The sequence below is a fragment of the Mchenga conophoros genome, linkage group LG3 (genome assembly GCF_057382185.1).
Source record: "Mchenga conophoros isolate Kocher_MC1m ecotype Shallow Benthic linkage group LG3, M_conophoros_male_GT1.1, whole genome shotgun sequence".
Taxonomy (NCBI): domain Eukaryota; kingdom Metazoa; phylum Chordata; class Actinopteri; order Cichliformes; family Cichlidae; genus Mchenga; species Mchenga conophoros.
Window position 1 is genome coordinate 24,093,031 of NC_140528.1, and position 288,358 is coordinate 24,381,388.

A 288,358-nucleotide genomic window follows, 5' to 3' on the forward strand; every position below is an offset into this window, starting at 1 on the left:
TCATCTCATATCAGAGACTTTAAAGCTTCACTGAAGCTGTACTGTGATGCTTCCATATCCCAGTGAGGCCTCCATAATGATTTCAGCTGTTCTGTACACACACTGTGTGCCCTGTATGGCTCAAAGTCTCTGCAGCCTGTTTTTATCTGCTATCATCAGATCTTCATCATCCTCATTCACATCCCTCACACACTCTACAGCCTCATCAGCACTGACTTCATCTTCACTGACTGATGGAGCACAACATGAACCTGTGGAGGCTGAAACACTGTCCTGTCAAACATCTCCCCGTCACCACTCCACTTCTGTCAGCCTTTAAATGAACCCTGCTCAAGTCTGTCACTTCTGTTTGGAGCCAAAAGGAAAAACTGTTGTTCAGTCGTTTGGAAAGACAACATTTCTGAAAGCACTCAAACTTCTTCACATTTGTCTTCAGACACATCCTGAACATTTAGGAACTAAAGAAAGTTTCAAACATCCATCAAAGACCTGAAATATAGAAAAACAACTACAGCCGCAGTCAGTGAACTCACCTCAGAGTCTCCAGTCGACAGTTTGGACTCTCCAGTCCAGCACACAGAAGCTTCACACCTGAATCCTGCAGCTTGAGGTTGTTACTCATGTCCAGCTCTGTCAGATGGGAGGGGTTGGACTTCAGAGCTGAGGCCACAACCTCACAGTGAGACTCTGAGAGTCCACAGTGAGTCAGTCTGTGATGATAGAAAATATAAAATGTGTTATTATAAAAGCAGAAAATCTGCATTATAAACACAGACTGAATGTATATGAAGACAAAACAGAGTGAGGTCATAATCTGATGAATCTGCTCTTCACATCTGTGCTTCAGCTCCTCTTACTGTGTTTGACATGACACAACGATTGAGTCTCTCTCAGACCTGCAGACTTTTAATGAGAATCTTTGTTTGGCTTTAATCTGCAGATGAAGGAGGAAGCTGGTGTCACATTTAGGCTTCCATAATGTCCACAGTCTGTCACTGAGATCTGATCCAGAGTCAGAGTGAAGACACACATTTGGACTGTTTCCTGTTTTGACTCCAGAACATTTTGAATGAGTTCAGCTCAGTGAAGAGTTCCAGCTGGAAAGATGATCTCTGTTTGCTACCTGCTGTCAGGTACGACTGTTCACGTCCACACGCAGGAAAAACCTGCTGACTGTTACCAAACGGAGCAGAAATCTCATCACTGGACAATAATGATGAATGAACTCAGAGCTGCTGATATCAGATCTGATTTCAGGGGAACTAAACACAGAAATGATTGGCTCATTTGAGCTTTCTGAGCCATTATCTGCTGGTGTGTCGCTAGTTGGCAGAAAATGATTTGTATTCCTGTTCAGGGCTTCAGTGTTTATGAGTCCAGATCCAGGTGACAGCAAGTCAAAATGATGTTACCTGTCTGTGTCCAGCAGCAGCCTGTATTCACTTTGAATATTGTTATAACCTGACATGGATCAGTTTGTCTTTGATTGGTTTGTAAATGTCACTGTTTCCATTGGACCTGAGTGACGTACAAAGACAGAGAGGGAGAGAAAGGAGAGAGAGGATGGAGACAGCAAAGAGAGAGCAAACACAAACAGGTGAGAGTGGACAGGTGACCAAGGTCAGCAACCAATCAGAGAGCTTCTGTTTGACCCACAGTCACTGATGATGACTGCACATAACCAAGCAGTGTGTTACTCTGATATCAAATATGGATCCTGCTCTTATAATAATGATCATCAGATGATATTATTGTGTTATTTTGTAGCTGAATACGATGTTTGTGTGATTATCAGTGAAAGAAGCAGTGAGGAGGATGGAGAGAGAGAGAGGACAGAGGGTGAAGTTAGAAACACTAAAAGGATTTTTCATGGATTTCATGGATGATTTGAGTGATTTCCAGCAGGACACTTAAACATGTCAGTGGACGTCCTAAAGAACATATTCACTGATATGAAACGTGTCATTGAACAGGATTAATATCAGTGGAAACATGGTGGAAACAGCTGTGACTGCATGGATGTGACACACTTCAAATCTGTTCTCCACTCTTGGATTTGGGATCCATGGAGCTGCTGCTGAGTCTGTACAATAAAGGAATGGTGTGGAAGGTTGCAGCGTACGGACACAAACACTTTGTGGTTGAGATTAGGAATCTGGAGAACTGGTGCCAGAGGAACAACCTCCTTCTAAATGTCAGTAAGACAAAGGAGCTGATAGTGGACTTCAGCACTAAGCAGGAGAGGAACTACCAGACCCCCGTCATCAACGAGTGCCCAGTGGAGAGAGTGGACAGCTTCAAATACCTCGGAGTTCACATCACGCTGGACCTGTCATGGTCCTGTCACATCAACTCCGTGGTGAAAAAGGCCCGACAGCGTCTCTACCACCTCAGATGCTTGAGAGACTTCCAACTGCCCTCCAAGGTGCTCAGGAACTTTTACTCCTGCACCATAGAGAGCATCCTGGCGGGAAACATCTTAACCTGGTTCGGGAACAGCACCATGTAGGACAGACGAGCTCTACAGAGGGTTGTGCGGTCAGCTGAGCGCACCATCCGCTCCGAGCTCCCTGACCTGCACTCAATCTACAGCAGGCGGTGCTGGACTTAAGCCAGGAAGATTGTGAAGGACCTCAGCCATCCCAACAACAGACTGTTCTCTCTGTTGAGGTCAGGAAAGCGATTCCGCTCCCTGAAGACCAACACAGAGAGACTGAGGAGGAGCTTCTTCCCGCAGGCGATACGGTCTCTCAATCACACCACCACACAGTACTGACCCACACATATGGTTCTTACACACACACTGGACTTTCTGGACTTTGTTTTCACTTCATCACTTAAATCACTTTTAGCATATTTGCACTGCACAAGACATAATGTGGATTGCACAACACTGGTCACTATATTCTTCATTTCCAGTTAATACTTGTACAGCTGCTGTTATTGTGTATATATTTATTTATATTTCTTCATACATTCTTATATAGTTCTATATTGTGTATTTTGTTGTACAGTTATTTTATTTTCAACTTTAATTTATATATTTTATCTTATTCTCCCAGTTAAATTCACCCTTCATTCTAATTTGTGTTGTACAGTTATTTCATTTTTAACCTTAATTTATATCTTATTCCCTCCTAGTTAAATTTACCCTTTTTAATTTTTCATATTTATTTCCTATCTCATTCATAGCCTTTTCCTTTTTTGTTTTCTTTAGGTCACAAGCAGTTGTCCAAGCATTTCACTGCATATCGTACTGTGTATGACTGTGTACGTGACAAATAAAATTTAAATTTGAATTTGATTTGGTTACAATCTGATTTTATTTTCAACATTAAACTACTAACCTACACTGATCAATGATGTTAATGATCACATCTGGACTCACCCAGCCTTTCTGCAGTTCCTCACAGCTGGAATCAGTCTCTGTCGTCCCCACACTGATGTTTTGTACTTCTGCAGGTCCAACTCATCCAGAACCTCCTCTGACATCTGCAGCATGAAGGCCAGAGCTGAGCACTGGATCTCAGAGAGTTCCTTCTCTGATCTGTTCTCTGACTTCAGGAACTCTTGGATCTCCTGATGTACTGAGAGGTCATTCATCTCCATCAGACAGTGGAAGATGTTGATGCTTCTGTCAGGAGAGATTCCATAACTGTTCATCTCCTTCAGGTTGTTGATGACTCTCTGGATGGTTCCTGGACTGATCTCTGTCTGACCCAGCAGACCTACTAAGAGTCTCTGGTTGGACTCCAGACAGAGGCCATGAAGGAAGCAAACAAACAGGTCCAGGTGGCCATTTTTACTCTGGAGGGATTTCTTCATGGCTCGTTTAAGGAAATCATCCAGAGAGGACTCGTTGTATTTTTGTCCCAAGACGTTCTTCAGCACCTTTGTCTTCCTGTTGGTGAAACAGTGGAACATGTAGACTGCAGCCAGAAACTCCTGAATGCTCAGATGAACAAAGCAGTAGACTGGTTTCTGGAAGATCACACACTCTCTTTTGAAGATCTCTGTACAAACTCCTGAGTACACCGAGGCCTCTGTCACATCCAGACCACACTGCTCCAGGTCTTCTTGGTAGAACATGATGTTTCCTTTCTCCAGATGTTCAAATGCCAGCCTCCCCAGCTTCAGAAGAACTTCCCTGTCAGCCTCCGTCAGCTCCTGTGGACTCGTCTCATGTCCCTCATGGTACTTGTTCTTCTTCCTCTTTGTCTGAACCAGCAGGAAGTGTGAGTACATGTCAGTCAGGGTCTTGGGCAGCTCTCCTCTCTGCTCTGTAGTCAACATGTGCTCCAGAACTGTAGCAGTGATCCAGCAGAAGACTGGGATACTACACATGATGTGGAGGCTCCTGGATGTCTTCATGTGGGAGATGATTCTGCTGGACAGCTCTTCATCACTGAATCTCCTCCTGAAGTACTCCTCCTTCTGGGCGTCAGTGAAGCCTCGTACTTCTGTTAGCCTGTCAACACATGTAGGAGGGATCTGATTGGCTGCTGCAGGTCGGGAAGTTATCCAGACGAGAGCCGAGGGAAGCAGATTCCCCTGGATGAGGTTTGTCAGCAGCTGGCTGACTGATGACTTCTGTGTGACATCAGACAGCAGCTTCCTGTTGGTGAAATCCAATGAAAGTCTGCTTTCATCCAGGCCGTCAAAGATGAACAAAAGCTGAGAGACAGCCAGCTTCTCTGCTGTGACCTTCTGTAATGTTGGATGGAAAACATGGAGCAGCTCCAGAAGACTGTACTGCTCATCTCTGATCAGGTTCAGCTCCCTGAATGAAAGCAGAACCACCACACTGACATGTTGGTTCTCCAAGCCCTCTGCCCAGTCCAGAGTGAACTTCTGCACTGAGAAGGTTTTTCCAACACCAGCCACGCCGTTGGTCAGAACCACTCTGATGGGTCTCTGTTGGTCAGGTAAGGCTTTAAAGATGTCCTGGCACCTGATTGGAGCGTCATGGAGGGCGTCCATCTTGGAAGCTGTCTCCAGCTGCCTCACCTCATGTTGGGTATGAACCTCTTCACTCTGTCCCTCTGTGATGTAGAGCTCAGTGTAGATGGTGTTGAGGAGGGTTCTACTTCCTGTTTCATCACTTCCTTCAGTCACACGTTCACATCTCCTCCTCAGACTGATCTTATGTTCATCTAAAACCTCCTGCAGACCAACATCTGCTGAAAGAAAGAAAAACAATGAGACTAAAGAGAAAGAAAACTCTTCAATGTCTGAACAACACAAGAAGTCCAGTTTTCAGAAATGAGTCCATCAGCAGACAGATGTTCAGTCTTACTTTGTACACAGCTGCTCTGACTGGCTGTCTGCAGTCCAGCTCTGCTTCTGGATCTTTCTCCACACTGTGCAGAAGCTCTGATGGTGACACAGAAAAGTCACAGTGGAGATACTTCTGTCCACCTTTGATTAGACTCATTATAAAAAGGAAAACAAAGTTTGAACACAGTCATGTTTCCAGTTCACTGACTTACATTTATTCCATGGACACTCACTCTAACCTGAAGCACAGCTACAACCCAACATTGTTGAGGCCTCATCTCCTCCTTTCCTGACTGTAGAGGTTAAATATGCAACAACCAACAAATAAAAGAATTTGGTTCATTTCAAAGAAATTCACACGGTGACCAAGTAAAGTAACCGTAGTAAAGGAGACAACATCCCGTTGATGGTGGGATTATTTGAAAGATTTGCTTTAGTCACGTCACCAAATGCAGTTGAACCACCCGTGGATCCATGTTTGACCATTCTACCACTCTGAGCTCTGCTTTTTAATCATTTTATTATTATCATCATTCATTTATTCATTCTTTGGAGGGGGGCTATTTCCTAATGCCGCCCTAATAAGCTGATGTTCAAGGGGAAATATAACAGAAACTCTTTCAGTGTTATTCATTAATAAATTAACAGATAAACTGTGAAGAAGAAAAAACTGAGATTTAAAGGAGAGAGTGAGAAACTTGATCATCCATCCTCATAATACATGTTTATCAGTATCTGCTGTGACCATACTGCAGTAATAACTACAAGTCTACATTTCTGTGACTGTTGATCAATCACAGCAGGAATCTGAGCTCATCTCTGCACACAGAGCAGCTTCAGCTCTGGGATAAACTGCTCGCTTCACGTCCTTCTCAGCTCACAGACACTCATCCTGATATTTTCCTTTAACATTTGATGGTATAATTCATCTGAGTTTACACTTTATCTGCATAAATACAGAAAAACAGACCCAAACACCATAAACCATCAGTTTCACCATGTAGAATATATTGTTGTTTCCTTGCTTTTAATTCAGAGAAAAACTCTGATCTTGATTTTCTCTGTTCTCTTTGCCACAGCCCATCCCAGCAGCAGCTGAAGCAGCTGACTGTCACAACACTGAATAACACTTTAGGAGGAATTTCAGAGGTCAGTAAAGCTTCAGTTTCAACATCAGTTAATTAATCATAGTTCATCATAAATGTTAACCTGGCTGGCACACATGTTAATGTTAGCCATTTAAATATTAGCAGTTAGCTGAGGCCACAAGAAGAAGAGGCCCTAGAAGAACAATGGATGATAAGATTAGATTTTCAAGACTAGGCAGAGACGTGTTTTCCTTTACTGTCTCTTACAGAGGAGGGAGCAGATACCAGACGAGGTCACGGAGGTACGGGGAGGATTCGCAGCAGACAGCAAGACTGCCACGTCCATGCGAGAGAGCGATGGCTACGATAATCTCTGTTTTTGTCTCCCTATATAATGTTGTACAGCCCATGTGAGGGTTAACACAAACATCAGTCCTTCTACTTAAGTATGTTTGACACTTTGTTTACGCCTAAATTAACTTTACTGTTAACGAGTTTTCATGTTTCTGTAATCCACCAGTGTGCTCATGCTTTTTTAAGTGAAAACATATTTTTAATGATCAAATATAATTATGTTTGTTATTTGTGGATTTTAAATGTCCTTGACAGAGACAGATGATGATCATTATCCTGCACTGTGCTCTCAGGTTTGGTCGAGCTAGCACAAAGAATGGCTATGTTGAACTTCCTCCTGGGATCTACACTAAGAAGTGAGTCCAACATTAGCAGGGTCTCTTTCCTTTATCTGGATTCACTTTAGCATTCACAGTCACGTGAAGCTTGTTATTAACTCGATAAGTCAACCCAGGGTTTCAGCTGAGCGCTCACATGAAACACATGGTGTTGGCAGCATCTGATCAATCATATTCATGGAGACGTGTATCAGCAACAGAGCAGCTGAGTTTGCAGAAGGAAGTCAAACTAAACCACAGGAACAATATGAGGAGATTACACACATAATAAAATACTAGCAGTAACACAGCTGCTGCAGACAAATCAGTCGTGTGATCGTGTGTGAGAGGAGAAGGACTGTAAAGGAGTTTGGTGTTAAAAGCTCTGTATGAATGTGGGAGACTTTGAAGGGCTTTAAAAAGGCCAATATAAAATAAAAGGCAGCAAAATTGCTGAGTGTGAAAGTCACCAGACTTATCAGACCTCTGTGATTAAGACCTGTAAGAACACCTGTTTGTACTTGTTGGCATTATATCAAACACACACGTATATTAAGCCTTGTGGACAGTCATAGCCTGCTGCTAGCATGAATGCTAAATGTACTGCTGTGGATGATCAGCTGAAAAACTTGTGGTCAGTTTGACTGTTTGCTGTATTTAAAGTGTTTTTCTCAGTTCGTCTGTATTCAAAGTGCATTCGGGGCTTTAGCTGACAGCTCTTTGTGCTAACAAACTAAACTCTCTTAGTTTAAGCCAACAGACTTTACCAAACACAAAGCCTGCTGCTGCCTCCATGGGTTAGCTTGTGTGACTGGTGCTTACACCAATGAAATCTAAATCACACTAATGTGTCCTCCGAGGTGTTTGGTGGGAGCACTGAGTGAAACATAAGAGCTCTGGTAAAATAACAAACAGGGCTGTGAGAGCAACTGAAGTGATAAAAATACTGTTTAAAGATAAAAAACACTTTGATGTTCTCTTGTCACCTCACAAAGTCCAAACCCTGTGAACTATTTGAGCTTTAATAATTGTGGATTCAGGTATCCTGAACCCATCTTTGGACATTTGTAATGAAATATTTTAAAACTCCATCAGAGACTCCTGATGTGGCTGTTTGGAGAAGGAAAAAAGGGACAAAGTGGAGCGTCGAGCTGAGGCTTCATTCACTGCAAACCTACAGTTATGTTTCCTTATTTCTGCTGTTTGCATGTTCACAGCTGAAATAAAGCTGCCTCTTTGACTTCATCCTGTTGTGTTTGGGGCCAATCCTGCCTGCCACACAGCGCTACAGGACAAAGTCTAATATTTTTATCTTTTTAATGAATCTTTGGTCATATTTATCCAGGAAAACACAAACATGTAAAGGAGTCATCACAGTTCTCTGACCTCGTTGGTCCAGGTTCAGCACTGAACTCTGGAGGGTGACCTTTGGACCAGTCACTCCTCACAGACGGACAGCTGGATCCTGCAGACTGTGACCTCTGACCTCTGCAGACACAAACATGTTTTATTCAATGATCAATTCTCTGATAAAGTGATTGAAGCAGCTGTGATCACACAGACTGCAGATAATGCAGCTGTTTCCTGTCAGTAACAGTCCTCTTAGATTAGAGTTCAGCTTTTTACAGGAAAACAAATGTCCCTGAATGCAACAGTGAGACACAGTCTGCCTGTGTGGCTGTGATAGCTGCCGTTAGGAGCGCTCATGTGTTTGCAGTTAGACGAGGAGATGTTACCATCATGGACACGTTAACAAATCCTGCAGCATCACGTGGCACAAACACTTTGTGTTCCTGTCATCTGCAAGCAACAGGAAGTTCATTAATAAAGGCGGGATGGAGACGCGACTGTGATGGTTCTCCTTCATCCAGCTGTTACACACATCTGGGCTCACACGACGAGCCTTTGTCTAATACAGCAGCTGCTCTCTGAACACTTTTCTGAAGAGGAGCTGCACAAACCTTTGTTTGCTTTCTAGAGCAGCGTATCAAAGTCAAACTACCCACTGCTAGCAGCTGTTTCTATCATAGTTTAGGATCCAGATGTGTGAGGTCTAGATTTACACCTCTGATTAAAATACATAGTTAAAAACAGCCAATTGTGTCCAAATGTGTCTTAAACCAGATAAACTGACAGTTACAGCTGAGCCTGTGTATCCTTGGAGACACTGCTCTGCTACAGAGATGCATTTTAGAAACCAGGAAACATCAAAATCATTTAATCAGTGAGTTCTTGTTACTAACAGCTCACCTCTCTGCAGCAGAGACTTTGAAATTAATGATGACATCTTTAGACCAGTCACTCTTACAGGACACAGAGCTGGGTGGAGGTCCAGGCGGGTTCCTGTGAATAATGATGGAGCAGTGATGTGAGTGCTGAGCTGTGACATGGAGAAGAGTCATGGACAGTTAGAGATGGTCATCTCACCTCTGAGCTTTGGTCTGGCTCTCATGTTCCCCACACAGAGTGCTTTTAGAGGGAGGGGCTCCCTCCTCTCTGTCCTCACACTGATCCATGCTGCTCAATTCACATCAGCTCACACACACTTTCTACCTTCACCTGCAGAGGAAACACAAATCATTCATGTGCACATCAACTGAGAGCTGCAGAGGTCGTGTCTGATGTGTTGGACTAACATCCATCTGAGACGCAGCTTTCATCAGTTCACTACAAAAAGTGTCACAGAGCCCAGTTCAGCCTCCAAATCCTCCATTACTGTAGTCCTACAAAGCAGCAGGTCAAACATGGCTGCAGAGAGCAGCTTTATGTCAGTAACCATGTCCAGGACCGAGCTGACTGCTTACAGAGTTCATACTCTAACTGCTAGCTGCTCTGCTAGCTAAGCTAACTCAGTAACAGTGACTCTGACAGCAGTTACTGTGGAACAGCGGCCGAGCTCAGGACACATTCAGTGTGTTTAGTCTGAGTCCTGGACTCTGATTCAATGGATTCAATCCAGCTCAGAGTTTCATGTGTTCATCAGAATAAAATACATGTACTAATATAACAGAAGTAATGCTCTGAATGCAGGACTGTAATGGAGGATAAACAAGGTTTTTACAGCCTGAAAGAAACATTCAGTTCATATATTTGTAGACAGTGAAGCAGTTTTTAATACTGCAGCTGTTTCCTTCACCTGTGTGTGTGTGAGCCACACCTTCATGTGCTGCTTTAGAAATATGTGGTCTGACTGCTCAGACTGAGTCTAGGAGGAAAGTTCACACGCTGGAGAAAGTTTTGTTCCTAACTTTGTCAGAGTTCGGCTCCAAAGACGAAGAAGACGGAGCTCACAGTCTGTAGATGGTCCTCAGTGTGTGTGTGAAGCACACAGGAGTGTGTTTATGTCAGCAAATCAGTGTGTGTGAAGAGTCTGAGGGAGTGTGTGAATGAGACTCAACACTGAAACCAACAGTCCAAGAAAAGCGTCTGGACTTCTTTAAGTTTAACTTAAAGAAGTCCAGACGCTTTTCTTTTTGTCTCCATAATGTCTCCATAATGCTGCAATGTTATCTGCCCCAGAAACACTGTGCAGAAGCTCTGATGGTGACACAGAAAAGTCACAGTGGAGATACTTCTGTCCACCTTTGATTAGACTCATTATAAAAAGGAAAACAAAGTTTGAACACAGTCATGTTTCCAGTTCACTGACTTACATTTATTCCATGGACACTCACTCTAACCTGAAGCACAGCTACAACCCAACATTGTTGAGGCCTCATCTCCTCCTTTCCTGACTGTAGAGGTTAAATATGCAACAACCAACAAATAAAAGAATTTGGTTCATTTCAAAGAAATTCACACGGTGACCAAGTAAAGTAACCGTAGTAAAGGAGACAACATCCCGTTGATGGTGGGATTATTTGAAAGATTTGCTTTAGTCACGTCACCAAATGCAGTTGAACCACCCGTGGATCCATGTTTGACCATTCTACCACTCTGAGCTCTGCTTTTTAATCATTTTATTATTATCATCATTCATTTATTCATTCTTTGGAGGGGGGCTATTTCCTAACCCCCTGGGTTTGATGGGTGAGGTTGACAGATAAAATAAATTTATGGTGAGACCTGAAGGAGTCAACTGTGCCAAAATGAATTAATTAAATACACCATTAAATAATTATTTAAATGTGGCAATAATTAATTAAAACGTGAAATAAATAAATAATTAATTAAATGTGTCAAAAATTATTTATTTAATTAATTATTTCAAATTAAAATTTATTATTGTCACATTTAATTTATTATTCAATGGTGCATTTAATTAATTCATTATGGCACTCCTGGTATTCCATACTGTGGTTGGGTCGACTTTACTCTATAGATGTTTCACATGTTTCCATCTCAGCAGCCCCGTTGACAGATCACAGTATTATTACTTTTAAACTTAACCCTGAAAATAAAACGCAGTTTAAAAAAGATTACTGGAAATTTAATGCAGATCTATTAATTGATGACGGGTATGTTAAGATAGTTAAAGAGCTCCTCCATAACATTTACAACAACGTAACAATTGGCAATTACATACATAGATGGGAATTTTTTCATTTAAAGTTAGAGAATTTTCAATTACGTTTAGTAAAATGAAAAGTAGACAACAGAAGGAATTTGAAAGTAAATTACTTTACGATATAAATAACTATTGTAATAGACATTTTATGTCAGAGGCTGATAAGAAATCCCTGTTGTCTTTACTCAATTAGATGATCTATACAAGAAAAAGGCTCATGGAGCTTACATTAGAGCTCGTGCAAAATGGATAGAAGAAGCTGAAAAAGTGCTTCATATTTCTACAATTTGGAGAAACGGAGGCAAGAAAAGAAATCTATTAATACATTAATCGTAAATGGGGAGGAATGCACAAATCATAAGACTATAGCGGAAGAAAAACATAAATTTTACTCAAATTTATTCTCCTCAAAATATTTAATTGCTGATTCATTAACTTTTTGTGATCAGATTGAACCTTATACTCCAAAAATCGATTCTGCATTCAGAGAAATTTGTGATTCTGATATATCACTGGATGACTGAGATCAAGCCTTAAACAAACTGAAAATGGACAAAGCTCCTGGTCAGGATGGCTTGACTGCAATCTTTTATAAATTCTTCTGGAAAGAAATAAAAGAATTTTTCTTCAAAACTATTACTGAAATCATTAGTAATGAAATGTTAGCAACGACAATGAAACAGGGTCTTATCTCCCTTATTCCCAAACCTGGTAAAGATAAAAGACTAATCGATAATCTACGACCAATAATATTAGATTGGTTGTAGATCTACTGGATTCTAATCACTTAATTGAAGATGATGGTGTGATTCTTTTTTTAGACTTTTATAAGGCATTTGATACGGTCGAACATCCTTTTATTTTAAAAGCTCTACCCTATTTTGGTTTTGGTAAACAAAACTTCATAGATTTAATTTCTTTATTATACTCTGACTCAATAGTTCTGTTTCTTTACCTTTTGGAACATCTAAACGCTTTAATGTTAGACGAGGAATCGTCAGTTTTTATAGAACATGAATGAAATTTCACTTTTCTCAAAGGCTTCTGGTTTGTACCTGAATATTAGAAAATGCAAATTATTAACTATTCGTGATTGTGACCTAGTAGCTCTCTTAACATAGCTGTTAAAACTGACATTAAATATTTGGGTATTAAAATGTCAAAGAACACAAATAATAGAGAAAATCTACATTTTGAGCAAATTACCCAGAAATCAAAAAGATTACAGGCTACAAAGACACCTCTCCATCTTTGGACGTGTCTTGCTTACTAAAACAGAAGGTATCTCTGGATTGATTTATCCATCACAATGTTTATATGTTTCCAATAGTCTAATCAATAATATAAATCAAATTAATTTCAATTACATTTGGAGAAACAAGCAACATTATGTTAGGAAGAATGATATAGTGAAGTCATTTGAAGAAGGAGGTTTGAATGCGATTGATTTTGAAGCAATGATGGTTCCATCAAACTCAAATGGTTGCAATCTTTCATAAATAATTCAAACAGTATTTGGTTTTATTTCCCCAAAGTAATTTTGGAGAAGCTGGGTGGCATTGAATTTCTTATAAAGTGCGACTTTGAAATTTCCAAATTAAATTATCCAATTTTCACAAACAGGTTCTCCAGTACTGGAAAATGATACACAAGCATATTTTTTCTCCACATACAAATTCGATTTGGAACAACAGATGTATACGATAAAAGAAAATCCATCTTTTATAAGGATTGGATGGATCATGGCATTTGGACGGTTTTACACCTTTTAGACAATGACGGAAATGTGTTAACATATAACAAACTCATAGATAATTATGGCATATCATGTACTCAGAGTAAATTCATTAAAGTTGTGAAAGCCATTCCCCCTGCAATGATTCAGATGTCTTCCCCCGACTGAACAACAACCCGTCAACAACATGCTGAGCTGTGACTCTTCTTCCCTCTAAAGTCCTGGTGTTAACACTCACCCTGCATCAGCTTCACCTTTTTTTAATTGTTTTTACTTTTCAAACCGACGGATCATTTGAAGCCAACCATCCAAAAACTGCTTCAGCTGTGTTTGATGTTTATGCTACAGCCTGTTTACCAATATAATCAATATCAGATATCAGAGCAACAGAAACCTCGGTGATCAGGACGCTGGGACTGAGAACAGGAAGTGGCTCAAACCTCACAGTTTCATAACGTCACCCTGAACTCCACTCACGGAGTTTCTGTCGCCATTGTAGTTTTTAAAGTCCCGTGATAAAGGCGGGTCTTTCTGTGAATCCGCACGCTCATTGGCTAATAGCTCGAGATTGACACATCGTTATCCAATGAGCGTGCGGGAACTTCCGACATAAAGTTGTTTCCTTTGAAAAACCAAAGTCTGATTATTTTTGCCTCCACTGACGGAGCCTGTTGTTCCCGCCACAGAGACACAGTAATGTCAGAGCGGTGTTAACACTCACCCTGCCTCAGCACAGCTCTCACTCTCCTCCTGCTCTCTCACACTAAACGGAGGCTCAGCTAAACTCACTTCCTCTCTACTTACAGGAAACCAGCGCTCAGAGGAGCCGACCGGCCTCACATTTCACCCACAGACACGAACAGCGTGGAATTATTTTATGTCATAAGAAGAAACACATTCATGTTAACACTCACCTGCCTCAGCTCCACCTTCCTCCTCCTGCTGCTCTGAATGGAGGCTCAATACTTTCACTTTCACTGCTGCTCCCTAAACACAGAGGATGCTGGGACTTGTAGTTGTTTCCTTCCGGTGCGGTCTTCCTCTTTGTTTGTTTGTGTTTGTTTTCAAGTTATTTCGATCATGTAAACATCAACAGAACACGTGAAGCCACACAGAGTTTGTATGTCGAGGTGGGTAGGAGGGTTTGAGGGTTTGGGGAGGGGTCAGAGGGAAGAGGTCTCTCAGTCTTGACAATCCACATTGATGGCATTGCATCTTTCAGCGTGTTTGTGGGTCGATTTGGATGCTCCAGGTGTGAGAGCAGCCACTCAGCCTCTACTGCAGATGTGTGTCACAAGTTCATCTAGTAGTAGGCTATGGCACTTGGCCACAGGTGGCAGCAGTGGACTGGCCTCCATGTGAGACTGCTCCAGCTGCTATGTGATACTCCAGCTGCAAACTGAAGATCATATGCAAGTTTTGGAAATTAAACTGTACAATATAAAGCGCCTTGAGGCGACTGTTGTTGTGATTTGGTGCTATGTAAATAAAATTGAATTGAAATTCAGAATATTCTTAACTTAGCTTTAAAACCAACCCAATCTCTCCTCCACACTCACAAACAAAGACAAACCAACTGACACATCTGAGTCCCTCACTTTCTTCAATCCACTCACTCTCACAAGCTCCACTTAGTCACACTGGCTCTGTTTATTACTAATTACTATTGTCTCCCCAGAAACACTTCAGTTTTCTTTTTTCCTATTTGTGTTTTCGTTTTTTGTATTTGTGTTTTCTTTTTTCCTATTTCAGTTGTGTTTTTTGTGCTTTTGCAGCGTTTTTTTTTTATTGCTGGTGTTTTCTTAAGTTGCAGTCCGTTTGGCCTCTCAGGGCCACCGTAGATAAGGGCCAAAAATAAATACATAACATCATTTCAAATCAGTTTAAAGGTTTATTTGCAAGACACAAAAACAGAAAAAATTAAAAGTTACAAATGTATTGTGCATGAAACAGGAATTCAAACGTGGCTCAGATGTGTGTCACAAGTTCATCTGGCTGTAGGCTATGGCACTTGACCACAGGTGGCGCTAATTGACTTGACTCCATTTGAGTGCACACAAAGTAAACTGCACACTTTAGTTGTGAAGCAAAAACACTGAAATCGCAGTAATAACACGCACGAGGGGAACGATAACGAAGACAAGATGCTCCTGATCATTGCTCTTGCTGTCCTGTGAACAGCATCGGCGTGGTGTTAATGGTTTGCTTTTGTTTTGGCGAGCGCCCCGTGAATGAGAATATGACCAGGTAAACCCGCGACATTTTTAAATAGTTTGTCGTTCAACAGCAACAAGACTGACGGAGTGTGTTTGAGGAAACCTCACAAATGTCACAGATGAAATATTTGGTGTTTATTTGCTGGTTTGTCGGTAGCAGCTCCTTCAAAGTAAGTCTACCACACATCTGTTTGACCAACACCAGTTGATTTGGATCACCGGTCCAAACAATTTGAACCATTGTTGTGTTTCCTTTTGTGTTGAGTTTGACTGATATTTGCTGGATAGCAAATGTTTTAAAGCTATGCAACCTTTATCTGCACATAGCAGTTAAACTGTTTAGATCAATCTTTATTGATAATATACATTATTTATTTATGAATTACTGTGTACACAAGAATAAGTTAATGTATTAAGTTAAACTGGCTGAAGTTTTTGTATTATTCTTGTGATTTTTGTTTTATTGGCCCTGTTTATTTACAGGCCAGGTGACCCTTTAGGGGTTTAAAATGCCGAGCCAATGAACGGCTGGGAGCAGGAATCTTTCTTCACTGAAGCTTCCACTTCCACGGGTCTGGTAGGAAGTTGTCCAAGCCAACAAAACAAACAGACAAAAAATCCACATATCAATCACCTGGATCACCTGTTGAGAAAGAAAAAAGAGAAAACAAGCAAACAAAAGAGAGCAATATAATAAACAACATCACCGCGATGATCTATGTGAATATAACTGTAAATATTGAATATTATTGTGCAGCACGTAAGATCGACAGCGCACAGTGTGCTTTGAGGTAGCAGCCAAAATGCAAGGCAAGTTTATTTATATCGCACAATTCAACAACAAGGTGATCCCAAGTTCTTTACAGAACATTAAAAAACAAAAACAGATAAAAAGCATGATTTAAACGTGACGTGCCCGTGAGCTCCGCCGGCAGCCAGCTGTGCCAGAGTGACCGAGCCCCAGGCTGAGAGGCCAAAGGCACCCCACCCTGAAGGAGCCCGAGCGAGCCCCAGGCTCCAGGCCCCGACAAGCAGTACCTGGACGCCCATCCCCAGACACAAAGAACCACCAATGCACCGATGTCTGAAGGCGTCTGCCACTGGCAGGGGGAGTGGTGGGGGGAGATAGGCCTCCATACCTTGGAGGGCCTGAGATGTCCCCAGAGAGGTGGCGTCTGATACCCGACCTGACATATGGACACAGACAAACAGGCACACACAGATACAAACATCCATTCCCACCCTCATGCTCTCATATGCAATTACTCAGCAGCAGGTAAGCACATAGCCCCTCCTGGTAGCCCTCAATGTATACGTGTATTTAAAATTGAGAGGTGGGCAACGGCGCCAGGGGTGAGGTTGTACACCCTGATGTGATTCTGATCTTGGAAACATTAAAGACATTCATAGCCAGACTGCTGACTTTGTGTTTTTATTCAGTCGCCTAACAGAAGTGCAGTGAGAAACGATTTACCCCATCCTGATTTCTTAGCTATTTGCATATTTGCCACACTTACGTGTTTCAGATCGTGAAGCAAATTTTTATGATAGATAAAGATGACCAGAGTCAGCATAAAATAAAGCTTTTACATGTATTGCTGGGAGGTCGGCAGCTCCCTCCACTGCTTGGCCCTCTGTGAAAAACAACTGGGATCCAGCTTCCCTGTGATGCTGAATTATATAAGTGGACAAAAATAAATAGATAGAAGGATGGATGATTGTATTTTGTGTACAATCGTTGAAGTGTAAAAAGGGTTGGCCCTCCGTGGTGCCCTAAGCAAAGTTTGATTTTTGGGGCCCTTTAATAGTGCCAATAATAGTGATTAATGATCACCTACTATAAATGTATTTCATTTTCTAATGTTGATGTTGTTGTAATCCACAGTGAAAAATGTCATAAAAACAGATAACAAATTTGCAACTTTCATGAAAAATATTTTCATTAATATTTAAAAAAAAAAAAAAAACACCTCCCCCTGCTGGCCACACAGAGAAACAATAGATAAAACCTGAGAGCTGCACAGTTGCAGCAGTGTGGTTTACGTCATTCTGTTGTCAGCCTGTTGTCAGCCTGTTTTACACATCGGTGGTTTCTTATTGACGTGTAAAAAGATCTGAAATCGTAGTAAATTCAGCTGCTATTGTGGGCTGTGGATGATTTACACTTAACATTTTAATAACTGGGTATTGAATGTCAGAGGCCCAATGTTCCCTCTAATTTTTCAGGTGTCTGAGCGAACACACAAACTCCCTGAGCGGTTCCTTGGACCACTGTGAGCGACAGCAGACGTGTGCACTGTGGTCACACCGGCATCGAATCCATCCAAGTTTCATGGTTTATTAAAATAATCAAATTACAGCGTTTACATTTATGTTAGACTACTTTTAATGAACTGCTTCAGCCCATTTACAATGAAAATGTAAAAGAAATCTTGTTCATGACCTGTGTAGTATGTTAACACTATTGGAAGTACAAATAACTTGAACTCCAATTTAGAAAACACAACTTTTTTTTTTTTATAAAGCTCTGACTTGTATTATGAGTCCGTGGTCTGGGAGAGAGTCTGTAACTCTCTGTCTCCAAAATACTGTATATAATGACCAAAGCTGGGAAATTAATCAATCAATCAATCTTTATTTATAAAGCACTTTTCATACAAAAAAAGTAGCACAAAGTGCTTTACATGGTTAAAAGCACCCCACCCCGCCCTCCAACTAACCCCCACACTCTCATTAACATAAACAATCATGAATGCACCCATATCCCCCCCCCCCCAGCCAGGCTGAGAGGACCCCCAGAGCCCCAGCAGCCACGGTCGATCACAGCCCCGGTGCAGAGAGCCCCCTCCGAGGAAACACTGGAGATATGTCACAATAGGATATATACAGGGTAAAAAGATAAAGTAAATAAGAACGGGATACAATAGAAATAGTAAGAAGATAAAAAATGAGTAAGAATAAAATCAATAAATATTAGGTAAAACCTAAATTAATAAATAGAATAACAGGATAGAATAAATAAGCATAAAATAAATAAACGTTAGGTGAAAGATAAATTAAAAAGGTGGTCTTGAGCCTGTTCTTAAAAACATGTACGTTCTCTGCGGCCCTGAGCTCCTCCGGCAGGCTGTTCCACAGACGAGGACCATACCACTGAAAAGCTGCCTCTCCGTGAGTATGTGTGCTGTCTTTGGGAACAGTCAAAAGGCCAGTACCAGAGGACCTCAAGGTCCGCGAGGGTTCATATGGTAAAAGCAGATCTGAGAGATAAGACGGCCCAAATCAAATTCAAATTCAAATTTTATTTTTCACGCACACAGTCATACACAGTACGATATGCAGTGAAATGCTTGGACAACTGCTCGTGACCTAAAGAAAAAAAAAAAAGGAAATAAATAGGAAATAAATAGGAAAAATTAAAAAGGGTAAATTTAACTAGGAGGGAATAAGATATAAATTAAGGTTAAAAATGAAATAACTGTACAACACAAATTAGAATGAAGGGTAAATTTAACTGGGAGAATAACATAAAATATATACATTAAAGTTGAAAATAAAATAACTGTACAACAAAATACACAATATAGAACTATATAAGAATGTATGAAGAAATATAAATAAATAAATATATACACAATAACAGCAGCTGTACAAGTATTAACTGGAAATGAAGAATATAGTGACCAGTGTTGTGCAATCCACATTATGTCTTGTGCAGTGCAAATATGCTTAAAGTGATTTAAGTGATGAAGTGAAAACAATGTCCAGAAAGTCCAGTGTGTGTGTAAGAACCATATGTGTGGGTCAGTACTGTGTGGTGGTGTGATTGAGAGACCGTATCGCCTGCGGGAAGAAGCTCCTCCTCAGTCTCTCTGTGTTGGTCTTCAGGGAGCGGAATCGCTTTCCTGACCTCAGCAGAGAGAACAGTCTGTTGTTGGGATGGCTGAGGTCCTTCACGATCTTCCTGGCCTTGGTCCAGCACCGCCTGCTGTAGATTGAGTGCAGGTCAGGGAGCTCGGAGCGGATGGTGCGCTCAGCTGACCGCACAACCCTCTGTAGAGCTCGTCTGTCCTGCATGGTGCTGTTCCCGAACCAGGTTAAGATGTTTCCCGTCAGGATGCTCTCTATGGTGCAGGAGTAAAAGTTCCTGAGCACCTTGGAGGGCAGTTGGAAGTCTCTCAAGCGTCTGAGGTGGTAGAGACGCTGTCGGGCCTTTTCACCACGGTGTTGATGTGACAGGACCATGACAGGTCCAGCGTGATGTGAACTCCGAGGTATTTGAAGCTGTCCACTCTCTCCACTGGGCACTCGTTGATGACAGGGGTCTGGTAGTTCCTCTCCTGCTTAGTGCTGAAGTCCACTATCAGCTCCTTTGTCTTACTGACGTTTAGAAGGAGGTTGTTCCTCTGGCACCAGTTCTCCAGATTCCTAATCTCCTTCAGGTAGGCCGTCTCGTTGTTATCAGAGATCAGGCCCACCACGACGGTGTCGTCAGCAAACTTGATGATGGTGGTGGAGCTGGTAGTGGCCACGCAGTCATATGTGTACAGAGAGTACAGCAGGGGGCTCAGAACACACCCCTGGGGGGCTCCAGTGCTGAGAGTGGTGGAGGCTGAGACATGTCCGCCCATCCTTACTGCCTGTGGTCTGCCAGTTAGGAAGTTGGAGATCCACTGACACATAGATGAGCTGAGTCCCAGATGCTCCAGCTTGGTGGTGAGTGTGGAGGGAATTATGGTATTAAATGCAGAGCTGTAGTCTATGAAGAGCATTTTAACATAATTCCCCCTTCTAGTGTCCAAGTGAGTGAGTGATGTGTGGAGGAGATGAGAGATGGCATCGTCTGTGGAACGATTTGGACGGTAAGCGAACTGTAGTGGGTCCAGTGTGTCTGGTAGTGAAGAAATGATGAAGTCTCTGACCAGGCGTTCAAAGCACTTCATCACTACTGAGGTGAGGGCTACAGGGCGATAGTCATTGAGAGAAGCAGACCATTAAGACATTTAAAAACCAATAAAAGAACTTTAAAATCGATCCTGAAATACACGGGGAGCCAATGCAGCGATTCTAAAACCGGTGTACTGTGGGCCCACCCTCTGGTCTTCGTCAGCACACGAGCTGCAGTTTTGTAAAAGTTGTAAGGGTGATATATTCTTTTTGGGGAGACCAGAGAGCAGGGCGTTACAGCAATCAATGCGACTGGTAATAAAAGCATGCATCAACATATATAGCTGAATTTTTTTAATATTTTGTACACAATAACAGAATAATTTCAGAAAAACACAAAATGACTGGTGTCAATATTATTTGCCCCACAAAAAAGGTCGAATATAAAACAATATTGCAAATATTGCACAGTTGAAAAAAAAAAAGCACTACAGCTCAGTTGTTCCCGCCATCCTTTGTCCTCCTGTTTCCCCTCCCTCTCCCCTCCAACGACGAGTTTGATGGTGTTACGGATTCAAATATTGGAGATGGATACAAGAGGAAAAACCACAATAACAACACTGGTCCGGCCGGGTTGAGTCAAACGATGATTTTAATGATCACACGCGTGGGAGATGGACACCGTACGCAGACAGCATCAGATCTCAAAATGGTGGAGCATTGATCAAACTCTTATAGCCTCTAGTGGCCCCCACCTTATCATAAAAGCCTAAACATTCACATGCTTTCTCTCACACGGTGCCTAAGCTACGACCTTGGCTCCCTGTTTATCTGCTCCTGCTGAGATGGGGCAGAAAACTCCAGCATGTTCTGTTCTCTTCTAATCAGACAAATAAGGCGATGACTTTCTGCGAACAGTATTTCTTATAACTCAGCAGTATAATGCATCATGAAACAATATCATTCATTCACAATAAATCAGCAGTCTAATGTAATGCAAATCAGTTTAACAAATGCAATAGTTATCACCTTCTTCTAATTCAGGAGAATAATGCAAACTAAAACTACATAATAATTCACAATCTTCAATTAGGGGTCTAACGTGGCATAAAATAATATTATAATACCACATTGGCAAACTTCTCCCAATGTTTCCACTGAAGGGGTTGAAAGTTAAAAAGCGCCGAAGGTTAAGTTAGGTTTGGAGTAAATCATGGATGTGCACACGTGTTTGTGTGCAGCTTGTAGTGCAAACGTGCGTGCAGAATTCATGCAGACATGTGTAACTGGTCGTTTTGAGGTAGAAAAGAGTGATGCGCGGTCAAGCTGGTAGTTGAAAGTGTCAGTCAGAGTAGAAGAGCATTGTGTAAAAATGCAAGTAATAACAAAAAAGTGCAAGTCATTAATCGCATCACCCTGAAAAACCTGAGTAAGGAGTGCAGCTCCTGATGAAAGGAGGAGCACTGAAAACCAGGAAATGATGTTTCTGGAACAGTCTGATGACTGAAGCTGGATGTTTGAAGTCTCAGTGAACTGCTTGTCTTTTCCCCACAGCTCCTCCCTCAGCGATGTATATGGCTATATGTTCTGAACAATGTGCTGATGTCCGTATCAGGTAACAAACAGCGTGACACAAACGGAGAACATTGTGTCCTCTCGATAATATGCTGCTCTAAAAAGGCTCCATCCTGCAGGGAAGTCGTCCCAGCTTTACTCGCACAGCCTGCCAGCTCTGTTTGAACAGAAGGGACATCTGCACAAGAAACACAGCAGCCTGTCGCTCAGCACCAACCGCCTCACTGAGCGGATCAGTCTCAGGTACGACACGCCATCACAGATGCAGGGAAACAGGAGCTGTAGGTGCAGCAGTGTTAATAATGTCATGTATGATGCTACCACTTGATTTTGAGGAAGGAGGATACTGTAAACCCAATTTTGTCTGCTTGTTCTGACCTGGATATTCTCTGTTGGCCACAGAAAGTTTACCATATCTGTAAAGATTCCTGACACTAAAGGTTGTAGGAGGTGCAGTGTAGGTAAGCAATGCCGAGTTACTCTGGTCAGTCTGTTTGTTCACGGAGAACAACTGCAGACACTTAGTCCTGCTCTCTCTGTTTCAGCAAGAAACCCATACACAGATAGTACATATCTGTGCGGGGCTGTCCCATCTGGCCTGGTTTTACTCTTGTGGTATGAGCCTCTTCAAAAGTTCATGCATCTAAAGGTTTGTACAGATATGTCGAACTTGCCACCTGAATAAATGTCTTCCTTTCTAACTCTAACCCTATTTCCACAATGCAAACCAGCCATTAGACCTGGATTACATAAAAGTAGACAGACAGCATATCAAAATCTGAAGCTGAAGAATGTAATTGATTTTTTTTACAGTTTTTCTCAGTCGCTTTGGTGCATTTCTCACAACAGAATTAAACATTGCACAACAGTTAGTTCAACCACCACAACATGTAGTCGTTTTGGCACAACCCTGTGGCGGTTTCACGTTCACTGCGTCCAAAGGCAAATGCCTTTGGACATGAAGCAGTTGAGTGAGTACAAATATCTAAAGAATGGTCACGTTTGACTTCCTATTCATCACTATCTCCTTTCTTTCATCATGAATGTCACAATTATTCATACTTGTACCGGCTGAATAGTCATTGTCCTTACAACTAATAGTCTTCATTGCATTGCTTGTGTCAGTGCACTCAAAATTGCTGAACAGCTTGTCAAACGATTCATACACCCATTTTGAAAACCCTATTTTGGAGGAGTTCCCATGAAAATCTCCATAAACTACATGTCTCAGGTGAACCTTATCTCACACTAATGAAAATTGGTGTGTGTCACTCCTACTTGCAACCAATGAAAAGCCTCTCCTACCCAGTCACAGGTGAACCGCGGCACAGCATCCCCCACTCCACAAGTACATATATACTGCAATGTAAACCAACAGACAGGATTGGCATGAGGTGCATACTGAATCTACAAAACAGCAGAACATGGAACGTCAGCCTCGTGGAAGAGGAGTGAGGATCGGTGGAGGACGAGGACAAAACCGGGTGAGAAGAGGCCAACCACATAGACACGTTCCTGACGAAATCAGGGCAACACTTGTGGATCATGTGATAAACCATGGCCTCACAATGGCCGAGGCTGGTCGAAGGGTGCAGCCAAATGTTGGGAGAACTACTGTAAGTTCTATCATCCAGACATTTCGTCGGGAAAACAGGTGAGCACACCGTAATCTAGTTACAGTATGCAGCACAAACTAATTTGCTCTGCACTTTCATAGTCATACAGGAGACTTGCATTAGGACATGACCTTACAGATCCTTACACATAGACGTACTGTAACTGAAGCGCAGACTTGGCCCAGGTGTGGCATAGTGTGCTGTGGTACAATACAGTAATGCTGTAAAGAAAGGAGTTTTGAATGATAGTCCTGTGACAATCACTGTAAGCATGTTTGCGCTTACATGTGTGTGTTTTCCCATCTGCATCTCAAAAAGGACTGCCAGACAACCTAGAGGAGGTGGAAGAGGTCGACTTATGACTCCGCAGCAAGAGGAAAGAATTTGTGCAATGGTGGCTGCAAACAACGCTTTGAGACTGAGAGAAATACAAAGAACTGTCGTAAACGATGACACCATCTTCGGAAATATTCAGTCAATATCAATTTCCACCATAGACAGAGTCCTCAGACGGAATGAAATGTCCATGAAGCAATTGTACAGAGTGCCATTTGAACGGAACAGTGATCGAGTGAAGGAGCTCCGTCACCAGTATGTACAGGTAACACATGTTCGCATATGTACCTCTGTTCACTGTAACAGTTTAGGCCATGTACTCAACCTACATTTATGCATGTTACTGTAATCCTATGTACAATTCCAACTGTACAATCTGTTCTGCCAAATGCACCATTACAGACCTGTCTGATTCTCATCCTTTGTAAAGCATATCCTGGAGTTGGAGGCCAGGGAACCCCTGCACATGTTTGTATATCTTGACGAAGCGGGATTCAATCTCGCAAAAGGCAGACGGCGTGGACGGAATCACATTGGAGAAAGAGCCACCATTGATGTCCCAGGCCAACGAGGAGGGAATATTACAATGTGTGCCGCAATCTCAGAGAATGGTGTTCACACCCATATTCCTCGTATTGGTGCATACAATTCACAACACCTGTTGGCTTTTCTGGATGCTCTTCATAGGGACCTGATCCCACAAAATGGAAGGGATGATCCTGGTGACAATCGGACAATGTATGTAGTGGTTTGGGATAATGTAAGCTTCCATCACTCTGCTGTAGTCAGGCAGTGGTTTGCAGCACACGACAGGATGCTTATGGAGTTTCTTCCTCCTTACAGTCCATTCCTGAATCCAATTGAGGAGTTTTTCTCTTCCTGGAGGTGGAAGGTATATGACAGGCATCCACATACCCAAATGACCCTGCTAGCAGCTATGGATGCAGCTTGTGATGACATCACAGCAGAGTCCTGCAGAGGGTGGATTCGACACTCCAGAAGATACTTTCCCCGATGCATCGATAGAGCTGACATACGCTGTGATGTTGATGCAAATATGTGGGCAGACAGACGGGAGCGTCTAGATATCAATGATTGATATGCAGCAGTGTCTGTTTTTCAGTTTGTTTTTTTTGAGTCGTAACTACTGCAGTGAGGTTTACTGTCTAGGTGAGTTTGTTTGCTGTAAAATGTTTGATTTACTGTATTTCCCCAGTTTGCACAATGCTGTGAACAGTTTCAATTAAATATTATCAAGAGTGCATATGGAGTGTCTTGATTGTCCTTTACAATTTATGGTTTTCAACATGCCATGCATGCGGTCCGGACTTGACATGTCATTGGGAAGCACCTACAAAGACATCCGTCACAATGGGAACATGTTCAGACCATGTGATTTTGTGACCAAAGGTGCTGGTCTAATGACTTGTAATTGTGACAGCCCTGACACTTTGTTTGGTATCAGTACTTGCTTTTGATGAATGTATTGTCTGTTTTGCTCAAGGGATTTGTTGTTGATGCATTGACAACTTATTTTGGACACCTGACTTTTCTTTTTGATGGAGTGACTCACTTTTGCAAGTTATCCACCATGTTTTGCAGTTTGCACTAATTGTTTTGAGAAGTGCCTTAGTAGTGGTGGAGAGTTCAATTCTGTTGTGAGAAATGCACCAAAGCGACTGAGAAAAACTGTAATAACATATGCATACTTTTTATTCAAGCCCAACAAGATTTTAGAGACTAAATAAAAGAAACGTTGTATAAACGCCGTCCAAAAACACCAACAGCACCTTCTCTGGGTCCAAGCTCGTGTAACTGAATGGTTACCATGTGTTTTCTGTGCTACAGGAACAGTGTTATCAGCACACAGTTCAACGCCAGCATGCACCATTAGATCACATAGCACAGATAATTGACAGTTTTTTTGTGAATGTCTCGCACATTTCATAACGATAATGTATGTACTGTGAGAACAGAGCTCTGTGTTAAGCCTGTCTGCAGTCCTAACACAGTGCTGCTTGGAGAAACACGCCTGTGCCACAACATTATGGAAAAGTGGCATCAGTCCAAAGACGTGCAGTTAGGGGATGGATGGGTGGATGGATGGATGGATGGACGGGTGGATGGAAGGATGGACGGCTGGATGGATGGATGGATGGATGGATGGAGGGATGGGTGGGTGGATGGATGGATGGACGGATGGGTGGACGGGTGGATGGATGGATGGACGGGTGGATGGATGGATGGATGGATGGATGGATGTTTGGACGAACAGATGGACGGATGGATGGATGGATGGATGGATGGATGGACGGATGGACGGGTGGATGGATGGATGGATGGATGGATGGATGGATGGATGGATGGGTGGGTGGATGGATGGATGGATGGATGGATGGGTGGATGGCATCGGTTTATCTTTAATCTCAAGATTTAATAATCATACAAGAATTCTGTTGTGCTGTTTTTGACGGTTGTATGAACAGGTTCAGCTCAGGTTTAACAAGCATCACTTAACCATCCATGAGAATTTATTTAGTTTTTTTTGTTTTCCTTGGTGACTGTTTCACAGCAACTCGCCATCAGACTCCCAGATTCTCTTCTCAGCTGTGTGTTGGAGTGAGAGACTGTAGTAATGATAAACCACCAACCGGCCAACAGCTCAGGTTTGATATTATAGAGCTGAACGGCGCTCCTGTTCCAGTGCCAGGTAGGACCGTTTCTGCGTGTCTCTGCTGACTTCCTGAAGCTTCAAGCTTCAACTTGTTGCAACAAGCTTCCTTCTTTCCGTGCATCAGGAGATAGTGGAGCACTCAGAGTCGTGCAGGTAACCCAGCTGGACCGAGACACTGTTCTCATCACCTTGGAAAGTAAGTCCCCTCGCATATTGTGAATCCTTCAAATGTCTTTCATGCTCATTCTCAATCTGTGTACTGTTTGGACAGGAACTGTAAAGATCGTGAACCTGCAAGGACTTCCATCCAGACAGCTGGCTGCAGAAATAGTCTTTGACTTCCCCATTGAAACACTAGGTAGAAATAATGATGTGACAAACAAAGTGAATGAGAGCTGATGTGTGTCCTGAAAGCTGAGTGACACCTCCTGTTCTGTCAGTCTGCTTGCAGGATAGTGTGCTGGCGTTCTGGAAGCATGGCCTCAAAGGGAGGAGTTTCAGATGAGGTGATGAACTAGTAAATTCATCCAACGTTGGCTGAGCTCGTATCATGTGCTTATCATATTAGTTCTAAGTCATTACACATGTGAATTTTCACTTTATGTGCAGGTAACACAAGAAATTACAGATGAGAGTCGTGTGTTCAGAGTTCTGGGAACAAACAGGTATGTTAACTGTATGCTGACAAGAGCTATCAATCACTGTGAGAAACTAGTAATCCTAGTACATCAGAAGTAATCAGGATAGTATTTTTCTTGATACTATTGTTAATAGACCTGGAAGTGATTTTCAGAGTAGCATGTGGAAGTAGCATGAATACTGCTAGCATTAATGGTAGCATTAAAGCAGGAGTCACACTAGAGTGTTTGTTCTGTTGGTTACTCAGATCCAAGGATTTAGGAAATGCAGCCTATGTGTTTGCATGCAGCCCTCCAAAGAAAAACAGCCATTAAAGTTACCAACTACTGTCTACCTGACACTTTGTACAGAAAACTACTTTCCTTAGTGCTAATTTTCTTTATTCCAGTGCCAAATCACAACAATAGTCACTTCAAGACACTGTATATTTTAAGATAAAGGCCCTGCAATTATGGTGCACAAAGGTGAAAAACTCCCTTTTAGCAGGTGAAAACCTGAACCAGGCTGGGGGAGGGGCGGGCATCTGCTGCGATTGGTTGGGGGGGTGAGAGGAGGAAGACGGGACAAAGACAATCTGGGGAAGAGAGCCAGAGAATATTCTCAACTAATGATTGAATGCAGAGAGGTGTTTAAACAGATAGTGAGTGAAAAGGGCGACTGAAGAAGAAACACTTGGTGCATCACGGGAACCCGCCAGCAGCCTAGACTTAGGCTAACTAAGGGAGGATTCAGGGAAGAAAGGAAAGTTTGAAGCCTAATGTTAAAAGTAGAGAGGGTGTCTGTCTCCCAAACCCAAACTGGAAGCTGGTTCCACAGAAGTGGTGGCTGTAGTTCAGGTGGGGGAGCAGGTCACCTACTCCCCGTCTACATGCCAGATATCCTGCATGAAAGTTGCTCTTCGGTGCATCCGTCAGAGTATGAATGGGTGTGAACGGGTGAATGAGGCAAGCTTTGAGTGCTCAGAGTAGAAAACCACTATATAAGAACCGGTCCATTTACCATTTACCAAGAGGGGCCTGGAAACCGAAGGGTCTGGCTCCCATTTTACTTTTAAATACTTGGAACGAAGTGCTCTAATGGGGTGATATGGTACTATAAGGTCATTAAGATAAGACAGGGGCTGATTATTCAAAACCTTTTATGTGAGGATTTTGAATCTTTTATTCTGGATAAAACAGGGAGCCAATAAATGTTCTGTTTCTAGTCCCTGTCAGGACTCTCGCTGCAGCATGTTGCTCAGAGCAGTCTGGAATTGATTTTTGACTAAATAATTAAAACTAATAATAATATATTACTATATTATATTACTAACAAATCCAGGACACCCCTGTTGATCCAGCAGCTCTTAATGAAGTTTGTAATAAGAATCGTGGTGAGTTCATTAGAAACATTTCACTTTTCTTTTTTAAATCAGTCATTACTGGAATCATCTGAAGTGCAAAAACAGTGGGATTATATATGAGAAGGACGGACTCAAAGACTGTCGTGTATCACATATGTATTACATCGATGTCCAAAATCAATGCATCATTAATGAAACTGAAACAAAAGTACTGAATTTCATGTGGAAGACCAAACCTCAGCATTCAGGAAAGTCTTATACAGGAGCAAAGATAATGGACGTTACCCGGAGTTTTCCACTGTGAAACCAGGAATAAAAGCTTAAAAATGTTTCTGTGATCTAAATCATTGTCAGCCTGGCAGGCAAATAGCGTGGACACCAAAGTTTGTGAACGTGATAACCTGAGAACAAAGACATGTAGGATTTTAAATCGGTACCATAGGTGTGTCTACTGGGAGGCTGAGGCTTGGCGCTGGTGGCTGCCAGTACTAAGTATTATTATACAACCCTTATTTTAGTTGATCTTATCTTCTTTCCTTGTGTTTCAGTTAGTTTTTACTCAAACTGGGTGTAGAAGGAATCCCTGCAAAGGTTTCTTTTTCTTCTGTGTTATGTTTTATGTATTTCTCAGCTCTTTGCTTCCTTTTTTCTACTTTAAACTTGTTTGTATGCTGGTGTGTAAATGTTCACACTTATCATAAAGTTTAAAAAAGTAGTAGGCGTGGTGATGAGCAGGAACAGGAGTAAAACTCCAGTAAGTGTACCAGTACTGTACCAGTGTGTAGCATTAAAGTCAAACTACAGTGGTTGTAGTATCAGTAGAGTAGTGTTAGTACTAGAGGTGGGAGGAGTAGAAGCAGGTGGAGGCACTGGCTTTAGGTTAGTACTGCCTTTCTCTGGTTCTCCTTTACAACTCATCTCCTTCTCATTTGCTGACAATGTGCAGAGACATCATCCTTCAGAGCACACCGACTGATGACCCGTCAGCACTGAGCAGCCTGTACATCCTGACAGGACACGAAAGCAGCTACTGAGAGAGGACACGGGGCTCATTCGACGGTGTTACCAAAGAAAAGCACAGCCTGTCTGTAACTGTGGGGTGGAAACGATGCTCTGTTTCACTGAGGCTGTGCCAGGAAACGGTTCAATGCTGGGAATGACAAATGTTAGGAAGGTATCCTGCTGACTGTCCAGCCTTCACCTGTACACAAGACACCTGTCAAGGTCCTCGCTGGGGTTATAGTTGATAAAGCTTTCTAGCTTTTCTTGTCTATTCAGCTTACCTGCTTAAATCAGACCTTTCTGTTAAAGCTAATGCAGACTCCACTGATCCGCCCGCTCAGTGTGGACGGGAGAATAACCTGAACATGGCCTCTGGGACATCATCGTACTGATGTTATGAAGCGCTCAGTCAGGTTTTCTTCTTGATCAGACTGAGGGGCAGACTGAGTGTGTTTTGGTGCCTCAACATTCAGTCATATTCTGTAAAGCCATTTTCTGTCTGCATGCTGCACATAACCTCTTTGGACCAGAGTGCTGTGACACCTACACCTTACACCTGCAGGAGCTGCTCGGCCATAGAAAGCTGCTCTGTGAAGTGCACGGCTTTTTTGCCAGTGTTGATTTTATGGGTTTAATGTAATAACTAATTTTTCACATCATCGTCTGAGTCGTAATCCCAACGAGGAAACCTGGAATGTAAAACTTGATGGACGCTCCAGCTGAAGAGTGAAGTGTCAGACTTTTAATGGATCTTTCAAGCATTAGCGTACTTACAATGGCAGAAACAGTGCCACGTCTAAAGCATAGGAGCCATCTTCATCTCATTCTTCCCATTTCATGCAAGTTTCTTCTCATCCTCAGATGGACAGAATTTGGTTTGCTGACTTCATTCAGTCACACCATACTAGAGCATAAAAAGTGGAAATAAACTGGTCAGTAAGAAAGTGTGATGCTTGAAAGTATAGCGTAAGGACAGCAGCAGCACTGCATTTACAGCTGATATGATGACTTCAGCATCTTTAAAGAACTGTGAAGGAATTATCAGTGCTAACACAACCTTAAGCACGTGATGTGACCGTATACACTGCTTACACTTTCAGTATCCTTACTTAAAGAGAACATCTCAGAAAAAAGTACAGTTAGCAAGAAGCTTTGAGAACAAGGCAGTGTTATTGTATGCTAACCACCGTGGTGGTGTAGCTTGTCCTGATAAAAAGTGAATGTGGTCACATTATACTTGTTAACTAAAATGAAAAAATAAAATAATTCCACTACATGGGTAAAGATATTTATGATATTTATGGAAAGGGTACTATAAAAGTAACACTGGCCTTTCCATGAGAGAAACTTGAAGTACAGTATGCATGTTGAGATTAATGTTTGTTTAATATGTTTTTGCTACTATGTGAAGATGTGATGTTATTAACAACACAGAATAGACAGAAATAAAGATTTTCATATCTCTTGGAGTTTTATGAAGAGTTTGTTGGGTTGTTCTTCTTTGAATGTGTGGATCGATGCTTCTGCGATTTATATCTTAATCCTTCAATTTGTAAAAAACATTTTGAATTCCGTTTGAGAAGATAAATGAAGGTTCTTGCGTTCAAGTGGAGGCTCTAGCAGACTGAGAAAGTAACTGCATAACTGGTCAAAGGAGCTTGTAAAGAAAAGCGTCTGGACTTCTTTAAGTTACTTGAAGACGTTTCACCTCTCATCCGAGAAGCTTCTTCAGTTCTAAGGTCAAATGGTGGAGAGTCCCAGATAACTGCATAACTGTGTTATTCCTGCACCCATAGCAGCAAGTAAGTGAAGGCAGTGAGGAGCGCTGATGAGTTCTCAGATCACTCAGTCAGTCTCTGAGCGTCACCTTTATTGTGATCGCGCACTTTAAGCTTTCATGCCTGTATTTTTGCACAATTGTGATAATACTGTATTGAAAGAAATCTGTGCACAGACGAACATGGGGTGGCTTTGCTCAGGTAGTAGAGGAAGGTGCTTCAATCCCCGTCTGCATGCCAAATATCCCTGGGCAAGATACCAACCCAGAGTTGCTCTCCGAATGTGTGTGAACATTACACAGAAAGTGCTTACAGAGAAAAGTGCTTGCGTACACCTGAATGAGGCAAGTTCTTTAAAGTGCTTTGAGTACTATATAAGAACCAGTCCATTTACATCGCCAAAACACTCAATACTCTCTTTACGAAGTTCTCTGTAGTTTGTTTCTCCAGCACCATATTTGACCGTGGTCAAGTGAGCCCTCACTTACGACGACACAGTCAAGCCAGCCGCACCTAAAATGTTGTTGCACTATTCTTATGCATATTACGGTACGGGTGCCGACTGGCTTAGAAATGCAGTCTTTTGTGTCCTGACCAGAGATGGGCAGTAACGCGTTACTTGTAATCCGATTACTTTTTTCAAGTAACAAGTAAAGTAAGGGATTACTATTGCAAAAACGATAATTAGATTACCGTTACTTTCCCGTAGGAACGCTGCGTTACTAAAACAGTGATTTTTTTGCGAGAATGTCTCATGACAGTGACGTAAGCAAGTGCAACGTCCGTGACAACAGCTGTGTGCAGATCAACAATGGATAATATATCGAGTGCGGGAGAGAGTATGAGCGTGCAGCGTTTAAAGCGTGGAAGTACTGACCTTACTTTGAGTTTGATTCCATAAAAAGTGACAAAAACATTAGTGTCCGTTGTGCGTGGGAAGAAAACTTCTTTTTACGGCGAAAAAACCCCCTAAACTTCCAAGCAAGCACCGAGTGCGCTACGACATAATGGGAAAGTCACAGAGAAACTCGCGGATTCTTCAACTGACCGCGGCACACCTGCACCAGGGTAAACCTCCGCCTACCCTACTCCTGCTTTACAGGTGAAAATAGAGCCAAAGGACCGCTAGTCTTTGATTTTATTTATTTTCTGCTGTGTTTTACTTGCATCTATTTGAAAGAGTGAGTGTAAACACAAAAAATATTTTATTTTATGTGCTGGAATGGGCAGAAAATAAGTTTAAATATTAAACAAATTTCTTCCAGTCAGAGAATGTTACATATAATTCAATTTTTGCTTGATGCATAAAGTTAAAAGATTAAAACTAATTAAACAAGTTTTAAAAAGAGAGACTTTTCCATTTGATTACATTTTATATGATGAATTATGCAGAAAAAGTAGAATTGGGCTGAAAGATCTATCGCTTTATCACCTATTCAGGTTGTAAATCGTGTTTTTAAAAAGTAACTAAGTAATTAATTACTTTTGAAAATAAGTAATCAGTAAAGTAACAGGATTACTTTTTGGGGGAAGTAATCAGTAATTAGTTACTGATTACTTTTTTCAAGTAACTTGACCAACTCTGGTCCTGACACTATTGTACTTCACAATCCACTCCCAGTTTTGGTTCATCTCCACTTTTCCACTTTTTCCACTCCACCCTGTGATCCACAGCCCAAATTACTGTACGATTCAGAGAAAATTAACAGTAAAATTTACCCAATTTACTGTACTGTACTCTATATTTTCTCATATTTGAGCTCAGATTACAGGAAAACTGTAAGAGGTGACACTGATATCTCACTAGATTCTGACTCTGGGTGACCCCCACACACCCAAGATTACTGTACGGTTTCTGAGATTGCTTTGTTAACCCTCTCAAGGCAGGCGTTGCAGATATGCAACAGTTAAAAGCTAACAACCTGATCACCCCACATACATATTTCACGAGTTTTTTACTCAGAAGTACCACTGCAGGTATTCTTTTGTGCATTAGCAACAAAAACTTAATTTGAGCCTGAGAGGGTTAAGCATGAGTATGACAAAGGCTAAGAAAATATACTGCCTACAATAATATCAAATTTAAACAACAAATTACAAAATTGCCACACCTGCTGTTATTGCCAGGTGTTCGATAGAGCATTATTTAGTCATAAAAAATACATATCACTGAAATATCATCAGTAAAAGAAACACTCTGTCATGGTCCTGGGTCAGTGACCCAGTGCTTTTAGTTATCATTTTCTAGTTTATTATGATGATGATGATTATTATTATTGTTTGAGTTCTATGTGTGATATTCGGTCTGCCTTTGAGTCTGTGTCTCTGTCTGTCTATGGTGTCACCCCATCTGTTTGTGAAGCTGTCTGTTTAGATCTGTGTCTTGTTTGGTTCCCCGTGTCTGAGTTTCCTGTTTTATTGTGAAGGTCTCTGTCTGATGTGAGTATGTTCAGTTTACATTTCCCCTGTCCCATCAGCTCTGATTTCTCCCAGCTGTGTTGCCCTCCTGTCTCTCATCCCCTGATTACTGGTGTGTGTGTATTTAAGCCCTGTGTGTTCTCCTGCATGTTGCCGGTTCGTCTGTATTACTCAGTGTATCCACCGTGCCTTCTCCTTGCTTTTCATCGTCATTCTCCTCTGCTCGTTTTCAATCAGGATTGTGCTCTGTAGTTTAGTTGTTTCCCAGTTTAGTTTAGTTCGAGCCCCGTTTGCTGTTTGTCCACATTCTTTTTGTGTTCAATAAATCACCTTCACTTCTCCACGACTGCCTGTGATTGGATCCTCATTTATTCCGCACGGCTCGCCTCGGCAGCCGTGACACACTCACTATGTAAGACATGTTAGCAAATTCAGTTAATAAATAATGTATCAAATCTATACAGATGTTTGAAGGTATATTGCAAAGCATGTTTGTTTCTTATGGCTTACAAATGTGTTTGCCTTTAACATAATTTACATTTTATTTATACAGTTTCACAGACGAAACAAAATAGGTTTCCTGAACTGTTCTTCGTGGCCTAATTTTGAATCCTTCTGAGGGGGATGCATTATCCATGAAGGTGGGCAATTTGTTCGTCGATCTCTGACCCTCGCTGACTCTGACGCCTCCTAATTCTGCTTCCAGCCTCGCTGATTAATTTGTTGTCACTGATGCTGTCACCAGTTGTACACAACATCTCTGTTTGTCCACCAGTCTAATCTGTAATTCAGGTGAACCCAGAATTACCTGCATCTTTGTAATGTTTCAGAAAATATACCACGGAGTCAGAAGTACCTGACTCCGTGGTATAATTCTGAAACACGTACCCTAAAGCAGATGACTCGTAATCTGGAGAGGAAATGGCGTGTCACAAATCTAGAGGATCATCATTTAGCCTGGAGAAATAGTTTGCTGCTTTATAAGAAAGCCCTCCGCAAAGCCAGTACATCTTACTATTCATCACTGATTGAAGAAAATAAGAACAACCCTAGGTTTCTCTTCAGCACTGTAGCCAGGCTGACAAAAAGTCAGAGCTCTTTTGAGCCAACCATCCCTTTAACGTTAACTAGTAATGACTTCATGAACTTCTTCACAAATAAAATTTTTATCATTAGAGAAAAAATTACCAATAATCATCCCACAGATGTAATATTATCTACAGTTACTCTTAGTACCATTGATATTAAGTTAGACTCTTTTTCTCCAATTGATCTTTCTGAGTTAACTTCAATAATTACTTCCTCCAAACCATCAACGTGTCTTTTAGACCCCATTCCTACAAAACTGCTCAAAGAAGTCCTGCCATTAATTAATTCTTCGATCTTAAATATGATCAACCTATCTCTAATAATCGGCTATGTACCACAGGCCTTCAAGCTGGCTGTAGTTAAACCTTTACTCAAAAAGCCATCTCTAGACCCAGCAGTCTTAACTAATTATAGGCCAATCTCCAACCTTCCTTTCATATCAAAAATCCTTGAAAGAGTAGTTGTCAAACAGCTAACAGATCATCTGCAGAGGAATGGTTTATTTGAAGAGTTTCAGTCAGGTTTCAGAGCTCAGCACAGCACAGAAACAGCTTTAGTGAAGGTTACAAATGATCTTCTTATGGCCTCTGACAGTGGACTCATCTCTGTGCTTGTCCTGCTAGACCTCAGTGCAGCGTTCGATACTGTTGATCATAATATCCTATTAGAGCGATTAGAACATGCTGTAGGTATTACAAGTACTGCGCTGCAGTGGTTTGTATCATATCTATCTAATAGACTCCAATTCGTGCATGTAAATGGAGAGTCCTCTTCACACACTGAGGTTAATTATGGAGTTCCACAGGGTTCAGTGCTAGGACCAATTCTGTTTACATTATACATGCTTCCCTTAGGCAGTATCATTAGAAGACATAGCATACATTTTCACTGCTATGCAGATGACACCCAGCTCTATCTGTCCATGAAGCCAGATAACACACACCAATTAGTTAAACTGCAGGAATGTCTTAAAGACATAAAGACCTGGATGGCCGCTAACTTTCTGCTTCTTAATTCAGATAAAACTGAGGTTATTGTACTCGGCCCTGAAAATCTTAGAAATATGGTATCTAATCAGATTCTTACTCTGGATGGCATTACCTTGGCCTCCAGTAACGCGGTGAGGAACCTTGGAGTCATTTTTGACCAGGACATGTCCTTCAACGCACATATTAAACAAATATGTAAGACTGCTTTCTTCCATTTGCGCAACATCTCTAAAATTAGAAATATCCTGTCTCAGAGTGACGCTGAAAAGCTAGTTCATGCATTTATTACTACCAGGCTGGACGACTGTAATTCATTATTATCAGGATGTCCAAAAAACTCACTGAAAAGCCTTCAGCTAATCCAAAATGCTGCAGCAAGAGTGCTGACAGGGACTAGAAAGAGAGAGCAGATTTCTCCTGTTTTGGCTTCCCTTCATTGGCTTCCAGTTAAATCCAGAATTGAATTCAAAATCCTGCTCCTCACATACAAGGTCTTAAATAATCAGGCCCCATCTTATCTTAATGACCTTGTAGTACCATATCACCCTATTAGAGCGCTCCGCTCTCGCTCTGCAGGCCTACTTGTTGTTCCTAGAGTATTTAAAAGTAGAATGGGAGGGAGAGCCTTCAGTTTTCAGGCCCCTCTTCTGTGGAACCAGCTTCCAGTTTGGATTCGGGAGACAGACACTATCTCTACTTTTAAGATTAGGCTTAAAACTTTCCTTTTTTCTAAAGCATATAGTTAGGGCTGGACCAGGTGACCCTGAATCCTCCCTTAGTTATGCTGCAATAGACTTAGGCTGCCGGGGGATTCCCATGATGCATTGAGTTTTTCCTTTCCAGTCACCTTTCTCACTCACTATGTATTAATAGACCTCTCTGCATTGAATCATATCTGTTATTAACCTCTGTCTCTCTTCCACAGCATGTCTTTATCCTGTCTTCCTTCTCTCACCCCAACCGGTCGCAGCAGATGGCCCCGCCCCTCCCTGAGCCTGGTTCTGCCGGAGGTTTCTTCCTGTTAAAAGGGAGTTTTTCCTTCCCACTGTCGCCAAAGTGCTTGCTCATAGGGGGTCATATGATTGTTGGGTTTTTCTCTGTATCTATGAAGCGCCTTGAGGCGACTTTTGTTGTGATTTGGCGCTATATAAATAAAATTGAATTGAATTGAATTGAATTGAATATGTTGATGGGCTTTGTCCCACTTTTCTTTCCTTTATAAGTAAGAATCTCTGTGGTTTTAATGACAATTCATATACAGATTGTGGAGGACATTTTATTCAACACTCAAAAAAGTTCCTCACCAGCCGACTGTAGTACAATTTCAGCCCACAGTTAATAAACCCATCCAATGCAGCGTTATCAGAGAAATTATGCAAGTGTTATGTTTGTATGTACTGGTAATCTATTTATCATTTATCATGATTCCTGCTCTGATGATTACTTTCTTCTCCTTCTGTAATTTTAACAGATAAAGGATGTTGAACATTAAGCTCCAAACAGGATGAATGAGGAAGACCACAGAGGAGAATCGTGGATGTAGTGAAAGAATATATGCAGATGGTTTTTTTCATGGTGGAGGAGCAACTTCTGATACCATCTTAAAGAAAAAACACATAAAATTGAAGAGTAAAAATAATGACAACAATATGTCTAAATTTTTTATTAAGTTTTTAGAGCAAATGCAGTCTTGTCATGGTCAGAGTTGCCCACTCATATTTAACTAATTCAAATACAATTACTCCATTTAAATGCTTATGTTCTAATAAAAGGCATTGTTTAATACTTCTGCCATGACAACCCAAATAAATCAATGAGAGGGAAACGGGAAGATTAGTCATCAGGCAAGGTTTACTGTTCATTTACCATGCCTTGATAACAGTAAGCTTAACAAAAGAAAAATGTTGGCGACGAGAACTGGTGTTCTGTCAAAACATCCTACCGTAGCGTAAATTTATAGTCTTGTCTATCAATCCGTGCTAACTTATCAGAATATGCTACCTTACGTGGTTAATGGCTCCGTTGTATAGGTAGGGTGTTCAGATGACCCAATCACACTATTAAAACATGCTTTCTGCTTGGATTTATATAGGTAGCATGTTCAGATGACCCAATCACACTATTAAAACATGCTTCCTGCTGGGATTTATATAGGTAGCATGTTCAGATGACCCAATCACACTATTAAAACATGCTTCCTGCTGGGATTTATATAGGTAGCATGTTCAGATGACCCAATCACACTATTAAAACATGCTTCCTGCTGGGATTTATATAGGTAGCATGTTCAGATGGCCAAATCACACTATTAAAACATGCTTCCTGCTTGGATTTATATAGGTAGTGAAGGAAACGGTTTCCAGGGCCTAATCCGTGGATCGACTTCCTTCGAGGCGTGGACGTCTATCAGCAGAGAATGTACCTTCACCTATCAGCAGAGAATGTCCCTTAGTCTGTAACACAGTCAAATATATTCTCAAGCAATATTCAAGCATGCCATTCAGCGTGTTAGTACGAGCTCGGAAGCAGCTTGGGAGAACAAGAAAACAGAGACTGCTTCAGGTTGTCTTCCCAAATTGACTCAACTTTATTCACAAGTACAACAGTTTATATAGAGGGTAAAATTCATGAGACAGCAGATTATCAGTTTAAACCAGTACAGACCAAGATAAGGGAGCGTCTTCCTGCCCTTGGGTGAAGAAGCATCCTTTGTGTAGTTTATCAGTTCAGCTACAATTGTGATTATCTCAGCGACATATTTTCAAGGCACAAAATAAAGAGTTCTTTCATTAGTGAATTCTGAAACAAACCATCTGGCCTTCAACAGGCGTCTCCTAAGAGATTAAGAAACTAATGTAGCTGAGGGAGTGATCTCTGTGGTATTTCAACCTTGTACCAGCCTGTGATTCTCACACATCAATTCTTGGGTCAAAGAGAAAAACACTGAAACAAAGGGGCCTTATTGAATGACAGAGTTTTCCTGCATAATGTCACTATAAAACAATATCCAGTAAATGCTCCCATGGTACTAAAATACCTAACAGTTCCCCTCTTTTATTATTTTTAAAAATAATAACTCAATAGAAAGAAAAAATCACAAATGTAATAAGATAATATAAAAAGCAAATCATAAAATGTAACTGGTCTGTCGAGCAGGCTTAATATCAAATAAAAATCCTAAGGTTAATGCAGTAGATATGATTAATAACCTAAATATATAAAAAACACAGTTCTTCAGTCGTCTCCTGGCCTGGTCCCAGGTTCGAGAGACCCCGTATAAGCGTCGTATGATGACAATGGGCATTTCATTTTCTCCATTATCAGGATGAAACGAGTCTATCTTTATCAGGTTAGACATTGTGTGGTACTCTAGGCTTTCTGTTCCTGCTGGATGTTCGAGTACCTTGTTGTTGTTCAGGTGGGGGATCAAAGGGCTTTCTGAGTCTTGGCTCTTTCCGGCGTTGTGTGTTAATCAGTGATTGTGTGTGTGTAGGTGTATTGAATCCGGGCGCTGGCTCGCCTGAGTCGTCATCTGTAGGTGTATTGAATCCGGGCGCTGGCTCGCCGGAGACGTCATCTACTTGATCCGACGCCTTAGGTGGTTTGGTGGGGCTGGTCTTAACCCTGCTGGCATGAATCCACTGAGGTTGTCCGTCTGTTAGGATGCTGGTTCTCGTCACTGCAAGTACAGTCTGGGGGCTGGAACATGCACGGCCTCCCCGAATTTCCTTGGTTTTAGCGACTTCACCAACACCGCATCTCCTTGTCTCCACTGGTGGAACTGTGGAGGGGAAAGGCTGAGAGAGACAAACTTTCTGATAGTTATTATTCAGTGTTTCTACCAGGTTATGAACATAGTCAGACAATGCAGTGTCTATGTCCCCTTCCAATAGCGGTGCCCCTCTGGAGGCTGACCATGGTGTTGGAAACGGTCTTCCCATGATTATTTCAAATGGAGATAATTTGGTTGCTGCAGATGGAGTCATTCTAATCTCGCAGAGGATTTGAGGAAGTAATTTGACCCAGGTCGTTCCTGTTTCTATCATTGCTTTAGTCAGGCGGTTTTTTATGGTCCTATTCATTCTTTCTACAACTCCTGAACTCTGAGGATGGTATGGCACATGATATTTCCAGTCTATTGCTAGAGTTTTAGCACACTTTTGAATTACTTCTGATGTGAATGAAGGTCCTCTATCACTGTTAATTTGGTGAGGTATTCCAAATCTGGGTATTATTTCATTGCACAACTTTTGACAGACTACTTCTGCAGTTTCTTTTGATGTTGGATAAGCTTCTACCCATTTACTAAATTGGTCCACTATTACCAGTAAGTACTTGATGCTTCCTTGTGCTGGCATATGTGTAAAATCGATTTGTAATGTATGAAATGGGAAATCTGGTTGTGGTAAATGCTGATGTTTTGCTTTTGGTTTTCCTACATTAGTTCGTGCACATGTTAGACAGGTTGCTAATATGCGTTTTACTGCGTGTGATGTTTTCTCGATTACAAATCTTGATTTTATTGCTCCTATTACCCCTCTTTGTCCGACATGACTCACACCGTGAAAATGGCGGACAAGGATTGGCAGTAGTGAAGATGGGAGGGCAATCAAACCCTCAAGGTTTTTGTATAAGCCGTCTCTGTTATCTAAGGTACAATCATTACTCTCCCAGTAAGTGTAATCTAAGGCAGAGGCTTGCTCTTGTATGAATTTTAGGTCAACATTTGCTTCTAAATAGTCTGGGAGTGTGACAAGTGGCAGCTGTAAAGGCAAAGATAATACTTCCTTTCTGGGTGGTTGCTGTGAGGCAGCAGCTGCTTTCGCGGTTACGTCTGCAAGAGCATTTCCCACTGCTTCGTCTGTGTCAGCCGTGCTGTGCCCCTTCGTTTTAACAACTGCAATTGCCGATGGCAGCTGTATAGCCTGCAAAAGTCTTTGAACAAGGTCAGAATTAGCGATCGATTTTCCATCAGCAGATCTAAATCCTCTTTGTCTCCACAATGTGCCAAAGTCATGCACCACACCGAATGCATAACGGCTATCAGTGTAAATTGTTACTCGCTTATCCACATGTGGCTCACAGGCGCGTATTAAAGCCATGAGCTCTGCTTTTTGTGCTGAGTGAAATGGTAATGAGTGAGCCTCTAGTATGATGTCAGGCAATGTGACCACTGAATAGCCACAAAGAAATGAGTTGTCATTTGGTTTTGAACAGGACCCGTCCACATAAACAATGACTGAGTCTGGGATTGGTGTCTGCTCTAAGTCTGGGCGTGGTGCTGTGGATTCCTGTATACATGTCATACAATCATGATCGTCAGGGTCGTCTGAACCATCCTGTCGGTCAGAGGAACACAGCATACGAACGAGTAAGTGTGCTGGCGAATTGGGTGTGCTGCTTGCTTTTATAGTGAGATTAGCTGTTGAAGTCAGTGTAGCTCCATAACCTGAGCGACGTTGTGCGGTCATATGTTGTGTAGTTATGTTTGCTAGAATGGTCGTGACCTGGTGATTGGTGTGTAGAATAGTGTCATGTGAGAGTGTAAGCTTCTTGCAGTCCCTTATCATGATAGAGCAAGCTGCTACTGCTCTCAGGCAGGCCGGCATCCCCTGAACTACTGCTGGCAGCACCTTTGAGTAGAAAGCTACTGGACGGTAGCCACAGCCATGCTCTTGGGCCAATACACCTGCACAGGTTGTGCCGTTCTCTGTGACGTACAGGTGGAACGGTAAGTGGTAGTCAGGCAGACCCAAACAAGGGGCGGAGGTCAGCACTCCCTGTAATGCATTGAAAGAGGCAGTCATTTCTGTGGACCACAGTATTCGAGGAGGCTTGTCTTTTTTGCAGCATTCACGCAGAATGTGGTCATGAAAAGAACAGTCTGGTATCCACTGTCTGCAATAGTTCACCATGCCTAGGAAAGACAACATTTCCTTCTGTGTAGTGGGCCGAGGGACGGAGGTCACAGCTTTGACCCTGTCTGTAGTCATGGAACGTTGTCCGTGAGACAGTGTAAATCCCAAATATTGAACAGAAGTCTGACAGTACTGCATTTTCTTTGCTGATGCTTTGTGGCCAGTCTGTTGGAGGTGCTGGAGTAGCATGTGTGTAGCAGTTTGACATAGTTTTTCACTCGGAGCACAGAGGAGGAGGTCATCCACATACTGGATCAAGGTACAGCCCTGAGGAGGAGTGAAGCTGTCCAGGGTAGCACGGACCACCATTGAGAAAGCAGCAGGGCTGTCTATCATGCCCTGAGGCAAACGTGTCCAGGTGTACTGCTTATTTCTATGTGTGAATGCAAATATCGGCTGTGTGTCTTCATGCACAGGCACTGAGAAAAAGGCGGAGCACAAATCCACCACAGTAAAATGTGTAGATGTTGCTGGAATAGCTGTCAGTATGCTGGGAACGTCTGGGACGAGAGGTGGCAGAGGCATAATGACTGCATTAACTTGCCTTAAGTCTTGTGTGAAACGCCATACGCCAGGTTTGTTAGGCTTTGGCACAGGATTGACAGGAGTGTTATATGGAGATACTGTGGGCTTTATTACTCCAGCTGTCAATAAATCTCCTATGATGATGTCTAAGGCTGCGGCTTTTTCAGCGGAAATGGGATATTGCTTGACATATACCGGCTTGTTGTTTTTCAGCTGAGCATGATAAGGTGTACAGTCAATAAATCCTACATCATTCTCACCTCTTGACCATAATGTCATGTTCTGATATTCAGCTGGCAATGTGACAGCAGAGATAGTACAGTGTATGGGGTAGGTTAGATCTATGTGTCGACATGGTGCAGTAATGTCATAGCCTATGTCTGAGTTATGTGACAAAACCACTGTTTTATCTTCACTGGTGTGAGCAGTTATCATGTTGTTAAACAGTGTGAGAGAAACAAAAGTGTGGCTCCCAGATGTGGGATTACCTGGTAGTGGTATTTGTACACGTTTTTGGCACAGTGTGTGACGTGGAATACCGGACAAAAGGATGTTGAGTTCATTCTCTGCTGAGGCGTCCAGCTGACACAGAGGCTGTTCCTTCTCCATGGCATAGGGCAGAGAAAACATAGCTGTTATCAGTATCTGCAAACATTTCACCCTTTGTGTTAAATGAAATACACAAGTTCATTTTTGCCATTAAATCTCTGCCTAATAGATTCACAGGCGAGTTTGGAATAATTATGAATGGATGATATGTAATTTCATCTGGTTTTGGGCCCCAGCGTGTCTTTAGAGAATGAGTTTTGGGGCATTGCACTAGAGTTCCGTTTATTCCCATGGTGTTGATGCACACAGAGGAAACAGGCCCACTATAGAATTTTCCAGACAGTGAACTTTTAGTGGCTCCACTGTCAACTAAAAAAGAATAAATCTTTTCACCTATTTCTATATCTAACATGGGCAAGCTTTCTGTGTTACGGGACAATTGCAAATGCAGCATCGTGTGTAGTGCTTCACACTGTCCCTCATCCTCACCTGGGCCTCCCTATTGTCGGTCCAGCCTTTCGTTATCATATGGGTGGGGATTAAAATGTGGATTATAAGGTTGCTGCCGAAGTGCAAAGGGGCCATTATTTTGATGTGATTCCTGTCTGCGTTGCCAGTTAACTTGTCTGGAAGAGCTCTGCTGACGCCTAGTGGCAGGAGCTGGTCCTGTGTTTTGTGGTTGAGACCCACGTGCTGCTGATTTGCATTCCCTCCTCCAGTGCCCTATTTTTCCACAGTAAAAACATACGTCTCCACTCCTATCTCTCCTTCTGAGATCTCCCTGCTGCGCTTGTTGAGGGGGCGGGGCCCCTGCATACATCATTTTCTCACTTTCCTCTGAGCCTTCAACATCAAAATTTAACATCATTCTAACATTTTTAGCCTTCGTGCTGTTGGGGAAAAGATCTGCACCGGCTTTCGTTTTGACAAGTGTGATAAAGTTCTTTATCTTCATGTCATAGAGATTATCAGTGGCAGTCAGCTTCAATAGTTGTGAACATTCTGGATGAATATTGTTTAAGAATGTTGTTATGAAAATCTGATCATTTCCACCTTCAGGCATGCATGCCTCATTAGTCCAGCAGTGTGTGAAACGTTTCATAAACACTAGAATAAATTCATCTGGCTTTTGCTTGCACATGGTTACTGCATTTAAATCGATTTTATCTCTAGACATTGTGAGCAGAAATTTCTTTAGATTTTGAAAAAAGGCTGTGATTTTGTCATCATTTATCCACAAAAACGAGGTGGTGTTGGCTGCTTGGTCATTTTTAGGGTCTAGTTCCTCTACTTCTTCAATAAGCTGAGATTCAGTCACACCTGGGATTCGTTGACATAATATATATCTATAGTCAGGCCCACCCAAGTGGTGGTCCGCTATTTGTGATTTTATATTTTATTTTTTTTCGGTTTTACAGTTAATTTTGAGTTTTTATCGGACCCGTCTAAGGTCTTTGAATTATTCTGACCCATGGTCAGTGATTTCCAGAGGGGTTTAGACGCTTGAAGGATTTAAGTTAGTTTTATTTTGCTGTGGCACACCTGAGGTTACTTGATTTTTTGCTAGCAATTTTATCTTTTTAGTGAGCAACTTCTCACTTTTTAACGAGCAACTTCTCGTTTTATGACCACAGGCAACTTCCTGTGTCCTTTCTGCTGGTGAGCAACTTCTTAGTTTATGACAGCAGGCAACTTCCTGTGTCCTTTCTGCTTTAATTTACAAAACAACAGGCAACTTCCTGTGTTTCTATGTGGGCCACTAACGAAGGCTCCTCAGTGTATCCCACTTGTTACTATGTGGGCCACTGAAGAAGGCCTCGTCAGCGTATCCCGTTTCTATGTGGATCACTGAGAAAGGCATAACAGTCTTATAAAATAAAAGACACGTGCCTACCTTCGTCAGGATCCCACTTCTGACACCAAAATTGAAGGAAACGGTTTCCAGGGCCTAATCCGTGGATCGACTTCCTCCGAGGCGTGGACGTCTATCAGCAGAGAATGTACCTTCACCTATCAGCAGAGAATGTCCCTTAGTCTGTAACACAGTCAAATATATTCTCAAGCAACATTCAAGCATGCCATTCAGCGTGTTAGTACGAGCTCGGGAGCAGCTTGGGAGAACAAGAAAACAGAGACTGCTTCAGGTTGTCTTCCCAAATTGACTCAACTTTATTCACAAGTACAACAGTTTATATAGAGGGTAAAATTCATGAGACAGCAGATTATCAGTTTAAACCAGTACAGACCAAGATAAGGGAGCGTCTTCCTGCCCTTGGGTGAAGAAGCATCCTTTGTGTAGTTTATCAGTTCAGCTACAATTATGATTATCTCAGCGACATATTTTCAAGGCACAAAATAAAGAGTTCTTTCATTAGTGAATTCTGAAACAAACCATCTGGCCTTCAACAGGCGTCTCCTAAGAGATTAAGAAACTAATGTAGCTGAGGGAGTGATCTCTGTGGTATTTCAACCTTGTACCAGCCTGTGATTCTCACACATCAATTCTTGGGTCAAAGAGAAAAACACTGAAACAAAGGGGCCTTATTGAATGACAGAGTTTTCCTGCATAATGTCACTATAAAACAATATCCAGTAAATGCTCCCATGGTACTAAAATACCTAACATCTCTGTTATCTAAATGAAGACGTGCAGCACAGCAACCACAGCAGCGCTCAGATCACACGTGTCCTGTTATTATGTATAAAAGCATGAAACAGGTGAGACAGGTGGGATCAATATTAATGTTGTGGAAATATATGAAAAAGCAACAGAAGAGTGAAAACATTTCCTGTTTCTAGAAAGATCTTTCAGCTCACAGCTGCTCACAGACTGTATTTACAAGTGACAAACTGCAACTCTACAGTACATCTACAGTATATATCAAATATATTCTGTATTCAAATCTATTGAGTGATGTTTGAAAGTCTTTCCAGGTGAGTTTGATCCAGGAGGGTCTGAAGCCAGAGTCAGACAGAGACTGTGCAGAGACTGTAGAAGGACAGAGCAGCAGCAGAGCAGTCCAGATACACTGATGATCCTCTGTCAGATCCAGAGGGACACACAGGGATGATGCTGGACTCTACATTGTGTCTGACAGTGGAGCTGTTCTCAGAGCAGTTCACTCTGCAGCACTGACAGTCATCTGCACTTCTTCTCATTCCTCTGTCAGTCACTGCTGGATGAAGCTCTCCTCTCCACCTCCCAGTAACATGGCCCAGTCAGAGCGTCTCTACACACAAGCTGCTGCTGCTTCAACCTCTCTGGATCATCAGGACACAGCTCCTCCTCTCTCAGCACACACACCGTCCTGTTTACCATCATCACCTCCACCTGCAGAGAGAAGAAGGAAGAGCAGAGGAGATAAACGAGTGTTTCCAGAGACTCTTCATCAGCTGTCAGTCAGTGATGCAGCACATCCAGTATAAAGAGCAGCAGGGACTTCAGTGCTGGGACTGTACTAGGACTCATTGTTGCTTCACTTTTTCTAATCTTTGGATTTTTATTGAAGTTGATGAAAATGTTTTTCCCTCCTAGTTTGAGTTTGGACTTTCATTCATTAGAAGAACCTTGGTGTGTCCACTCTGAGCTCTGTAGGAACCCCAACAACAAGCCCAACAATCCAGATGGACGGTTCCAGCTGTTAACTGGAGGAATTCCATCCAAACATCTGCTCTCACTAAATTCTTCCTCACCTACAGACTGTGTTCTTCACTGCTTTAAACTTGGAAATGAATGCAGTCATTGGTCTGTGTGCTGCTTTGTTCAGAGAGCTGATTGGCTGTTGACAGTGTTTGATCAGAGCGTGTCAGCCGTTACCATGGTGACCATAAAGGTCAGAAACAGGAAGTGTTTGTGTCCAATCCTGAAGCCTGTCACCATTCTCCTCTCACAGCTTCACTGAGAAGCTGCAGCTTTACAGGAAACACTGGATCTTTGTTTCATACTGACTGTGTTTAGTACAATACTGCTGACAGCACCACCCACTCACTCCATCACTCTACTTACAGCAGAGTCTCCAGTCTGTAGTCTGGACTCTGCTGAAGATCAGACAGCTGCTTCACATCTGGATCCTTCAGGTTGTTTCCTCTCAGCTCCAGCTCTCTCAGATGGGAGGGGTTGGACTTCAGTGCTGCTGCCAGATAATCACAGCTGGTCTCTGACAAACCACAGCTCCTCAATCTGTATAAAGAATGAAAGATGTAAGTTTATTAGACAAAGTGTGAGCTTGAAATCATTCAGTGTTTCATCATCTGTTCAGAGCTGAAGAAGGTTCAGAATGTAGAAGTTTAGAAAATGGAAACTCCAAACAGCTGAAGCCAACAGGAAGCAGCTTCAAACAGGAAACTGTGCAGAGTTTCAGACTATATGTCCTGATGCAGCCAGTTGGATTTTGGAGATTTGAATCTCTGTTCTGTGACTAAGTCCTTGAATCATTTCTTCCAGTTGGTCCAACAAGACAGACTAAGTGTTGGACATGTGTTGTGGCTCCATTAGGGGAGCTTCTAAATGTGATGTGATGGCCCCTCTGGGTCTGTCAGGTCACAGCACTGAAGAGAGCTCAAACTGGGCACACAGTTGTTCCAGTCTGGACCAAAGACTCTATACTGGGACTGAGGGACTGCTTTGACTGCTCCCACTGGGACTTTTTAAAGGCTCATGTTCTCACTTAGATCATCGATTTCTACTTACATCTCTTTCTGGGAAAAATGGGGATTACTTTGGAAACAGGAAGTATTTTCCCCAATAAGCAGCCCTGGATTAGTAAATCACTCCAACATGTTCTCAAGCAGAAGAAGCTGTCTTGTTATGAGGGAGAGAAGAAAAAGATTGAGGCACAGAAACTTGTTGAAAGAGAGATAAAGCAGCTAAAATCAGGTGTAAAAGTAAAGCAGAGGATGAGCTGAATAAAGGACACTCAAGGCTGGCTTGGAAAGGAATGAAGTCCATGGTGGGGATGCAGAACAAGGAGCAAAGATGAATGTGATGCTGAATCAGCAGAAGACTTGGACTCATTGGATTCCAGCTTTGATATCATTGATTTCAATGAAGAGCTTTGTGATTGTAGCAAAGGGCTGGTAGCTCTGAGAGTCCCACTGATGAGGTGTTTGTGTGGAAATCTCTTAGTGGGACCAAAGAGAGAAAAAGCCCTGGTCCTGATGCTGTGGGAGGGAAATGATTGAAGTGTGCTGTGAGGAACTGACTGGGAGATTTTCACACATTTTCCAGTCCTCCTTGGAACAACAGGAAGTTCCCAGCATATGGAAACAAAGGTTAAGTGTCCTATGGCACTCAGTGATGATGGTGCTGTGGCCCCACCACCTCCACCTCTTTGTAAAGGAACTAACTGTCATCTGAAGCTTCAAATGGGACTAAGACTTCCTCCACTAGGTGGCAGTGTCTGATGAGAAAGTGTTAGTGGAGCTGGCCTGGAGTCAGAAACAGGAAGATGCAGGATTTGGGCTGAAATGGGGAAAAGTGGTTCGCACTAGTGCCTTAAAGCAAGAAGGTTGTAGGTTGAAGCTTGTTGGCCTTTCTGTGGAGGTTGGATGTTCTCCCACAGTCCAATGAAATGCTGCTTAGGTTCATTGGTGCTTCTAAATTGGCTGTAGGTGTGGATGTGAGAGAGTGCTTCTCTGTCTCTCTCTGTTGGCCCTGTGATGGACTGCTCACCTGTGCAGGTGGACCACGCCTCTTGCCCTATGACAGCTAGGGCACAGGCTGCAGCCCTGTGAGCCTAAGCTGAATAAACAGTTAGCAAAAATGATCCATAGATGGGGCCTGAAATCCCCCAGTTAGCAGTTTGGTAGATAGCTATGACATGCTAATCCCATCCAGCAGCTGTATTCTACCTGTAAGCTGATCCCTGCTGAGCCAAAGCACTTTTTCATATACAAATTACAACCTTTAATAGAAACCTATTGGTCAGCATCTTATTAGCCTGCTGTTAGCTTCATTCCACAGAAAACTGAGAGAAACTAACAGAGTTGATAAAGAATAAAGAGAAATGTGCTGATTTAAAGCCTTTGAAGTGCTTCAGATGATCTCTGTCCACTTCTGTCCACTCATTCATTCATGTAAGCTTTCAAATGCAGCTTTGATCTTCACAGTCTGCTTCATGAAACTCATTCTAACCCTGAATGTCAGAGTGTTCCTCCTTCTCTTTCCCATCATTCATGCTGGCAGTGGAGGAGATTTGGATGTTGGACTGTGTTTTGGATGATGTGTGTATGTTTGTGTTGGACTGCTGTCTGTAAAGCAAACGCACATTTTGCTTTGGATTTCAGTGTCAGACAGACTTTAAGGTGGAATGAAGAGTTGGAGAGTTTCACAGTGAATTATCCAGTGGAGGATTTTTCTTCTTCTTTGAAGGTTTGAAATGTGAACATTGTTCTGCTGCAGTCAATGGACTAAACCAGAGAAGAAGAAAACAGACTTTACCATGAAGATCCTCAGTGTGGATCAGTATAATATCAGCCTGATGTCTGCAGTTTAGTGTCAGCACAACTTTCACATCATATTCATCTCAGCACAACTAAAACATGCTGACTGACCTCAGAGTTTCAAGTCCACATCCTGGACTCTCCAGGAAACCACACAGATGCTTCACTCCTGAATCCTGCAGCTTGTTGTTCCAGCTCAGGTCCAGCTCTCTCAGATGGGAGGGGTTGGACTTCAGTGCTGCTGCCAGATAATCACAGCTGATCTCTGACAAACCACAGTTGATCAATCTGTATAAAGAATGAAAGATGTAAGTTTATTAGACAAAGTGTGAGCTTGAAATCATTCAGTGTTTCATCATCTGTTCAGAGCTGAAGAAGGTTCAGAATGTAGAAGTTTAGAAAATGGAAACTCCAAACAGCTGACAGAGTTCATACGCCTTTGTCAGGGTCAAATTCAAGCAAGACCATGTGAAAATTAAAACACATCATCCTAGGTGAACTTAAACACCTTTGTTCCCCTTTTGTTAAGACATAGAAAAGTACACCACACAAAAATACTGCAAAAGGAAACGGTCGCCTTATATACATAGTGTATAAACTCAAAATGCACATTTCACTTCAAATTAAGATTAAGGCTTTGAACAGATCACATAGTTCAGTTCAACATATAAGACTTTAAGAATGCACAAGCATCTACTTAAAATCTATTTAATTTATCATCCATGATATTATTTTGTACAATTCCAATGTATTTTGTTCATCTCCCTTAAATAAACAGGCAGTCTTAAAGTATGAAATATTCATATACAAACACATATAAATGTGTGTACTGTCTCAGTGGCTGATAGTACCCCACAGGCCTCAGTGTGAGCTTGAAGACATTTATAATGTTTAAGTAGTTTAATGTGCAGGTGCTGACGATAAACACATTTTGAATGAAAGCCGGGGAACTTTGGTAGCACAGAAACAAGTGGCTATTCTTTGTGACTATATGGATCACTCACAATACCATTATTTCACACAAAGGCACCAAATTAATACTCAAAAAAGCTGCAGCAATACACACAAATATAAACAGTACTTGGTGACAACTTTGCTTTTAGCCTTTAACCCTTCTTGACTATGTAACACTGGTGGTGCAATACTAGACCTGTTAGTGCTACTTCTTGCCTTCTTTGCATGTAGTGCGGGCAGTATGGTTACCTTTAACCACAGTACGCGGACAGAAGGGAAATATGGACCAGATCAGACAGGTTCTAGATTCGTAGGAGCCAAGGGTGTATGACAACAGAGGACTTGTACACAGTAGGTGTAGAAAACACAATTGCATTTATTAGCAATTATTAAAGTTGTGCACATTTAACAAAAGTAGAGCGCGCTTCTTGAAAACAAAATAAAATAAACCCCACAAATGGTCGACCTAAGGATATATTGTCTTTTGTGTCTTTTTTTTAAAAGTCAATTTCAGTCTTTCAATGTTCAGTAGTCACTCAGTGTGTTTGTAACCAGTCGGGTTACAATCTACCAGTTCATCCGGCTCTTTGGGCTGGGCTCGCCATCCAGTACTGGAAAAGGGATCCTCGATTCTTCTCAGGTCCTCAAAACCAATCCAATCCAAATAAGCAAAGGAAAAAACCTGACCATGCAAAGCAACAAATGCTACACGGGGCTTCACAGTGCTCACGTTGGCTCACGGCCTCTGGAATACAGTATCACTCTTATTATTCTCGCCGAAAAAAGGACTTTCACTATCCAGCTAGCTTCTTCGCCGCACGGGTAAACTGCTCTTTCACCGTCTGTGTCTCTGGCGTATCTTACTGGCACACGAAGGCACGCACAGGTGTCTCAGCAGCGCACAGACTGGGGGGAGGGTCAGACCGGCCAATGATTGGTCGCTCAGTGGATCTGACAAACACACTCTACAGGACTAAGTCCTGCCCCCACACCACTTATACATTAATTAATATGTACATATGTATATGTAAACTTCTGTTTACATGCTTTTTATCAGTATTTATTATAATTAACTTTGTTTTTATCAATATTTATTTATACTTTTAATCCCGTTTTTAACACTGGGTTACAACTACTTTTGATGTGGCCTCTATATTTTACCTTTAAAAACAGTTCATCTTGCCAATCTGTTATTTTCTCATTTTGACCAACTGTATCAGCACAATTTATCTAAATTCAGACAAAATTTAAAATACAAGTAGAAAGTGATATTTTGACTGTAAAAACCACACACATGTTTAACGAATCATCTTCATAACTTGAAATGCAAATAGAGATTGTACATTTTTAAAAATACGCACACGTTTTGCAAACAACAAAGTTATATGGTACTATTTACCAAAAAATGCAGCCAAGGCTCAGACGTTTTTCATATAATCATTTCAAAGTATTTACAGAACAATCAGGTGTCAAACAATAGTTTGTGTCACTCTAACACATATGAGAACAGCACAGGGATAAACCTGCAGGTCTGACAGCAGGTGTGTCACTCAGCGTTTACACTGCAATCTGCCTTTGTTGGCTTTAAGGCAGCAACTGTGACGATCACTAGTAGAACTGACACACAAAACAAAACAACAGCTACACACTAAATACACAAGACAACAAACTAACTTGAGACCAAACACGGTAAACGTCACAAATCTCTCACGTATCAAAACTCTCTCTCTCTTTCGCTCACTCGCTCTCTCTTGCCGGTCACTCCTAAAACTTCCCCCTTTTGCTAAACAACCAAATGTCATGTTTCCATATCATTTTTGATTGGTCGACATGGTACATTTTCCCACCTATAGGGCTTTGGAGCGTGATGTCACGGGAGATGGGCCATGCCCCCTTCCGCCATGACAGTAGGCCAGCCAAAGGATACCATTTCAGCTATGGATCGTACGTGTTGTGTTGTCGGTTGCAACGTTAGATCACACGATCGTGAAGGCAAGAAGCTGGATAACGGGCTCTCTTTTCATCGTTTTCCGTCCTGGAGGCAACGTGAGGGATCCCATGTATCCGATATTACTAAACAAAGACGTCAGGCTTGGATTGCAGCGGTGAGACGAGCGGATATCGAGTTCTCTGCAATCCCCAGCTTTTTGTTGGTTTGCTCACGGCATTTTCTTTCCGGTGAGTTCTAAATTAATTCATATCACTCTTGAAAGGCTTTTAGTGTTATTTTCAATGTGCTGAGGTCATAGATAATGAGATAAAACATGCTAATGTGTGATGCTGCAGAACCACATCATGTCGACTGAGTAGCTTATGATTTGGCATTATTGCAGGCAAACCAGCATATGAAATGGATGTAACAAATCCAGACTGGGCACCAACACTGCACATGGGGCATGACGACATACCTGTATCAGACTCGGACCGGCACTCAAGGCGTACGCAACGGAAGCGAAAAAGAGCACCCATCGGAGGTAAACAACCCCCCCCCCTCTAAAAACATACTAAATTGCTATCACTGTACACTAATCCGCACATAACTTCCAGATGAATCACACACCTGTCATTGGAATATTGGTGTACATTTACCTTATGTCTAATTTTATCTTACAGGCTTTCGTTATGCAGCTGCAGAGTCTGAAGGTGTGCCCCGTGCAGAAGTGATTGATGAAGATCTGACAGAAGACCAACAGCAAAATCACAATGTCATGGAGGCAGTGGACAGCAGTTGTGTTGGACAAGTGGAGGTTGAGGTACCAGCTGCAAATGTGGATATACTGAAGAAATGTAAACCTTTTAAAATGATGACAGATTACAAACTCTCAGCTGTGTCTGTAATCAAACCTCTGTAACTTTGCTTCACTTCAGCAGCATCAGCTCATGTTCACATGTTGATTCATGGTTTGCTTCAGTTTTTGATGGACTGCAGAATATTTTGAAGGTTATCTGCTATAAAAAGCCAGAACAGGAAAATCTGCTTCATGTGTTTCTGTTTGATCCTCAGTGACTTTGACACAAAGGCCTCTGCTGTGATGATCACACCTCTGATCAAGTCTCACAGTGTCAGCTTTGTTTTTATACATATGGATATGTGCTGATAAATGATCAGAGTTATAATATTTCCCACTGTCTGCTGTGTGCCGTGACCTTTGACCTGCTAAAGACAGTCAGCTGTGGATTATTCATTGTTGTGTCTGATACTTAGAACTGTGAGGAAGAACACTACACAGTTAATCAGGGTCCCCTCTCTCTGAATCAGGAAAGGTGGGCAGGCCGCGTGTGGGCCGCGGGCCATACGTTGAGTCTCACTGTTTGAAATGTGAACATTGTTCTGCTGCAGTCAATGGACTAAACCAGAGAAGAAGAAAACAGACTTTACCATGAAGATCCTCAGTGTGGATCAGTATAATATCAGCCTGATGTCTGCAGTTTAGTGTCAGCACAACTTTCACATCATATTCATCTCAGCACAACTAAAACATGCTGACTGACCTCAGAGTTTCAAGTCCACATCCTGGACTCTCCAGGAAACCACACAGATGCTTCACTCCTGAATCCTGCAGCTTGTTGTTCCTGGTCAGGTCCAGCTGTCTCAGATGGGAGGGGTTGGACTTCAGTGCTGCTGCCAGATAATCACAGCTGATCTCTGACAAACCACAGTCCATCAATCTGTATAAAGAATGAAAGATGTAAGTTTATTAGACAAAGTGTGAGCTTGAAATCATTCAGTGTTTCATCATCTGTTCAGAGCTGAAGAAGGTTCAGAATGTAGAAGTTTAGAAAATGGAAACTCCAAACAGCTGAAGCCAACAGGAAGCAGCTTCAAACAAACACAACAAGAGAAAAAACTCTGAATGTTTCACATTAAAGTCGTACATTTCTCATAAAAACAGGACAAAGACTTGAAAAAGTCGTGTTTTTCCTTCCAGGAACCACAAGGCTTCACTTTTAAAGGTGAAGTGTGAAAGAAATGGACATATTTGAAGTCCAACACCTTTTTCCAGTCACATTATTAAAGCAGACAAACTACAAGCTCATTTTCATTCCAACAAGTCATCTTCTGACCTGGACTAACAACACTGGTCTCTATGTGCAGCTGGCTGTGAGACCAGTGCTCAGGGAGCGTCTACAAAGTGCAACACTGAAAGAACATCACACACTAGCTGTGTCCCAAAACGTCGGCTGCATCCTTCGGAGGACCCGGTATTCGCGGTCTACGTGGGCCGGGTCCTTCAAAGACTGAAAAGGCTGGAAGTGCGAGGCTGTGAAATGGGACGGTCTAGCCTTCAGATTTGCGTCACCGCTGTGTTGGTGGAGTTTAATAAACTCGGCCGTCTGCTCCTTGCTATCTAAAATATAACAGGACACTGGCGTAAACTCTCGACCGTCTCACACTTCTGTTTAATCAGTTTCCTGTTTAACGTTTATTCAGCTGTGTGAAAATCCCGGAGGAACTTTGATCTCAGCCAAACCGATTTACTCCGGAACAAATAAAACACAGAAAAAAGGCAAACAATTACATTTTTAAGTTATCCGAGTGACTTATATATCGTGTTTAACCTGAGTAGTGAAAGAGCAGGGGTCTGAAAACGTTGAAGCCGGGCGTCCGCTGCTCTCGCCGGCTGGAGTGACCATTGAACCCCCCGGCTTGCTAGCGAGCGGGTGGGGAACAGACGTCTCCGAAAACGTCGGCACACTTTTGCAAATATGCGATGTCTTGATAAACCAAGCAGATATTTGAAGTTTACACAGCTACTTTCTCGCCTGAAAATATGTTAAAAGTTTATTTTGTGACCCAGAAAGATTAATAAGAGTAATTTGAAAACTTAGTAGCTGCCGCCATTGTTGGCAGCTGAAATTTGGCTGGGATATGAATTCTGGGATATGGTGGGCCACGAAGGACACACCCGACAAATCCTTCAAATTCGGGGAAATGAAGGACGCATTTGTCGGGCACATTTGAAGGAGTCGACAAATACGGACAGCCTTCATCGCCTGGCTGTGACGTAATCGGCCTTCAAATGCAGCCTCTGGAGGATGCAGCCGACGTTTTGGGACACAGCTACTAATTTGCTTCCATCATCCAACCTGAAGAGGAAACAGAGACGCCTCCCCTTCAAAGTAAAAGCTGCTCCTTTTGGACACAGTATCAAAGAAAGTCTACAGTATAACATAGAAAAGACAGAACAAAGTTTTGGTTGTTGTTAAATTGTGCAGAAATGAAACTACACTAAGCTCAATTATGTGACAGACATTTCATCCCATGTCAGTTTGGCCTCATCCTGGGCCGGATTATCCAGCACACACTCTGACCACAGGTCCATGTTGAGCAGGATGAGCTGCTGGCTAATCTGGAGGCTGTAGCAGCAGCTCACAGTCACAGTGGATTTCCACTCATGAAAAAGCTCTGGCTGCTTCATTTCTCATCTCATATCAGAGACTTTAAAGCTTCACTGAAGCTGTACTGTGATGCTTCCATATCCCAGTGAGGCCTCCATAATGATTTCAGCTGTTCTGTACACACACTGTGTGCCCTGTATGGCTCAAAGTCTCTGCAGCCTGTTTTTATCTGCTATCATCAGATCTTCATCATCCTCATTCACATCCCTCACACACTCTACAGCCTCATCAGCACTGACTTCATCTTCACTGACTGATGGAGCACAACATGAACCTGTGGAGGCTGAAACACTGTCCTGTCAAACATCTCCCCGTCACCACTCCACTTCTGTCAGCCTTTAAATGAACCCTGCTCAAGTCTGTCACTTCTGTTTGGAGCCAAACGAGGTTAAAGATTACGCCACTACATTCTTGTCTAGAAAATATTAAAGTGTATTTGGTGACACACAAAAAAGGGTAAAAGTATAGTTTGGGTCCACACATGTCCAAACCCTGGTGTGTAGGCCTACTTAGTATTGAGAAAAGCCCACTAAAAGAACGCCCACCAGACCAAAGCAATGGTTTTGACTTGATCAGCATTAACCCCGCCCCCTGACTTTGATGGGTGAAGCTGACAAATAAAATGTATTTATGAACAGCGATGCAGGGCCAGGAGTAGCAACGTGAATTAAATAAATACATCATTAAATAATTCATTAAATGTGTCAGTAAAATAATTAAAATAGAAAACAAACCAACAAAATATGTAATTAACTAATTTGAATTGTACATAAATACTTAATGAATTATTTTAAATGAAATTAACCGATAATTCATTGTGATTTTGTTTTGTGTTTTGATGAGCTAATAATCAGCTCTCTTTTTCTCATTGTTGTTCTAAGCCGCTTATCCAAAGGTAAGGCACTACCTGTTGAATTATTTCCAAAGTGTGCCAAATTGGACATTACAAATTAAAGTCTACTCACTGAAATTACTGGGGAATGTCTGCTTTGATTTTGATGAGAATCTCATGACAGTACTGAGGATTTAATGCAGTTGGACTGCTAAAAATGATTGAATGCGGTTGGACCGCTAAAGGATTTAATACGGTTGGACCGTGGAAAGCAGTTGGACTGCTGAGTGATTTTAGTATATTAGGGAATTTGGTTATTGTTTGGGGTGGAGCCCGTATTGGTTATAAGGTTGGACCTGCTTCAGTCTTACACTTTTTTGGCTGTTTTACTGTTGTTCCAAAGTATTATAAATTATTCAAGAACGTCAGTTGGACTGATAGGAAGCGCAGTGCTCAGAGGTAACGCTTGCCAATGCCAAGGACGCTTAGGCATTGTCCTCGAAGAGGGATAGTCAGTTGGTCACTGTGGAGCTTGGGGCACTCCAGAATAACTAGGAGTTAGAGTCTCCTTACCGTTTGGAACGGTAGTCTGCGCTTTTTTGGCCAGCAGAAGTTGGACTTCGGGCGTGTAACTTTAACTTAAAACTTCAGGGTAAGCCTTGGCTGTGAAATGCCAAAAATAGAGCTTCAGGCAAAGTTTGGGTTGGTTGACGCTTTTAAATTGAGTTAGGGATTTTAGAGATGAGGCCAGAAACTGTTGGACAGATACTGGTTAATTGATCACAAAAAGTTGGACTTTATCGGTTGGACCGTTAACTTAAATTTGTCGAAATTGTTTAGGCGCTAAAGCTGACAGATGTGACAGTGGTTGTAAATATAAGACGTCTTTGTAATATAAAATAAGAGATCTCTGTGTGAAAGGAGTCTGAGGCAGTGCTGGAGCTATTTTTAGACTGTGTGTGTGTGAGTGTGAAAATGCAAATTAGTCAGCAGTGAACTGTTTAAACCACAGTTGGTTTTACAAATACTGCTGCAAACATTGTTGAGTGTGTGTTTAAGACGCCATTTATGTTCATTAGAGGGCTATAAATAAAGTTTTGAGTTGCCGTAGTGGATGTATAGTAATTGACTGAGTTTTGATATATATATATATATATATATAAATATAGTGAGTGCACTGTATATATTTAAGACTAACATATTACTTTTAGGAGTAACCTCTCATCAGCAATAAATGCTGGTGTGTTTTATTTTTTCTATTCTATGTGTGTGCTGTGAGAATTAATAGAGGTTTCAATTGTTTTCTTTGACTTGCTCTTTCTGATTATGAAAGGCATGTCTGAAATACTCTTAGGAAAGCGTGTTGTGAGTATATTCCTCAACTCTTGTCACAGTTTAAGTGTGTGAATGCTGTGAGTAGCAGGCTTTGAGTGATTGGGTGTGATTTGTACAAAATAATAAATAATAATAACACTATGAAAGTTGATAGTAGAGTGAGTGCAGAAGTGGAAGTGTGAGAGAAAAGGCGGTGTGTGTGTGAGACGATCTGACAAACGCAAAGAATTTAGTATATTTAGAAGTGTGTGCGTGAAATAAGGGTGAATTGTTTTAGATCAAGACTTAGTAAAACAAGAGTTTTATTAGCCTGTAAAAAAAACAAAACAGGAGAGATAGAAACAGAAAATATGGTTCTGAGCAGCTGCAAGGTTGACAGGAAATGGTGTGTGTGACAGGAACTTTGCATGCCCATAAAAGGAACTGACTGTGACAAGTGAGCACACAGAGAGAGAAACATACGAGTTAAACTCCAGGCAGATGAAGCAAATGGAGGTTTTAAGAAAAGAAATGAAAAGGATATTAATTGTATGCTTTAGTGTGTCAATACAGGTGGACTTCTTTCAACCTAGAATCTTGAGTACAAAACCATTGATTAACAGAATTGGGAGGAAAACAGGCCAGATTTTGGCTTAAAATTTTACAGCTTGACCTCCCACTTGTCCCGATCCTGAGAAGAAGCTCATAGGACAGTTAATCTCCTGATGAAGACCGACAGAACATCATGGACTTCAAGAATTAACAGCAGGCAAAAGACAGTGCAACTGAAACTACACTGACGATACCAGCAGCAGCATGGAAGAAAAGCACGTGATGGAAAATGCACGGTGAACTGCAGGCTGGTAAGAACAGTGTGACATAACTGTTTAAAGACACTGAATGGGATATTTTGCCAGGCTGGGATTTAATCTAAAAGGAAAATACTGAAAAGAGCAACGGAGAAGAAACAGAGAAGAAACAGACTGTGTTTGCTGGGGATCACAAGACAACAAAGGACACTAAGAGAAGGGCACAGGGGCCAGTGGGAAGGTGAAGCCCAGACGAGTTCGACTGCGAGAATAGAGGGTACAATTGGGTTGAAATTGAAGCCGGAACTCAGGATGGTTTAGGGATGTCCACGTCACAAACAAAGAGGTAAACAAGAAGAAGGTAAAATAAAGAGAGAAAATAACTGACAATTACATTAATGAATAGAAGACACACATACAGATATTACATAGATTTATTTTTAGGATAAAGGGGAGAGCTTATACGTAGAAATGACTTTTTATACATATTGCATTTTGTGCCTTTAAGGGAGTTGTGGCTCAATTCGTCTCTTGAGGGTCACGAGCCTTTGGCTAGCGCTATGATTAGCCAATCTACTGTGAGGATGATATGAGTTATTGAAGGATTGCACACGCTTACAGACATATAGAGTCCATAAACACACATGACAGTATTGATTCCAGGCAAAAGGCCTCAAATTAATTTAGCGTTTAACTGAACTTGAGCTGGCCCTGTAACAAGTGACAGAAAAGAGGAACTGAATAGGAGTTTCTTGCTTTAGAGAAGGACCAAAGGAAGGAAAGCATATATTTTGGTTAAGTCTGATAAACTAGAATGAGAAGGTATTGTTACATCAAAGGAGCAAGATGAAATAAAAAGGCTGTACCAAAAACAGGTTATAACATAGGAAATGTGAGTTTTAAAATGAAGTTAGTGTTAACACACAGGAGTTGTTTCAAGGCAGCGTTTAGCTGTGATAAAATGTATGCAGGAGTAATTGCTTATATGTTTAAACTTAATTGATTAAAGTGGTTGTTTTTTTTTGGATCTTTTAGTAGAATAGGCGCTTATAATGATTTTCTTGTGAAAGGAGATTCTAGGTCAGAGTGGAGGCCTTGCAGCAGCGAGACTTCTGTGTACAGGATGTTGATGATTAGATAAGGCAAGCGACAGGAAACGCATGCAGGGACGTGAAAGCAGCGTTTTAAGAGTTTTAAAATGATGAGTAACGTTGAAGAATATATATAAATACAAGTCAATAAGTCAAGAAGATAATTAGGATCAGGCTTTTGATTAAAGAGTCCCAAAGATGATAAGTTAGGGAGGTGCAGGAAAAGGTGTTTGGTTTGCTTTACAGAAGATCTCGGCGACCACAGGGGGGTGAGGATCCTGGAGGCCCGAGGCATGATGGACCACAAGAGAGGGACGCAGAAAAAACCTAATCTTACGCATGGAGTGTTCTCGAGGGGGAGCTGGTGTTTATTACTGGACCACTTAGATGACATGAGGTTGTCTGATTTGCTGAGCCAGAGGACGGCTAGAGAGGGTCAGAGCGGGAGTGGTGACCCCGATGTCCATGATGCCATGGATGGACATGGAAGCAGCTGAGTGGGCCGAGGAGTGACCCAACACAATGTATTGTGACCTCTGGTGTTCCAGAGGTCGAGAGAGGGAGTATTGAGATTGGAGAGATATTTTGCTGCTATTGTTAATAATCATCATCATTACCATTGCATTAATAATATAATCTACAGAATTGATATTGCATTCAGATGTTTAAACAGTGTGTGTCTTTCAGAAAGACTAAGTTGCAGGCTGACAGGAAGTTGCAGGTTTGAAGAGTGTGCCTTTTGCAGAACTGAAACCGAAAGCAGAGTCTAAGTGCAGGTTATTTTGAGGAGCCTTTAAGGACGAGACACACACTTAGTTAAAGAGAATCATTTATAGGTGGAAGTTTAATCATGTTTTGCTCGGGGTTGCAAAAGAGCAGTTTGTCGCAGAACTGCTGCTGATGTGTCAAGATGATAAGCGAGCATCCGGCAGTGACAGGAAGTACCTGCCATGAAGATAGGAGATAATGTTCTTTTAAACTGTGTTAAAAGTCATTGTGGTTTTGATTTGACGTATGCATATATTCTGTTTGCGACGTATGAGAGGGCGTCATTAAATTCAAGCCCTGATGGTATAAAATATCTGTTTATGCTTTGATTAAGTCGGAGATCAGCCCGGTCTGCGAACGGAGCTGGTCTTCCCACGCGTGTATTTCATTAAAATCGTTTGACCAAGTTCTGGACCATGGTTGTTTGTACTCTCCTTCCCCAATATTTGAACCTTAACATTAGTTTACTCAAAATAAATTTAAGACATCAATATTAAAGGTTAAGTTATGATAATGAATACATGCAACTATAACTGATGACATAAGAATTTGGATTTTTTAAGCTAAAGCAAAGGTGCTGACTCACTTGGCATGTTACTCTCAAATCCTCCCTAATAACAAGAACATAATTACACTTTAGCCACAAGAGGGCAGCAGCATTAATACAAGTCACGTGTATATAAAAGTACAGTGATTATATTACAGTGATTTTGACAAAAACAAAACAGAAGTTGATGCAGTGTGTTTTTCATAACATACCAACCAAATTAAATAATAAAAACTTTATAACTTACAGAGCTTTTTTAGAGGCTTTGACCACTGGCAGCAGCCTCAGAAGAGCCTCCTCTGAAGCAAAGTATTTCTGCAGGTCAAACACATCCAGATCTTTTTCTGATGACAGTAAGATGAAGACCAGAGCTGACCACTGAGCAGGAGACAGTTTATCTGTGGAGAGACTTCCTGATCTCAGGGACTGTTGGATCTCCTCCAGTAGAGAACGATCATTCAGTTCATTCAGACAGTGAAACAGATTGATGCTTTTCTCTGCAGACAGATTCTCACTGAGCTTCTCCTTGATGTACTGAACTGCTTCTTGATTGGTCTTTGAGCTACTTCCTGTTTGTGTCATGAGGCCTTGCAAACGAGTTTGATTAGTCTTCAGACCCAAGAGAAAACGAAGGAACAAGTCCAGGTGTCCATTGGGGCTCTGTAAGGCCTTGTCCACAGCACACTGGTAGAAGTATTTCTCTGTCTGAGAGCTTGTTTGTTGTTTTTCCAGCAGATTGAGTCCAGAGTTGATGAAGGTCAGGTGGACATGAAGAGCAGCCAGAAACTCCTGAACACTGAGATGAACAAAGCAGAACACCTTGTTCTGGTACAGTTGTTTCTCCTCTTTAAAGATCTGTGTGAACACTCCTGAGTACACTGAGGCTGCTCTGATATCGATGCCACACTCTGTCAGGTCTGGTTCATAGAAGATCAGGTTTCCTTTCTGCAGCTGATCAAAAGCCAGTTTTCCCAGAGACTCAATCATCTTCCTGCTCTCTGGACTCCAGTGTGGATCTGTCTCAGCTCCTCCATCATATTTGATCCTCTTGACTTTGGCCTGAACCACCAGGAAGTGGATGTACATCTCAGTCAGGGTGTTGGGCAGCTCTGCTCCCTCTCTGGTTTCCAGCACATCCTCCAGAACTGTAGCAGTGATCCAGCAGAAGACTGGGATGTGACACATGATGTGGAGGCTTCGAGCTTTCTTGATGTGGGAGATGATCCTGCTGGCCTGCTCCTCATCTCTGAATCTCTTCCTGAAGTACTCCTCCTTCTGTGGGTCAGTGAACCCTCTGACCTCTGTCACCATGTCGACACACCAAGGAGGGATCTGATTGGCTGCTGCAGGTCTTGTTGTTATCCAAAGGCGAGCAGAAGGGAGCAGGTTCCCTCTGATGAGGTTTGTCAGCAGCTCATCCAATGAGGTGGACTTTCTTGTTTCTGTCAGGATTTTAGTTTTGTTGAAGTCCAAATTAAGTCGACACTCATCCAGACCATCAAGTATGAACACAACCTGGAAGTCTTCAAGCCTGCAGATTCCTGATTCGTTAGTTTGATTAAAGAAGTGATGAACAAGTTCCACCAAGCTGAACTTTTCCTCTTTCAGCACATTCAGCTCTCTGAAAGTGAATGGAAATATGAACTGGATGTCCTGGTTGGCTTTGTCTTCAGCCCAGTCCAGGCTGTATTTCTGTGTTAAGACTGTTTTCCCAATGCCAGCCACTCCCTTTGTCAGCACTGTTCTGATTGGTTCGTCTCTTCCAGGTGAGGCTTTAAAGATGTCTTCTTGTCTGATTGTTGTTTCTGGTCTGTCTGGTTTCCTGGATGCTGTTTCAATCTGTCTGACCTCATGTTCCTCATTGACCTCTGCAGTCCCTCCCTCTGTGATGTAGAGCTCTGTGTAGATCTGATTCAGGAGGGTTGGGCTTCCTGCTTTAGCGATGCCCTCAAACACACACTGGAACTTCTTCTTCAGTTGGGCTTTAAGTTCTCGTTTACAGAGTGGAGCAAATATTTCTGAAGGTAAGAAATTCAGAAACAAATATTATATAATAAATATCATAGCCTTTCAGTACCCTGAAAGGATGAATGTCTCTTGGTCCATTTCTTGAGCTATTAGGAAAGATCAATATTCAGTCTTTAGAGAAATTCTCTTACTGCTCTGCAGATGGTCAGCCATCTCATGCTGCTTAAGTCTCCTCAAGAAGTGGAGTGTGATCTTCAGAAATGCTTCTCTGCAGCTCTTTCTTTCATCTTCATCCTCACCTTCAAACATCTCCTCATCCTCCATCTGGCTCTTTAAAGTTTCTGGGTGATCTGGACTCAGAAGTTTCTGGATCTTCTTCAGCTCGTTCTTCACAAACATGGTGATGTTGTCCTCCAGCCGCTGGAAAAGAAGACTATATGAATTACCCAGTGGTAAATGGACTGGTTCTTATATAGCTCTCTTTGATACTCTGTGCACACAAAGCATTTATACAACATGCCTCATTCAACCAAGCACATTGTTCTATGCTTAAATACTTTCTTTCACACTCTGATGGATGTATCAGAGGGCAGCTTGGGTTTAGTACGTTACCCAGTACATTTGCCAGCCAGGGTTTGATTCACAAACCTAACTAGTAGCTGACCTGCTCCCCTCCTGAGCTACAGTCACCCCAATCTGACTGAAATCATGGAGCCCAAACTCTGACTTATGTTGGACACACTGACAATCCTCTGGTCCACAAAGTGCAGCATAGAGGTGACTGAAAAGAACAAATGTAAACGTAGTACTACAAACCATAACCACAGAGTCCAGGTGTGTTTGATGTTGCTGTGCAGACTGACCAGTGGAAACCTCTGCTCTCTGCTGGTCCACTCTGTGGAGGAGTAATGTATAATTAGCTCATGTTATGTCTGTCCACACACAGACACAAGCTAAAGGTCCATGAAGTGATGTTTAGATGGGTTCAGTCAATCAGATGACTGTCATGGTGGAGCTTTGCTAGTCCTGCTGATCCCACTGAGAATTAACAACTCAGTTTCCAGATGTCTGTAGTTTTCTGCTCAGTTTCTTTAGTCCCAACAGCTCTTACCATCTCCTGCATAAAGCTTTCCCTCCATGCTCAGATGCCCTGGAACAAGGTGCTCTCTTTATATCAGTGACTGGTTTAAAGGGACAACTTGCAGTGCTCGCCAAACTTTGTGTCAGCAAAAGTAGTTCTAATGTTTCTTACATTTTTACATTTTTACATTTTTACACACACAAATCAATGAACGCAAAAACATAAACTTTCCAGATATTTTGTTTTACAATGTTACAAATCTCAGTTCACAACTACACAGTCTGATTTACAAGTACAAAATATTTATGACCACAGTTTGAGCCGATGTATGTCCCGAGTCTGTGGACTCAGTGGTTTTGTTTTGATTGTTATTGTCTTTTGTTACAATTTCATTCTGATTAAGATTTTCTAGTTCTGAGGTTTTGGTTTCTGTGTTCCCTCTGTACTGTGTTAGTATTGTGTCTCTGTGTTCACTTCCTGTTTTATTTTGACAGTGCCATGTCCTACGTTAGTGTGTCTACTTTTGCTTCCCCTTGTCTGGTTATGTCCAATGAATCCTGCTGTGTCTCCCTTTTCTCATTCCCTGATGGCTCTTTTGTGTATATGAGCCCTTTGTTTTCTCCTGCTTGTTGCTGGTTCGTCTGTGTTGTCTCCCCTTGTCTCCGTTTAAGGTTTCAGGTTAGTTTTGTAGTTTTTTCAGTAGAGGTTATCTTAGCTTCTGCACAGGCCATCTCCACTGCACTTCACCGTTTCAATAAAGCTCACTCACTTCACAGCAGTGTCTGCATCTTGGGTCCTTTATTAAATTCAACATGGCTCGCCCCGCTAGCCGTGACATAAGATGTGAAAACAATATCCAAAAAACATGAGGGACAAACAGGGAATAGTTTTAAGGTGCAGGGCCAACAAACTGAGTCTAGCCATGAACTCAGAGTTGATTGAATTAGCATTTTGAATTGGCTGATCTGAGCAATCAAGTCTATGTTCACTTTGAGTTAAGATTATACGTGATTGATGGAAAAGAAAAAAGCCGTCATCAGCAACTGATTCTGATTTAGCAGGTTTTCAAATGTAAACGGTACCCATCCCTAGCTGGCTGTAGTTAAACCTTTACTTAAAAAGCATCCCCAGACCCAGCTGTCTTAGCTAATTATAGGCCAATCTCCAACCTGACAATCCTTGAAAGAGTAGTTGGGGGGCGACAATCAGAGGGGCAGTGTGATGATCTTAGGTTATGAACTACCGCAGTCAAGTCATTAAGGGAGACGGGATCAAACTGCTCTAAGACAGCTGAGCACACAGGAGAAAGACTCGGATCTGAGGCAGCAGTCGGCGAGACAAGAGCCCTAATAGACAGAAGCTTGTTGTTAAAAAATGCTAAAAAGAGTGACGCTGAAAAACTAGTTCATGCATTTATTACTTCCAGACTGGACGACTGTAATTCATTATTATCAGGATGTCCTAAAAACTCCCTGAAAAGCCTTCAGCTGATCCAAAATGCTGCAGCAAGAGTCCTGACAGGGACTAGAAAGAGAGCAGATTTCTCCTGTTTTGGCTTCCCTTCATTGGCTGCTCCTCACATACAAGGTCTTAAATAATCAGGCCCCATCTTATCTTAATGCTGCACCACAACACCTGATCTCTGGTTTCCTCACCTCTTCAATCCCACTTTAATACTTGACTAAACTCATTTTCCTGTTTAGGTGTTGAGGCAAAGCCGTCCATCTACAATGCAGGCAACAGCAAACGGAGCTATTTTTGATTCCCTTTGGGTTTTTTCTACTTTTGTGCTACAAAATGTTCAAGCTGATTAAATTCATTAGAATAAAAGTTCAGATAATTTTCTCATATTAATGTTGGAGGTAGAAATTCAGGGAACTTTGCACAAAAACTGGCAGAAATTTCCTTCAAAGATGCAGTTTTTACTTTAATACTGTGAGTACATTTCAGAGCCTGGACTCTTTTACCTTTACTTGAGTAAAGAAGTTGAATCATTATTTCAGCTTTAAGAGGGTATTTTAACACAAACATCAGTCCTTCTACTTAAGTATGTTTGACACTTTGTTTAATCATCATTTTTAATGATCAAATATAATTATGTTTGTTATTTGTGGATTTTAAATGTCCTTGACAGAGACAGATGATGATCATTATCCTGCACTGTGGTCTCAGGTTTGGTCGAGCTAGCACAAAGAATGGCTATGTTGAACTTCCTCCTGGGATCTACACTAAGAAGTGAGTCCAACATTAGCAGGGTCTCTTTCCTTTATCTGATTCACTTTAGCATTCACAGTCACGTGAAGCTTGTTATTAACTCGATAAGTCAACCCAGGGTTTCAGCTGAGCGCTCACATGAAACATGGCAGCATCTGATCAATCATATTCATGGAGCCGTGTATCAGCAACAGAGCAGCTGAGTTTGCAGAAGGAAGTCAAACTAAACCACAGGAACAATATGAGGAGATTACACACATAATAAAATACTAGCAGTAACACAGCTGCTGCAGACAAATCAGTCGTGTGATCGTGTGTGAGAGGAGAAGGACTGTAAAGGAGTTTGGTGTTAAAAGCTCTGTATGAATGTGGGAGACTTTGAAGGGCTTTAAAAAGGCCAATATAAAATAAAAGGCAGCAAAACTGCTGAGTGTGAAAGTCACCAGACTTATCAGACCTCTGTGATTAAGACCTGTAAGAACACCTGTTTGTACTTGTTGGCATTATATCAAACACACACGTATATTAAGCCTTTGTTTGAACTCTGGTTGAATTTGTTACTTTCAGACTGTGAAACATCACAGAGGCTGCAGCTGCAGATCTTTTATTCACCTGGAAATTTACTTTAAATGTTAGATGGAAAATGTGTTGCTCAGTTTAACCAAAGTAAGAACAAGAATCCATAAACCTTCATAAAGACAAACATCTCCCAGAACATTGAGCTGCTGAAGTGTCACTGAAGGGAAAAACTATTTGTCCTCCTCCATCCAGCAACACCTGAAACACCTGAGTGGAAGCTCCTCCCTACACTGTGTTTGAAGCAAAGCACAAAGGAGACACCTGCTGGAGCAGCTGGAGTCCTACAGACACTCAGCCTCTTCACTACACAAACACCTCCTACAACATCCACTCTTTCCACTCTGACTGCTGTGTTTGTGGAAACACTCCAACACACACCGCTTCACATACCAACATAGAAATGTGTGTGAAAAAGAGCTGAGCTGATATTAAACATGAGGATTTATTCAGAAATACAGAGTCAGGAACAACATCTAGACACACATTACCTCTCAGCAGCAGAAGAACAGCCTTTAAAGTCTATAAAAGCACCCTTCGACACGTTGCTCTTTAAGGAAACACAGCTGGGTTCAGGTCCAGGAGATTCTGGCCTCTTATTGATCCTAAAAGAAAAAGAATAAATGTCACAGCTTCATGAGACAGGAAGGAAAAACTGGAAATATTAAATTAAAGACATGATGCACAATCTCATAAAAATAATGTACTTACTCTTTGTCACATAACAGTCTTTTGTTAAAGTTTACAATAACACCCTTCGACATGTTGCTCTTTAAGGAAACACAGCTGGGTTCAGGTCCAGGCTCTAGATTAGTTTCAGGGTTATGTCCAGCTGAGCCTGGTACGCCCCACAGCTCTGGGCTTTAAAACAACACACACAGAGGTATGAGTGTGAATAATGATGGAGCAGTGATGTGAGTGCTGAGCTGTGACATGGAGAAGAGTCATGGACAGTTAGAGATGGTCATCTCACCTCTGAGCTTTGGTCTGGCTCTCATGTTCCCCACACAGAGTGCTTTTAGAGGGAGGGACTCCCTCCTCTCTGTCCTCACACTGATCCATGCTGCTCAGTTCACATCAGCTCACACACACTTTCTACCTTCACCTGCAGAGGAAACACAAATCATTCATGTGCACATCAACTGAGAGCTGCAGAGGTCGTGTCTGATGTGTTGGACTAACATCCATCTGAGACGCAGCTTTCATCAGTTCACTACAAAAAGTGTCACAGAGCCCAGTTCAGCCTCCAAATCCTCCATTACTGTAGTCCTACAGTAGCAGGTCAAACATGGCTGCAGAGAGCAGCTTTATGTCAGTAACCATGTCCAGGACCGAGCTGACTGCTTACAGAGTTCATACTCTAACTGCTAGCTGCTCTGCTAGCTAAGCTAACTCAGTAACAGTGACTCTGACAGCAGTTACTGTGGAACAGCGGCCGAGCTCAGGACACATTCAGTGTGTTTAGTCTGAGTCCTGGACTCTGATTCAATGGATTCAATCCAGCTCAGAGTTTCATGTGTTCATCAGAATAAAATACATGTACTAATATAACAGAAGTAATGCTCTGAATGCAGGACTGTAATGGAGGATAAATAAGGTTTTTACAGCCTGAAAGAAACATTCAGTTCATATATTTGTAGACAGTGAAGCAGTTTTTAATACTGCAGCTGTTTCCTTCACCTGTGTGTGTGTGAGCCACACTTTCATGTGCTGCTTTAGAAATATGTGGTCTGACTGCTCAGACTGAGTCTAGGAGGAAAGTTCACACGCTGGAGAAAGTTTTGTTCCTAACTTTGTCAGAGTTCGGCTCCAAAGACAAAGAAGACGGAGCTCACAGTCTGTAGATGGTCCTCAGTGTGTGGTGAAGCACACAGGAGTGTGTTTATGTCAGCAAATCAGTGTGTGAAGAGTCTGAGGGAGTGTGTGAATGAGACTAAACACTGAAACCAACAGTCCAAGAAAAGCGTCTGGACTTCTTTAAGTTTAACTTAAAGAAGTCCAGACGCTTTTCTTTTTGTCTCCATAATGTCTCCATAATGCTGCAATGTTATCTGCCCCAGAAACACTGTGCAGAAGCTCTGATGGTGACACAGAAAAGTCACAGTGGAGATACTTCTGTCCACCTTTGATTAGACTCATTATAAAAAGGAAAACAAAGTTTGAACACAGTCATGTTTCCAGTTCACTGACTTACATTTATTCCATGGACACTCACTCTAACCTGAAGCACAGCTACAACCCAACATTGTTGAGGCCTCATCTCCTCCTTTCCTGACTGTAGAGGTTAAATATGCAACAACCAACAAATAAAAGAATTTGGTTCATTTCAAAGAAATTCACACGGTGACCAAGTAAAGTAACCGTAGTAAAGGAGACAACATCCCGTTGATGGTGGGATTATTTGAAAGATTTGCTTTAGTCACGTCACCAAATGCAGTTGAACCACCCGTGGATCCATGTTTGACCATTCTACCACTCTGAGCTCTGCTTTTTAATAATTTCATTATTATCATCATTCATTTATTCATTCTTTGGAGGGGGGCTATTTCCTAATGCCGCCCTAATAAGCTGATGTTCAAGGGGAAATATAACAGAAACTCTTTCAGTGTTATTCATTAATAAATTAACAGATAAACTGTGAAGAAGAAAAAACTGAGATTTAAAGGAGAGAGTGAGAAACTTGATCATCCATCCTCATAATACATGTTTATCAGTATCTGCTGTGACCATACTGCAGTAATAACTACAAGTCTACATTTCTGTGACTGTTGATCAATCACAGCAGGAATCTGAGCTCATCTCTGCACACAGAGCAGCTTCAGCTCTGGGATAAACTGCTCGCTTCACGTCCTTCTCAGCTCACAGACACTCATCCTGATATTTTCCTTTAACATTTGATGGTATAATTCATCTGAGTTTACACTTTATCTGCATAAATACAGAAAAACAGACCCAAACACCAGAAACCATCAGTTTCACGATCAACGGGAAGTGGCTCAAACGTCACAGTTTCATAACGTCACCCTGAACTCCACTCACGGAGTTTCTGTCGCCATTGTAGTTTTTAAAGTCCCGTGATAAAGGCGGGTCTTTCTGTGAATCCGCACGCTCATTGGCTAATAGCTCGAGATTGACACATCGTTATCCAATGAGCGTGCGGGAACTTCCGACATAAAGTTGTTTCCTTTGAAAAACCAAAGTCTGATTATTTTTGCCTCCACTGACGGAGCCTGTTGTTCCCGCCACAGAGACACAGTAATGTCAGAGCGGTGTTAACACTCACCCTGCCTCAGCACAGCTCTCACTCTCCTCCTGCTCTCTCACACTAAACGGAGGCTCAGCTAAACTCACTTCCTCTCTACTTACAGGAAACCAGCGCTCAGAGGAGCCGACCGGCCTCACATTTCACCCACAGACACGAACAGCGTGGAATTATTTTATGTCATAAGAAGAAACATATTCATGTTAACACTCACCTGCCTCAGCTCCACCTTCCTCCTCCTGCTTTCACTTTCACTGCTGCTCCCTAAACACAGAGGATGCTGGGACTTGTAATTGTTTCCTTCCAGTGCGGTCTTCCTCTTTGTTTGTTTGTGTTTGTGTTCAAGTTATTTCGATCATGTAAACATCAACAGAACACGTGAAGCCACACAGAGTTTGTATGTCGAGGTGGGTAGGAGGGTTTGAGGGTTTGGGGAGGGGTCAGAGGGAAGAGGTCTCTCAGTCTTGACAATCCACATTGATGGCATTGCATCTTTCAACGTGTTTGTGGGTCGATTTGGATGCTCCAGGTGTGAGAGCAGCCACTCAGCCTCTGCTGCAGATGTGTGTCACAAGTTCATCTAGTAGTGAGACGGTGGCGCAAGATGGCGAGTTGAGCAGTCGCACGAATTAGGAGCTCGTTGAACTTGTCCCAGAATTTACTTTGTGTTCGTTATTGTTTCCACTCGAAAGTAGTAAAATGACTGCCCCAAGTATAGTTAAACCTGCTAAATTCAAACTCGACCTCAAAAAACAAGAAACAACATCGCCATGTGATGGAAAGGAAGACAGCAGAGAAGGAACGGATCATGACTACGTAGAAAAAACCTTGAAAAAAGAGTGGACGAGCAGCTAGCTGACCTGAGTGTGCAATGCAAGCAAGCTAGTACGATGCTAGCCAGCCTAGCCAAAGCGGTTCAGTTCAACTCGGAGGAGGTGAAAGAATGTAAACAAAAGGTTAAAGAGTTGGAGAGACGAAACGAGCAGTTGACCAAAGATAACTACGATCTCAAGGAGAGAGTGTGAGAGCAAGAAAGGTACAAAATGAGGTGGTGCCTCCGGATTAAAGGATTAGAAGAGAAAAGAGATGAAGGTGTCAGATCGCTGGTTATTGGAATTCTTGGCAAGATCGCACCTGATATGATATCAAAGCTTGAAGAATCTGTGGATGTGGTGCATAGAGTTGGGAAGAAGATTGAGAACAAGGTCCGACATATCATCATTCTGTTTGCTCTGAGACACGTGAAAGAGGAGATTTGGCGTCGCACCAAAGATTCGGCTGTCTGTAAGAACGGCGGTTTCCACTTCGCTGAGGTACTGCCGCGGGAGGACTGGGAAGAGAGGAGGCGGCTGTGGCCGCAAATTGAACAAGCCAGACGGGCTGGGAAACGGGCCTTTTTCCGGGGTCCTCATGGATACATCGAAGGACGGAGGATCATCGACGTTGAATGAAAGACTTGATGTAAGACTGTATACAGTGGAATATTATTAATGGGACAAAAGAGTTCTACTTAAAGTTAAAGGTTATTAGTCACTGAGTTGGTGACAAGTGTTACAATTTAAACTCATGTTTATATATTTTTCTTTTCTTTTTTTAAAAAAAAGTTATTTTCTTAGCATACTCTTATTATGGTTCACTCAAAAATTTCTTTTGGTTCATTAAACGTTCGGGGTTTGAAGGAAATTGTTAAGAGAAAGGAACTTTTTTTATTTTGCAAGGGGCAAAAATGTCACTGTCTGTTTTTACAAGAAACTCACTCTGTGGATGCCGATGTTACCTTTTGGGCTAATCAGTGGGGAGACAAGATTCTTTTCAGTCGTGGATCTAACAGATCTGGAGGTGTGGCGATTTGTTTTAATAAGTTCCCAGGGGAGATTATAACATATAAAGCTGATAGTGAGGGTCATTGGTCAACTGCAGCTTGAAGAGCGAAGGTATATTTCTAATTGTTACAAATCTTTATGGACATAATAACGAAGGTCAAAATAAACGTCTATTGGAAAATCTAACAAATGTTATTTCAGAGTTTAAAGTTATGTACCCCACAGATTACATCCTAATAGGAGGAGACTGGAACATGACCTCAGATGAATGGATGGACAGATGGCCTCCTCGCTTAGGAAGGAGGCAACAGAATAACATTATTGAGAACTTTTCTAGTGATAATAATTTTACAGACATTTGGAGAAGTTTGAATCCTGGAGTTAAGAATTATTCATGGTTTAAACCTAATGGAGAAAGCAGGTCAAGAATTGATTATTGGTTAGTGAGCGATGACATTTTGAGGTGTACTTCACCATCTAAAATCTCCAAATCACCCCTATCTGATCACTGTTTCATTGATCTTGTCTTAGAACCAACAAGGATGAAACGTAGTAGCAGGGGATATTGGAAATTTAATGCCAGCCTTTTAAATAAGGACAAGTATTGTGATAAAATTAGACATAAAATTACAGATATAAAAAATGATGACTCAGTAGTGGGTAATATACAGAAATGGGAACTTATTAAATTCAAAATCAGAGAATTCACTATAAAATTCTGCAAAGAACTGAACAGGGAAAAACGGGAATATGAAAGTAATTTACTTCGTGAAATAACTCAGTGCTGTAGTAAAGAAAAACTAAACGTGCAAGAAAAGAATAAATTGATGGAGTTACAAACTAAATTAGACGATCTTTACCTAGAGAAAGCCCAGGGTGCCTTTATAAGATCGAGAGCCAAGTGGATTGAGGCAGGTGAAAAGAACTCATCATATTTTAGTAAGCTGGAAAAGTGCAGACAGCAGAGAAATCTAATCTCAAGCTTGTTGATAAATGGGACTGAATGTAAAGATTTCAGAAAGATTGGAAAAGAAGTCTTCACTTTTTATTCCAAATTGTACTCCTCAGAATATTCAGCAGCTGATTCTGATAGTTTCTTTGATAAGATTCATAATCTCATCCCATGTATTGACAAGCCGTTCAAAGATCTGTGTGATTCAGAGCTTAAAATTGAGGAACTGGATTTGGTGGTCATGAAAATGGCATTAAACAAGTCCCCAGGGACAGATGGACTCACTACTAATTTTTATCAATTCTTCTGGAAGGACCTAAGAACTTTATTGTTTGATGCATTAAAGGAATCGATAGAGAAAAAAGAAGTGATGCCGAGCATGAAACAAGGGCTGATAACCCTGATCCCTAAATCGGGTAAGGATAAAAGAATTTTAGACAATTTAAGACCCATCACCTTACTAAACACTGACTATAAGATCCTGTCTGGAGCTGTAGCTGAGAGGCTAAAGAAAGGCATCTCAAACATTATCAGTGAAACACAATCAGGTTTTTTGAAAGGAAGACTAATTCATAACAATATTAGGCTGGTTTTGGATCTCCTTGAATACAGTGAATTAATCCAAGAGAGAGGGTACATCCTGTTCTTGGATTTTTACAAAGCATTTGACTCAGTTGAACATACGTTCATATTAAAAACTCTGCAGTCTTTTGGTTTTGGAGAGGAATTTATCAATGTTATAGAGATGCTATATAATGACATTAACAGCTCTGTTTTGCTAGAACATGGTACATGTTCAAGGTTTGAGGTTAATAGAGGGATAAGGCAGGGATGTAGCAGCTCACCACTTCTGTTCATCATGGTTGCTGAGCTGTTGTCTATTTTCATCATCATCATCATCAACTTTATTTATAAAGCACTTTAAAACAACCACAGCTGACACAAAGTGCTGTACATTGGAACTGTAAAATAAAATTACATGAGATATAAATAAAAAACAAATAAAAGAAGAGTGAAATCATTAATTAAATAACTACTGCATTAAAAAAGAAACTAAGTCTCACTGAGGTTAAAAGCCAAGGAATAAAAGTGGGTTTTAAGACGTGATTTAAAAGTGGACAGTGAAGGGGCCTCTCTAACATGCATGGGCAAATTATTCCATAATTTTGGAGCCACAATAGAGAAGGCCCTGTCCCCTCTGAGCTTCCTCCTGGATCTCGGTACCTCCAGGAGCAGCTGGTCAGCTGACCTGAGAGACCGACAGGGTATGTGGGGATGAAGAAGCTCAGGGAGGTAAGGCGGGGCAAGACTGTGTAGACATTTAAAAACAAACATAAGAATTTTAAAATTAACTTTAAAAGACACAGGCAGCCAGTGCAGAGAGGCCAGCACGGGGGTTATATGCTCTCTTTTTCGAGTTCCTGTTAGGAGTCGTGCAGCCGCATTTTGAATCAGCTGCAGACGTGAGAGCAATGACTGACTGACCCCCACATAAAGTGAGTTACAGTAGTCCAGGCGGGAAGAAATAAAAGCATGGATCACTGTTTCAAGGTGCTGCCTCGAAAGAAAAGATTTTAGTCTTGCCAGTCGCCTTAAATGATAAAAACTGGACTTCACCACTGCTCTGATTTGGTTGTCCAATTTAAAATCACTGTCCAACTTAAAACCAAGGTCAGTAACAACAGATTTAAAATAGACTTCCAGGGATCCTAAAACAACAGAGGAGGACTCACAGGGACCACTGGGTCCAAACACCAACACTTCTGTTTTCTTTTTATTAAAATTTAAAAAGTTTCGAGCCAACCAAGCTTTAATGTCATCTAGACATGTCAAGAGAGGTTTTATGGAGATGGCATCCTTGCGTTTTAGTGTCAAATAAATTTGGCAGTCATCGGCATAACAGTGAAATGAGATCCCATGCCTTCTAAGGATAGAACCCAGAGGCAGTAGATACAGAGAAAAGAGCAGTGGCCCTAAAATTGAGCCCTGTGGGACACCACATGACAGAGGAGCAGAAGACGATTCGTAACCGAGAAGGCTGACAGAGAAAGTTCTATCTGACAAATAAGACCTAAACCAATTGAGTGCAGTGCCACCAATACCCACTACATCATGTAATCGAGAAATTAAAATATTGTGGTCTACTGTGTCAAAGGCAGCAGTTAGGTCAAGCAAGACAAGAACAACATGGTTACCAGAATCACATGCCAGAAGGATGTCATTAAAAACCCTTAGTAATGCAGATTCTGTGCTGTGAAGGGTTTTAAAACCTGACTGAAAAACCTCAAAGATTCCAATTTAATCTAGAAAATCTTTCAGTTGACTAAAAACAATTTTCTCTAAAACCTGAGAGACTAAAGGCAGCTTGGAAATAGGCCTATAGTTCGCTAAAACTGTGTGATCAAGGCCAGGTTTCTTAAGCAGTGGCTGTACTACTGCATGTTTGAAATTTGCAGGAACCACACCAGAAGACAGACTGCTGTTAATAATGTCAAGGACATACTGTTGTATACTAGGAAAAATTTCTTTAAAGAATTGTGGAGGGACAGGATCCCGTGGGGAACCTGTGGGCTTAATATGGCGAACCACATCCTCTAAAGAGGAGAGCGTCACAAGCTCAAACTGAGTGAAAACAGCAGCGCAAGGGACAGAGACAGAGGGGTCAGAGTCAGGAGCTGTGATAAGAGCCCTGATGGTGACAACCTTTTCAATAAAAAAGTTCAGAAAATCATTGCAAATCTCAGGAGAAACTTCCAAACAGACATTCAAAGGAGTATTAAGAACAGTGTCAATGGTCCTAAATAACACACGTGGGTTATGACAGTTGGAAGAAATAATATTTGCAAAATATTCCCTTTTTGCCTCTTTAACAGTGTTCTGGTAGCGATGCCAGCAGTCTTTGAGAATTTGAAATGATACATGCAGTTTATCCTTTTTCCACCTCCGTTCTGCTCGACGACATTCCCTCTTAACAGCACGACTGCTCTCATTAAACCAAGGCTCAGGTTTAGCCTTAAGCTGCCTGGTTTTTAAAGGAGCCACAGAGTCCATGATTTTTTGACAGCAAGAATTAAACCAGGAATGTAGGTCTTCTGTGTCAGAGGAATTATTTTGATTAAAAACAGTCACATTAAGGGGTTAACTGTGATGGGTGAACAGATAATAATCAGTCAGCTGGCAGATGATACCACCCTGTTTCTAAAAAATGAGGACCAGATTCCTTTAGCCTTGCAGGCGATCAACCATTTCTCCAAAGCTTCTGGCCTACAGCTGAATATTAATAAATGCAAAATTCTAGCTCTGCATGAGTGTCCCCTGCAAGCAATAAATAATATGCAGATCAAAAAAGAGGTGAAGTATCTGGGCATTGTAATTTGCAAGGATAAGACATCAACAGAAAATAAGAATATCTGTACCAATATAGAAAAGTGTAAGTCAATTTTAAACATGTGGCTGCAAAGGGACATAACTCTGTTTGGGAGAATCTTGCTAACCAACATGGACAGTCTGTCCAGACTCATCTATCCAGCCTTTTCTCTGCCCATACCTCCAAAACTAATTAAATCTATAAATACTCTTAATTTTAGGTTCATATGGAGGAACAAATGTCATTATATAAAGAAAAATGATGTGATTAAGAATTATGAAGAGGGTGGGGCTAATGCCACTGACTTTGATGTTATGAATGATGTACTAAAATTGAAATGGTTAAGATCTTTCATTAGGAACAAAAATTCCTTTTGGAACATTATTCCCAATGTGATTTTTGGCAAAATGGGTGGAATAGACTTTTTGTTACGTTGTGACTTTGATTGCAGTTCGTTACCTGTTAAACTCTCAGCTTTCCATCAGCAGGTCCGTCTCTACTGGAAATTAATCTATAAACATAGCTTTACTCCTCACAACACCCCTATATGGAACAACAGGTATATCCGTTTGTGTAGGAAATCTGTGTACGTGGATGAATGGAGATCTAAAGGGATTTGGGCTGTAGCTCATTTTATGGATGATAATGGGGTCTTACTAAAACATGAGACGTTTTGTGAGAAATTTGATGTAAGATGTACTGCTAAGAGATATAAATCCCCAGTGAAAGCCATCCCAGTCCCTTTGAGATCAATGATAAAAGAAGATATTGTGCACTCTAAAATTTCTCCTGGACTGAGGCAGCTCTGCATAGCTGGAGTTGAATTTGGTGACAGCAGGTTTACAAACAAAGTGATCAGGAATATTTTGATAAATGAAATTTGCCCTAATCCGGTTAAAAGAAATTATATCCTTAAAGAATTTGAGACCATGGAGGTTAAGGCGATAAGACAAAAGTCTACAGGGAGAGCAGAATTATTAGGCAAATGAGTATTTTGTCCACATCATCCTCTTCATGCATGTTGTCTTACTCCAAGCTGTATAGGCTCGAAAGCCTACTACCAATTAAGCATATTAGGTGATGTGCATCTCTGTAATGAGAAGGGGTGTGGTCTAATGACATCAACACCCTATATCAGGTGTGCATAATTATTAGGCAACGTCCTTTCCTTTGGCAAAATGGGTCAAAAGAAGGACTTGACAGGCTCAGAAAAGTCAAAAATAGTGAGATATCTTGCAGAGGGATGCAGCAGTCTCAAAATTGCAAAGCTTCTGAAGCGTGATCATCGAACAATCAAGCGTTTCATTCAAAATAGTCAACAGGGTCGCAAGAAGCGTGTGGAAAAACCAAGGCGCAAAATAACTGCCCATGAACTGAGAAAAGTCAAGCGTGCAGCTGCCAGGATGCCAGCATAGGAAAATTGGGTTGAACAGTGAGACTGCATTTGTGGGGTTTAGAAACATCCAGAGCATCGCAACAGAAAGGTAAATAAAAAAAGTAAGAGAGAGAGATAAAGAAATAAATGAACTAATAATACATAAATGAATAGAAAAATAGAAAACACACATGTAGAAATTGTCACATGTGAAATTGTTTTTGGAGAGAATCAGAAGTGAGACAGTTTGAATCCACAGTTCAGCGCAAAGATGCAGGAATTAAATCTGATTATAAAAACACATCGAGGCAACGAAGACCAGCTTACACTCAATATTAATATGAACACACAACACACACGCAATGAAGACATGCTTACACTCATGAATGTGAATACATGACATAAATGCTGAATGGTGTAGATTTAACACACTTAAAGGCTGAAGCTGAGGAATAACTCAGGAAGTTGCAGGACAATAGAGCGACTTTTGTGACAAGGAAAAAGAGACTGGGAGGACCAACCAGTGATTAGAAGCTTAAAGCAGGTTTAAAATAGTGAATTAGAAGTGGTTTCCAGCTGATTGAGCAAAAGAAGTGACGACTGTAGAAATAAAAATAAAATAATAATAATTGAATTATGCAGCAATGTTTTGAATATGCATTTCTGTTGTCAGGGCAACTTCTCGAGATGTGACTCAATATGCAAATTAGTTGAATGAGTGGGGACAGAAAAAAAAGAAAAACTCAAGTTTCCTGTCTGAGACATGAGTGAAGTTTGCATTGAGAGAAATATATCTGTGACTGTGTGAGAAGAACTGTTTGGTAAAATATATGATAGCAGCCGCAGGACAATTAAATAAAGTCTGTGACTAAGTGCAGTCGTGCAGATCTGGAGAAGAAGTTTATAATTTAGTGATGACACATTGTTATAAAGTGTTTAGAAAGGGCTTAATGGGAATATTACTGTTGGGCAAACTGTGCGGCTTTAACAAGATTTTCTGTGTATTTAGCAGGTGAAACTCTGTCAGCTGACTTCAGACTGTCAGGAAGCTGAAGAACCTGAGGCCAACCACTGAAACATGATGTGGGCAAAATGAACAGAGGGAGGGATTTTAAAGGTGAACATTTAGGACTTACTGCAAATGTTACTATGTCAAAGTTACTGTGACTCAAACAGAGGAAATTTTGATTTTCTTATTTCCACACCCAGCATGTTTTGGGTGTTATATGCTATTAAATACTTTTAAATAAATTAAAAAGTATTTAATAGCATATAACACCCAAAATATGCTTCGGTTCACATTTAACTCCAGAAAATCATCAATCAAAACATGGATATTACCTGACCACAGATTCGTGGTGACGTCACTGCTCTTTTAACTGTTCGGTGTCTTTGTTTGTTTGCTGGTTGTAGAAATGGTTTATATGAGCTTTGAGCTGAGAGTCAGAGGTTTCTGTGGACACTGCTCATGTCGGCACTTATATTTCTGACCTTTTCTTATAACCGATTAAACATGATCTCCTCCCTTTTGCCCCCATTTTTGGTGGTGTAGGTACAAATGATCAGGCATGACATTCTCATAATAAATAAGATACTGCAAATAATTATTTCTGCATTTGTGCGATTGAAGTGAATTGAAAATGTGTATGAAATGACACTGTTTTAAAGATTTGGCCTAAATAATTTTGGAGTGAATGAGTCTAAACATGATGACCTAACTAGTGATACCCTGTCACACACACACACACACACACACACACACACACACACACACACACACACACACACACACACACACACACACACACACACAGCATGTTATGCCAGTTTCAGCTGAAACTATGTTTCAAACCATGTTCCGGGTTTTTAGTTCACCATTTATGAGGCTTCGAGAAGAAAATAAAAGACAGATCTGAATGTTTGAAAATGTTTTGGAAAGATTCTGTAAAGATGAGATGAAAAATACTCAAAGGATAAATTTAATTGGCTTATTATTTAGATAAGTTGAAAAAAGTTAAACAAGCAAGTAAATGAAGAAACAAGGCAGAGGAGAGAAAAGCCCAACAATCCCCTCTGAGCAAGCAGTTGGCGACAGTGGGGAGGAAAAACTGCCTTTAAACGGGCAGGAACCTCCGGCAGAACCAGGCTCAGGAGGGGACAGTCAACGGCCGGGACTGGTTGGGGGGGTTAACAGAGGTGGAGCAAGACGAGGCTACATCAGGTGAGGAAGCAGTAGCGTCTCTCCTCCGGAACAAGTGGAACCATTTTTTCTTTTTTTTCATGCACTTTTCCACGAGCGCTTTTTTCTCCAGGATGAGATTTCTCAGCTCATCGATGGTTTCTGCGTTTTGTTCTTCAAGTTTCTCACATCTTTGTTCCACCTCTTCCAATGTTGCTTGTTGTTCTTCAAGCTTGTCTTTGAGTTGTTTGGATGTTGCCTCCTGTATCAGCTTGTCCTTGTGCATGTCTGCATTTCTCTGTTGGACCTCTTTGTGCTTGTCTTCTAACTGCTCGTTTCTTTTCTGGATTTCTTGGAGCGTGAGCTGCAGGTCTTCATGTATTTTGTCTTCTTGTTGTTTTTGCGCCTGCATTTGAGTGTGTTCACTCTTCAAGTTATTGAATTCCACCAAAATCCCCTTAACGAGCTCGGAGTTGTTTCTCGCTATCTGATCGATCCTTCTCTGCATCTGTGAGCAGCGTTTCTCCAGTTTGTCCTTTTCTTCTTCCACTTTAGTTGCTTTGTCCTCCAGCTGATTACAAAACTCTTGCAGTTTTAGATTTTTAGACTCAAAGTCCTGGACGATACGTTTTCCTTCTTTCAGTCTTTCTTGCTGTTGCTCTTTCTGTTGAAGAAGGTCTTTATTTTGGCGCAGTGTTTCATCCAGGCTTTCTTTCAGCATGCGGTATTTTTCCTGCATGCTCTTCAGTTCGTGCTGCATGTCTCGTTGCTTTTTGTCCTGCTCTTCCTTCTGTTGGAGGAATTCTTTCTTTTCTTCCACAGCTTCATGGAGCTGTCTTTGGAGGAGCCGATTTTTTCGGTCCATGTATTGGAGATCCCGTTGTATCTTATCAGTCATCGTTTTCTTGTCTTGGAGCTGGTTGGTCATTTCTTTTAGTTCTGCACTCTTTTGCCTGTTTTCTTTAATGAGGTGCACAATCTGCTCTCGGGTCTGAGCAAACTTGATTCCCCAGCCCTCATTAATAATTTTTATGTCCGGCTGGCGCTGTTGTCTTTCTTCCAGCTCTTTATTTTGGGCTTCCATTCGTCTACATTTGTCCTCCAGTTGAAGTTTCTCTTCTTCAATTTGTTGCATTTTTTTCTGGAGAAGGTAGTTTTCCTTCCTACTCTCCTCTAACGCCCTTTGGAAGGATGAGGAGCCATTTGGGGAAATTGGCCGGCCACGCCAGGAAGGAGAGGCGGCGTAATCTTTTTGAATTGGTTGTTTTTTTCTTGGAAACATGTTGGAGTTTCTATACGATGACTTTGAAGAGCTTGTGGTGAACGTTTTGTAGGCTGCAAACACAGATGCTGCTGAAACGAACTAAAACTTGCTGTTTCTCACCCCTACTTAAGGAAAAACATCAAAGGACTTAAGATTCTTAAGATCTATGACATCATCACTCCCTAAGCCAATGAGATTGTCACAAGACATTTTGGAATGGGGTGTTTTTTTTTTAAACTGTTTTCAAACTTAACGTAAAATTTCAGTGTTTCCTGGTTGTGGACTATTGGTTAGTCCAGCCGATTAAGAAATTAATTGTCACAAACATCACTAATATTATATAACAGACGACAGAAAACACGAGTTTTTTTTCTACTCAATAGAGGTATAATAAAAGTTTTTTTAATTATCCTACTTTTTAGAAAAGAGAACATTTATTAAAGATTATGTATTTAATTAAAAAACTCTGTTCATCTAAAGCAGGGGTCAGCAACCTTTAAGACCCAAAGAGCCAAAGAGCCATAATTGGCCTATCTGGGGTTGAAAGGCTCGATAAATGCACGGCGTTTCGCCGGGTACACCGGCTTCCGCGAGTGTGACACTTATTTTGAGCGATGAAAAAATAAGAAAATATAATTTTATTTGTATATTGCAAAATCACAATAATCTTCCAATTTAGAACTACAAGTTAAAAAAAAGAACTAACATAAATAAAATACACTTCAGCTAATTTATTTCCCCAAACCACGCGGAGCCGCACTATAAGGACTAAAGAGCCGCAGGTTGCCGACCCCTGATCTAAAGGGTTTAACAAAAAGGGGGAGCTTCCTGCTGGAAATTGAAATGTCCCCATGTCCCCACTGGGCGATCATGGCTCAAGAGTTAGGAGTTCGCCTTGTAATCGAGCCCCGGCTTGGACAGTCTCGGTCGTTGTGTCCTTGGGCAAGACACTTCACCCGGCAAGACACTTCACCCGTTGCCTACTGGTGGTGGTCAGAGGGCCTGGTGGCGCCCCAGGGTGGCTGTAGCTACATCACCAGTGCGTGAATGGGTGGATGACTGAACGTGGGTGCTTAACTAGTTAAAAGAAACAAACAAACATCTGTCTCTTATTTTTTATGTCACACAGGAAAGAAGCTTCAATGTCTGATGAGAAGACATTAATTTGTTGGTGTTTGTGGTGTTTGGTGCAGTTTTCTTGTTTTCTGGCTTGTTGTTTATTTACAGTGGAGATGAAGATCTCTAACAAGTTGATTTGTTCACATTTGCACATTTTTAAGAGGAATGTGTTTTTTTGAGTTTGTACACTATATGCATGTAAGGCAACCGTTTCCTTTTTCTGTATTTTTGTGTGCTGCTCTTTTAACAAAAGGGGAACAAAAGACATTTAAATCGACCTCAGATGATTTGTTTAAATTTTTACAAGGTCTTACTGAGGTGATGCAAAGTGAAACATGCTTCTTTTTTGGTAATGTGCTGGAAAAGCTTGAAAATTGACCTTGAATGTGCTTAAAAAGTGCTTGAATTTGACCCTAAAAATGTGTATGAACCCTGCATATATTGCAGTATTTACAGTTTATAGTAGGAATTTCATGGCAACAGCTAATCTTTATTTTGTTTACTGGGAAATGAAATGCTGCCAATTCACAAAGCTGTGCTTCAGCTGCACTTCCTGTTGTAGACTTGTGATGCACACAGGCTCTGTTCCAGCACTCAGCATGTTCTTCCTTATTTGCTCCACCAGGGGGAGCTCCTAAACTATGACATCTTGATAGGAGTGAACCAGGGAGAGGGGCTGAAGTTTGTGGACGACAGTGAGGACAACGACGGCATCTCAGCTGCGGCGTTCGACTACACCATCTCCAACTTTGTTGACAACCTCTACGGCTACCCAGAGGGTGAGGACGCCACCTCTGTACACTGCCACTTTTTCAGTTATTCCATTTTACAGCCTCCTCTCACTTAACTGCATTTTGCAGCATCATCAGGTTTTGTCTCATTAGGAGCCGCGTTTGTTGATTTGTTCGTTTTTTTCTGTTTGCTGTATTCATTAAAATAAACGGATAATCGTCAAAATGACAAATGTGGACAATTATCAAAGCTTACATTACAATTCTGACAGCTTGAGTTCACATGAATTTTCAAAAGAATATCAAAACCTGTGAAAGTGCTTTAAGCGTTTAAAACATGCGAGTAAAGAATGGAATCAGTAACATGTGAGCCCAGTGAAGTGCATCAAACAAGACAAGCGTGCTAAAGAGAGCCACTCATCCACATCACGGCGTGTCTGCGCCTTAACCTTTGAGGCTCTGTGGGCAGTAATGCTATCATCCCCCAGGTAGTGGGCTCCCAATCTCAGTGTCGGTGTTTCTGACAGATCGGCCTGCGAACCCCTCACAGCCGGACCACAGTCACAGTACAGACATGTTTGGATAATGCAGTCATGCTTCCTCTCTGCTGCCTGTCACGCCTTCTGTTATCTGAAAGACTTTTTTTCCTCTCTAGATTTCTCACTCGCTTCCTGGCTCTTGGTTCATCTCACCAACATTTGCTTTGGTTTCATATCTGTTGATCAGACCGATCTCTTAAAAAATGTCTCGCACTGCTGTTACTTTACTCTTAGCAGTTTTCACTTTTATCTTTCTTCCCCCTCCTTTTGTCCCCTCCTGTGCTTCTTCACCAGGCAAAGACATCCTGAGGGAGACCATTAAGTTCATGTACACAGACTGGGCGGACAGGGACAACGGCGACATGCGGCGGAAGACTCTGTTGGCCCTGTTTACGGACCACCAGTGGGTGGCACCAGCTGTGGCCACTGCCAAACTCCATGCTGAGTTTCAGTCCCCAGTTTACTTTTACACGTTCTACCACCACTGCCAAACCGAGACGCGGCCCGAGTGGGCCGACGCCGCGCACGGAGACGAGATACCTTACGTGTTCGGCGTACCGATGATCGGTGCCACGGACCTGCTCCCGTGCAACTTCTCCAAGAACGATGTGATGCTGAGCGCTGTGGTCATGACTTACTGGACTAACTTCGCAAAGACTGGGTAGGCCTCATGTCACAGTAGTGTAAACTGTACACGTTACTGTATGTTCTCTGACAGCCTTCTAGTCATGTTGAATACTTGAATCTGGGTTGCTAGTTTAATTCCCGTGTGGCTTTGAAGAATTGAACATACTGGTTCACCAAAAGCATCCAGATCCCAGAGCAGCCGGTTGGTCTTAGATAGTTTAAAGGTTGCACAGAGAATGGGCCTCCTGTCTGTATTCAGTGTATTGATGCCACATGTTACTTATAATGGAGACTGAATATAACTTTGAACTGAAACGTTTAACCTTTATGCTCCACCAGGGACCCCAACCTGCCCGTCCCTCAGGACACCAAGTTCATTCATACCAAGCCCAACCGCTTCGAGGAGGTCATCTGGACCAAGTTCAACTGGAAGGACAAGCAGTACCTTCACATCGGTTTGAAACCTCGTGTCAGAGACAACTACAGAGCTAACAAAGTGGCCTTTTGGCTGGAATTAGTCCCTCATCTTCACAGCCTGCACGACGTGCTCTTTCCCACCACTACGCGCTCCCCCGCAGGCCGTGACCCCGGCACCATGAGGCCCAGAAACAACGTTCCTCGAACCACTCGTCATCGTTACCCTACCTTCCCATCAGATCCTGAGCCCGAGGGCTCAGAGCGCCCGCCCCAGGACCTCTTTCCTAGACACACCTGCGACTACTCCACCGAACTGAGCGTGACAGTTGCAGTTGGAGCGTCGCTCTTCTTCCTCAACATCCTGGCCTTCGCCGCCCTTTACTACAAGCGTGACAAGCAGCACGAGATGCGCCGGCACCGGCTGTCCCCTCAGCGGGGCGGCCCTGCCAACGACCTGGCTCACAGCCAGGAGGAGGAGATCATGTCCCTGCAGATGAAGGACTGGGAGCACGACGCTCACCACGACATGGAGCCCCTGCGACCCCACGACATCCTGCGGCCCGCCTGCCCTCCCGACTACACCCTGGCGCTGCGCCGTGCCCACGACAACGTGCCGCTGATGACGCCAAACACCATCACCGTGATCCCCAGCACCATCACCAGCATGCAGCCTCTTCACGCCTTCAACACATTCCCCTCCACCGGCCACAACAACACCCTGCCCCACCCCCACTCCACCACCAGGGTATAGTAGGGACAGGCCCGACACAGCGCCACCTAGGGACCAGCAACACTGGCTCTGCTACCGCTCTGGAAGGGAGGCCTCTAGACGTGGGCCTTCGTTCTGTCCTCTTATTCTCTTCTTTCTCCAAAAGCAACTACACCTGCTGCGTCATGTGCTGTGAAACTTGGCAGCTCCCTCCACTGGTGGCATGTGGAGGTGCAACTGAAGTGTCCAGCAGCAGATGAGCAGTTTGGGGTGGGTGACTCAGATCTTTCAAAGATACTGTTTTCAAAGACGGTCTGCTGTTTCCAGGCTCAAGACCTCCAACATTTGTCAAAGGGACGAATGCTCTCTCGCTCCTCGCTGTTTTCTCTTTTTTACGTTGGCGTCATCTCTTTTTCCATCTCCTGTGTGTTATGTGCACATTATGCTTCTCTTTTCTACATCCGTGTTTTATTACTGCTCTCTTCCTCTCATTTGACACGCCTCCCTCCTGCTCTTCTCTAAAAATTCCCGATCTGCTGAGCAGTTTGGAGGGGGGAGGCGTACACTAAACATATAACTATGAAAACACTGATATCTTTCATTCGACCAGCATTTTTAGGTGCCAAGTAAGTACTGCTGTGTTTCATTTCTCATCGAGGGAGAAGAAAAACCAAAGAAAAATAGAGTTTCGCTATTTACCGTCAACTAACAGAGTTCTGTCATGTTCTCATGACAAAGTGCCAAACTGGCCTCAGTCGTGATTTTCTTTCTTCCATCTTCTCTCTTTTTGTTGTTTTGTTTGAAGCATTTGTTTAATTGTTGTTTTTTATTGTGTGGAAAGAATTTTTCTGAAAATATAGATATAGAGAAATGATATTATATATAGTTCTATATAAAATGTGTACAAAGGAGAAAGTATATAAAAGGGTTTTCTCAGTGGGGGATCTATGCATGAATTATTTTTAAAGACGCGGGGAAAAGGACACTGTACCTGTCGATGCACGTTTCCCAAAATCTAAACGAGTCATATCGCTCCATGTTTGCTACTTTTGGTTTTTGGTTTTCTCCCGCAGAGTAAGAGCATCGCAGGAGCATCGCAGGAGCATCGCAGGAGCTCCTGAAGTCAAACGACATACATGTGAACAAAGAATACTGTGTGTGTGTGTATGTGTGAGGTCAAGATGTGACCCTGTGAAGACTCCCCAAAGACTCACCCAAAGCTGGTGCCAGGAGTCTAGGGCTCCATCTGAACAAAAGGCTCTTATACTTAAAGAAATATACGTGTGTTTGCTAAACCATATATCAGAAAGAGAAGATACGACCTATGTAAGTATTAGTTAAGCCAAGAGTCGGGCAAAAGCTTTATGACCCGGAAAGTTCTAATTCCCACAACATATTGTTGGATTAGTAAGCAAAACTTTTCTGTGATGAAGATTTTTGGGGTTGTTGTTTTAGTGATGGGTTCATTCTGTCAGTTAGCTTTGGCTTGTTTTCTTATTTCAATAGAGGGAGTTTTACTAAACATGGACATGTCGAGGAGCGGCTCATTATTTCTGTAACAGTGCACTTAGAGAAAACTGTCAGGTGTCGCCCCCTTTGGTGATGATGTTTTGTGCTCTGATGAGCTAATAATCAGCTCTCTTTTCCTCCTTCTTTGTTCTAAGCAGGCCTGCAAGATTGAATTAACAGCGCTGTAAAACATTGTTGTGAGAGCAAATATAAGGTGAGCTTTTCCAGATTACAATGGGCTGAGGAAAAGGTCACCTGTGGGAACCTGCGAGTTCCTGTCTAAAGGATTGCAGCGAGTCAATCCAGTCCAAGATCATAAAGAACTGTTTTTCTAAAAACAAAAGAAAGAACAAATAAATGAGCTCATATTGATGAGGGTGGAGACTCTGATGCTTTGCGCGTGAGGCTCCACTTGTCTGCTGTGCAGCCGTGACAAAGACTGGACCAGCGTTAGGATGAGTAGATGTTGACAAACAATTCACGACGCCGGTAAGAAAAGGGTGGATGCTTTGCTTTGCTTTTGGCAGGAGCACAAGAGAGAGAGAGGGAGACCGAAAGGTTCACATGAGAGTGGAGCTGCAGACTCCACCCTTGGGCGGCTAATTTTGGGTTGCTGATGTTTGCTTTAAGAAAATGTTGTTTTATTGACTGGGTTTAGATGATGGTATCACATTATATTGTTGGGAAAATGCCAAATGCTGAAGGGGAGAAAATGTTTGATATTACTGATGTTACCATTAACCAAAGCAGGCCACTGTAGAAGTCAATGACATTTTATAGAAGGAAAACAGAACCAAAGCCAAATGTAGGAGTTATATAGGGGATTGGTGGACTTGTCACATTCCAAATCCAGTTATGGAACAACAAACACTGGTCCAAGGGAAAGGGCAGGTGATACGAGGTGGTGCTGGAGGGAAACGAGCAAAGTAAAGACAGCAAACCTATTTTGGTTCGATTTGATAAAGTCAGATTAAAAGAAGTACCATGACACTCAGAGGATCAACGTGAAACTAAAACATACGCACATTTTGTATGAAGCACATGAGTGATAACTGTTGTGTTTTAAGTTTAGTTTCTTATAGCACAGAGTGGATCACAGTGAGGGAAGGACAGGGGGGGAACTGAGTTTAAATGTGAAGTTGATGCTAATATACAGGTTTTGTTTCTAGGTCGTTCTGGGGATGCAGGCTCTGGGTGGAGCCAGGAGCTGAAAAGATCGAACATGATAATTAAACTGATTTTATTATTTAAACACAGGTTTGCAGGCCCGGAGCAAATATACTCGAGAGGAGAATCGCTGAGGTTTCCTGAGAAATGATCTGATGAACCTTTTTCTTTTAATTTTCTAGTTGTGGTTTTGTTTGACACATGAAGATGTGTCAAAAGGGGGAGTTTTAGGTCTAATTTGAAACAATGGATTATATGATCGATGATGCAATTCTACACTGCAATCATCGAGTCCATCCTCACCTCCTCCATCACCGTGTGGTACGCTGGAGCCACTATCAGGGACAAACAGAGACTGCAGCATGTTGTGCGCTCTGCTGAGAAGGTGATTGGCTGCAGACTCCCATCTCTGCAGGACCTGTACACCTCCAGGACACTGGGGCGTGCAGCTCAGTCACAGCTGACCCTTCTCACCCTGGACACAGTCTGTTTGACCTGCTCCCCTCAGGCAGGAGGCTCCGGTCCATTCGCACCAGAACCTCTCGCCATAAGAACAGTTTCTTCCCCTCTGCTGTTGGACACATGAACAATAACCGTATGACTGTTCCCACCACTACCACGTGACCCTACGCTGTGTTCACTGCATCATTCCATGTTTGGCCCTGATCACCACCTGCACTCATGTATATATCTATCTACTTAGCACTTTTAATCCTTATTTTTATTTTTATTTAAGTGTTATATGACAGTATGTTTGCACTGAAGCACCGCAGCAATTTCCTAATGTTGTAAACCTGCTCAACATTTGGCAATAAAACCGTTTTTGATTCTGATTACTGTCAGCATTTTAATCGCTAGTTTAAAGGCTGCAGCTGTTGCTCTAACATAAATGTAACAGGCCTCAGTGCTGGTTCTAATAGTCTGAGCTGCTTCCAGCTTTATTTGTGAAGAGCACAGCAGCTTACAAAACACGTAGCTAGCTCGTACAGCTGCGACGTTAAACTTTCATGAGCTAAGATGACCTTAAAATAACGGGGCTACGTGTGGTGATGCTAGCGTTAGCCACGTTAGCGCGTTAACTTCACAGGTGGTCAGACTGAGTAAACAGGCACTAAGTCAGAGGTTGGGCTCTCCGTTTCGCTGCAGGATCCCTTCATTCATGCAATTTATGCAGTTTATTAAAGTGCAATTGGAAAAAGGATTTTGAAATGCAGTTTTTAAAAGCATTTCAAAAATCAGTTTATTAAATGGGAATTCAAAAATGAATTTACAAATGCAGAATTTATTCTATAATTCATTACTTAAGCACAGAATTCTTTATTTCGATGCGCGTGGCTCTTGTGGTCCTCCATACAGGAGTGAGAACGTGTTGGCATTTGGGTCCTCCTTCCCCTCATCATAGTCTGCCACGCAGGCCGTGACAGAGAAGCCCACTAAAAGAACGCCCACAAGAGCAAAGCAATGGTTTTGACTTGATCAGCATTAACCCCGCCCCCTGACTTTGATGGGTGAAGCTGACAAATAAAATGTATTTATGAACAGCGATGCAGGGCCAGGAGTAGCAACGTGAATTAAATAAATACATCATTAAATAATTCATTAAATGTGTCAGTAAAATAATCAAAATAGAAAACAAACCAATAATTGATTAAATATGTAATTAACTAATTTGAATTGTATATAAACAAATATTGAAAAATTTTAAATGAAATTAATGGATAATTCATTATTAATATATATCTTTAATTGATTATGTAGATTTTTTAAATTAATTACTGAAATAGTTCATTCATTAGTGATGCATTTATTTAATGCAACCATAAAATTATTGCTAGTTTAAGTAAAATCAATTTAAGACATCAATATTAAAGGTTAACTTATGATAATGAATACATGCAACTATAACTGATGACATAAAAATGAGGATTTCTTAAGCTGAAGCCAAAGTGCTGACTCATTTGTCATGTTACTCTCAAATGTTTTCCCTAATAACAAGAACATAATTACACTTTAGCCACAAGAGGGCAGCAGCATTAATATAAGTCACATGTATATAAAGGTACAGTGATTATATTACAGTGATTTTGACAAAAACAAAACAGTTGATGGCAGTGTGTTTTTCCATGACAGAATAATTACGCACACCCCACTTTGCAGTTATTTATTTGTAAAAAATGTTTGGAATCATGTATGATTTCCGTTCCACTTTGTGTTGGTCTTTCACGTGGAATTCCAATAAAACTGATTCATGTTTGTGCTGTAATGTGACAAAATGTGGGAAAGTTCAAGGGGGCCAACACTCGGACCGGCAGCCGCCTCGGGTCTCTGCTCCTCCCGCCTCCCCTTTCCCTCATCCACCTGCTGCCTCTGTGGAAGCTCCGCCATAGCCACCACCAAACAACTGAGTTATTTCTACACATCGACCAGCATCCGGCCAATCCACCACCTTCCATCGTTTATACCGTTACAAAAAAAAAAAAATCATAAAAAAACATCATTGGCCCAGAAAAACGAAAAATCATCATCGGTATGCCCGATGGCCAGTCCAGCTATGGTCGTGCCATCAGTTAACCCTTCGCTTGCCAGCTGTGACACGCGTGCCCAGGGTTGCCGACCCCTGCTCTAAAGCATCTGATTTGGATTCCTGAGATCAAATATATTTTCCTTTGGCTTTGTTTTCTTCACATTTGTGGCTTTAATGTAGTGTTACATCCTGTTTGTTTGCTTCCATCTGTATACATGTCCAGATTCACTGTTATGTTTCTATTCTTACATTGCTGTGTGATCACTGTTCCCTCTGCTGACTGATGTGACCTTTTGTATCTCACACTGATACTTGTCATATTTGTATCTGCGCCTAAAAGATAAAAAGTTTTCCATGCTAAAACACAGCTCCACCTCCTGCAGTTCTCCCTCTGAACCACTAGATGTCTCTGTTATCTAAATGAAGACGTGCAGCACAGCAACCACAGCAGCGCTCAGATCACACGTGTCCTGTTATTATGTATAAAAGCATGAAACAGGTGAGACAGGTGGGATCAATATTAATGTTGTGGAAATGTATGAAAAAGCAACAGAAGAGTGAAAACATTTCGTGTTTCTAGAAAGATCTTTCAGCTCACAGCTGCTCACAGACTGTATTTACAAGTGACAAACTGCAACTCTACAGTACATCTACAGTATATATCAAATATATTCTGTATTCAAATCTATTGAGTGATGTTTGAAAGTCTTTCCAGGTGAGTTTGATCCAGGAGGGTCTGAAGCCAGAGTCAGACAGAGACTGTGCAGAGACTGTAGAAGGACAGAGCAGCAGCAGAGCAGTCCAGATACACTGATGATCCTCTGTCAGATCCAGAGGGACACACAGGGATGATGCTGGACTCTACATTGTGTCTGACAGTGGAGCTGTTCTCAGAGCAGTTCACTCTGCAGCACTGACAGTCATCTGCACTTCTTCTCATTCCTCTGTCAGTCACTGCTGGATGAAGCTCTCCTCTCCACCTCCCAGTAACATGGCCCAGTCAGAGCGTCTCTACACACAAGCTGCTGCTGCTTCAACCTCTCTGGATCATCAGGACACAGCTCCTCCTCTCTCAGCACACACACCGTCCTGTTTACCATCACCACCTCCACCTGCAGAGAGAAGAAGGAAGAGCAGAGGAGATAAACGAGTGTTTCCAGAGACTCTTCATCAGCTGTCAGTCAGTGATGCAGCACATCCAGTATAAAGAGCAGCAGGGACTTCAGTGCTGGGACTGTACTAGGACTCATTGTTGCTTCACTTTTTCTAATCTTTGGATTTTTATTGAAGTTGATGAAAATGTTTTTCCCTCCTAGTTTGAGTTTGGACTTTCATTCATTAGAAGAACCTTGGTGTGTCCACTCTGAGCTCTGTAGGAACCCCAACAACAAGCCCAACAATCCAGATGGACGGTTCCAGCTGTTAACTGGAGGAATTCCATCCAAACATCTGCTCTCACTAAATTCTTCCTCACCTACAGACTGTGTTCTTCACTGCTTTAAACTTGGAAATGAATGCAGTCATTGGTCTGCGTGCTGCTTTGTTCAGAGAGCTGATTGGCTGTTGAAAGCGTTTGATCAGAGCGTGTCAGCCGTTACCATGGTGACCATAAAGGTCAGAAACAGGAAGTGTTTGTGTCCAATCCTGAAGCCTGTCACATTCTCCTCTCACAGCTTCACTGAGAAGCTGCAGCTTTACAGGAAACACTGGATCTTTGCTTCATACTGACTGTGTTTAGTACAATACTGCTGACAGCACCACCCACTCACTCCATCACTCTACTGACCTCAGAGTCTCCAGTCTGTAGTCTGGACTCTGCTGAAGATCAGACAGCTGCTTCACATCTGGATCCTTCAGGTTGTTCCAGCTCAGGTCCAGCTCTCTCAGATGGGAGGGGTTGGACTTCAGTGCTGCTGCCAGATAATCACAGCTGATCTTTGACAAACCACAGCTCCTCAATCTGTATAAAGAATGAAAGATGTACGTTTATTAGACAAAGTGTGAGCTTGAAATCATTCAGTGTTTCATCATCTGTTCAGAGCTGAAGAAGGTTCAGAATGTAGAAGTTTAGAAAATGGAAACTCCAAACAGCTGAAGCCAACAGGAAGCAGCTTCAAACAGGAAACTGTGCAGAGTTTCAGACTATATGTCCTGATGCAGCCAGTTGGATTTTGGAGATTTGAATCTTTGTTCTGTGACTAAGTCCTTGAATCATTTCTTCCAGTTGGTCCAACAAGACAGACTAAGTGTTGGACATGTGTTGTGGCTCCATTAGGGGAGCTTCTAAATGTGATGTGATGGCCCCTCTGGGTCTGTCAGGTCACAGCACTGAAGAGAGCTCAAACTGGGCACACAGTTGTTCCAGTCTGGACCAAAGACTCTATACTGGGACTGAGGGACTGCTTTGACTGCACCCACTGGGACTTTTTAAAGGCTCATGTTCTCACTTAGATCATCGATTTCTACTTACATTTCTTTCTGGGAAAAATGGGGATTACTTTGGAAACAGGAAGTATTTTCCCCAATAAGCAGCCCTGGATTAGTAAATCACTCCAACATGTTCTCAGGCAGAAGAAGCTGTCTTGTTATGAGGGAGAGAAGAAAAAGATTGAGGCACAGAAACTTGTTGAAAGAGAGATAAAGCAGCTAAAATCAGGTGTAAAAGTAAAGCAGAGGATGAGCTGAATAAAGGACACTCAAGGCTGGCTTGGAAAGGAATGAAGTCCATGGTGGGGATGCAGAACAAGGAGCAAAGATGAATGTGATGCTGAATCAGCAGAAGACTTGGACTCATTGGATTCCAGCTTTGATATCATTGATTTCAATGAAGAGCTTTGTGATTGTAGCAAAGGGCTGGTAGCTCTGAGAGTCCCACTGATGAGGTGTTTGTGTGGAAATCTCTTAGTGGGACCAAAGAGAGAAAAAGCCCTGGTCCTGATGCTGTGGGAGGGAAATGATTGAAGTGTGCTGTGAGGAACTGACTGGGAGATTTTCACACATTTTCCAGTCCTCCTTGGAACAACAGGAAGTTCCCAGCATATGGAAACAAAGGTTAAGTGTCCTATGGCACTCAGTGATGATGGTGCTGTGGCCCCACCACCTCCACCTCTTTGTAAAGGAACTAACTGTAATCTGAAGCTTCAAATGGAACTAAGACTTCCTCCACTAGGTGGCAGTGTCTGATGAGAAAGTGTTAGTGGAGCTGGCCTGGAGTCAGAAACAGGAAGATGCAGGATTTGGGCTGAAATGGGGAAAAGTGGTTCGCACTAGTGCCTTAAAGCAAGAAGGTTGTAGGTTGAAGCTTGTTGGCCTTTCTGTGGAGGTTGGATGTTCTCCCACAGTCCAATGAAATGCTGCTTAGGTTCATTGGTGCTTCTAAATTGGCTGTAGGTGTGGATGTGAGAGAGTGCTTCTCTGTCTCTCTCTGTTGGCCCTGTGATGGACTGCTCACCTGTGCAGGTGGACCACGCCTCTTGCCCTATGACAGCTAGGGCACAGGCTGCAGCCCTGTGAGCCTAAGCTGAATAAACAGTTAGCAAAAATGATCCATAGATGGCCTGAAATCCCCCAGTTAGCAGTTTGGTAGATAGCTATGACATGCTAATCCCATCCAGCAGCTGTATTCTACCTGTAAGCTGATCCCTGCTGAGCCAAAGCACTTTTTCATATACAAATTACAACCTTTAATAGAAACCTATTGGTCAGCATCTTGTTAGCCTGCTGTTAGCTTGATTCCACAGAAAACTGAGAGAAACTAACAGAGTTGATAAAGAATAAAGAGAAATGTGCTGATTTAAAGCCTTTGAAGTGCTTCAGATGATCTCTGTCCACTTCTGTCCACTCATTCATTCATGTAAGCTTTCTAATGCAGCTTTGATCTTCACAGTCTGCTTCATGAAACTCATTCTAACCCTGAATGTCAGAGTGTTCCTCCTTCTCTTTCCCATCATTCATGCTGGCAGTGGAGGAGATTTGGATGTTGGACTGTGTTTTGGATGATGTGTGTATGTTTGTGTTGGACTGCTGTCTGTAAAGCAAACGCACATTTTGCTTTGGATTTCAGTGTCAGACAGACTTTAAGGTGGAATGAAGAGTTGGAGAGTTTCACAGTGAATTATCCAGTGGAGGATTTTTCTTCTTCTTTGAAGGTTTGAAATGTGAACATTGTTCTGCTGCAGTCAATGGACTAAACCAGAGAAGAAGAAAACAGACTTTACCATGAAGATCCTCAGTGTGGATCAGTATAATATCAGCCTGATGTCTGCAGTTTAGTGTCAGCACAACTTTCACATCATATTCATCTCAGCACAACTAAAACATGCTGACTGACCTCAGAGTTTCAAGTCCACATCCTGGACTCTCCAGGAAACCACACAGATGCTTCACTCCTGAATCCTGCAGCTCGTTCCAGCTCAGGTCCAGCTCTCTCAGATGGGAGGGGTTGGACTTCAGTGCTGCTGCCAGATAATCACAGCTGATCTCTGACAAACCACAGCCCCTCAATCTGTATAAAGAATGAAAGATGTAAGTTTATTAGACAAAGTGTGAGCTTGAAATCATTCAGTGTTTCATCATCTGTTCAGAGCTGAAGAAGGTTCAGAATGTAGAAGTTTAGAAAATGGAAACTCCAAACAGCTGACAGAGTTCATACGCCTTTGTCAGGGTCAAATTCAAGCAAGACCATGTGAAAATTAAAACACATCATCCTAGGTGAACTTAAACACCTTTGTTCCCCTTTTGTTAAGACATAGAAAAGTACACCACACAAAAATACTGCAAAAGGAAACGGTCGCCTTATATACATAGTGTATAAACTCAAAATGCACATTTCACTTCAAATTAAGATTAAGGCTTTGAACAGATCACATAGTTCAGTTCAACATATAAGACTTTAAGAATGCACAAGCATCTACTTAAAATCTATTTAATTTATCATCCATGATATTATTTTGTACAATTCCAATGTATTTTGTTCATCTCCCTTAAATAAACAGGCAGTCTTAAAGTATGAAATATTCATATACAAACACATATAAATGTGTGTACTGTCTCAGTGGCTGATAGTACCCCACAGGCCTCAGTGTGAGCTTGAAGACATTTATAATGTTTAAGTAGTTTAATGTGCAGGTGCTGACGATAAACACATTTTGAATGAAAGCCGGGGAACTTTGGTAGCACAGAAACAAGTGGCTATTCTTTGTGACTATATGGATCACTCACAATACCATTATTTCACACAAAGGCACCAAATTAATACTCAAAAAAGCTGCAGCAATACACACAAATATAAACAGTACTTGGTGACAACTTTGCTTTTAGCCTTTAACCCTTCTTGACTACTTTTGATGTGGCCTCTATATTTTACCTTTAAAAACAGTTTATCTTGCCAATCTGTTATTTTCTCATTTTGACCAACTGTATCAGCACAATTTATCTAAATTCAGACAAAATTTAAAATACAAGTAGAAAGTGATATTTTGACTGTAAAAACCACACACATGTTTAACGAATCATCTTCATAACTTGAAATGCAAATAGAGATTGTACATTTTTAAAAATACGCACACGTTTTGCAAACAACAAAGTTATATGGTACTATTTACCAAAAAATGCAGCCAAGGCTCAGACGTTTTTCATATAATCATTTCAAAGTATTTACAGAACAATCAGGTGTCAAACAATAGTTTGTGTCACTCTAACACATATGAGAACAGCACAGGGATAAACCTGCAGGTCTGACAGCAGGTGTGTCACTCAGCGTTTACACTGCAATCTGCCTTTGTTGGCTTTAAGGCAGCAACTGTGACGATCACTAGTAGAACTGACACACAAAACAAAACAACAGCTACACACTAAATACACAAGACAACAAACTAACTTGAGACCAAACACGGTAAACGTCACAAATCTCTCACGTATCAAAACTCTCTCTCTCTTTCGCTCACTTGCTCTCTCTTGCCGGTCACTCCTAAAACTTCCCCCTTTTGCTAAACAACCAAATGTCATGTTTCCATATCATTTTTGATTGGTCGACATGGTACATTTTCCCACCTATAGGGCTTTGGAGCGTGATGTCACGGGAGATGGGCCATGCCCCCTTCCGCCATGACAGTAGGCCAGCCAAAGGATACCATTTCAGCTATGGATCGTACGTGTTGTGTTGTCGGTTGCAACGTTAAATCACACGATCGTGAAGGCAAGAAGCTGGATAATGGGCTCTCTTTTCATCGTTTTCCGTCCTGGAGGCAACGTGAGGGATCCCATGTATCCGATATTACTAAACAAAGACGTCAGGCTTGGATTGCAGCGGTGAGACGAGCGGATATCGAGTTCTCTGCAATCCCCAGCTTTTTGTTGGTTTGCTCACGGCATTTTCTTTCCGGTGAGTTCTAAATTAATTCATATCACTCTTGAAAGGCTTTTAGTGTTATTTTCAACGTGCTGAGGTCATAGATAATGAGATAAAACATGCTAATGTGTGATGCTGCAGAACCACATCATGTCGACTGAGTAGCTTATGATTTGGCATTATTGCAGGCAAACCAGCATATGAAATGGATGTAACAAATCCAGACTGGGTACCAACACTGCACATGGGGCATGACGACATACCTGTATCAGACTCGGACCGGCACTCAAGGCGTACGCAACGGAAGCGAAAAAGAGCACCCATCGGAGGTAAACAACCCCCCCCCTCTAAAAACATACTAAATTGCTATCACTGTACACTAATCCGCACATAACTTCCAGATGAATCACACACCTGTCATTGGAATATTGGTGTACATTTACCTTATGTCTAATTTTATCTTACAGGCTTTCGTTATGCAGCTGCAGAGTCTGAAGGTGTGCCCCGTGCAGAAGTGATTGATGAAGATCTGACAGAAGACCAACAGCAAAATCACAATGTCATGGAGGCAGTGGACAGCAGTTGTGTTGGACAAGTGGAGGTTGAGGTAGCAGCTGCAAATGTGGATATACTGAAGAAATGTAAACCTTTTAAAATGATGACAGATTACAAACTCTCAGCTGTGTCTGTAATCAAACCTCTGTAACTTTGCTTCACTTCAGCAGCATCAGCTCATGTTCACATGTTGATTCATGGTTTGCTTCAGTTTTTGATGGACTGCAGAATATTTTGAAGGTTATCTGCTATAAAAAGCCAGAACAGGAAAATCTGCTTCATGTGTTTCTGTTTGATCCTCAGTGACTTTGACACAAAGGCCTCTGCTGTGATGATCACACCTCTGATCAAGTCTCACAGTGTCAGCTTTGTTTTTATACATATGGATATGTGCTGATAAATGATCAGAGTTATAATATTTCCCACTGTCTGTCCAAACCCTGGTGTGTAGGCCTACTTAGTATTGAGAAAAGCCCACTAAAAGAACGCCCACCAGACCAAAGCAATGGTTTTGACTTGGTCAGCATTAACCCCGCCCCCTGACTTTGATGGGTGAAGCTGACAAATAAAATGTATTTATGAACAGCGATGCAGGGCCAGGAGTAGCAACGTGAATTAAATAAATACATCATTAAATAATTCATTAAATGTGTCAGTAAAATAATTAAAATAGAAAACAAACCAACAAAATATGTAATTAACTAATTTGAATTGTACATAAATACATAATGAATTATTTTAAATGAAATTAACTGATAATTAATTATCAATATATTTTTTTTAATTAATTATATACATTTTTAATTAATCACTGAAATAAATAATTCATTAGTGATGTATTTATTTAATACAACCATAAAATTATTGCTAGTTTAATCAAAATAAATTTAAGACATCAATATTAAAGGTTAAATTATGATAATGAATACATGCAACTATAACTGATGACGTAAGAATTTGGATTTTTTAAGCTAAAGCGAAGGTGCTGACTCACTTGGCATGTTAGGCTACGTTCACTCTGCAGGTCTTAATGCTCAATTCCGATTCTTTGATCAAATCCGATTTTTTTATCTGCTCGTTCACACTACAAATAAAATGCGACAGCAAACGCGCTCTAGTGTGAACGCTCAAAGCGGCCCGCATGCGCAAAAGAAGATGTCACACACAACGTGCTCTGTTTAGACCCAGAGCAAACAATATTGTTTGACAGATGGCCCTTAATATAAAGACTTCGGACTTTACGTTTCCCAATTTTTGCTTTAAGTTATTTTGTTATTTACATAATAATGTAAATAACCTAATAATGATCCTTATTGCTGTTTTAGAGGAGCGGTGCTTCAAAGGATAGCTGCAGATTTCTGTCAGAATCTGCAGATTATACAGTACAAATAAAAAGTTCACGTTTCTCCAACGCTGTCTTCCCAACAGTTTCACTGACATCTACACGGGATGGCCAGGAAGCGTTTGCGATGTCTTATCGGGCGCTGATAATTGGCGTCTGTCTTGTGTTGGTGATGTAAAAGACGGATTTAATGCGACTTGACCGTTCAAACAGCAGTCGCTTTCTAAAACATCGGATATGTATCGGATTCAGTACCACATACGAAAGTGACCCAGGTCGGATTTGAAAATATCGGATTTACGCCGTTCACACTGTCATAGCATGATCGGATATGGGTCGCATAGGGTCAAAAAAAATCGGATTTGATGCGCTTTCGCCTGCAGTGTGAACGTAGCCTTACTCTCAAATCCTCCCTAATAACAAGAACATAATTACACTTTAGCCACAAGAGGCCAGCAGCATTAAGTCGCATGTATATAAAGGTACAATGATTATATTACAGTGATTTTGACAAAAACAAAACAGAGGTTCATGGCAGTGTGTTTTCCATAACATACCAACCAAATTAAATAATAAAAACTTTATAACTTACAGAGCTTTTTTAGAGGCTTTGACCACTGGCAGCAGCCTCAGAAGAGCCTCCTCTGAAGCAGAGTATTTATTCAGGTTAAACACATCCAGATCTTTTTCTGATGACAGTAAGATGAAGACCAGAGCTGACCACTGAGCAGGAGACAGTTTATCTGTGGAGAGACGTCCTGATCTCAGGGACTGTTGGATCTCCTCCACTAGAGAACGATCATTCAGTTCATTCAGACAGTGAAACAGATTGATGCTTTTCTCTGCAGACAGATTCTCACTGAGCTTCTTCTTGATGTACTGAACTGCTTCTTGATTGGTCTGTGAGCTACTTCCTGTTTGTGTCATCAGGCCTTGCAAACGAGTTTGATTAGTCTTCAGACCCAAGAGAAAACGAAGGAACAAGTCCAGGTGTCCATTTGGACTCTGTAAGGCCTTGTTCACAGCACTCTGGTGGAGAGATTGGAGTTTTGGTTTATCAAATAGTTTAGACCACATGGACGTTGTTTGTTGTTCTTCCAGCAGATTGAGTCCAGAGTTGATGAAGGTCAGGTGGACATGAAGAGCAGCCAGAAACTCCTGAACACTGAGATGAACAAAGCAGAACACCTTGTCCTGGTACAGTTGTTTCTCCTCTTTAAAGATCTGTGTGAACACTCCTGAGTACACTGAGGCTGCTCTGATATCGATGCCACACTCTGTCAGGTCTGGTTCATAGAAGATCAGGTTTCCTTTCTGCAGCTGATCAAAAGCCAGTTTTCCCAGTGACTCAATCATCTTCCTGCTCTCTGGACTCCAGTGTGGATCTGTCTCAGCTCCTCCATCATATTTGATCCTCTTGACTTTGGCCTGAACCACCAGGAAGTGGATGTACATCTCAGTCAGGGTGTTGGGCAGCTCTCCTCCCTCTCTGGTTTCCAGCACATCCTCCAGAACTGTAGCAGTGATCCAGCAGAAGACTGGGATGTGACACATGATGTGGAGGCTTCGAGCTTTCTTGATGTGGGAGATGATCCTGCTGGCCTGCTCCTCATCTCTGAATCTCTTCCTGAAGTACTCCTCCTTCTGTGGGTCAGTGAACCCTCTGACCTCTGTCACCATGTCGACACACTGAGGAGGGATCTGATTGGCTGCTGCAGGTCGTGTTGTTATCCAAAGGCGAGCAGAAGGGAGCAGGTTCCCTCTGATGAGGTTTGTCAGCAGCTCATCCAATGAGGTGGACTTTCTGGTTTCAGTCAGGATTTTAGTTTTGTTGAAGTCCAAATTAAGTCGACACTCATCCAGACCATCAAGTATGAACACAACCTGGAAGTCTTCAAGCCTGCAGATTCCTGATTCGTTAGTTTGATTAAAGAAGTGATGAACAAGTTCCACCAAGCTGAACTTTTCCTCTTTCAGCGCATTCAGCTCTCTGAAAGTGAATGGAAATATGAACTGGATGTCCTGGTTGGCTTTGTCTTCAGCCCAGTCCAGGCTGTATTTCTGTGTTAAGACTGTTTTCCCAATGCCAGCCACTCCCTTTGTCAGCACTGTTCTGATTGGTTCGTCTCTTCCAGGTGAGGCTTTAAAGATGTCTTCTTGTCTGATTGTTGTTTCTGGTCTGTCTGGTTTCCTGGATGCTGTTTCAATCTGTCTGACCTCATGTTCATCATTGACCTCTGCAGTCCCTCCCTCTGTGATGTAGAGCTCTGTGTAGATCTGATTCAGGAGGGTTGGGCTTCCTGCTTTAGCGATGCCCTCAAACACACACTGGAACTTCTTCTTCAGTTGGGCTTTAAGTTCACGTTTACAGAGTGGAGCAAATATTTCTGAAGGTAAGAAATTCAGAAACAAATATTATATAATAAATATCATAGCCTTTCAGTACCCTGAAAGGATGAATGTCTATTGGTCCATTTCTTGAGCTATTAGGAAAGATCAATATTCAGTCTTTAGAGAAATTCTCTTACTGCTCTGCAGATGGTCAGCCATCTCATGCTGCTTAAGTCTCCTCAAGAAGTGGAGTGTGATCTTCAGAAATGCTTCTCTGCAGCTCTTTCTTTCATCTTCATCCTCACCTTCAAACATCTCCTCATCCTCCATCTGGCTCTTTAAAGTTTCTGGGTGATCTGGACTCAGAAGCTTCTGGATCTTCTTCAGCTCGTTCTTCACAAACATGGTGATGTTTTCCTCCAGCCGCTGGAAAAGAAGACTATATGAATTACCCAGTGGTAAATGGACTGGTTCATATATAGCTCTCTTTGATACTCTGTGCACACAAAGCATTTATACAACATGCCTCATTCAACCAAGCACATTGTTCTATGCTTAAATACTTTCTTTCACACTCTGATGGATGCATCAGAGGGCAGCTTGGGTTTAGTACGTTACCCAGTACATTTGCCAGCCAGGGTTTGATTCACAAACCTTCTGACTAGTAGCTGACCTGCTCCCCTCCTGAGCTACAGTCACCCCAATCTGACTGAAATCATGGAGCCCAAACTCTGACTTATGTTGGACACACTGACAATCCTCTGGTCCACAAAGTGCAGCATAGAGGTGACTGAAAAGAACAAATGTAAACGTAGTACTACAAACCATAACCACAGAGTCCAGGTGTGTTTGATGTTGCTGTGCAGACTGACCAGTGGAAACCTCTGCTCTCTGCTGGTCCACTCTGTGGAGGAGTAATGTATAATTAGCTCATGTTATGTCTGTCCACACACAGACACAAGCTAAAGGTCCATGAAGTGATGTTTGGATGGGTTCAGTCAATCAGATGACTGTCATGGTGGAGCTTTGCTAGTCCTGCTGATCCCACTGAGAATTAACAACTCAGTTTCCAGATGTCTGTAGTTTTCTGCTCAGTTTCTTTAGTCCCAACAGCTCTTACCATCTCCTGCATAAAGCTTTCCCTCCATGCTCAGATGCCCTGGAACAAGGTGCTCTCTTTATATCAGTGACTGGTTTAAAGGGACAACTTGCAGTGCTCGCCAACCTTTGTGTCAGCAAAAGTAGTTCTAATGTTTCTTACATTTATTACATTTTTACATTTTTACACACACAAATCAATGAACGCAAAAACATGAACTTTCCAGATATTTTGTTTTACAATGTTACAAAACTCAGTTCACAACTACACAGTCTGATTTACAAGTACAAAATATTTATGACCACAGTTTGAGCCGATGTATGTCCCGAGTCTGTGGACTCAGTGGTTTTGTTTTGATTGTTATTGTCTTTTGTTACAATTTCATTCTGATTAAGATTTTCTAGTTCTGAGGTTTTGGTTTCTGTGTTCCCTCTGTACTGTGTTAGTATTGTGTCTCTGTGTTCACTTCCTGTTTTATTTTGACAGTGCCATGTCCTATGTTAGTGTGTCTACTTTTGCTTCCCCTTGTCTGGTTATGTCCAATGAATCCTGCTGTGTCTCCCTTTTCTCATTCCCTGATGGCTCTTTTGTGTATATGAGCCCTTTGTTTTCTCCTGCTTGTTGCTGGTTCGTCTGTGTTGTCTCCCCGTGTCTCCGTTTAAGGTTTCAGGTTAGTTTTGTAGTTTTTTCAGTAGAGGTTATCTTAGCTTCTGCACAGGCCATCTCCACTGCACTTCACCGTTTCAATACAGCTCACTCACTTCACAGCAGTGTCTGCATCTTGGGTCCTTTATTAAATTCAACATGGCTCGCCCCGCTAGCCGTGACATAAGATGTGAAAAAACAATATCCAAAAAACATGAGAGACAAACAGGAAATAGTTTTAAGGTGCAGGGCCAACAAACTGAGTCTAGCCATGAACTCAGAGTTGATTGAATTAGCATTTTGAATTGGCTGATCTGAGCAATCAAGTCTATGTTCACTTTGAGTTAAGATTATACGTGATTGATGGAAAAGAAAAAAGCCGTCATCAGCAACTGATTCTGATTTAGCAGGTTTTCAAATCTAAACTGTACCCATCCCTAGCTGGCTGTAGTTAAACCTTTACTTAAAAAGCATCCCTAGACCCAGCTGTCTTAGCTAATTATAGGCCAATCTCCAACCTGACAATCCTTGAAAGAGTAGTTGGGGGGCGACAATCAGAGGGGCAGTGTGATGATCTTAGGTTACGAACTACTGCAGTCAAGTCATTAAGGGAGACGGGATCAAACTGCTCTAAGACAGCTGAGCACACAGGAGAAAGACTCGGATCTGAGGCAGCAGTCGGCGAGACAAGAGCCCTAATAGATAGAAGCTTGTTGTTAAAAAATGCTAAAAAGAGTGACGCTGAAAAACTAGTTCATGCATTTATTACTTCCAGACTGGACGACTGTAATTCATTATTATCAGGAAGTCCTAAAAACTCAGTGAAAAGCCTTCAGCTGATCCAAAATGCTGCAGCAAGAGTCCTGACAGGGACTAGAAAGAGAGCAGATTTCTCCTGTTTTGGTTTCCCTTCATTGGCTGCTCCTCACATACAAGGTCTTAAATAATCAGGCCCCATCTTATCTTAATGCTGCACCACAACACCTGATCTCTGGTTTCCTGACCTCTTCAATCCCACTTTAATACTTGACTAAACTCATTTTCCTGTTTAGGTGTTGAGGCAAAGCCGCCCATCTAAAATGCAGGCAACAGCAAACGGAGCTATTTTTGATTCCCTTTGGGTTTTTTCTACTTTTGTGCTACAAAATGTTCAAGCTGATTAAATTCATTAGAATAAAAGTTCAGATAATTTTCTCATATTAATGTTGGAGGTAGAAATTCAGGTAACTTTGCACAAAAACTGGCAGAAATTTCCTTCAAAGATGGAGTTTTTACTTTAATACTGTGAGTACATTTCAGAGCCTGGACTCTTTTACCTTTACTTGAGTAAAGAAGTTGAATCAGTATTTCAGCTTTAAGAGGGTATTTTAACACAAACATCAGTCCTTCTACTTAAGTATGTTTGACACTTTGTTTAATCATCATTTTTAATGATCAAATATAATTATGTTTGTCATTTGTGGATTTTAAATGTCCTTGACAGAGACAGATGATGATCATTATCCTGCACTGTGCTCTCAGGTTTGGTCGAGCTAGCACAAAGAATGGCTATGTTGAACTTCCTCCTGGGATCTACACTAAGAAGTGAGTCCAACATTAGCAGGGTCTCTTTCCTTTATCTGGATTCACTTTAGCATTCACAGTCACGTGAAGCTTGTTATTAACTCGATAAGTCAACCCAGGGTTTCAGCTGAGCGCTCACATGAAACACATGGTGTTGGCAGCATCTGATCAATCATATTCATGGAGACGTGTATCAGCAACAGAGCAGCTGAGTTTGCAGAAGGAAGTCAAACTAAACCACAGGAACAATATGAGGAGATTACACACATAATAAAATACTAGCAGTAACACAGCTGCTGCAGACAAATCAGTCGTGTGATCGTGTGTGAGAGGAGAAGGACTGTAAAGGAGTTTGGTGTTAAAAGCTCTGTATGAATGTGGGAGACTTTGAAGGGCTTTAAAAAGGCCAATATAAAATAAAAGGCAGCAAAATTGCTGAGTGTGAAAGTCACCAGACTTATCAGACCTCTGTGATTAAGACCTGTAAGAACACCTGTTTGTACTTGTTGGCATTATATCAAACACACACGTATATTAAGCCTTTGTTTGAACTCTGGTTGAATTTGTTACTTTCAGACTGTGAAACATCACAGAGGCTGCAGCTGCAGATCTTTTATTCACCTGGAAATTTACTTTAAATGTTAGATGGAAAATGTATTGCTCAGTTTCACCAAAGTAAGAACAAGAATCCATAAACCTTCATAAAGACAAACATCTCCCAGAACATTGAGCTGCTGAAGTGTCACTGAAGGGAAAAACTATTTGTCCTCCTCCATCCAGCAACACCTGAAACACCTGAGTGGAAGCTCCTCCCTACACTGTGTTTGAAGCAAAGCACAAAGGAGACACCTGCTGGAGCAGCTGGAGTCCTACAGACACTCAGCCTCTTCACTACACAAACACCTCCTACAACATCCACTCTTTCCACTCTGACTGCTGTGTTTGTGGAAACACTCCAACACACACCGCTTCACACACCAACATAGAAATGTGTGAAAAAGAGCTGAGCTGATATTAAACATGAGGATTTATTCAAAAATACAGAGTCAGGAACAACATCTAGACACACATTACCTCTCAGCAGCAGAAGAACAGCCTTTAAAGTTTATACCAGCATCCTTCGACTCGTTGCTCTTTAAGGAAACACAGCTGGGTTCAGGTCCAGGAGATTCTGGCCTCTTATTGATCCTAAAAGAAAAACAATAAATGTCACAGCTTCATGAGACAGGAAGGAAAAACTGGAAATATTAAATTAAAGACATGATGAACAATCTCATAAAAATAATGTACTTACTCTTTGTCACATAACAGTCTTTTGTTAAAGTTTACACCAACATCCTTCGACCTGTTGCTCTTTAAGGAAACACAGCTGGGTTCAGGTCCAGGTTCTGGATTAGTTTCAGGGTTATGTCCAGCTGAGCCTGGTACGCCCCACAGCTCTGGGCTTTAAAACAACACACACAGAGGTATGAGTGTGAATAATGATGGAGCAGTGATGTGAGTGCTGAGCTGTGACATGGAGAAGAGTCATGGACAGTTAGAGATGGTCATCTCACCTCTGAGCTTTGGTCTGGCTCTCATGTTCCCCACACAGAGTGCTTTTAGAGGGAGGGACTCCCTCCTCTCTGTCCTCACACTGATCCATGCTGCTCAGTTCACATCAGCTCACACACACTTTCTACCTTCACCTGCAGAGGAAACACAAATCATTCATGTGCACATCAACTGAGAGCTGCAGAGGTCGTGTCTGATGTGTTGGACTAACATCCATCTGAGACGCAGCTTTCATCAGTTCACTACAAAAAGTGTCACAGAGCCCAGTTCAGCCTCCAAATCCTCCATTACTGTAGTCCTACAAAGCAGCAGGTCAAACATGGCTGCAGAGAGCAGCTTTATGTCAGTAACCATGTCCAGGACCGAGCTGACTGCTTACAGAGTTCATACTCTAACTGCTAGCTGCTCTGCTAGCTAAGCTAACTCAGTAACAGTGACTCTGACAGCAGTTACTGTGGAACAGCGGCCGAGCTCAGGACACATTCAGTGTGTTTAGTCTGAGTCCTGGACTCTGATTCAATGGATTCAATCCAGCTCAGAGTTTCATGTGTTCATCAGAATAAAATACATGTACTAATATAACAGAAGTAATGCTCTGAATGCAGGACTGTAATGGAGGATAAATAAGGTTTTTACAGCCTGAAAGAAACATTCAGTTCATATATTTGTAGACAGTGAAGCAGTTTTTAATACTGCAGCTGTTTCCTTCACCTGTGTGTGTGTGAGCCACACCTTCATGTGCTGCTTTAGAAATATGTGGTCTGACTGCTCAGACTGAGTCTAGGAGGAAAGTTCACACGCTGGAGAAAGTTTTGTTCCTAACTTTGTCAGAGTTCGGCTCCAAAGACAAAGAAGACGGAGCTCACAGTCTGTAGATGGTCCTCAGTGTGTGTGTGAAGCCAAGAAAGCACACAGGAGTGTGTTTATGTCAGCAAATCAGTGTGTGTGAAGAGTCTGAGGGAGTGTGTGAATGAGACTCAACACTGAACAGTCCAAGAAAAGCGTCTGGACTTCTTTAAGTTTAACTTAAAGAAGTCCAGACGCTTTTCTTTTTGTCTCCATAATGTCTCCATAATGCTGCAATGTTATCTGCCCCAGAAACACTGTGCAGAAGCTCTGATGGTGACACAGAAAAGTCACAGTGGAGATACTTCTGTCCACCTTTGATTAGACTCATTATAAAAAGGAAACAAAGTTTGAACACAGTCATGTTTCCAGTTCACTGACTTACATTTATTCCATGGACACTCACTCTAACCTGAACCACAGCTACAACCCAACATTGTTGAGGCCTCATCTCCTCCTTTCCTGACTGTAGAGGTTAAATATGCAACAACCGACAAATAAAAGAATTTGGTTCATTTCAAAGAAATTCACACGGTGACCAAGTAAAGTAACCGTAGTAAAGGAGACAACATCCCGTTGATGGTGGGATTATTTGAAAGATTTGCTTTAGTCACGTCACCAAATGCAGTTGAACCACCCGTGGATCCATGTTTGACCATTCTACCACTCTGAGCTCTGCTTTTGAATCATTTTATTATTATCATCATTCATTTATTCATTCTTTGGAGGGGGGCTATTTCCTAATGCCGCCCTAATAAGCTGATGTTCAAGGGGAAATATAACAGAAACTCTTTCAGTGTTATTCATTAATAAATTAACAGATAAACTGTGAAGAAGAAAAAACTGAGATTTAAAGGAGAGAGTGAGAAACTTGATCATCCATCCTCATAATACATGTTTATCAGTATCTGCTGTGACCATACTGCAGTAATAACTACAAGTCTACATTTCTGTGACTGTTGATCAATCACAGCAGGAATCTGAGCTCATCTCTGCACACAGAGCAGCTTCAGCTCTGGGATAAACTGCTCGCTTCACGTCCTTCTCAGCTCACAGACACTCATCCTGATATTTTCCTTTAACATTTGATGCTATAATTCATCTGAGTTTACACTTTATCTGCATAAATACAGAAAAACAGACCCAAACACCAGAAACCATCAGTTTCACGTTCAACGGGAAGTGGCTCAAACCTCACAGTTTCATAACGTCACCCTGAACTCCACTCACGGAGTTTCTGTCGCCATTGTAGTTTTTAAAGTCCCGTGATAAAGGCGGGTCTTTCTGTGAATCCGCACGCTCATTGGCTAATAGCTCGAGATTGACACATCGTTATCCAATGAGCGTGCGGGAACTTCCGACATAAAGTTGTTTCCTTTGAAAAACCAAAGTCTGATTATTTTTGCCTCCACTGACGGAGCCTGTTGTTCCCGCCACAGAGACACAGTAATGTCAGAGCGGTGTTAACACTCACCCTGCCTCAGCACAGCTCTCACTCTCCTCCTGCTCTCTCACACTAAACGGAGGCTCAGCTAAACTCACTTCCTCTCTACTTACAGGAAACCAGCGCTCAGAGGAGCCGACCGGCCTCACATTTCACCCACAGACACGAACAGCGTGGAATTATTTTATGTCATAAGAAGAAACATATTCATGTTAACACTCACCTGCCTCAGCTCCACCTTCCTCCTCCTGCTTTCACTTTCACTGCTGCTCCCTAAACACAGAGGATGCTGGGACTTGTAGTTGTTTCCTTCCGGTGCGGTCTTCCTCTTTGTTTGTTTGTGTTTGTGTTCAAGTTATTTCGATCATGTAAACATCAACAGAACACGTGAAGCCACACAGAGTTTGTATGTCGAGGTGGGTAGGAGGGTTTGAGGGTTTGGGGAGGGGTCAGAGGGAAGAGGTCTCTCAGTCTTGACAATCCACATTGATGGCATTGCATCTTTCAGCGTGTTTGTGGGTCGATTTGGATGCTCCAGGTGTGAGAGCAGCCACTCAGCCTCTGCTGCAGATGTGTGTCACAAGTTCATCTAGTAGTGAGACGGTGGCGCAAGATGGCGAGTTGAGCAGTCGCACGAATTAGGAGCTCGTTGAACTTGTCCCAGAATTTACTTTGTGTTCGTTATTGTTTCCACTCGAAAGTAGTAAAATGACTGCCCCAAGTATAGTTAAACCTGCTAAATTCAAACTCGACCTCAAAAAACAAGAAACAACATCGCCATGTGATGGAAAGGAAGACAGCAGAGAAGGAACGGATCATGACTACGTAGAAAAAACCTTGAAAAAAGAGTGGACGAGCAGCTAGCTGACCTGAGTGTGCAATGCAAGCAAGCTAGTACGATGCTAGCCAGCCTAGCCAAAGCGGTTCAGTTCAACTCGGAGGAGGTGAAAGAATGTAAACAAAAGGTTAAAGAGTTGGAGAGACGAAACGAGCAGTTGACCAAAGATAACTACGATCTCAAGGAGAGAGTGTGAGAGCAAGAAAGGTACAAAATGAGGTGGTGCCTCCGGATTAAAGGATTAGAAGAGAAAAGAGATGAAGGTGTCAGATCGCTGGTTATTGGAATTCTTGGCAAGATCGCACCTGATATGATATCAAAGCTTGAAGAATCTGTGGATGTGGTGCATAGAGTTGGGAAGAAGATTGAGAACAAGGTCCGACATATCATCATTCTGTTTGCTCTGAGACACGTGAAAGAGGAGATTTGGCGTCGCACCAAAGATTCGGCTGTCTGTAAGAACGGCGGTTTCCACTTCGCTGAGGTACTGCCGCGGGAGGACTGGGAAGAGAGGAGGCGGCTGTGGCCGCAAATTGAACAAGCCAGACGGGCTGGGAAACGGGCCTTTTTCCGGGGTCCTCATGGATACATCGAAGGACGGAGGATCATCGACGTTGAATGAAAGACTTGATGTAAGACTGTATACAGTGGAATATTATTAATGGGACAAAAGAGTTCTACTTAAAGTTAAAGGTTATTAGTCACTGAGTTGATGACAAGTGTTACAATTTAAACTCATGTTTATATATTTTTCTTTTCTTTTTAAAAAAAAAGTTATTTTCTTAGCATACTCTTATTATGGTTCACTCAAAAATTTCTTTTGGTTCATTAAACGTTCGGGGTTTGAAGGAAATTGTTAAGAGAAAGGCACTTTTTTTATTTTGCAAGGGGCAAAAATATCACTGTCTGTTTTTACAAGAAACTCACTCTGTGGATGCCGATGTTACCTTTTGGGCTAATCAGTGGGGAGACAAGATTCTTTTCAGTCGTGGATCTAACAGATCTGGAGGTGTGGCGATTTGTTTTAATAAGTTCCCAGGGGAGATTATAACATATAAAGCTGATAGTGAGGGTCATTGGTCAACTGCAGCTTGAAGAGCGAAGGTATATTTCTAATTGTTACAAATCTTTATGGACATAATAACGAAGGTCAAAATAAACATCTATTGGAAAATCTAACAAATGTTATTTCAGAGTTTAAAGTTATGTACCCCACAGATTACATCCTAGTAGGAGGAGACTGGAACATGACCTCAGATGAATGGATGGACAGATGGCCTCCTCGCTTAGGAAGGAGGCAACAGAATAACATTATTGAGAACTTTTCTAGTGATAATAATTTTACAGACATTTGGAGAAGTTTGAATCCTGGAGTTAAGAATTATTCATGGTTTAAACCTAATGGAGAAAGCAGGTCAAGAATTGATTATTGGTTAGTGAGCGATGACATTTTGAGGTGTACTTCACCATCTAAAATCTCCAAAGCACCCCTATCTGATCACTGTTTCATTGATCTTGTCTTAGAACCAACAAGGATGAAACGTAGTAGCAGGGGATATTGGAAATTTAATGCCAGCCTTTTAAATAAGGACAAGTATTGTGATAAAATTAGACATAAAATTACAGATATAAAAAATGATGACTCAGTAGTGGGTAATATACAGAAATGGGAACTTATTAAATTCAAAATCAGAGAATTCACTATAAAATTCTGCAAAGAACTGAACAGGGAAAAACGGGAATATGAAAGTAATTTACTTCGTGAAATAACTCAGTGCTGTAGTAAAGAAAAACTAAACGTGCAAGAAAAGAATAAATTGATGGAGTTACAAACTAAATTAGACGATCTTTACCAAGAGAAAGCCCAGGGTGCCTTTATAAGATCGAGAGCCAAGTGGATTGAGGCAGGTGAAAAGAACTCATCATATTTTAGTAAGCTGGAAAAGTGCAGACAGCAGAGAAATCTAATCTCAAGCTTGTTGATAAATGGGACTGAATGTAAAGATTTCAGAAAGATTGAAAAGGAAGTCTTCACTTTTTATTCCAAATTGTACTCCTCAGAATATTCAGCAGCTGATTCTGATAGTTTCTTTGATAAGATTCATAATCTCATCCCATGTATTGACAAGCCGTTCAAAGATCTGTGTGATTCAGAGCTTAAAATTGAGGAACTGGATTTGGTGGTCATGAAAATGGCATTAAACAAGTCCCCAGGGACAGATGGACTCACTACTAATTTTTATCAATTCTTCTGGAAGGACCTAAGAACTTTATTGTTTGATGCATTAAAGGAATCGATAGAGAAAAAAGAAGTGATGCCGAGCACGAAACAAGGGCTGATAACCCTGATCCCTAAATCGGGTAAGGATAAAAGAATTTTAGACAATTTAAGACCCATCACCTTACTAAACACTGACTATAAGATCCTGTCTGGAGCTGTAGCTGAGAGGCTAAAGAAAGGCATCTCAAACATTATCAGTGAAACACAATCAGGTTTTTTGAAAGGAAGACTAATTCATAACAATATTAGGCTGGTTTTGGATCTCCTTGAATACAGTGAATTAATCCAAGAGAGAGGGTACATCCTGTTCTTGGATTTTTACAAAGCATTTGACTCAGTTGAACATACGTTCATATTAAAAACTCTGCAGTCTTTTGGTTTTGGAGAGGAATTTATCAACGTTATAGAGATGCTATATAATGACATTAACAGCTCTGTTTTGCTAGAACATGGTACATGTTCAAGGTTTGAGGTTAATAGAGGGATAAGGCAGGGATGTAGCAGCTCACCACTTCTGTTCATCATGGTTGCTGAGCTGTTGTCTATTTTCATCATCATCATCATCAACTTTATTTATAAAGCACTTTAAAACAACCACAGCTGACACAAAGTGCTGTACATTGGAACTGTAAAATAAAATTACATGAGATATAAATAAAAAACAAATAAAAGAAGAGTGAAATCATTAATTAAATAACTACTGCATTAAAAAAGAAACTAAGTCTCACTGAGGTTAAAAGCCAAGGAATAAAAGTGGGTTTTAAGACGTGATTTAAAAGTGGACAGTGAAGGGGCCTCTCTAACATGCATGGGCAAATTATTCCATAATTTTGGAGCCACAATAGAGAAGGCCCTGTCCCCTCTGAGCTTCCTCCTGGATCTCGGTACCTCCAGGAGCAGCTGGTCAGCTGACCTGAGAGACCGACAGGGTATGTGGGGATGAAGAAGCTCAGAGAGGTAAGGCGGGGCAAGACTGTGTAGACATTTAAAAACAAACATAAGAATTTTAAAATTAACTCTAAAAGACACAGGCAGCCAGTGCAGAGAGGCCAGCACGGGGGTTATATGCTCTCTTTTTCGAGTTCCTGTTAGGAGTCGTGCAGCCGCATTTTGAACCAGCTGCAGACGTGAGAGCAATGACTGACTGACCCCCACATAAAGTGAGTTACAGTAGTCCAGGCGGGAAGAAATAAAAGCATGGATCACTGTTTCAAGGTGCTGCCTCGAAAGAAAAGAGTTTAGTCTTGCCAGTCGCCTTAAATGATAAAAACTGGACTTCACCACTGCTCTGATTTGGTTGTCCAATTTAAAATCACTGTCCAACTTAAAACCAAGGTCAGTAACAACAGATTTAAAATAGACTTCCAGGGATCCTAAAACAACAGAGGAGGACTCACAGGGACCACTGGGTCCAAACACCAACACTTCTGTTTTCTTTTTATTAAAATTTAAAAAGTTTCGAGCCAACCAAGCTTTAATGTCATCTAGACATGTCAAGAGAGGTTTTATGGAGATGGCATCCTTGCGTTTTAGTGTCAAATAAATTTGGCAGTCATCGGCATAACAGTGAAATGAGATCCCATGCCTTCTAAGGATAGAACCCAGAGGCAGTAGATACAGAGAAAAGAGCAGTGGCCCTAAAATTGAGCCCTGTGGGACACCACATGACAGAGGAGCAGAAGACGATTCGTAACCGAGAAGGCTGACAGAGAAAGTTCTATCTGACAAATAAGACCTAAACCAATTGAGTGCAGTGCCACCAATACCCACTACATCATGTAATCGAGAAATTAAAATATTGTGGTCTACTGTGTCAAAGGCAGCAGTTAGGTCAAGCAAGACAAGAACAACATGGTTACCAGAATCACATGCCAGAAGGATGTCATTAAAAACCCTTAGTAATGCAGATTCTGTGCTGTGAAGGGTTTTAAAACCTGACTGAAAAACCTCAAAGATTCCATTTTCATCTAGAAAATCTTTCAGTTGACTAAAAACAATTTTCTCTAAAACCTTGGAGACTAAAGGCAGCTTGGAAATAGGCCTATAGTTCGCTAAAACTGTGTGATCAAGGCCAGGTTTCTTAAGCAGTGGCTGTACTACTGCATGTTTGAAATTTGCAGGAACCACACCAGAAGACAGACTGCTGTTAATAATGTCAAGGACATACTGTTGTATACTAGGAAAAATTTCTTTAAAGAATTGTGGAGGGACAGGATCCCGTGGGGAACCTGTGGGCTTAATATGGCGAACCACATCCTCTAAAGAGGAGAGCGTCACAAGCTCAAACTGAGTGAAAACAGCAGCGCAAGGGACAGAGACAGAGGGGTCAGAGTCAGGAGCTGTGATAAGAGCCCTGATGGTGACAACCTTTTCAATAAAAAAGTTCAGAAAATCATTGCAAATCTCAGGAGAAACTTCCAAACAGACATTCAAAGGAGTATTAAGAACAGTGTCAATGGTCCTAAATAACACACGTGGGTTATGACAGTTGGAAGAAATAATATTTGCAAAATATTCCCTTTTTGCCTCTTTAACAGTGTTCTGGTAGCGATGCCAGCAGTCTTTGAGAATTTGAAATGATACATGCAGTTTATCCTTTTTCCACCTCCGTTCTGCTCGACGACATTCCCTCTTAACAGCACGACTGCTCTCATTAAACCAAGGCTCAGGTTTAGCCTTAAGCTGCCTGGTTTTTAAAGGAGCCACAGAGTCCATGATTTTTTGACAGCAAGAATTAAACCAGGAATGTAGGTCTTCTGTGTCAGAGGAATTATTTTGATTAAAAACAGTCACATTAAGGGGTTAACTGTGATGGGTGAACAGATAATAATCAGTCAGCTGGCAGATGATACCACCCTGTTTCTAAAAAATGAGGACCAGATTCCTTTAGCCTTGCAGGCGATCAACCATTTCTCCAAAGCTTCTGGCCTACAGCTGAATATTAATAAATGCAAAATTCTAGCTCTGCATGAGTGTCCCCTGCAAGCAATAAATAATATGCAGATCAAAAAAGAGGTGAAGTATCTGGGCATTGTAATTTGCAAGGATAAGACATCAACAGAAAATAAGAATATCTGTACCAATATAGAAAAGTGTAAGTCAATTTTAAACATGTGGCTGCAAAGGGACATAACTCTGTTTGGGAGAATCTTGCTAACCAACATGGACAGTCTGTCCAGACTCATCTATCCAGCCTTTTCTCTGCCCATACCTCCAAAACTAATTAAATCTATAAATACTCTTAATTTTAGGTTCATATGGAGGAACAAATGTCATTATATAAAGAAAAATGATGTGATTAAGAATTATGAAGAGGGTGGGGCTAATGCCACTGACTTTGATGTTATGAATGGTGTACTAAAATTGAAATGGTTAAGATCTTTCATTAGGAACAAAAATTCCTTTTGGAACATTATTCCCAATGTGATTTTTGGCAAAATGGGTGGAATAGACTTTTTGTTACGTTGTGACTTTGATTGCAGTTCGTTACCTGTTAAACTCTCAGCTTTCCATCAGCAGGTCCGTCTCTACTGGAAATTAATCTATAAACATAGCTTTACTCCTCACAATACCCCTATATGGAACAACAGGTATATCCGTTTGTGTAGGAAATCTGTGTACGTGGATGAATGGAGATCTAAAGGGATTTGGGCTGTAGCTCATTTTATGGATGATAATGGGGTCTTACTAAAACATGAGACGTTTTGTGAGAAATTTGATGTAAGATGTACTGCTAAGAGATATAAATCCCCAGTGAAAGCCATCCCAGTCCCTTTGAGATCAATGATAAAAGAAGATATTGTGCACTCTAAAATTTCTCCTGGACTGAGGCAGCTCTGCATAGCTGGAGTTGAATTTGGTGACAGCAGGTTTACAAACAAAGTGATCAGAAATATTTTGATAAACGAAATTTGCCCAAATCCGGTTAAAAGAAATTATATCCTTAAAGAATTTGAGACCATGGAGGTTAAGGCGATAAGACAAAAGTCTACAGGGAGAGCAGAATTATTAGGCAAATGAGTATTTTGTCCACATCATCCTCTTCATGCATGTTGTCTTACTCCAAGCTGTATAGGCTCGAAAGCCTACTACCAATTAAGCATATTAGGTGATGTGCATCTCTGTAATGAGAAGGGGTGTGGTCTAATGACATCAACACCCTATATCAGGTGTGCAGAATTATTAGGCAACGTCCTTTCCTTTGGCAAAATGGGTCAAAAGAAGGACTTGACAGGCTCAGAAGAGTCAAAAATAGTGAGATATCTTGCAGAGGGATGCAGCAGTCTCAAAATTGCAAAGCTTCTGAAGCGTGATCATCGAACAATCAAGCGTTTCATTCAAAATAGTCAACAGGGTCGCAAGAAGCGTGTGGAAAAACCAAGGCGCAAAATAACTGCCCATGAACTGAGAAAAGTCAAGCGTGCAGCTGCCAGGATGCCAGCATAGGAAAATTGGGTTGAACAGTGAGACTGCATTTGTGGGGTTTAGAAACATCCAGAGCATCACAACAGAAAGGTAAATAAAAAAAGTAAGAGAGAGAGAGAGATAAAGAAATAAATGAACTAATAATACATAAATGAATAGAAAAATAGAAAACACACATGTGAAATTGTTTTTGGAGAGAATCAGAAGTGAGACAGTTTGAATCCACAGTTCAGCGCAAAGATGCAGGAATTAAATCTGATTATAAAAACACATCGAGGCAACGAAGACCAGCTTACACTCAATATTAATATGAACACACAACATACACGCAATGAAGACATGCTTACACTCATGAATGTGAATACATGACATAAATGCTGAATGGTGTAGATTTAACACACTTAAAGGCTGAAGCTGAGGAATAACTCAGGAAGTTGCAGGACAATAGAGCGACTTTTGTGACAAGGAAAAAGAGACTGGGAGGACCAACCAGTGATTAGAAGCTTAAAGCAGGTTTAAAATAGTGAATTAGAAGTGGTTTCCAGCTGATTGAGCAAAAGAAGTGACGACTGTAGAAATAAAAATAAAAGAATAATAATTGAATTATGCAGCAATGTTTTGAATATGCATTTCTGTTGTCAGGGCAACTTCTCGAGATGTGACTCAATATGCAAATTAGTTGAATGAGTGGGGACAGAAAAAAAAGAAAAACTCAAGTTTCCTGTCTGAGACATGAGTGAAGTTTGCATTGAGAGAAATATATCTGTGACTGTGTGAGAAGAACTGTTTGGTCAAATATATGATAGCAGCCGCAGGACAATTAAATAAAGTCTGTGACTAAGTGCAGTCGTGCAGATTTGGAGAAGAAGTTTATAATTTAGTGATGACACATTGTTATAAAGTGTTTAGAAAGGGCTTAATGGGAATATTACTGTTGGGCAAACTGTGCGGCTTTAACAAGATTTTCTGTGTATTTAGCAGGTGAAACTCTGTCAGCTGACTTCAGACTGTCAGGAAGCTGAAGAACCTGAGGCCAACCACTGAAACATGATGTGGGCAAAATGAACAGAGGGAGGGATTTTAAAGGTGAACATTTAGGACTTACTGCAAATGTTACTATGTCAAAGTTACTGTGACTCAAACAGAGGAAATTCTGATTTTTTTATTTCCACACCCAGCATGTTTTGGGTGTTATATGCTATTAAATACTTTTAAATAAATTAAAAAGTATTTAATAGCATATAACACCCAAAATATGCTTCGGTTCACATTTAACTCCAGAAAATCATCAATCAAAACATGGATATTACCTGACCACAGATTCGTGGTGACGTCACTGCTCTTTTAACTGTTCGGTGTCTTTGTTTGTTTGCTGGTTGTAGAAATGGTTTATATGAGCTTTGAGCTGAGAGTCAGAGGTTTCTGTGGACACTGCTCATGTCGGCACTTATATTTCTGACCTTTTCTTATAACCGATTAAACATGATCTCCTCCCTTTTGCCCCCATTTTTGGTGGTGTAGGTACAAATGATCAGGCATGACATTCTCATAATAAATACGATACTGCAAATAATTATTTCTGCATTTGTGCGATTGAAGTGAATTGAAAATGTGTATGAAATGACACTGTTTTAAAGATTTGGCCTAAATAATTTTGGAGTGAATGAGTCTAAACATGATGACCTAACTAGTGATATCCTGACACACACACACACACACACACACACACACACACACACACACACACACACACACACACACACACACACACACACACAGCATGTTATGCCAGTTTCAGCTGAAACTATGTTTCAAACCATGTTCCGGGTTTTTAGTTCACCATTTATGAGGCTTCAAGAAGAAAATAAAAGACAGATCTGAATGTTTGAAAATGTTTTGGAAAGATTCTGTAAAGATGAGATGAAAAATACTCAAAGGATAAATTTAATTGGTTTATTATTTAGATAAGTTGAAAAAAGTTAAACAAGTAAATGAAGAAACAAGGCAGAGGAGAGAAAAGCCCAACAATCCCCTCTGAGCAAGCAGTTGGCGACAGTGGGGAGGAAAAACTGCCTTTAAACGGGCAGGAACCTCCGGCAGAACCAGGCTCAGGAGGGGACAGTCAACGGCCGGGACTGGTTGGGGGGGTTAACAGAGGTGGAGCAAGACGAGGCTACATCAGGTGAGGAAGCAGTAGCGTCTCTCCTCCGGAACAAGTGGAACCATTTTCTCTTTTTTTTCATGCACTTTTCCACGAGCGCTTTTTTCTCCAGGATGAGATTTCTCAGCTCATCGATGGTTTCTGCGTTTTGTTCTTCAAGTTTCTCACATCTTTGTTCCACCTCTTCCAATGTTGCTTGTTGTTCTTCAAGCTTGTCTTTGAGTTGTTTGGATGTTGCCTCCTGTATCAGCTTGTCCTTGTGCATGTCTGCATTTCTCTGTTGGACCTCTTTGTGCTTGTCTTCTAACTGCTCGTTTCTTTTCTGGATTTCTTGGAGCGTGAGCTGCAGGTCTTCATGTATTTTGTCTTCTTGTTGTTTTTGCGCCTGCATTTGAGTGTTTTCACGCTTCAAGTTATTGAATTCCACCAAAATCCCCTTAACGAGCTCGGAGTTGTTTCTCGCTATCTGATCGATCCTTCTCTGCATCTGTGAGCAGCGTTTCTCCAGTTTGTCCTTTTCTTCTTCCACTTTAGTTGCTTTGTCCTCCAGCTGATTACAAAACTCTTGCAGTTTTAGATTTTTAGACTCAAAGTCCTGGACGATACGTTTTCCTTCTTTCAGTCTTTCTTGCTGTTGCTCTTTCTGTTGAAGAAGGTCTTTATTTTGGCGCAGTGTTTCATCCAGGCTTTCTTTCAGCATGCGGTATTTTTCCTGCATGCTCTTCAGTTCGTGCTGCATGTCTCGTTGCTTTTTGTCCTGCTCTTCCTTCTGTTGGAGGAATTCTTTCTTTTCTTCCACAGCTTCATGGAGCTGTCTTTGGAGGAGCCGATTTTTTCGGTCCATGTATTGGAGATCCCGTTGTATCTTATCAGTCATCGTTTTCTTGTCTTGGAGCTGGTTGGTCATTTCTTTTAGTTCTGCACTCTTTTGCCTGTTTTCTTTAATGAGGTGCACAATCTGCTCTCGGCTCTGAGCAAACTTGATTCCCCAGCCCTCATTAATAATTTTTATGTCCGGCTGGCGCTGTTATCTTTCTTCCAGCTCTTTATTTTGGGCTTCCATTCGTCTACACTTGTCCTCCAGTTGAAGTTTCTCTTCTTCAATTTGTTGCATTTTTTTCTGGAGAAGGTAGTTTTCCTTCCTACTCTCCTCTAACGCCCTTTGGAAGGATGAGAAGCCATTTGGGGAAATTGGCCGGCCACGCCAGGAAGGAGAGGCGGCGTAATCTTTTTGAATTGGTTGTTTTTTTCTTGGAAACATGTTGGAGTTTCTATACGATGACTTTGAAGAGCTTGTGGTGAACGTTTTGTAGGCTGCAAACACAGATGCTGCTGAAACGAACTAAAACTTGCTGTTTCTCACCCCTACTTAAGGAAAAACATCAAAGGACTTAAGATTCTTAAGATCTATGACATCATCACTCCCTAAGCCAATGAGATTGTCACAAGACATTTTGGAATGGGGTATTTTTTTTTAAACTGTTTTCAAACTTAACGTAAAATTTCAGTGTTTCCTGGTTGTGGACTATTGGTTAGTCCAGCCGATTAAGAAATTAATTGTCACAAACATCCCTAATATTATATAACAGACGACAGAAAACAAGACAGTTTTTTTTCTACGCAATAGCGGTATAATAAAAGTTTTTTTAATTATCCTACTTTTTAGAAAAGAGAACATTTATTGAAGAATATGTATTTAATTAAAAAACTCTGTTCATCTAAAGCAGGGGTCAGCAACCTTTAAGACCCAAAGAGCCAAAGAGCCATAATTGGCCTATCTGGGGTTGAAAGGCTCGATAAATGCACGGCGTTTCGCCGGGTACACCGGCTTCCGCGAGTGTGATGCTTATTTTGAGCGATGAAAAAATAACAAAATATAATTTTATTTGTATATTGCAAAATCACAATAATCTTCCAATTTAGAACTACAAGTTAAAAAAAGAACTAACATAAATAAAATACACTTCAGCTAATTTATTTTCACAAACCACGCGGAGCCGCACTATAAGGACTAAAGAGCCGCAGGTTGCCGACCCCTGATCTAAAGGGTTTAACAAAAAGGGGGAGCTTCCTGCTGGAAATTGAAATGTCCCCATGTCCCCACTGGGCGATCGTGGCTCAAGAGTTAGGAGTTCGCCTTGTAATCGAGCCCCGGCTTGGACAGTCTCGGTCGTTGTGTCCTTGGGCAAGACACTTCACCCGGCAAGACACTTCACCCGTTGCCTACTGGTGGTGGTCAGAGGGCCTGGTGGCGCCCCAGGGTGGCTGTAGCTACATCACCAGTGTGTGAATGTGTGCGTGAATGGGTGGATGACTGAACGTGGGTGCTTAACTAGTTAAAAAAACAAACAAACATCGGTCTCTTATTTTTTATGTCACACAGGAAAGAAGCTTCAATGTCTGATGAGAAGACATTAATTTGTTGGTGTTTGTGGTGTTTGGTGCAGTTTTCTTGTTTTCTGGCTTGTTGTTTATTTACAGTGGAGATGAAGATCTCTAACAAGTTGATTTGTTCACATTTGCACATTTTTAAGAGGAATGTGTTTTTTTGAGTTTGTACACTATATGCATGTAAGGCAACCGTTTCCTTTTTCTGTATTTTTGTGTGCTGCTCTTTTAACAAAAGGGGAACAAAAGACATTTAAATCGACCTCAGATGATTTGTTTAAATTTTTACAAGGTCTTACTGAGGTGATGCAAAGTGAAACATGCTTCTTTTTTGGTAATGTGCTGGAAAAGCTTGAAAATTGACCTTGAATGTGCTTAAAAAGTGCTTGAATTTGACCCTAAAAATGTGTATGAACCCTGCATATATTGCAGTATTTACAGTTTATAGTAGGAATTTCATGGCAACAGCTAATCTTTATTTTGTTTACTGGGAAATGAAATGCTGCCAATTCACAAAGCTGTGCTTCAGCTGCACTTCCTGTTGTAGACTTGTGATGCACACAGGCTCTGTTCCAGCACTCAGCATGTTCTTCCTTATTTGCTCCACCAGGGGGAGCTCCTAAACTATGACATCTTGATAGGAGTGAACCAGGGAGAGGGGCTGAAGTTTGTGGACGACAGTGAGGACAACGACGGCATCTCAGCTGCGGCGTTCGACTACACCATCTCCAACTTTGTTGACAACCTCTACGGCTACCCAGAGGGTGAGGACGCCACCTCTGTACACTGCCACTTTTTCAGTTATTCCATTTTACAGCCTCCTCTCACTTAACTGCATTTTGCAGCATCATCAGGTTTTGTCTCATTAGGAGCCGCGTTTGTTGATTTGTTCGTTTTTTTCTGTTTGCTGTATTCATTAAAATAAACGGATAATCGTCAAAATGACAAATGTGGACAATTATCAAAGCTTACATTACAATTCTGACAGCTTGAGTTCACATGAATTTTCAAAAGAATATAAAAAGCTGTGAAAGTGCTTTAAGCGTTTAAAACATGCGAGTAAAGAATGGAATCAGTAACATGTGAGCCCAGTGAAGTGCATCAAACAAGACAAGCGTGCTAAAGAGAGCCACTCATCCACATCACGGCGTGTCTGCGCCTTAACCTTTGAGGCTCTGTGGGCAGTAATGCTATCATCCCCCAGGTAGTCGGCTCCCAATCTCAGTGTCGGTGTTTCTGACAGATCGGCCTGCGAACCCCTCACAGCCGGACCACAGTCACAGTACAGACATGTTTGGATAATGCAGTCATGCTTCCTCTCTGCTGCCTGTCACTCCTTCTGTTATCAGAAAGACTTTTTTTTCCTCTCTAGATTTCTCACTCGCTTCCTGTTTACGGACCACCAGTGGGTGGCACCAGCTGTGGCCACTGCCAAACTCCATGCTGAGTTTCAGTCCCCAGTTTACTTGTACACGTTCTACCACCACTGCCAGACCGAGACGCGGCCCGAGTGCCGACGCCGCGCACGGAGACGAGATACCTTACGTGTTCGGCGTACCGATGATCGGTGCCACGGACCTGCTCCCGTGCAACTTCTCCAAGAACGATGTGATGCTGAGCGCTGTGGTCATGACTTACTGGACTAACTTCGCAAAGACTGGGTAGGCCTCATGTCACAGTAGTGTAAACTGTACACGTTACTGTATGTTCACTGATAGCCTTCTAGTCATGTTGAATACTTGAATCTGGGTTGCTAGTTTAATTCCCGTGTGGCTTTGAAGAATTGAACATACTGGTTCACCAAAAGCATCCAGATCCCAGAGCAGCCGGTTGGTCTTAGATAGTTTAAAGGTTGCACAGAGAATGGGCCTCCTGTCTGTATTCAGTGTATTGATGCCACATGTTACTTATAATGGAGACTGAATATAACTTTGAACTGAAACGTTTAACCTTTATGCTCCACCAGGGACCCCAACCTGCCCGTCCCTCAGGACACCGAGTTCATTCATACCAAGCCCAGCCGCTTCGAGGAGGTCATCTGGACCAAGTTCAACTGGAAGGACAAGCAGTACCTTCACATCGGTTTGAAACCTCGTGTCAGAGACAACTACAGAGCTAACAAAGTGGCCTTTTGGCTGGAATTAGTCCCTCATCTTCACAGCCTGCACGACGTGCTCTTTCCCACCACTACGCGCTCCCCCGCAGGCCGTGACCCCGGCACCATGAGGCCCAGAAACAACGTTCCTCGAACCACTCGTCATCGTTACCCTACCTTCCCATCAGATCCTGAGCCCGAGGGCTCAGAGCGCCCGCCCCAGGACCTCTTTCCCAGACACACCCGCGACTACTCCACCGAACTGAGCGTGACAGTTGCAGTTGGAGCGTCGCTCTTCTTCCTCAACATCCTGGCCTTCGCCGCCCTTTACTACAAGCGTGACAAGCGGCACGAGATGCGCCGGCACCGGCTGTCCCCTCAGCGGGGCGGCCCCGCCAACGACCTGGCTCACAGCCAGGAGGAGGAGATCATGTCCCTGCAGATGAAGGACTGGGAGCACGACGCTCACCACGACATGGAGCCCCTGCGACCCCACGACATCCTGCGGCCCGCCTGCCCTCCCGACTACACCCTGGCGCTGCGCCGCGCCCCCGACAACGTGCCGCTGATGAAGCCAAACACCATCACCGTGATCCCCAGCACCATCACCAGCATGCAGCCTCTTCACGCCTTCAACACATTCCCCTCCACCGGCCACAACAACACCCTGCCCCACCCCCACTCCACCACCAGGGTATAGTAGGGACAGGCCCGACACAGCGCCACCTAGGGACCAGGAACACTGGCTCTGCTACCGCTCTGGAAGGGAGGCCTCTAGACGTGGGCCTTCGTTCTGTCCTCTTATTCTCTTCTTTCTCCAAAAGCAACTCCACCTGCTGCGTCATGTGCTGTGAAACTTGGCAGCTCCCTCCACTGGTGGCATGTGGAGGTGCAACTGAAGTGTCCAGCAGCAGATGAGCAGTTTGGGGTGGGTGACTCAGATCTTTCAAAGATACTGTTTTCAAAGACGGTCTGCTGTTTCCAGGCTCAAGACCTCCAACATTTGTCAAAGGGACGAATGCTCTCTCGCTCCTCGCTGTTTTCTCTTTTTTACGTTGGCGTCATCTCTTTTTCCATCTCCTGTGTGTTATGTGCACATTATGCTTCTCTTTTCTACATCCGTGTTTTATTACTGCTCTCTTCCTCTCATTTGACACGCCTCCCTCCTGCTCTTCTCTAAAAATTCCCGATCTGCTGAGCAGTCTGGAGGGGGAGGCGTACACTAAACATATAACTATGAAAACACTGATATCTTTCATTCGACCAGCATTTTTAGGTGCCAAGTACTTAAGTACTGCTGTGTTTCATTTCTCATCGAGGGAGAAGAAAAACCAAAGAAAAATAGAGTTTCGCTATTTACCGTCAACTAACAGAGTTCTGTCATGTTCTCATGACAAAGTGCCAAACTGGCCTCAGTCGTGATTTTCTTTCTTCCATCTTCTCTCTTTTTGTTGTTTTGTTTGAAGCATTTGTTTAATTGTTGTTTTTTATTGTGTGGAAAGAATTTTTCTGAAAATATAGATATAGAGAAATGATATTATATATAGTTCTATATAAAATGTGTACAAAGGAGAAAGTATATAAAAGGGTTTTCTCAGTGGGGGATCTATGCATGAATTATTTTTAAAGACGCGGGGAAAAGGACACTGTACCTGTCGATGCACGTTTCCCAAAATCTAAACGAGTCATATCGCTCCATGTTTGCTACTTTTGGTTTTTGGTTTTCTCCCGCAGAGTAAGAGCATCTCAGGAGCATCGCAGGAGCATCGCAGGAGCATCGCAGGAGCTCCTGAAGTCAAACGACGCCTCCCAGCACTCATTTATTAAAACGGAGTCGATGCCAAAAGTCTTAAACGTTAGAATCAAAGCAACAGCTGTGAACTCAGTCATGGTGTCATGTGCAGCCTCCATCTTACTGTCACTACTTTTTCATTTTAGGGTACGTGAGGTAAAGCGTCCGTCGATGTAGCTTGATTGTACAAAACTATTTTTCTACGTTATTAACAAAACAGAGCAGAGATGCTGCTCCTGTCTGACCCCCTTATGTCTGCCACATGTGTATTCTGACTTCATATCATCACTGCTCCCTCCCTCCTCCTCTCTCCATCCTACACCGCCTTTGTTATTTAACACCGACCCCCCCAAACTGATAATCAGACAAATTCCCAAACAGCTGACTTCACTGTGTCGACACCGTTCCTGACTATTTCTGACCTCAGCTCAGCTCTGCTATTATCCTCACATTAAGGGTTCGTTCACCTGCCTGCAGATGATCTGTGAGCTCGTCGGTTGTAAATTAAACTCTAAGCACACTGAGGGTAACCGGGAGGCGTTCAGGCAGAGGTGGGACCAAGTCATTGTTTTGCAAGTCTCAAGTCAAGTCTCAAGTAATGTCAGGCAAGTCAGAGTCGAGTCTCAAGTCACTGGTGTAAAAGTCCGAGTCAAGTCACAAGTCTGAAACTTTGAATTTCAAGTCCTTTCGAGTCTTTAAAAAAAAACAAACGAAAAAATAATGTTGCAGTTATGCTAAATGTAAATATTAGACCATGTAATTTTAAAATCTGTGTTTTTCTCAACACATGACAAAATAGTGAACTTAGAAAATATACACAAATTGTGAAATTGCACCTCTTTAAAATGCAGCTCAATTAAACCTAGCTCCAAGAATAATTTTCACCGACAGTTCTGAGATAAGCTGCATGTTATTCTTGGATGCGCTTGTAGGACCGGCTTTAAAATCGCATGACAAAAATATCACACACATTAAAAAAAACTGCATCACCAACGTAGCCTGGACAACATTTGCTAGTTAGATGAAGTCAGCTATCTCATCGTAGCATATTTATATGCATATTTATAATCATACGGTTCTTGGAGTGAGTGCATACACTCATGAAGTTTAGTAACTTCCGGTCACTGCAACAAGCCCAGGTACAGTTTACCGACGGATGGGTACAGGACCTTGAAATGCACCGTGTAGAACGAAAGACCATCGTACGAACAAAGGTAAGTTTACCAGTCTCACAAATCGTCGTCATAAATACACATTCGTTAACAGTTTATTAATAGGACCTTTGAGCTCAACGGTAATTAATTAGTAGTGGAAATAATTTCTGGTACCCATCACAGAAATGTAGCAGTGACAATAATATTGTATGCTGTAATCGTACTGGACAATTAGTGATACAAAAAACCTGTTTTATCCTGTGAATAAAAGTATATGTTTTTGTCAATGTGCCATAATAACAGAGGCGAAACGCAATATTGTGTCAGGACAATTCACTATTTATGCACAATAAACAAAGGAGCATAGCGCGACAATTTCTGTTCAGCGCCAGACTTGCTTGTAACCTATATCACCAATTATGTTAAGAAAAATGACGCATTAACTACAACAGCAGACTGACCTTTGTGTAAATGCTTGGAGCAGACTAACCTGTGAGCTGGAGTGTTCTGGGACGTTATATTTGATCTTTGAATGGCTGCAATCCAGGCCATCCGTCGCGTCTTTGTTACTTCGGAAACATGGCTTGAACAATTTCTCTTCAACGACGTAATCCGATAACAACCGATCTCTTTACCTGTCGGCTTCCCGTGGCTGTCATGCGACCGGCTATTGCAGTTAATAATACAACAGCTTCTTGACATTTTTGTGTTTCTTTTTATCGCTGTATAACTGATTTTAATTGAAAGCCTGCGTGCGCTAGTACCGCTTGCCACGAGTTCCCAGAATCCTTTGCGGTTCTACCCGTGAATGACGTCACATTTTCAATCTCTATATAATATGCATGTTAAATTTTATATTTGGGGTAAAATATCAAGTCTTTTCAAGTAAACCGGTTCAAGTCCAATTCAAGTCCCAAGTCATTGGTGTAAAAGTCCAAGTCAAGTCACAAGTCTTAGAACATTTTTTCAAGTCAAGTCTAAAGTCATAAAATTAATGACTCGAGTCTGACTCGAGTCCAAGTCATGTGACTCGAGTCCACACCTCTGCGTTCAGGGCCTGCAGTGCAGAGCTGCAACATGAAAAAAAGGGATGGGGGCTCAGATCTCCTGAACAGGGTGGAAACAACACGGTGGGTTTGTGCTGTTTGTGATTCCTGCTCCGTCACTCTGGTGGAGACGACTGCAGCTCAGCAGCGCTCCCTGCTGACCCTCTGATGAAGATGTCAACAGTGTGTAAACTGAGCTGATGTGCTGCTGTTTGAGCCCACGTGGTAGCGTACGTCCAGTATGGGAGAACTTAGTCACCGGTGCTGTCTTTGCTTGTGCTCTAGCTTTAGCCTGTTTGATTGTTTGTTTTCTATTTTATTACTGCCTAAAAGGGGAGGTGGGGGAAACACATGCCTGACTTCTCCTGTCAGAGGTTTTGTAAGCTCAGTGGAAGGGAAACGTGCACAATGTAAATCATAAAACAACTGAGTGGGGCTGTGCTGCAGGTGGATCAGTGCTGTGGACAGTAGCTGTGGAAAAGAGACTGGACAAAGACTCTCAGCCTTAAATACAGGACAGAGGATGATCCGATCATCTTTCAGCTAACAGTGTCGAGCAGAAGGACGGCCGGCTGATGCGTCCGTACGAACCCTTTTGTACTCACTCCTGTGTATAAGGAGGTGGCGAGGGGTTGTGTAGTTAACCTCAGTGATAGGTTTGTAGCATAAACCTATTCGTTGGAACGTTAAGGACAATTTAATTACATAGCAAAGCAAGACACGAGTAGGCAAAGTTCTTCATGTTTCCCGTGCACGGGAGAGAACCGGACAAACGCCGTTCCTTCGCTTCACCCCAGTTGCTCTCGTCCGCTCCCCCGTAACACTGCTCTTTTATTGAGGTTACATGAATATACATATGACGTTCATTAACATATGACGTCTACATACAAACAAAGAGTACGTCGCCTGTGCGTGCGTGTGTGTGTGTGTGTGTGTGTGTGTGTGTGTGTGTGTGTGTGTGGGGGGGGGGGGGGTCAGAGTGTGACCCCATAAAGACTTCCCTAAACCTGCTGGTCTGGAAGTCCAGCAGTTCATCTAAACAAAAGGCACTTAGCCTAAATCAGATATAGATACATTTATCCTAAATGAACAGAGGGAGTGACTTTAAGTCTGATTTCAGACTATGTCAGTATTAGTTAAGCCAAGAGTCGGGCAAAAGCTTTATGACCCGGAAAGTTCTAATTCCCACAACATATTGTTGGATTAGTAAGCAAAACTTTTCTGTGATGAAGATTTTTGGGGTCGTTGTTTTAGTGATGGGTTCATTCTGTCAGTTAGGTTTGGCTTGTTTTCTTATTTCAATAGAGGGAGTTTTACTAAACATGGACATGTCGAGGAGCGGCTCATTATTTCTGTAACAGTGCACTTAGAGAAAACTGTCAGGTGTCGCCCCCTTTGGTGATGATGTTTTGTGCTCTGATGAGCTAATAATCAGCTCTCTTTTCCTCCTTCTTTGTTCTAAGCAGGCCTGCAAGATTGAATTAACAGCGCTGTAAAACATTGTTGTGAGAGCAAATATAAGGTGAGCTTTTCCAGATTACAATGGGCTGAGGGAAAGGTCACCTGTGGGAACCTGCGAGTTCCTGTCTAAAAGGATTGCAGCGAGTCAATCCAGTCCAAGATCATAAAGAACTCTTTTTCTAAAAACAAAAGAAAGAACAAATAAATGAGCTCATATTGATGAGGGTGGAGACTCTGATGCTTTGTGCGTGAGGCTCCACTATCAGCAAGATCTAGTGTGAATGTGTGTGCATGATGTGTGTGACTGGACTGACCATGTGGACTAAAGTGTTGACTGACTTGACACTGAGACAAAGACTGGACCAACGTTAGGATGAGTAGATGCTGACAAACAATTCACGACGCCGGTAAGAAAAAGGGTGGATGCTTTGCTTTGCTTTTGGCAGGAGCAGGAGCACAAGAGAGAGAGGGAGACCGAAAGGTATCGATTTGTCACATGGCATCGATTTGTCACATAGCATCGGTTTGTCACATAGCATCGGTTTGTCACATGGCATCGGTTTGTCACATGGCATCGATTTGTCACATGGCATCGGTTTGTCACATGGCATCGATTTGTCACATGGCATCGGTTTGTCACATGGCATCGGTCTGTTAGGTTTTGGGATGAGAACGTGTTGGATGGTTATCTGTCTTGGTCTGGTGGAGGTCTCTTCCCATAAGAAGACTGATGACTTTTTCATTAACACTGAAGTGTTTCTTTCTTCTCTCCCCTCAGATGACTTCACACTATAACCAAGGACACCTCATAGGGGATCATCTGATTGTGGCTTCTCTAATAATCTTTCTAATAGTAATATTGTTCACTGTTATGTTACAGAGTGAAGTGAGATTAGTGCTGTAAAACTTCCACAACACTGAACAGATGCCACCACAGATATGTTGAAATCTCAGTCAAAACTAGCAAAAACAAATGAAATCCATGAATCAGAAATGCTGATTGTTGAACAGATAATTCAGTCTGTGCATGAGGAGGATCCACTTTAGACTAAACTACATACAGAAACACAGGAACCAGGGCACAGTGTAAATCCAGGAGCTCTGTGTGCAACAGCTGACCTGTATGAACACAAAACACTGATTGAAGTCCACGTTGATGCTTTCTGTCTGTTTAACTTTTACATTTGAAGCAACACATTTTACTTCAAACACACAGATCAGGTAGAAAACTGTGGATTAGAAAACAAATTCATCAAGAAGGTCCTGAAGCAAGAAGTTCATCATTGCATAGAGTAAGAAAAAGGACATGAATCATCCCACGGGTCTGTGCAGTCGTTATGTTATCATCAGCTAAATCATGTCTGCATACTGTGTGTGTGTGTGTGTGTGTGTGTGTGTGTGTGTGTGTGTGTGTGTGTGTTGCTTTTTTAAATCTTCTACTTAGAGTTCAAACTTGGATAGTGATAAAAACATTGCACTGCTTCATTTAATATCTAATTGAACACATCTGTGGTTGAATTTGAATCTTAAATGTTTTGATTTCAAAGATGTGGTTCTGATATGAAGGAACAGGAAGTAAATTGTTGCCATGGATACAGTGAGACAGACGCCTCAGACCCTTATTTTTTATTTCTTTGACTTTTTATTTTATTGATTCATTTCTTTATTTTTACATTTTAAAAAGTGTATTTGTCTGAATGAACTAATCCCCATTTCCCATGCTTTGTATCACTGGTCATACTGGGAACAGCCATAGAAAATGTTTGCAAAGAAGAAATCTTAAACATGAGCAGATTCTCAGGCGATTTCTGTTTCCTAACCATTGTTTCAGTGCACACGTCCCATCACTACATGTGTGTTAAAGATTTCTTTGGGATCAAAATCATCCACTGACAGTTATCAGTACAAACAGGATGCAAAAATCCAAAGTTCAGACTTCAGAGTTACTAAAACAGAGATCTGAGGAAAACTGGTTCTTCACACGACGTTTCATGTGTGAACAGTAGAGGTGGTTTCATTTTCACATGTAGGTGTTGCAGTGAGGATTGCAGGGAGACATTTGCTGAATAGCTGCAGCTCTGCTCCTGTAGACTGCCTCTGAATGTGTGTGTGGTGATAAAGTCACTTTAATTAAATGTCACCTGTCAGGGAAAACTTTGTGTTGACTGAAGAAAGTTCACTTCTCTTTCATTGCAGCTCCACTCTTATTTTTGATGCACTCATTTGTTTCATAAATGATTTCAATGATTTTGCCACAGCTCTGCATTGTCAGGTCGGAGCATGTGTGCTTTTGATGAAATGCTGATATGATGACGCTTGATTGGGGAAAGATTTCCACAGGTGGTGTTGTTGGTCTCCTTCTTCCAGTTTTCTTGTTGCTGCCTCTCTCCTCGCCTCAGTTGCTGCAGCTGTATCATGTATGTTGTTATGTTACATACAAAGAGGAATTTGTGACATTAAAGAGTAAAGATTCTTCTAATTGTTTTCATCTCATCTCCTACTGCTTTAGTCTGCGTGGACAATATATGAGTAAATCATTACCAAGCCAGATTATATTTGGAATATTTCAAACAGAGGACATTACAGTGAAATCTGCTTTCAATGTGACATTTACTTTGATCCTTTAAGACACAGTTTATACATCAGACAAGCTGTTTGCAGAGCGATTAAATGTTTGATATTGTTGTTAAAGTTGTACAGATGAGCGTTAATCACCAACAGCTTCATTCATGTGGATGAACTGGACGGTTCCAGGGAAACTATCAGGATCACACGCCTCCAGTGGTCACTGTGAGTAACTACAACTCTGCACATACAATAATTAAGATGAAGAAATGTTTTTATTGTAGAAAGATGAACCAAATGTAGTTTGACTCTCTGACAAACGATGGCAAGATAAAAGTAGTTTGTTAAAAAAGACACAAAAATGGTAACAATGCAAACAAATACAAACAACAGCATATCCTGATATGAGGCTCACAGATCAGGATCAGTACAATACGTAGCAACCGACATTGATGTTGCCATGGTGACCGCTGCTATATATAGTGTTTCTGTTACCTCACTTGTCTTAAACATCAACGCTGGCTGTTTTTCATTTTACTAATGAGTCCACTCTCTTCCCTCACTTTCGTCTCTTCCTCGTGTTTGAGCTCCTCTCAGAGAGGATTTAAGAAAGAGCTTTGATGATGGCTGTAGCTCAGGAGACAGAGCAAGGCATCTAATGATCAGAAGGTTGGTGGTTCAATCCCTGACTGCTCCAGCTGGCACACAAAGTATCCTTGAGCAAGACACTAACCCTCTCCGATGCATCCATCAGAGTATGAACGTGTTAAACAAGAATCAGTCCATTCACCATGGAAATATCAAAGTAGAAAGTGATGGCAGTTATGATTGGCTGCACAGCTGGATCACATGACCAGGTGAGTGGTACAAATAACAGGAAGCTTCTCTTGTGGCTTTAATAATCATTTGAATTGATAACTTGTGATTTACAGACTGTTCTTTATCTTTTCATTGTCGTCTGAAACACAGAAAAATATCAATGTTGGAAAATATGACATTTATATCTAGTTTCTACAGGATGGTTTAATTCTCCAAAGGCCAGCACAGACATGACAAAGTTATTTCATCATTATAATGCACAAAAACAAAAAGCAGGATGAGCCCTGCTGCTCACCAAACTTGTGTTGAATAATAATTTGTGAATCATTTAGTTTAAAACATCAACTGACTGAATCCATGAATCTCATCATGTGTTTCTGAGTGAAAGACACAGACATGAACAGACTGAACTGTTTCTCTAACAGGTAAGACTAACTACAAAGAGTCAATTCATACCTAAGTGTGCCAAAAAAGTCTGAAATACCCTTCATGAAACCAGTCGATGGATCCCAGAACCCAAATCCAGGATAAAGAGGTTCAGTGAATGTGGTGTGGAAGGTGTGGAGGTGGATCAGAGAGTCAGAGGAGACTCTGTAGAAGGACAGAGTGCCAGCAGGACAGTCCACACACACTGCTACTCTGTTAGAGACAGAGGAGGAGGAGGAGGAGGAGGAGGAGATGGGTGTTTCTCTGTTATTGTGCCACACAGAGGAATAATGATCAGAGCAGCAAAGACTCCAGGACTGATCATTTCCACCAAACACACACTCATCACTCCTTCCTTTCCTTTTGATTCCTCTGTAACTCACTGATATCCAAGCCCTCCTCGTCCACTCGACCTCCCAGTAACAGCGACCAGTCAGACCATCTCTACACAGCAGCTGTTCACAAACATCAAATCTGTCTGGATGATCAGGATGTGACTGAAGCTCCTCCACATGTGTCACCTTCCTGTTGTTGTCAGACAGTTGGAGCTTTGTGTTCACTGTGTTTGTGTCGATTGTGAGTTGACAGGAATCTAAGTTCAAAATACTTATTAAATACATACATCATTGATTTAATGCCAAATAATTTCATTTCCAACATTTACAATAAATTAATTAAAAATTTAATGATTTTTAAATAAATGTAATTAATCAATTAATAACACATTTAATTAATTATTTAAGAATCTATTTATTTAATTCATTTGGGCCCTTCTAGCCCTGCAGCTGTGCACGTGCTCACATATCCACTGGTATGTGTCCTACAGGTATTCTCACAGCAGTGCTGCTGAACATTAAATGACCAGCAGCTGTCAGTTCTTCATAATAAGCAGTTAAACTTTGTGTGATCTGCCTTTGGGTGAAGCAACAAAGCCGGAAAAATTGGACACATTCACAGAGCTTTACCACACCATCACTAGACAACAATGGAATTATTTTAACTAAAAACAAATAATCAGAAAGTCTTCTGCCTGGTCTCGTACCTCTGTGTTTCTGTAACATGAATAATGAGCTGAAATTCTCCTCACGACACCACCGATCAGCTCGAAGGGCCCTCGAGTTTACCTGCATGCATCCTGTTCACCTGTCAGCTGTTTAACACCTGCTGCTTATTCAGCAAACACGCCCACATTACCTGGTGACAGTCACAGTTTAATGCGGGCCGCTGTTTGTCAATATAAAATAGTTTAGTTCCAATATTGTGCACATAATTTGCAAATGCACCATATTTTACAGACCATGAGGCTCACTGGATTATAAGGCGCATTAAGCGAAACAAAAATGTCGCATGAGTCAAACTTTACTCAGCTCATTCTTCTTGCTTCCTCCACTTCCGTACCATTCATTCATTCATGTTTAATTCTCTCACAGCTGCTTTATTCCCATGTTGGGAAGGGCGATGGACACTAAGATAACTACAGAATACTTTATAAGTGAACCTGATGCTTTAATCAGGATTTGGGCTATTTGCATTTAAATTAAATCAGTAATATAGTTCTGCCACTTATCTGCTCTAATGACTGGAAATCTGATATCCAGTCACCAGCACAGCTCACTCACTTACAGTCACTGACTTCACTGTTTTTGCTCCTGAGCAAATCAGTTTGTTTTAGATTAAAGTTGTTTCATAACTGCATCATTTTACTGAAGTTTAATGTGTCAGCGGAGCACATGTGGAACTGAACCATTCGCTTGTCTTAATTATCTGATGTTTATATGTGTTACACTTTTTTAATCTTTAATTTTAAATTGAAACTAACATTTAAAAACATTTGGTACAACGTGGAAAGAGGAAGAGTATTTCCAGCAGGAGCAGAAACGTCTGACTCAGCATGACGATGCTGTTGGTGGATACTGAAGAGCTCAGCCTGTCAAGACAGGATTAGGTTATCGTTTTTAAACATGTTTATTCAATTATATTCTGAGGCCAGTTATCTGGTATAATCTTTGGAAGTCTATTAAAATAAAAATAAAATCAGATGTGTGGTCTTTTGGTTGTTTTTGTTTTGTTCAATAAGCAGATGTTGGTGTTTCAGCAATGCAGTAACTTAAGTTTAAAAGGCTTGTTAGAACCTATGAAACACATCATACAGACTTGTGGACATTAGAAGACGACTAATAATCATCATGAATAAGACTAAAGGCAGGAAGGTGTCCTTTATAACTAATAATATTAATAACTAATAATATTAATATCATAGTCTGTCTGCAGCTGAGACAATACAAACTCAAACTGTGGGGAGAAGATTATATCACTTCAGTTTAAATTGACCTTAAGTGCCACATTTTCACAGACTTCTTTATTTACAGCATTTTTTACGTGCTGTATAGATTATACAGTTAGGTCCATAAATATCTGGACAGAGAGAACTTAGTTTCTGATTTTGGTTCTGTACATACACTAAAATCTATTTTAAATGCAACAACTCAGATGTGTTTGAAGTGCAGACTTTCAGCTTTAATTCAGGGGGTTGAACAAAGAGATGCAGAAAAATGTGAGGAACTAAAGCATGTTTAACACAATCCCTTCATTTCAGGGGAAATGTGGAGGAAAAATTAGAAAAATTAAATAACTTAATTAAATTAATTAAATCATAAGATTGTCAGCTGATAACCAGCTTCATGCGACCGCTTATCCTGGTCCCAGTGTTAGTGTCAGTGAATCCAGTTAACAGAAAGATATCCTGGATATACTTGACTGACTTTTTAGACTCAAGATTAATGATCATAATAAAAATTATAGTCTAACATCCAGAAATCTGCACGATGTGTTTCATTATGTCTAACAAGCCTTGTACAGTTAAAGCTAACAGTTACTACATGCATCAGAACATTTCTATATTTTTATATCTATAAAAAGAAATCTGACACTTGCCAGACTTTATCAAAGCTGTGAGCATCACAGCAGAGGCCTTTGTGTCAAAGTAGCTGAGGATCAAACAGAAAAACATGAAGGTTTTCCTGGCCTGGGATTTTATACAAATATTCTGCAGTACATCAAAAACAAAAGAAAACCATTAATGAACATATGAACATTACCTGATGCTGCTGACGTGAAGCAGAGCAAAGTTACAGAGGTTTGATTACAGACACAGCTGAGCGTTTTGCAATTTTGCATCATTTTAAAAAGTTTAAATTTGTTCAGTATTGAACGGCAGAAACGAGGCTTTGTTTTCAGAAGTAAGTAAAAGAAAAAAAAACAGCGGCCGACAGGCTGTAAGAACGGTAGACTTGTGCATAACAAGCAAGCGAATAATGCAGAAAACAGGAAACTGTTCTTGAAGTACAGAGAGAGAGAGAGAGAGAGAGAGAGAGAGAGCTGTGCATGAAGTGTGATTTTATCCTGGTGGCAGCAAAACAATCAGAGGGAATTCATGACGATGTTTATGTGAAGCGTAGTTTGGAGCTTCTTTTGCTGCTGGTTTACTCAATATTGTTTGGAGAGACATCAAACCTGCAGCTTCAGAATCAGCGCAAAAAGGGCGTAAACACAAAGCGTGGAGCCGCCGAAACATCAGAATCAGCGAGCTGTCGGCTTTCAGCTCGTGTCCGTGCAGTCAGGTGAGAAAGTCACATCTCACTGATTCTGATGCGTCGGCGGCTCCGCGCTTTGTGTTTACGTCTTTGTGCAGAATCCGTGTTCCTGCTCTCATTTACTGTTTTAGCTGTTTGGTGGTTGTTGAAACTTTGGGAGGTTTAACCTGAGATTCTGGCGTTTTGGCCAAAATAAATTTATATTAAAAATCGATTCAGGATTTTAATGACTCGATATCACGTTATCCAAGCGAGAATCGATTTTAATCGATAAATCGATAATCAAAACCACCCCTGATGCATATACACGGGTCACACTGCTTATTGAAACCCCCCAAAGATCAGATCTTAATCAGACAGGTTTTTGTTTTCAAAGTTTAGACTTTGCTTCTATTGGACTTTTTATCAGTAACACGTGCTTACTTTCTGCAGGAACAGTTGAAACTGACATAAATAAATAACTCCAGAGCTGATAGTCAGCAGGGGGTTTACAAGTTGTGGCCGCGTTGTCGGCGGTATAAGCTCGACCACTTGCAAGGTGAGCTGGCAGACATCACTGAATTCATCAGAGATGATTAGGTTCATTTTGACAAAGTGAGCAGATATTTAACCTCCTAGGACCTGGCGTCCACATATGTGGACATCACAATTTGGGTTGTTTAGACCAAAATACTACATTTTGCTCTACAAGGGCCTGATATCCACTTACGAGGATGTTACACTGCCACTGTGCTATCAAAATTTTAGACCAATATCCTCATATGTGGCTCTCATTTTTCTCAGAAACAAAAAATGTGGTAATTCTTTGTTTTTACATTCATCAGGTCCCAATCAGCCCAAATATCAAAGAGAAACTAAGAATGAATGCCACGGAGGAGTTTGGGTCTTAGGAGGTTAAAGATTATGCCACTACATTCTTGTCTAGAAGATATTAAAGTGTATTTGGTGACATACAAAAAAGGGTAAAGTTTAAGTATAGTTTGGGTCCACACATGTCCAAACCCTGGTGTGTAGGCCTACTTAGTTTTGAGGAATTGTCATGGGACCGGGGTCTGGGTGACCCAGGGCCTGTAAGAAGTTATGGACATGTGTGTTTTTGGTGCTGCTGTCTCCTGTTTCCATGTTTGTGTATCTAGGTGTGTGTGTGTGTGTGTCAGCCAGGAGCCTGGCCACACCTGCGGAGGAGAATTACTCACACCTGCAGCTGATCAAGCCTCGTCAGAGGAGCTACTTAGGAGTGTGGTGGAGCTGTCTCCGATGCTGGATCATTGCGTAACTTCACGTTAGTCTCTTGGCGAGTTAGTTAAGGTTAGTCTGCAGCATTGTGGTGTTGCTGACGGCTGCCTCTTTGTTATTGCTCAGGAGGAGTGTGGAGACGAGAGGGCAGCGAGCACGGGGTGCTCAGACACTGAGGAGCGGAGACAAAGAACACTAACACTGGCAAGAGGACATGTCAGAGTCGGGAACGCACTGGGGATTTATTGTTGTTTGGATTATTTTGCATCACTGTAAATAAACGCACTGACCTCATCAAAGAGTCCAGCATTTGGGTCGTCCTTCCCCTCATCATAGTCTGCCACGCAGGCCGTGACAGAAAAGCCCACTAAAAGAACGCCCACCAGACCAAAGCAATGGTTTTGACTTGATCAGCATTAACCCCGCCCCCTGACTTTGATGGGTGAAGCTGACAAATAAAATGTATTTATGAACAGCGATGCAGGGCCAGGAGTAGCAACGTGAATTAAATAAATACATCATTAAATAATTCATTAAATGTGTCAGTAAAATAATTAAAATAGAAAACAAACCAATAATTGATTAAATATGTAATTAACTAATTTGAATTGTATATAAACAAATATTGAAACATTTTAAATGAAATTAATGGATAATTCATTATTAATATATTTATTTAATTGATTATGTACATTTTTAAATTAATTACTGAAATAGTTAATTCATTAGTGATGTATTAATTTAATACAACCATATAAATACCATAAAATTGCTAATTTACTCAAAATAAATTTAAGACATCAATATTAAAGGTTAAATTATGATAATGACTACATGCAACTATAACTGATGACATAAAAATGAGGATTTCTTAAGCTGAAGCCAAAGTGCTGACTCATTTTTCATGTTACTCTCAAATGTTTTCCCTAATAACAATAACATAATTACACTTTAGCCACAAGAGGGCAGCAGCATTAATATAAGTCGCATGTATATAAAGGTACAGTGATTATATTACAGTGATTTTGACAAAAACAAAGCAGAAGTTGATGGCAGTGTGTTTTTCCATGATAGAATAATTACGCACACCCAACTTTGCAGTTATTTATTGTAAAAAATGTTTGGAATCATGTCTGATTTTCGTTCCACTTCTCACGTGTTCACCACTTTGTGTTGGTCTTTCACGTGGAATTCCAATAACATTGATTCATGTTGGTGCTGTAATGTGACAAAATGTGGGAAAGTTCAAGGGGGCCGAATACTTTTGCAAGCCACTGTAAAGTTCACTATCAGTAACATCATAGCACCACCCAGCTGTATAGAAACTCCGTCATGCTAGCTAGTACACAGTATGAGTTATTGTAACTGACTGTAAAAAGTCAGCAACATGAAAATAAACTCCACCTAAACTTGGTTTATATCTGACCCAGACAGACTGCAGGTCATAACTTCTTACCTGAAGTTCAGTTCACCTGACACTCGGACCGGCGGCCGCCTCGGGTCTCTGCTCCTCCTGCCTCCCCTTTCCCTCATCCACCTGCTGCCTCTGTGGAAGCTCCGCCATAGCCACCACCAAACAACTGACTTATTTCTACACATCGACCAGCATCCGGACAATCCGCCACCTTCCATCGTTTATACCGTTACAAGAAAATAAAAAAACATCATCAGTATGCCCGATGGCCAGTCCAGCTATGGTCGTGCCATCAGTTAACCCTTCACGTGGCAGCTGTGACACGCGTGCCCAGGGTTGCCGACCCCTGCTCTAAAGCATCTGATTTGGATTCCTGAGATCAAATATATTTTCCTTTGTGTTTGTTTTCTTCCCATTTGTGGCTTTAATGTAGTGTTACATCCTGTTTGTTTGCTTCCATCTGTATACATGTCCAGATTCACTGTTATGTTTCTATTCTTACATTGCTGTGTGATCACTGTTCCCTCTGCTGACTGATGTGACCTTTTGTATCTCACACTGATACTTGTCATATTTGTATCTGCGCCTAAAAGATAAAAAGTTTTCCACGCTAAAACACAGCTCCACCTCCTGCAGTTCTCCCTCTGAACCACTAGATGTCTCTGTTATCTAAATGAAGACGTGCAGCACAGCAACCACAGCAGCGCTCAGATCACACGTGTCCTGTTATTATGTATAAAAGCATGAAACAGGTGAGACAGGTGGGATCAATATTAATGTTGTGGAAATATATGAAAAAGCAACAGAAGAGTGAAAACATTTCCTGTTTCTAGAAAGATCTTTCAGCTCACAGCTGCTCACAGACTGTATTTACAAGTGACAAACTGCAACTCTACAGTACATCTACAGTATATATCAAATATATTCTGTATTCAAATCTATTGAGTGATGTTTGAAAGTCTTTCCAGGTGAGTTTGATCCAGGAGGGTCTGAAGCCAGAGTCAGACAGAGACTGTGCAGAGACTGTAGAAGGACAGAGCAGCAGCAGAGCAGTCCAGATACACTGATGATCCTCTGTCAGATCCAGAGGGACACACAGGGATGATGCTGGACTCTACATTGTGTCTGACAGTGGAGCTGTTCTCAGAGCAGTTCACTCTGCAGCACTGACAGTCATCTGCACTTCTTCTCATTCCTCTGTCAGTCACTGCTGGATGAAGCTCTCCTCTCCACCTCCCAGTAACATGGCCCAGTCAGAGCATCTCTACACACAAGCTGCTGCTGCTTCAACCTCTCTGGATCATCAGGACACAGCTCCTCCTCTCTCAGCACACACACCGTCCTGTTTACCATCATCACCACCACCTGCAGAGAGAAGAAGGAAGAGCAGAGGAGATAAACGAGTGTTTCCAGAGACTCTTCATCAGCTGTCAGTCAGTGATGCAGCACATCCAGTATAAAGAGCAGCAGGGACTTCAGTGCTGGGACTGTACTAGGACTCATTGTTGCTTCACTTTTTCTAATCTTTGGATTTTTATTGAAGTTGATGAAAATGTTTTTCCCTCCTAGTTTGAGTTTGGACTTTCATTCATTAGAAGAACCTTGGTGTGTCCACTCTGAGCTCTGTAGGAACCCCAACAACAAGCCCAACAATCCAGATGGACGGTTCCAGCTGTTAACTGGAGGAATTCCATCCAAACATCTGCTCTCACTAAATTCTTCCTCACCTACAGACTGTGTTCTTCACTGCTTTAAACTTGGAAACGAATGCAGTCATTGGTCTGCGTGCTGCTTTGTTCAGAGAGCTGATTGGCTGTTGACAGTGTTTGATCAGAGCGTGTCAGCCGTTACCATGGTGACCATAAAGGTCAGAAACAGGAAGTGTTTGTGTCCAATCCTGAAGCCTGTCACCATTCTCCTCTCACAGCTTCACTGAGAAGCTGCAGCTTTACAGGAAACACTGGATCTTTGTTTCATACTGACTGTGTTTAGTACAATACTGCTGACAGCACCACCCACTCACTCCATCACTCTACTGACCTCAGAGTCTCCAGTCTGTAGTCTGGACTCTGCTGAAGATAAGACAGCTGCTTCACATCTGGATCCTTCAGGTTGTTTCCCCACAGCTCCAGCTGTCTCAGATGGGAGGGGTTGGACTTCAGTGCTGCTGCCAGATAATCACAGCTGATCTCTGACAAACCACAGAAACTCAATCTGTATAAAGAATGAAAGATGTAAGTTTATTAGACAAAGTGTGAGCTTGAAATCATTCAGTGTTTCATCATCTGTTCAGAGCTGAAGAAGGTTCAGAATGTAGAAGTTTAGAAAATGGAAACTCCAAACAGCTGAAGCCAACAGGAAGCAGCTTCAAACAGGAAACTGTGCAGAGTTTCAGACTATATGTCCTGATGCAGCCAGTTGGATTTTGGAGATTTGAATCTCTGTTCTGTGACTAAGTCCTTGAATCATTTCTTCCAGTTGGTCCAACAAGACAGACTAAGTGTTGGACATGTGTTGTGGCTCCATTAGGGGAGCTTCTAAATGTGATGTGATGGCCCCTCTGGGTCTGTCAGGTCACAGCACTGAAGAGAGCTCAAACTGGGCACACAGTTGTTCCAGTCTGGACCAAAGACTCTATACTGGGACTGAGGGACTGCTTTGACTGCACCCACTGGGACTTTTTAAAGGCTCATGTTCTCACTTAGATCATCGATTTCTACTTACATTTCTTTCTGGGAAAAATGGGGATTACTTTGGAAACAGGAAGTATTTTCCCCAATAAGCAGCCCTGGATTAGTAAATCACTCCAACATGTTCTCAGGCAGAAGAAGCTGTCTTGTTATGAGGGAGAGAAGAAAAAGATTGAGGCACAGAAACTTGTTGAAAGAGAGATAAAGCAGCTAAAATCAGGTGTAAAAGTAAAGCAGAGGATGAGCTGAATAAAGGACACTCAAGGCTGGCTTGGAAAGGAATGAAGTCCATGGTGGGGATGCAGAACAAGGAGCAAAGATGAATGTGATGCTGAATCAGCAGAAGACTTGGACTCATTTGATTCCAGCTTTGATATCATTGATTTCAATGAAGAGCTTTGTGATTGTAGCAAAGGGCTGGTAGCTCTGAGAGTCCCACTGATGAGGTGTTTGTGTGGAAATCTCTTAGTGGGACCAAAGAGAGAAAAAGCCCTGGTCCTGATGCTGTGGGAGGGAAATGATTGAAGTGTGCTGTGAGGAACTGACTGGGAGATCTTCACACATTTTCCAGTCCTCCTTGGAACAACAGGAAGTTCCCAGCATATGGAAACAAAGGTTAAGTGTCCTATGGCACTCAGTGATGATGGTGCTGTGGCCCCACCACCTCCACCTCTTTGTAAAGGAACTAACTGTCATCTGAAGCTTCAAATGGGACTAAGACTTCCTCCACTAGGTGGCAGTGTCTGATGAGAAAGTGTTAGTGGAGCTGGCCTGGAGTCAGAAACAGGAAGATGCAGGATTTGGGCTGAAATGGGGAAAAGTGGTTCGCACTAGTGCCTTAAAGCAAGAAGGTTGTAGGTTGAAGCTTGTTGGCCTTTCTGTGGAGGTTGGATGTTCTCCCACAGTCCAATGAAATGCTGCTTAGGTTCATTGGTGCTTCTAAATTGGCTGTAGGTGTGGATGTGAGAGAGTGCTTCTCTGTCTCTCTCTGTTGGCCCTGTGATGGACTGCTCACCTGTGCAGGTGGACCACGCCTCTTGCCCTATGACAGCTAGGGCACAGGCTGCAGCCCTGTGAGCCTAAGCTGAATAAACAGTTAGCAAAAATGATCCATAGATGGCCTGAAATCCCCCAGTTAGCAGTTTGGTAGATAGCTATGACATGCTAATCCCATCCAGCAGCTGTATTCTACCTGTAAGCTGATCCCTGCTGAGCCAAAGCACTTTTTCATATACAAATTACAACCTTTAATAGAAACCTATTGGTCAGCATCTTATTAGCCTGCTGTTAGCTTCATTCCACAGAAAACTGAGAGAAACTAACAGAGTTGATAAAGAATAAAGAGAAATGTGCTGATTTAAAGCCTTTGAAGTGCTTCAGATGATCTCTGTCCACTTCTGTCCACTCATTCATTCATGTAAGCTTTCTAATGCAGCTTTGATCTTCACAGTCTGCTTCATGAAACTCATTCTAACCCTGAATGTCAGAGTGTTCCTCCTTCTCTTTCCCATCATTCATGCTGGCAGTGGAGGAGATTTGGATGTTGGACTGTGTTTTGGATGATGTGTGTATGTTTGTGTTGGACTGCTGTCTGTAAAGCAAACGCACATTTTGCTTTGGATTTCAGTGTCAGACAGACTTTAAGGTGGAATGAAGAGTTGGAGAGTTTCACAGTGAATTATCCAGTGGAGGATTTTTCTTCTTCTTTGAAGGTTTGAAATGTGAACATTGTTCTGCTGCAGTCAATGGACTAAACCAGAGAAGAAGAAAACAGACTTTACCATGAAGATCCTCAGTGTGGATCAGTATAATATCAGCCTGATGTCTGCAGTTTAGTGTCAGCACAACTTTCACATCATATTCATCTCAGCACAACTAAAACATGCTGACTGACCTCAGAGTTTCAAGTCCACATCCTGGACTCTCCAGGAAACCACACAGATGCTTCACTCCTGAATCCTGCAGCTTGTTGTTGGAGCTCAGGTCCAGCTGTCTCAGATGGGAGGGGTTGGACTTCAGTGCTGCTGCCAGATAATCACAGCTGATCTCTGACAAACCACAGCCCCACAATCTGTATAAAGAATGAAAGATGTAAGTTTATTAGACAAAGTGTGAGCTTGAAATCATTCAGTGTTTCATCATCTGTTCAGAGCTGAAGAAGGTTCAGAATGTAGAAGTTTAGAAAATGGAAACTCCAAACAGCTGACAGAGTTCATACGCCTTTGTCAGGGTCAAATTCAAGCAAGACCATGTGAAAATTAAAACACATCATCCTAGGTGAACTTAAACACCTTTGTTCCCCTTTTGTTAAGACATAGAAAAGTACACCACACAAAAATACTGCAAAAGGAAACGGTCGCCTTATATACATAGTGTATAAACTCAAAATGCACATTTCACTTCAAATTAAGATTAAGGCTTTGAACAGATCACATAGTTCAGTTCAACATATAAGACTTTAAGAATGCACAAGCATCTACTTAAAATCTATTTAATTTATCATCCATGATATTATTTTGTACAATTCCAATGTATTTTGTTCATCTCCCTTAAATAAACAGGCAGCCTTAAAGTATGAAATATTCATATACAAACACATATAAATGTGTGTACTGTCTCAGTGGCTGATAGTACCCCACAGGCCTCAGTGTGAGCTTGAAGACATTTATAATGTTTAAGTAGTTTAATGTGCAGGTGCTGACGATAAACACATTTTGAATGAAAGCCGGGGAACTTTGGTAGCACAGAAACAAGTGGCTATTCTTTGTGACTATATGGATCACTCACAATACCATTATTTCACACAAAGGCACCAAATTAATACTCAAAAAAGCTGCAGCAATACACACAAATATAAACAGTACTTGGTGACAACTTTGCTTTTAGCCTTTAACCCTTTTTGACTACTTTTGATGTGGCCTCTATATTTTACCTTTAAAAACAGTTTATCTTGCCAATCTGTTATTTTCTCATTTTGACCAACTGTATCAGCACAATTTATCTAAATTCAGACAAAATTTAAAATACAAGTAGAAAGTGATATTTTGACTGTAAAAACCACACACATGTTTAACGAATCATCTTCATAACTTGAAATGCAAATAGAGATTGTACACTTTTAAAAATACGCACACGTTTTGCAAACAACAAAGTTATATGGTACTATTTACCAAAAAATGCAGCCAAGGCTCAGACGTTTTTCATATAATCATTTCAAACTATTTACAGAACAATCAGGTGTCAAACAATAGTTTGTGTCACTCTAACACATATGAGAACAGCACAGGGATAAACCTGCAGGTCTGACAGCAGGTGTGTCACTCAGCGTTTACACTGCAATCTGCCTTTGTTGGCTTTAAGGCAGCAACTGTGACGATCACTAGTAGAACTGACACACAAAACAAAACAACAGCTACACACTAAATACACAAGACAACAAACTAACTTGAGACCAAACACGGTAAACGTCACAAATCTCTCACGTATCAAAACTCTCTCTCTCTTTCGCTCACTCGCTCTCTCTTGCCGGTCACTCCTAAAACTTCCCCCTTTTGCTAAACAACCAAATGTCATGTTTCCATATCATTTTTGATTGGTCGACATGGTACATTTTCCCACCTATAGGGCTTTGGAGCGTGATGTCACGGGAGATGGGCCACGCCCCCTTCCGCCATGACAGTAGGCCAGCCAAAGGATACCATTTCAGCTATGGATCGTACGTGTTGTGTTGTCGGTTGCAACGTTAGATCACACGATCGTGAAGGCAAGAAGCTGGATAACGGGCTCTCTTTTCATCGTTTTCCATCCTGGAGGCAACGTGAGGGATCCCATGTATCCGATATTACTAAACAAAGACGTCAGGCTTGGATTGCAGCGGTGAGACGAGCGGATATCGAGTTCTCTGCAATCCCCAGCTTTTTGTTGGTTTGCTCACGGCATTTTCTTTCCGGTGAGTTCTAAATTAATTCATATCACTCTTGAAAGGCTTTTAGTGTTATTTTCAATGTGCTGAGGTCATAGATAATGAGATAAAACATGCTAATGTGTGATGCTGCAGAACCACATCATGTCGACTGAGTAGCTTATGATTTGGCATTATTGCAGGCAAACCAGCATATGAAATGGATGTAACAAATCCAGACTGGGCACCAACACTGCACATGGGGCATGACGACATACCTGTATCAGACTCGGACCGGCACTCAAGGCGTACGCAACGGAAGCGAAAAAGAGCACCCATCGGAGGTAAACAACCCCCCCCCCTCTAAAAACATACTAAATTGCTATCACTGTACACTAATCCGCACATAACTTCCAGATGAATCACACACCTGTCATTGGAATATTGGTGTACATTTACCTTATGTCTAATTTTATCTTACAGGCTTTCGTTATGCAGCTGCAGAGTCTGAAGGTGTGCCCCGTGCAGAAGTGATTGATGAAGATCTGACAGAAGACCAACAGCAAAATCACAATGTCATGGAGGCAGTGGACAGCAGTTGTGTTGGACAAGTGGAGGTTGAGGTACCAGCTGCAAATGTGGATATACTGAAGAAATGTAAACCTTTTAAAATGATGACAGATTACAAACTCTCAGCTGTGTCTGTAATCAAACCTCTGTAACTTTGCTTCAAACACAACAAGAGAAAAAACTCTGAATGTTTCACATTAAAGTCGTACATTTCTCACAAAGCTCAATTATGTGACAGACATTTCATCCCATGTCAGTTTGGCCTCATCCTGGGCCGGATTATCCAGCACACACTCTGACCACAGGCCCAGGGGCCACGCACAGCTGGGCTCCATCCAAGAGACAGCAAACAAACCAACACAATAATAAAAAGCACCATGTGATCTTCTTACATCTTCAAGACAAACATAGTAAAAACATGAGCATATTTGTTTCCTGATAAAATGATGTGATAGGTAGAACAGAGTAAAGTGGTGGTGTTACTGTTAAGTCTAATTGTTGAATGTTGCCACTGTGTTTCTTAAATTTGTACAGTCTTAGTTCAAGCAGTAGGATCAAAGCCATTCCTTTGATCCTGACCACCTCTCCAACCACTCTGTGCTGGGGGAGGTTTTATTGTAGATACATCCTATCTGGAAGATCTGTTTCTTTTGATGTAAGCTTCCTGGGTTTATGACCCTTTGGTCAGCAGGAGGTAACACACACACACACACACACATAACACACACACACTTACATACAGTGCCTTGTCTATGTAACCAAAGGGGGGTTGCAAGGGGAGGTGCTTTGTAAACTATTGTTTGAAGATTGTCAATAAAAGGCAGCGAGAGGAGGCCACCATTGGGGTCATTGTCGTGCTGGACACAGACGAGGCCTCCCTTGCGCAAGTAATGGATCGATCGACTGTCTTGTTTTCTTCATGATGAATAAGTCTCTAGAATTAGCGGGGCTTGTGGAAACACAGACCCAACAATTACAGCCTTTCTCCCCTCTGCTGCCGAGGCTGTTAGTCTCTCCCAAACTCAGCTACAGGACTTCCAAATGAATGAAAGCAGCAGAAGTGGCTTTACAAAGGAAAGAGGAAGAGGAGAAGAAGAGGAGAGGGAGGCCACCCTGACCATCACTCCAGCTGAAAACATCACACTTCTATTAAAGTTGGTGAGAAAATGTTGAGCAGGATGAGCTGCTGGCTAATCTGGAGGCTGTAGCAGCAGCTCACAGTCACAGTGGATTTCCACTCATGAAAAAGCTCTGGCTGCTTCATTTCTCATCTCATATCAGAGACTTTAATGCTTCACTGAAGCTGTACTGTGATGCTTCCATATTCCAGTGAGGCCTCCACAATGATTTCAGCTGTTCTGTACACACACTGTGTGCCCTGTATGGCTCAAAGTCTCTGCAGCCTGTTTTTATCTGCTATCATCAGATCTTCATCATCCTCATTCACATCCCTCACACACTCTACAGCCTCATCAGCACTGACTTCATCTTCACTGACTGATGGAGCACAACATGAACCTGTGGAGGCTGAAACACTGTCCTGTCAAACATCTCCCCGTCACCACTCCACTTCTGTCAGCCTTTAAATGAACCCTGCTCAAGTCTGTCACTTCTGTTTGGAGCCAAAAGGAAAAACTGCTGTTCAGTCATTTGGAAAGACAACATTTCTGAAAGCACTCAAACTTCTTCACATTTGTCTTCAGACACATCCTGAACATTTAGGAACTGAAGAAAGTTTCAAACATCAAAGACATGACATATAGAAAAACAACAACAGCCGCAGTCAGTGAACTCACCTCAGAGTCTCCAGTCGACAGTTTGGACTCTCCAGTCCAGCACACAGAAGCTTCACACCTGAATCCTGCAGGTTGTAGTTTCCACTCATGTCCAGCTCTGTCAGATGGGAGGGGTTGGACTTCAGAGCTGAGGCCACAACTTCACAGTGAGACTCTGAGAGTCGACAGTGAGTCAGTCTGTGATGATAGAAAATATAAAATGTGTTATTATAAAAGCAGAAAATCTGCATTATAAACACAGACTGAATGTATATGAAGACAAAACAGAGTGAGGTCATAATCTGATGAATCTGCTCTTCACATCTGTGCTTCAGCTCCTCTTACTGTGTTTGACATGACACAACGATTGAGTCTCTCTCAGACCTGCAGACTTTTAATGAGAATCTTTGTTTGGCTTTAATCTGCAGATGAAGGAGGAAGATGGTGTCACATTTAGGCTTCCATAATGTCCACAGTCTGTCACTGAGATCTGATCCAGAGTCAGAGTGAAGACACACATTTGGACTGTTTCCTGTTTTGACTCCAGAACATTTTGAATGAGTTCAGCTCAGTGAAGAGTTCCAGCTGGAAAGATGATCTCTGTTTGCTACCTGCTGTCAGGTACGACTGTTCACGTCCACACGCAGGAAAAACCTGCTGACTGTTACCAAACGGAGCAGAAATCTCATCACTGGACAATAATGATGAATGAACTCAGAGCTGCTGATATCAGATCTGATTTCAGGGGAACTAAACACAGAAATGATTGGCTCATTTGAGCTTTCTGAGCCATTATCTGCTGCTGTGTCGCTAGTTGGCAGAAAATGATTTGTATTCCTGTTCAGGGCTTCAGTGTTTATGAGTCCAGATCCAGGTGACAGCAAGTCAAAATGATGTTACCTGTCTGTGTCCAGCAGCAGCCTGTATTCACTTTGAATATTGTTATAACCTGACATGGATCAGTTTGTCTTTGATTGGTTTGTAAATGTCACTGTTTCCATTGGACCTGAGTGACGTACAAAGACAGAGAGGGAGAGAAAGGAGAGAGAGGATGGAGACAGCAAAGAGAGAGCAAACACAAACAGGTGAGAGTGGACAGGTGACCAAGGTCAGCAACCAATCAGAGAGCTTCTGTTTGACCCACAGTCACTGATGATGACTGCACATAACCAAGCAGTGTGTTACTCTGATATCAAATATGGATCCTGCTCTTATAATAATGATCATCAGATGATATTATTGTGTTATTTTGTAGCTGAATACGATGTTTGTGTGATTATCAGTGAAAGAAGCAGTGAGGAGGATGGAGAGAGAGAGAGGACAGAGGGTGAAGTTAGAAACACTAAAAGGATTTTTCATGGATTTCATGGATGATTTGAGTGATTTCCAGCAGGACACTTAAACATGTCAGTGGACGTCCTAAAGAACATATTCACTGATATGAAACGATGTGACACACTTCAAATCTGTTCTCCACTCTTGGATTTGGGATCCATGGAGCTGCTGCTGAGTCTGTACAATAAAGGAATGGTGTGGAAGGTTGCAGCGTACGGACACAAACACTTTGTGGTTACAATCTGATTTTATTTTCAAAATTAAACTACTAACCTACACTGATCAATGATGTTAATGATCACATCTGGACTCACCCAGCCTTTCTGCAGTTCCTCACAGCTGGAATCAGTCTCTGTCGTCCCTGCTCTGATGTGTTGTACTTCTGCAGGTCCAACTCATCCAGAACCTCCTCTGACATCTGCAGCATGAAGGCCAGAGCTGAGCACTGGATCTCAGAGAGTTTCTTCTCTGATCTGTTCTCTGACTTCAGGAACTCTTGGATCTCCTGATGTACTGAGAGGTGGTTCATCTCCATCAGACAGTGGAAGATGTTGATGCTTCTGTCAGGAGAGATTTCATCACTGTTCATCTCCTTCAGGTTGTTGATGACTCTCTGGATGGTTCCTGGACTGATCTCTGTCTGACCCAGCAGACCTACTAAGAGTCTCTGGTTGGACTCCAGACAGAGGCCATGAAGGAAGCGAACAAACAGGTCCAGGTGGCCATTTTTACTCTGGAGGGATTTATACATGGCTCTGCTCAGGAAATCATCCAGAGAGGACTTGTTGTATTTTTTTCCCAAAAAGTTCTTCAGCACCTTTGTCTTCCTGTTGGTGTGACAGTGGAACATGTAGACAGCAGCCAGAAACTCCTGAATGCTCAGATGAACAAAGCAGTAGACTGGTTTCTGGAAGATCACACACTCTCTTTTGAAGATCTCTGTACAAACTCCTGAGTACACCGAGGCCTCTGTCACATCCAGACCACACTGCTCCAGGTCTTCTTGGTAGAACATGATGTTTCCTTTCTCCAGATGTTCAAACGCCAGCCTCCCCAGCTTCAGAAGAACTTTCCTATCAGCCTTCGTCAGCTCCTGTGGACTCGTCTCACGTCCCTCATGGTACTTGTTCTTCTTCCTCTTTGTCTGAACCAGCAGGAAGTGTGAGTACATGTCAGTCAGGGTCTTGGGCAGCTCTCCTCTCTGCTCTGTAGTCAACATGTGCTCCAGAACTGTAGCAGTGATCCAGCAGAAGACTGGGATACTACACATGATGTGGAGGCTCCTGGATGTCTTCATGTGGGAGATGATTCTGCTGGACAGCTCTTCATCACTGAATCTCCTCCTGAAGTACTCCTCCTTCTGGGCGTCAGTGAAGCCTCGTACTTCTGTTAGCCTGTCAACACATGTAGGAGGGATCTGATTGGCTGCTGCGGGTCGGGAAGTTATCCAGACGAGAGCCGAGGGAAGCAGATTCCCCTGGATGAGGTTTGTCAGCAGCTGGCTGACTGATGACTTCTGTGTGACATCAGACAGCAGCTTCCTGTTGGTGAAATCCAATGAAAGTCTGCTTTCATCCAGGCCGTCAAAGATGAACAAAAGCTGAGAGACAGCCAGCTTCTCTGCTGTGACCTTCTGTAATGTTGGATGGAAAACATGGAGCAGCTCCAGAAGACTGTACTGCTCATCTCTGATCAGGTTCAGCTCCCTGAATGAAAGCAGAACCACCACACTGACATGTTGGTTCTCCAAGCCCTCTGCCCAGTCCAGAGTGAACTTCTGCACTGAGAAGGTTTTTCCAACACCAGCCACGCCGTTGGTCAGAACCACTCTGATGGGTCTCTGTTGGTCAGGTAAGGCTTTAAAGATGTCCTGGCACCTGATTGGAGCGTCATGGAGGGCGTCCATCTTGAAAGCTGTCTCCAGCTGCCTCACCTCATGTTGGGTATGAACCTCTTCACTCTGTCCCTCTGTGATGTAGAGCTCAGTGTAGATGGTGTTGAGGAGGGTTCTACTTCCTGTTTCATCACTTCCTTCAGTCACACGTTCACATCTCCTCCTCAGACTGATCTTATGTTCATCTAAAACCTCCTGCAGACCAACATCTGCTGAAAGAAAGAAAAAACAATGAGACAAAAGAGAAAGAAAACTCTTCAATGTCTGAACAACACAAGAAGTCCAGTTTTCAGAAATGAGTCCATCAGCAGACAGATGTTCAGTCTTACTTTGTACACAGCTGCTCTGACTGGCTGTCTGCAGTCCAGCTCTGCTTCTGGATCTTTCTCCACACTGGGGACAGGAGGAGTCTCCCGATGAAGCAGACTGGTCCCAGTATGAGGAGATGCACTGTCTGCAGAACCAGTGTCCACAGCTGGTAGAGACTGGATCCTTCAGGACGTCCTGACACAAAGCACAGCAGGACAGCTGCTCCTCCTCACAAACACCACTCCTCTTCCTCTCTCTGTGAACACATTTCTTCATCACTAAAACATTTACTGTCAGTGAAAAACATCCAGATGTGACCAAACTGCAGTTCCTCACAGTTCCTTTGATGTCATCAACACTAATGAGCTGCTCTTCCTGTCTGCCTGTCTCATTAAACACTGAGTGATGAATACAAACTCAACACTTCCTGCAGACTTCCTGACTTCACAATAAAAGCTTTCCATCAGAGAGAGACAGTTATGACTTTCACTTTTTTACAGCCGCTGTGTGCAGATTATCTGGGTCAGTTCACTCTGAAGCAGCTTAGAAGTGTCCATGTAGATCCGTGGTCTGACACACAGAGACTTCTGATTTTCTCTATTTAAACAAACATGATGAAGATGAGCAGGTTTCTCTTCTAGTATAAACTCTGTGTCTCTCTGGCTGGCTCATGATGGCTTTTTAGGTTTTATGTTTTGCTCTCTCCTGCTAGCGTTTTGCCTGCCTGGGTGGAGCTTGTAATGGCCTCTCGCTCTTGGTCCACACAGTTATGATGATTACACCACCTGTTGCTGATTCACCTGGGCTTACCGGTAACCATTTAACGCTGCGGCATGGAGCAGTTCGTCGCTGGGACATTGACCCTCCTGTGTTCATGATCTCAGCTCCTTGCTAAGAAATCTCTCTTTTAATTCACCAGTTGGGTAAACTTTGTGTATACTTTGAGTAAATATTTCCCCGGACCTGGTTACAGACGCTTACCTGTGATTCCTGTGTGTGGCTGTGTGAGTGGAGAGCAGGACAAGAGTGACTGAAGAGGAGTGAGTGTGGACTCCCTTCCCTCTTTTCCCTGGAGCCCTGGACCCCCTCCCCAACTCACTGTACATATATAGAGCACTGTGGTTCACCCCTTTGGTAAATAAACTGTCACCTTTTTGTTTGTCAGAACTCAGTCTGTGCTTGAGTTCCTCTGTTAGCCATGACATTTTGTTGGTTCTCTCTCTTCAGGTCCCTGTAAGTGTTTGATCTAAAACATTATATTTATTCTGCTTTGATTGTTTTGTGTGCTGAGGGACATTGTTGCATGATCCACTTTTTCTTATCACTCAAATATCCTGATACTTTCAGAAAGTTGGAGAGCTCTCCTGGCTTGCTTAGTCTTTGCTCTGTACTGCAGTACTTGCACTGGTTTCACTGGACAAGTCTGCATGTGAATCTACAACTGATCTGACATTGTGGCACAAACACAGTAAACAAACTCTACGAGCACCTTGTTTCATGTGCAGTGGCTTTCTTCTCATTCTGCTACTCAACACTATATGAAAAGCCTCTCACTGCCAGCATCCTTCCAGCCCCACGACAACAAGACCAACTCACATCTTCACAACACCAAGAATTTTTCCCCTTTTCTTTGGAGAAACTGAGAAGCCAATAGGATTGTAGCTCAAACTTGCCCACAGTCCTGCTTCATCACTGCTCACTCCTACCTGTGTTGGTGCTCAGTGGACAGTCATTAGGGTTGCCAACTCCCTGAAAAATAAATAAGGGACACCTCGTGGCCAGGGCCGGGCAACCTAGTTGTCTTCACCCTTCCCAGTGTGGTAGCTCTTTTTTGTGTGTGTGAAATTATTTTTTAACCATTTGACTTGAATTTGATTTAAGCAGATGCATATTCTATTCTTTGTGATATGACCATATGGGAAACAAATGATCCTTTAGCCATTTATTTTTAGCTCAAAATGACAACATTAACACAGTAAAACAGGTCTCTTTCTTAAACAGAAGCCTGTCATGCTTAACTTTTGAGAATAAAAGTAAATCTTTCTTTAAAAGAACTCTGTCCTGCTTAACTTAAAATTATATAAATTAATAGAAAGCAATAGAACGAAAAATATTCTTGTAACAGTGCACATATAGTGCATTTAGTGCAATTGGCTTCAGCTGAGGTATTATTTCAGCTTTTCTAATGCTAATCAGCTGCTCCTGTTTGTAAACCCTCTTGTTCCCATGATTACGCATCATAACTCATCATCATTATTCATCTATGTATTACTTTTATGTATTAGTCATCTATTTGTTGTAATCATCTATCCTTGCAGTTGTTTATTACACAAAATAAATTATATTATCACACTTCTGGCCACATAGCGCTGATATTCACTGCACATGCCCATATTAACCTTAACCAGAGGGTTTAAAAAACAAACCAGTGTCTACATACCATATCTGTTTCTGCCGTGGCCTGGTGGACAACAAATTGGTTAAGGGTTCCCCGAGCTTTCACGCCCCTCATGTTCTTCATGTGCCCACCATTAGAAGCATGCCTATGGAAAAAGTGCGCCGGCACACAGTGCAGTGCGCTTTATATGTGTTATCGTGCACTTTTCCAGCCAGGTGTTTTCCTTTTCCCATTCCTCCCTGTACTTTTGCAGCCTTTTTTTCTTTCTCTGAGCGAACAAACATTGCTGCTCTGATGCTGGGCTCACACTGTGCGATTTTTGGCCCATTTTGAGATGATTTTTGAGTCATGCGACCGATTTGGCGATCGGCCCAATTTTGGCCTTCATCGTGCATCGTGTAGTATACGTGGGGTAACGAGAAGCGATTAACACCTCACGACCAGCTCCCGATCATCAATCGCTCGTGAGCGTGTCACCACAGCCGTTCACACTGCTCACGCGCAAACACGTAAACGTTGGTGAAAAAGACGGAGCAGCACGGCTGTGCAGCGTGTGATCTGGACACAAGCGATGGAGGCACAACTGTAGAACTTTGGAAAGCTCATCCGAGCCTTTTCGATGTGGCATCACAAAATTATCACGACCACAACAACCGTGAAAATAGTTGGATTTACATGCTGCTCAATCACAGCTGCCTGATCAATGTTTTTCATTAGCAATTTAGCAAAGTTGATGGTGGTGGTGTGTCTGTGTGAGTGAAAGACAGAGAGAGCGACAGATTTTCTGTTATAACCTTCATTTTATGGAGGCACAGTGTGAGCACTCAGGTCGCATCAGAGCATCGGGCGGTATAGTGTGAGACCTGCATCGTGACCTACCAACTGCGAGTCAATCGTGCAGTTTGAGCAGGAGCTGAATAACGTGACTGAAAAAATCGCACAGTGTCTGCCCAGCTTTAGGTGTACTGTCGTCCGAGACTTGCACCGCAGTGTCGGCGTATGTTTCCCTGTTGGCCATGCTTCTTGTTGTGGTCATCTGTTGTCTTCCGGTATTTTCTCCGCAAGCGACCTTTCCTCGACCAATGAGATGAGCGGTAATCTGAATTGTCATAAGTGTGCTGTCAGCTCATTGGTCACAAATCAGGAGAGGGGCTGGAATTATGTTTTCAAACAAAGCGTTAATTCCATAAACATTTATAGACCACTTTTGATTCTCACTGTATTACGGGACAAAGTGCGTCCCTTATTAGCTCAATACGGGACAAAGTGCGTCCCTTATTAGCTCAATACGGGACAAAGTACGTCCCTTATTAGCTCAATACGGGACGTGTGCTTTTGTTTCTACAAAAAAACGATTCCGTTTTTTAAGGGACGGTTGGCAACCCTAACAGTCATAGCCTGCTGCTAGCATGAATGCTAAACGTACTGCTGTGGATGATCAGCAGAAAAACATGTTGTCAGTTTGACTGTTTGCTGTATTTAAAGTGTTTTTCTCAGTTCGTCTGTATTCAAAGTGCATTCGGGGCTTTAGCTGACAGCTCTTTGTGCTAACAAACTAAACTCTCTTAGTTTAAGCCAACAGACTTTACCAAACACAAAGCCTGCTGCTGCCTCCATGGGTTAGCTTGTGTGACTGGTGTTTACACCAATGAAATCTAAATCACACTAATGTGTCCTCCAAGGTGTTTGGTGGGAGCACTGAGTGAAACATAAGAGCTCTGGTTAAGCCTCATCAGCTGGATAGGCTGTCCACCCTAGTCCAGGCTTTAACTCAAATCTCTGACTGGCTTTCTAACAGCTACCTTGTTAGAACAAGACAGAGACCATGATCATAGCTCCTCCTGATCTATATTCTAAAATCAGTCAAGTTGTTGCCCCTTTCTGTTCTTCTGCTGAGCCAAATATTCGAAATCTTGGAATAATATTTGACTCTTCTTTGGGCCTTGACTCACATGTAAAGTCTCTGTCTCGTTCCTGTTTCTTTCATTTAAGGAATATTTCTAAACTGCGACATATGGTCTCCTTAGCTGAACTGGAAAAAATTGTCCATGGATTTGTGTCATTGCGTTTAGATTATTGTAATTCCCTGTTTACCAGCTTGGATAAATCATCTCTTTCTCGCCTCCAAGCTGTACAAAACGCAGCAGCCAGACTACTAACTCGCTCTACCCAGCGAGCTCACATCACTCCTATTTTATGTTCTTTACATTGGCTCCCAATAGATTTTAGAATTCTTTTTAAATGATTGTTTTAACGTACAGAGCACTAAATGGCCCCAGATTATTTATCCAAGCTTCTCACTAAATACACTGCTGCTCGCTGTCTCCGCTCACAGACTCAGAGTTTGTTGGTTGTTCCCAGAACACGTCTGAAGACGAAAGGGGGCGGAGCCTTTCAGTCTGTGGCACCAAGGCTGTGGAACAGTCTACCTCTACAACTACGTTTGGTTGACTCTGTGGGATCCTTTAAAAAACAGTTAAAAACTTTACTGTTTAAACAAGCTTTCTGTTGACCAATGCTGTTTACATTGTTATATTTTTAATTCACATTTAAACTCTATATTGTGTATATTGTGCATTTTGCTATTTATCATACTGTTTATTTTAATCTCTGTGTGCAGCACTTTGTGACTACCTGTCTATGAAAAGCGCTTAATAAATAAACTTTACTTACTTACTTACTAAAATAACAAACAGGGCTGTGAGAGCAACTGAAGTGATAAAAATACTGTTTAAAGATAAAAAACACTTTGATGTTCTCTCGTCACCTAACAAAGTCCAAACCCTGTGAACTATTTTAGCTTTAATAATTGTGGATTCAGGTATCCTGAACCCATCTTTGGACATTTGTAATTAAATATTTTAAAACTCCATCAGAGACTCCTGATGTGGCTGTTTGGAGAAGGAAAAGAGGGACAAAGTGGAGCATCGAGCTGAGGCTTCATTCACTGCAAACCTACAGTTATGTTTCCTTATTTCTGCTGTTTGCATGTTCACAGCTGAAATAAAGCTGCCTCTTTGGGAAAACACAAACATGTAAAGGAGTCATCACAGGTCTCTGACCTCGTTGGTTCAGGTTCAGCACTGAAGTTTGGAGGATAATCTTTGGACCCATCACTCCTCACAGACGGACAGCTGGATCCTGCAGACTGTGACCTCTGACCTCTGCAGACACAAACATGTTTTATTCAATGATCAATTCTCTGATGAAGTGATTGAAGCAGCTGTGATCACACAGACTGCAGATAATGCAGCTGTTTCCTGTCAGTAACAGTCCTCTTAGATTAGAGTTCAGCTTTTTACAGGAAAACAAATGTCCCTGAATGCAACAGTGAGACACAGTCTGCCTGTGTGGCTGTGATAGCTGCCGTTAGGAGCGCTCATGTGTTTGCAGTTAGACGAGGAGATGTTACCATCATGGACACGTTAACAAATCCTGCAGCATCACGTGGCACAAACACTTTGTGTTCCTGTCATCTGCAAGCAACAGGAAGTTCATTAATAAAGGCGGGATGGAGACGCGACTGTGATGGTTCTCCTTCATCCAGCTGTTACACACATCTGGGCTCACAGGACGAGCCTTTGTCTAATACAGCAGCTGCTCTCTGAACACTTTTCTGAAGAGGAGCTGCACAAACTTTTGTTTGCTTTCTAGAGCAGCGTATCAAAGTCAAACTACCCACTGCTAGCAGCTGTTTCTATCATAGTTTAGGATCCAGATGTGTGAGGTCTAGATTTACACCTCTGATTAAAATACATAGTTAAAAACAGCCAATTGAGTCCAAATGTGTCTTAAACCAGATAAACTGACAGTTACAGCTGAGCCTGTGTGTCCTTGGAGACACTGCTCTGCTACAGAGATGCATTTTAGAAACCAGGAAACATCAAAATCATTTAAATCAGAGAGTTCTTGTTACTAACAGCTCACCTCTCTGCAGCAGACACAGGCTGGGATTTAAAACCAATGAATCGATGATTGGACCAGTCACTCTTTAAGGACACAGAGCTGGATGGTTTCTCATTGACGCTAAAAATATGTGAACATGTGTCACATCCAATGTGACCAATACATTACATAAAAAGTATAAACTATGTAAATAGTATATTATTTAAATCGTTAAATAGTAAAAAGCTGATTAAAATTTCAAACATTTTAATACTGACATGAACTTACTTTTTGTCAGATGACTTTTTTTGCCCTAAATTACGAAAGAAATGCTTCACCCGTTTGCTCTTAGAGGACACACTTCTGGGTGGAGATCCAGGCGGGTTCCTGTGAATAATGATGCAGCAGTGATGTGAGTGCTGAGCTGTGACATGGAGAAGAGTCATGGACAGTTAGAGATGGTCATCTCACCTCTGAGCTTTGGTCTGGCTCTCATGTTCCCCACACAGAGTGCTTTTAGAGGGAGGGACTCCCTCCTCTCTGTCCTCACACTGATCCATGCTGCTCAATTCACATCAGCTCACACACACTTTCTACCTTCACCTGCAGAGGAAACACAAATCATTCATGTGCACATCAACTGAGAGCTGCAGAGGTCGTGTCTGATGTGTTGGACTAACATCCATCTGAGACGCAGCTTTCATCAGTTCACTACAAAAAGTGTCAAAGAGCCGAGTTCAGCCTCCAAATCCTCCATTACTGTAGTCCTACAAAGGTCAAACATGGCTGCAGAGAGCAGCTTTATGTCAGTAACCATGTCCAGGACCGAGCTGACTGCTTACAGAGTTCATACTCTAACTGCTAGCTGCTCTGCTAGCTAAGCTAACTCAGTAACAGTGACTCTGACAGCAGTTACTGTGGAACAGCGGCCGAGCTCAGGACACATTCAGTGTGTTTAGTCTGAGTCCTGGACTCTGATTCAATGGATTCAATCCAGCTCAGAGTTTCATGTGTTCATCAGAATAAAATACATGTACTAATATAACAGAAGTGATGCTCTGAATGCAGGACTGTAATGGAGGATAAACAAGGTTTTTACAGCCTGAAAGAAACATTCAGTTCATATATTTGTAGACAGTGAAGCAGTTTTTAATACTGCAGCTGTTTCCTTCACCTGTGTGTGTGTGAGCCACACCTTCATGTGCTGCTTTAGAAATATGTGGTCTGACTGCTCAGACTGAGTCTAGGAGGAAAGTTCAGACGCTGGAGCAAGTTTTGTTCCTAACTTTGTCAGAGTTCGGCTCCAAAGACAAAGAAGACGGAGCTCACAGTCTGTAGATGGTCCTCAGTGTGTGTGTGAAGCACACAGGAGTGTGTTTATGTCAGCAAATCAGTGTGTGTGAAGAGTCTGAGGGAGTGTGTGAATGAGACTAAACACTGAAACCAACAGTCCAAGAAAAGCGTCTGGACTTCTTTAAGTTTAACTTAAAGAAGTCCAGACGCTTTTCTTTTTGTCTCCATAATGTCTCCATAATGCTGCAATGTTATCTGCCCCAGAAACACTGTGCAGAAGCTCTGATGGTGACACAGAAAAGTCACAGTGGAGATACTTCTGTCCACCTTTGATTAGACTCATTATAAAAAGGAAAACAAAGTTTGAACACAGTCATGTTTCCAGTTCACTGACTTACATTTATTCCATGGACACTCACTCTAACCTGAACCACAGCTGCGACCATATTTGTAATAACTACAACCCAAACATCAGATGTTAATCGAAATTTTTTGCTCTCTCTCCTCCTTAAATGTGTTTTTAATGTTAGTTATAATTCAGAATTGTCGACTGGAATACGTATGACACATACGAACATCAGGAAATAAAAACTCGATAAATATAACCTCAGTAAATGAAGTCAGTGTACAGCGTGGAATTATTTTATGTCATAAGAAGAAACATATTCATGTTAACACTCACCTGCCTCAGCTCCACCTTCCTCCTCCTGCTGCTCTGAACGGAGGCTCAATACTTTCACTTTCACTGCACCTCCCTAAACACAGAGGATGCTGGGACTTGTAGTTGTTTCCTTCCGGTGCGGTCTTCCTCTTTGTTTGTTTGTGTTTGTGTTCAAGTTATTTCGATCATGTAAACATCAACAAAACACGTGAAGCCACACAGAGTTTGTATGTCGAGGTGGGTAGGAGGGTTTGAGGGTTTGGGGAGGGGTCAGAGGGAAGAGGTCTCTCAGTCTGGACAATCCACATTGATGGCATTGCATCTTTCAGCGTGTTTGTGGGTCAATTTGGATGCTCCAGGTGTGAGAGCAGCCACTCAGCCTCTGCTGCAGATGTGTGTCACAAGTTCATCTAGTAGTAGGCTATGGCACTTGGCCACAGGTGGCAGCAGTGGACTGGTATTAAAACCCGATTCTTTGATCCCCATGATAGAACAGAGAAAACCCGACTCATAGTGGTCAAAACATTTATAATTCTTTATTCAATCATCTTCCGGAAGAGATTAGATGGGCCCAATGGCAGTTGTAGGATCTCTAACATTAGAAGCTAAAAATGTGTCTCATATAGGTGTTATTTTGGTACTTTACACGTCACACAGTTTCAACAACTCCTTATATGGTACAAGTTTGTTTTTTCTATCTGGCTTCCTGTATTTATTAATATGCTTGTATATTTCTACACTAACTTCCTGTTTTTCAGTCTGGCTGAGCACTTAGTTTGTGAGTCAAAAGTGGCCTTTCTTTACAAACCTTCATTATTAAAGTACATAAAACAATATAATTAGAAAATAAGCACTAAGAATATATTAATTACATGACAGTTCTTCCCTTTTCGTGTTTCCTAAGAAACACGACATAATTCCTAATTTATCCCATTAAGTTTACCTGCATGTTAAAAGGCTAAAATATAACAAAAGAGATTATGCTAAACAAAATGAAACCTTTCAATTGCCCAACCCTATCTGTCCCCTCAACGGGTTTTATGTTTTCAATGTTTCATTATTATTTTGTCATAATTACTTCTATCCACAACAAATAAATAAAGCTCTAAGACAGCACCTGTGAAATGTGAAATGTCCTAAATCTACTTCCTACACCCCCTTTTTTACCCAGAATCCCAATTTAAACCCACTTCTGACTTCCCTCAGTGCTCACTGTAAACTGCAGATACAATCAGTTATATATATATATATATATATATATATATATATATATATATATATATATATATATATATATATATATATATAAAAACCAGCACGCCCCTGCGGGCGGTTTATCCTTCAAGCTCGGGTCCTCTACCAGAGGCCTGGGATATATATATATATATATATATATATATATATATCTATATATAAGAAAAATCACCTTTGTGAATGGTATACCGGAGTCTCTGAGTGACGATGTCCTTTTACCTCCGGATAAGAACGATGTGATGAATACTGCGTCTGACAGCATAGAAGTTCAAAATGTGTTCACACAATACGTTCATCATAGGAACTTGAGCTGCATGTATTTAGTTCAGAATTTGTTGCTAAAGCGGTAAAAAGGATGTCGTATTCACGGATGCAGAGAAACATTGCACTGTTGGAGTTGTTGTATAAATCCCCACCCAGCGTACGGAGGAATATTATTTGTAATGCAAGCATGGATTTTATTAATGCTCTGTGTGAGATATCGCTCAATGTTTTGAAAGGTGTTATCCCGCTGACTGATCAACAGTACTGTTAGGGAAAATATTCTAAAACACTTCTTCGGTAAAGAATGACTGATCAAAATGACTGATCAACAGTACAGACAGCTAAAAAAGAAGTGCAGTGGGAGGGGTCTTAGAAGGTTTGGGTGTATACACATACAAGCCGTTGCCATCCTGCTTAGTAGATGTTGGCTTGGTTATGTTGGATATCACATCAGACACTATGCCTGATGCTGCTGTTTTTAGGTGGGGTTTGACTGTGCTGACTCCTTTTTTAAACAATGGTACAGCAATTCTAAACAGGCTGCTGAACAAACCTCCCAGACCTGCGCCACATTGCGTGCTGGTCCCAATATAACCATTCAATTCGCCACCAGCCTGAAAAACGGTATGTGTTGATTTTGGTCGTCTATCAAATCAATTTCTATGTCATCGATTAAGGATTTCGAGACCTGTGTGCAGTGTGGGCTGTCAAATTGAAGAATGGCTCCCCGACGGTCATCGTCTGTTATATTTATTGCTCTTAATAGCCGCGCATGGGCGTCACCCACAAGCTGGTAATCAACAATATCTGCATAAATAAAAATGTTCTATTTTCCGCCGTATACGTCTGCAGGATGTGGTGCGTATGTGTTTTTATAATGAAGTACAAACGGGTCTTCTGATTTGAATCCTAAGATTCCTGCCAGTCTCCCTCTAAATGTGAGAACTGTGCCCCTAGGGCCCATAACACTAACATGGTTACTAACTTCACTGTATTGTGTTTTAATGTCGGTGTTATGTTTTAATGTTTTATTATCTGCGCCACAGATGCATAATGCCCCACAGACAGCTCAATCACGGTTATGGACAATGCTCCATTTGTGACTGGATCATAAATTTCCACTCGCGAATCTGATTGTGGAAAAGACAACCATAGTCTTGGGTATTGAAATTCTATAACACCGACCTCATACGGTTCATTTAAAACAATAGGTGTTATAACCTCAGGATAAAAATGCTCGGAAACTCAAGTGCCAAGTGCCTCTTTTTTTCTGCCAAGTATTTTCTCTATTTGAAACCTTTTGTTTTTGTCAATAGTCACCTGCTGTGTATTCATAAAATACACCTTTCACCGCAGCTCCTGTGAGATCCTCTAGTTTGTATACGGGAGGGTCTCTTCCTAAACGCTCCTTTATGGTAAAGTACTCGTCTGTGTAGGTCTGATGGTAACCCTTTCAGAATATGCCTCGTAGTTTAGATATTCTCTCTGTATCGCCCACATTAAATTTAAAAGTCACCGGTTTTTGGGGTTTCATTTTGTACAGGGTGTTAAAGACTGCTTTCTCATTATCTTTGCACACCTCGGTGGGGGTCATTTTGATAGAGCTGTGATAAGACAGGTTATAGGACTGTACAAGATCTTGGATCACATTAACATATCTTGGCGAGTTAACTGATGTTAAGTATTTCCACATTTTCCCCTTTAAGGTGCAGTTAAAACGCTCTACCACACATGATTTCATTTCACTAAAGGTTGAAAAATGTGTGATGTTATGCTGCTCCATTAGTTTTTTAAATGTTTATTATAAAATTCCTTCCCTAAATCTGTTTGGAGTTTTTCAGGCACACGGCCCTCTCTCAGAATATCACCAAAAGCCTCAGCAACAGCCTGTCCTGTCTTGGTTTCAAGGCACCTAACCCATGCATACTTAGAAAACACATCTATGCATGTCAATAAGTACCTAACATTATCATCATCCGCAGAATATTCACGCATGTCAACCAAATCAGCTTGAAACTGTTTGTCAGTCCCGTTAACCAAAACTCTATTTCTGTATCCTTGCATTTCTGTATCCTTGCATTTCTGTGTCCTCTATCCTTGCAGGTTTATGAAGAGTATATGTGTCATCTCCTTTTAAAAACGCTCCACGTCAGGTAATGACGGCTTTAAGCCTGTTGCCTCACTGACAGCGATACGGAGCTTCTTTACACTTCCTAAACCCCCTGGGTGTGCAGGGTTGGGATATATTTTTCTCAGCGTGTTTTCCATAATCACTTTGACCAAACACAAACACAAATGACCAGAAAAAAGTGTTAGCATACGTTTTTATTTCATTTTCTGTGTAGTGCACAGTAAGGTTTTTATAACAGATGTGCATTAAATCTTGTGTCTCCCAGACCAGTAGTTTCCAATCATGTGGAGCAGCGCTGATTTAACTCCGCGGGTGTGATGATTGGTATTTAGCAGGTATCCGACATTCTCATCAGTGGTGCAAACAATGTGCGGCACTGATCTCAGTTCACACAGAAGACGCTCTGCAGTGCTGATGATTTGTGCTTCAGCCTCACTGACACTGTATGAGCAAACAAACAGACGGATGGCCGGGATGAATCGGGGCGTCCGGAGCTTTTCCATCACCTCATCATAGCAGGTCTCGAAGAAAAACACAGGCAGCTCAAACAGGCAACTGTGTTGTAACTGGCTGGGGTGACCGGATTGGCATCCATAACATATCTCCTGCACATACTCATTCAGTGCCGTCGACAGCAGGTGGAAGGTTGCGAGTTTAATGTTGGGTTCCGTTTCCTCAGACGGGTGTGATCCTGCAGAGTCCTGTGAGCATCCTGGAGAGGGGGGCGGAGTCGGTGGGGTCTGGTGTTAGAGTGAATTGTTAAATGTTTGTCATTTTTATGTTTACCATTTGTACATTGTTTTAACTCTGATGAAAGAAATTCCACTGTCCTTCCCCCCAGATTCTCGAGGATCAAGGTGGGGGGCTGTAGTCTTTTATCACAGACACATCCTTGTGCTTCTTTTGATGTAACCTTCCTGCGTTTATGACCCTTTGGTCAGCAGGAGGTCTGACACACACACACACACACACACACACACAGACACACACACACACAGACACACACACACACAGACACACACACACTGACACACACACACACACACTGACACACACACACACACACTGCCTTGTCTGGGCGTGGCTTTGTTCTGACGTGTTTTGTGTGAACGGTCTCTCAATAAAGGCAGCAGGAGGAGGAGGATCTGGAGGTCATTTTCATGGTGGCCTCCCTTGCGCAAATAATCGATCGATCGACTGTCTTGTTTTCTTCATGATGAATAAGTCTCTAGAATTCGCGGGGCTTGTGGAAACACAGATCCAACATCTGGATTAGCAGTGCTGGAGGGGGAGACTCTGAGCAGTCCACAACATGGCAGATGTTGTCTGTAAAAGAAATCCACACATTGCATTTTTAAAAAAATATCGGGTATAATGCCAACGTCTCTCACACAGAGACAACCTACCATTTGTTTTTTTTTGTTTTTTTCTGTCCTCAGGGTTTTTGGCCTCAACATGGCAGAAGGTAAACCAATCTTCGGGCCATGTGCGAGCCGATCATATATACAAGACGCGTCCTAATATTCTCATAAGAAGAGTTGTTTGTATGTGCTAAAAAAACAAGCCTCAGAATGAAAACAAAATGAGGCTAATTAGTTCTTTGCCTTATATAGTGTACAAAGGTTGCAGCCTTGTTCTATCATGGAAATGTTAGTAGACTCCTATGACTCACAGAACATTTGAGCCGACCTGGTTTTCCATTTTAGGATGAAACCTCTTCTCACCCACACTCTGCTATTCATCTCTGTTTTTATGTTGCGGCTTTTGAGCCGGGTCGTAACACTGAAGATTACAAAGATCAACATTAAGACCAGTCTGTGCATTCAAAGCAGTGACAGAAAAGAGTGTGGGGCATTAACCCCCACTCACTGAAATGGCATCCAAGATGCCTTCATAACTTTAAGAAAAGGAAAGAAAAAAAGGCAATAAAATGTAACTCTAGGAATCACTCATTTCATCCACCTTTGCCACCATTTTCCACATTAATTAGAAGATGAAATGAATCGATTAGCTCAAAGAAATTCCACTGCAGACGAGTGTTTTGGTGGTTAACCCTTGGTAAGTCCTAAAAAAAAAAAAAAAAAAAAAAAAAAAAAAAGTACCCCTTATGAAGACCTAGAGCCAAAAATCGACCACGCCATAAAAAGTGCTATAAAAAGATTATACATTAATATTTTTCCACTTTAAATTAGCCAATATTTTAGACCTACTTCTCCTTGAAATATTCATATAAAGTTTTAATTATATTTCGCGATTTTAACCTTTTATATCCCGGTTTTGTCACATGAGCACACTGCCTTTTTTGGCAAAAAAAAATGAAAAAATTAAATATTTTCCATAAAATACATTTGAAAGTTATATTTTATTGTACTTTTAATTAGGCCTTTGGATGGTCAAAAATTACTACTGACCTTCATTTTGATCGGCCGTTAGTTTTTTTTGCAGGAGAACGTTTTTCACTCTTGCCCCAATAAATGCATATTACCTTGTTGCCATCTAAAATCAAATAAAAAGCATTATGTAAATAAAAATACAAGATCAGTTTGAACCAAATAAACATTTATTTTTCAACAATGAACAAGAACATGTATATGGTAAATGTAATTATGTATATTGTTGTTGGGAATGGGGAAATGTATGAGAGAGAAAGAGAGTGTGAGAAAGTGAGAAAGCAGTGAGAGGGTGGGGGGCGTGTGTGTGGCTGGGGGGTAAATGTCTTGCTCAGGTAGAGCAGTGGCTGCAGACAAATTTGCTGTGGGCTCGGCAGCTGAATTTTCCACATTTGCTGCATGTGTTTCCCACTCGCCTCCTTTTCCCAACACAGAGCTCACAGAGCTTCCTGCCCTTGGGATTTGTCACTCCAGAGGGGCCTGCAGCAGCACCATCCTGCGCATCTCTTACTAACTCAGCAGCAGCTGATGAGCGGGGAAGACGCTGTCTTTGTGACAAATGGGGCGTGATCAGGCCTTCTCCCACCTCTTCAATGAACATCCTCCTCCTGTGTGGCTTCTGCTGATGCCAGGCCTGATCCACGGAGGTCCACAGCATGAAGGCGTTGTAGAGGGAGACGTCTATGATGTGATGAAAAAGGGCCATTGGCCATCGATTGGTCCGTCTCCTGCAGGAGTAGGTGCCGACAACCTAACAAAAAATAAACATGACAAAAAAAAAACCAACATAAAACCTCTGTATATTTTACACAAGAATATATGAAGAAAAATGAATAAAGGTGTGCGTAACTGATGCGTAATGACACCCACCTTATCAAGGTTGTCGACACCTTTGCATCGATTGTAGTCTGTGATGATCGCTGGCTTTTTTCTCTCGTCATCGCTGACCTCCGGCCTGCGATGTTTCGTGCTCAATAAAAGCACATTCCTGCCCCGTCGGGGAATGTACGACACTAGGGTCTGTTTCGCTGAAAAGGCAAAGATCGAGGAGTAGACGGCTCTCCCTCTCATCTGGCGCAAAACGGGTGGGATTCCTTTTTTGTTCTGGCGGATTGTGCCGACCAGAGCCATTTTATTTTTGAGGAGTTCCTCTGCCAGTTCAGATGAGGTGAAAAAAAATTGTCGACTGTGACGACATGCCCATGGAGCCCGTCAGTCATCTGCTGGGCGACCCTCATCCCCTGGTTTACCTCGGCCGGTTCGCCCGCTGCTCTCCCGGTGTAAACCTGCAGCCGCCAGGCGTATGATGTCTTGACATCGCATGCTGCCCAGACCTTTATGCCGCATTTCGCAGGCTTTTTGGGGATATACTGGCGGAAACTGCACCTTCCCTTGAACGGTACCAGCTGCTCATCCACCGTAAGGTCCCGGTCTGGACTAAACAACATCCCCAGGCGGTGTGCCCACATGTCCCATAGCTGCCGAATGGGAGCCAATTTGTCCGCACGTCGTGCAGGTCGGGTGAGTTTGTCATCAAATCGGAGCGCTCTGGTTATGTGACAAAATCTTTTCTCAGCCACTGAGGCACGGAAAATCTTCCTTCCCGTTTTCTCACTCCAAAGGCTGGCGATGGCCTCGTGCTTTGACCGGTATACACCGGACAAAATTAGCAGCCCCACATAAGCGAGCATTTCGTTGCTATCTAAATCTCTCCAGAATGAGATGTAGCGTCTGCCCTGAAGGTTTGTCATTGCAACTATATGCTGTATAATCCCATCAGTTATGTACAACCTGAAGCTGGAGAGTGGGTCCGTAATTCGGGCTACGGCGTAGTGGGTCGGTCCCGGAATAAGCCCCGTGGGTGCTGCGACGTAGCGCAGCGTCTCGGCGTTTGTTGCGGACCATTTCTTCCCATCTTTGGAGGTCCACGCCACTGCTTCCTCCGGCGTCCTCCCCTCGTTCTCATCTTCAGAAGAAAAATCAGAGGACGACTCCTGGTGATCAGTGTCGAGAGACGAATCATCCGTGTCACCCCCGGAATCAGAGTCACTCTCGGCAGATGAAGAGGAGAGATCCTCGCTGTCAGAGCGCATCAGGATGTCCACTACTTCCTCGGTACCGTGCCATCGTGAAAATGCCTACTCCCGCGCTACGGCTTATTCTTATAACCTCTCCTGCCTGCACCTGCATAAACAAGCTGAGGTTGGCGACAAAATAAAGTCTAATTTGTTTTTTATTCTTGTTTTCATGTTAGATTTGTTTGCATTGCAGGGTGTACTTCAAAGAGGGAAGGCTTTTATCTAAACTTAGAATGAGACAAATTTTTTTTCTTTTAGGCAGAGAGACCTTTATTTTATTTATTTTTAAATATAAAGGTCAAAATGCACCCTCTAACAGCCCTAAGGGCAGAAAATGGTCCCGAACGAGCAGCGGGCCAAGCTGCTGCTGCACTCGGGGAATGAGTCTGCCTTTCCCGGGTGTATGTCTCGAGCAGCCCGCTGGAAAAGGTCTATGTTCCAGCAGGCGTCACATGTGGAACAAGGGCGCCACCCGGTGGCCAAATAAAAAAAATTACAATTCTAAGGCCCCTTGTCCAACACGGAACCGAAACAGAAGCCATCACCCATACGTTAATGGTAATAATTCTGCAGTGAAAAATAGCGTTTATAATGGGTTTCAATGGGGCGATTTATGGCTCTAGGACCTCATGTGGATGGCGGTTTGTAGCTTAGCCACTTTAAGCTAATCTAATAAACGGAGACTGCAATTCTAAAGAAAAAAGAAAAAAAAAGGGTCGGAAGGTTTGGCTATATTCTATTCAACACAGTGAAAATGGCCTAATATTAAAAAACGCTGGGGATGAAAAATGGCTGTAGGTCCTACTGAGGGTTAAACTGCAAAGCAAGCCACGCACATGGTGCAGGCCACTTCTGTGGGCTCTATCAGGGATTTATGTGACTAGTCGACTAATTGTCACTAGTCTGTATCAGACTTACCAGTCGTTCAATCTAATTGTTAACATTTTAATTGATGCCCAATGCTGGTACATTGTGTTCTAAATGTTAGGCAGCGATCTACCACCAGATGGTGCACTGTTGTTGAGAAACGCCATAAATCTATTAATCTACCCTGATCTTCTTGTTAACACTGAGATCGCAGATACACGCAGAGGAAATTAGTTTCCTGAGAGGTGGAAAACCTCTCCTTTAGGAGAGCAGTTAAGTCAATGGGGGAGGGGCTCAGAGTAGAGTCACTACTCCTTCACATCAAAAGGTGACAGCCACCTTGGCCAGGAGGCTGTTCCAGCTGGGCACGTCCTACCAGTAGGAGGCCCCAGCATCCTTGGTCATGCTAGCCAGTTTACATCTATCAGCTGTGGTCAGGAGTAGTCCTTCCTGCTGCCCCCACAACCTGACTAGAAAACGGCTGTATAATGTATTACCTGAATCATTCTCGCCACACTTAGACGTACTTTTAGATTCTCAAATGATTGTCATATTTTAATAGAACATATTTTGTAGTAATGCATTTTCATTTGTATTTAACAGAATGTGATAAATGGTTTAAGATACCTCTGCGTCTAGTTTGACAGTTTCTATTAATCAGTTCTGAAAATTAACTCAATATCTGAATGTCCCTTAGTTTTACATTAGTCGGTTAGTCTAATTATTTCCCCCTCGATTAGTCGACTAGTAAATAAGACGCCAGGAACATCCCTACTCTTCAGACAAAATGTGAGTATGAATTACATACCAAGGTATTAAAATGGATATGGAGTATGGCTTTGGTTTACCATAAACAGCTGATGTAAGGACATCATTAATGTACTCTGTCCAATGAACACTGGAAACAAGACTGCACTGACCTTGCTGGCAAACCTCAATGAGTTCAGAGTTTCCCCAAAGCTGTCGGGCTCCGGAGCAATGTTAACAAACATCAAGCTGCAAATAAAGACATCCAAAATTAGTGCCAAAGAATAAACAGTCACAATCTGAAGTGATGAGATCAAACGCTGTTAAATATTTTTTGGGGATAAATTCCTTCAGTTTTATGTGTCGTCATTATAAAGATTTGTGATGTCAACAAACTCACGTTTTGCCGTTTCCCCCCCAAACATCCCTGAAGGAGGTACGTGAGCTTCGAGTTCCTGTAAGCTACGTAAGTCTCCTGGAACACAAAGGCCAAAAAAATCATTAATACTGTAAATGTAAAGAAAGCAGGTGTGACATCTAAGACTACAGAAACTGCAGCTGCAGACCTCGTTGGCCAGAGCGGCGATAACGACGCCCAGGTTGGACAGTGAGCTGTTGATGGCGGTCATCTCTTTGAAACGGTCACCCTGAGACTGGCTCTTCACCATTCGCTCACTGCCAGCCAAGTCCACCAGGCACAGAGTGGCTACACACACAGAGAAAACCAACTCTTATAGGAAGCAGTGATCCGTTTTTCCTTCCATTAAAGGTAGTTTTAATACTTTACAAAACACTTCTTTTAGCGCTCAGGGACTCAAACATTAACGTTGAGTCATCAGAGCAGATTTTGCACTGGTTACAGTAACAATAACTAACCAGACTAAATATTATAGATCCAAAAAGAAGAAGCCACATTCCTGATGCTGGTACTTCAAGTGTGATTATACTCATGTTACGACCCGGCTCAAAAGCCGCAACATAAAAACAGATGAATAACAGAGTGTGGGTGAGAAGAGGTTTCATCCTAAAATGGAAAACCAGGTTGGCTAAAATGGCTGGTGCCACCAAGGCAAAGACTAGTGCACTGCCGGGAAGCTTGCCTCAGGTATGCTTTTATCCACACCTGACTAGGTGTGGCCAATTAGCACCAGCTGAAAACACTGAGACGATTAGAAGCTGCAGAGGGACGTAACATTCAGTATTGATATTTGTAAATGTAAACTATGAGGATTTATTTATTTTTAATTCTTTTCTTTTTTTTTCTTTTTTTTCCCTCTTTTTTTCTTTTTCCAAATAAATGTCCCGATTGAGTAATGAAACTAACCCAAAGGAGAATTCTAACAATATTAGACAGGCCATTCAATATGCTTTATCGTGGACAACTCGTGGCTAAACCCCCCCCCCCACACACACACACACACACACACACACACACAAACCTCTAATCAAACATGAAAACGAATAATCCAGCTGAAGCTTCAGACAGCCGTCAGACAGTGAAACACTGCCATCTGCTGGACTCGAATAACAAAGACGCTGCTTTGACGGGTGAGGGAGTTTCAACAAGTCTGCAACGACTCAAGCATCAAACTACAGAACTATTCTAGCGGACATGGTGCTCTAATAAATGCTTCATTAACGCAGGTCAGAAAGGATCAAACATATCAATAAATTATAAAACACAAAACGTCTCTTATTGCCCAGGGCTCAGGAAGTGAGTGTGTTCCTTATAGCCTATTAAACCTTAGCAGGTTATTTTGATGTGTTACAGATGAAACAGCTATCCAGTAACATTCAGCTACAAAAACGCTTTTTTATAATTAATTTTTTACAGCTTCGCACTTTTACACAAGTTTTATCATCAGTGTCACAATGGCTGCTGCTAAAATTGAGTACAAGATATTTGTTGGCCTGATTAAAAGGTCTTGATGCGTGCTCAATCATCAGGGAAGTAAATCTCCAAAAGTTGATTCTGTTCTTCTGGACGTAGCGTTTTCAGTCAGAGAAACCAGCCGACTGAAGGAACAATGGGCTGGGAGGTCAGTTCCTTAATCATGATTATGCAAATTCTCATGACCATTGATCAACAACCACTGATCAATGGTCCTGAGTACCATTCACAGAGAGTTGGAGAACGGCTGCAATCACAGCATTGTAAGATGGTGACAGATGTACCCTTAGGCCCCCTCCTTGATTCAGAGAGGGTCTTTCCCTTTTCACGTAAATGGCCTCCTTGACTCCGCCCTCAAACCAGCGTTCATTGCAGTTATTGTTGACAATCACATTGTGTCGTGTAACCATCCAGCTCACATATTCAATGTAAATGATTTGTTGAACTGAAGACATGATGAATGTTCCTGCATTAAAACACATCCAGCCTAGTGTTCTCACTCTCCCTAAATGGATCTGTTACATTAGTGATATATGGGAGTTGTGTTTCAGTCTTTTCCACATGAGGACATTTACATTTAGTTTTTGCTTTACTGATGAGTGGCTGGTTAACCTGCAGTGGTTGAAGCATGTGTCGGTCGTCTGGAAGAGTAGGTGTAGAAGACGTCTTTAATGAATGTAATGCTCTGAAGGTGTCAGTGATTACTGTGAATTCATTATAAAAGTGGATTTCAGTGAATAAAGTGAATAAAGACAGGCCCTCATGGTGACGCTCAGGTGTCCATAAAGTGTAACAGGAGAGCTTTGTCATACTGTCAGAGATTTTACATGAGCCAGTCTTTCAAAAATTACATAAATAAATAATTCATTCATTCATCCACAGGAAACACAATGCTCATATCTGAAAGTAAACTCTGATATATATCCCCGACTAGAGTTACTACTAAATAAAGGATCGCCCCAAAACGACTAAATATATAAAGACACTCTCCAGAAGAAGTTAAAGGGATTTTATTTATTGTACAAGCAATATCTTCATAAGAATTACAAATTCTGCAGACATATTACCTTCTTACTGAACCTGAACAACTCACACACAGACGTGTCTGCTGCTTATCTTTGTTCAAACATGATGTTTTATCTTCTCTTCAAAACACATTACTCATCTTTCTGGCATCGTGTTACATGAAAACACCTGCATTCTACCTGTGTCATTGTACCACAAAGACAATGATTGCAACACTGTGCTTGCAAAATAGAAGAAATAAGACGACCAGCAAATACATAAAAGATGGTAAAAGTGATTCCATCTTTGTGTCTCCTCCCATTGTTTCCCCAGTCTGTCTAGTTCCCATATTCCCAGGACACCGCTGGACAACAAGTGGGTATTCCAAGACTGAGAGACAGCCAGAGTTGGCAAAAGATCAGACATTCTCCACTTAAGTAGAAGTAAAAATACTATTGTTCCAGTGAAAGTTAAAGTACTGATTCAACTTCATTACTCAGCTAAAGCAAAAAAGTACAGGCTCGAAGCGCTTACAGAGAAAAGCATACAACAGAATACAACAGAATGCTGATGGCGGCAGTAACACACACTTGGAGGAGAGGCTCCAGCCGTCCATTCCAGCCCTATCCCTAACATTAACTCTAACCATAACTTTAACCTTAACCCTATCAGGTCTTGTTTTACAAAGCGATTCATGATTAGAACAAAAAACACATTTACACATACCGATGATTTGTCACATAGCATCGTTACCTGTTGGGATGAGAACGTGTTGTTTCCAGAGCACCACAAATTGGGGTGTCTGTAGCTCAGGTAGAGCAGGAAACCTACTAATCAGAAAGTTGCTGGTTCAATCCCCGCCTGCTCCAGCCTGCATGCCAAATATCCTTGGGCAAGACGCTAACCCCAAGTTGCTCTCCGATGCATCCATCGGGAGGATGAATGCGTATTAATGTTAGATAGAAAGCACTTACAGAGAAAAAGCATAGAAAAAAGTGAGTGCATGAATGAGGCAAGTTGTAGAGAGTAGAAAGGTTTTATACAAGAACCAGTTCATTTACCGTTATATTTTAGTTTCATTTTCAGTTCTGTACTTTTTACATGTAATATTGATTCATTAGATTGACTACATGCATTAGACCTAACTTGCTGACAGCAAATTTAAACAACCGTAATAATTTCTTTTCAGCGTCTGAAATATTTATTTAGTTTGTTTTTTGTTTTCTTTTTGGCTCCTGATATTAGTCAACTACTATTTGTCAATGTTGAACTAATAATGAATCTAAGAAAAGCTATTTGTCACGGTTGGCCAGCGTCAACCGTGGGGATGTGAGGAAGGAGGAGCCAGGCACGGAGCTCTGAATGCAAGCAGTGCGTTTATTTACAGTGAATGGAAAATAACTGAAGGAAAAAAATGTCCATCCCGGTTTTCCCTCCAAGGCACGAGCGATAAGCAGAGTTCTGTCCTTTCCTTCTAAGATTCCTAATTATTTAAAGTAACACTCAGGTATGCCATTCAGCGTGTTAGTACGAGCTCGGGAGCAGCTTGGGAGAACAAGAAAACAGAGACTGCTTTAGGTTGCCTTCCCAATCGACTCAAAGGTTTATTTAGTACATAACAGCTTATATAGAGGAAAAAAAGGTTCGTGTGTCAGCAAGTTCTCAGTTCAAACCGGTACAGACCAAATAAGGAAACGTCTTCCTGCCTTGTGAGCAAAGAAGTATCCTGTGTGTAGTTTATCAGTTCAGCTACAATTTATGATCATCCCAGCAAAATACACTCCTAGACATAGAATACAGAGTTCTTTCATTAGTGAATTCTGAAACAAACCACCTGGCCTTTAACGAGCCTTTTTCTAAGAGATAAAGAAAAAGGGAGGATGGGAGTAAGGAAGTGGTCTCGTCTCTGTGGTATTTTCGACCTTGGGGTACCAGCTTGTGAGTCTTACACATTAATTCTTGGGTCAGAGAGAAAGAGAAAAACAACTAGTAGATGGGCCTTATTGAGTAACAGTTTTCCTGTATAAAACAATATCCTGTAAATGCTAACCGTGGTATCAAAATATCACAACAGTTCTCTCCTTTTATCATGAAATGATAACATAGTATAAAGACAGAATGTAATAACATAATATAAAGACAAATCATAACTGTAACTGGTCCTTCGAGCAAGCTTAATATCAAAAATTCTGAGAGCGTATACATGGTATCACACAACAGACAATAATTATCAACAAATAATACATGCTACAACGGTTACAAAGGCTACAATTAGTTCCTTCCATCTTCCAAACGTGTCCTGTAGCCACTTATGTAGCCACTGACCGTGGCCTGTATTGGCAATTAGTTCTATCTTCAATGCTTCAAGTTTATTCATAGCTTGTGTGAATGGACCGTTAGGAGCGGTATTATTGGGAATGAAAGTACAGCATACATCAACGGTTACTAGACCACAGGTACCGGTCCAATTAACAGGTAAAGCTAATCTAAGGGTATTATTGCACAACCAATAAGCATGTGGGATTGGTCTGGTCAGGCGCGTGACCATGTGTGATTTAACTAACTCCCCCCAGTCAGTGTCATTTAATACACCCTCTGGGGGAACAATGATCGATTCTCCGCTCGAACTTGAACTGTGTGTGTGTTCCTCCAGATATGATAAAACTTCAGCCACAGAGACAGCTAGCCATGTCTCATTACAGCGTGCACCTGGGGAGTCAGAGAAAAATGTGTAGTTATCCTTTGTATAATCTATGTGTGTGTCTGGGCCAGTTAACTTTAGTCTGCGCAGACATATCATACTAGTATTAAAATGGAAAGGGATCTGTCCTAAGGGCAGTGAGGGTTTTAACCTATTCTTAGGGCGTTTCATTGGGGCGCAGGTCCCTGCGGTGTCATTAGATAACTTCAATAATTCGCCTAATGGAGTCTCAGGGTTAGTTGGTGTGTGTGTGTGTCTAAGTAGGCAGTCGAGAGGGCTCAGAGTCAACTGTAAAGCGTCTTTAAAGAGAGCATTATCTCCGCCGATTTTCTCTAGTCCCTCAGTGAGGGGGAAACCGGATATGGGGTATCCTACTATTACCTGTTCTGGATTAGCCTTTGAACAGACATAACAGTTACTGTTTCCTAAATCACGAGCGGCTGTTCTGGCATTTTCATACCAGGCATTAGCTCCTGCTCTAGAGGGTGCATAAAATGGTTTATTAGTGGCGTCTATGTTGCTATTTACTGATTTTAGGGAGCGTGAGGAGTGCATTAAGTAGGTGTCTTGCAAAATGGAGCATGAGGTATAGTCAGCAAAATATGACCTGCAGAAATGTGAACATGGTTGCAGTCTACAATACAAAATAGCAAAGAAAAATCCTAAGGTTAATGCGATAGATATGATAAATAACCTAAATATATAAGAAAAACAGTTCTTCAGTCGTCTCCTGGCCTGGTCCCAGGTTCGAGAGACATTGAATAAGGGTCGTATGATGACAATGGGCATTTCATTTTCTCCATGATCAGGATGGAATGAGTCTGGCTTTATCAGGTTAGACATCATGTGGTACTTTTGGCTTTCTGTTCCTGCTGGATGTTTGAGTACCTTGTCGTTGTTCTTTCAGGCGTTGTGTGTTAATCAGTGATTGTGTGTGTGTATGTACATTGGATCCTGGCGCTGGCTCGCCGGATATGTCGTCTACCCGTGTGTTTATTTGCTCTGGTTCCGGGCGTTGGCCCGCCGGAGATGTCATCTGCTTGATCCGACGCCTGAGATGGTCCGATTGGGCTGGTCTTAACCCTGCTGGCATGAATCCACTGAGGTTGTCCGTCTGTGAGGATGCTGGTTCTTCGTCACTGCCAGTACAGTCTGGGGCTGGAACACGCGCGGCCTCCCAGAGTGTCCTTGGTTTTAGTGACTTCTCCAACACGCATCTCCTTGTCTCCACTGGTGGAACTGTGGAGGGGAAAGGCTGAGAGAGACAAACTTTCTGATAGTTATTATTCAGTGTTTCTACCAGGTTGTGAACATCAGTGGACAATGCAATATACATCACCTTCTACTAGCGGTGCCCCTCTGGAAGCTGACCATGGTGTTGGAAATAATCTTATTTCAAATGGAGATAATTTGGTTACTGCAGATTGAGTCCTTCTAATCTCGCAGAGGATTTGAGGAAGTAATTTGACCCAGGTCATTCCTGTTTCTATCATTGCTTTAGTCAGGCGATTTTTTTATGGTCCTATTCATTCTTTCTACAACTCCTGAACTCTGAGGGTGGTATGGCACATGATATTTCCAGTCTATTCCTAGGGTTTTGGCACACTTTTGAATTACTTCTCATGTAAATGAAGGTCCTCTATCACTGTTAATTTGGTGAGGTATTCCGAATCTGGGTATTATTTCATTGCTCAACTTTTGACAGACTACTTCTGCAGTTTCTTTTGAGGTTGGATAAGCTTATACTCATTTACTAAATTGATCCACTATTACCAGTAAGTACTTGATGCTTCCTTGCGCTGGCATATGTGTAAAATCAATTTGTAATGTATGAAATGGAAAATCTGGTTGTGGTAAATGCTGATGTTTTGCTTTTGATTTTCCTACATTAGTTCGTGCACATGTTAGACAGGTTGCTAATATGCTTTTACTGCATGTGATGTTTTCTCAATTACAAATCTTGATTTTATTGCCCCTATTACCCCTCTTTGTCCGACATGACTCACACAGTGAAAATGTCGGGCAAGGACTGGCATCAGGGAATATGGGAGGGCAATCAAACCCTTAAGATTTTGTATAAGCCATCTCTGTCATCTAAGGTACAGTCATTATTCTCCCAATAGGTGTAATCACATGCAGAGGCTTGCTCTTGTATAAATTTTAAATCAACATTTGTTTCTAAATAGTCTGGGAGTGTAACAAGTGGCAGCTGTAGGGGCACAGATAATACTTCCTGCGGAGGTGGGAGCTGCGACGCAGCTGCAGCCTTGGCTGTCACGTCTGCTAAGGCATTACCTGTTGCTTCGTCTGTGTCAGCTGTACTGTGTCCTTTCGTTTTTACAACTGCAACGGCCGATGGTAGCTGTATAGCCTGAAAAAGTCTTTGAACAAGATCAGAATTTAGCAATTTATTTTCCATCAGCAGATCTAAATCCTCTCTGTCTCCACAATGTGCCAAAGTCATGCACAACGCCAAATGCATAGCGGCTGTCTGTGTAAATCGTCACATGCTTATCCAAATGTAGCTCACAGGCGCGTATTAAAGCCATGAGCTCTGCTTTTTGTGCTGAGTGAAATGGTAATGAGTGAGCCTCTAGTATGATGTCAGGCACTGTTACCACTGAATAGCCACAAAGAAATGAGTTGTCACTCGGCCTTGAACAGGACCCGTCCACATAAACCGTGGCTGAGTCTGGGATAGGTGTTTGCTCTAAATCTGGACGTGGTGCTGTGGATTCCTGTATACGTGTCATGCAGTCATGATCGTCAAGCCTGTCTGAGCCATCCTGTCGGTCAGAAGAACACAGCATAGGATCAATAAATGTGCTGGCGAATCAGGTGTGCTGCTCGCTTTTATGGTGAGATTTGCATATGTTGTGTAGTTATGTTTGCTAGAATGGTCGTGACCTGGTGATTGGTGTGTAGAATAGTGTCATGTGAGAGTGTGAGCTTCTCGCAGTCCCTTATCATGATAGAGCAAGCTGCTACTGCCCTCAGGCAGGCCGGCATTCCCTGAACAATTCAGGCAGCACCTTTGAGTGGCGGAGGTCAGCACTCCCTTTAATGCATTGAAAGAGGCAGTCATTTCTGTGGATCACAGTATTCGAGGAGGCTTGTCGTTTTTACAACAGTCACGCAGAATGTGGTCATGAAAAGAACAGTCTGGTATCCACTGTCTGCAATAGTTCACCATGCCCAGGAAGGACAACATTTCCTTCTGTGTAGTGGGACGAGGGACAGAGGTCACAGCTTTGACCCTGTCTGCAGTCATGGAACGTTTTCCGTGAGACAGTGTAAATCCCAAATATTGAACAGAAGTCTGACAGTACTGCATTTTCTTTGCAGATGCTTTGTGGCCAGTCTTTTGGAGGTGCTGGAGAAGCATGTGTGTAGCAGTTTGACATAGTTTTTCACTCGGAGCACAGAGGAGGAGGTCATCCACGTGTGGATCAGGGTGCAGCCCTGGAGGAGTAAAGCTGTCCAGGGTAGCACGGATCACCATTGAGAAAGCAGCAGGGCTGTCTATCATGCCTTGAGGCAGACGAGTCCAAGTGTACTGCTTATTTCTATGTGTGAATGCAAATAACGGCTTTGTGTCTTCATGCACAGGTACTGAGAAAAAGGAGCGGAGCATAAATCCACCACGGTAAAATGTGTATGCAATGCATGTCAATATGCTGTGAACATCTGAAACGAGAGGTGGCAGAGGAATGTTGACTGCATTAATTTGCCTTAAGTCTTGTATGAAACGCCATACGCCAGGTTTGTTAGGCTTTGGCACAGGATTGACAGGAGTGTGGGCTTTATTACTCCTGTAGTCAATAAATCTCCTATCATGACATCTAGGGCTGCGGCTTTTTCGGCAGAAATGGGATGTTGCTTGACATATACTGGCTTGTTGTGTTTTAATAGGTGTACGTGATAAAGTGTACAGTCAATAAATCCTATATCATTCTCACTTTTTGACCATAATGTCATATTCTGGTATTCAGCTGGCAACGTAAGTGCAGAAATAGTACAGTCGATAGGGTAGGTTAGATCTATGTGACGACATGGTGTAGTTATGTCATAACCTATGTCTGAGTTATGTGACAAAATCACTGTTTGACCTTAGAGAAACAAAAGTGTGGCTCCCAGTCATGGGATTACCTGGTAGTGGCGTCTGTACACGTTTTTTTGGCACAGTGTGTGACATAGAGTACCGGACAAAAAGGATGTTGAGTTCATTCTCTGCTGAGGGTCCAGCTGACACAGAGGATGTTCCTTCTCCATCATGTCGGTACATAGGGCAGAGAAAACATAAGCTGTTATCAGTGTCAGCAAACATTTCACCCTTTATGTTAAATGAAATACACAAATTCATTTTTGCTCTGGGTGTCTGCGGCTGCTGGAAAACTGAGCTAAATTTGCACCTCTAGCTTGTCCAACAGTGCATAAAGCGTTTTATGAATACTAGGATAGATTCATCAGGCTTCTGTTTACACATAGTTACTGCATTTAAGTCAATTTTGTCTCTGGACATTGTTAGCAGGAATTTCTTTAGATTCTTAAAGAAATCGGTGATTTTGTCATTATTTACCCACAAAAACTCTGCAGTTGTGGATGCTTTATCATGCTTTGGGTCTAATTCACCTATCTCTCTTATGAGTTGTGACTCGGTTACTCCAGGAATGCATTGACACAATATGTACCTGTAATCCGGACCACCCAAATGGTGATATCTGGTACTTCTCTGTAGTGCAGAGACAAAGGCTGTAGGATTTTTAAGAGGATCGGGAAGCTCTTTAATAGTTGTCACTAATTCTGAGATTTTAGGGGGCTGAATACAACACTGATCTCCTATTATCATAAAGGGGTAAGTGTCATTGACGTCACTAGATTTTGGTTCTGTTTGTTTAATACCGCGAGTGTTGGCGTGAGGACCTTTGTCATTCCGGCTTTGTTTTTCCTTTTTTCCTTTTAGATAAGTCTTTATTAAAGTTCGGGTAACAGGTATTTCTTTAGCTACCTCTAAACCTCTAGCTACGATATCGTGGCGTTTCATGTGGGTGTCTATCGTGGACACTGCCTGATGCAAAAGTTTTTCTTCATAGTCGTCTAAATTGTTTTTCATAAGTTCCTCACATTCTTCTTTCAAAAGTTTTTCTCTTTTTTTATGTTCTGCTAATTCTTCCTTGCGGCGTATATATTGTTTTTCCTGATCTTGTTCAATTAGGTGTCTAAGATCCGTTGCATGTGATTCAGATTTTTCGTCGCTTTCTTTTGAGCTGGTTGGATCAGAATGCTGACATTGTTTACGTGCAGCTGCTACAGCGACTATTAATTCGGTCTCATCGTAAGGGTGTGGGGCTGTAGGCTGAACGGCTGAACATGCAAGACTAGCTTTTCCTGCGGTAGGTTTATGTTATTTGCTAGAGCCTGCACTAGTTTTATTTGATGTTAAAGCATCTACACCTGGTTCCGGTCCCTTTTTCCATAGTGGTAACATTTGATGTATCACGTCGCGGCATTCTGTCATATATTTTCTACAGGACTTTTTAAGCAGACTACTTTTCTTATCACAAATGATATTCAACATTTCTACTGACCTGTTTTCTGGCGATAATCGTTCGGGATAGGGCTCCGAAAAGAAATTAGAATGCATTGAACTTACAGTCCGTAAGTTGTAAACAAAGTCAGTCACATAAGCACTTCCACACGTTCTGGATACGTGATCATGGACGTCTTCACCGATTCGCGGACGTGGGTTACACGTAACCGGAAATGGGAGTTGTACTGAGCCGTTATTTGAGACTTTATTTTGTATTTTATTAATTTTTGGTTTTACAGGTACTTTAGATTTTTTATCGGACCTGTCTGTGGTCTTTGAATAATTCTGACCCATGTTCAGTGATTTCCAGAGGGGTTTACACGCTAGGAGGATTTAGGTTAGTATTTTCGCTGCGGCACAGCTGAGGTCACTTTAAATTTATTGCTAGCAATTTTTGTTTGGGTGAGCAACTCTCACTTAACGAGCAACTTCTCGCTTAACAACAGGCAACTTCCTGTGTCACTTTTTGGTGAGCAACTTCTCACTTAACGAGCAACTTCTCGCAAAACAACAGGCAACTTCCTGTGTCTTTCTGCTTTTAATTTACTGCTTTTAACCCTTGAGACCCGTTTTTTTTTTTTTTTTTTTTTTTTTTTTAACAAAATTAAAATATTCAAGACAACAGGCAACTTCCTGTGTCACTTTTTGGTGAGCAACTTCTCACTTAACTCTGAGTGAGCAACTTCTCACTTTTTAACGTACGTTTCAAAACAACAGGCAACTTCCTGTGTCTTTCTGAGCGGGTCCACCAACACCACACAAGGGTTAATTTACTTTATTCGGGGACTGAGGAAGTCGTCAGTGTATCTCTCTGGATCACTAAGTGAAACTTCGTCAGCATATCCCGTTTTTTATGGATCGATCACTGAGAGAGGAAAAAAAAACGGCCTTTATATAAATATGAAAGACGCATATTTACCTTCTGTCAGTCAATCCCACTTCTGATGCCAAATTGAAGGAAAAAAATGTCCATCCCGGTTTTCCCTCCAAGGCACGAGCGATAAGCAGAGTTCTGTCCTTTCCTTCTAAGATTCCTAATTATTTAAAGTAACACTCAGGTATGCCATTCAGCGTGTTAGTACGAGCTCGGGAGCAGCTTGGGAGAACAAGAAAACAGAGACTGCTTTAGGTTGCCTTCCCAATCGACTCAAAGGTTTATTTAGTACATAACAGCTTATATAGAGGAAAAAAAGGTTCGTGTGTCAGCAAGTTCCGGTACAGACCAAATAAGGAAACGTCTTCCTGCCTTGTGAGCAAAGAAGTATCCTGTGTGTAGTTTATCAGTTCAGCTACAATTTATGATCATCCCAGCAAAATACACTCCTAGACATAGAATACAGAGTTCTTTCATTAGTGAATTCTGAAACAAACCACCTGGCCTTTAACGAGCCTTTTTCTAAGAGATAAAGAAAAAGGGAGGATGGGAGTAAGGAAGTGGTCTCGTCTCTGTGGTATTTTCGACCTTGGGGTACCAGCCTGTGAGTCTTACACATTAATTCTTGGGTCAGAGAGAAAGAGAAAAACAACTAGTAGATGGGCCTTATTGAGTAACAGTTTTCCTGTATAAAACAATATCCTGTAAATGCTAACCGTGGTATCAAAATATCACAACAATAACAATAAATCCGCAGTGCGTTCCCGACTCCCGTGAAATGTCCTCTTCCCAGTGCTAGTGTTCCTTGTCTCCGCTCCTCAGTGTCTGAGCACCCCGTGCTCGCTGCCCTCTCGTCTCCACGCTTCTCCTGGGGAGATAACAAACAGGCAGCCGTAAGACACATACAATGCGGCAGACTATCCGTACTGACTGGCCGAGAGACTAACGTGAAGTCACGCAATGATCCAGCGTCAGAGAGAGCGCCACCGCATTCTTAAGTAGCTCCTCCGACAAGGCTTGATCAGCTGTGTGATGGTCTTCAAGTGTGGCCAACCACCTGGCAGGGCCACACCCACCAGGCCTGAAGGTGCCTGTAAACAGGTGCTCTCAGAAACTCCGGCATCCACACACACACACAGATATACCTGCAAGCAGGGAGAACGAGGGACAGCACACCAAAAACACACATGTCCATAACTGCTGGGTCGTTTAGACTCCTGAGCTGTGCAGAGGGGTTGAACACCCACTGGAAGGCCGGGCACTCGTTTTCAACCGTAATATACCTGATGTGCTCAGGTAACCTGTAGCGCCATGAAACCTCTGTCACACCAGGGCGCATAAAAATGATGCTTTAAGAGACTGATGGGATCGGGCAGCAGGGAAAACATCCACAAAATGCTACTTTCAGTTTGACTCCCTAAGACTACCTAAACTAAGTAGAGTCATTACATGCTTGTTAAAAGCAAACTCTCATATAGTTTTTAATGTGCTTCTTTCATTACAATGACTAGATAAAGAATGTGGCCCTGTCTCTATTTAACACTGGCTACCCCAAAATGTTTCCAAACCTACAACCGTAACTTTCACTGAGAGATTTTTAGATACGGTTATTGAAGCTGTGGGGTTAATTTTTTAAGTAACATGAGAGAGAGGCAGCAGCATACTGTTAGATTATAATATTATTTTATGCCATGTTATACCCCTAACTAAAGATTGTGAATTATTATGTAGTTTTAGTTTGCATTATTCTCCTGAATTAGAAGAAGCTGATAACTATTGCATTAGTTAAACTGATTTGCATTACATTAGACTGCTGATTTATTGTGGATGAATGATATTGTTTTATGATGCATAATACTGCTGCAGAAAGCCATCGCCTTATTTGTCTGATTAGAAGAGAACAGAGCATGCTGGAGTTTTCTGCCCCAACTCAGCAGGAGCAGATAAACGGGGAGCCAAGGTCGTAGCTTAGGCGCCGTGTGAGAGAAAAGCATGTGAATGTTTAGGCTTTTATGATAAGGTGGAGGCACCAGAGGCTATAAGAGTTTGAGCAATGCTCCACCATTTTGAGATCTGAGGCTGTCTGCATCAATGTCCATCTCCCACGCGTGTGATCATTAAAATCATCGTTTGACTTAACCCGGCCGGACCAGTGTTGTTATTGTGGTTTTTTTCTCTTGTCTCTTGTCTCCATCCCCATATTTTGAACCATAACAATACACACAGAGCATCAGTGATAGAAAGCTAGGCTAACATAGGGTAGCTACCTGTTCAAGGAGAAACATGTATAGGCCCATCTCAAGTGCCAGTGAACATCTAAATGATTCAGGGAAGACTTTGGAGAAAGTGCTGTGGGGAGATGAAACCAAATTCCAATTATGTGGCTTTAACTGACCTTTTGAAATAGGAGTGTGATGCAAAAAATAGCATCCCCGCAGTCAAGCAGAGAGATGGAAACATTATGATGTGGGCTACAGGACGACTTAGTCGGGGTTCCAAGCAGTCAGGAAATGTGACATCGTCAGACTGCAGGCCACGGATTGGCTCGTCAGTCGCGGCACTCAATGAGTCATGAGACGGTGTCTTTCACTAAAATCAAAACTGCAGTTTTTTAAAAACCCTGCAACAAGGAAAATAGCTGCACAACACCGTGGTTTCCAAGTGTGACAAAAAGCCACAGATACATCATTCACACATTCACACACTGGTGATGGCAGCTACATTGTAGCCACAGCTGCCCTGGGGCGCACTGACAGAACATTGCAGAACCTTCAGCACCTCGTATGAAAAATATTTGACTGTGTGCATGCTTTTAGCACTGTTTGGATTTGAGAAAATCTAAAATAAATCGAAATCTGCTTTTAGAAGTTGTTTTATAAAGTTCAGTGGTATATTATGCATACAATAGGACATCTATTTAGATTTACATCTTCCACAGAAAAAACTGCACATTACTGAAACTTAGTATACTGGACTTTGTTGTTGTCCCACACAGGTTCAATTTCGAGTGGTAGATGGCTCAGTGCTCAGTCAACCAAGATTTTATGATAGTGGGCACAATGAGATAGATAAGCTGCTTGTAAACAGTACTTTTATGCTCTCTTTTTCCATTTGGATAAGAAAGAAAGAACCAGGAAACAAAGGCAAACAAATAATCTGTGCCTTTATCCCAGATTCACATTATAGGAACAGCTGCTCAATGACCACTGTAGTCTTTGCTTACAGCACTTTTATCTAGATCTATGCAAAGTGATCCACTACACCTACTTTTACAGTTAAATCATTTTATGAGCACTGATGCCATTTTAATCCGAGTTTCTACTCAAATACAATCAGTAAAGAAAAACACAGTCTGTGACGTTTGTTTTGAAGGAAAAGGTATTCCCTGCAAATGTTTATCTGTGTGAGACTATTCAGAAAACAGTCATTTTGTTTTATAGGTGAGACACTTGGCCTCTTTTTTCCTTGTTCTACGTTTGTCTTTTGTCCGATTACTCTGGAACACAAGATGGAAAACTGATATTCTCATGTTAAAAATATAGAAAAAGGATTTTATCACCCATAAATGTTAACTTCTCATGCCTCTAAGCACAAGCAGGAGCAGAAGTGCCCTCTGCAGTTTGTGTGTGGAAGTGCAAAAGCTTACAGCACCTGGTTTTCCCAGGCAGTCTCCCATCCAAGTACTGACCAGGCCCGACCCTGCTTAAGTCACGATATCGGGCAAGCAGAGCTGAAGAGGAGGATGCAGGAGGCCTGTGTGTGTTCAGCAGCCTGCTGCATTGGAGTTTGCCTGGTAACAGATGACTCAAACAGCCCACACACCCGCTGGACGTGACCGCAAACATGCCCCCCTACACCTTTTACATAGCTGCTCGAGTTCTTTTGCTGGTTTTTCCCGCGACCCCCCACCTTCTTCAAATCCAACAAAAGTGGTATCAAACGTTTATGCTACGTTTGTGCTGTAAAAATTTTTGTTTGTGCTGCTATCATTTTAAAGATATTCAAGAAAATTTCTAGAGGTCCCCAGAGGTCAACCAGCCCCCCCACATTAATTAAATCAAACAAAACTGGTGTCAATCAACTGTGCTACGCTTGTGCTGGTTTGTGCTGCTAAAATTCTTGTTTCTGCTGCTTCTGTTTTAAAGATAGACATTGCCTGATGAGTGCTAATGACTAAATAGAGTGCACCTGTGTGTAATGTAATGTCAGTACAAATACAGCTGCTCTGTGACGGCCTCAGAGGTTGTCTCAGAGAATACTGGGAGCAGCAACACCATGAAGTCCAAAGAAACACTCTGATGGACGTGTGGACAGCAATGCTGCCTTGAACAGTACCGATGTTTCAGGGCTGGGTGACGTTGTTGGGTGGGACATCTACATCCTGACATATCAAGGTTACTTTACTTTTAGGTCAATTTGCTTTACAGAAAAATAATAGCATTTGTCATCAAGATATTTATATGACTGCACTTGATCAGGTTTGTCCGGATTTCAAACTGTTCTAAAAGTCTTTTGATTCAAATCTGGGGCTGTGTTATTGAAAGAAGCAGAGAAATCGATGAACTGAAGTCCTTTACTCTCTACATGTTTGACAATCAGGTGAAGTAGAATCAAAAGCACGTCCTCCACTCCTCTATTGGGCTTATGTGCAATCTGCATTGAATCAAGCTGAAGTTCAGTGTCTTCCATAATCACATTTCTGATGATTTTTTCAAAGACTGAGGTGAGGGCAGCAGGCCTGAAGTCGTTTAGAACTTTTGGACGACTAGATTTAGGACCAGGAACCACAACAGCTTCTTTCCAAAGAGAGGGCATGAACGATTTATTCAGAATAACCTAAAATATGGGACTGAGTTGTCTGTGACGGTTCTCAGTCATCCAGGTCATTGTAGACTAAGGAGCTTGCAAAGAAAAGCGTCTGGACTTCTTTGAGTTGCTTGAAGACGTTTCACCTCTCATCTGAGAAGCTTCTTCAGTTCTAAGGGTCAGTTGGTGGGGAGTCCCAGATTTAAACCCAGTGGGAGTTTCCCCCCAAAGAGGGACAAAGGACCCCCTGATGATCCTCTACGTAATCACATGAGCCAAGGTGTGAAAGCGGGTGGGGGTCCTAATCAGCCAGGGTTTCGGGTGAGCTCATTGTGAAACCTGGCCCCACCCTATCATGTGATTTCCTGAGGTCAGATGGCCCAGGATGTGAGTGGGCGTTAAGGCGTCTGGGGAGGGAACTCAAAACTGGATTATAGATTATTTATATTATATATTGATATTATTTATCTGAATATTTATTTATCATAACTCTGTTTCTACACTCACTTTATATGAGTGCTTGTTGTTTCTTGTATATTTGCTGCTATGACAACTCAGTTTCCCTCCTGGATTAATAAAGTTTCTCTGATTCTGAAATACAGTGAGCCATTATATTTGTAGTTTCTAACTAACAATATAAAGGCTCTGCAACCGATAGAGCCACAGCACGTCCCACTGGCAGCTGAAGGAGCTTTTATACAAAGGACTTTGTAATTGAAGCTTTATTTATACAGGTCGGCTCATTGAGACTCAATGTCTCATTTACAAGAGAGACCTGTTCCAGACACACATATTAAAATTACAACAATAAGAGAAAAGTTTGTGTAATGTACTCAGTCACATTAAAAACGAGAACAAGTTCCCAGAGATGGTTTCACAAAAACATGTGTACGTCTTTTGAAGTCTGCAAGTGAAATCAACGGAGAGCCTTAAATCCTTCGGTTATGTTTTCCATGAAGACGGAGCAGAAAAGGAGAACGCCTTCTTCCCAAGCTCTGCATGAACTGATGGAACAGTGAATGTAATGATGTCCTGAGACTGCAGGCTGTGACTAAACTGTTTGCCTAACATGTACTCTGATGAATAGGAGGCAGTAACCCAGAAACAGATTGATAGATAAAATGATACTAATGGACCATCCTGTGTAAGACCAATGAGGACCAGTTAACCAGAGAACACAGAGTATAGTGGTGTTCTTCTGTTGTAGAGAAAGATTAAAAATATAAGACACTGGCTCAGCTATGATATTTGCAGCCAAGTGCAAGAAGGAAGGAGAACGATTGTGAGGACGAGTTTCTGGTGTTGGGGCTATTCAAAGCCTTACAAACCTCTTCTACTGTGACAGGTGTGAAGGAAAAGGTATCAGTAAGCAGGAACTACGAGCAGAGTTGTGTGCAAGAGGTTTACCATCAGATACTGTGCTGAACAAAGAGCAAGAAGCAACAAAGTGTTTGTTAAAGCAACATTTCAGTTTTGTCTGACACAGGAGTGGAGTCGATATTTAAGTGAGGAGGAAGCTCTGAGGAGTCACAGCTGGCAGAGACACTTTATAGTTTGCCAAAACCTCCTACGGTCGTTTGGACTGTCAGTCGTTAAAGTAAAAAATAGTTACATCTTGATGATGGAGGCAGTAATCCGATTACACAGCTAATGAAAACGTAGCCAATCAGCATCAGAGCCAGACTTCCTGCCCAGGCCTGGTTTCTCTCATGTAGGAGATCGGCCGGTACTGAACCAAACCAGGCCTGTCCCGACCTTTCACCCTGACCTGGCAAAAAGGGGCGTGTCTGTCCACAAAGTAGACACAACTCTCCTGTAAATGTTCCCAAACTGACATTGTCAGCCTGTTTAATACGACCCCAGTTCAAACTGATGCGGGCTCGGAGCGTGAGATTTTAGTGTTTCTCACAGCACCAACTACGCAGTGATCACTCAGGTCGTTGGCAAAAACTGCAGATGTGGAAAACTTACGCAGCATATTAGTTAAAAAAGGTCAATAAGAGCAGATTTATCTGGGTGTTTAGGATCAAGGCGTGTGAGGCTTTAAATAATTTGAGTCAGTTTTTAAAACAAGCAGCGTGCCTTAAAATCATCAGACACAGAAGAAAGCCAGTCCCAATGAAAATCATCCATCTGAAAGACGTCATTAAAATGCAGCTCAGATAAAAGTTGAACCAGAGACGGTGATGTGCTGGGGGAAGCAGGTGGAGGCTGATAGCAGCCAACAACAGTGTGATTTCCAAACAGATCAATAGTTAAGGCCAAGATTTCAAATGGCTGAGGTGCAGATGGAGAGAACAAGACTTGAGCAGCAAGACAGAGCTTCACATACACTTCCAGACCTCCGCCTTTTCTGGGACAGTCTGAGAGCTAAATGTTAAATCCATCAGTTGCTACGTTTTTATCCAGTAAAGATTTGGAAAGTCTCAGAAACAACAACGATACCAGCACCGCTTGAACAGCCCAGATTCCAATCATATCCATGTTAGGAAGCACACGACGTGATGCACGTGTAACCCAGACAGTTTTTAACATCTGCTGGTGTTTCACATTCAGCCAGAGGCCCAGGGTTAGGTTGGATACCAGACAATAATAAAAGCATCGTTATTAGACTCTAGAGCTCGTTTATAGCTGACACCACATGGAGAGTTTAAGTTCACACAGAGACGATGACATTTTTCTAAAACCAGCAAACAATAAACAAGAAATGTAACAAGAGTTTCAGAAGAAGCTGTTTTACAGAGAAATGATTCCCTGAAGACAAAATTATTATTATCATCTTTATTTCTCCAGGTGAAAATTTAATTGAGATTAAAAATGTTGTTTTCAAGAGAGACCTGGCATCATGGCAGAAAGAGTCAGAAATACATCATAATTCAAACAAATACAAAATAGGAGAAACATCCTACATAAACTTCATAAAGTTTCATTAACAGACTTTGAACAATGGACTTCAAACTTCCCCCCAAAACAACAGAAACACATTTGAAGACAATGAATGACATTTATCCCTCTAAAGAAGGACTTAGACTACGATTTAATATGAATGAGAACATGTTCATAAATGGATGCAATCAAAGATTTCATCAATCCCTGATTCAGAGACAACAGAACATTTGGTTTGATTTCACAAGATAAGAATGACGACTGAGTTGGAAGATTGTTTTATGTTTAGTCAAATCTTTCATACATAAAGTTGGATTACAAAATCATCCCCTAAGTTTGTTGTTTTATTCAAGGAATTGAAATTATGGAGAAAATCTGTGAAATGACTTAAAGAAAACAAACCACAAAAACTCTATGATGCTCTAAACCCCCTGGTTTAGGTCGGCAAAACTTTACTAGATCCGCCCCTGCACAGTTACCAGCTGTCAGCTTGACAAGATGACATGATCAACATGACAAGAACTAAACATAACCACGCAGACATGACACATGAACCAGGGAGACTTAGTACAGGGGGAGATGACATAAACAACTAAGGAACAAAACTAAACTGCAATCTAGAAATTAACTAGGTGAACTAAGCTAGGTGCAAATGAATACAAAAGATACATGAAACTCAAATACTGGGTCGCTTGACCCAGGACCATGACACCGATACTCTAAACCTCCTGGTTTAGGTCGGCAACCTTTCTGATGATGAGTGCATCTATAACTTCCTCAGAAGTCAATGTGCCATATGATTGCATTAGCAATAAATTACACACTATATAGAACCACTTCATAGGATTATATTTGTGCACAGATGTTTGCAGCTATCAGCGAATAGTTATCAGCTATTTTGAAACAAAGAAAGACTTTTTATCCATAACAGCAAATGAACTGTACAACAGAAAATACAAATGCTATTTATGGTCTCCTCACAACAATGATAAGAAAAATAAACTGGGCCAATATGTCATGTTTCTTAATACAGAGACACACATGTTAATGTGATCTCTGGTCTCCCACTCAGAGACACAGGTCTCCGAGTGTCCAGCATTCAGACCTGAGGACTCTCTTCATGTGAGAGAAAATCTGCTCACACAGATATGTAGAGCCGAATACTGTCAATAAGGCCTCTGCAATGTTCTGAAGACAGTTAAACCTGTCAGGTAGTGATGTCCAGCAGGTGAAAATGCAGCTCCATGAACTCCAGAGTCTTGTTGGTATAACTGTCAGCTACTTAGAAAAGGATGCTGGTGTTATTTGTCTCTCAGAAACAGCTCGTAACTTCCCTTCAACACATTCATGTCACCTAAAAGGTAAACCTGTTTCTCTATCACCTGTTCAGCTCTGATGATTCAGTAAGGACGTCTCCTGGTTTCATCTTCATGTTTACCTCTCACCACATATCCAAACCGACATCCTGACCAGCAGCTTTACAGCTGTGGCTCCAGAAAACATCAGCTGATACTTGAAATGAATATTAAATAAATTCTAACAACAGCTGATCAAGCTTAAACGTGCTGCTGTTGTTTAGCGCGACATCTGCTGGTTTCCTCTTTCTGGCGCAAAGTGGATGATAAAAAAACAAGAGAGAAAAGCCGATCAGCTGATCATTGATCAGTTTCATGATTGAAGTAGCAACAGTAGAGGGAGGGGAGAGAATGACAGTGTAAAGACACAGAATAAATCCAGCTTTGTGTCTTTTCCATTCTAGCTGAAGTCCGGGACAAATTGCGTAATATTTTCTCTGAATACGAGACGATTCTGTTTTTTACAGGACGGTTGGAAACTCTACTAAAATAAAGTTCACTATCAGTAACATCATAGCACCACCCAGCTGTATAGAAACTCCGTCATGCTAGCTAGTACGCAGTAAGAGTTATTGTCACTAACTGTAAAAAGTCAGCACAAGGAAAATAAACTCCACCTAGTGTTACATCCTGTTTGTTTGCTTCCATCTGTATACATGTCCAGATTCACTGTTATGTTTCTATTCTTACATTGCTGTGTGATCACTGCTCCCTCTGCTAACTGATGTGACCTTTTGTATCTCACACTGATACTTGTCATATTTGTATCTGCGCCTAAAAGATAAAAAGTTTTCCATGCTAAAACACAGCTCCACCTCCTGCAGTTCTCCCTCTGAACCACTAGATGTCACTGTTATCTAAATGAAGACGTGCAGCACAGCAACCACAGCAGCGCTCAGATCACACGTGTCCTGTTATTATGTATAAAATAATAACAGGACATTCTCCGCAAACTAAGAAGAGCAGGAGCACCAGCCCCCATCATGCACACTTTCTACAGAGGCACCATCGAGAGCATCCTGTCGAGCTGCATCACTGTGTGGTTTGGAGCCTGCAATGCGTCCTGTCATAGAACCCTCCAACGCATAGTGAGAGCTGCAGAGAGGATCATTGGTGTCTCTCTCCCCTCCCTCCAGGACATTTACAGCACCCGTCTCACTAAAAAAGCCCTTTGCATAGCGGCTGATCCCACGCACCCAATGCAAAGCTTCTTCAAGCTGCTGCCGTCGGGGAGGAGACTGCGGAGTCTCCAGGCCAGGACCAGCAGGCTGAAGGACAGCTTCATCCATCAGGCTGTCAGGAAGCTTAACTCCCTCCCGATTCTACCCCCTCTCCCCTCCCTCCTCCACGGTCTCACTGAACTCTGTCACACACACTCTCTGACTCACTCACTGGCCTGCACCAGTTACCAGTCACTTTGTGGAGCATTGGACTGCCATTACCTCATAAGACTTTGTGTTACACTATCTCATACCGTACATTACCAAATCTCCATTTGCACTATTTGCCTATTTGCACTACTCTGCCTGGTTTGCACTCAATGTCATTTACCCTTATATTGTATATTGTATAGCTTTCTTGTTATATGTAAAATTGTATTATATTATTTAATTTTTTTTACTTTAAAATATTTTACTTGCATTTTTAATCACTCTTATATTTAAATGTTCATTTTCTATTTTATCTAGGGATTGAGAGTAACGAAGTTTCTATTCTCTGTATGTCCTGTACATGTGGCAGAATTGACAATAAAGTTGACTTTGACTTTGAAAAGCATGAAACAGGTGAGACAGATGGGATCAATTTTAATGTTGTGGAAATATATGAAAAAGCAACAGAAGAGTGAAAACATTTCCTGTTTCTAGAAAGATCTTTCAGCTCACAGCTGCTCACAGACTGTATTTACAAGTGACAAACTGCAACTCTACAGTACATCTGCAGTATATATCAAATATATTCTGTATTCAAATCTATTGAGTGATGTTTGAAAGTCTTTCCAGGTGAGTTTGATCCAGGAGGGTCTGAAGCCAGAGTCAGACAGAGACTGTGCAGAGACTGTAGAAGGACAGAGCAGCAGCAGAGCAGTCCAGATACACTGATGATCCTCTGTCAGATCCAGAGGGACACACAGGGATGATGCTGGACTCTACATTGTGTCTGACAGTGGAGCTGTTCTCAGAGCAGTTCACTCTGCAGCACTGACAGTCATCTGCACTTCTTCTCATTCCTCTGTCAGTCACTGCTGGATGAAGCTCTCCTCTCCACCTCCCAGTAACATGGCCCAGTCAGAGCGTCTCTACACACAAGCTGCTGCTGCTTCAACCTCTCTGGATCATCAGGACACAGCTCCTCCTCTCTCAGCACACACACCGTCCTGTTTACCATCACCAGCTCCACCTGCAGAGAGAAGAAGGAAGAGCAGAGGAGATAAACGAGTGTTTCCAGAGACTCTTCATCAGCTGTCAGTCAGTGATGCAGCACATCCAGTATAAAGAGCAGCAGGGACTTCAGTGCTGGGACTGTACTAGGACTCATTGTTGCTTCACTTTTTCTAATCTTTGGATTTTTATTGAAGTTGATGAAAATGTTTTTCCCTCCTAGTTTGAGTTTGGACTTTCATTCATTAGAAGAACCTTGGTGTGTCCACTCTGAGCTCTGTAGGAACCCCAACAACAAGCCCAACAATCCAGATGGCCGGTTCCAGCTGTTAACTGGAGGAATTCCATCCAAACATCTGCTCTCACTAAATTCTTCCTCACCTACAGACTGTGTTCTTCACTGCTTTAAACTTGGAAATGAATGCAGTCATTGGTCTGCGTGCTGCTTTGTTCAGAGAGCTGATTGGCTGTTGACAGTGTTTGATCAGAGCGTGTCAGCCGTTACCATGGTGACCATAAAGGTCAGAAACAGGAAGTGTTTGTGTCCAATCCTGAAGCCTGTCACCATTCTCCTCTCACAGCTTCACTGAGAAGCTGCAGCTTTACAGGAAACACTGGATCTTTGCTTCATACTGACTGTGTTTAGTACAATACTGCTGACAGCACCACCCACTCACTCCATCACTCTACTTACACCAGAGTCTCCAGTCTGTAGTCTGGACTCTGCTGAAGGTCAGACAGCTGCTTCACATCTGGATCCTTCAGGTTGTTTCCCCACAGGTCCAGCTCTCTCAGATGGGAGGGGTTGGACTTCAGTGCTGCTGCCAGATAATCACAGCTGATCTCTGACAAATCACAGAGCCTCAATCTGTATAAAGAATGAAAGATGTAAGTTTATTAGACAAAGTGTGAGCTTGAAATCATTCAGTGTTTCATCATCTGTTCAGAGCTGAAGAAGGTTCAGAATGTAGAAGTTTAGAAAATGGAAACTCCAAACAGCTGAAGCTAACAGGAAGCAGCTTCAAACAGGAAACTGTGCAGAGTTTCAGACTATATGTCCTGATGCAGCCAGTTGGATTTTGGAGATTTGAATCTCTGTTCTGTGACTAAGTCCTTGAATCATTTCTTCCAGTTGGTCCAACAAGACAGACTAAGTGTTGGACATGTGTTGTGGCTCCATTAGGGGAGCTTCTAAATGTGATGTGATGGCCCCTCTGGGTCTGTCAGGTCACAGGACTGAAGAGAGCTCAAACTGGGCACACAGTTGTTCCAGTCTGGACCAAAGACTCTATACTGGGACTGAGGGACTGCTTTGACTGCACCCACTGGGACTTTTTAAAGGCTCATGTTCTCACTGAGATCATCGATTTCTACTTACATTTCTTTCTGGGAAAAATGGGGATTACTTTGGAAACAGGAAGTATTTTCCCCAATAAGCAGCCCTGGATTAGTAAATCACTCCAACATGTTCTCAGGCAGAAGAAGCTGTCTTGTTATGAGGGAGAGAAGAAAAAGATTGAGGCACAGAAACTTGTTGAAAGAGAGATAAAGCAGCTAAAATCAGGTGTAAGAGTAAAGCAGAGGATGAGCTGAATAAAGGACACTCAAGGCTGGCTTGGAAAGGAATGAAGTCCATGGTGGGGATGCAGAACAAGGAGCAAAGATGAATGTGATGCTGAATCAGCAGAAGACTTGGACTCATTTGATTCCAGCTTTGATATCATTGGTTTCAATGAAGAGCTTTGTGATTGTAGCAAAGGGCTGGTAGCTCTGAGAGTCCCACTGATGAGGTGTTTGTGTGGAAATCTCTTAGTGGGACCAAAGAGAGAAAAAGCCCTGGTCCTGATGCTGTGGGAGGGAAATGATTGAAGTGTGCTGTGAGGAACTGACTGGGAGATTTTCACACATTTTCCAGTCCTCCTTGGAACAACAGGAAATTCCCAGCATATGGAAACAAAGGTTAAGTGTCCTATGGCACTCAGTGATGATGGTGCTGTGGCCCCACCACCTCCACCTCTTTGTAAAGGAACTAACTGTCATCTGAAGCTTCAAGTGGAACTAAGACTTCCTCCACTAGGTGGCAGTGTCTGATGAGAAAGTGTTAGTGGAGCTGGCCTGGAGTCAGAAACAGGAAGATGCAGGATTTGTGCTGAAATGGGGAAAAGTGGTTCGCACTAGTGCCTTAAAGCAAGAAGGTTGTAGGTTGAAGCTTGTTGGCCTTTCTGTGGAGGGTGGATGTTCTCCCACAGTCCAATGAAATGCTGCTTAGGTTCATTGGTGCTTCTAAATTGGCTGTAGGTGTGGATGTGAGAGAGTGCTTCTCTGTCTCTCTCTGTTGGCCCTGTGATGGACTGCTCACCTGTGCAGGTGGACCACGCCTCTTGCCCTATGACAGCTAGGGCACAGGCTGCAGCCCTGTGAGCCTAAGCTGAATAAACAGTTAGCAAAAATGATCCATAGATGGCCTGAAATCCCCCAGTTAGCAGTTTGGTAGATAGCTATGACATGCTAATCCCATCCAGCAGCTGTATTCTACCTGTAAGCTGATCCCTGCTGAGCCAAAGCACTTTTTCATATACAAATTACAACCTTTAATAGAAACCTATTGGTCAGCATCTTATTAGCCTGCTGTTAGCTTCATTCCACAGAAAACTGAGAGAAACTAACAGAGTTGATAAAGAATAAAGAGAAATGTGCTGATTTACAGCCTTTGAAGTGCTTCAGATGATCTCTGTCCACTTCTGTCCACTCATTCATTCATGTAAGCTTTCTAATGCAGCTTTGATCTTCACAGTCTGCTTCATGAAACTCATTCTAACCCTGAATGTCAGAGTGTTCCTCCTTCTCTTTCCCATCATTCATGCTGGCAGTGGAGGAGATTTGGATGTTGGACTGTGTTTTGGATGATGTGTGTATGTTTGTGTTGGACTGCTGTCTGTAAAGCAAACGCACATTTTGCTTTGGATTTCAGTGTCAGACAGACTTTAAGGTGGAATGAAGAGTTGGAGAGTTTCACAGTGAATTATCCAGTGGAGGATTTTTCTTCTTCTTTGAAGGTTTGAAATGTGAACATTGTTCTGCTACAGTCAATGGACTAAACCAGAGAAGAAGAAAACAGACTTTACCATGAAGATCCTCAGTGTGGATCAGTATAATATCAGCCTGATGTCTGCAGTTTAGTGTCAGCACAACTTTCACATCATATTCATCTCAGCACAACTAAAACATGCTGACTGACCTCAGAGTTTCAAGTCCACATCCTGGACTCTCCAGGAAACCACACAGATGCTTCACTCCTGGATCCTGCAGCTCGTAGTTCCAGCTCAGGTCCAGCTGTCTCAGATGGGAGGGGTTGGACTTCAGTGCTGCTGCCAGATAATCACAGCTGATCTCTGACAAACCACAGTCCCTCAATCTGTATAAAGAATGAAAGATGTAAGTTTATTAGACAAAGTGTGAGCTTGAAATCATTCAGTGTTTCATCATCTGTTCAGAGCTGAAGAAGGTTCAGAATGTAGAAGTTTAGAAAATGGAAACTCCAAACAGCTGACAGAGTTCATACGCCTTTGTCAGGGTCAAATTCAAGCAAGACCATGTGAAAATTAAAACACATCATCCTAGGTGAACTTAAACACCTTTGTTCCCCTTTTGTTAAGACATAGAAAAGTACACCACACAAAAATACTGCAAAAGGAAACGGTCGCCTTATATACATAGTGTATAAACTCAAAATGCACATTTCACTTCAAATTAAGATTAAGGCTTTGAACAGATCACATAGTTCAGTTCAACATATAAGACTTTAAGAATGCACAAGCATCTACTTAAAATCTATTTAATTTATCATCCATGATATTATTTTGTACAATTCCAATGTATTTTGTTCATCTCCCTTAAATAAACAGGCAGTCTTAAAGTATGAAATATTCATATACAAACACATATAAATGTGTGTACTGTCTCAGTGGCTGATAGTACCCCACAGGCCTCAGTGTGAGCTTGAAGACATTTATAATGTTTAAGTAGTTTAATGTGCAGGTGCTGACGATAAACACATTTTGAATGAAAGCCGGGGAACTTTGGTAGCACAGAAACAAGTGGCTATTCTTTGTGACTATATGGATCACTCACAATACCATTATTTCACACAAAGGCACCAAATTAATACTCAAAAAAGCTGCAGCAATACACACAAATATAAACAGTACTTGGTGACAACTTTGCTTTTAGCCTTTAACCCTTCTTGACTACTTTTGATGTGGCCTCTATATTTTACCTTTAAAAACAGTTTATCTTGCCAATCTGTTATTTTCTCATTTTGACCAACTGTATCAGCACAATTTATCTAAATTCAGACAAAATTTAAAATACAAGTAGAAAGTGATATTTTGACTGTAAAAACCACACACATGTTTAACGAATCATCTTCATAACTTGAAATGCAAATAGAGATTGTACATTTTTAAAAATACGCACACGTTTTGCAAACAACAAAGTTATATGGTACTATTTACCAAAAAATGCAGCCAAGGCTCAGACGTTTTTCATATAATCATTTCAAACTATTTACAGAACAATCAGGTGTCAAACAATAGTTTGTGTCACTCTAACACATATGAGAACAGCACAGGGATAAACCTGCAGGTCTGACAGCAGGTGTGTCACTCAGCGTTTACACTGCAATCTGCCTTTGTTGGCTTTAAGGCAGCAACTGTGACGATCACTAGTAGAACTGACACACAAAACAAAACAACAGCTACACACTAAATACACAAGACAACAAACTAACTTGAGACCAAACACGGTAAACGTCACAAATCTCTCACGTATCAAAACTCTCTCTCTCTTTCGCTCACTCGCTCTCTCTTGCCGGTCACTCCTAAAACTTCCCCCTTTTGCTAAACAACCAAATGTCATGTTTCCATATCATTTTTGATTGGTCGACATGGTACATTTTCCCACCTATAGGGCTTTGGAGCGTGATGTCACGGGAGATGGGCCACGCCCCCTTCCGCCATGACAGTAGGCCAGCCAAAGGATACCATTTCAGCTATGGATCGTACGTGTTGTGTTGTCGGTTGCAACGTTAGATCACACGATCGTGAAGGCAAGAAGCTGGATAACGGGCTCTCTTTTCATCGTTTTCCGTCCTGGAGGCAACGTGAGGGATCCCATGTATCCGATATTACTAAACAAAGACGTCAGGCTTGGATTGCAGCGGTGAGACGAGCGGATATCGAGTTCTCTGCAATCCCCAGCTTTTTGTTGGTTTGCTCACGGCATTTTCTTTCCGGTGAGTTCTAAATTAATTCATATCACTCTTGAAAGGCTTTTAGTGTTATTTTCAACGTGCTGCGGTCATAGATAATGAGATAAAACATGCTAATGTGTGATGCTGCAGAACCACATCATGTCGACTGAGTAGCTTATGATTTGGCATTATTGCAGGCAAACCAGCATATGAAATGGATGTAACAAATCCAGACTGGGCACCAACACTGCACATGGGGCATGACGACATACCTGTATCAGACTCGGACCGGCACTCAAGGCGTACGCAACGGAAGCGAAAAAGAGCACCCATCGAGGTAAACAACCCCCCCCCCTCTAAAAACATACTAAATTGCTATCACTGTACACTAATCCGCACATAACTTCCAGATGAATCACACACCTGTCATTGGAATATTGGTGTACATTTACCTTATGTCTAATTTTATCTTACAGGCTTTCGTTATGCAGCTGCAGAGTCTGAAGGTGTGCCCCGTGCAGAAGTGATTGATGAAGATCTGACAGAAGACCAACAGCAAAATCACAATGTCATGGAGGCAGTGGACAGCAGTTGTGTTGGACAAGTGGAGGTTGAGGTACCAGCTGCAAATGTGGATATACTGAAGAAATGTAAACTGTTAAGTCTAATTGTTGAATGTTGCCATTGTGTTTCTTAAATTTGTACAGTCTTAGTTTAAGCAGTAGGATCAAAGCCATTCCTTTGATCCTGACCACCTCTCCAGCCACTCTGTGCTGGGGGAGGTTTTATTGTAGATACATCCTAACTTGAAGATCTGTTTGATGTTTGGTAGAGCTTCCTACCCTTTGTATGGTTTCACTGTGTTATCTTTGGTAAACCATACATTGGGTGTGGGGGAAGACTACCCTCTTTATGACCAAGGATGTTGTTCCTGCTTTTAGGTTTTATGACCCTTTGATCAAACACACACACACACACACACACACACATTCTCACATAACACCCACACACACACACTTACATACAGTGCCTTGTCTTTGTAACCAAAGGGGGTTGCAAGGGGAGGTGTTTTGTAAACTATTGTTTGAAGTTTGTCAATAAAAGGCGGCGAGAGGAGGCCACCAGCGTGGTCATTTCAACGTGCTGGTCACAGACGAGAGGCCTCCCTTGCGCAAGAAATCGATCGAACACTGTTGCCTTGCTTTTCTTTCATGGGAATAAGTCCTGGATACAGCGGGGTCTGAGTTTAGACCCAACATTTTTTGGTCCTTCGGAGCCGGAGCCTAACACATTGCATCCACCGAGGAAAGGGAGAGGATGCCACCGCAACGTCTGGGATGATTGACGTAAAGCCCTGGTGTTTTTGGCTTGCCACCAGGCCGGGAAGTTTGCGCCTGACCTCCCCTCGGGATGGATGACGATTGACGGGATCCAGAGACTCTTCCCATGAACGTAAACAAACAGTGAGTACAGAAGGCCTTAGAGAGCGTCTCTATAACCGTGTGAATGAATGTGGGATCCTAGATACGCGTCACCGTGATTCTGCGTGAAACGTTTGAGTCCCGGGGAGCGCTGGTCACGAGAGCGCACGTGGACCCAAAACAATAGAGAGCGGCTACGGGCTGTGCGTTAAACGTGAGTCCGGGAGCGCGCTAGCCGCGTGAGAGAGACGCAGGCTTCTCCGCCGTTTGGGGCGTAGAGAGTTCTCCGCCATTTGGGGCGTGGAGAGAACCTAGGTTCAGAGTCCGGAATCTCCGCCATTTGGGGCGTTGGAGAGTGTCCGAAGGTTGAATTCTCCGCCATATGGGGCGTTTGAGAGTTTTCAACAGAGAGCGCTAGCTGTGCGTGCAGACGCAAGCGATAGGCCTATGTTGTGTGTGTGCGGGCCAGACGTGGTCTGCGTGAGTGTGGCTGATTGTTGTCTTGTAATGGAGAATAAAATGTGTAAGTCTGCCTTAGAAGGAGATGTAAAATTTATGCAGAAAGTTTTACCAGGCAGCACGCAGTATGTAGGTTGTTGGTATAAGAAATGTGGATTTGAAGGGACATTAGTGGAAGTTCAGTGTAAAATGCTGGTAGAAAGAATAGCTGTAAGTGTAGCAGGTAAAACAGGTAAAGCGAAGCAGAGGAAGGAATTGCAGTTAGCAGTTGCTAAGTTGTGGCTGGAGCAGGTTCAGAAGAGGAGAGAAGCAAGAATGTTAAAAGAGCAATATTGCAAGAAGTAGTTGTGAAACCTGAGGATGAAACTACAGCTCAATCCACTGCAACTACTCTAGAACAACACCATAGAAAAGCATTAGGAAGAGCAAGAATGTTAGCAGAAAGTAGAGTCAGAGAAGAGCGTGAGAGAGCAGAGGCAGAAGTGGAGGAGAGATTAAAGGCATATTAGGAGCAGCATTGAGTCCAAGACAGACTTGGCAGGGTAGGAAACAGAAAGTAAAGTTAGTGAACACAAACGTTACAACTACATATCCATCCCTGACACAACACAAAAAAAAAACAAAAAAAAAAAACAAAACATATGGTGTTTCTGTAACAGAGTGTGAAGATGAAGAAAGTTTTTCTCCTGATCAATTCCATGAGTGTGAGAGTGTCTGACGTCATGGTGTGTGTGAAAGGTATCCAGCTGGGGCAGACGTGATTCTGCAGGTCACCTGCCCAGTGGACAAAAAGAAATAAAATAGTTGTGTGGATGAATGATAGCACGAAGAGTGTTTGGTGTTTCTCAGTCTGAAACAGCTGTAATGCTATTTTCTGTTTTGGAGAAAAGTACAGTTAAAGAAAAAAGACAGAGAGATGTGTGTTGTTTTAAGCAGTGATGAGAATAATGGAAGTGTGGTGAGAGATGAACACAAAAACATACTGAAAATGCATTAACCATACTAACCCTACATGCATATACACATACAATGATACTCATGAGACCAGACAGCATCTTAAGCATGAGATTCTGTTTGTCATCTTGTCCAAGTCACTAGTAAGATGAAAGTGATACATAGACTAGTGGACTGAATATTATAGGAGGACAGATGGTTGCATCATAGAGGAGAAAACAGAATGCTGATGAGAGGTCTTAAATGAGTGAGTTGAGTGAGCTGATTGTGAGTTTCTGGTGTGTGAAGAAGTTTTACCATGGCACACATTTAGTTACATGAGAACTAAAACTTATTATGTGCTAAGACAACAGGGTTATGCTGTATGTTGTGTGTATGGCTGATTGGATGAATGTTTGAGATTAAACTGGCTGTTTGATTTGTCTTTTGTTACGATTTATCCCCCTGGCATGAAGAACACGTGTCATGATTTAAACAAGGCCTATCTTTCCTTTATTTTCTTTGATTTCTTTTATTTTCTTTCTTTTATTTTGTTACTTTCATGGTGCACTGAAAGTTTTGTTTGATGATCTCTGTTGAGCAGATCTGCACGATTAGAATCGAAGCGTCGTCGAGAAAACTGTTGCAAAGTGAGCTTCCCCAAAATTAAAATGGGCTCTTATTTGGGACAATCAGGAAACAAATTCCTGTCCAAAAGGATTCAACGAGGAAATCCAGTCTAAATTATTTTTCTTTTTGAAATGACGTTGTTTTGCTGAGCGTGGAAACGAATGCGACGATAATTTCCACAATTAGCAAAAGAAGGAATCACTGAGTGAATGAGTAAGAATTTTAAAATAAATCGGGAACTGACTGACTGACTTAACACCATTGTGTGAAGTCAACCCCCACTTGACAAAGGTGTGGATGTATCTCTGTGTGTGTCTCTGTTACAGGAGCAGAAAGATGATAGCAACATCTGAGGTTGCGTGATGGTTTAACCTTTTAAATGCCATTTTTTATGTTTGTGAATCTATCAGAGGTGTGTTATTCATGGGCTTGTGGTACTCACAGAAGTTACTGTGAGAAAGTGTGTACACACCTGCGCAGCGCTAACATTTGCATTTTTTCTTACAGCATTGCAGTTTTTCATGTGATTTGATGATGTGGTTTTTAGCAGAACAACTGGTGGATGTTTGTTTCTTTATTACAGGTTTTGTTTTCTTTAAGAGTGCATGTAGCATTCAGCAGAAGCGGACAAGTGACATGAGTAAAACAAATAAGAGATTACGATATTTATGGAATAGTTTATTATGGGCTCATTTGCTGGCCACTTTTGGACCCATAATAAATATATGAGTGGAGTGACTTTGCTTAAGAGAAGTCACCGATTACATTAATGTTAACTGAGCACATGGGATGATCCATGTTTGAGGCGAATTATGGTAATGATAGTGATTTAATGATTTGAGAAAACCTGCACATGACACTTGTCTCGCCCGTGCTGAATGCGTATTACTTTTTTGATATAATTGTTTATACGTGTGAAGTTTGATTTTATTCCAGATTTTGTGTATGCAGGCTCCTGGTGGAGCCAGTTTTTAAGACAGGGATCCAGGTTTGGTGAGTTGACGCATGAGAAGTGTCCATGCGTCAAGAGGTGGGGTCCAGAATTAATATTAAACAATGTTTTCTATTATTGTTGCAGTGATTTGTGTGATTAGCTGTTTATTTACAAGTATTAAACCTATGCAAGTGGTGCATCCATGTTCAGATGAGGCTTTGATGGCCTATAAGTGAAGTTCACTGATTATAATGTGGAATGACGTTGAGATGTTAAATAAGTTGGAATAAATTATGGGAAAAAGTAGAAGTTTAATGAGTTTAGAATAAACCCGCAATGATACTTGTCTCTGTGATGCTGAATACTTTATTACTCTTATGATCTACAGTTGGTTGCAAATGTGAAGTTGTTTAAATTTAAGACTTTGTCTTCTGTGATACAGGAGCTGGGAGTTAAACAAGCTGAACATTTAAGTGCTGATTAATGTTCTTACACAGGGTTACAGCTTGGAGTGAAGCTGCTCCAAGGGACAAACCCTGGAGATTGTTTTAGGGAGACTGTGCAACACTCTTGTACATGTCTCATTGGGGAGTTGACACATGGCGAAAGCCGTGTGGCGAGAGGAGTGTCATTTTTTCAATTTGTAGATGTCATGAGGTGCCATGATGAGAAGGAGTGACTGAGAGGATCGTCCACAAGATGGAAGCTGAGGCCTGGAGAGAGTCTTCAGGAGGATCGGAGATCACCTTCAGCACAGAGAGCTGTGTTACTGGGCTTCCAAAGGATTGTCACAAGGAGACTTTCAGCGTTGGAAAATGGAACCTGAGGGAGCGTGCCAAGCTCCAAAAAGTGACAGCGCAGAGGAGGTCCAGCGATGGACTTGTGGTTCTGTGAACAGCACAAATGCCAGGTGACTGTAAAATAACTAACAGCACTTTTTCCACAAGTGAAGCCAGTAACTTACTATCCTAAAAGATTAGCTCTAGTTGCTCGTGCTTTACCTCCATGCGTGAGATCAGTATGTGCAGCAGCTTAAGCTGTACAATGTTTCAATAGTTTATTTCACCTTTTGCAATTGTTAGTTCCACACGAGGTAGATGTTTACTATTGCAGACTAAACTTACATTTCTGACACCTACAAGACACTTGTCTTTAATGTTACTCTCACAACCACACATATTACCATAAAGTGGTGCAGAATTCTGAATCTGTCCAACCCTTTTTGCCAACGGAGGAGGGCACTTCTCATGAGTGTAGAGAGCGCGAGGAGAAGAAGTGTAAGCTGAGGGATGACTTAATAGATGTGCCACTCGTTGAGGGAAAGGTTTGGTTTGTTGATGATTTGAGTTTTACAACAGCAGAGGGACAGACTAGAACACGTTTTACTGTAGCAGACAGTGAGAGAGAGTTATCTATGTAGGACAACTAGCATGTTTCATGTTTGCTTGAGCAGCAGAGATGCTAGCTTTAACGGAAGCGTGTAAAGCTGTAGAGAGACAATATACACTGATAGGTAGTATACATTTGCTACTGTACGTTTCTTTGTAGTGCAGTGAGTGAGACGAGGTGTGACAACCTCTACAGGGAAACCTGCAGAACACACCAAACTCTTGCAAATTCTGCTGGATGCAGCGTTATTAACCAGTGGAATTGCCGTTTGTAAATGTGCAGCACACATGTGAGGGAAAGATCCGGTTGCATTAGGGGAAGTTTTTGCAGATAAGATCGCAAAAGAGGCAGCTTTAGTTAAACATGGTGTTAACCTTTTATCAGTACAGCATTAGCAGACATGCAGGCCCACTCACCTACTGCAGGACAATAGTTGTGACTTACAGAGGGAGCAAGCTTGCAGGATGATTTTTTATCTGTGTGATAAACCAGTACTGCCTGATAATTTGTATAAGACTGCTGCTATTTTGAGCCATTGGCTATGCCATGTCTCAAACAGGAGGGAGATGAGCAGTCGTTATACTCACTCTAGGATTATTAAATACTTTAAAAAAAAAACTTTTGCAGACAGTAAAGTTAAGATTTAGGAAGACAGGCAGGACATGGTTAGACTGTATAGAATAAGTACATGAGGATTACTCCAACAGAGAATGGTCTGACTCTTTGAGATTACACATGTTAGAGCATTTAGAGTTCCAGTCTTCTGTAGTGATGATAGAAAAGCAGAAGAGAGAGCATATTAGCAGATTAGATGCTTGAAAATGTTTAAAAGTAAAGTAGTCATGAGAACAAATGATCTGCCAGATGATTCTGTTTCTTCGCAGGAGCAGAGTCTGAAGTCTGGAGATTGGATGTTGATAAGGCCATGGAGAGGAAGTGCTGATCCAGTCCATGGTGGGAAGGTCCATATCGGATGCTGCTGACGACGACCGCAGCAGTGAAGATTGCTGGAAGGAACACTTGGATATATCAAGCGCACTGCAAGAAGGTGACACACATCCAGGCCAGCTCGGAGTAAGTGGCAGGAAGACCGGGAACAAAGGGGGGGGAAAGCCTCCAGGGCCCCTCGTCTCAATCCGGTGAAGAAACCAACTGAGCCACAGGTACTCATCAGAATGGCTGGGAATGTGCTGTGCATCTTCTTGTGCCTGTGGACCCTGAGTGGGATGACAGGAGCGCACTGGAACAGAGCAAACCACACCCAGTACCAGCATGGGTTTTCAACAACTACTGGTGGCAGTTTAAGAACACAACCACTCACATAAAGAACGAGACCAATGGTTATGCTTGTGATGCCACTGGCTACACATTCTTCTGGACTGTGGCCCTGTAGCATCACTGAGAGCGAGGCAGTTTGTCTGGTTGCTTTAGCAACACATCCGGGAACACTGCCAACTTTTCAACTGCTCTGAACCTGAATGGAAGGTTGATTCACCAGTAGCTGGGAAGGTGAACTGCTCTGGTAGGACAGACCTGCTCGTCTGACTCAAAGAATATGACTTGTTGCAGGACATTATACAGTTAAACGAACTGGAAACAGGCCAATTGCCTATGTGTACGAAGGACAATGGATTAGCCCAAGTTGGAGATTAACCATGGAACATGGTAACATCACTTATTCTTTTGTCTTCTGCAAGAAGGATGTAAACAGAGAAGCCTTTTGTCTACATTACATCATGAACACTTGAGGTTTTGAGCCAAGAAGATCAAAACAGCTTGATCCAATTTCCTTTACAAAGCTTTTTCTGTGGTGACAACAGGACAGGAGAAGAGTTGTAAATGCAGATAATTCACAAGTTGACTCTAACCCCCACAGGATGCCTACAGTGAGAAGATTTGGGGGTTGATAGGAGTCATAAAGAAGGGTGTTGACCAGGCTGCAGCTTTGAAGTTAGCTGAGAGCCACATGGACAAACAATAAAGTCAACTGATGCGTTTAAATACCTATGTCTGTATACAGTTGGATTGTAGTGACATATGATTTTTGAGAATGATGATTCTTCTTGTTTGACCTTTGACATTCAGTTGTTTACTTGAAGAAATACATAATGAATTGCACGACAGGAGTAGATCCGCCACAAGGCTGGATAGCTTGGTTACCGTCTGGTCCTTGGTGGCATCTTCTTTTGAAAATATTAATTCCTGTTTTTGGACTGTTGATACTGATTTGCTTATGTATAGGATGTAGTTTACTGTGCATGAATGAAATCTACACTGACACTGTCTAAACAAAGGGTGCATAAGTTGAAATTTAAGAACAATGACAAAAAGGAGGGAAATGTTAAGTCTAATTGTTGAATGTTGCCATTGTGTTTCTTAAATTTGTACAGTCTTAGTTTAAGCAGTAGGATCAAAGCCATTCCTTTGATCCTGACCACCTCTCCAGCCACTCTGTGCTGGGGGAGGTTTTATTGTAGATACATCCTAACTTGAAGATCTGTTTGATGTTTGGTAGAGCTTCCTACCCTTTGTATGGTTTCACTGTGTTATCTTTGGTAAACCATACATTGGGTGTGGGGGAAGACTACCCTCTTTATGACCAAGGATGTTGTTCCTGCTTTTAGGTTTTATGACCCTTTGATCAAACACACACACACACACACACACATTCTCACATAACACCCACACACACACACTTACATACAGTGCCTTGTCTTTGTAACCAAAGGGGGTTGCAAGGGGAGGTGTTTTGTAAACTATTGTTTGAAGTTTGTCAATAAAAGGCGGCGAGAGGAGGCCACCAGCGTGGTCATTTCAACGTGCTGGTCACAGACGAGAGGCCTCCCTTGCGCAAGAAATCGATCGAACACTGTTGCCTTGCTTTTCTTTCATGGGAATAAGTCCTGGATACAGCGGGGTCTGAGTTTAGACCCAACATAAACCTTTTAAAATGATGACAGATTACAAACTCTCAGCTGTGTCTGTAATCAAACCTCTGTAACTTTGCTTCACTTCAGCAGCATCAGCTCATGTTCACATGTTGATTCATGGTTTGCTTCAGTTTTTGATGGACTGCAGAATATTTTGAAGGTTATCTGCTATAAAAAGCCAGAACAGGAAAATCTGCTTCATGTGTTTCTGTTTGATCCTCAGTGACTTTGACACAAAGGCCTCTGCTGTGATGATCACACCTCTGATCAAGTCTCACAGTGTCAGCTTTGTTTTTATACATATGGATATGTGCTGATAAATGATCAGAATTATAATATTTCCCACTGTCTGCTGTGTGCCGTGACCTTTGACCTGCTAAAGACAGTCAGCTGTGGATTATTCATTGTTGTGTCTGATACTTAGAACTGTGAGGAAGAACACTACACAGTTAATCAGGGTCCCCTCTCTCTGAATCAGGAAAGGTGGGCAGGCCGCGTGTGGGCCGCGGGCCATATGTTGAGTCTCACTGTTTGAAATGTGAACATTGTTCTGCTGCAGTCAATGGACTAAACCAGAGAAGAAGAAAACAGACTTTACCATGAAGATCCTCAGTGTGGATCAGTATAATATCAGCCTGATGTCTGCAGTTTAGTGTCAGCACAACTTTCACATCATATTCATCTCAGCACAACTAAAACATGCTGACTGACCTCAGAGTTTCAAGTCCACATCCTGGACTCTCCAGGAAACCACACAGATGCTTCACTCCTGAATCCTGCAGCTTGTTGTTCCAGCTCAGGTCCAGCTGTCTCAGATGGGAGGGGTTGGACTTCAGTGCTGCTGCCAGATAATCACAGCTGATCTCTGACAAACCACAGTCCATCAATCTGTATAAAGAATGAACGATGTAAGTTTATTAGACAAAGTGTGAGCTTGAAATCATTCAGTGTTTCATCATCTGTTCAGAGCTGAAGAAGGTTCAGAATGTAGAAGTTTAGAAAATGGAAACTCCAAACAGCTGAAGCCAACAGGAAGCAGCTTCAAACAAACACAACAAGAGAAAAAACTCTGAATGTTTCACATTAAAGTCGTACATTTCTCATAAAAACAGGACAAAGACTTGAAAAAGTCGTGTTTTTCCTTCCAGGAACCACAAGGCTTCACTTTTAAAGGTGAAGTGTGAAAGAAATGGACATATTTGAAGTCCAACACCTTTTTCCAGTCACATTATTAAAGCAGACAAACTACAAGCTCATTTTCATTCCAACAAGTCATCTTCTGACCTGGACTAACAACACTGGTCTCTATGTGCAGCTGGCTGTGAGACCAGTGCTCAGGGAGCGTCTACAAAGTGCAACACTGAAAGAACATCACACACTCATTTGCTTCCATCATCCAACCTGAAGAGGAAACAGAGACGCCTCCCCTTCAAAGTAAAAGCTGCTCCTTTTGGACACAGTATCAAAGAAAGTCTACAGTATAACATAGAAAAGACAGAACAAAGTTTTGGTTGTTTTAAATTGTGCAGAAATGAAACTACACTAAGCTCAATTATGTGACAGACATTTCATCCCATGTCAGTTTGGCCTCATCCTGGGCCGGATTATCCAGCACACACTCTGACCACAGGCCCAGGGGCCACGCACAGCTGGGCTCCATCCAAGAGACAGCAAACAAACCAACACAATAATAAAAAGCACCATGTGATCTTCTTACATCTTCAAGACAAACATAGTAAAAACATGAGCATATTTGTTTCCTGATAAAATGATGTGACAGGTAGAACAGAGTAAAGTGGTGGTGTTACAGCCTTTCTCCCCTCTGCTGCCGAGGCTGTTAGTCTCTCCCAAACTCAGCTACAGGACTTCCAAATGAATGAAACCAGCAGAAGTGGCTTTACAAATGAAAGAGGAAGAGGAGAAGAAGAGGAGAGGGAGGCCACCCTGACCATCACTCCAGCTGAAAACATCACACTTCCATTAAAGTTGGTGAGGAAATGTTGAGCAGGATGAGCTGCTGGCTAATCTGGAGGCTGTAGCAGCAGCTCACAGTCACAGTGGGTTTCCACTCATGAAAAAGCTCTGGCTGCTTCATTTCTCATCTCATATCAGAGACTTTAATGCTTCACTGAAGCTGTACTGTGATGCTTCCATATTCCAGTGAGGCCTCCATAATGATTTCAGCTGTTCTGTACACACACTGTGTGCCCTGTATGGCTCAAAGTCTCTGCAGCCTGTTTTTATCTGCTATCATCAGATCTTCATCATCCTCATTCACATCCCTCACACACTCTACAGCCTCATCAGCACTGACTTCATCTTCACTGACTGATGGAGCACAACATGAACCTGTGGAGGCTGAAACACTGTCCTGTCAAACATCTCCCCGTCACCACTCCACTTCTGTCAGCCTTTAAATGAACCCTGCTCAAGTCTGTCACTTCTGTTTGGAGCCAAAAGGAAAAACTCTTGTTCAGTCGTTTGGAAAGACAACATTTCTAAAAGCACTCAAACTTCTTCACATTTGTCTTCAGACACATCCTGAACATTTAGGAACTAAAGAAAGTTTCAAACATCAAAGACCTGAAATATAGAAAAACAACAACAGCCGCAGTCAGTGAACTCACCTCAGAGTCTCCAGTCGACAGTTTGGACTCTCCAGTCCAGCACACAGAAGCTTCACACCTGAATCCTGGAGGCCATCATTTCCACTCATGTCCAGCTGTGTCAGATGGGAGGGGCTGGACTTCAGAGCTGAGGCCACAACTTCACAGTGAGACTCTGAGAGTCCACACTCAGTCAGTCTGTGATGATAGAAAATATAAAATGTGTTATTATAAAAGCAGAAAATCTGCATTATAAACAGAGACTGAATGTATATGAAGACAAAACAGAGTGAGGTCATAATCTGATGAATCTGCTCTTCACATCTGTGCTTCAGCTCCTCTTACTGTGTTTGACATGACACAACGATTGAGTCTCTCTCAGACCTGCAGACTTTTAATGAGAATCTTTGTTTGGCTTTAATCTGCTTTTGGCTTTTTCATGGATTTCATGGATGATTTGAGTGATTTCCAGCAGGACACTTAAACATGTCAGTGGACGTCCTAAAGAACATATTCACTGATATGAAACGTGTCATTGAACAGGATTAATATCAGTGGAAACATGGTGGAAACAGCTGTGACTGCATGGATGTGACACACTTCAAATCTGTTCTCCACTCTTGGATTTGGGATCCATGGAGCTGCTGCTGAGTCTGTACAATAAAGGAATGGTGTGGAAGGTTGCAGCGTACGGACACAAACACTTTCTGCTTACAATCTGATTTTATTTTCAACATTAAGCTACTAAGCTACACTGATCAATGATGTTAATGATCACATCTGGACTCACCCAGCCTTTCTGCAGTTCCTCACAGCTGGAATCAGTCTCTGTCGTCCCTGCTCTGATGTTTTGTACTTCTGCAGGTCCAACTCATCCAGAACCTCCTCTGACATCTGCAGCATGAAGACCAGAGCTGAGCACTGGATCTCAGAGAGTTTCTTCTCTGATCTGTTCTCTGACTTCAGGAACTCTTGGATCTCCTGAAATAATGAGAGGTGGTTCATCTCCATCAGACAGTGGAAGATGTTGATGCTTCTGTCAGGAGGGATTTCATAACTGTTCATCTCCTTCAGGTTGTTGATGACTCTCTGGATGGTTCCTGGACTGATCTCTGTCTGACCCAGCAGACCTACTAAGAGTCTCTGGTTGGACTCCAGACAGAGGCCATGAAGGAAGCGAACAAACAGGTCCAGGTGGCCATTTTTACTCTGGAGGGATTTATACATGCCTTTAGTCAAAAAGACATCCATTGATGGGAAGCTATAAGACTTGAACATGTTCTTAAAAAAAGATCTGTTTTTGTATTCTTCTCGGAAATTCCCTAGAAAACCTTCTACCACCTTTGTCTTCCTGTTGGTGTGACAGTGGAACATGTAGACAGCAGCCAGAAACTCCTGAATGCTCAGATGAACAAAGCAGTAGACTGGTTTCTGGAAGATCACACACTCTCTTTTGAAGATCTCTGTACAAACTCCTGAGTACACCGAGGCCTCTGTCACATCCAGACCACACTGCTCCAGGTCTTCTTGGTAGAACATGATGTTTCCTTTCTCCAGATGTTCAAATGCCAGCCTCCCCAGCTTCAGAAGAACTTTCCTATCAGCCTTCGTCAGCTCCTGTGGACTCGTCTCACGTCCCTCATGGTACTTGTTCTTCTTCCTCTTTGTCTGAACCAGCAGGAAGTGTGAGTACATGTCAGTCAGGGTCTTGGGCAGCTCTCCTCTCTGCTCTGTAGTCAACATGTGCTCCAGAACTGTAGCAGTGATCCAGCAGAAGACTGGGATACTACACATGATGTGGAGGCTCCTGGATGTCTTCATGTGGGAGATGATTCTGCTGGACAGCTCTTCATCACTGAATCTCCTCCTGAAGTACTCCTCCTTCTGGGCGTCAGTGAAGCCTCGTACTTCTGTTAGCCTGTCAACACATGTAGGAGGGATCTGATTGGCTGCTGCGGGTCGGGAAGTTATCCAGACGAGAGCCGAGGGAAGCAGATTCCCCTGGATGAGGTTTGTCAGCAGCTGGCTGACTGATGACTTCTGTGTGACATCAGACAGCAGCTTCCTGTTGGTGAAATCCAATGAAAGTCTGCTTTCATCCAGGCCGTCAAAGATGAACAAAAGCTGAGAGACAGCCAGCTTCTCTGCTGTGACCTTCTGTAATGTTGGATGGAAAACATGGAGCAGCTCCAGAAGACTGTACTGCTCATCTCTGATCAGGTTCAGCTCCCTGAATGAAAGCAGAACCACCACACTGACATGTTGGTTCTCCAAGCCCTCTGCCCAGTCCAGAGTGAACTTCTGCACTGAGAAGGTTTTTCCAACACCAGCCACGCCGTTGGTCAGAACCACTCTGATGGGTCTCTGTTGGTCAGGTAAGGCTTTAAAGATGTCCTGGCACCTGATTGGAGCGTCATGGAGGGCGTCCATCTTGGAAGCTGTCTCCAGCTGCCTCACCTCATGTTGGGTATGAACCTCTTCACTCTGTCCCTCTGTGATGTAGAGCTCAGTGTAGATCCTGTTGAGGAGGGTTCTACTTCCTGTTTCATCACTTCCTTCAGTCACACGTTCACATCTCCTCCTCAGACTGATCTTATGTTCATCTAAAACCTCCTGCAGACCAACATCTGCTGAAAGAAAGAAAAACAATGAGACTAAAGAGAAAGAAAACTCTTCAATGTCTGAACAACACAAGAAGTCCAGTTTTCAGAAATGAGTCCATCAGCAGACAGATGTTCAGTCTTACTTTGTACACAGCTGCTCTGACTGGCTGTCTGCAGTCCAGCTCTGCTTCTGGATCTTTCTCCACACTGTGCAGAAGCTCTGATGGTGACACAGAAAAGTCAAAGTGGAGATACTTGTGTCCACCTTTGATTAGACTCATTATAAAAAGGAAAACAAAGTTTGAACACAGTCATGTTTCCAGTTCACTGACTTACATTTATTCCATGGACACTCACTCTAACCTGAAGCACAGCTACAACCCAACATTGTTGAGGCCTCATCTCCTCCTTTCCTGACTGTAGAGGTTAAATATGCAACAACCAACAAATAAAAGAATTTGGTTCATTTCAAAGAAATTCACACGGTGACCAAGTAAAGTAACCGTAGTAAAGGAGACAACATCCCGTTGATGGTGGGATTATTTGAAAGATTTGCTTTAGTCACGTCACCAAATGCAGTTGAACCACCCGTGGATCCATGTTTGACCATTCTACCACTCTGAGCTCTGCTTTTTAATCATTTTATTATTATCATCATTCATTTATTCATTCTTTGGAGGGGGGCTATTTCCTAATGCCGCCCTAATAAGCTGATGTTCAAGGGGAAATATAACAGAAACTCTTTCAGTGTTATTCATTAATAAATTAACAGATAAACTGTGAAGAAGAAAAAACTGAGATTTAAAGGAGAGAGTGAGAAACTTGATCATCCATCCTCATAATACATGTTTATCAGTATCTGCTGTGACCATACTGCAGTAATAACTACAAGTCTACATTTCTGTGACTGTTGATCAATCACAGCAGGAATCTGAGCTCATCTCTGCACACAGAGCAGCTTCAGCTCTGGGATAAACTGCTCGCTTCACGTCCTTCTCAGCTCACAGACACTCATCCTGATATTTTCCTTTAACATTTGATGGTATAATTCATCTGAGTTTACACTTTATCTGCATAAATACAGAAAAACAGACCCAAACACCAGAAACCATCAGTTTCACCATGTAGAATATATTGTTGTTTCCTTGCTTTTAATTCAGAGAAAAACTCTGATTTGGATTTTCTCTGTTCTCTTTGCCACAGCCCATCCCAGCAGCAGCTGAAGCAGCTGACTGTCACAACACTGAATAACACTTTAGGAGGAATTTCAGAGGTCAGTAAAGCTCCAGGTTCAACATCAGTTAATTAATCATAGTTCATCATAAATGTGAACCTGGCTGGCACACATGTTAATGTTAGCCATTTAAATATTAGCAGTTAGCTGAGGCCACAAGAAGAAGAGGCCCTAGAAGAACAATGGATGATGAGATTAGATTTTCAAGACTAGGCAGAGACGTGTTTTCCTTTACTGTCTCTTACAGAGGAGGGAGCAGATACCAGACGAGGTCACGGAGGTACGGGGAGGATTCGCAGCAGACAGCAAGACTGCCACGTCCATGCGAGAGAGCGATGGCTACGATAATCGATTTTCCTCTCTCAGCTCTCAGCGAAGGCGGTCGCACTTTTCTCCTCTCCTCCTCACCCTTATCTTCCCTGCTTCGCCTCTATGTCCTTGTCTTGTCTTGTGTGAATTTACTTTTCCCTGGAACAGTCTCTCACTGTCGTTCTCTAAACCTAAAAGAGAATTATGGATTTGATCAACTGGTCCCTGAGTGCTATTGACACCCTTTTCTCAACGAGAAGTCGGGGCTCGGGAGAGCCTGAGTGCCCTGGAGGGACTTTCCCTGCCGGTTACACGATGGACGGGTGGCAGAACTGGAGGACCGTGTGCCTGGCGGGACTGTCGATCGAGGACGCTGAAGATATCTACCTATTCGGAACCATGATAACAGGGTTCATGCTGATCGGCGTTGGCCTAGCCCTGCTTTATCGGAGAAATAAGAGAGCGGAACCGGCTGTTCAAACCCCCACATGGCTGCCCGCTGGATTCGAAGCGCCGGGACGAGGTGCGACCTCTCACAACGAACGTAATATGGTCAACACCTTGGAGACGCTTACAGCTGCTGTGAAGGCTCAAAACAACACCATTGAGCGTATGAGGGGAAACATCAGAGAGAGGCCTGCTCAAAATGACACCCTTGAGCGACAGTTGGAAAACATCGCGGAACGGATCACTGCAGTTGTGAAGTCTCAGAATCAAAAGACTGACAACACCTTGAAACTGAAGTTTGCTACCATCATGGGGAGGCTCGCAGCTCTCCAACGGGAGGTTGAGGGACCTGTCTCAGAGTGCTAAAATTCGAGCTGCTCACAACAGAAATCAACAATATTCAACATTCGGACACCACGGCGCCAGCTGCAGGCCCAAGGCTGGAGCCCACCAAAACAACTCCCTGATAACGACTGTGTGATGACTATTCTTCCCGTCCCATGAAGGCCACCTGGGTTGGCCTAAGGGTACATCTGTCACCATCTTACATGCTGTGATTGCAGCCATTCCCCAACTCTCTGTGAATGGTACTCATGACCATTGATCAGTGGTTGTTGATCAATGGTCATGAGAATTGCATAATTAAGATTAAGGAACTGACCTCACAGCCCATTGTTCCTTCAGTGGGCTGGTTTCAGTCATTATGCAAATGTCCTGTTTATAAGATTGAATCCTGCAGTCAGCTGAGACTGAAGGAGTCACCTGGATGAGAGACGAAATGTTTCTCCCACAAAACGCTACGTCCAGATGAACAGAATCAACTTTTGGAGAAAGAAGTTGAATCAGTATTTCAGCTTTAAGAGGGTATTTTAACACAAACATCAGTCCTTCTACTTAAGTATGTTTGACACTTTGTTTACACCTAAATTAACTTTACTGTTAACCAGTTTTCATGTTTCTGTAATCCACCAGTGTGCTCATGCTTTTTTAAGTGAAAACATATTTTTAATGATCAAATATAATTATGTTTGTTATTTGTGGATTTTAAATGTCCTTGACAGAGACAGATGATGATCATTATCCTGCACTGTGCTCTCAGGTTTGGTCGAGCTAGCACAAAGAATGGCTATGTTGAACTTCCTCCTGGGATCTACACTAAGAAGTGAGTCCAACATTAGCAGGGTCTCTTTCCTTTATCTGGATTCACTTTAGCATTCACAGTCACGTGAAGCTTGTTATTAACTCGATAAGTCAACCCAGGGTTTCAGCTGAGCGCTCACATGAAACACATGGTGTTGGCAGCATCTGATCAATCATATTCATGGAGACGTGTATCAGCAACAGAGCAGCTGAGTTTGCAGAAGGACGTCAAACTAAACCACAGGAACAATATGAGGAGATTACACACATAATAAAATACTAGCAGTAACACAGCTGCTGCAGACAAATCAGTCGTGTGATCGTGTGTGAGAGGAGAAGGACTGTAAAGGAGTTTGGTGTTAAAAGCTCTGTATGAATGTGGGAGACTTTGAAGGGCTTTAAAAAGGCCAATATAAAATAAAAGGCAGCAAAACTGCTGAGTGTGAAAGTCACCAGACTTATCAGACCTCTGTGATTAAGACCTGTAAGAACACCTGTTTGTACTTGTTGGCATTATATCAAACACACACGTATATTAAGCCTTTGTTTGAACTCTGGTTGAATTTGTTACTTTCAGACTGTGAAACATCACAGAGGCTGCAGCTGCAGATCTTTTATTCACCTGGAAATTTACTTTAAATATTAGATGGAAAATGTATTGCTCAGTTTAACCAAAGTAAGAACAAGAATCCATAAACCTTCATAAAGACAAACATCTCCCAGAACATTGAGCTGCTGAAGTGTCACTGAAGGGAAAAACTATTTGTCCTCCTCCATCCAGCAACACCTGAAACACCTGAGTGGAAGCTCCTCCCTACACTGTGTTTGAAGCAAAGCACAAAGGAGACACCTGCTGGAGCAGCTGGAGTCCTACAGACACTCAGCCTCTTCACTACACAAACACCTCCTACAACATCCACTCTTTCCACTCTGACTGCTGTGTTTGTGGAAACACTCCAACACACACCGCTTCACATACCAACATAGAAATGTGTGTGAAAAAGAGCTGAGCTGATATTAAACATGAGGATTTATTCAGAAATACAGAGTCAGGAACAACATCTAGACACACATTACCTCTCAGCAGCAGAAGAACATCCTTTAAAGTCTATAACAGCATCCTTCGACACGTTGCTCTTTAAGGAAACACAGCTGGGTTCAGGTCCAGGAGATTCTGGCCTCTTATTGATCCTAAAAGAAAAACAATAAATGTAACAGCTTCATGAGACAGGAAGGAAAAACTGGAAATATTAAATTAAAGACATGATGAACAATCTCATAAAAATAATGTACTTACTCTTTGTCACATAACAGTCTTTTGTTAAAGTTTACAATAACACCCTTGCTTAGTCTTTGCTCTGTACTGCAGTACTTGCACTGGTTTCACTGGACAAGTCTGCATGTGAATCTACAACTGATCTGACATTGTGGCACAAACACAGTAAACAAACACTACGAGCACCTTGTTTCATGTGCACTGGCTTTCTTCTCATTCTGTTACTGAACACTGTATGAAAAGCCTCTCACTGCCAGCATCCTTCCAGCCCCACGACAACAAGACCAACTCACATCTTCACAACACCAAGAATTTTTCCCCTTTTCTTTGGAGAAACTGAGAAGCCAATAGGATTGTAGCTCAAACTTGCCCACAGTCCTGCTTCATCACTGCTCACTCCTACCTGTGTTGGTGCTGAGTGGACAGTCATAGCCTGCTGCTAGCATGAATGCTAAACGTACTGCTGTAGATGATCAGCAGAAAAACATGTGGTCAGTTTGACTGTTTGCTGTATTTAAAGTCTTTTTCTCAGTTCGTCTGTATTCAAAGTGCATTCGGGGCTTTAGCTGACAGCTCTTTGTGCTAACAAACTAAACTCTCTTAGTTTAAGCCAACAGACCAAACACAAAGCCTGCTGCTGCCTCCATGGGTTAGCTTGTGTGACTGGTGTTTACACCAATGAAATCTAAATCACACTACAGGGAGTGCAGAATTATTAGGCAAATGAGTATTTTGTCCACATCATCCTCTTCATGCATGTTGTCTTACTCCAAGCTGTATAGGCTCGAAAGCCTACTACCAATTAAGCATATTAGGCGATGTGCATCTCTGTAATGAGAAGGGGTGTGGTCTAATGACATCAACACCCTATATCAGGTGTGCATAATTATTAGGCAACGTCCTTTCCTTTGGCAAAATGGGTCAAAAGAAGGACTTGACAGGCTCAGAAAAGTCAAAAATAGTGAGATATCTTGCAGAGGGATGCAGCAGTCTCAAAATTGCAAAGCTTCTGAAGCGTGATCATCGAACAATCAAGCGTTTCATTCAAAATAGTCAACAGGGTCGCAAGAAGCGTGTGGAAAAACCAAGGTGCAAAATAACTGCCCATGAACAGAGAAAAGTCAAGCGTGCAGCTGCCAAGATGCCACTTGCCACCAGTTTGGCCATATTTCAGAGCTGCAACATCACTGGAGTGCCCAAAAGCACAAGGTGTGCAATACTCAGAGACATGGCCAAGGTAAGAAAGGCTGAAAGACGACCACCACTGAACAAGACACACAAGCTGAAACGTCAAGACTGGGCCAAGAAATATCTCAAGACTGGTTTTTCTAAGGTTTTATGGACTGATGAAATGAGAGTGAGTCTTGATGGGCCAGATGGATGGGCCCGTGGCTGGATTGGTAAAGGGCAGAGAGCTCCAGTCCGACTCAGACGCCAGCAAGGTGGAGGTGGAGTACTGGTTTGGGCTGGTATCATCAAAGATGAGCTTGTGGGGCCTTTTCGGGTTGAGGATGGAGTCAAGCTCAACTCCCAGTCCTACTGCCAGTTTCTGGAAGACACCTTCTTCAAGCAGTGGTACAGGAAGAAGTCTGCATCCTTCAAGAAAAACATGATTTTCATGCAGGACAATGCTCCATCACACGCGTCCAAGTACTCCACAGCGTGGCTGGCAAGAAAGGGTATAAAAGAAGAAAAACTAATGACATGGCCTCCTTGTTCACCTGATCTGAAACCCATTGAGAACCTGTGGTCCATCATCAAATGTGAGATTTACAAGGAGGGAAAACAGTACACCTCTCTGAACAGTGTCTGGGAGGCTGTGGTTGCTGCTGCACGCAATGTTGATGGTGAACAGATCAAAACACTGACAGAATCCATGGATGGCAGGCTTTTGAGTGTCCTTGCAAAGAAAGGTGGCTATATTGGTCGCTGATTTGTTTTTGTTTTGTTTTTGAATGTCAGAAATGTATATTTGTGAATGTGGAGATGTTATATTGGTTTCACTGGTAAAAATAAATAATTGAAATGGGTATATATTTGTTTTTTGTTAAGTTGCCTAATAATTATGCACAGTAATAGTCACCTGCACACACAGATATCCCCCTAAAATAGCTCAAACTAAAAACAAACTAAAAACTACTTCCAAAAACATTCAGCTTTGATATTAATGAGTTTTTTGGGTTCATTGAGAACATGGTTGTTGTTCAATAATAACATTATTCCTCAAAAATACAACTTGCCTAATAATTCTGCACTCCCTGTAATGTGTCCTCCAAGGTGTTTGGTGGGAGCACTGAGTGAAACATAAGAGCTCTGGTAAAATAACAAACAGGGCTGTGAGAGCAACTGAAGTGATAAAAATACTGTTTAAAGATAAAAAACACTTTGATGTTCTCTCGTCACCTAACAAAGTCCAAACCCTGTGAACTATTTTAGCTTTAATAATTGTGGATTCAGGTATCCTGAACCCATCTTTGGACATTTGTAATTAAATATTTTAAAACTCCATCAAAGACTCCTGATGTGGCTGTTTGGAGAAGGAAAAGAGGGACAAAGTGGAGCGTTGAGCTGAGGCTTCATTCACTGCAAACCTACAGTTATGTTTCCTTATTTCTGCTGTTTGCATGTTCACAGCTGAAATAAAGCTGCCTCTTTGACTTCATCCTGTTGTGTTTGGGTCCAATCCTGCCTGCCACACAGCGCTACAGGACAAAGTCTAATATTTTTATCTTTTTAATGAATCTTTGGTCATATTTATCCAGGAAAACACAAACATGTAAAGGAGTCATCACAGTTCTCTGACCTCGTTGGTCCAGGTTCAGCACTGAAGTTTGGAGGATAACCTTTGGACCAGTCACTCCTCACAGACGGACAGCTGGATCCTGCAGACTGTGACCTCTGACCTCTGCAGACACAAACATGTTTTATTCAATGATCAATTCTCTGATGAAGTGATTGAAGCAGCTGTGATCACACAGACTGCAGATAATGCAGCTGTTTCCTGTCAGTAACAGTCCTCTTAGATTAGAGTTCAGCTTTTTACAGGAAAACAAATGTCCCTGAATGCAACAGTGAGACACAGTCTGCCTGTGTGGCTGTGATAGCTGCCGTTAGGAGCGCTCATGTGTTTGCAGTTAGACGAGGAGATGTTACCATCATGGACACGTTAACAAATCCTGCAGCATCACGTGGCACAAACACTTTGTGTTCCTGTCATCTGCAAGCAACAGGAAGTTCATTAATAAAGGCGGGATGGAGACGCGACTGTGATGGTTCTCCTTCATCCAGCTGTTACACACATCTGGGCTCACACGACGAGCCTTTGTCTAATACAGCAGCTGCTCTCTGAACACTTTTCTGAAGAGGAGCTGCACAAACCTTTGTTTGCTTTCTAGAGCAGCGTATCAAAGTCAAACTACCCACTGCTAGCAGCTGTTTCTATCATAGTTTATAATCCAGATGTGTGAGGTCTAGATTTACACCTCTGATTAAAATACATAGTTAAAAACAGCCAATTGAGTCCAAATGTGTCTTAAACCAGATAAACTGACAGTTACAGCTGAGCCTGTGTGTCCTTGGAGACACTGCTCTGCTACAGAGATGCATTTTAGAAACCAGGAAACATCAAAATCATTTAAATCAGAGAGTTCTTGTTACTAACAGCTCACCTCGCTGCAGCAGAGACTTTGAAATGAATGAAGTAATCTTTAGACGCGTCACTCTTACAGGACACAGAGCTGGGTGGAGGTCCAGGCTGGTTCCTGTGAATAATGATGGAGCAGTGATGTGAGTGCTGAGCTGTGACATGGAGAAGAGTCATGGACAGTTAGAGATGGTCATCTCACCTCTGAGCTTTGGTCTGGCTCTCATGTTCCCCACACAGAGTGCTTTTAGAGGGAGGGACTCCCTCCTCTCTGTCCTCACACTGATCCATGCTGCTCAGTTCACATCAGCTCACACACACTTTCTACCTTCACCTGCAGAGGAAACACAAATCAGCCCAGCGACACACTGACTGACCCACTCATGATGATTAATTCAGACACGTTTTAATCCCCAAAAGTTGATTCTGTTCATCTGGATGTTTTCAGTGGGAGAAACGTTTCATGACTCATCCAGGTGACTCCTTCAGTCTCAGCTGACTGCAGGTTTCCAACCTTATAAACAGGACATTTGCACAATGGCTGGGAGGTCATGACCATTGATCAACAACCACTGATCAATGGCCATGAGTCCCATTCACAGAGAGTTGGGGAATGTCTGCAATCACAGCATTACTAACCTAACCCTTACCTGGATGATTGAGCATCCAGACACTTTTTAATATTTTACTAATTTCTGAAGCTTTTTACCAACTTTGATCAAATTGGTCTGCTGTCATTTTATTGTTGACAAAAAGAGACTTTGAGTTTGAGTGTTGACGTTTCCATGTGGGACTGTTGCTGCAACACCAGGATGTTACTACAGAATACACTTTATATTGTGAGCACTTGGATGTTAGTCCAGTGGTCCTAAACTGACACACCTGCACCTGGATTCATTCTGACCAGATTTTAACCCAACAGTGTTTCATACTTAATACATCAGACACAAACTCTGCAGCTGTCATCGTGTGCAGTGTGTGTGCAGTGTGTGTGCAGTGTGTGTGCAGTGTGTGTGCAGCGGGACACTGTGTCCTATGAGTGTTATACTACAATAAACAGAGCCTGACCGCGGGCATAAAGAGGGCAAAAACCCACTTATGCTCTAAAGATGAAGTTCTGTTTCTCTTCAAATGAGCCTCAGAGCATGTGGAGGGTCATTGAACGCATCACAGATGACCTCAAGAACAACAGGCTGAAGAACATAAAAACAAACGCAGAGTTTCTGTCTGACGGTTTGAACATGAAACAGGAATTATTGAGCAAAAACGGCCAGTTTACTAATTTATGATCAATCATCAATGCATTCACCTACAATACACGAATGAACATCACCAGTTAAACTGAAAATAACCTGCATACAAATACGACAGCAGACTATAGCGAACGAGCAGAGAAATGCATTTTATAGATGAAGTGTTGGCAGCGACTCTTAGGACAGCCTGTCTCACTGTCAGCAGTTAAACAACATCCACACACTGGAAGCCCGTTTGCGTCACTAAAAAAAAGAAGGATCCAGAACTCGAAATTTCGACTTATTTTATCGTAATTTCGACTTATTAACTTGGAATTTTGAAAAAACTAACTCAAAATTAAGAGTTAGTGCTGTCAATCAGTAATTTACGTGAATGACGTAGTTTCCTTGTTACCCGGAAGCTGAAGCCCTCAGCTACAAATGCTACAGCTAAGACACCAGAATTACAGCCAGTCATAAATGCACAAGTCGCTGATTATTGTCTGTGTGGCTTCACAAATGATGAAATCCTTCTGTTATTAGCTGAATCACATGGCGTTAATATCAGCTAACGTACTCTCGAAAGCGCCGGTTTGTTGCGATGCGGGTTTGAGTGCGCATTGTAGCTGGATTACTGATTGGCAGAACTAACTCGACATTTCGAGCTACTTTTCTCAACATTTTCGAGTTATAAGTCGAAATTTCGAGAATGGATCCTTTTTTGTGGCGGGAACGGGCTTCCGTAACAGACTGATGGAGGCAGGAGAAGCTGCCTACAGACATCAGTCAGTGGATCCACAGTAACATCGAGTTCAGCTGCTGATCATCAACTGTTTCTGTCTCGTTCCCAGACTCTGATCTCACATAAAACGAAGCAGATTTATGCTGAAACTAAGCTGCACACAGCTGATGTCAGCCAGGAAAACAGTACAGACTGCTAACGTTACCTTAACATGGAGACGATCAGCTGCGCCACAACATTCACGAAAGCGAAAGTAAAAGCGACGGAAGGAAACGCCCAGAGAGGCGTTTGAGGGACGGTCAGAGTCAGGAACCTCAGAAACGCATCAGGCTGGAGTTTAATTCTGTTTTCATCTTTAGAAACATCTGGAAATAGTTATAAAAACGCTGCGTAATAAAGAAAAATAGTGTAGATTAGTTTGAGTTGTGTTTAGCTGAGCTGTGTCTTTAATCTGAAGTTCATTTTGTGGAGGAGCAGCAAGACTTTCAGTGTTACTCTCAGAGAAAGCCTCCCAAATGTCTGTTGTCTTAATAGTGGAATTATCTGGAAAATGAACCAGTTCTTATGAGCTGCTTTTCTGTATGAGCAGTCAAAGCATTTTATACAGCGTGCTTCATTCACACAAGCACTTCTTTTTCTAACAATGACACTATGATGGATGCATCGGAGAGGAAGTCGGGGTTCCACATCTTGCCCAAGGATACCGTGGCGTGCAGACTGGAGCAGCCAGGGATCAAACCTCCAACCTTCCAGTTAGTAATTCTACCTGCTGAGCTACAGTCTGTACTTCCTGAACATCACACCCTCCTTTTGTTTCTTTATTTCCAGTAGCAACCAGGACCATAATGAACCCTGACTCCAACAGACACTCAGGATCCACCTGCCCAGTAAGTCACCCGCTAACTGCAACTATCAGAGCCCTGACCTTCTGCAGAGACGAGTCACACTGAACACAGCAAGTGTCCCTGCTCTCAGATACAAAACCTGCCTTTAAAAGTTCAGAGTAATGAAATCAGCAGTTCTGGTTCTAGAATTTGTAGTCTCACACACATGTGCAGAGCACTTTTGTTGTTTTGATTCACATCGGTTGATATTCTGCTGCAAACAACTAATGAGGACATTTTCTAAAAGCTTTGAGTGTCCATCAGGATCCTGTAGAAACAGCTTCTGGCTGCAGCTGCTGTGGAGCTCCACAGTAACCGGAAACACGTAACTTCAGTTAAATCGACTTTGACAGCGAAACTAAATTGCGTTTTTGTTACTATTGATGCTGCTGAGAAATAAAAATGGTTTTAAGTTTTTTTTAACGCTCTGGGTTTGTTCATAAAAATTCCCTAAATTGTTCGTGGCCAAAAGTGACACTTGCTGTTTCGCTGATTTATTTTTTTTTTTTTACAGTACATCGTGTTGTGCGTTCTGATTGCTGTAGACCATTGTCAATCAATCTAGTCCAGTGTCTCCTGTACAGGAGCGGTCCCTAATAGGCCCACGGACCGGTCCGTGAGTCTTTTGGTACCGTTCCGCGAGAGTTGATCCTCCGGTGTGAAATGTATGGTTGTAGTTGTGTCTTATTTTGAAAGAACTATTTACGCGTTACCATAGTGACCAGAGAGCATTAAAAAGCAGAGAGGAGGATGTCACTGTCATTGTTGTTGGCGCACAGCTCAAGTCACGTTTATTATTATATTTACAAAATACCACATTTTCTTTTTTTTATTCTTTTGTTGTATTTATCCGCGACACCTTAAAGGTCGTTCCCTGAAAATATTGTCTGACATTAAAGTGGTCTGTGGTGCAAAAAGGTTGGGGACTCCTGCTGTACAGTACAGAATGCGTTTAGCTTGTCGAATTTACATAAATCTTCGATCGCTAGCAGTGTAACTCTGAAGTGCTGCACTGTGTGTTTGTACGTTTTCTCCCAAACAAACACAACAATGCCGACGAAACGTTTTGCACCCTCAAATGCACCTTTAGGTTTCATTCCATGATACTGGACTTATGTTTCTACGAAGGTTTGAACTCTAAGAGTGTTTAACATGATAGTGATTTATTGATTCTAACCCTAAATCTATCCAGTAATGTCTGCACATATTTTCAGTACTGATTTTAAAGTGTTTTAATCCTTCTGTCACTCAGGGAACCCAATAAGGATTCAAATACTTCAAAAGTCAACCAATGACATTGATGTGTAAGACTATTTAATAATTATTTATTGTTTATATTTCATTTATTCATTCATTCTTTGCACTGTGATTTAACCCATCTTTGTGTAAAGCAGGGGTGTCAAACTCCAGGCCTTGAGAGCCAGCGTCCTGAAGCTTTTAAATGTATCTCTGCTGCAACACACCTGAATAAAATTATTAGGTCATTAGCATGACTCTACCCTACTCAAGTAAATTTAAATAAATGTAAGTACATACCACCAGGTAGCTCCACTCGTACCCAGTGTAACGGGAAGTGAGAGGGTTAGGTTTTGGCGCTTTGAATGTTCAGTTGTGTGATGCAGCGATTAACGTTTGAGTAAAATATCGGGCTCCCTCGTGTCTTCCCTACATTCCTCCACAATGTCCGTTTTTGCAAAAATGTACTTCTAGAAGTACTTTTATTGCACGATGTTCATTCACTCATGAGCTGCTGCAACATGAATCAAATGGCTGAACTGCCACCTTGGCGTGCAGTCAAGTTCTACAGTCTGCTAATGATCTAATAATAAGTATTAATATTCCTCACTCACCTTACTAAATGTTTGTGAACACAGCCAGAAACATTTGCATCACAAACACAGACTAGTGTTTATTAGCAGAAGCTTTTGGGTGGTTGCTCTCAAACCTGTGTACAAGTTGAAGCATTAATGGTCCCTTCACTGATTTCCAGGTATCCAATGTCAGGGCTAACAGATGGATTCAGACGCAGGCAGCGTTCTGGCAAGCAAAGGGTTGACAATTTATTAACACAGAAGGGAAACCACAGTGATGTGTATATACAGTGCATGGGGCAGGGCTTCAGGGCTCCAGGGGAAGGAATCCACACTCGCTCTCCACTCGGCCCAAACTCCGCCACTCCTCTTCTTATGCACACTCGCTTCTCCACAGCCACTCTCGCTCCAATTTCCACTTATGTTGACACACACAGGGATCACAGGTCAGGGTCCGCCACCAGTTCCGGGGAGATCTAAACACAAAGAGTCCAATTAGATCAATACGCCACACAACACTGAGAGAGTTTGTCTTAGGAGAGCTGAGAGCACGAACATGGGAGGTTCAACGTTCCAGTGCCGAATACTCCGTGCCGCAGCGTTAAATAGGCAAGGGGGACGCCGCCTGATCAGCAACAGGTGTAGAAATCACCGCAGATACGTGGGCCAAGGGTGAGAGCCCACAATGAGCTCCACCCAGGGAAGCAGGAGAGAAAACAAAACAAACCTGTGGCCAACATGAGCGAGCCGGAGAGGCACAGGGACCATGACAGCCAATACCAAGTGCACAAGTTCACCCCAGATGGTTCCTCTTCTCTGTAACTTGGAGGATGTGGAGTAGGCTGTATTTTAATCAAAGACATATCAATCAATCAATCAATCAATCAATCAATCAATCAATCAATCAATCAATCAATCAATCAATCAATCAATAACCATGTCTAAAAACAACACAGGTTGACCAAAGTGCTGTACACAGTAAAAGAAAAAGTAAAAAGTAGAAACAAATACACACAATGAACAAAACAAAAAATAATCCCAAATTTCGTTTTTTTTCCTGAAGGGGTCAAACACTTTTATGCAAGAATGACAGCGAGGTGAAAAACCTTCACCCGCAAGAAAACTCGAGCTGTGACTCATAGTACGAACACACACCTCACAGTAACACACTTTGTTTAATGTGAACTTTTTGCCAAGCTAGCTAATCCTGACCAACACACCAGACACAGAAGATAAAGGAACGATGTTTTACTGTTAGAGACAGAAAGGTTAAAACATTTTGGCAGAGGGCTAAAAGGGGCTAAAATTACCCAAAAAGAAATTCCATTTGACCAAAAACACTTAATTTTTAAAAAATTAAGTGTATAGTTATGAATAATGAACAAATAATTAACAAACTGGGGTTCATAAATCGTGTAACACATCCTTATGGTAAGAAATTTTACCTTAATGCGTTACATGTGTTAGAAGTCAATGTATCTTTAACAATATACTCCTTATTTTATATCTCCTGATCCTTCACAGAGCTGCATGAACCTGTTGTTGATGTCAGAGAGTCAAACTCTGCTGAAGAGTGGGTTGTTTCCTGTTCAGCCACTGGTCGACCTGCTCCCACTGTAACACTCTCACAACAAGACCTCAGCTTCTCACAGTACAACACTGTCAGTGTGTCCAACACCAACGCTACATTCACTGTCACCACTACAGCTGTGCTCTCAGGTTCACGTAAACACAGCACACAGGTGGGATGTGCAGCACGAGTGCTCTCTGCTCCTCACAGAGAGGTGATGGAGACGATTCCTGAGGTCCAGCAGACGTCAGATTATCAGTGATGGTGAGAAACTGAGATGCAATAACAATGCATTGTGCTAGTATGCATTTTCTCTTTGATCAATAATTGATGTATTCATTTTGATCAGTGTCACATTTTTCCTGCTTTTTCAAGTTTCCTCCTGGATCATTGTATTAGCTGCAGTATTGGTGATGATGGTGTTTGTCAGTGTAGCTGCTCTGCAGTAGGCTACTCTTTAAAGAAAAAGACCAGATAACTTTCATTTTTCATTTCTTGTCATTTTTTTCTACACCAAAATCTATCCAATAATATCTGCATAACATTTTCTACTTGTGATTTAGTTATTAATTCTTTGCTTCATGATTCAATCGGTCTTTGTCTAGTATTACATTTTATGTTTCCCATTTAATCCCACTGGCTTTAAAGTGTTTCACCAGATTTTTACGAAGTATTTCCAGTCTTTTGTTGTCTCTGTCCCAAATGTTCTGAAATGTGTTGCATGTATTAAAAGAAGTTGGACCAAAAAATGTACTATGTACTTATAAACTTACATTTATGAAAGCTGAACAAACATTGATGTACTTGACTTTTGTAACAGTGAAAAGGCGATCTGTTTTTATTGATAAATATATATGTTTGCATTACTGTTATTTAGATTGCCATGTTAGAACGTAGCAAACAACATTGTTTGTTCCTCTATGGTTTCTTTATTTTTACAAATCTAAATGTTTTTGGTCAAAAGATTAATAATTTCATATTGAGGTCAGATGGTCAGCAGTTTTGATGTTTTTGCAGAGATTTTATTTTTTGCAAAATAGCACAAGTAAACATTAAAAGTAGTTCCTAAATCAAGGCATTTATTATTAAGGCGGCCATTATTATGGCCCTGTGTGGAAAAAGTGATTGCCCCCTAAACCTAATAACTGGTTGGGCCACCCTGAGTAGAAACATCTGCAATAAAGCGTTTGGGATAACTGGCAATGAGTCCTTTACGAGGTGGTGGAAGAATTTCTGCCCACTCATCTTTGCAAAATTGTTGTAATTCAGCCACACTGGAGGGTTTTTGAGTATGAACCACCTTTCCAAGGTCACAGCACCTCAATCAGATTCACGTATGAACTTTGGCTAAGCCATTCCAAAGTCTTTCTTTTGTTTTACTTAAGCTGCTTAGAGGTGGACTTGTTGGTGTGCTTTGGATCAAGTGCACTTCAGCTTGTGGTCGTGAACAGATGGCCAGACATTCTCCTTCAGGATCCCAGAAACTGGATTCTGTTCATCTTGACGTTGCATCTCCAGACTGAGAGATCTCAATTACTTTGTTTCTTATTTGCTTCTGAATTTCCTTGGATTGCGCCATGATGTGTAGTTTTTGAGGATCTTTTGGTCTACTCTACTTTGTCAGACAGGTCCTGTTTAAGTGATTGATTCAGCACAGGTTTGGCAGTAATCGGGCCTGGCTATGACTATGGAAAAATTGTATATTTTCTATTGATAAATGCAAATATTTTATGTCTGTTATGTGCATTGCCGTGTGGAGAATATAAGGAAAACAATTGTGTGGTTTACATTGTTTCTTCCTCTTAGATTTCTTGATTTTTTTTTTTAAATTGCAATAACTTTATGTTAATTTCAGTGCACTTTCACATTTCTTTAAATTCAAACTACAGTCCTGTGAATAACTAGAAACACTTCTAGCAGCACAAATGTGAGCTAATTGTTTTCTGCTTGACTTTATCAGTCTCTCATATTGTTGTGGAGGAATGTTGGCCCACTCTTCATTACAACGTTGCTTCAGTTCTTTGTGCTTTGTGGGCATTTATTTAAGCACAGCTCTCTGAATGTCCCAGGTTGAGGTCTGGACTTTGCTTTTCAGCTATTCTGCTGTAGATTTCAGAATCAGAATCAGAATGGGGTTTATTGCCAAATGTTGAGCAGGTTTACAACATTAGGAAATTGCTGCGGTGCTTCAGTGCAAACATAGTGTCATAAATAGCACTTAAATAGACATGAAAAAATAAAAGTAAGAATAAGAATTAAAAGTGCTACGTAGAAAGATATGTGCATGAGATATACATGAGATATATACATGAGAATAAGAATTAAAAGTGCTACGTAGAAAGATATATACATGAGTGCAGGTGGTGATCAGTGCCAAACATGGAATGATGCAGTGACACAGCGTAGGGTCATGTGTTAGTGGTGGGGACAATCATACGGTTATTGTTCATGTGTCCAACAGCAGAGGGGAAGAAACTGTTCTTATGGCGAGAGGTTCTGGTGCGAATGGACCGGAGCCTCCTGCCTGAGGGGAGCAGGTCAAACAGACTGTGTCCAGGGTGAGAAGGGTCAGCTGAGATCCGAGCTGCACGCCCCAGTGTCCTGGAGGTGTACAGGTCCTGCAGAGATGGGAGTCTGCAGCCAATCACCTTCTCAGCAGAGCGCACAACACGCTGCAGTCTCTGTTTGTCCCTGATAGTGGCTCCAGCGTACCACACGGTGATGGAGGAGGTGAGGATGGACTCGATGATTGCAGTGTAGAATTGCATCATTGTCCGTGTTGGCAGGTTGAATTTCTTCAGCTGCCTCAGGAAGTACATCCTCTGCTGGGCTTTCTTAATGACGGAGGTGATGGTGGGCTCCCACTTCAGGTCCTGGGTGATGGTGGTACCCAGGAAGCGGAATGAGTCCACAGAGGTGATGGGGGTGTCAGTCAGGATGATGGGGGGGGAGTGGAGCTGTGTGCTTCCTGAAGTCCACAATAATGTCCACTGTCTTTTGGGCATTCAGCACCAGGTTGTTGTGGCTGCACCAGGACACCAGACGTTCAACCTCCCTCCTGTAGGCAGACTCATCCCCGTCCGAGATGAGTCCAATAACGGTGGTGTCATCTGCAAACTTGATTAGCTTGACAGACTGGTGGGTGGAGGTGCAGCAGTTGGTATACAGGGAGAAGAGCAGAGGAGAAAGAACACAGCCCTGAGGGGAGCCGGTGCTGATGGTCCGGGAGTCCGAGACATTCTTTCCCAGCCTCACATGCTGCTTCCTGTCCGTCAGGAAGTCAGTGATCCACCGGCAGATGGGATCAGGCACATTCATCTGGGAAAGCTTGCCTTGGAATTGGTCTGGAAGGATGGTGTTGAAGGCAGAGCTGAAGTCCACAAACAGGATCCTGGCGTAGGTTCCTGGGGAGTCCAGAGAGAGAGGCCTGCCGGTCCGCGCGCAGCAGATGAAAGCCCTCCAGCTTGAGCAAAACAGAGAGAGAGTGCAGGACCATAGCTGGACTCGCCATCGGGCATACCGGGCATTTGCCCGGTGGGCCGCTGGCGATTTTTTGCTTTTATGGGCCGATCGATTTTTTTTTTTTTGGAAGGGTATAAATAATGAAAGGTGTTGGATTGGCCAATTGGTCATGATCGACTCTGGGCTGGACCAATTACAGCCGAGGAGGGCGGATGCACCCTCCCCCTTGTTTAGCAATCTTATAGATGAACTAAAGAAAATGGAGAACAAAAAAAGGAAAGAAGGTGCAGAAAAAATTAGGGCCAAAAAGAAACAAGCCCTTCAGGCAGACGCTGCCAAATGTGTAAAAATAACTGAATTGTTTGGCGGTAGCTGTGGCATAGCTTCCACAGATTTAGCAACATCAGCAAGTGGTGGAGGCCAGCAGGTGGATAAGGGAAAAGGGAGGCAAGAGGAGGAGAGACCCGAGGCCGCCACCGGTCATAGTGGCAGAGGAACTGAACTTCAGGTAAGAAGTTATGACCTGCTGTCTATCTGTGTCAGATATAAACCAAGTTTAGTTGTAGTTTGTTTTCGTTGTGCTGACTTTTTACAGTCGCTTAGAATAACTGGTACTAGCTAGCATGACGGAGTTTATATACTGCTGGGCGGGTGCTATGAAGTTACTGATAGTAAATTTTATTTTATGCTTAAGGTTAGTTTCTCAAACTCCTCAAAATCTTAACAAATTGTGCCAATCCTTACATGTTGCACCAGGCTGATTTATCATCAAAAGTGGAGAAGTCTGTGACAGAGGAGACAGAAGAGCAGCAGAGAGAGATGGAGCAAGAGAGAGAAATAAAAGAGCAGGAGATGGAGATGGAGAGATGACTTTATGTCATCCATGAGGGATGCATTTGACATATGTTTCACATATTATAGCCCAACAAGTTACTTATAGCAATTTAAATACGAGCAATCACTTTTTGGCACAACACCGGCTATTTTTTGTGTTTCTTTTTATCGCTCTGTAGCTGAGTTCAATTGAAAGCCTGCATGCGCTAGTACCTCTTGCCACAAGTTCCCAGAATCCTTTGCGGTTTTTACCCCTGAATGACGTCACATTTTTGGTGGGCCGGTCTCTAGTCAAAATGCCCAGGCCGATTTTTTGTCCCAGTTCAGCCCTGTGCAGGACAGACAGACAGGTGACAGTCTCAGGTGTACACACTGCTACACAACAGCACCAGAGAAGGAGGATTTAGTGTTTGTGTTATTACGAGTGCTAAACAAGAAGAGTTCCCAGATGGTGCAGTGGACACATGTGTGACTGCTGTGATTAAAGCATCTTTCTTTCAGCTTAACGAGTGAACCGTCAGCTCGTTCAAACACACGTTAAAGTCCGTTTGGCTCGACACCACCGAACAGAGGCAGCAATATAACATAGCTAACATTAACGGTGCAGTGAATCCTGCTTGTGCCGTGATGTTCAGGACTGCAAACCGAGCAGCATCACTGACTTTCAGCTTGTTGTGTTTGTGGATAAATGACTGACTTTAATTATCCACAAAATCATCACATTCTCTGTAGGATTAAGGTCGACTATTGAACAGCGTATATTTTAAAGTAAAGGCTTTAAAACCAAGTAAACGCTGAAAGTACAAACATCACTAATGTCACATAACTTTGCCAACATGTGGCCAACAGGAATGTTTTAATGTTCTTCATTATTAAACATCTGCACATAAATAAGTGACATAATATTCAGTACTTACTTCTGAAAGTTTACTCTTCAGCCGCCCCTCTTCCGCCGTTTTCTTTCGGCAACATTATCCACACCCACCGCCGCGCCGTTCTCTCAGAACTGAAGAAACTTCTTGGATAAAATGTCTTCAAGAAATTTAAAGCAGTTCAGACGCTTTTCTTTCCCAGCTCCTCAGACTGTCCACCCTGTTAGCTTCGTTAAGCAGCCATGAAGAGTAGAAGGCCAAGTATGAGTTTCAAACAATAAACACATTTATTTTTAAACCCTGCAAATAAACAACATTAACATCAAAAGTTTTACATTTCCTAAATGTATCCCACAATCTGAATATAACACCCACTTCCCCACGTTTGATCCGCTGTGTTAAATATGATTAAGAACAGAATGCAATCATTTGCAAATCCTATAAACCAGTATTTTAAACAAAGTGAGAAAATGAAACATTTAAAGAAAAATATTAGCCCATTTTGAATTTGATGGCAGCATCCTCTCTCCATAAACTAAAGGCGTTACGATGTTTAGTGCTGGACCATGTTGGTTAATGTGTAAACTCAACAGTTTCCATTTTGATTAACCTGACCAACATCTAACATAGAACACCTTTGAAGTGGACCTCGCAGCCTGTGGATAACTTCAAACACGTCGAGGTCTTCAGAGGCTGAACTTTGACCCAGCATCACAACGAGCGCCATAAACACTTGTTACGGTTATTAGAAGGAAGCCAGCCTTTAGACATCCCCACAACGACATCGTGACCAAGGGTCTGTTGCATGATTTTTAACATGGCTACAATGTGTCGTCTGCTGAGTCATCGTTTAATACAACAACGTACTGAAAGAGAGCATTCAGCATCTGACTGAGCTGGACTAACCTTCCCTTTCAAAAGTGAAAACTGCAACATAAAACTGGAATACAACCAACTTCTAATGAAATGTAACATTTTATAACATGAACACAGATTCCAGGTGAGCTGTGTCCTCCAGGACTGGATTTACCAGAACAGGTATGAGGACGGTGCCTGACGGGCATGTACGAGCTGGAGTGGATCCCAGCTAACACAGGGTGAGGAGACAGACGACCGTTCACGCTCACACTTATTCACCAGTTAACCTAACCCCACTACCTGAATGTCTGTGAACTGTGGGAGGAAGCCAGAGTCCCCTGAGAGGACCCACACAAACACGGGGAGAACATCCAACCTCCACAGAGACTCTCTCTGCACTAAAAGCACAAAATAAAAACCACACCGTCATGTAATTCAAGAAACTGGTCTTAAAAACAGTTAATCTAATATGTCCACATGGAGCCTGTGTTAAGGTCTGTACTGGGCTTCAGAACATCAAGTGAACAACGTCAGATGGGACCTGAGTGCGTTGTCTCCTGATAGAAAGTGCTGAGGATCAGAAGGACTCAGGGACAACACGATATCTGTCCAGCAGAGGGCGGCATTATTCCAAACGGCTCCATCCTAGAAACATGATGTGGAACAGCTGACCTGTAGATCTGCTCAAGAACAATCGTCACAGTCTGATCACAGTCAGTCCCACGTCTGCCATGTTCTCAGCTTCCTTTAGTACAGGTAGCTTTAATGATCATTTCAAGTGTGGTTGTTTCATGGAAACAGAGAGCAGACTGCAACATCTGTGACAGCCTCCTCTAACACTCTGATGGACGTGTGGACAGCAATGCTGCCTTGAACAGTACCGATGTTTCAGGGCTGATGACGTTTTTGGGTGGGACATCTACATCCTGACATATCAAGGTTACTTTACTTTTACGTAAATTTGCTTTACAGAAAAATAATAGCATTTGTCATCCCTTCACAAACACACACATCGATTTAAACCTGACAGACACATATTTGGAAATTAGACGCGATGAATCAAATCAGAAAAACAGTTATTAGTTACTAAGTTTAGTGACGGCAGCAGGGACAAAGCTGCTTTTATAAGACTTTGTCCTGCATCATTCTCATGATAAAACAGACTCAATGGCCCCAAGATATTTATATGACTGCACTTGCTCAGGTTTGTCCGGATTTCAAACTGTTCTAAAAGTCTTTTGATTCAAATCTGGGGCTGTGTTATTGAAAGCAGCAGAGAAATCGATGAACTGAAGTCCTTTACTCTCTACATGTTTGACAATCAGGTGAAGTAGAATCAAAAGCGCGTCCTCCACTCCTCTGTTGGGCTCATGTGCAATCTGCATTGAATCAAGCTGAAGTTCAGTGTCTTCCATAATCACATTTCTGATGATTTGTTCAAAGACTGAGGTGAGGGCAGCAGGCCTGAAGTCGTTTAGAACTTTTGGACGACTAGATTTAGGACCAGGAACCACGACAGCTTCTTTCCAAAGAGAGGGCATGAACGATTTATTCAGAATAACCTAAAATATAGGACTGAGTTCTTGAGCACAAGTGTAGGAGCCATATGAGTTGTTCCTTTTTGTTTTGGATTAAAAGGGTTGGTTTAAATGCACACCTTGTATTAGTGCACGGGTGTGAGGCGTGACTCGTGGGCGTGTTAGGTGATAAATGTGGTTGCACTCACCTGTTCACCGCACCTGATGAGCAGAAAGGTCGGGTGAGCATGAGGGGAAACCTGTTGACCCCAGCTTGAGTCATTTTGATGCATTTTTGGCTGTAACTTGATGTATGTTTTATGCACTAATTGATGCCATAGGCCGATGTTGTAGTTTGGTGTAGTAATTGGTGTAATTCTTTGTGAGTTGCAGTCATTGTGTTTGTGCAGTCTGTGCATTTGTTTAATAGTTCGATGTGCTGATTTGTATAGTGGACAGTAACACGTGGAATTAAAGGAGCAAATAGTGCAGAAGTGCATCTCATGTGTTTGTTGTTGTCGTCATCAGCGTCCTCATGTTTAGCCTGCTGCGGCCATTTGCTGGAGGAGCCACAACAACTTGTCAACAGAAGAGTTTGTAGGTTTTATTGGATTATTTATATATAGTTTTATTGGTGAGAGTTTTATGGTTCGCTGTTGCCTTTTAGAGTAAGCCTGTGGCTTCACACAGCTGTTTCAATCAGGAGTCTTATTCCCCTGTTAGGTTTCAGCAGTTTCACCTGCATTAGGCGTTGTACTGATTTGCTTTCTATTGTGCATCAGGCGGCTGAAGCCATTGGCTTGGGAGTACCGCCGCAGTTTGTGTTTAAGACAGTTTGTCTTCCTCACAGCTGACGGTATGGAGGTACATAAATACCCATCGCCAGTATGTACGGAAGACTAGGCTGGGTTAGCTAGGTTTAACAGGCAGATTAGTGGGGATGTTACTCCTGTTAATTGTGTGCGTCCAAGGTTTATTGAAAGGAACGTCATTAATTTGATGTGTTGGAATGAAGCTCTGTGGCATAGGTGCAGTTCAGCGTTTGGATTTTGTAATGTTTGAGTTATGAGTTATGTGAGTTATGCAAACAACAAAGTTTTTTGCAGCTGTTCACCTAAAAATGCAGCCAAGGCGTTTTTAAAATAAACATTTCAAACTATTTACAGAACAATCAGCTGTTCGGCATCAAATCTGATGCCACACAAATTATTTGTGCCACTGCAAAAAATAATTTCTGTCCACTATGAGATAAAGGAGAACAACAGCCTGATACCTGCAGGCCTGACAACAGCAGATGTATCACTCCACATCAGCCACGCCGCTTTGCTAGCTAAAACGCATAAGGACGCTGTCATAGCCTGTCAACCATGTTGATTAGCTGCGTATATACACGAATGTGAATCGCATCATTGGCTGGACTATGGGATAAGGTGGCATCATTCTAATCGCATACAGGAGCAGCCGGACACTTACTGACTATTAACTACTCGATTTAAATCAAGACGCAACCTCTCGCGCTTTCTCTCTCTCACACACACACACACACACACACACACACACACACACTTTCTAACAGCCATCTTCAAGATAAAACAAATCAAGCTCCAATAACTAGTGAAAAATGTAAAAACTCTCCAAGACATCTGGATTAACGTTAAATCCTAATAACTGTGAACTCTTTGCCATAAATGATAAACTGTAAGATTCCTGTTAAATCAGAAATAAGATATTTGGAAATTCATCTCACAAAGGACCAAAAAGTAAATTGGTCGTTGAACGTGGAGAAGAAACTAAAAGAATTCAAGACCAAACTGAACTCTGGGCTTTTGTCACGGTTCTGGGTCATTTTGACCCAGCATTTTCAGTTCTTATATTACTTTGTATTATGGTTTGTATCCCGATGCTTTTGTTTATTGGTATTCCATGTTTCTGTTATTCTTAGTGAGGGATTAGTTCTTAGGTTGTGTCTCGTGTTTAGTATAGGTTCAGTGTCAAGTCTGCGTCTGTTTCTTGTTTCCTGTTTTATTGTGAAGGGTTGTCTCATGTCAGTGGCTGTATCCCAATTCAGGGTCTGAAGCCTTAAAGTACGCATTTCAAGGCCCATTACGTCACAGCGGCGCGCCGAAGGCTGTCCCAATTCAAAGGCTGCTCCAAATGCGGCCGTGAAATGCGTCCTTCATTTCCCTGAATTTTAAGGCTGTGGCAGTGTAGACTTCGTGGCCCAACATATCCCAGAATGCATAGCGCGGCAGTGGGTGTGGATAATTTAGCCGAAAAATGGCATTAAAACGGATCTCCAATGTGCACTGGACGACAGGAGGGGGAAACCCTTGTGAAAGTGGCCAAAAGACACGAAAAAGGTTACGGCAAAAACAACTAATCATCCATGTGGATACTAACTCACTCGCCTGGCTAGTGCGCTGCAGAGAGGACGTGAGTAACATCAGTTCTTTTAAGTGAAGGATGTTTTTGAAAATACTGAGAAAATGTCAGGAGGCGTTGGACAAATGGACATTTTTGATAATGGCAAAGAGGATTGAACAACATATGTGGTGAGAGATGAACAATATTGTCTGGCTAACAAAATAGAGGATGAGAGGAAAGTTGCTGTGTTCCTGAGTGTCATGGGAGGAAAAACATACAACTTGTTGCGCAGCATCAAACAAAAACTAAATGTGCAAAAGAGACCGAAAGCTGCATGAAGTAACTGAGAAAGACTCAAATGATTCTCAGGAGGATTTGGCATGCCTGGAGCTGTACACAATGCAAGAGAAAGACAATGATGCAATATGGCTCACACCAAAAATACAAGAGGTTGAGTTACAGATGGAACTGGACACTGGGTCTGCCCTCTCACTGATCTTATATGAAGATTACAGAGACAAATTCCCCAATCTGAAACTGAAACACACCTCGGTGAAACTGAAAACATACACAGGTGAAAGAATAACTCCTCTGGGAAAAGTGAAAGTGGAATATGAGAAAAAGAAACGCAACCTGGAACTTTATGTCAATGAGACTGGAACGAGGCCTGAGTGCACATTCTGTGGATGAAAGACTGAAACAGAAACTTAATAACCGTGCCCAGGTGATCAAAGATGGAATCAGCACCCTGAAAAATATTAAAGCACAGATCATACTGGAGGACAATGCAAAACCAAGATTTCACAAGGCACGTCCTGTACCTTATGCTTTATGCCCCAAAGTCGAAGCAGAGCTCCAGCGCTTGGAAGAGCAAGGAATACTCACCAAGGTGGAATGGTCAGATTGGGCTACACCAATAGTGTCAGTAAGCAAGAAAGCAAGTGACAGAGTGCAGATCTGTGGTGATTTTAAGGTTTCAGTGAACCCAGTTCTCCACATAGATCAGTACCCACTTCCGCGGATAGAAGACCTATTCACAGCAGTCGCAGGTGGCAAACACTTTTCAAAAACTGACCTTGCCCAGGCTTATCTCCAGTTGGAAGTAGAAGAGACATCCAGGAAATATGTGGTGATAAACACTCACAAAGGCCCATATCAGTACAACAGGCTGGTATTTGGTATCGCCAGTGTCCCAGCAGTATGGCAACGTGCCATGGATCAGGTCCTACAAGGCATTCCAGGAACAGTGTTTTCTGGATGACATAATAGTCACTGGTGTTGATGAGGAGACTCATCTGGCTAACCTAACAGCAGTCCTGGCCAGGCTAGAAAAATATGGATTGAGAGCAAACAAAAACAAATGTGAGTTCTTCAAGGATGCCATTGAGTATTGTGGACACAAGATCGACAGACATGGGCTCCACAAAACCGAGGACAAAGTTGAAGCAGTCCTGAAGGCACCAGACACTAAAAATGTGAGTCAGCTACGTTCATTCTTGGGCTTAATTAATTATTACCACAAGTTTCTACCAAACCTTTCAACAGTCCTGCACCCGCTGAACTCTCTGCTGCAACAAAATGTCAAATGGAAATGGACAAACTATGAAGAGGCATTTAATTTAGTTAAGTTAAGCAGCTCATTACATCAGAGGAGGTTCTGACACACTTTGACCCCAATCTACCACTTCGCCTCGCCTGTGATGCCTCACCATATGGCATTGGTGCCGTGCTATCTCACAAAATGCCTGATCGATCCGAACGACTACTTGCCTTTGCCTCAAGGTCCCTAAATGCAGCCGAGCACAACTATACGCAGATAGACAGAGAAACACTCAGTCTAGTGTGGGGAGTGAAGAAGTTTAATCAGTATTTATATGGACGACACTTCACCCTGATCACAGACCACCGACCGCTGGTGTCCATCTTTAACCCTCAGAAAGGTATTCCAACCATGGCTTGCGTACGCTTGCTTGGGCTTTGTTCCTGGGTGCACACACCTACACCATTGAGTTCAAAGGGACAAAGCTACATGGAAATGCAGATGGACTTTCACGTCTTCCACACATGCAACCCACCGAAGAAATGACTGATCCAGCTACTGTGTTTCATGTTACACAAATGGAACCCCTACCTGTCACAAGTGCTCAGGTGAAAAGAGAAACGAGCCAAAACACAATCTTGTCCAAAGTACACGATCTTACTGTGAATGGTTGGCCGTCCTGTAGTGACACTCAGTTCTCTGCGTACTCCACCCGCAAAGACCAACTATCCGTTTGCCAAGGATGTGTCATGTGGGGAACTCGTGTCATCTGCCACCCAAACTACGTACAAAGGTACTGGACTCACTGCACGATGGACATTTGGGTGTTAAGATGAAAGGTCTTGCTAGAAGCTATGTTTGGTGACCAGGCACTGATTGTGAAATGGAGAATATGGCTAAATCCTGCATTGTTTGCCAGCAGACGCTGCGCCAGCCTCAAACAGCACCTGTACACGCGTGGGAGTGGCCATCTGCTCCATGACAACGCATTCATATAGACTATGCTGGCCCATTTATGGACCAAATGTTCCTGGTTGTGGTTGATGCCCACTCAAAGTGGCCAGAAATCTTCCCCGTAAAGCAAGCAACAGCTGCCAGCACGATCAATAGTCTTTGGTCACCGTTTGCACGCACAGGTCCGCCACAACAGCTCGTAAGTGACAATGGTCATCAGTTTACTGGAGAGGAGTTCCAGTGTTTCCTTAGGAGTAACGGCATACGACATATCACTTCAGCTCACCATCATCCTGCAACAAAGCTGAACCAGCCAGTCGCACAGAGGGGAAACCGCTACAACAGAAAATTGACAATTTTTTTTACTGTCTTACCACTCATGCAACAACTGGACACACACCTGCAATGCTCTTCATGGGATGAGATCTGAGATCACATCTAGATTTGCTGAAACCAGACATTCGCAAGGATGTCCAAGATAAACAGTCTTCCATGGTGGAAGCAACAAGAAACAAAACCAGGTTCTTCAATGTTGGACAAAAAGTTCTCGCCAGAGACTACAGAGACCCAAGTCAGAAATGGCATTCTGGCACGATTCGTTCACGGACCGGACCGCTGATATACACCATAAATGTTGGAGCCAACTTAGTCTGGCGTAGACATGTTGATCAGATTCTAGATGCAGAATGTCACGTGGTTCCAGAGCAACCTGAGAGGACACATCTACACCTCAAGATTCAGAAGAGTTTGCCCTCGCTTCACCACCTGAGGTTCAGGGTTTACGTGAAACCACCAATGTTCAAACACCTGAACTTTCCACACAGAGCACTATGGACTCTGACCAAACAGGCAGACGTTACCCTGAGAGAAATCCCAGAGCACCTCAGAGACTGAACTTATAGGTTTCCAGTTCATTTTGTAAGGAAAGCGGTTAAAATGTTTAAGAGGAAACAACCTACCTCTATGTTGTAAATCACTGAGTAGGTGTCATATTTCAGTTTAAGTACAATCTTATGCTTATGCATAAGCTTATGCTAGACGAGTCCAGAAGTACAGAAACCTTGTGTACAGCGTTGGAGATGAAGTTCTTCTCTTGAACATGAAACGTGGAAGGAAGGGAGGAAGACTTGATTGAGATTTTTCAGGACCCTACACCATTCAAGACATCGCTGGCAAATGTGTGAGATTAAAAAAACACGGAAGGAGCAACTTTAAGAAATCACTACAGCATTGACCATATCAAGCCATACAGAAGAAGCCACCATGTAAATATCAGTGACAATTAAAAATACCCAACTCGCAGTCAGACGGTGAACAGCAGCACAGACCTGAAGATGCCTCCCTGCCATCCTACTGCTAACCCTCAGTGCCAGCAAAGTCCAGAGGATTCATTCTGCACCCAAAACGGCTGACACAAGGAGTTTAATTGTGTTCCAGGGCCAGAAACGCGTGAACAAGAACTTCCCTCCCAGAAACAAAGCTTAGAAAATGAAGGTGACATACTGAACAACTCTTTTTGACCAGTTGGTCATTTGTTGCCAGTTTGGCGTTGCAACTTAATTGACTGTTGCATGACTTTGTTTGCATTTTGCAGTCTTCAACTCATATTAGATGTAAAGAAACATGCAACGTGCACTGAGCTTGTGGAAGTCTGGAAATGGATCTGCCTGTCAGTAATTTTCTCTTTTGCCCACCCGCTGTACCTTTCCTATTTCTCTGCGTGTAAATGCATGCCTATTGTATTGACTTTTTCCTGTTGTGGCCCGTCGGCCTTTACCAAGCGTATCCACTAGAAATCTCATGCATGCCTGAGCTAACTTATCATATTTTTCTTTTAGTAAAGAGGCTATGGCGTGCAAAGGATACTGGGCGCTTGGAGGCAGCTGTTGGACCATACAAGTTATTTGATTCCTCTTTTCGAACACTGCAGGGGTCACGGTGGTTTCTGATGAGGTAAGAGAACTTATCATTGTTGAGTCTGATTTCGAGGTTCTGCTCCTTCTGAAGCATTTGCAGTGCAGAGACCATTAATAGTTTAAAATGTGCGGGTAGGTGGGGGGGGGGGGGGGGGGGGGTTATATTGCAAAACTCTGATAAGGTTTCACCCATTCACTTCAATAGGAAAAAATGTTATCAACCACAACACAGATGTTGTGACATCTGTGACATCATAATACCCAGTTTCAGTATATGCAGAAAGAACCTTTATCAGCAATTCTATTCCTTTAGATGTTTTTGTGTACAGCACTCAAGCAGTTACTTCAAAAATTGTTGCTGTTGTTGTATAAACTCAGATTTTTCAAAACAGGTCATTGATGCATATCTGCACCGTGTCATTGACAGACGAAAGGTAAGTAAGAAATGTCATTTACCTACTAATTTTGAAATAAAAAAAAACCTATTTACTGTTCTATAACATTTTTGTATACTTGTGCAGAATGCTGCACACCTGCTCTGTTCAGTAGTTGCAAGCTCGTTGTTTTCTGGGCAGTTCAGATGCCTCAACTGGTATGTTGAAAGCTCAGAAGTGGTCCAAACAGTTGACTCCTTTCTGTTGCTGAGGAAAGAGTTCGGTTCCTTTAAAGAAGACTATATTTGAAAACACCCTGAGACGCATGGTACCTAAGTAAATCCAAATTACTCTGCACTTCCAATCCCACAGATGAAGTTCCCAGTTGAAGACGTGGCTGTGCCCTGTGAACTTTGGTACACACTGGATTCTTGTGGTATGTGTTCATTTTGTTATTAATTTGCATAATTTGTTGTGAAGCAGTTTCTTGCACAAAGTGTTATTTTTAAATAAGTTTTCAGTGGCACAAACAATTGTAATTTTTAATTTAACTTTTTCTTTAGATTGTCAACATTTCTGCACAGAAAATACTGCTCATAGACCCCATGGGAATGAAGGTGTTTATGACAGGAAAATTCTGCGCAACTGGAGGTATGTATGATACTGAGGTGTTATTCTTAGATTAAAAAAAAAAAAATCTTGTTTCATTACAAACACTTTTGTTCAACTAGGAATTTTCTGAGGATGAGAGGGCATGAAGACACCATGGAGTGGCAGTTACAGACTATGCAACACAACAAGCGACAGGATTCCAGCAGTTGTGGAGTTTTACTGTTAAAGGTAACCCGTATTCAAATGATTCAGTTTCTTGTTAGCTAGAATTAAGACTTTAAGTGAATTTAAGTGAAGTGAAAGTTATTTCGGTCAACAACAACAAAGATGATCATTTTACATAGAAGTACTTAATCATACAGTAACTGAAAAAGGAATAGGCTGAAGCCTTGTGGCTTATAATTATCCTATCCTTTACCTAATTAAGACTTTACATTCTAATTATGATCAATCTCACAGTTTGCAGAACACTACCTTGATTTTGGAGAGGTCAGTGAGGTGTCAACCACTACAGAGCCAGTTGTGCTGGAGCGAATGCAGATAGCTTGCACCCTACTTGAAAATCGAGGTAAGTCCAGTAAAGTCCTTATCACGTTACTGCGTACTTCCAATTTAAATAGTGCTTTTCAAACAGCACAGTACAAATAGTGCTCTTCAAACACTTTCAGATAAGACCCTTCTCAAAGTCTAATTTAGACTAATTTTCCAGGAAGTATATTTGGAAAAAATGTACTATTATTTTTTAATTATTCAATAAATAATGTTTGATTAAAACCTAACTATGATTGTGTTTCAGGGAACGCTGAGGACTACTGCATTGTTTTCTCCATGTTAGATGCTAACGCTGACCGCAGCATGATTGAAATGGTAAAACAAAACAAAACAAAAGAAACACACAAGTCTTAGTATCATTACTTGCCAATCATAATTAAAATGTTGAGTAATAGTATTCACCAAACAGAATATGAGCCATTTATTTTTCCTTTCCAGGTGCAGTGTGAATCTTGCCAAAGATGGGCACATTTTGCATGTGAAAAATATAAAGAGAGCAACCAAGAATATAAATGCCAAAAATGTAGCCAGAGTCAGACAGAGACTGTGCAGAGACTGTAGAAGGACAGAGCAGCAGCAGAGCAGTCCAGATACACTGATGATCCTCTGTCAGATCCAGAGGGACACACAGGGATGATGCTGGACTCTACATTGTGTCTGACAGTGGAGCTGTTCTCAGAGCAGTTCACTCTGCAGCACTGACAGTCATCTGCACTTCTTCTCATTCCTCTGTCAGTCACTGCTGGATGAAGCTCTCCTCTCCACCTCCCAGTAACATGGCCCAGTCAGAGCGTCTCTACACACAAGCTGCTGCTGCTTCAACCTCTCTGGATCATCAGGACACAGCTCCTCCTCTCTCAGCACACACACCGTCCTGTTTACCATCATCACCTCCACCTGCAGAGAGAAGAAGGAAGAGCAGAGGAGATAAACGAGTGTTTCCAGAGACTCTTCATCAGCTGTCAGTCAGTGATGCAGCACATCCAGTATAAAGAGCAGCAGGGACTTCAGTGCTGGGACTGTACTAGGACTCATTGTTGCTTCACTTTTTCTAATCTTTGGATTTTTATTGAAGTTGATGAAAATGTTTTTCCCTCCTAGTTTGAGTTTGGACTTTCATTCATTAGAAGAACCTTGGTGTGTCCACTCTGAGCTCTGTAGGAACCCCAACAACAAGCCCAACAATCCAGATGGACGGTTCCAGCTGTTAACTGGAGGAATTCCATCCAAACATCTGCTCTCACTAAATTCTTCCTCACCTACAGACTGTGTTCTTCACTGCTTTAAACTTGGAAACGAATGCAGTCATTGGTCTGCGTGCTGCTTTGTTCAGAGAGCTGATTGGCTGTTGACAGCGTTTGATCAGAGCGTGTCAGCCGTTACCATGGTGACCATAAAGGTCAGAAACAGGAAGTGTTTGTGTCCAATCCTGAAGCCTGTCACCATTCTCCTCTCACAGCTTCACTGAGAAGCTGCAGCTTTACAGGAAACACTGGATCTTTGTTTCATACTGACTGTGTTTAGTACAATACTGCTGACAGCACCACCCACTCACTCCATCACTCTACTTACAGCAGAGTCTTCAGTCTGTAGTCTGGACTCTGCTGAAGATCAGACAGCTGCTTCAGATCTGGATCCTTCAGGTTGTTTCCTCTCAGGTCCAGCACTCTCAGATGGGAGGGGTTGGACTTCAGTGCTGCTGCCAGATAATCACAGCTGATCTTTGACAAACCACAGCTCCTCAATCTGTATAAAGAATGAAAGATGTAAGTTTATTAGACAAAGTGTGAGCTTGAAATCATTCAGTGTTTCATCATCTGTTCAGAGCTGAAGAAGGTTCAGAATGTAGAAGTTTAGAAAATGGAAACTCCAAACAGCTGAAGCCAACAGGAAGCAGCTTCAAACAGGAAACTGTGCAGAGTTTCAGACTATATGTCCTGATGCAGCCAGTTGGATTTTGGAGATTTGAATCTCTGTTCTGTGACTAAGTCCTTGAATCATTTCTTCCAGTTGGTCCAACAAGACAGACTAAGTGTTGGACATGTGTTGTGGCTCCATTAGGGGAGCTTCTAAATGTGATGTGATGGCCCCTCTGGGTCTGTCAGGTCACAGCACTGAAGAGAGCTCAAACTGGGCACACAGTTGTTCCAGTCTGGACCAAAGACTCTATACTGGGACTGAGGGACTGCTTTGACTGCACCCACTGGGACTTTTTAAAGGCTCATGTTCTCACTTAGATCATCGATTTCTACTTACATTTCTTTCTGGGAAAAATGGGGATTACTTTGGAAACAGGAAGTATTTTCCCCAATAAGCAGCCCTGGATTAGTATATCACTCCAACATGTTCTCAGGCAGAAGAAGCTGTCTTGTTATGAGGGAGAGAAGAAAAAGATTGAGGCACAGAAACTTGTTGAAAGAGAGATAAAGCAGCTAAAATCAGGTGTAAAAGTAAAGCAGAGGATGAGCTGAATAAAGGACACTCAAGGCTGGCTTGGAAAGGAATGAAGTCCATGGTGGGGATGCAGAACAAGGAGCAAAGATGAATGTGATGCTGAATCAGCAGAAGACTTGGACTCATTTGATTCCAGCTTTGATGTCATTGATTTCAATGAAGAGCTTTGTGATTGTAGCAAAGGGCTGGTAGCTCTGAGAGTCCCACTGATGAGGTGTTTGTGTGGAAATCTCTTAGTGGGACCAAAGAGAGAAAAAGCCCTGGTCCTGATGCTGTGGGAGGGAAATGATTGAAGTGTGCTGTGAGGAACTGACTGGGAGATTTTCACACATTTTCCAGTCCTCCTTGGAACAACAGGAAGTTCCCAGCATATGGAAACAAAGGTTAAGTGTCCTATGGCACTCAGTGATGATGGTGCTGTGGCCCCACCACCTCCACCTCTTTGTAAAGGAACTAACTGTCATCTGAAGCTTCAAATGGGACTAAGACTTCCTCCACTAGGTGGCAGTGTCTGATGAGAAAGTGTTAGTGGAGCTGGCCTGGAGTCAGAAACAGGAAGATGCAGGATTTGGGCTGAAATGGGGAAAAGTGGTTCGCACTAGTGCCTTAAAGCAAGAAGGTTGTAGGTTGAAGCTTGTTGGCCTTTCTGTGGAGGTTGGATGTTCTCCCACAGTCCAATGAAATGCTGCTTAGGTTCATTGGTGCTTCTAAATTGGCTGTAGGTGTGGATGTGAGAGAGTGCTTCTCTGTCTCTCTCTGTTGGCCCTGTGATGGACTGCTCACCTGTGCAGGTGGACCACGCCTCTTGCCCTATGACAGCTAGGGCACAGGCTGCAGCCCTGTGAGCCTAAGCTGAATAAACAGTTAGCAAAAATGATCCATAGATGGCCTGAAATCCCCCAGTTAGCAGTTTGGTAGATAGCTATGACATGCTAATCCCATCCAGCAGCTGTATTCTACCTGTAAGCTGATCCCTGCTGAGCCAAAGCACTTTTTCATATACAAATTACAACCTTTAATAGAAACCTATTGGTCAGCATCTTATTAGCCTGCTGTTAGCTTCATTCCACAGAAAACTGAGAGAAACTAACAAAGTTGATAAAGAATAAAGAGAAATGTGCTGATTTAAAGCCTTTGAAGTGCTTCAGATGATCTCTGTCCACTTCTGTCCACTCATTCATTCATGTAAGCTTTCTAATGCAGCTTTGATCTTCACAGTCTGCTTCATGAAACTCATTCTAACCCTGAATGTCAGAGTGTTCCTCCTTCTCTTTCCCATCATTCATGCTGGCAGGGGAGGAGATTTGGATGTTGGACTGTGTTTTGGATGATGTGTGTATGTTTGTGTTGGACTGCTGTCTGTAAAGCAAACGCACATTTTGCTTTGGATTTCAGTGTCAGACAGACTTTAAGGTGGAACGAAGAGTTGGAGAGTTTCACAGTGAATTATCCAGTGGAGGATTTTTCTTCTTCTTTGAAGGTTTGAAATGTGAACATTGTTCTGCTGCAGTCAATGGACTAAACCAGAGAAGAAGAAAACAGACTTTACCATGAAGATCCTCAGTGTGGATCAGTATAATATCAGCCTGATGTCTGCAGTTTAGTGTCAGCACAACTTTCACATCATATTCATCTCAGCACAACTAAAACATGCTGACTGACCCCAGAGTTTCAAGTCCACATCCTGGACTCTCCAGGAAACCACACAGATGCTTCACTCCTGAATCCTGCAGCTTGTTGTTGGAGCTCAGGTCCAGCTGTCTCAGATGGGAGGGGTTGGACTTCAGTGCTGCTGCCAGATAATCACAGCTGATCTCTGACAAACCACAGCCCATCAATCTGTATAAAGAATGAAAGATGTAAGTTTATTAGACAAAGTGTGAGCTTGAAATCATTCAGTGTTTCATCATCTGTTCAGAGCTGAAGAAGGTTCAGAATGTAGAAGTTTAGAAAATGGAAACTCCAAACAGCTGACAGAGTTCATACGCCTTTGTCAGGGTCAAATTCAAGCAAGACCATGTGAAAATTAAAACACATCATCCTAGGTGAACTGAAACACCTTTGTTCCCCTTTTGTTAAGACATAGAAAAGTACACCACACAAAAATACTGCAAAAGGAAACGGTCGCCTTATATACATAGTGTATAAACTCAAAATGCACATTTCACTTCAAATTAAGATTAAGGCTTTGAACAGATCACATAGTTCAGTTCAACATATAAGACTTTAAGAATGCACAAGCATCTACTTAAAATCTATTTAATTTATCATCCATGATATTATTTTGTACAATTCCAATGTATTTTGTTCATCTCCCTTAAATAAACAGGCAGTCTTAAAGTATGAAATATTCATATACAAACACATATAAATGTGTGTACTGTCTCAGTGGCTGATAGTACCCCACAGGCCTCAGTGTGAGCTTGAAGACATTTATAATGTTTAAGTAGTTTAATGTGCAGGTGCTGACGATAAACACATTTTGAATGAAAGCCGGGGAACTTTGGTAGCACAGAAACAAGTGGCTATTCTTTGTGACTATATGGATCACTCACAATACCATTATTTCACACAAAGGCACCAAATTAATACTCAAAAAAGCTGCAGCAATACACACAAATATAAACAGTACTTGGTGACAACTTTGCTTTTAGCCTTTAACCCTTCTTGACTACTTTTGATGTGGCCTCTATATTTTACCTTTAAAAACAGTTTATCTTGCCAATCTGTTATTTTCTCATTTTGACCAACTGTATCAGCACAATTTATCTAAATTCAGACAAAATTTAAAATACACGTAGAAAGTGATATTTTGACTGTAAAAACCACACACATGTTTAACGAATCATCTTCATAACTTGAAATGCAAATAGAGATTGTACATTTTTAAAAATACGCACACGTTTTGCAAACAACAAAGTTATATGGTACTATTTACCAAAAAATGCAGCCAAGGCTCAGATGTTTTTCATATAATCATTTCAAACTATTTACAGAACAATCAGGTGTCAAACAATAGTTTGTGTCACTCTAACACATATGAGAACAGCACAGGGATAAACCTGCAGGTCTGACAGCAGGTGTGTCACTCAGCGTTTACACTGCAATCTGCCTTTGTTGGCTTTAAGGCAGCAACTGTGACGATCACTAGTAGAACTGACACACAAAACAAAACAACAGCTACACACTAAATACACAAGACAACAAACTAACTTGAGACCAAACACGGTAAACGTCACAAATCTCTCACGTATCAAAACTCTCTCTCTCTTTCGCTCACTCGCTCTCTCTTGCCGGTCACTCCTAAAACTTCCCCCTTTTGCTAAACAACCAAATGTCATGTTTCCATATCATTTTTGATTGGTCGACATGGTACATTTTCCCACCTATAGGGCTTTGGAGCGTGATGTCACGGGAGATGGGCCACGCCCCCTTCCGCCATGACAGTAGGCCAGCCAAAGGATACCATTTCAGCTATGGATCGTACGTGTTGTGTTGTCGGTTGCAACGTTAGATCACACGATCGTGAAGGCAAGAAGCTGGATAACGGGCTCTCTTTTCATCGTTTTCCATCCTGGAGGCAACGTGAGGGATCCCATGTATCCGATATTACTAAACAAAGACGTCAGGCTTGGATTGCAGCGGTGAGACGAGCGGATATCGAGTTCTCTGCAATCCCCAGCTTTTTGTTGGTTTGCTCACAGCATTTTCTTTCCGGTGAGTTCTAAATTAATTCATATCACTCTTGAAAGGCTTTTAGTGTTATTTTCAACGTGCTGAGGTCATAGATAATGAGATAAAACATGCTAATGTGTGATGCTGCAGAACCACATCATGTCGACTGAGTAGCTTATGATTTGGCATTATTGCAGGCAAACCAGCATATGAAATGGATGTAACAAATCCAGACTGGGCACCAACACTGCACATGGGGCATGACGACATACCTGTATCAGACTCGGACCGGCACTCAAGGCGTACGCAACGGAAGCGAAAAAGAGCACCCATCGGAGGTAAACAAACCCCCCCCCTCTAAAAACATACTAAATTGCTATCACTGTACACTAATCCGCACATAACTTCCAGATGAATCACACACCTGTCATTGGAATATTGGTGTACATTTACCTTATGTCTAATTTTATCTTACAGGCTTTCGTTATGCAGCTGCAGAGTCTGAAGGTGTGCCCCGTGCAGAAGTGATTGATGAAGATCTGACAGAAGACCAACAGCAAAATCACAATGTCATGGAGGCAGTGGACAGCAGTTGTGTTGGACAAGTGGAGGTTGAGGTACCAGCTGCAAATGTGGATATACTGAAGAAATGTAAACCTTTTAAAATGATGACAGATTACAAACTCTCAGCAGTGTCTGTAATCAAACCTCTGTAACTTTGCTTCACTTCAGCAGCATCAGCTCATGTTCACATGTTGATTCATGGTTTGCTTCAGTTTTTGATGGACTGCAGAATATTTTGAAGGTTATCTGCTATAAAAAGCCAGAACAGGAAAATCTGCTTCATGTGTTTCTGTTTGATCCTCAGTGACTTTGACACAAAGGCCTCTGCTGTGATGATCACACCTCTGATCAAGTCTCACAGTGTCAGCTTTGTTTTTATACATATGGATATGTGCTGATAAATGATCAGAGTTATAATATTTCCCACTGTCTGCTGTGTGCCGTGACCTTTGACCTGCTAAAGACAGTCAGCTGTGGATTATTCATTGTTGTGTCTGATACTTAGAACTGTGAGGAAGAACACTACACAGTTCATCAGGGTCCCCTCTCTCTGAATCAGGAAAGGTGGGCAGGCCGCGTGTGGGCCGCGGGCCATACGTTGAGTCTCACTGTTTGAAATGTGAACATTGTTCTGCTGCAGTCAATGGACTAAACCAGAGAAGAAGAAAACAGACTTTACCATGAAGATCCTCAGTGTGGATCAGTATAATATCAGCCTGATGTCTGCAGTTTAGTGTCAGCACAACTTTCACATCATATTCATCTCAGCACAACTAAAACATGCTGACTGACCCCAGAGTTTCAAGTCCACATCCTGGACTCTCCAGGAAACCACACAGATGCTTCACTCCTGAATCCTGCAGCTTTTTGTTGCAGCTCAGGTCCAGCTGTCTCAGATGGGAGGGGTTGGACTTCAGTGCTGCTGCCAGATAATCACAGCTGATCTCTGACAAACCACAGCCCCACAATCTGTATAAAGAATGAAAGATGTAAGTTTATTAGACAAAGTGTGAGCTTGAAATCATTCAGTGTTTCATCATCTGTTCAGAGCTGAAGAAGGTTCAGAATGTAGAAGTTTAGAAAATGGAAACTCCAAACAGCTGAAGCCAACAGGAAGCAGCTTCAAACAAACACAACAAGAGAAAAAACTCTGAATGTTTCACATTAAAGTCGTACATTTATCATAAAAACAGGACAAAGACTTGAAAAAGTCGTGTTTTTCCTTCCAGGAACCACAAGGCTTCACTTTTAAAGGTGAAGTGTGAAAGAAATGGACATATTTGAAGTCCAACACCTTTTTCCAGTCACATTATTAAAGCAGACAAACTACAAGCTCATTTTCATTCCAACAAGTCATCTTCTGACCTGGACTAACAACACTGGTCTCTATGTGCAGCTGGCTGTGAGACCAGTGCTCAGGGAGCGTCTACAAAGTGCAACACTGAAAGAACATCACACACTAGCTGTGTCCCAAAACGTCGGCTGCATCCTTCGGAGGACCCGGTATTCGCGGTCTACGTGGGCCGGGTCCTTCAAAGACCGAAAAGGCTGGAAGTGCGAGGCTGTGAAATGGGACGGTCTAGCCTTCAGATTTGCGTCACCGCTGTGTTGGTGGAGTTTAATAAACTCGGCCGTCTGCTCCTTGCTATCTAAAATATAACAGGACACTGGCGTAAATTCTCGACCGTCTCACACTTCTGTTTAATCAGTTTCCTGTTTAACGTTTATTCAGCTGTGTGAAAATCCCGGAGGAACTTTGATCTCAGCCAAACTGATTTACTCCGGAACAAATAAAACACAGAAAAAAGGCAAACAATTACATTTTTAAGTTATCCGAGTGACTTATATATCGTGTTTCACCTGAGTAGCGAAAGAGCGGGGTCTGAAAACGATGAAGCCGGGCGTCCGCTGCTCTCGCCGGCTGGAGTGACCATTGAACCCCCCCGGCTTGCTAGCGAGCGGGTGGGTAACAGACGTCTCCGAAAACGTCGGCACACTTTTGCAAATATGTGATGTCTTGATAAACCAAGCAGATATTTGAAGTTTACACAGCTACTTTCTCGCCTGAAAATATGTTAAAAGTTTATTTTGTGACCCAGAAAGATTAATAAGAGTAATTTGAAAACTTAGTAGCAGCCGCCATTGTTGGCAGCTGAAATTTGGCTGGGCCGCGCTATGAATTCTGGGATATGGTGGGCCACGAAGGACACACCCGACGAATCCTTCAAATTCGGGGAAATGAAGGACGCATTTGTCGGGCACATTTGAAGGAGTCGACAAATACGGACAGCCTTCATCGCCTGGCTGTGACGTAATCGGCCTTCAAATGCAGCCTCTGGAGGATGCAGCCGACGTTTTGGGACACAGCTACTAATTTGCTTCCATCATCCAACCTGAAGAGGAAACAGAGACGCCTCCCCTTCAAAGTAAAAGCTGCTCCTTTTGGACACAGTATCAAAGAAAGTCTACAGTATAACATAGAAAAGACAGAACAAAGTTTTGGTTGTTTTTAAATTGTGCAGAAATGAAACTACACTAAGCTCAATTATGTGACAGACATTTCATCCCATGTCAGTTTGGCCTCATCCTGGGCCGGATTATCCAGCACACACTCTGACCACAGGTCCATGTTGAGCAGGATGAGCTGCTGGCTAATCTGGAGGCTGTAGCAGCAGCTCACAGTCACAGTGGATTTCCACTCATGAAAAAGCTCTGGCTGCTTCATTTCTCATCTCATATCAGAGACTTTAATGCTTCACTGAAGCTGTACTGTGATGCTTCCATATCCCAGTGAGGCCTCCATAATGATTTCAGCTGTTCTGTACACACACTGTGTGCCCTGTATGGCTCAAAGTCTCTGCAGCCTGTTTTTATCTGCTATCATCAGATCTTCATCATCCTCATTCACATCCCTCACACACTCTACAGCCTCATCAGCACTGACTTCATCTTCACTGACTGATGGAGCACAACATGAACCTGTGGAGGCTGAAACACTGTCCTGTCAAACATCTCCCCGTCACCACTCCACTTCTGTCAGCCTTTAAATGAACCCTGCTCAAGTCTGTCACTTCTGTTTGGAGCCAAAAGAGGTTAAAGATTACGCCACTACATTCTTGTCTAGAAAATATTAAAGTGTATTTGGTGACACACAAAAAAGGGTAAAAGTATAGTTTGGGTCCACACATGTCCAAACCCTGGTGTGTAGGCCTACTTAGTATTGAGAAAAGCCCACTAAAAGAACGCCCACCAGACCAAAGCAATGGTTTTGACTTGGTCAGCATTAACCCCGCCCCCTGACTTTGATGGGTGAAGCTGACAAATAAAATGTATTTATGAACAGCGATGCAGGGCCAGGAGTAGCAACGTGAATTAAATAAATACATCATTAAATAATTCATTAAATGTGTCAGTAAAATAATTAAAATAGAAAACAAACCAACAAAATATGTAATTAACTAATTTGAATTGTACATAAATACTTAATGAATTATTTTAAATGAAATTAACCGATAATTCATTGTGATTTTGTTTTGTGTTTTGATGAGCTAATAATCAGCTCTCTTTTTCTCATTGTTGTTCTAAGCCGCTTATCCAAAGGTAAGGCACTACCTGTTGAATTATTTCCAAAGTGTGCCAAATTGGACATTACAAATTAAAGTCTACTCACTGAAATTACTGGGGAATGTCTGCTTTGATTTTGATGAGAATCTCATGACAGTACTGAGGATTTAATGCAGTTGGACTGCTAAAAATGATTGAATGCGGTTGGACCGCTAAAGGATTTAATACGGTTGGACCGTGGAAAGCAGTTGGACTGCTGAGTGATTTTAGTATATTAGGGAATTTGGTTATTGTTTGGGGTGGAGCCCGTATTGGTTATAAGGTTGGACCTGCTTCAGTCTTACACTTTTTTGGCTGTTTTACTGTTGTTCCAAAGTATTATAAATTATTCAAGAACGTCAGTTGGACTGATAGGAAGCGCAGTGCTCAGAGGTAACGCTTGCCAATGCCAAGGACGCTTAGGCATTGTCCTCGAAGAGGGATAGTCAGTTGGTCACTGTGGAGCTTGGGGCACTCCAGAATAACTAGGAGTTAGAGTCTCCTTACCGTTTGGAACGGTAGTCTGCGCTTTTTTGGCCAGCAGAAGTTGGACTTCGGGCGTGTAACTTTAACTTAAAACTTCGGGGTAAGCCTTGGCTGTGAAATGCCAAAAATAGAGCTTCAGGCAAAGTTTGGGTTGGTTGACGCTTTTAAATTGAGTTAGGGATTTTAGAGATGAGGCCAGAAACTGTTGGACAGATACTGGTTAATTGATCACAAAAAAGTTGGACTTTATCGGTTGGACCGTTAACTTAAATTTGTCGAAATTGTTTAGGCGCTAAAGCTGACAGATGTGACAGTGGTTGTAAATATAAGACGTCTTTGTAATATAAAATAAGAGATCTCTGTGTGAAAGGAGTCTGAGGCAGTGCTGGAGCTATTTTTAGACTGTGTGTGTGTGAGTGTGAAAATGCAAATTAGTCAGCAGTGAACTGTTTAAACCACAGTTGGTTTTACAAATACTGCTGCAAACATTGTTGAGTGTGTGTTTAAGAAGCCATTTATGTTCATTAGAGGGCTATAAATAAAGTTTTGAGTTGCCGTAGTGGATTTATAGTAATTGACTGAGTTTTGATATATAAATATAGTGAGTGCACTGTATATATTTAAGACTAACATATTACTTTTAGGAGTAACCTCTCATCAGCAATAAATGCTGGTGTGTTTTATTTTTTCTATTCTATGTGTGTGCTGTGAGAATTAATAGAGGTTTCAATTGTTTTCTTTGACTTGCTCTTTCTGATTATGAAAGGCATGTCTGAAATACTCTTAGGAAAGCGTGTTGTGAGTATATTCCTCAACTCTTGTCACAGTTTAAGTGTGTGAATGCTGTGAGTAGCAGGTTTTGAGTGATTGGGTGTGATTTGTACAAAATAATAAATAATAATAACACTATGAAAGTTGATAGTAGAGTGAGTGCAGAAGTGGAAGTGTGAGAGAAAAGGCGGTGTGTGTGTGAGACGATCTGACAAACGCAAAGAATTTAGTATATTTAGAAGTGTGTGCGTGAAATAAGGGTGAATTGTTTTAGATCAAGACTTAGTAAAACAAGAGTTTTATTAGCCTGTAAAAAAAACAAAACAGGAGAGATAGAAACAGAAAATATGGTTCTGAGCAGCTGCAAGGTTGACAGGAAATGGTGTGTGTGACAGGAACTTTGCATGCCCATAAAAGGAACTGACTGTGACAAGTGAGCACACAGAGAGAGAAACATACGAGTTAAACTCCAGGCAGATGAAGCAAATGGAGGTTTTAAGAAAAGAAATGAAAAGGATATTAATTGTATGCTTTAGTGTGTCAATACAGGTGGACTTCTTTCAACCTAGAATCTTGAGTACAAAACCATTGATTAACAGAATTGGGAGGAAAACAGGCCAGATTTTGGCTTAAAATTTTACAGCTTGACCTCCCACTTGTCCCGATCCTGAGAAGAAGCTCATAGGACAGTTAATCTCCTGATGAAGACCGACAGAACATCGTGGACTTCAAGAATTAACAGCAGGCAAAAGACAGTGCAACTGAAACTACACTGACGATACCAGCAGCAGCATGGAAGAAAAGCACGTGATGGAAAATGCACGGTGAACTGCAGGCTGGTAAGAACAGTGTGACATAACTGTTTAAAGACACTGAATGGGATATTTTGCCAGGCTGGGATTTAATCTAAAAGGAAAATACTGAAAAGAGCAACGGAGAAGAAACAGAGAAGAAACAGACTGTGTTTGCTGGGGATCACAAGACAACAAAGGACACTAAGAGAAGGGCACAGGGGCCAGTGGGAAGGTGAAGCCCAGACGAGTTCGACTGCGAGAATAGAGGGTACAATTGGGTTGAAATTGAAGCCGGAACTCAGGATGGTTTAGGGATGTCCACGTCACAAACAAAGAGGTAAACAAAAAGAAGGTAAAATAAAGAGAGAAAATAACTGACAATTACATTAATGAATAGAAGACACACATACAGATATTACATAGATTTATTTTTAGGATAAAGGGGAGAGCTTATACGTAGAAATGACTTTTTATACATATTGCATTTTGTGCCTTTAAGGGAGTTGTGGCTCAATTCGTCTCTTGTGGGTCACGAGCCTTTGGCTAGCGCTATGATTAGCCAATCTACTGTGAGGATGATATGAGTTATTGAAGGATTGCACACGCTTACAGACACAGAGTCCATAAACACACATGACAGTATTGATTCCAGGCAAAAGGCCTCAAATTAATTTAGCGTTTAACTGAACTTGAGCTGGCCCTGTAACAAGTGACAGAAAAGAGGAACTGAATAGGAGTTTCTTGCTTTAGAGAAGGACCAAAGGAAGGAAAGCATATATTTTGGTTAAGTCTGATAAACTAGAATGAGAAGGTATTGTTACATCAAAGGAGCAAGATGAAATAAAAAGGCTGTACCAAAAACAGGCTATAACATAGGAAATGTGAGTTTTAAAATGAAGTTAGTGTTAACACACAGGAGTTGTTTCAAGGCAGCGTTTAGCTATGATGAAATGTATGCAGGAGTAATTGCTTATATGTTTAAACTTAATTGATTAAAGTGGTTGTTTTTTTTTTTGGATCTTTTAGTAGAATAGGCGCTTATAATGATTTTCTTGTGAAAGGAGATTCTAGGTCAGAGTGGAGGCCTTGCAGCAGCGAGAGTTCTGTGTACAGGATGTTGATGATTAGATAAGGCAAGCGACAGGAAACGCATGCAGGGACGTGAAAGCAGCGTTTTAAGAGTTTTAAAATGATGAGTAACGTTGAAGAATATATATAAATACAAGTCAATAAGTCAAGAAGATAATTAGGATCAGGCTTTTGATTAAAGAGTCCCAAAGATGATAAGTTAGGGAGGTGCAGGAAAAGGTGTTTGGTTTGCTTTACACAAGATCTCGGCGACCACAGGGGGGTGAGGATCCTGGAGGCCCGAGGCATGATGGACCACAAGAGAGGGACGCAGAAAAAACCTAATCTTACGCATGGAGTGTTCTCGAGGGGGAGCTGGTGTTTATTACTGGACCACTTAGATGACATGAGGTTGTCTGATTTGCTGAGCCAGAGGACGGCTAGAGAGGGTCAGAGCGGGAGTGGTGACCCCGATGTCCATGATGCCATGGATGGACATGGAAGCAGCTGAGTGGGCCGAGGAGTGACCCAACACAATGTATTGTGACCTCTGGTGTTCCAGAGGTCGAGAGAGGGAGTATTGAGATTGGAGAGATATTTTGCTGCTATTGTTAATAATCATCATAAATAAATAAATTCAAATTTTATTTGTCACGTACACAGTCATACACAGTACGATATGTAGTGAAATGCTTGGACAACTGCTCGTGACCTAAAGAGAACAAAAAAGGAAAAGGCTATGAATAAGATAGGAAATAAATATGAAAAATTAAAAAGGGTAAATTTAACTAGGAAGGAATAAAATATAAATTAAGGTTAAAAATGAAATAACTGTACAACACAAATTAGAATGAAGGGTAAATTTAACTGGGAAGAATAAGATAAAGATAAATATATAAATTAAAGTTGAAAATAAAATAACTGTACAACAAAATACATAATACACAATATAGAACTATATAAGAATGTATGAAGAAATCTAAATATAAATAAATATATACACAATAACAGCAGCTGTACAAGTATTAACTGGAAATGAAGAATATAGTGACCAGTGTTGTGCAATCCACATTATTTAGTGTCTTGTGCAGTGCAAATATGCTTAAAGTGATTTAAGTGATGAAGTGAAAACAATGTCCAGAAAGTCCAGTGTGTGTGTAAGAACCATATGTGTGGGTCAGTACTGTGTGGTGGTGTGATTGAGAGACCGTATCGCCTGCGGGAAGAAGCTCCTCCTCAGTCTCTCTGTGTTGGTCTTCAGGGAGCGGAATCGCTTTCCTGACCTCAACAGAGAGAACAGTCTGTTGTTGGGATGGCTGAGGTCCTTCACGATCTTCCTGGCCTTGGTCCAGCACCGCCTGCTGTAGATTGAGTGCAGGTCAGGGAGCTCGGAGCGGATGGTGCGCTCAGCTGACCGCACAACCCTCTGTAGAGCTCGTCTGTCCTGCATGGTGCTGTTCCCGAACCAGGTTAAGATGTTTCCCGTCAGGATGCTCTCTATGGTGCACGAGTAAAAGTTCCTGAGCACCTTGGAGGGCAGTTGGAAGTCTCTCAAGCGTCTGAGGTGGTAGAGACGCTGTCGGGCCTTTTTCACCACGGTGTTGATGTGACAGGACCATGACAGGTCCTGCGTGATGTGAACTCCGAGGTATTTGAAGCTGTCCACTCTCTCCACTGGGCACTCGTTGATGACGGGGGTCTGGTAGTTCCTCTCCTGCTTAGTGCTGAAGTCCACTATCAGCTCCTTTGTCTTACTGACGTTTAGAAGGAGGTTGTTCCTCTGGCACCAGTTCTCCAGATTCCTAATCTCCTTCAGGTAGGCCGTCTCGTTGTTATCAGAGATCAGGCCCACCACGACGGTGTCGTCAGCAAACTTGATGATGGTGGTGGAGCTGGTAGTGGCCACACAGTCATATGTGTACAAAGAGTACAGCAGGGGGCTCAGAACACACCCCTGGGGGGCTCCAGTGCTGAGAGTGGTGGAGGCTGAGACATGTCCGCCCATCCTTACTGCCTGTGGTCTGCCAGTTAGGAAGTTGGAGATCCACTGACACATAGATGAGCTGAGTCCCAGATGCTCCAGCTTGGTGGTGAGTGTGGAGGGAATTATGGTGTTAAATGCAGAGCTGTAGTCTATGAAGAGCATTTTAACATAATTCCCCCTTCTAGTGTCCAAGTGAGTGAGCGATGTGTGGAGGAGATGAGAGATGGCATCGTCTGTGGAACGATTTGGACGGTAAGCGAACTGTAGTGGGTCCAGTGTGTCTGGTAGTGAAGAAATGATGAAGTCTCTGACCAGGCGTTCAAAGCACTTCATCACTACTGAGGTGAGGGCTACAGGGCGATAGTCATTGAGAGAAGCAGGGTGGGGTTTCTTCGGGACAGGAACAATGATGGACTCTTTGAAGCATGTGGGGATCACCGACTGAGATAAAGAGATGTTGAATATCTCAGTGAACACAGGAGCTAGCTGGTATGCGCAGTCTCTTAGGATACGACCTGGGATGCCGTCTGGTCCTGCTGCTTTCCTGGTGTTCACTCTCTTGAAGGCTCTCCTTACTTCATGCTCGGAGATGACGAGCACGTTTCCGGTGCTGGCAGTATCTTCCTGTCTGCAGCCGTTAGCGCCGCTAACACTAGCATTGTTGGAGACCTTAGCTGCAGCCTCGAAGCGAGCATAGAAAGTGTTCAGCTCGTCTGCCAGAGTCACGGCCGCGTTCGTCATACCGGTTGTTGGTGCTTTATAGTCCGTTATTGTCCTTAGTCCCCGCCACAGGCTCCTAGAGTCACTCTGTTGGAGTTGTGACTCTAGTTTCCTCCCGTAGCGCTGCTTCGCCTCTTTCACCGCCCTCCGCACGTTATATGACGCGGCTTTGTACGGGTCCATGTCCCCCGTAATGAGTCCCGTGTTGTAGGCAGCGGTGCGGGATCTCAGAGCGTCGCGGATGGTTTTATCCACCCACGGCTTCTGGTTGGGAAACGTTGTGATAGTCTTTGTCTCCACGGTATCATCCGCTAGTTTCCCGATGAATCCCACAACCGCTTCCGTAAACACGTTGACGTCATCGTCGGAGCTGTTTCTGAACATGCCCCAGTCTGCGTCATCGAGTGCGTCCTGTAACGCGGCCACCGATTGATCCGTCCAGCGCGCGACCTTCCTCTGAACCGGAACTTCCTGTTTCAGCCTTTGTTTGTATTTTGGCATGAGGAAGATGGCGGCGTGATCAGATTTGCCAAACGGGGGGCGGGATTGTGCCTTGTAGCCGTCCTTGACCGTAGTGTAGCAGTGGTCCAGTGTCCTTTCACCCCTGGTGGGGCAGGTGATGTGTTGATAAAAGTTCGGCGCTGCGCGTTTGAGGTTGGTGCTATTAAAGTCCCCCGTCACAATAAGCGCAGCGTCCCGGTGTTGTGTCTGGTGCTGTGTGAGTGCCTCATGCAGCTCGCATAAGGCGGTGACCGTGTCCGCTTGTGGTGGAATATAAACGGCACTTACAATGACCGATGTAAATTCCCGAGGTAGATAAAAAGGACGACACATGATGGACAGTAGTTCCAGATTTGGTGTGCAGGAGCGTGTGAGAGGAACAACGTTCGCACTGTTGCACCAGTTGTTGTTCACCATTAAACACACGCCGCCTCCCCTTGACTTCCCCGAGTCCCGTGTCCTGTCCATGCGGTGAACCGAGAAGAACTCGGCCGGCTGGATGGCGTGGTCCGGCACCGCTGGGTTCAGCCATGTCTCGGTGAAGCAGAGGAGATTGCAGTCCCGAATGTCTCTCTGGAACTTTATCCTGGCCCTGAGGTCGTCAAGCTTGTTCTCCAGTGACTGGACGTTGGCGAGCAGGATGCTAGGCAGAGGTGTGCGGTGTGCACGAGCTCTCAGCCTGTTCCTGACGCCGGCTCGCTTCCCTCTAGGCCGCCGCCGCTTCCCTTTGTTCTCCCTCGAGATCTCACTCGGCCAGCTCGGATCCGGAGTTAAAAACTTCGAATTGTGAGTACATTGTATACCAATAGAAACAAGAGTGTCACTGTCATACCTAATGTACCCAATGGTGATGATTTTGCCGATTTAGAAACGCTGAAAACTAACTTAAAAAACAAAGACAAAGAAAAAGTGGTCGGAGCAGTCGTGACGGCAGCCGACCTCACCGGCGCCATCTTTAATTACCATTACCATTACCATTGCATTAATAATATAATCTACAGAATTGATATTGCATTCAGATGTTTAAACAGTGTGTGTCTTTCAGAAAGACTAAGTTGCAGGCTGACAGGAAGTTGCAGGTTTGAAGAGTGTGCCTTTTGCAGAACTGAAACCGAAAGCAGAGTCTAAGTGCAGGTTATTTTGAGGAGCCTTTAAGGACGAGACACACACTTAGTTAAAGAGAATCATTTATAGGTGGAAGTTTAATCATGTTTTGCTCGGGGTTGCAAAAGAGCAGTTTGTCGCAGAACTGCTGCTGATGTGTCAAGATGATAAGCGAGCATCCGGCAGTGACAGGAAGTACCTGCCATGAAGATAGGAGATAATGTTCTTTTAAACTGTGTTAAAAGTCATTGTGGTTTTGATTTGACGTATGCATATATTCTGTTTGTGACGTATGAGGGGGCGTCATTAAATTCAAGCCCTGATGGTATAAAATATCTGTTTATGCTTTGATTAAGTCGGAGATCAGCCCGGTCTGCGAACGGAGCTGGTCTTCCCACGCGTGTATTTCATTAAAATCGTTTGACCAAGTTCTGGACCATGGTTGTTTGAACTCTCCTTCCCCAATATTTGAACCTTAACATTAGTTTACTCAAAATAAATTTAAGACATCAATATTAAAGGTTAAATTATGATAATGAATACATGCAACTATAACTGATGACATAAGAATTTGGATTTTTTAAGCTAAAGCGAAGGTGCTGACTCACTTGGCATGTTACTCTCAAATCCTCCCTAATAACAAGAACATAATTACACTTTAGCCACAAGAGGGCAGCAGCATTAATACAAGTCACGTGTATATAAAGGTACAGTGATTATATTACAGTGATTTTGACAAAAACAAAACAGAAGTTGATGCAGTGTGTTTTTCATAACATACCAACCAAATTAAATAATAAAAACTTTATAACTTACAGAGCTTTTTTAGAGACTTTGACCACTGGCAGCAGCCTCAGAAGAGCCTCCTCTGAAGCAAAGTATTTCTGCAGGTTAAACACATCCAGATCTTTTTCTGATGACAGTAAGATGAAGACCAGAGCTGACCACTGAGCAGGAGACAGTTTATCTGTGGAGAGACGCCCTGAACTCAGGGACTTTTGGATCTCCTCCACTAGAGAACGATCATTCAGTTCATTCAGACAGTGAAACAGATTGATGCTTTTCTCTGCAGACAGATTCTCACTGAGCTTCTTCTTGATGTACTGAACTGCTTCTTGATTGGTCTTTGAGCTACTTCCTGTCTGTGTCATGAGGCCTTGCAAACGAGTTTGATTAGTCTTCAGACCCAAGAGAAAACGAAGGAACAAGTCCAGGTGGCCATTGGGACTCTGTAAGGCCTTGTTCACAGCACTCTGGTGGAGAGATTGGAGTTTTGGTTTATCAAATAGTTTAGACCACATGGACGTTGTTTGTTGTTCTTCCAGCAGATTGAGTCCAGAGTTGATGAAGGTCAGGTGGACATGAAGAGCAGCCAGAAACTCCTGAACACTGAGATGAACAAAGCAGAACACCTTGTTCTGGTACAGTTGTTTCTCCTCTTTAAAGATCTGTGTGAACACTCCTGAGTACACTGAGGCTGCTCTGATATCGATGCCACACTCTGTCAGGTCTGGTTCATAGAAGATCAGGTTTCCTTTCTGCAGCTGATCAAAAGCCAGTTTTCCCAGTGACTCAATCATCTTCCTGCTCTCTGGACTCCAGTGTGGATCTGTCTCAGCTCCTCCATCATATTTGATCCTCTTGACTTTGGCCTGAACCACCAGGAAGTGGATGTACATCTCAGTCAGGGTGTTGGGCAGCTCTCCTCCCTCTCTGGTTTCCAGCACATCCTCCAGAACTGTAGCAGTGATCCAGCAGAAGACTGGGATGTGACACATGATGTGGAGGCTTCGAGCTTTCTTGATGTGGGAGATGATCCTGCTGGCCTGCTCCTCATCTCTGAATCTCTTCCTGAAGTACTCCTCCTTCTGTGGGTCAGTGAACCCTCTGACCTCTGTCACCATGTCGACACACTGAGGAGGGATCTGATTGGCTGCTGCAGGTCGTGTTGTTATCCAAAGGCGAGCAGAAGGGAGCAGGTTCCCTCTGATGAGGTTTGTCAGCAGCTCATCCAATGAGGTGGACTTTCTGGTTTCAGTCAGGATTTTAGTTTTCTTGAAGTCCAAATTAAGTCGACACTCATCCAGACCATCAAGTATGAACACAACCTGGAAGTCTTCAAGCCTGCAGATTCCTGATTCGTTAGTTTGATTAAAGAAGTGATGAACAAGTTCCACCAAGCTGAACTTTTCCTCTTTCAGCACATTCAGCTCTCTGAAAGTGAATGGAAATATGAACTGGATGTCCTGGTTGGCTTTGTCTTCAGCCCAGTCCAGGCTGTATTTCTGTGTTAAGACTGTTTTCCCAATGCCAGCCACTCCCTTTGTCAGCACTGTTCTGATTGGTTCGTCTCTTCCTGGTGAGGCTTTAAAGATGTCTTCTTGTCTGATTGTTGTTTCTGGTCTGTCTGGTTTCCTGGATGCTGTTTCAATCTGTCTGACCTCATGTTCATCATTGACCTCTGCAGTCCCTCCCTCTGTGATGTAGAGCTCTGTGTAGATCTGATTCAGGAGGGTTGGGCTTCCTGCTTTAGCGATGCCCTCAAACACACACTGGAACTTCTTCTTCAGTTGGGCTTTAAGTTCTCGTTTACAGAGTGGAGCAAATATTTCTGAAGGTAAGAAATTCAGAAAAAAATATTATATAATAAATATCATAGCCTTTCAGTACCCTGAAAGGATGAATGTCTATTGGTCCATTTCTTGAGCTATTAGGAAAGATCAATATTCAGTCTTTAGAGAAATTCTCTTACTGCTCTGCAGATGGTCAGCCATCTCATGCTGCTTAAGTCTCCTCAAGAAGTGGAGTGTGATCTTCAGAAATGCTTCTCTGCAGCTCTTTCTTTCATCTTCATCCTCTCCTTCAAACATCTCCTCATCCTCCATCTGGCTCTTTAAAGTTTCTGGGTGATCTGGACTCAGAACCTTCTGGATCTTCTTCAGCTCGTTCTTCACAAACATGGTGATGTTGTCCTCCAGCCGCTGGAAAAGAAGACTATATGAATTACCCAGTGGTAAATGGACTGGTTCTTATATAGCTCTCTTTGATACTCTGTGCACACAAAGCATTTTATACAACATGCCTCATTCAACAAAGCACATTGTTCTATGCTTAAATACTTTCTTTCACACTCTGATGGATGCATCAGAGGGCAGCTTGGGTTTAGTACGTTACCCAGTACATTTGCCAGCCAGGGTTTGATTCACAAACCTTCTGACTAGTAACTGACCTGCTCCCCTCCTGAGCTACAGTCACCCCAATCTGACTGAAATCATGGAGCCCAAACTCTGATTTATGTTGGACACACTGACAATCCTCTGGTCCACAAAGTGCAGCATAGAGGTGACTGAAAAGAACAAATGTAAACGTAGTACTACAAACCATAACCACAGAGTCCAGGTGTGTTTGATGCTGCTGTGCAGACTGACCAGTGGAAACCTCTGCTCTCTGCTGGTCCACTCTGTGGAGGAGTAATGTATAATTAGCTCATGTTATGTCTGTCCACACACAGACACAAGCTAAAGGTCCATGAAGTGATGTTTGGATGGGTTCAGTCAATCAGATGACTGTCATGGTGAAGCTTTGCTAGTCCTGCTGATCCCGCTGAGAATTAACAACTCAGTTTCCAGATGTCTGTAGTTTTCTGCTCAGTTTCTTTAGTCCCAACAGCTCTTACCATCTCCTGCATAAAGCTTTCCCTCCATGCTCAGATGCCCTGGAACAAGGTGCTCTCTTTATATCAGTGACTGGTTTAAAGGGACAACTTGCAGTGCTCGCCAAACTTTGTGTCAGCAAAAGTAGTTCTAATGTTTCTTACATTTATTACATTTTTACATTTTTACACACACAAATCAATGAACGCAAAAACATGAACTTTCCAGATATTTTGTTTTACAATGTTACAAAACTCAGTTCACAACTACACAGTCTGATTTACAAGTACAAAATATTTATGACCACAGTTTGAGCCGATGTATGTCCCGAGTCTGTGGACTCAGTGGTTTTGTTTTGATTGTTCTTGTCTTTTGTTACAATTTCATTCTGATTAAGATTTTCTAGTTCTGAGGTTTTGGTTTCTGTGTTCCCTCTGTACTGTGTTAGTATTGTGTCTCTGTGTTCACTTCCTGTTTTATTTTGACAGTGCCATGTCCTACGTTAGTGTGTCTACTTTTGCTTCCCCTTGTCTGGTTATGTCCAATGAATCCTGCTGTGTCTCCCTTTTCTCATTCCCTGATGGCTCTTTTGTGTATATGAGCCCTTTGTTTTCTCCTGCTTGTTGCTGGTTCGTCTGTGTTGTCTCCCCGTGTCTCCGTTTAAGGTTTCAGGTTAGTTTTTTAGTTTTTCAGTAGAGGTTATCTTAGCTTCTGCACAGGCCATCTCCACTGCACTTCACCGTTTCAATACAGCTCACTCACTTCACAGCAGTGTCTGCATCTTGGGTCCTTTATTAAATTCAACATGGCTCGCCCCGCTAGCCGTGACATAAGATGTGAAAACAATATCCAAAAAACACGAGAGACAAACAGGGAATAGTTTTAAGGTGCAGGGCCAACAAACTGAGTCTAGCCATAAACTCAGAGTTGATTGAATTAGCATTTTGAATTGGCTGATCTGAGCAATCAAGTCTATGTTCACTTTGAGTTAAGATTATACGTGATTGATGGAAAAGAAAAAAGCCGTCATCAGCAACTGATTCTGATTTAACAGGTTTTCAAATCTAAACGGTACCCATCCCTAGCTGGCTGTAGTTAAACCTTTACTTAAAAAGCATCCCTAGACCCAGCTGTCTTAGCTAATTATAGGCCAATCTCCAACCTGACAATCCTTGAAAGAGTAGTTGGGGGGGCGACAATCAGAGGGGCAGTGTGATGATCTTAGGTTACAAACTACTGCAGTCAAGTCATTAAGGGAGACGGGATCAAACTGCTCTAAGACAGCTGAGCACACAGGAGAAAGACTCGGATCTGAGGCAGCAGTCGGCGAGACAAGAGCCCTAATAGACAGAACCTTGTTGTTAAAAAATGCTAAAAAGAGTGATGCTGAAAAACTAGTTCATGCATTTATTACTTCCAGGCTGGACGACTGTAATTCATTATTATCTGGAAGTCCTAAAAACTCCCTGAAAAGCCTTCAGCTAATCCAAAATGCTGCAGCAAGAGTCCTGACAGGGACTAGAAAGAGAGCAGATTTCTCCTGTTTTGGCTTCCCTTCATTGGCTGCTCCTCACATACAAGGTCTTAAATAATCAGGCCCCATCTTATCTTAATGCTGCACCACAACACCTGATCTCTGGTTTCCTGACCTCTTCAATCCCACTTTAATACTTGACTAAACTCATTTTCCTGTTTAGGTGTTGAGGCAAAGCCGCCCATCTACAATGCAGGCAACAGCAAACGGAGCTATTTTTGATTCCCTTTGGGTTTTTTCTACTTTTGTGCTACAAAATGTTCAAGCTGATTAAATTCATTAGAATAAAAGTTCAGATAATTTTCTCATATTAATGTTGGAGGTAGAAATTCAGGTAACTTTGCACAAAAACTGGCAGAAATTTCCTTCAAAGATGGAGCTTTTACTTTAATACTGTGAGTACATTTCAGAGCCTGGACTCTTTTACCTTTACTTGAGTAAAGAAGCTGAATCAGTATTTCAGCTTTAAGAGGGTATTTTAACACAAACATCAGTCCTTCTACTTAAGTATGTTTGACACTTTGTTTAATCATCATTTTTAATGATCAAATATAATTATGTTTGTTATTTGTGGATTTTAAATGTCCTTGACAGAGACAGATGATGATCATTATCCTGCACTGTGGTCTCAGGTTTGGTCGAGCTAGCACAAAGAATGGCTATGTTGAACTTCCTCCTGGGATCTACACTAAGAAGTGAGTCCAACATTAGCAGGGTCTCTTTCCTTTATCTGGATTCACTTTAGCATTCACAGTCACGTGAAGCTTGTTATTAACTCGATAAGTCAACCCAGGGTTTCAGCTGAGCGCTCACATGAAACACATGGTGTTGGCAGCATCTGATCAATCATATTCATGGAGACGTGTATCAGCAACAGAGCAGCTGAGTTTGCAGAAGGACGTCAAACTAAACCACAGGAACAATATGAGGAGATTACACACATAATAAAATACTAGCAGTAACACAGATGCTGCAGACCAATCAGTCGTGTGATCGTGTGTGAGAGGAGAAGGACTGTAAAGGAGTTTGGTGTTAAAAGCTCTGTATGAATGTGGGAGACTTTGAAGGGCTTTATAAAGGCCAATATAAAATAAAAGGCAGCAAAATTGCTGAGTGTGAAAGTCACCAGACTTATCAGACCTCTGTGATTAAGACCTGTAAGAACACCTGTTTGTACTTGTTGACATTATATCAAACACACACGTATATTAAGCCTTTGTTTGAACTCTGGTTGAATTTGTTACTTTCAGACTGTGAAACATCACAGAGGCTGCAGCTGCAGATCTTTTATTCACCTGGAAATTTACTTTAAATGTTAGATGGAAAATGTATTGCTCAGTTTAACCAAAGTAAGAACAAGAATCCATAAACCTTCATAAAGACAAACATCTCCCAGAACATTGAGCTGCTGAAGTGTCACTGAAGGGAAAAACTATTTGTCCTCCTCCATCCAGCAACACCTGAAACACCTGAGTGGAAGCTCCTCCCTACACTGTGTTTGAAGCAAAGCACAAAGGAGACACCTGCTGGAGCAGCTGGAGTCCTACAGACACTCAGCCTCTTCACTACACAAACACCTCCTACAACATCCACTCTTTCCACTCTGACTGCTGTGTTTGTGGAAACACTCCAACACACACCGCTTCACATACCAACATAGAAATGTGTGTGAAAAAGAGCTGAGCTGATATTAAACATGAGGATTTATTCAAAAACACAGAGTCAGGAACAACATCTAGACACACATTACCTCTCAGCAGCAGAAGAAGAGCCTTTAAAGTCTATATCAAAATCCTTTGACTCGTTGCTCTTTAAGGAAACACAGCTGGGTTCAGGTCCAGGAGATTCTGGCCTCTTATTGATCCTAAAAGAAAAACAATAAATGTCACAGCTTCATGAGATAGGAAGGAAAAACTGGAAATATTAAATTAAAGACATGATGAACAATGTGAAACTCATAAAAATAATGTACTTACTCTTTGTCACATAACAGTCTTTTGTTAAAGTTTTCAATAATATCCTTCGAGTCGTTGCTCTTTAAGGAAACACAGCTGGGTTCAGGTCCAGGCTCTGGATTAGTTTTAGGGTTATGTCCAGCTGAGCCTGGTACGCCCCACAGCTCTGGGCTTTAAAACAACACACACAGAGGTATGAGTGTGAATAATGATGGAGCAGTGATGTGAGTGCTGAGCTGTGACATGGAGAAGAGTCATGGACAGTTAGAGATGGTCATCTCACCTCTGAGCTTTGGTCTGGCTCTCATGTTCCCCACACAGAGTGCTTTTAGAGGGAGGGACTCCCTCCTCTCTGTCCTCACACTGATCCATGCTGCTCAATTCACATCAGCTCACACACACTTTCTACCTTCACCTGCAGAGGAAACACAAATCATTCATGTGCACATAAACCAAAATCCTCCTTTCCATCATGTGTGCTGTCCAAATATCAGCTGAATGCAGTCAGACAGCAGTGTGAGGCACAGGAAGCTGCCATCAGCTGCTCTACTTCTACTATCAGTCCACTAGATGGAGCCATGAAGCACACATGATGCATTCACTGACACACACTGATTCACTGTGACTGGAAGTTTAAGTACATTAAGCCTCCACTCATCTACATTGTGCTTACAACCCACTGCCCCCCATCTCCTACCCCCATCAACCTCCTGGGGCCAGGAATGACTGGAACTGAATTGGAAACGGGCGTAATCAAACATAAATCTGTTATTCTTATCCATAGGTGTTAAACTCCAAATTTGGCCCGCAGCCTAATTACATTTGGCCCGCGAAGCCAATACTAAATTATTATTAGAGCTGGCCTACTGGTATTATACAGCTAATATATATATTGTTTAGTATTAAGCTTTGCTTGTTCCATATTCGGTTTTTCAGCAAAACTTGTTTGAGTCCATAAGAAAAGATTCATTCTTAAATCTGGAGGAAGATTTTTTTTTTCAGTAAATATTAACATTAGCCCGCGACCTTGTTCCAGTTTTGAATTTTGGCCCACTGTGTATTTGAGTTTGACACCCCTGTTCTTATCCAACCTGTCTGCCTGGACACAGTTTGCTGACCGATCATGGAGCCTATGATTCGCTTGGACAACAACTTCATGAATGTGGAAATGAAACTGAGTGTCAGCTGAGTGTCGAGCAGAAGAGGAATCAGAGAAAAGTGACAGAGCTGCTGACTTTACAAAGAAAACTAAAACCATGTTGAAGAGATTAAACAGATAATACAAGCTAACAACAACACAGCTGCTGCTGCAGACAAAACACATGTATGAGTGTGTGACAGGAAAAGCACTGAACAGAAGTTTACTATTAAAAATGCAGCATGTTGTAAAAAGTTTGGTCAGTGAGACTGAAAAATAGCTGCATAAGTTACTATTGTGAACAAACCCCTATAAGAACCCTGATATTACCTGAATAAGATCACATCCTGATACGTAGTGCAGACCTTGGTAAGAGATACGGTCCAACTGGAATATAAACCTTTGGTGTGTTTAATCCAGTCAGTCTCTGAGTAACTGCACTCCTCTGCTTTCTGTTGGAAGAGACAAAAGTTTGTAGCACGATCCTTTTCCTCAGAGGCCTGTGTTGAATTTATATTACATCTAAGATAAAAAATAATTCACAAAGTCTGCTCTGTCCTCCTGTCCTCCCTGCAGTCTCTGTGAGCTCCGCAGAGTGATTATAAAGACCCGGAGCTCAGAGTTTCTCCAACACCGTGGTCAAGTGTGAGCCATGCCCGCCACCCGTTATCTGCCAAACTTGAGCTTCAACGCTAAGTTTTACGGTAGTGCTGCTTCTTATCCCTTTTTGCTGATCACACACATAACAACACACATGATTTTCAGGAAGTTAACAGAAATAAAGCCACAGTGTCATTTGTTTTTCACTCAAGTTGTCTTTTCTTCTTAATTTTTCTGGTAATGCTTCTTCATTCATGATTCATTCAAATCTAAAATAACTTCAAAAAATGTAAAATATTTCTGAAAATCATCTCTTATAGTTGAAATTCAGTTGTCATTTGGCTCAGCTGCTCTTTCATGCATCCATAGTTTCACCTCAAACTGCTGCTTGAGACAAGAGAAATTAAAGAACAACTCTGTTCAAACGGAGAAACTTTGAAGGAACTCAATAATGTCATTTAAATGGTTTCAGGTAGGTGTATGAAGGTTCTGTATTCAATCATATATGATAGTTGACATGAAATTCTGAATTCATCTTCTTGGACACCCACACTGCATAATTCTGTAGAAATGAAATTAGTCGTTTCTAATCAATTTCAACATCAAATATCATAACATTGCATCAAAATGCGTAAAAATGATTCTTGATAGCTGACCTTAAAGTCTCTGTGCATTCTTCCTCTGGGTTACCTTCTCTATATATTTGCAGTTTAACCACCAAAAGCTGCAAGGTTTCAGAGAAATAAAAGGAACGTTCTACTCAAATTTAATAAGATTCATTTAATAAACAATAGAAAAAAAACTCTTAACAAACTCCTCTTCTGTCTGTAGCTCAGGAGTTAGAGCAGGGGCCCGTTCTTCGTACGTCACTTACTACATCCAAGACCAAATCATCGCGCTAACCGTGAGCTCGCTAATCCGGTTCTCCGAACACACCTGCTGTTGACGATTAGTACAGCTGGATGAAGTAATGTGAGATCACTGGGTGGCTTAACAGGGGCTACGCATCGATAGTAGAAACATTGATCGGCAACCCTTTGATTGGTCGGCGAAAATGTCGAAGGAGCGCGCTCGGTATTTTTCGGCAGCAGAGCAAGAACTCCTGAGTGAGGGATTTCAGGAGTTTCAGAGTTTAATCAGAACGCAAGGGAACACTGCAAAGGCTGCAAAAGCAAGGAGAGAGGGCTGGCAGAAAGTTGCTGACAAATTAAACTCGTAAGTAATTTCATATCACACTATATTACCCAATATTATATTACATTATATTATATTATGTTATATTATATCCCCTTTCACATTAGAGCCACAACAGGACCCACTAGAACATGGGAACAAGTAAAAGTGAAATATAAGAATATTCTACAGAATGGTAATATTTATCACTTATATTGCTTTTCGTCTCTTGGAAAGAGACCCTGGAATAATCTGTTTGTTTATAACAGCAACCAAGAAAAGGGCAGAGCAAAAAAAGACAGGTGGTGGTCCTGCACCCCCTCGTCAACAAGTTGGTTAAGTAAATAATATCCTCACGGAAATATCGATATCTCTCTATGAGCACACTGTCGCGCTGAGCTAAAGGATCCCGTCTATCCCGCAATATACGCTGAATTCTGAGGACTCTCCTTATCAATCTTGCACCTTCCGCAATGGGTGGCTCGCGTATACGGACAGGACATGGCTGCGACAGGCTTCCCAAATCCACCTTCGCTTTTATAGCCGTGGTCTCCCATCTTGATTACACGAAGTAATTTACAATTACTACTCTGAAATATGAATTACATCTGTAATAATCACATACATGTAATAGAATGTTAATAGTACATTTCCCTTTTTTAGGGAATGACCTGTATGTATCTGTGTGACATCAATAAAAGGATCAAGTGCTGCATTATCTTTAGTTACATTGATGTTATTTATTTATGGTGAAACAGTGGTGGAATATCGCTGTTGCTTTCGTATAAATGAAGCGGACATACCTGCGTGGCCGTGATCTAATCCTGTTTACATAAAGTAAACCTGCTCCCCAGCAGGTTTACGCTTACGGCTCTGTTGCTACGACAGCAAGTCCCGGATGAGCTTCGGGGAACCGAACGATCCAAGATCACGCGAAATCGTCAACAATCAAATCCAGCTAACTTACTTAGCGAGGTACGAAGAACAGGCCCCTGGTCACGAAGTAACTGGAAGGTTGGTTGTTTGATACGAGATACTAACCCCAAGATAGAAAACTCTTCTGCACAGGAAAAGTCCTTGAATGAGTCATTTGTATGAAGCACTTTGAATGCTCAGAGTAGAAAAGCACCATATCAGAACCAGCCTCACCCACTTGTGATGGGTGGGTGGCTGTGGCTCAGGTGGTAGAGCAGATCAGCTGCTGATTGGAAGGTTGGTGGCTCGAACCTTGGCTTCCCCAGCCTGCATGCCAAATATCCTTGGGCAAGATACTAACCCCAAGTTGCCCTCTGATGATTAGTTTGCACTTGTGTTTAGAAGTGCTTGTGTGAATGAGGCCTGTTGTATAGAGCACTTTGAAAACTCCAGGAGAGTAGAAAAGCACTATATAAGAATCAGTCCATTTACTACATGTCCGCAAAGTTTCATCTCCAACCACTGCAATATTATTTGTTAGGATCGCTGTTCTCTCCGGGTACTCCGGCTTCCTCCCACCGTCCAAAGACATGCAGCTTGTGGGGATATTTAGTTGGATAATCCAAATTGCCACTAGGTGTGAATGTGTGAGTGAATGTGAGTGCGAATTGTTGACTATCCCTGTGTGTTAGCCCTGCGACAGATTGGCAACCTGTCCAGGGTGTACCCCGCCTCTCGCCCTATGACAGCTGGGATAGGCTCCAGCGCCCCCGCGACCCTGAAAAGGATAAGCTGAAGCTGATGGAGGATCGCTGTTTTTTTCCTCAGGGTTTTGCGATGCCTTTTTGTTTTCGAGAGTCTTTTGTGTTTTAGTTTGGATCTTTGTATATAAGGATGGTTAATAGTTTGCTTTAGGATTTACTATATCCCATGTACCCTGTTTTCATATTGTAGTTTGTCTTCTTGGTTTTGTAACACTAAATATCTGCTTTTGTGATCCCTTTCTGTACTTCAGTTATGTCCCTTTGTCTGTCTTGTCTCTCTGTTTGTCTGTCATTGTCTGATTTCCCCATCTGTCATGTTTCCCATTCACTTATATTTTCCTTTCTGTTTTCTACATGTCTGCGTATGTCTCTGTGTATCATTTCCTCTTTTTTATCGTCTCGTGTCTTGTGAACTTAGCTTTGAGTTTTACTTCCCCCATTTGGTTAATGATTTGTTCCCATCAGTGTCTCAGTCTCGTCTGCATTTATCTATCTCATGTTCCCCTGTCCAGTCTGTTCTCCTCTATGTAATTTAAGCCTTGTTCTCCATGTTTTCCTGTTTTATTGTTTTAACTGTTGCTTCCTGTGACTATTGTAGCTTTCTCCTGCATCATGTCTCTCACCCGTTGCCTCTCGTCTCATTATCCAGTGTGTATTTATTGTCCCCGTCTTCTTGTGTACTTTGTGCTTTCCTTGCTCTGTGTTCCCATGGTTTTGGGGGCGGTGGTGTGGGATTGATTAAGGAAATGGTTGGGTTAATAGGAATGACCAAAATGAGAAAAATAAATCGATCTTCAATAAGAGAAAGGATTATTCTAAGAAGGAATATTTTTGATGGATCAGAATTATATAATGAAATATGAACAAAATCTTTTGTTAATCATTGTTTATTAACTGAACCTTGTTGAATTTGAGTAGAACTGTTTTTTAATTTGGCAGAAACACGGCAGCAGTTTGAAATGAAACTATCCAGGCTGTAGAGTAGACGAGCAAAATCAAGAATCCACTGAGATTTTCATGACAACAACTAAGAAGGATTTCTTAAATGAATTGTTGATACGCTGTTATGATAATCCACTGAGCTTATTGAATTTGGGGAGAAATGTCCTTTAATGTGCAATCACACAGTGGGCTGAGATGAAACTGCACACAGTGTGGGTGTCCCAGAAGAGAAATCAGTTAAAAATTTAGTGTCAGCTAGTAAGCAAGAATTTAAAAAATATTTTTATAATATCAAATTTGTTCTGTTATATAAAACTGTAATTTATACTAGTCAGGTGGATCATCAACAATCATCAATCAGTGCAGTACCAGCAAAATTCAGACAGACACACAAACACACACATGCACAATTTTACTGTCTTAACACAGTATCATAAATCTAATTAGAATATGCTATAGTCCTTTAAATACCAATTTAAATATATTTCAAAAATATATTACAGCTTTTTTCAGTCTGTTGAACAAAAATCCCCAAAGAAGAAGAAGCACTACCATAAAACTTTGTGTAAAAGTGCAAGAAAGTTTAAGAGGCTTACAAATGACGGCTCACATAACTGCGGTGTTACAAGTCAACCTCGTTCATATCTGTCATCATGAACAATGCTATGGTTTGTGCTGGAGCGAAGCTGCACACAGCTGATATTATCAGAAAAAAATACATACTGATTCGATTACCTTCACACGCAGATTCACACAAAGACGACCAGCTGCATCAGCGAAGTTTAGAGAACAGACAGTGAAACTTAAAAAAGGAAACAGACAGATTTGTGGGAATGCTGGGGCTGGGGAACATTAGTAATTAGAAACACAAAATGTTTCTAAGCATTTGTAAATGTTTGTTGGAGGGTTTAGAGGAGCTGAATCATTTGTGTGAAAGTTAAAGTCAAACACACTCTTAGTGTTTTTAAATCATGCTTTTTATTTGTTCTTGTTTCTAATGTCTCTGTAAAGCACTTTGAATCACCTTGTTGTTGAATTGTGCTATACAAATAAACTTGCCTTGCCTTGCCTTGCCTAGTAGAGAGAGACTGTGTCTGCAGATCAAACAGGTCTCACTGTGATGTCCCTTTAGTCAGACTCTGTCTCTGCTACATTAATGACTGAAAGTTGTCACATTCTTATTTAGTTAATACTCTTTAAACCAGGTGTACACTTTTAGTTTAATACATTATAGATTCTCTGATGAAGAAATACGGTATATATATGTAACCTGATGAAGCGGTATCTAAAATGTTTTTATGTTTGACATACCAAGACTGTTTCACACTGCAGGAGTTGCAGATGATAAAACAAAGACTGTAAAGCGAAGCAGCTTGTTTGCTGTTTATCACTGCCTGTCCATTAGTCAAATTAATATTACTTTTATCAAAAATAATTTCCCGTCTGTATTTGGTCTTCCTCCATAGTCGCCATAGTCACATCATTGTGTTTTGTTGATGTTTCCCCTCCTTGTGATTCACTCAGTGTCCCCATGTCGGTCCCTGTGTGTCGAGCCGTGTCTCTTAGTTTGTATCCTGTTTTATTTGGAAAGTCTCGTGTCCTGTGTTCAGTGTGTTCAGTTTTGCTTTCTCCTGTCTCATCACATCTAATTTGTCCCTGCTGTGTCCTCATGTGTTTCCACTTCCCTTATCATCCCTCTGTGTATATATTGTGTGACTTTCCTTTTGTTCATTGTCCCTACATTGTTTAGTTTCACTTTAGCCATGGCATCATTATGTTCATTTCAGTCAGCTGTTCCCCCGTGTGTTTCCACTTCCCCTGATCACCTCCTGTCTGTATTTAAGTCCTCTGTCTTTCTTTATTCAGTGTCAGGTCGTCTGCGTTGCCTCCCTTCAGGTCTTATCACAGTTGATTCAAAGTTATCACAGTTTTGTCACAGTCAGTTAGTTTTCCTAGTTTGGTTTCAGTTTAGTTTTTGCTACTGCTCATGATGCTTTCATTTTGTATTCACGTTTATAGCCTAAATAAACAGCTTGCCTTTTTTTTCAAAACTTAGTTCTGTCTCCTTCCCTGTCTGCACTTGGGTCCACTTCATCATAACACTGGTGTACCCCACCATGACAGTTATGTCCAAGTTTTCCATGTTCCCAGTGTTTAGTTTCCCCACTTTAGTCTTGGTTAGTTTTCCTTTAGTTTGCTCCTGCCTTTTGTTTTGTTTTGCTCACCAGCCTTGAATAAACGGTTCGCTTTTGGTTAAACTTTTGTTTCCACGCGTCTGCTTCTGGGTCCACACTTCAACCTCCACATAGTCCACAGCCCACACTGTGGCTGGGGTCAGGTCACAGAGTTTTGGACTTTAACTGGCATTTTATGCAAGGTTTCATTATTTTCCTGGAATTTACTTCCCATGTTTTGCTGGCTGTGTGTTATGACTCTGGAAATTATTCTAAAAAATATTAATTTGTGATTGTTTCATGACCAGATCCTACAGACTCTTTACAGTCATTATGGGATGGTTTTACAGGTGGGGGACACTGATATTTTTCCTCCTCATACCAGTGTCACTACTGGTATGAGAAGAGACCAGTAACCTGTACTTGTATCTGACAAAACAATCAGAAACAGATTTTATAAGGGTGGCCTGAGGGCCTGATGTCCTCTAGCAGGCCCTGTACTCACTGACTGGAACCATGCATGATTGACATTTGCCATAGAATACCAGAATTATCAGGCCACCACTGGCAGACTGTGTTTTTCACCCTGAACACATATGACAGATATGAAAGGGTCCAGAGAAGTTGTAACATCGTTCTGCGTGGCCAGTTTGATAGTGGGCCAGTAATGACCCAAGAGGCATATCAGTGGAGGGATAACAACACTGGTCCGGCCGGGTTGAGTCAAACGATGATTTTAATGATCACACGCGTGGGAGATGGACACTGTATGCAGACAGCCTCAGATCTCAAACTGGTGGAGCATTGATCAAACTTTTATAGCCTCTGGTGCCCCCACCTTATCATAAAAGCCTAAACATTCACATGCTTTTCTCTCACACAGCGCCTAAGCTACGACCTTGGCTCCCTGTTTATCTGCTCCTGCTGAGATGGGGCAGAAAACTCCAGCATGCTCTGTTCTCTTCTAATCAGACAAATAAGGCGATGACTTTCTGCGAACAGTATTTCTTATAACATCATAAAACAATATCATTCATCCACAATAAATCAGCAGTCTAATGTAATGCAAATCAGTTTAACTAATGCAATAGTTATCAGCTTCTTCTAATTCAGGAAAATAATGCCAACTAAAACTACCTAATAAGTCACAATCTTTACTTAGGGGTATAACATGGCATAAAATAATATTATAATCTAACACTATGCATTGTATAATAGCCAGTGAGGGGACAGACATGGCAAATGGTGCAACATGTCAGACTGTGGGATTATACATTTGTTAGTTTTTCTAATGGCCTCTTCAAAAGGTAAGTTTTATTCCATATTGTCATTTTTGGTTTTTTAAGTTATTTATTGTGACAGGAAAACAAAACAAAACAAGAAGCTCCTAAAAAGGTCATAAATGTGAGAACTTTTCCAAAGAAATCTCAGTCAGTTATGCCTGAGATAGAGAGATGATTATAACAGAGTAAAGATAGCATTAAAATGTTGGTGACAGAAGTAATGCTAAAATCTCAACAAGCCAAAGTTACATACATGCTAAAGGGAAAGATCAAGCAGTACTGAAATGAAGAAGTGGGCATTACGGGGCTTCCCCAGTGAAATAACTGAACTTGGAGCACAAAATAATAAATAACATACCAGTAATGCGCGGAGGGAAGGCTTCTGAGAAAATGTATAAGTTCACAGGGAATTTCTACAATAGCACGAGTTAGATGTGGGCAGATTGATGCAGTTATCAATAGTATTGATACCAATGCTGGTATTGTTACTGGAGATATACTACTGCAATAGGATTGGTACTTTGTTTCTGTCCTGTAAGTTCAGTATGTACCTCAGTGAATTCTGTTATGTAGTTGTTGTTTTTTTTTTTTAAATGAAACATAAAACACGGACTATGAAAGCCTCTTATTTTGTTTGTGCAGCTCTAACAACAGTGATACAAGCACAGCAGACTGTGCTGGCTGCAGTGGGAGAAGATGCTGAATTCAGCTGTCAGCTCTCGGAGACTAAATACATCCTTCAGGTCACATGACAGAAAATCTTACAAGATGTGGAGACAAATGTTGACACCTACAGCTTTACTGAATTTTCAAAATGCAGAAAAAAATGATTGAGTTTGCTGATTAAAACACTGATGAAACTCTGCACTGGGAAGTTTTTGTACTTTACTTGGTACAGTTGATCATTCTAACATGCCTTGGAATGTCCCACAAGGAAGGGAGATTCTTCCTTCCTTCGGGGACATTTGAGTTTTCAATAATTTGGCTATTGTACGACGTTGTTTCAATACGTGGTACAATAGCCAGTGGGGACACAGAGACGTGCACCATGTCAGACTGTGGGATTCTGTGTTTGTTTTTTCTTTTTATGGCCTTTTCAAAAGGTAAGTTTTATTCCGTATTGTTGTTTTTGTTTTTTAAAGTTATTTATTGTGACAAGAGAAAAAAAAAGAAAACAAGAACCTTCACTCGTAATAATTAAAAATTGATCCTAAAATGTGAGAACTTTTCTCTGAAGTGACAAAGAGATTGTCTTTAGACAGAATTAGAGGGAGATACAATTACTGAAGAGTTTAGATTTTGTTTGAATGAGTGACAAAACGTTTCTCCCACTGAACACTCAGCCTAATAAAAAAGAACAAAATCAACTTTCTGTGTCATGAGTTGTTCATCATTCAGATTAATGAGACTGTTTTGAGAGCTGTGTGAAAACAGCTTTAGACTGTTTTGTTAAAGGTTGCCCCATGCCTATTCATATTACGATGAAAGCAATAGATAAACCACATGTTTGTGTGTTATGTATGTATGGTTGGTAAATTAACAAAAATTGGGTTGTATGTGGCCTACAATGTAAAAGACGTTTCACAACCCCAATGTAGTTAAAAACAAGAAGGCACTCATTTCCATTAGACAGAGATGGAGTTCAGGTCATAAGTAGTTTACTGACAATTATTTAACATTTGAAATGAAAAGATCCGTCAGTCCATTCACATATATACTGTTCAGAGAAGGAATGTAGTTTAGAGCAAAGTGTAGTAGTGTGAAGTGGCTAAACACACTCACCAATTGTTCTAAAATAAACAATTTATCAAAACATTAACAGTCTTTCACACATACATACGGTTTATACACTATTTTAAAAAGAAGGGGTTGAAGACCTGATTGATTACAAAAAGTCTATTAAAATGTTCTGGGTAACCACAGAAATCTTAGTCAGTTATGTCTGAGAGAGAATGTTTATGACAGAAGTAATGCCAAAATCTCAACAAACCAAAGTTACATACATGCTAAAGAGAAAGATCAAACTGTGCTGAAATTAGGAAGTGGGCAATATAGGGCTTCCCCAGTGAAATAACTGGTCTGAAATAATTGAGGCACAAATTAATAAATGACATACTAGTAATCCACAGAAGGGGAGGCCTCTGGGAAAATGTAGAAAATCAATGGGAATTTCTACAGTAGCACGAGTTACCAGTCAATACCAGTCCTGGTATTGGTTATGTTGAAGTGATGGGTTTTATAATTCATTTTTGGTCCACTGAAGGGATTGTTTTGTAGCCCCAATATTGATATTTTGTAAATAAAAAATATGACCTCAATTAAACCTTTAAATTCCCTGCACTTGTCATAGATATCTACATGATGTCCAAAAAATATACATCAAGTCCAAGGTTCTAATGTTGAACGCCATATTGATGTCCAGCTTAAATCATGGTTGGACCTCCAAATTGTTGGAAAAGTTCAAATGCAGTACAGACCTCCAGAATTGGTCATGGACCAACAGAACCAATATAGACTCGATCTGTACATCTATCTGACTTTCTTTGTTTAGTTGGTAGCTAACTGAATTGTCTTACTTTTTTTTTTATAGATGAAAGAAAATGTCCCTGAAACATACAGTATGAAACAATGAGTGTCAGGTTTATATTTATAGTCTACATCACATTTAAGTGGTACCCATATGTCAATTTGTTTGAGCCTAAAACACAGACTACTCCATGACCCGAATTATTGTTTAATCCTTCCCATCAATACCTCTCAGTTCCACATCTCTAACTCATGTTATTCTCCATGCAGCTCTAACAGCAGTGGTCCAAACACAGCAGACTGTGCTGGCAGCAGTGGGAGAAGATGCTGAATTCAGCTGTCAGCTCTTGGACACTAAAGACGTCCTTCAGGTCACATGGCAGAAAATCTCACGTGATGTGGAGACAAATGTTGCCACCTACAGCAAGTACTATGGTCAGAGAGTGAATGATGGCTTTAACGATAAAGTCAAGTTTAAATACACTGGACTACAGAACTGCTCCATAGTCATCAGGAATGTGACGGAGCAGGATGAAGGATGCTATCACTGTCTGTTTAACACTTATCCTGAAGGCTCCTTCACTGGTAGAACCTGCTTCCAAGTCTATGGTAAGAACTTTTGCATTAATGTGTTTAAATGTGCTAGAAACTGATTTCCTTTCAACAACATATTCCTTGCAATATCTCCTGATCCTTCACAGAGCTGCATGAACCTGCTGTTGATGTCAGAGAGTCAAACTCTGCTGAAGAGTGGGTTGTTTCCTGTTCAGCCACTGGTCGACCTGCTCCCACTGTAACACTCTCACAACAACACCTCAGCTTCTCACAGTACAACACTGTCAGTGTGTCCAACACCAACGCTACATTCACTGTCACCACTACAGCTGTGCTCTCAGGTTCACGTAAACACAGCACACAGGTGGGATGTGCAGCACGAGTGCTCTCTGCTCCTCACAGAGAGGTGATGGAGACGATTCCTGAGGTCCAAAAAACATCTGTTGGTGGTGAGAAACTCTTTCTGTATACCACAGACTAGACTAGAGACGGATGATACTTGGGTAAATTTGACTGGGATCTAATAACAATGACTTCAGTACTTCATGAGTGATGTATTATTGTTGGTCAGCGTCACGTTTTTCTGTTTTTTTCACAGATTTTCCCTCAATCACTGTAATAGCTGCAGCAGTGCTGGTGTTGGGTTTGTCTTTTTCTCTTGCTCCACTATGCTGCTTGAAGAAAAGTTACCTTTTCATTTTCTAGTATGTCGTTTTGTAATGTGTCTTATCTTATTAACATGATAGTGATTTATTGATTCTAACCCTAAATCTATCCAGTAATGTCTGCACATATTTTCAGTACTGATTTTAAAGTGTTTTAATCCTTCTGTCACTCAGGGAACCCAATAAGGATTCAAATACTTCAAAAGTCAACCAATGACATTGATGTGTAAGACTATTTAATAATTCTTTATTGTTTATATTTCATTTATTCATTCATTCTTTGCACTGTGATTTAACCCATCTTTGTGTAAAGCAGGGGTGTCAAACTCCAGGCCTTGAGAGCCAGCGTCCTGAAGCTTTTAAATGTATCTCTGCTGCAACACACCTGAATAAAATTATTAGGTCATTAGCATGACTCTACCCTACTCAAGTAAATTTAAATAAATGTAAGTACATACCACCAGGTAGCTCCACTCGTACCCAGTGTAACGGGAAGTGAGAGGGTTAGGTTTTGGCGCTTTGAATGTTCAGTTGTGTGATGCAGCGATTAACGTTTGAGTAAAATATTGGGCTCCCTCGTGTCTTCCCTACATTCCTCCACAATGTCCGTTTTTGCAAAAATGTACTTCTAGAAGTACTTTTATTGCACGATGTTCATTCACTCATGAGCTGCTGCAACATGAATCAAATGGCTGAACTGCCACCTTGGCGTGCAGTCAAGTTCTACAGTCTGCTAATGATCTAATAATAAGTATTAATATTCCTCACTCACCTTACTAAATGTTTGTGAACACAGCCAGAAACATTTGCATCACAAACACAGACTAGTGTTTATTAGCAGAAGCTTTTGGGTGGTTGCTCTCAAACCTGTGTACAAGTTGAAGCATTAATGGTCCCTTCACTGATTTCCAGGTATCCAATGTCAGGGCTAACAGATGGATTCAGACGCAGGCAGCGTTCTGGCAAGCAAAGGGTTGACAATTTATTAACACAGAAGGGAAACCACAGTGATGTGTATATACAGTGAATGGGGCAGGGCTTCAGGGCTCCAGGGGAAGGAATCCACACTCGCTCCCCACTCGGCCCAAACTCCGCCACTCCTCTTCTTACGCACACTCGCTTCTCCACAGCCACTCTCGCTCCAATTTCCACTTATGTTGACACACACAGGGATCACAGGTCAGGGTCCGCCACCAGTTCCGGGGAGATCTAAACACAAAGAGTCCAATTAGATCAATACGCCACACAACACTGAGAGAGTTTGTCTTAGGAGAGCTGAGAGCACGAACATGGGAGGTTCAACGTTCCAGTGCCGAATACTCCGTGCCGCAGCGTTAAATAGGCAAGGGGGACGCCGCCTGATCAGCAACAGGTGTAGAAATCACCGCAGATACGTGGGCCAAGGGTGAGAGCCCACAATGAGCTCCACCCAGGGAAGCAGGAGAGAAAACAAAACAAACCTGTGGCCAACATGAGCGAGCCGGAGAGGCACAGGGACCATGACAGCCAATACCAAGTGCACAAGTTCACCCCAGATGGTTCCTCTTCTCTGTAACTTGGAGGATGTGGAGTAGGCTGTATTTTAATCAAAGACATATCAATCAATCAATCAATCAATCAATCAATAACCATGTCTAAAAACAACACAGGTTGACCAAAGTGCTGTACACAGTAAAAGAAAAAGTAAAAAGTAGAAACAAATACAGTGGGGCAAAAAAGTATTTAGTCAGTTACCGATTGTGCAAGTTCCCCCACCTAAAATGATGACAGAGGTCAGTAATTTGCACCAGAGGTACACTTCAACTGTGAGAGACAGAATGTGAAAAAAAAATCCATGAATCCACATGGTAGGATTTGTAAAGAATTTATTCGTAAATCAGGGTGGAAAATAAGTATTTGGTCAATAACAAAAATACAACTCAATACTTTGTAACATAACCTTTGTTGGCAATAACAGAGGTCAAACGTTTACTATAGGTCTTTACCAGGTTTGCACACACAGTAGCTGGTATTTTGGCCCATTCCTCCATGCAGATCTTCTCGAGAGCAGTGATGTTTTGGGGCTGTCGCCGAGCAACACGGACTTTCAACTCCCGCCACAGATTTTCTATGGGGTTGAGGTCTGGAGACTGGCTAGGCCACTCCAGGACTTTCAAATGCTTCTTACGGAGCCACTCCTTTGTTGCCCGGGCGGTGTGTTTTGGATCATTGTCATGTTGGAAGACCCAGCCTCGTTTCATCTTCAAAGTTCTCACTGATGGAAGGAGGTTTTGGCTCAAAATCTCACGATACATGGCCCCATTCATTCTGTCCTTAACACGGATCAGTCGTCCTGTCCCCTTGGCAGAAAAACAGCCCCATAGCATGATGTTTCCACCCCCATGCTTCACAGTAGGTATGGTGTTCTTGGGATGCAACTCAGTATTCTTCTTCCTCCAAACACGACGAGTTGAGTTTATACCAAAAAGTTCTACTTTGGTTTCATCTGACCACATGACATTCTCCCAATCCTCTGCTGTATCATCCATGTGCTCTCTGGCAAACTTCAGACGGGCCTGGACATGCACTGGCTTCAGCAGCGGAACACGTCTGGCACTGCGGGATTTGATTCCCTGCCGTTGTAGTGTGTTACTGATGGTGACCTTTGTTACTTTGGTCCCAGCTCTCTGCAGGTCATTCACCAGGTCCCCCCGTGTGGTTCTGGGATCTTTGCTCACCGTTGTCATGATCATTTTGACCCCACGGGATGAGATCTTGCGTGGAGCCCCAGATCGAGGGAGATTATCAGTGGTCTTGTATGTCTTCCATTTTCTGATGATTGCTCCCACGGTTGATTTTTTCACACCAAGCTGCTTGCCTATTGTAGATTCACTCTTCCCAGTCTGGTGCAGGTCTACAATACTTTTCCTGGTGTCCTTCCAAAGCTCTTTGGTCTTGGCCATGGCGGCGTTTGGAGTCTGACTGTTTGAGGCTGTGGACAGGTGTCTTTTATACAGATGATGAGTTCAAACAGGTGCCATTCATACAGGTAACGAGTGGGGGACAGAAAAGCTTCTTACAGAAGACGTTACAGGTCTGTGAGAGCCAGAGATTTTCCTTGTTTGAGGTGACCAAATACTTATTTTCCACCCTGATTTACGAATAAATTCTTTACAAATCCTACCATGTGAATTCATGGATTTTTTTTTCACATTCTGTCTCTCACAGTTGAAGTGTACCTCTGGTGCAAATTACTGACCTCTGTCATCATTTTAAGTGGGGGAACTTGCACAATCGGTGGCTGACTAAATACTTTTTTGCCCCACTGTACACACAATGAACAAAACAAAAAATAATCCCAAATTTCGTTTTTTTTCCTGAAGGGGTCAAACACTTTTATGCAAGAATGACAGCGAGGTGAAAAACCTTCACTCGCAAGAAAACTCGAGCTGTGACTCATAGTACGAACACACACCTCACAGTAACACACTTTGTTTAATGTGAACTTTTTGCCAAGCTAGCTAATCCTGACCAACACACCAGACACAGAAGATAAAGGAACGATGTTTTACTGTTAGAGACAGAAAGGTTAAAACATTTTGGCAGAGGGCTAAAAGGGGCTAAAATTACCCAAAAAGAAATTCCATTTGACCAAAAACACTTAATTTTTAAAAAATTAAGTATATAGTTATGAATAATGAACAAATAATTAACAAACTGGGGTTTATAAATCGTGTAACACATCCTTATGGTAAGAAATTTTACCTTAATGCGTTACATGTGTTAGAAGTCAATGTATCTTTAACAATATGCTCCTTATTTTATATCTCCTGATCCTTCACAGAGCTGCATGAACCTGTTGTTGATGTCAGAGAGTCAAACTCTGCTGAAGAGTGGGTTGTTTCCTGTTCAGCCACTGGTCGACCTGCTCCCACTGTAACACTCTCACAACAACACCTCAGCTTCTCACAGTACAACACTGTCAGTGTGTCCAACACCAACGCTACATTCACTGTCACCACTACAGCTGTGCTCTCAGGTTCACGTAAACACAGCACACAGGTGGGATGTGCAGCACGAGTGCTCTCTGCTCCTCACAGAGAGGTGATGGAGACGATTCCTGAGGTCCAGCAGACGTCAGATTATCAGTGATGGTGAGAAACTGAGATGCAATAACAATGCATTGTGCTAGTATGCATTTTCTCTTTGATCAATAATTGATGTATTCATTTTGATCAGTGTCACATTTTTCCTGCTTTTTCAAGTTTCCTCCTGGATCATTGTATTAGCTGCAGTATTGGTGATGATGGTCTTTGTCAGTGTTGCTGCTCTGCAGTAGGCTACTCTTTAAAGAAAAAGACCAGATAACTTTCATTTTTCATTTCTTGTCATTTTTTTCTACACCAAAATCTATCCAATAATATCTGCTTAACATTTTCTACTTGTGATTTAGTTATTAATTCTTTGCTTCATGATTCAATCGGTCTTTGTCTAGTATTAAATTTTATGTCTCCCATTTAATCCCACTGGCTTTAAAGTGTTTCACCAGATTTTTACGAAGTATTTCCAGTCTTTTGTTGTCTCTGTCCCAAATGTTCTGAAATGTGTTGCATGTATTAAAAGAAGTTGGACCAAAAAATGTACTATGTACTTATAAACTTACATTTATGAAAGCTGAACAAACATTGATGTACTTGACTTTTGTAACAGTGAAAAGGCGATCTGTTTTTATTGATAAATATATATGTTTGCATTACTGTTATTTAGATTGCCATGTTAGAACGTAGCAAACAACATTGTTTGTTCCTCTATGGTTTCTTTATTTTTACAAATCTAAATGTTTTTGGTCAAAAGATTAATAATTTCATATTGCGGTCAGATGGTCAGCAGTTTTGATGTTTTTGCAGAGATTTTATTTTTTGCAAAATAGCACAAGTAAACATTAAAAGTAGTTCCTAAATCAAGGCATTTATTATTAAGGCGGCCATTATTATGGCCCTGTGTGGAAAAAGTGATTGCCCCCTAAACCTAATAACTGGTTGGGCCACCCTGAGTAGAAACATCTGCAATAAAGCGTTTGGGATAACTGGCAATGAGTCCTTTACGAGGTGCTGGAAGAATTTCTGCCCACTCATCTTTGCAAAATTGTTGTAATTCAGCCACACTGGAGGGGTTTTGAGTATGAACCACCTTTCCAAGGTCACAGCACCTCAATCAGATTCACGTATGAACTTTGGCTAAGCCATTCCAAAGTCTTTCTTTTGTTTTACTTAAGCTGCTTAGAGGTGGACTTGTTGGTGTGCTTTGGATCAAGTGCACTTCAGCTTGTGGTCGTGAACAGATGGCCAGACATTCTCCTTCAGGATCCCAGAAACTGGATTCTGTTCATCTTGACGTTGCATCTCCAGACTGAGAGATCTCAATTACTTTGTTTCTTATTTGCTTCTGAATTTCCTTGGATTGCGCCATGATGTGTAGTTTTTGAGGATCTTTTGGTCTACTCTACTTTGTCAGACAGGTCCTGTTTAAGTGATTGATTCAGCACAGGTTTGGCAGTAATCGGGCCTGGCTATGACTATGGAAAAATTGTATATTTTCTATTGATAAATGCAAATATTTTATGTCTGTTATGTGCATTGCCGTGTGGAGAATATAAGGAAAACAATTGTGTGGTTTACATTGTTTCTTCCTCTTAGATTTCTTGATTTTTTTTAAAAATTGCAATAACTTTATGTTAATTTCAGTGCACTTTCACATTTCTTTAAATTCAAACTACAGTCCTGTGAATAACTAGAAACACTTCTAGCAGCACAAATGTGAGGTAATTGTTTTCTGCTTGACTTTATCAGTCTCTCATATTGTTGTGGAGGAATGTTGGCCCACTCTTCATTACAACGTTGCTTCAGTTCTTTGAGGTTTGTGGGCATTTATTTAAGCACAGCTCTCTGAATGTCCCAGGTTGAGGTCTGGACCTTGCTTTTCAGCTATTCTGCTGTAGATTTGCTGCTGTGTTTGGGATCATTGTTCGACTGCAAGACCTAAACTTTACCTATTAAACAGTTAACTCTGTATTTTACACTTTATGTGAATATTGTTGCAGATTTCAATTATTAATGTTTTTATAACTTTGTTCTTTCTTATATTTAATATTATACAATATTTATACTTCATGTCTCTGTCTTCTTTTGAACACTCCAGCACAGCATCACTATAACTTTGTCCTCACTGACAATAAAGCTGTTTTATATATTTCATTGCAAATGTTTCAAGCAATTTGTAGCTGTATCTTAAGATATTTTGTTAATAATATAGTATTTTATATTGTTTTTTTCCCCATATTTGAGAAATATTTAACATGTAAAAGTCTGTTTATGTACAATTTGGTGATATTAGCCCTGATTATTGGAGGAACTTGTACATGAAGCAGATTTCTGAGACTTCAGATTTGAAGGTTGTTGTCATATAATCTAAATGATGGCAGATTAACGTTCCCTACCTCTGTCCTACAACCACAGGACTCCTTTGCATTCGACTGATAGAAATTTCAAGCTCAGTGTTAATGAAGATTTCAAAGGCCTTAGTGCAGGGGTAGGGAACGTCTAAAACCTGCAGGGACACCGGCCCTCGAGGCCTGGAGTTCCCTACCGCTGCCTTAGTGTGAAAGGAATGAAGCTGTAGCGCCTCCCAGTGGTTGAAAAGAGGTACACAAGAGGTTTTTGCAACCTGCTGTTTAATGAAGGTAATCAGCTGGGACAAAGGTACATTATGAGAATAATATCTCTGACAAACCTCTACCTCAATTAAAAGATGCATTTTGATTTACATGAATGCATTTCATCTTCTCTGCAAAGGCTACACAACCTTCTTTGCCATTTGAGTGTGTCCAGTCCAGCTGAAACCAGCTCATTACTGATGGCATGAAAACGATCTGTGAGGTAACATTTTTACTGTCATTCATTCCTGTTGAAAACTTGTCACGTGTTTGCTTAGGTTCTTCTCAGTAATCCTCCCGTATCCTGTGTAAAAACTACCCGAGCTTAAAGTATACAGACTGCCGGGAGGGGCGAGACGGGAATTTTCATTGCATATATATATATATTAAAATACAGATAGCAGCAGCCACGAAAACATAGGCAAGAGAGAGCATAGCAGTGTCGTAGATGTAGCCAAATAAGACAGATAAATTAAGATGGAAAATCCCCAAAACAAAACCCAATCTTTAGTGTGGGAGCATTTCCATGTCATTCCCAAAGGTGTAATTATTTTCAGCGACTGCAAACTGAACACAAACTTTTCATAACTGAGTTTGTTTCTTCAGTTGTATTTTGGTAATGCTGTTGTACAGCAGGGAAGCAAACACAAGTGCTAACGCTAACAACATCCAATCAGGATTTATTGGTTAGATCAAAGCTAACATCTGCATTACATGTGAGCACTACACATGTTATTTAACATATATAACGTATAAGATTTTTACATCTTTCTCTTTCCCTCGAGAAGAACTGCTAAAACTGTAGAAATAACATTACAGAAAAGCAGGACACGCTCAAGCAAAACATTATAGAAAGTCTGTCACGGTTCTGGGTCAGTTTGACCCAGTATTTTGAGTTGTCATGTTTTTGCAGGTTTAGTTTAGTTCCATGTGTCATTTTCTGTCTCTCTCTCTACGTCGAGTCTGCGTCTTAGTGTGATGGTTTCTTGTTCCTGTTTTATTGTGAAGGTCTGCGTCTCATGTGAGTGTGTTCAGTTTTACCTCTGTCTCGTCTTGGTGATTATTCCCAGCTGTGTCCACCACCTGTGTGTAATTCCCCTGTGTTTCTCTGTGTATTTAAGTCGTGTCCTCTGTCATTGTAGTTGCTGGTCCGTCTGTGTATCCACCATGTCTCACCCGTGTGGTCTCCCTGCTGTCCATCTCCTCTGCTCGTTCTTGTCCAGGTTTGTGCTCTGTAGTTTAGTTGTTTCCAGTCTAGTTTAGTTCGTGCTCCATTTGCTGTTTGTCCATATTTATTTTTGTGTTCAATAAACCACCTTCACTTCTCCACTACTGCCTGCGATTGGATCCTCATTTATTATTTTCACACGGCTCTCCTCACCCGCCGTGACAGTACGGACCAGCCAGATATGGATCCAGCGGCAGTCACCCCACCTAGGGAGCTTCAGGAGGCCGTTATCGACTCTGCTTCTAAATTGATTTACCAGCTATTAGAGCATGAGGGAGAAGTGTCTCTTTACACTGTGGAAGCCAACCTACAACACCTTATTTCCAGTTACCCCTGGTTATTGGACTCACTGCGTCCGCTCGTACAGAATTTTGTTCTTCACGAGCTTCACCTACACCCCCCCGCAGCTACCGCTCGCCTGCTCATGCAGTGATATCATCAGTGACAAGTCAGGTGATAGAGGCTAATGCAAAATGGTGTTTCAGTGAGGCAGAATTTATTATGACAATACATTTTTTTTTAAATACTCAGTATGAATTAAACAGGTTAAAGGTCAATGCTCTGTTGTAATATAAAGACAAAATGATTGACAGCAGCCCAGCAATATCAGTAAAACACAAATTAGCCACATGGTGCAATGTAAGGAGCTCTGTGATTGGTTAGGAAAGGACAGACTGGCCACCTCGATTTTTCTTCACTGCACATTGATCCATAGCTTTGCTCTGTAAAGGCTAACAAAGTGCTTTTGCTTTACAAAGACATTCAGCGTCGGTATTCACTCTTTTAAAATGCCACTGAACACTGGAGTGAAATGGAGCCCTGATCCTCAGAGTTTTATTGTTGCTAACATTTCTTATAGATAGCACAGATAGTGCCCCACTGCAGTAATCACTCATGTCTAGATATTCCTGTTAAAAAGGAGTTTTTCCTCCCCACTGTAACATGGCAAACATAGCAAACGGATAATCCAGCTGAAGCTTCAGACAGCCGTCAGACAGTGAAACACTGCCATCTGCTGGACGCGAATAACACAGACGCTGAAGGAAAAGCACTCAGAAGGAAAAGCACGCACACTTGGAAGACTTGACCATTTGCACAAAATGAATGGCTGACACTGGACAGATGAGAGAATGTGGATGGTCACACCCTCGTGCATTAAAGAGGGCTTTCAGTTCATTGAAAACACAAAACCAAACACACAAAAGACACAATGAGACAGCTGATCAGTTTGCTTCACTAAATCATCGACACAAGCCGTGTTGTAGAGGGTACTGCAGCCGTGGCAGGTTATCATCTTAATGTGGCCCTGACACTCCATCGTACGCCACAAAGCTGTGAATAAATGAAAAGCAAAGAGGCATCATCACTAACATAATAACTGTAGAAGTTATCCCGCTGCATTACATTTATCAGGATATCGTAATAAATGCTCATCATATGTTGCTTTGACCCATCATTGTTGTCATTAATATCGGTACGTGACACTGGACACTTCCTGTCATTCATATGTCCTGACTTTGTGATCAGTGTAGCAGCTTGAAAATAACTGCTTGGTTAACAGCAGGTGTACAGGCAGGTGCTCTGATCAAATAACATGTTTGGCTAAAGAAACAGAAAATAAAAACATGTAAATAGGAACACCCACATCTCTACTTCTTCTTCTATTTTCCATTTCACACTTACAAAAAAGTTCTCCTGCGTAGGTGTTGAGACAAATATATGTCAATTTAATACTTCAGACAGGCCCCAGAGCAGGTCTGAACAATTAGTCCACTTAAAATAAAAACTGCAATTTGAAA

The 288,358-nt window shown here is 42.0% G+C and overlaps 11 protein-coding genes, 1 long non-coding RNA gene and 1 pseudogene across 15 annotated transcripts in view; 5 read left to right on the forward strand and 8 right to left on the reverse strand.

The window, feature by feature from the left end:
- LOC146577765 (NACHT, LRR and PYD domains-containing protein 12-like) overlaps positions 1-13,673 on the reverse strand; it is a 19,959-nt gene extending 6,286 nt beyond the window's left edge. Inside the window, exons 1-7 of the mRNA XM_085268270.1 lie at positions 13,517-13,673; positions 9,464-9,595; positions 9,287-9,379; positions 8,423-8,524; positions 5,297-5,373; positions 3,389-5,180; positions 534-710 (exon numbers count right to left, since the gene is read on the reverse strand). Coding sequence (XP_085124396.1) covers positions 534-710; positions 3,389-5,180; positions 5,297-5,373; positions 8,423-8,524; positions 9,287-9,379; positions 9,464-9,552 — 2,330 coding nt within the window. The 5' untranslated portion in view covers positions 9,553-9,595; positions 13,517-13,673. The remainder of the gene's footprint in view (positions 1-533; positions 711-3,388; positions 5,181-5,296; positions 5,374-8,422; positions 8,525-9,286; positions 9,380-9,463; positions 9,596-13,516) is intronic.
- A 9,632-nt stretch (positions 13,674-23,305) lies between these two features.
- LOC146577766 (uncharacterized) lies at positions 23,306-25,467 on the forward strand. Its single transcript, XM_085268366.1, has 2 exons — positions 23,306-24,173; positions 24,339-25,467. The coding sequence occupies exons 1-2, from the start codon at positions 23,844-23,846 to the stop codon at positions 25,005-25,007; spliced, it is 999 nt and encodes a 332-aa protein (XP_085124492.1). The 5' UTR covers positions 23,306-23,843; the 3' UTR covers positions 25,008-25,467.
- Positions 25,468-26,283: 816 nt separating this feature from the next.
- Positions 26,284-27,087, forward strand: LOC146577767 (mitogen-activated protein kinase kinase kinase kinase 2-like). Its single transcript, XM_085267707.1, has 4 exons — positions 26,284-26,618; positions 26,707-26,778; positions 26,854-26,940; positions 27,023-27,087. Exons 1-4 carry the CDS (start codon positions 26,432-26,434, stop codon positions 27,085-27,087), a joined length of 411 nt encoding a protein of 136 aa, XP_085123833.1. The 5' UTR covers positions 26,284-26,431.
- A 10-nt stretch (positions 27,088-27,097) lies between these two features.
- On the forward strand, positions 27,098-30,831 carry LOC146577768 (uncharacterized). Its single transcript, XR_014891418.1, has 2 exons — positions 27,098-27,247; positions 29,510-30,831. It is a non-coding gene; the product is annotated as an uncharacterized LOC146577768 (long non-coding RNA).
- Positions 30,832-61,230: 30,399 nt separating this feature from the next.
- LOC146577769 (protein NLRC3-like) lies at positions 61,231-63,354 on the reverse strand. Its single transcript, XM_085268324.1, has 2 exons — positions 63,147-63,354; positions 61,231-63,005 (listed from the first exon to the last, which is right to left on the reverse strand). Exons 1-2 carry the CDS (start codon positions 63,352-63,354, stop codon positions 61,231-61,233), a joined length of 1,983 nt encoding a protein of 660 aa, XP_085124450.1.
- Positions 63,355-79,928: 16,574 nt separating this feature from the next.
- On the reverse strand, positions 79,929-81,066 carry LOC146577770 (uncharacterized; annotated as a pseudogene).
- LOC146577771 (neuroligin-2-like) lies at positions 81,065-85,232 on the forward strand. The gene is made up of 4 exons (XM_085267708.1): positions 81,065-81,114; positions 82,747-82,946; positions 83,732-84,098; positions 84,404-85,232. Exons 1-4 carry the CDS (start codon positions 81,065-81,067, stop codon positions 85,230-85,232), a joined length of 1,446 nt encoding a protein of 481 aa, XP_085123834.1.
- Positions 85,233-99,224: 13,992 nt separating this feature from the next.
- Positions 99,225-221,136, reverse strand: LOC146577772 (protein NLRC3-like). Of its 4 annotated transcripts, XM_085268253.1 has the most exons (8): positions 221,125-221,136; positions 219,148-219,240; positions 218,971-219,063; positions 218,106-218,207; positions 155,747-155,848; positions 101,793-101,871; positions 101,165-101,393; positions 99,225-101,023 (listed from the first exon to the last, which is right to left on the reverse strand). In XM_085268253.1, the coding sequence occupies exons 1-8, from the start codon at positions 221,130-221,132 to the stop codon at positions 99,225-99,227; spliced, it is 2,505 nt and encodes an 834-aa protein (XP_085124379.1). In that variant the 5' UTR covers positions 221,133-221,136. The 4 variants fall into 4 exon arrangements, with proteins under 4 accessions (XP_085124379.1, XP_085124380.1, XP_085124378.1 ...); XM_085268252.1 differs by lacking the exons at positions 99,225-101,023; positions 101,165-101,393; positions 101,793-101,871; ... (2 more) ...; positions 219,148-219,240; positions 221,125-221,136 and adding exons at positions 146,766-146,946; positions 148,398-150,186; positions 150,307-150,542; ... (1 more) ...; positions 156,858-156,956; positions 157,041-157,160; XM_085268250.1 differs by lacking the exons at positions 99,225-101,023; positions 101,165-101,393; positions 101,793-101,871; ... (2 more) ...; positions 219,148-219,240; positions 221,125-221,136 and adding exons at positions 146,766-146,946; positions 148,398-150,189; positions 150,307-150,542; ... (1 more) ...; positions 156,858-156,956; positions 157,041-157,160.
- On the reverse strand, positions 131,575-132,332 carry LOC146577773 (stonustoxin subunit beta-like). Its single transcript, XM_085268392.1, has one exon. It carries the CDS (start codon positions 132,187-132,189, stop codon positions 131,575-131,577), a length of 615 nt encoding a protein of 204 aa, XP_085124518.1. The 5' UTR covers positions 132,190-132,332.
- On the reverse strand, positions 190,741-215,748 carry LOC146577774 (NACHT, LRR and PYD domains-containing protein 12-like). Its single transcript, XM_085249684.1, has 7 exons — positions 215,706-215,748; positions 209,084-210,923; positions 208,315-208,491; positions 206,404-206,575; positions 194,979-195,145; positions 192,435-192,608; positions 190,741-191,759 (listed from the first exon to the last, which is right to left on the reverse strand). The coding sequence occupies exons 1-7, from the start codon at positions 215,746-215,748 to the stop codon at positions 191,747-191,749; spliced, it is 2,586 nt and encodes an 861-aa protein (XP_085105810.1). The 3' UTR covers positions 190,741-191,746.
- A 24,000-nt stretch (positions 221,137-245,136) lies between the features above and the next one.
- Positions 245,137-261,738, reverse strand: LOC146577775 (NLR family CARD domain-containing protein 3-like). Its single transcript, XM_085268256.1, has 3 exons — positions 261,516-261,738; positions 259,580-261,374; positions 245,137-245,332 (listed from the first exon to the last, which is right to left on the reverse strand). Exons 1-3 carry the CDS (start codon positions 261,721-261,723, stop codon positions 245,137-245,139), a joined length of 2,199 nt encoding a protein of 732 aa, XP_085124382.1. The 5' UTR covers positions 261,724-261,738.
- A 3,825-nt stretch (positions 261,739-265,563) lies between these two features.
- LOC146577776 (uncharacterized) lies at positions 265,564-267,708 on the reverse strand. The gene is made up of 4 exons (XM_085268419.1): positions 267,374-267,708; positions 266,189-266,320; positions 265,927-266,076; positions 265,564-265,814 (listed from the first exon to the last, which is right to left on the reverse strand). The coding sequence occupies exons 2-4, from the start codon at positions 266,275-266,277 to the stop codon at positions 265,697-265,699; spliced, it is 357 nt and encodes a 118-aa protein (XP_085124545.1). The 5' UTR covers positions 266,278-266,320; positions 267,374-267,708; the 3' UTR covers positions 265,564-265,696.
- An 8,157-nt stretch (positions 267,709-275,865) lies between these two features.
- LOC146577777 (OX-2 membrane glycoprotein-like) lies at positions 275,866-282,958 on the forward strand. The gene is made up of 4 exons (XM_085267709.1): positions 275,866-275,997; positions 277,691-278,029; positions 282,464-282,761; positions 282,886-282,958. The coding sequence occupies exons 1-4, from the start codon at positions 275,943-275,945 to the stop codon at positions 282,956-282,958; spliced, it is 765 nt and encodes a 254-aa protein (XP_085123835.1). The 5' UTR covers positions 275,866-275,942.
- The last annotated feature ends 5,400 nt before the right edge of the window (positions 282,959-288,358 follow it).

Coding starts and splice junctions, on each gene's coding strand:
- LOC146577766 (XM_085268366.1), top strand. CDS start 23,844: ATGTTTGCGCTTACATGTGTGTGTTTTCCCATCTGCATCTCAAAAAGG. Junction 24,174..24,338: donor TCCGTCACCAGTATGTACAG/GTAACACATGTT, acceptor TCCTTTGTAAAG/CATATCCTGGAGTTGGAGGC.
- LOC146577767 (XM_085267707.1), top strand. CDS start 26,432: ATGAGAATTTATTTAGTTTTTTTTGTTTTCCTTGGTGACTGTTTCACA. Junction 26,619..26,706: donor CGCTCCTGTTCCAGTGCCAG/GTAGGACCGTTT, acceptor TCCGTGCATCAG/GAGATAGTGGAGCACTCAGA. Junction 26,779..26,853: donor TGTTCTCATCACCTTGGAAA/GTAAGTCCCCTC, acceptor CTGTTTGGACAG/GAACTGTAAAGATCGTGAAC.
- LOC146577769 (XM_085268324.1), bottom strand. CDS start 63,354: ATGTTTGTGAAGAACGAGCTGAAGAAGATCCAGAAACTTCTGAGTCCA. Junction 63,006..63,146: donor GGCTGACCATCTGCAGAGCA/GTAAGAGAATTT, acceptor TCTTACCTTCAG/AAATATTTGCTCCACTCTGT.
- LOC146577771 (XM_085267708.1), top strand. CDS start 81,065: ATGTTGGAGTTTCTATACGATGACTTTGAAGAGCTTGTGGTGAACGTT. Junction 81,115..82,746: donor GAGCTTGTGGTGAACGTTTT/GTAGGCTGCAAA, acceptor TGATGCACACAG/GCTCTGTTCCAGCACTCAGC. Junction 84,099..84,403: donor ACTAACTTCGCAAAGACTGG/GTAGGCCTCATG, acceptor ATGCTCCACCAG/GGACCCCAACCTGCCCGTCC.
- LOC146577773 (XM_085268392.1), bottom strand. CDS start 132,189: ATGTATTTAATAAGTATTTTGAACTTAGATTCCTGTCAACTCACAATC.
- LOC146577772 (XM_085268250.1), bottom strand. CDS start 157,129: ATGGATCAGTGTGAGGACAGAGAGGAGGGAGTCCCTCCCTCTAAAAGC. Junction 155,849..156,611: donor CCTGTGTCTGCTGCAGAGAG/GTGAGCTGTTAG, acceptor TTGTGTCTGCAG/AGGTCAGAGGTCACAGTCTG. Junction 150,543..155,746: donor GCTGAACCTGAACCAACGAG/GTCAGAGACCTG, acceptor ATGTGTTCACAG/AGAGAGGAAGAGGAGTGGTG.
- LOC146577774 (XM_085249684.1), bottom strand. CDS start 215,748: ATGCTAGCAGCAGGCTATGACTGTCCACTCAGCACCAACACAG. Junction 210,924..215,705: donor TCCACTCAGCACCAACACAG/GTAGGAGTGAGC, acceptor TCTTTCTTTCAG/CAGATGTTGGTCTGCAGGAG. Junction 208,492..209,083: donor AGGAACTGCAGAAAGGCTGG/GTGAGTCCAGAT, acceptor CTATCATCACAG/ACTGACTGAGTGTGGACTCT.
- LOC146577775 (XM_085268256.1), bottom strand. CDS start 261,723: ATGTTTGTGAAGAACGAGCTGAAGAAGATCCAGAAGGTTCTGAGTCCA. Junction 261,375..261,515: donor GGCTGACCATCTGCAGAGCA/GTAAGAGAATTT, acceptor TCTTACCTTCAG/AAATATTTGCTCCACTCTGT. Junction 245,333..259,579: donor AAAGTCTCTAAAAAAGCTCT/GTAAGTTATAAA, acceptor TTCTTTATACAG/ATTGATGGGCTGTGGTTTGT.
- LOC146577776 (XM_085268419.1), bottom strand. CDS start 266,277: ATGGATCAGTGTGAGGACAGAGAGGAGGGAGTCCCTCCCTCTAAAAGC. Junction 266,077..266,188: donor AGCCAGACCAAAGCTCAGAG/GTGAGATGACCA, acceptor GTTGTTTTAAAG/CCCAGAGCTGTGGGGCGTAC. Junction 265,815..265,926: donor AGACTGTTATGTGACAAAGA/GTAAGTACATTA, acceptor TTTTTCTTTTAG/GATCAATAAGAGGCCAGAAT.
- LOC146577777 (XM_085267709.1), top strand. CDS start 275,943: ATGTCAGACTGTGGGATTCTGTGTTTGTTTTTTCTTTTTATGGCCTTT. Junction 275,998..277,690: donor TTTTATGGCCTTTTCAAAAG/GTAAGTTTTATT, acceptor TTCTCCATGCAG/CTCTAACAGCAGTGGTCCAA. Junction 278,030..282,463: donor AACCTGCTTCCAAGTCTATG/GTAAGAACTTTT, acceptor GATCCTTCACAG/AGCTGCATGAACCTGTTGTT.